The sequence below is a fragment of the Jaculus jaculus genome, chromosome 1 (assembly GCF_020740685.1).
Source record: "Jaculus jaculus isolate mJacJac1 chromosome 1, mJacJac1.mat.Y.cur, whole genome shotgun sequence".
Taxonomy (NCBI): domain Eukaryota; kingdom Metazoa; phylum Chordata; class Mammalia; order Rodentia; family Dipodidae; genus Jaculus; species Jaculus jaculus.
The window spans coordinates 193,124,887-193,398,060 of NC_059102.1; the positions used below are offsets into that span (position 1 = coordinate 193,124,887).

At 36.2% G+C, this 273,174-nt stretch overlaps 1 protein-coding gene and 1 non-coding gene across 3 annotated transcripts; one reads left to right on the forward strand and one right to left on the reverse strand.

Annotated features, from left to right (window-relative positions):
* Window positions 1-63,159: 63,159 nt before the first annotated feature.
* Window positions 63,160-242,907, reverse strand: Glra3 (glycine receptor alpha 3). Of its 2 annotated transcripts, XM_004657120.2 has the most exons (10): window positions 242,410-242,907; window positions 199,397-199,524; window positions 184,054-184,121; window positions 128,012-128,235; window positions 115,717-115,799; window positions 92,378-92,515; window positions 87,670-87,884; window positions 80,015-80,158; window positions 77,929-77,973; window positions 63,160-63,542 (listed from the first exon to the last, which is right to left on the reverse strand). In XM_004657120.2, exons 1-10 carry the CDS (start codon window positions 242,478-242,480, stop codon window positions 63,264-63,266), a joined length of 1,395 nt encoding a protein of 464 aa, XP_004657177.1. In that variant the 5' UTR covers window positions 242,481-242,907; the 3' UTR covers window positions 63,160-63,263. The 2 variants fall into 2 exon arrangements, with proteins under 2 accessions (XP_004657177.1, XP_004657178.1); XM_004657121.2 differs by lacking the exon at window positions 77,929-77,973.
* Window positions 223,298-223,404, forward strand: LOC123458096. The gene has a single exon (XR_006635395.1). It is a non-coding gene; the product is annotated as a U6 spliceosomal RNA (small nuclear RNA).
* Window positions 242,908-273,174: the final 30,267 nt, after the last annotated feature.

The following is a 273,174-nucleotide window of genomic DNA, read 5'->3' on the forward strand; positions in this document are numbered from 1 at the left end:
GAAGTTATTATTAAATCAAAACATAAATACATAAATACAAAATACACTCCAAATATACATGCTACAGTCAGGTATGAGGCAAGAAAGAGTGTTGATTCACACGCACAGTAGCTTCAGATTATTCTCATGGAGGTTCCTCAAAATGGAAAAACTAACTCTGGTTATCAATACTACTGTGACCATATTAGATTCTGGAACATGTAAGCACCATGCAAACAAAGGAGCTGTTTTCAGGAACAACCATTTTAAAAGATTTCTGTGTATCATGGAAGTTGAAAAAAAAATTGATTGGGGAAATCAAGCTCACTTTTAGACTTAGGACGAACTTCAAAGTACCTAAAAATATTAACTGATAACAGAAAGTATTATAAATGTTGCTATTCTGATACATTGTTTTTCATTAAAAAAGTATTTACAGAAAGAGTATAAAAATTTGTGAATTTAATGAAAATTAGCTTCCAGCCTTCACTTCCTCCATTTTTTTTTTTTTTTTAAGTTTTGGCTCCTTCACATGTTTTGTCTTTCAAATTTCAAGATCTGTGATTTTTACTTTCACTACGGACCATACTCTAAATTGTGAAAAGTACTTAACATATACATAAATAAAAGTACCATTTTGAAATTAGTTGAGATCAGCTCAATTTTACTCTCTGAAATTCATTTAGCTAAATGAATCTGGGCCTCATATTGAGTGATTAGAAGTTATGGGAAGGGCCTACCTACCATTTGACTTTGTAAAGCTTTATTCACAATGGTTGGGTTTATGTGAAGATACCAATCCATCATTGCCTGGCAAAGGCCAATTTCTACATAAATGTCAAAGCTAAAGGTCCAGAGGGAGGTAGGGCTAACTTCATTTCCAAAGGCAACAGAAATAGCTTAACAATGAAACTTTATGTAGAGTTTTTCATATTCAATTAACAATGCTGCAATGGTACACTGAGGACTTACAGCTAACACCTGGTCATTCCTTCAAATGTACACATACAAATAGAGCCATGGAAGCCTTTAATATTGGCTGTTGCATGGCCTTAGAGATTTGAATGAACCAAATGAAAACGGAATCTCCATTTCTTGCTCCATCCTTCTCCCTAGGTAAAAACTTATTTCTGATATCAAAGTACAGTTTTAAAGAGTCCGTATTTCTTAAGCCACACTCAAGGAAATCCGTACTTAATTTTGAATGGCATTTCTTTTCATCTTCTACATAGAAGTCTAGTAGATTTCACGTTGGCATTCAGCCTCTATCAACCCCTTCAACATGTCCTTCAAATCAAATTTGGAATCTCGATGTTCTTTGCAGAATGCTCTACAGTGTGGGATCTGTAGGTGTGATGCAGACCTTTTCTTTCTTGCCACATTGGACTTGCAGTTGCCATTTGGGTTGGGGTTAGAAGATGGAGAAATAGAGACGTTTCTTGGGCTGAGTCTCTCTAGCAGTAGAGTTGTAGAAGAGATAGCAAGCTGGCAAGGAGACCAGCTGTTGACGGCAGGGCATTGTAATTTCCTCTGCTTATGGCATTAGTTGCACTGGAGGCAGCAGAGGTATGCTTGGAGGAGTTACTTGAAACTGGTACAACAGCTGTTTGGCTGGAATAAATCTGCGTGGATAGGAGCAGAACCAGAAGTAGCAAGCCCAGCCTCAGACTGGCCACCATCACTCTGCTCATGTGGGCTCCGTTGGGAAGCTGCTCTGCTCTTGATGCTTCAGGAGGACAATGTGCTCAGCTCAGGTGGGTGCAGCAAGATCACAGCTTGTATTTTTAATAATAAGGATTACAAATTTATAAGTTTGAGAAACTTAGTGGCACTGCCAGTGTGTTTTGCATGGTTCCATGAATACGCTCTTTTTGGATGACTGTTCTGGCAGATAGTGGTCATATTTAACACTCAATAGGTTGATTGAAAGTGAAGGGCTGAGTTTTCAATCCCTTTTGAAGCTTATCCAGAAATTCAATCAATTGGAAATTTAGTACAAATTACCACAAGACAAGTGGGTAGATTTTTCAGTTCAGTGGCGAGAGATTATTTTCTCCCTTTGTGGATATACATATGCCTAAGTGTTTATATAAATAAAGAGTATGCTTCCTGTTTTGTTTTTATAATTGTTTAAAAAAACTCAAATACATTTATTATGAATTTGAGGTGTGCAAAGAATTAATTTCAAAGCTCAATAACCCGTATTTGGTTACTCACCACTGACATCACTTTAAAAGAAAAATACAATTAGAATTTTAATCACATCCAGCAGACACATATAACATTTGCATGAAGTCAGGAAAATCCATAAAGTACATATTAGCATTTTTCATTTCTTAAAAAAAAATTATTATTTACTTGAAAGGAAAGACACACACACACACACACACACACACACACGAGAGAGAGAGAGAGAGAGAGGGAGAATTGTTGCATCAGGGCCTCTCACCACTGCAAACAAGACACGTGTGCCACTGTGCCACTTTATGCGTCTGGCTCTACGTGGGTGCTGGGGACTCAAACCTAGGCCATTAGACTTTGCAGTCAAGAGCCTTTAACTGCTGAGCAATCAATCACTTCAGAACTGGCATTATTCATATTAATAATAATTATTCACAAGACCTAATTAATATAGATTTGGACATATCCTATAGAAAACAAGGCAGAAAAATTAAGTGAACTAAACTAAAATAAACTTTCCAACTTGTCTGTTATATCATTTTTACAACTTATTTATATATCAAAAATAAACAGTGGGGGCTGGAGAGATGGCTTAGCGGTTAAGCGCTTGCCTGTGAAGCCTAAGGACCCCGGTTCGAGGCTCGGTTCTCCAGGTCCCACGTTAGCCAGATGCACAAGGGGGCGCACGCGTCTGGAGTTCGTTTGCAGAGGCTGGAAGCCCTGGCGCGCCCATTCTCTCTCTCTCCCTCTATCTGACTTTCTTTCTGTGTCTATCGCTGTCAAATAAATAAATAAATAAAAATAAATAAATAAATAAAATAAACAGTGGTTGGGACACTGCTGAAATTAGACAGTGTTCTGTGACTCCACTGACCAGGAAGAAATTCAACTGAATAATAAAGGGGATGTATTTACCCATATTCAGGGGTACCTCTACTTTTCGTTTAAAAGTCTGGCCTGCTTCTTTGGCAAATGTGGTCCATGGGGAAATCATAGAGCTACATTTTGCTTTATAATTTTTAAAATTCATTTTTTAAAAAAAATTTTATTTATTTATTTGAGAGCAACAGACACAGAGAGAAAGACAGATAGAGGGAGAGAGAGAGAATGGGCGCGCCAGGGCTTCCAGCCTCTGCAAACGAACTCCAGACGCGTGCGCCCCCTTGTGCATCTGGCTAACGTGGGACCTGGAGAACCGAGCCTCGAACCAGGGTCCTTAGGCTTCACAGGCAAGTGCTTAACCGCTAAGCCATCTCTCCAGCCCTTGCTTTATAATTTTAACTTTGTGAGACAAAAATCTCAGATAAATGACTAAATTTGTTTTTATTTTAATTGAAAATTAAAACTCAAATGGAAAAGGATAAACACATTCATTAGTAGGAAAATGCAATTAAAAACAAAATTTCCTTCAACCCAGAATACCTTTACAAAGGAAGTAGAGAGATAAACCAGTTTTGTTATCGAGGAAGCATTAAACCCAGAATGTGAGGCACATCACATTCAAAAACAGAAAAACAACAACAACAACAACAAAATAACCACTCTCTTATCTCTCCAAGTAGCTAAAACCTATGACATATATATTCTCAGGATAGAAAGCTTTTTGTATTCAAGTACAAGCACACCTTTTGTCACATGTAGCCCCTTATAGCTTAATTATTGTAGTTGAAGAGACACCCTGTATTGGCTGCACTCAGAAGCAGTAAACTTTGTATTGTAAGTTAGAACAAGTTACCCATGGGAGTTGTGCATTCATTTTCCCATCATAAACGTAAGAGAGGGTGCTATCTCTTCTGATGTTTGGATTTTGATAAAACAGCTCACAGATCCTTGAGAAAATATTTCTGAATTGTGTGACTAGCAAAGGTGTATTTCATCATAATAAAAATTTTTGTAACTTTGAAAAGGGCAGATAATTCTTAAGCAAAATTAGTGGGGAAGAGGTCTTTTTCTCCCCAACCTCTTTTCTGTTTTTGTTTTGGTGGCTTTTGTTTGCTATTTGATTTTTGTATGCTCAGTTGTTTTGAGACAAATACTTCTATGTTACCTTACTTAGTCTCAAACTTGGGCTATAGCCCAGGCTGGCCTCAATCTCCAGAACTTCCTGCCAAAGCTTTTGAATGGAGTGCTAAGATTAGAGGCATGTGCCACCACTTCTAGTGTTAGCCTCTAATTTGGATTTGTATTTATCTTATGCTACTCACAGGAATATAAAAATAGTATTACTTCACAATGAGCTACCCCTTCCTCCCTTCTAACATAATCTGGGCAGTTTTCTTGGGAAAACTGAAGTTTAGTTAACATATAATACCCTGCACTGTTTACTGGATGTTTTAAATTCTAAAGTGTACAATGTGATATTTTGATCTGTGTATGTACTTATGAAGCCATCACCATAGTGGGGATAGTAAGAAGGCATTTTACTTTGTTTTTATAATTCCTTCCTTGACTGTTACTGTACCTCCCCTCCCCAGGCACACGTTGACCTACTTGCTGTCACTATATATTAGCTTCACATTTTAGAGTGCTGCATAAATGGAATCTATTCAGGATGAATTCTTTTATGGTTGCATTTTTCATTTAGCATAGTGATTTTGAGATGTGTTCATGCTGTTACACATAAAAAAATAGTACTTTATGGCCCAGCAGAATGTAGTTCTTAGTATGTTGACCTATTTGTTAATGGACATTTACAAATAAAACAAACACATGAAAACCAGTCTTTGGATAGATTTATCATTTCTTTTATCTTAGCTAAATCTTTAGAAGAGCAATTGCTAGATTATATGGTAAACATTTGTTTAACTTCTTAGTCAACTATTTTAGTGAATTATTTTCCTCCTCCTCCAACTTCCCCCTTTCCTTCCCTCCTCCTCCTTCTTCTCCCTCCTCCTCCTTTTCCTCTCCCTTTCCCCTCTTCTCCCTTCCCCCCATCCAATCCCCTCCCCCTCCTGCCCCACCTCTTTCTATGGAACTCATTGAAGTTACTTTTTCTTCCTTCACCCTCTCACTTTTGGGGAAACATACGTTCTGCTTTTTAACTTGCTTGATACCTTTAACCACACTCTGAGATGGGTGAGGAACATCTTAGTTTCTTAAATTTCTTCACCCCTTTAAAAAAATTTGCTCTATAGTCAACGTACATTTGATAGACAACTATAATACAACTGAGCCTGTTTTACCACAGACACTGAGATGCAACTGTAGAGATACTGATAGGTTAACAATTGAGGTTAAGAGAAAGTCTATATAGTTTTCTTAAATTTGGTTGTATTATTTTGCTCCTTTTTATATTTCAAATAATTTCTAGTGTCTCAAAAAATCAATTCTTTTAAAAAATTATTTATTTATTTGAGAGACAGAGAGAGAGAGAGAAAGCAAGAGAGAGAGAGGCAGATAAAGAGAGAGAGAATGGGATTGCCAGGGCCACTAGCCAGTACTACAGGTGGATGTGCCATCTTGTGCATCTGGCTTACATGGGTACTGAGCTATTGAATCTGGGTCCTTAGGCTTCACAGGTAAGTGCCTTGATTGCTAAGCCATCACTCCAGCCTCTGAAAACTGTTCTTTCTAACTAAAAATGTTTTCCCCAGTAAACTTCCTTTCCCTCTATATTGAGGTTGTTGATTACTTTTTCTTATAATGCTGAAACCTGGTTTTCTTAGTTGAACAGGTTCTTCTCTGACCTTGAAACAAACACATTTCTTCCTGATCACATGGGCAAAGTTTGGAGATGATGAAAAGATATTTCTCATCTGAAATAATTGTATTAGTAAGTATATAATTGTTACTTAAGTATAGGTACTTTAAAATATACTGAATTCTAAAGTCATTTCAGATTCAAACACTTTCTTGGGCTCAGTAGTGGGAGCATACTTGCCAAGTATCACATATTTCTTGTAAGCATTCTGCTTACTCTGTAGAATAGCCCAAATCTTCTTCACTCTGGTCTTTTGATTGTATCTTTATACTAAGGATGGCATATGCCTACATTTATTAATCAAGCGCCTTGGTATTACTCATTTTTCAGAACAGAAAATTAAATCTACTTACTAAGTTCATGGAAATGTCACTGAGCTGAATTATTGTTATTGCAGTATTTTACAGACTTGAATACCTCTATATCCTTCAGAAATAGTTAATAAAAAGTATACTCCACTTGACAAAAGTCCAGTATTTCAATTATAATTTCATTATATAAGTTATGAACTATTAGGATCCAAAGAATGGTTCTATTTATATTATAAACAGTTATGATGCACTGAAATGTGAAGATGAGTATAAACATAATTAATAATTTTTCCCTCATAGTATTTTAAACAGATGTCAAACAAGTTGCTTAATTTTGTGTAGGGTTCATACTCAGAGCACTGTAACAATTGTTGAAACTTTTAACTTAGTTAGATAGAGTAAAATACAAAGCCTAATATAACTGTTTTAAGAATAAATTAGCCTTTTTAATTCTTCAAATGTTACTTTACACCATTATGTTTAAACAGATATGTTTTAAACACAATAGCAATTTTTCAGTATCTTTTGACAATGCAAAGCACCTTAGAGTCAATTACTCCAAACTATGTCATTTTAATTAAAGAGGCATTTTAAATTACCCACTGTTCTATGCATCAAAAAAATTATTTGTACACACCAGCTAGTGGTGTGTGGAAGATTGTGAAATGAACACATAACATGTAAAATATGATTTAATGAAGGTTCAGGGGGATGCACCCTAGTGTTTCCTGAATTGACTGTACTCACAGCTTTTATTCTTTTTCAGGCAGTCAAAGCTATGGAGGGCCAGAGCATAAGACACATCACAAGTTTTATTAGATCAGATCATGAGTTATTTGATTATGTTTATCAGGAAATCTTTGGAGAAGCTGTGAGTTTCTGGTCTTCAAGAAGTTTCACCAAAGGCGCACAGTCTTCTGTGTCCTGAGGCTTAGCCTGTGCAAAGATTAGTCTTTTGGCAATTAGCTTGATTTCCACAGTCATTCTCCTATATCTAGGGAAATCAGCATATGTAAACATGTAGGTAACACATTATTTATTCATCTATAGATGATACTTGAAGCAAATGTAAATTATCAGATACTTTAGGTTGGAAATCACTGATGAGCGTATGCAGGGCAAATACAACATCAGGGCATGATCAGAAGAATGAAGAGAGGTACCCACAAGAACAACAACATAGGTCAATGTGAGGTAGAAAGGGTCAAGAACCTCTGAAATAAGAGATACCAACTTCTGAGAAATCCTATGCACTCAGCATTCCTAGAACTAAGAATGCAGTCAGTATTTCAGGTCAAAGGAAGCTCAGGTCAAATTATGTGATATGTCAGATAGAAATTGCTCTAGGAAGTAAGTGTGAAGTACCTCTATTTGTTCTAACTTCTATTTAGAGTACTTTTGTCATTGGATAGAACTATGACATTATTATACTTTCAGAACTCTGATACAAATTTTTCATATCTTAATGTTTTCTCTTCTAGTAGGGCTTTAATCTAATTTCAGTTTAACTAAATTCTAGCTAACCAGAGTGAGTGACCACAGGCAACATTTGGCTACATAAAGTTCAAGGGCATATAGCTCAACTAATGGAAACAGATTTGTGTCCCTTCCACATAGAACCCAAGGGATTACAGAGACCATGCCAAATCAACCAACATGAATGTAAGCCAGTGATAAGTGAAAAGAACTCTTTGGCTACTAATGCACTCCTTGGTATTGAATAGAAACAATTTGATTTATATTGTCTTTATGTTTTTATAAGACCAAACTTTTCATATGAGTATTTTTCAAATGTACTTTGAAGAACAATTGGCAATATGTTTAAAATAACTGGAGAAACTCTTTAAAGGTGTTGTGCCAAATTGTTAAAAGCAAAGGTCATAAAAATTTTCTGCTTTTGATTGTTTTATCCTTTGATCTCAGTAACCTATTTGTTTTGTCCTCTTAACACATAGATTAAAACACTTTAGCTACCAGGTAATAAATAACATCCCCACTCCCCGAAATTTTCAAAAACTATTACTTTTTCAATTTACATCTTTAAGAACAATATACTAGTTGTGATTTGTATATGACAATGTGCATTTTTCTTTGTCTGGTTTTTTTTTTTTTTTTTGTGTGTGTGTTGCTATAAAAGAATACCTGAGACTGCATAACTTGTAAAGAACAGACATTTGGGGCTAGTAGTTCTGGAGCCTGAAAAGCATAAGATCATGGAGATAGTGAGGACCATGCATAAAAAATCATGAAACTAGGGAGGACCATTTATAAAAAGCTTAGTCCTTAGAATGATGCTGTTAAGAGGCAGTGGAATCTTTAGGAACTGGAACATTGTGGGAGGTATCTAGGTCATTGGGAATTTGCCTTCAAAGGATATTGTGTGATCCTTTTGTCTTCTTTTTCTCATTCTCTCCTCCCTGCCCCCATACCACAAGGGGCCCTCTTCAGTGGGTTTGCTGGTATTCCCCATGGAGTTATGGGTTATGTGTTGGGGACAGAGCAGTTAGTTATTGTGGTGAGGCAATGCCTCTGGGCATGACATCCCAACCTGTAGCTCTTACAAACTTTCTGGCCCCTCTTTGGCAAAGTTCCCTGAGACTTGGTGGGTGTGTTTTAAATTTACTTAAGTAATGAGCTCTTAGGAGCCTCGGGATTTCTGGTTTTGTTTGTGTTGTATATCCTCAGCATCTGTTTCTTTTACCCTGCTACTGGTTTTTCAGGCTCACTATGTAAGCAGCACTCTCAACTGTTTCCCCACTTTCTCTGGGGTTTCACCTGTGCCCTGACTGAGATGCCAGGGGTGGTTTATCCCTTCGTGTCTCACCACATTCTGAAAAAGAAAAACAGATTCTCCAATGGAGAGTGAAGTCAGTGTAGGTTAAATCGGATTATCACTATTAATTTAGGGAGATTTTTATGGATGTAGCCCCTCTTTTACCCAAAGACTAGTGGGAGCTTGACATTGGAGAGTATCATCTTTGTCTCTATAGGACACAGACTTGGTTCCTAGTTCCAGGCCTGGGTTCCTTTCCCTCTATAGGACACAGACTTGGTTCCTTGTTCCAGACGTGGGTTCCTTTCCACTAACCAGATTTCTTAACCAATCAGAAAGCTACTGGTTACCCACTATGGTAGTTTGAATAGATGGCCTCCAATATATTCAGTGTTTTTTTTTAATATTTATTTATTTATTTATTTGAAAGTCACAGAGAGATAAAGAGACAGAGAGAGAATGGGTGCGCCAGGGCCTCCAGCCACTGCAAATTAACTCCAGACACGTGTGCCCCCTTGTGCATCTGGCAAACGTGGGTCCTGGGGAATCCAGCCTTGAATCAGGGTCCTTAGGCTTCACAGGCAAGCGCTTAACCACTAAGCCATCTCTCCAGCCCAATATATTCAGTGTTTTATTAGTTTGTAGTTTGTATCTGTAGTCACCTGGCTGGAGGCAGTGTCACTGGGCTGATATTAAGGTGTGGTGATGGGTTTGAGATTTCAATCTAAAGATATGCAAAGTGGGCCTAGCTGGAGTTGCTGAAGTGTGCTGTGCTGTGTGGCTTTTGGCTTTTTGGCTTGTGCCTGTGTGTTTGGTCCTGTGAGAGCAGACAGCTTCTTCTGACATTATGGAACTTCCCCTGGATCTGTAAGCTTCAATAAATCCCTTCCTCCATAACTGTGCCTGATGTGGAAGTTTATCACAACAAACCTGAAGCTGTTTGCTACACCCACCAAGGCTGTGTGGCGCCATTGCACTGGTGTGTATTTCTTGTCAGGCTGATTGCTTCTGACTAGCTTAGACCTCTGCTTGCTTACACTGTTGTTGGCCACTTTCTCCCAGTAGCTCATGTAGTGCTTTTCTGAAGTAGACAGGCTACCTGTCTAGAGACTAGCTCTCTTTTGGATTGAAACCAGGTCTCCCCAAGTTCTGTGTTGGCAGCATAAGGTGTCTTCTGCAATAGGATCTTGCCTTTTACCTCATGTGGATAATCAAGTGCTTTGACAGAAGGTTGCCTTATTTTAGGCACCTCCTAGGTCTCTCCAATCAACAGCTCGCTATGGGTAGCACATATTTCTGGTACTTTGAGTAACAGGCCAGAGCCAAAAATTTTTAAGGTTAGGTTTCATTCCACCCTCTCCAGGGCCCTTCTTTTCAGGTACTAACCCTATACTTCTGTGAAGGGTTATATATTTTAATCTTCCTTCAAGGAGAAAGGTTTCTATGGTACCAGTTTATTTTGGGTCTGGTTTTGTATTTATTTCCCTATACCCTCCCTGTTGTAGTAAGGTTTGCATTGCTGGCAGAAATCACCTGACCAAGAGCAGCTTTTGGAAAAAAGGGTTTATTTTGGCTTACAGACTTGAGGAGAAGCTCCATGGAGGTAGGGGAAAATTATGGCATGAGAAGAGGGTGGACATCACCCCTTGGCCAACATCAGGTGGACAACATGAACAGGAGAATGTGCCAAACACTAGCAAGGGGAAACTGACTATGATACCCATAAGCATATCCCCTACAGTACACTCCCTCTAGGAAGCATTAATTCCCAAATCTCCATTAGCTGGGAACCTGGCATTCAGAACACATAAGTTTATGTGGGACAACTGAATCAAACCACTGCACTCCCTTTCCCCTTTTGCCAAACCCATCCATTCCTAATGGCTGTGTCTTAAGTTGCTTATCCAATATACCAGCAGCTAAACTTATGCACCTCAGATGAGTGAGACTATGTGGCATTTGTCGTTCTGTGATTGTATTTGCTGAGTATAATCTGTTCTCAGTCCATTTACTTTCCTACAACTGTAATTGTATCATATTTTCTTAATGATGAATAGAATTCCATTGTGTATATGTAAACAATTTCATTATCCATTCATCCAGTGATGGGCACCTAGGTTGATTACAGTTTTTAGCTATTATGAATTGAGCAGCTTGAGCAAATCTCTCTGTAGTGAAGCAATAGAGCATTTAGGGTAAATTCTCAGTAAAGCATAACTGGGTCTTTTAGTATGTCTACATTAATCTTTTTCAGGAAACTCCATGTTGATCTCCATAGTAGTTTTAGAAGTTTGCATCCCTATAAACAGTAAATGAGGTTTCCTCTTTCCCCACATTCTCACTAACATTTGTTGTCATGTGATTTAAAAAAAAATGTTTATTTTTTGTTTATTTATTTGAGAGCCTGCTGGAGGACACTCCCCCAGCCCTCCAAGCTATTGCCACCTAATTGGCTCTGTAGCTATTTCTTTAAAAGGCCATTCCACCATTCTATCAAGCCAGCTGCTTCAGGATGGTGGGGCACATGGTAAGACCAGTGAATTCCATGATCATGAGCCCACTGCCATACTTCCTTGGTGGTGAAGTGAGTTCCTTGGTCAGAAGCCATGCTGTGTGGAATGCCATGACAGTGGATAAGGCATTCTGTAAGCCCATGGATGGTAGTTTTGGCAGAAGCACTACGTGCAGGAAAGGCAAATGCATACCCAGAATAAGTGTCTATTACAGTAGGGATAAAACACTGCCCTTTCCATGATGGAAGTGGTCCAATGTAGTCAACCTGTCACCAGGTTACTGGCTGGTCACCCTGAGGAATACTACCATATCGGGGGCTCAGAGTTGGTCTCTGCTGCTGCTGGAAAATTTGTCACTCAGCAGTAGCCATAGCTAGGTCAGCCTTAGTTAGTGGAAGTCCATGTTGTTGGGCCCATGCATAGCCTGCATCTCTGCCACCATGGCCACTTTGTTCATGGGCCCATTGGGTAATGACAGGGATGGTTGAGGAAAGAACTTGACCACTATCCACAGAATGGGTCAGCTTATCTACTTGATTATTAAAGTCATCCTCCAATGAGGTCACCTTCTGATGAACATTAATATGAGACACAAGTATTTTTATATCCTTTACCCATACAGAGAGTTCTGTCCACATACATCTTTTCCCAAATGTCCTTCTCACCAATTTTCCAACTGTGCTTCTTCCAAGTGCAAGATCATCCAGTCAAAACACTGGCCACAGGAAATGAATCAGTGTATAACCACACATTGGTCCATTTCTCCATTGATCTATATTTCTTTTCTTTTTTTTTTGCCAATCCCATGCTGTTTTTGTTACTATTGCTTTGTAATATAGAATTAGTTCAGGTATGGTAATACCTCCATAGGTGTTTCTTTTACTGAGGAATTGTTTGGATATCTGAGGCTGCTGTCATTCCCTATGAATTTTGAGATCATTTTTCTATCTGTGTGAAGAATGATGCTGGAATTTTTATTGGTAGTATATTAAATCTGTATATTTTCTTGGTAGAAGTGACATTTTTGTTTTTGTTTTTGTTTTGTTTTTGTAGGTAGGGTTTCACTCTGGTCCAGGCTGACTTGGAATTCACTATGTAGTCTCAGAGTGGCCTCAAACTCTCCATGATCCTCCTACGTCTGCCTTCTGAGTGCTGGAATTAAAGGCGTGTGCCACCACACCTGGCAGAAATAATATTTTAACAATATTAATACTACCTATCAAGGAGCATTTGCGGTCTTTCCATGTTCTCACATCCTCTTCTGTTTCATTCTTGAATATTTTAATGCTTTCATTATATAGGTCTTTCACATCTTTGATTAGTGTTATTCAAAGTTATTTAGTATTTTTGTGGCTATTCAAAATTTGAAAGCCACACTGATGTATTTCTCTGAATATTTTCCATTTGCATATAGAAAGGCTATTTTTTTTAATGTTGATTTTGTATCCTACCACTTTGCTGAAGGAATTAATCACCTTTAGAAGTTTTGAGATAGACACTTTAGGATCACTTAAGTATCTGTACTTATGTACATACTTATGTATGTATATAACCATGTCATCTGCAGATAGTACTAATTTGACTTTTTGCTTACCAATCTGTACCCCTTTCATTTCTTTCTTCTGTCTTCTTACTAGGATTTCTAGTATTATGATGGAGAGCAGTGGTGAGAATGGGCACCCCTATCTTGTTTGCAACCTCAATAGGAACTCCTTGAGTCTTTCCCCACTAAGTATTATTTGGGCTTTTGGTGTTTTATATGTAGTCTCTATTGTGTTGAGATATAAATCTTCATGCCTATTCTCTTCAGTGTTTTGATCATGAAGTGCTACTATATTTTGTCAAAGGCCTTCTCTGCATCGATTGAAATTATCATGTGATTCTTGTGATTAACTTCATTTATGTGTTTTATTATGTTGACTGTTTTTCATATGATGAAATGTCCCTGAATGCCTGAGATGAATACTGATTGATCAAGGTGGATAATGTTTTTGATATGTTGTTGACCCAGGTTGAATTGCCTAGCACCCACATCAGGCAGATGCACAAAGTACTGTATGTATTTGGGGTTCATTTTTAATGGCTGGAGTCTCTGGAATACCCATTCTCTCTATCTACCTCTTCCTATCTTCCTATATTATGAATAAAATACCTTTAAAATATGAAATTCTACATGGATAATCACTAGGAGTTTCCTTTTTTAGGTATTAATCTTATTTACTCATGTGTTTGGTTTCTTGCCACAATATTCTCTGCACCCATATCTCTTTCTAAGAAGAGCTTGCTTTATAAAGGTATTTGTAAATCACCCATTTTCATATTCTTGCATATTATACTACTGCTATTATCACTTAATTTTAGTGTGTTGTGTAACATACACTAGAAGAGAGAGAGGGAGGGAGAGAGTGCTATGATATTGGTGATTTAAACTTTCTGTACATATGTTCATGTTAACTTTCCATTCTTATATACTTTATATACCATGTATTTAATTCTACCATTAATCTGCTGCTTAGTCATAAAAATAACTATCTCTAATGTTTTTCCAAATGCTCTACCTAATAAATGTACCAGAAGTCCAAATGCAACACGTTATCTCCTAGTTATATTTCCTTTGCTATTTTTTGTCCTTCCACAACCTTTTGATGGCTATCTCAAGTCAGAATACTTTGTTCCTAGAGGAGGAAGAGATCACTTAAACAGGAATTGAAACCATTATCTGTGAAGGAACATATCAAGAATTTGGATATATTAAAACCACAGTGTTTATCAAGAAGTATGGTTATAAGACTGGGCAGACAAGAGACGGGATGAGATGAAACATTTTCAATTTATTTATCTTACAAACCACATAAATAGAGAACAATGGATGATATTCTTGAAATAAGTAAAGCTCAATTGCCATAGAGAAAAATGAACAAATTACTTAACAGAAACACCATAAAAATAAAACTAATAGAAAAATGTTCATTCTATTAATAATCAGGTACATTTAGATTAAAGCCATAGAGTTATGTCTCTACATATGTACCAGAATAACCAATAAGGTCATCTGCAGTATAATACAATACTATATTTGAATGTCAGATATTGTCAATAAGATTTTATTATAAACTGGCATCCTTTATTTTGTCTGGAAACATTAAGCAGAAAGGAAATTGTTAGCATTAGCAAGCATTGTTGACAATGGAAATCAACTGGAACTTTCAAACAATGTTTGGTGGAATGGCACTTGATATCAAAGCACTATGGAGGATTAATGGCAACTACTTGTTAAAATTAAAATTATTAAATATTAGAAATCACCAGTTTTTATGGAATGTATCAAAAAAATATATAAGGAATGCTGCAGTTCTCTTTGTACTTAAGTGGTTAAAAATCTAGGCAACTCTTTTAAAATGTTAGACATCAAAGTTGTGATTACTGTGAAAAATACAGTCACCAAGAGACTGTATAGCTAAAGGTTTAGAAATTGTTCATCTTTTCATTTTTAAATCAATTTATTGATAAATTTCAAGTATAGAAAAAACATACACTTGTCATAATCCCCTCCTATTACCTACTTTTGTCCTTCCTTCCAATTCTCCTCCCTCTAATTTCTTTGCTTTTAAATTACTCTTTCTATTTTGATACCACCATTTTTTTTTTCTGGTCCTCCTCCATCATCCATGATGACATGTTCATGGGGCCAATATTATGTAGGCTATGTGCTACTGTGAGATCATGAGTACTCTGCCCTGTTTTTGTCTGGAAAACAGTATTTTAAAGTATTCCTTCCCATTCTTTGGCTCTTTAATTTCAGCCACCTCTTCTGCATTGGTCCCTGAGTCTTGGAGGTTATAATTACCATATTTCATTTAGTACTGAACATTCACTTGTCACTTCTTTGCACTTTGAAGAGTTTTGTCTCCCCAGTAGTCAGTGCCATCTGAAAAAAGGAAACTTCTGTAACCAAAAGTGACAGTAGCACTAATATATGGGCATAAGAAAAAGTAATTAGAGGACTTTTGGTGGGAATAATATAACCATTTAGCCAATCAACAATAGTAGTTTCCTTCCAAGGTCTACTCAATAGAAAGATTAGTGATAACTTTTCTTTGATGGCTAAGTTTTTTGTCAACTTGATCTGATTAGGAATCCACAGACATTCTTCATGGGTTTCTTGGGTGGGTCTGACTAATACACTTACTAAATAGGTTGGTTACATAGTACTTTCTAGCACCATTTCAGGTAGTTAGCAGGAAGGAGTTTTCCAGCTTGATTTCTCAGGGTTCTGTATTCAATGTATGTGAAGTCTTTAGCAAAAGGGTTTTGCCATCTGGTTCTGGTGGCCAGTCATGATTCTTGTCAATAGCCTGCATTATTTTGGGGGCCCTTATGGCTCATTTCTTGATGTGGGTTTTGTTTACATTAGCAGTTTCATTTTATAACATTCTCTTGCTGTGTAGTTTTTAGATGTATGTAGTACTTGCATACCATATAAATAAATAAATTTTTTTATGAAAGAATGACAATATTCACACAACATTTTACATCATGAATGGTATTGAGTTTATGGGGACCAGGGACAGAATGTAGTGATTTGAATCAAGTGTATCCCATGAACTCATGTGTTTCTGAATATTAGGTCCCTAGCTGGTAGTAATGTTGGATTTGGAGCCTTGCTGGAGGTGATGTGTTATTGGTGGCGAGCTAATGGGCATCATAGTCAGCTTCCTTTGCCAGTTTTTGTCACACTCTCCTATTGTTGTTTTCCACCTGAAGCTGTGCAAGAGATGATGTCCAGCCTCTACACATGTGATACTTTTCTCCATCATCATGGATCTTCCCCTTGAGTGTGTAAGCAAAAATAAACCTTTTACTCCTATGACCTGCTTTGGGTTGGGTGTTTTTAAGCCAGGAATGTGAAGGTAACTGTAATACTACCTGTCGAAGATACTGCCCATCTATTGTAGGACTGTGGAGAGAAGACGAGGTTTATAAGGTCTTGGCATCTTGCTGAGTAATATTTATCATTAACACTACTCTACTGCTCTCACTCCCTCCTTAGTTATTAGTCTTATTCAGAAAGTCTATTTAAATCTTATGATCAAATGTAGACCAAGTCCTCTCTATAAAGAACTGAGAGTCCCTGACTTGCATTCCAGAAATTACACAAAGCCATGCAGGCCACTCCTACAGAAACATAAGGTTACTCTCTTCCTTTCCTTTTTTTAAATTAAATTTAATTTTTTTAATTAATTAATTTTTTATTAATTAGTTTTGTACTCAGTGAATACAGTCAAGTTAGTACCATTGTTAGGCTCACCCATGTCCTACCCCCTCCCCTGGCCATCCTTGTTGAGGTATATTGGTCATGCATTGTGGAGTTAGCCCACAGTTATGGGTAGGAGAAATGTCTCTGCATATCATGACCCAACATGTGGCTCTGACATTCTTTCTGACCCCTCTTCCGAAAAATTTCCCTGAGCCATGTTGCATTCATTTTGGGTCTGCTTCAGGGATGATGTGTTTGGAGCCTCTATGTCTCTGGATATCTGATTTGGTAGGAGTTGATTGTTCTCTGTGTCGATATCCTTTACCCTTGTGCTGGTACTCGGTTCACCAAGAAAACAGCACCCTTGCTTATTTAGCGAATTGTTCTTAGTTTCAGCTGGGGTCCTTTTGAGGTATGATGGGCTGGCTCTCTCCTTAGGATCTGTGTCTATCTGCAAAAGAGAAGTAGACTCGCCAACAGAGAGTAAAGTTAGCACCAGACAAATGAGATAAACTTCTTTTTTCATAGAAAATTTAATAGGTGTAAGCCCTCTTATAGCCCACAATTGGTGGTAGCTTGATAATGGAGAGTGGGCTCATGTTTGGATATGGTTCTGACTTGTTTCCCAGCTCCAGCTATGGGTCCCGTTCCACTGAGCAGATCATTTAGCCAAATCAAGATCAGCTGGTGTCCCACCATTGCTGTGCACCACTATTGCACTTGTGTGAGCATCATGACAAGTTATTTGCTGCTACATAGGTTAGACTATGAGTTGCTTGGGCAAATATTGGTCATTTCCCCCTTTCTAAAATTTTGGTTTGTTCCTATTTTCCAGAGAGTCCTTTGGATTCTCTGCCTCCTTCCTTCCCAACCATTAGGTATTAGAGGACTGCTTCTGTCTTCCACAAATATCTTTGGAACCTTCTGTTCTTTTCTATTCAGCCTTAAACCCTTGCTAAAATGAATTTTATTGCTTATAATATACTCCTGCTTCAAACTACATAGGAAAATAATAAAAACCAGCAAGTTTCTTCATTCATAAATCAGAGTTAGATGTTATTAATTTTTTTCTATATAACTTTTTAAATTGTTAATTAGTTTTGTACTCAGTGAATACAGTCAAGTTGGTACCATTGTTAGGCTCATCCATGTCCTACCCCTCCCCCTGGCCGCTCCTTGTTGAGGCATATGAGTCATGAATTGTGGAGTTAGCCCACAGTTATGGGTAGGAGAAATATCTCTGTGTATCATGACCCAATGAGTGGCTCTGACATTCTTTCTGCCCCACTTCCGCAAAATTTCCCTGAGCCTTGTTGAGTTCATTTTGGGTCTGCTTCAGTGATGAGGTGTTGGGGGCCTCTGTGTCTCTGGATATATGATTTGGTAGGAGTTGATTGTTCACTGTGTGGATTTTCTTCCCCCTAGTGTTGGTACCTGGTTCACTAAGAAGACAGCACCCTGAGCCATTTTTGAAATAGAGAATCTTTAATTTCAAATGGAATAATGCTGTTTTATTTTTTTAAGCATTGAATTTTTCCAGATCTATTTTTACTTTCTTATATAGCATACTTCATTGCCCTTGATACAATAAATTTCACTCAAGAGCACATGGAAAGGAATAATTTTGATCAGGACTTGGCTGAGTGTGTGTGTGTGTGTGTGTGTGTGTGTGTGTGTGTGTGTATGTACATGCACACGCTGTGTATGCTGTGTATCATTGTGCACTTCTGGTTCAACTTTGTTAGTACCACTCATGGTGCCTTGGGACATTGAAAAACTTGATCATATTTATTGAATTAGATAATGTTTACTCTTTCAGGAAGGGATTTTAAATTGCAGAACTCCAAGAAACTTTCCCATTCCTAAGTAAAGCAATGTTTTGCTTTGACAGTTGACAGAAACCACTCTCCATTAAAGGAGTAACAGGAAATAGAGCAGACTAAAGGAAGCACTCCTCAGACTCCCATTGCCAAGAGAGTGTTTATTATCCAGTTGACAAGGCAAGAATGGGATTTAAGTGCCTATATAAATTTGCAGGAAGGAGAGGCATGAAGAACAGTTCTTTAAGCAATAGGATGTAGTATATATAAAATGTTCCACAAAATAAAATTCTATGCAAATAGGGCCTAAGCAGATTGTAAAAATGAACAAATATGTATTTGCACATATTTCAATCTGTTTTCCAGTCCCAGACTGAGAGATTATTGATGAAATCTGTGGTCTTTGGTGAGGTTTGCTTTGCCTTACTGTTGGTGTGCACATGGGGGAAGATGGAAAATATATAACTTCAATTTGTTTATGCTTAAATCTATGCGACTAGCAAAAATATGGCCTAATCTATAATGTACTATATATTGTTTTCCTATATTCAAGTCAATTCAGGCAGTTTTCCACCTTTTCTTTCGTTTATACTTTTTTTTTGCTTTATTTTATTTTATTTCATTTCATTTTAGTTTTATGAGTTAGGGTCTCACTGTAGCAGAGGTTGACCTGGAATTCACTATGTAGTCTCAGGATGGCCTCCAAACTCACTGTGATCCTCATACCACTGCCTTCCAAGTGCTGGGATGAAAGGTGTGTGCCACCATGCTCAGCTTTTTTTCATTTTTAAGAAGGTTATATTTAGAGCTATTACTTCACAGCTTTACAGTGGAGAAATATAAAAACAAGGTGACATGAGAATAACTGATGCCTACCCCCCACAATGCATGACCCACAATCCCCACAGGGATAACTGGTATCCCCAATGAGGAGGGTCCCTTTGGAGGCATGGGCAGGGGTGAGGGTAAGGATGGTACCAAAATGTGCTGTTTACACATTGAGTAGTCCAAAGCCAACTAATAAATTAAAATTTAAAAATTTGTATATAGTGTACAATTGCTCAGAAATATCACATTTTTAGAATTTTATGAGGCAAATCTTTAAAAAAAAATTCTCAGTGCTCACTAACCTGTGATTTATGTGGCAAATGTCAACATGCATGATGCAATACTATTTCATTATAATTACATAGCAGTACATTGATTTAGTGATTAATTCTGATTTAATGGTTGTCTGATTTTGAACCCCTAACAAACTCAAAAGTACAAACATTACTGGTTCCTTACACAGAAGCACAAACCATATTGCTATTTAAGATAGGTCACTGTTTTGGAAATTTTGTGATTGGACCTTTTATCACTCTGCAAAGCCAAATTGAAAAAAGGAACAGATATTAGAGTCAGAAGAAAGTGAGCAATGAAGAAAGACTCGAGCTTCTCTTCTTCATAGCATGGTCAACTTGCTAAGCTGCATAACTCAAAAGAATTCTTCTCAGGTTGGAAATTAAGAAATTGTACACAGATTTTTGGAAGTCCCATAGGCTATGATAGCCTAAATAAGAGATGGTGTTACATGACTCAGGAGATGTTCAAATATAAGAATTTGAAAGTCAAGTTCAGGCTGGAGCGGTGGCTTAAAGGTTAAGATGCAAAGCCAAAGGACCCAGGTGTGAATCTCTGGGCCCCATATAAGCCAGATGCACAATGTGATGCATATGTTTGGAATTTGACTGCAGTGGCTAGAGGCCCTGGCACACTCATTCTCTCTCTTTCTCTCTCTATCTTTCTTTCTTTCTCTGTATCTATCTCTTTCGCTTTCTCTCTCTCTCAAATAAATAAATCAAATCAAATATCAAAAATGTCAAGTTTTGCAGGGCGTGGTGGCACACGCCTTTAATCTCAGCATTTGGGAGGCAGAGGTAGGAGGATTGCCGTGAGTTCGAGGCCACCCTGAGACTACATAGTTAATTCCAGGTCAGCCTGGGCCAGAGTGAGACCCTACCTTGAAAAACCAAAAAAAAAAAAAAAAAAAAAAAAAAAGTCAAGTTTGACTACTAGTTGTTTACCTAAAGGAAGTAAACAAGTGTCTTCTACTAATGAGCACTTTCTTGATTTTAGTCCTCTTGAATGATTATATTGTGACATTAAATTCTATCTGACCTATAAATATAAAGGATATCTCTAGTTTTCTTCACCCTGTGCTTGCCCACAAAGAAAGGATGCTTAAAAATGAGTGGAAAATCACCTACAGTTCCATATTCTCCTAGTGCCAATTTTTAAAACAACACAATTAGCAATTATATATTTTTTGTGGGTATAATTATTTATATTTTATGTATGTATGTCTGCATGTGTATGGGTGCATGTATGTTTAGAGGCCAGGTATGGAAGCTAGGCATTCCTTGGTTGCTTTCCACCTTTATTGAGACAGTCTCTCATCTGCACTCAGAGGTCACAGATTTGGCTAGTCTAGTTAGCAAGCTTCCCCAGTGCTCTCTTGTCTCTACCTCATGAGTGCTGGGATGATAGGTGGGCTGCCATATACATCTAGCATTTACATGGGTGCTAGGGATCTGAAATCAGGTCCCCACACTTGTCCAGCAAATGCTTTACCAACTGAGCCATCTCTCCAGACCAAGGATAACAAAGGGCTACATGCAAATGAAATTCTGATATTTAAATTCATTAATGAAGTGATTCAGTTAGCCAATATAAATTGCTCAGATTTGCTAATGTACTCCTTGGCTGAACTGGGGCTATATTTAATTAGTGCTATGGACAATGATGGGAAAAGAACAGGAGGTGGGTGGTTTACCTCCTGACTCCAGTTTTTCAGTTCATATAGTTTCTGTTTTGTCCAGTTGAGGACCCAAGATAAGTAGTTGAATTGACCATTGTGGAAATGAAAGCATGGTAGTGGTAGACCCTGAAATCTATGGATGTTTGGGGAATAGGCTGCTAGTTAATTCAGTGAATGAGTTCAGTGTTCGTGGGGAAAGAAAATATGAATAAACAAAGCCAAGCAACTCTATGGAAGGTACTGAGAGCCTGAAGTAACATAAAAAAATTCTTCAGAAAATTCAAAAAATTCTTCTTTCTTCAGACTTATTTCTTGATCAGAAGAGGATTACAAGAAGTATAAGGAAGAATATGCTATTGGTTGCATTTTAACAACTTTATTATTATTTAAGTATCGAGGGTTTATAAAGGAAATACATCTTGTCTAAAGAAATTATTTTTAATTTTTATGTTTTTTTTTTTTTTCCTTTTTTAAGGTAGGGTCTCACTCTAGTACAGGCTGACTACAAAATCATGACAATCCTCCTACCTCTGCCTCTCAAGTGCTGGGATTAAAGGCATGCACTACCATGCCCAGCTATTTTTAATTTTTATTTTAATAGAGGCTATTAAAACAAACATTTGGCAACTTTAATAGTGATCTACAACCAACACGAATTATTTTTGACAGTTTATCACTAGTTCAACCTGAATCAAACTGACAAAATGATTTATCAATGATTTGATTGGTCAGCTTCAACATAAGTTAAATATCTACATATAATTTAACATAAATCTAGGCCTTTTATAATATATGTATGGCTCAAAGATTTTTAAAATAAGTTATCTTGTAGTATTAGAATTATGTATTTTAAGGTAACTTGAACTTGCTGACCACATTTTTTAAGGAGGGTTTCCATAGATTTAAAAAAAATTATTTATTTATGTATTTATTTGAGAGAAAGAGAGAGGAAGGGAGAGATAGAGAGAGTGTGTGTGTGCTAGGACCTCCAGCCACTGCAAATGAACTCTAGACATATATGCCACCTTATGTATCTGGCTTATGTAGGGCCTGCGGAATCCAACCTGAGTCCTTTGGCTTTGCAGGCAAGCATCTTAACTGCTAAGCCATCTCTCCAGCCCATCCATAGGTTTTTAAAAAGTAAACTTAAATGACCCTTCAAAAAGTATTACATTTATTAAGATAATCTTTCAGGTTTTTTCTTGACTCTTTTCAAAACAGAAATTGAAACTTAGTTTGACCCCTTGCACTGTAGTGATTTTCTGTATTCCCAAACTAAATTACATTATAATCACAAATAAAACCTTCAATAAAACAGCTGCCATGGAAAACTGATTTTGGATGGGGCATTCCAGTGTTTAGTTTTATTTTCTTCATCTGAAGCAGATAATACTTGAACTCTTTAGAGAGCTTGGTGGGTTTTGTTTTTCTTTTTCCTTCCTTCCTTCCTTCCTTCCTTCCTTCCTTCCTTCCTTCCTTCCTTCCTTCCTTCCTTCCCTCCTTCCTTCCTTTCTTCCTTTCTTTCTTTCTTTTTACAATTTCTTTGCCAATTAAATTAGTGCTATTTAATATAATATTAACTAATTTCACCAAGTAAGAATATTAGACTGATGATATAGGCAAGGCAATTTAAAGCCAACCAAATGGATGCCTGTGAATGTTATTTTGATGGTCCAGGAAGCCCTGTGCTGTCTGAACATGCACAGTGAGTTGGCTTGAACATTCCCATGTTTTTTGTTCAGTGGCTAGGTGTTGGATGGATCCATGTTATGTCCCAGGAGACAGACTGCTCTTGAGTATGCTCATGAGGGTGGACAATTTGGGGATGAGATGCTTGTACTGGTTGTGGGATCGATGGCTAATTAGAGTTTATGGTTTGTGAGGTAATAAGATTTTGTTTTTTAATTTCCTATAAATGTTAGGATAAAACAATGAGCGAGAGTTTATTGTTTTAAGGGAAATGGAGGAGACATTGACTGATTTCTTTTAAATTTCTTTTACCCTTCTCAGATGTATTGAATGACTTCCTCAATGAATATTTTAGCTTTCATAATAATTTAATGAACAGACATCAGATATAGATAATAGTAGCTACTTAAGTAGCTAAGAATTGTCTTACTTATATGTCAATTATTATCTGCCAAGAGGTTTCAACTAGGTATATCATATTGAATCTGGGTCATTATGTAGATGCTGTGACAAGCTCAGCTCAAAGAGGTTTAAGAAACTTCATCACAGGCACATGCAGGGTAGGTAGCAGGCTTAGTATATAAACCCAGGAAACAGATTTCAGGCCAACATTCTAGGATTAATAGTCTTTGGTGTTTGTCCTCTTTCATAGTTATTATAAATAACCTCGATTTTTCTACTCATGAGTTTTAGTACGTTAAAACATTAGGCTTTACTTATAAGACATGGCTTGATTTCATGAAGGGAAATCTTCATGAAAGGATTTAAGTGATCTGTGAAGCAATCGTTAAGAGACAGTTGAGGTGTCTGATGTGTAGCCAAAACCTGTTGTGAAAGGAACATTCCTCCTGTACATTCTTCCCTGTACTTTCATAAGAGCATGGTGAGTTATTTATCAATATTTGCAAATTCAGGCATTTTTCTAAGTATCTGACCAGTAATTCAGTCGGTATCATATACTATAGGTGAGATAACTAAGGATTATAGGGTTATGCAGATTACCACATTTTATAAATAAATGGTAAAATAAATATTTGAATCCAGGTCTGTTTAAACTCAAAGCTTAAACATTAGATAGTGCCAAACTTTTCTCCCATGTATACATGGCTCCAGGAAGACTGAATACATTGTGTGTGCTTTTGGCTCTTGAGGACGTTGCATTTTTTAAGTTCTGAGATGTTATAGTCTTGGAAAGGTGATATTTTCCACAAGCATGTTGGCTGGCTATGTTGATAAGCAGGCCATTGCCCTTATATGGTTATATAGCAGCAGATACAGTGTGTTAGGAAAAAGGAATATATGAAATTATCCTAATTAAATCTGGGTGGTGGGGAACATGAACTGAAATCTCATAGCAAGTGGCAGCATAGACCAATTTTTTATTATTACTGTTTTGCCTCATTTGCATTCAGATTCGGATACTTACTAGACTAAATATAGTTGAACTAGTAGAAACCTTTTTATGATAAGAACTAGCAGAGTTTTGTTGAACTAAAATTAAATGGATGCATAATAAAAGTCCTAAGAATGGTAAAATTTTAATCACTGAAGCAAATCAAGACATAGGACTATAGCTCACATAGAACTTCAATTTTCCCTCCTTGATTTTCCTTATAAATGAGAAAATTGTGAGTACTCCAGACCAATTAGGAGTGGTTCTTAATCTTTGTACAGAAAATCCTTAGCTGTACATACATGATTGATCATATATGTCCATCCTTAATATTTTCTGAAAGTAATTTTCCCTTTATCTGGGCCAACTTCTCAACATGTTCTTTTAAGGCTTTCTATGATGATATCTGGTCAACAACTTTCCAAACTTTCTGATTGTTTTATTTCTTTGTGTATTAGTATTCTTATGAAAAAATCAAATATTTGAAAGCTTATTGAGATTGACAAGTGATTTATTATGATATAAGAAATCTAAGCTTGAATACTTAGATTAGCACCATGTGAAGAATGATAGAAAGAGCAGTTTAATTTTCAGTTAATAGGATTTAAAGGATCTTTTCCCCTCTATTTTCTTTTAACAAGAACTTGGGTGATTTATTTAATCTCCTTTCTGTGACTGCTCATAGAATGCTTTCTGGGTATAGCAGGGATTTTGTAAGAACTCCTTCTACTCAGTTGACTTACAGGCTCTGATGGCTGCAGCTGAGCCACAGTGAAAATTGTGTTTGCATTCTGCATGCATGCATTATGTATGCTCTGTTGCAGAACTGTGTGTTATATGATCTTCAATTCAATTCACTACTTAATTATTCAAAGACAATCAGAGCAATCTTATGTCTCATTACTTCAGTGAACTTTCTGAGATGACTAAGTAATTGAAAAGAAACAAATCCACAAATCCACGCATGCCTTTCAAGAACTAACAAGCATGTCATAAAAGGGAGTCTATTAGAATTGACCTTAGATTTTTTTCAGTGACTTTTTTGAGCATTATCTTGCCCTGCCTTGCCTTTGATATGAATGAGAATTTATGTAAGAGAACAATATTTTTCCATGTGAAGGGGTTCTGAGAATGAAATTAACACAAGGAAGTCAATAAAGCCTAGAATCTTAAAGAAAATACAATGTGACCCTTGATCAAATCATACATGAAGGTTGCTCTCCTGGGTCTTTGGTAACAGAAATTAATAAATTACCTGGATTGGTTAATTCTGATTTTTGTTTTTGTGTGTTTCAGCCAAAACATTCTATTACAAGTGTATAATAATCCTGTTTTGGGGCTTCATAAACACAATGTGGTACATTAATCTTGTGTGGGGGCATTTGGAATTTTTTGGTTTGTTTTCAAGATAGAATGTCACTCTAGATGAAGCTGTCATGAAAGTCACTATGTAGTCTCAGGGTAGCCTTGAACTCACAGAGATCATCCTAACTCTGCTTCCTGAGTGCTGGGATTAAAGTTGTGGCCTGGATGACATTTGTAATTTGTTTTTAAAAAGTTGCATACACTTCGGGCTGGAAAGATGATTTAACAGTTAAGGTGTTTGCCTGTGAAGCCTATGGACCCAAGTTTGACTCTCCAAAGTCCACATAAACCTGATGCACAAGGTGATGCAAGTATGCAATGTCATACATGTGCACAGGTGGTACTTGCATTGGGAGTTTGATTGTAGTAGCTGGATGTCCTGCTGTGCCAACTGTCTCCCTCTCTTTCTCTCTCTTCCTCTCTGCCTCATAAAATAAATAAATAAAAATAATAATAAAAAGAATTTACATATACCTTTTCATTACTGGTCATTAATTTTTAAATTAGTTGGTTCAGCATCAGCAATAAAGTTCTATGATTAGTTTTTCTTCAAAATGAAACTGTAACAGACATAGCTTAATCTACTTTATACCTATGCAAAGATTAAAAACCAGAGAAACTATATAGAAAGTCAGAGGGTGATGAGTAGGGCTGAATGTGGTAGTTACATAGCAAGGCTAGTCTCCATTCTGGGGCTGCAGCCTGGGAGGGGACAGACCAGCTGAAGGTCAGTTGCAAGCAGGGCTATGCACCATCATGGGTAGAAGTTAGTGATGGAGTCATGCACCAGGACTGGACATCATTCCAGAATACCTGCCTGTTCTGTAGTGAGTAGCCAACCAACTTGGGTGATTCTTCTCTCACCCATCTTACAAGAAAATTATATGAAGAAGGGCTGAAGCAGAGAGCAACTGCTTATGGGCCTTAGGCCCTATCCCCCATGAGAAGCTTGGGGCTAATTTCACTCCAAAAGGCCAGATAACAAATAAGAATAGAAGAAAAGTGCCCAGCTTGGGTAACAGGAAATGCAGACTTCCCAAGGTCATATACAGATTTGCCCAGAGGTGACAAACACAAAATAGATACTCCTCATGCTCAAGTGCACCCACCTCAACCTAGTGAGTAGTCTTTAATTCCATACTCACTTGATCAATTTAGACCAGGCTGCCCCAAACAGGCTATACAAAAGCAGCTATTGCTGCATCTTCAATGAGACAACTGACCTCAAGATGGGCAGACCCCACTGCAAAGCTAATAACAAATGACACCTAGCAAAAGGATTTCCATCAAGATGGAAAAATGTTAATAAAAATTGTGAAAAAAATAAAAATAAAAAAAAAGATTTCCTAGTACTACAATGGAAGCTTCCAATTAAAAGTTAGAGGAAACCCAAGACATACAGACCAAAATGAAATATCAACAAGCATTTTAAATGAGCATAATGAGACCATGAACAAATGTATGGCTGAATGGGAAGAAACTGGTAAAGCAACAGTCAAATAGGAACTCTAGGAATTGCTGCAAGAAATGAAAGAAAAGCAAAAAGAAATCAAATTACAAATCAAAACTTTGCTCAATGAATTGGAAGAAAGGCACCAAAAAGAACTGGAAGGGTGTATGAAGGAAACAGAAGATCATCAACAAGAACAACTCAATCAGTAGCTGAAGGAAACCAAAGAACATTGGGAATCAGTACTCCATAGACATCTTAACGAAAGTGAAGACAACCAAAAGAGGTCCACAGAAGGCTAAATAAATTTGAGAATCAACAAATAAATGAGCTCATGGGCCAATGGAATAAGCTCAACACAGACATACCCAAATTCAGGAATGAGCTCCACATGATAATAAAAAGGTTAAACCAGAAATGAAAATAAAATTAAAGCAAGAGATGTAAATACTGAAGAAAAACTTAACAGAAGGGCTGGAGAGATGGCTTAGTGGTTAAGGTGCTTGCCTGCAAAACCTAAGGACTTAAGTTTGACTCTCTATGTTCCACATAAGCCAGATGCACAATGACACAAGAATGCAAAGCCACACATGCACACAAGGGGACACACATGTCTGGAGTTCAATTGCACTGGCTGGAGGGCCTGGTGTGCTAATGTGTGCCCTCTCTCACACATTCAAAATCAAAGAAATATACAAACAAAAAAACAGAAATACAATAACACTCTTAAAAGACTTAAAGCCTTACCAACAGAATTGACCACATGGAGGACAGAATATTGGAATCCAAGCACAAGACAAAAGAATTAGACCAAGATTCCAAAAACCTTGTCAAGTTAAAGAAATAAATGTGCAAAAAGAACATGAATGAACTTTGAGAAACCTTAAACAGACAAAATGTTTGGATAATAGGCATACTAAGAAAGGGAAGTAATGAAATCCAAGGGCACAGAGATTGTCTTTAACAAAATTATTTTTAAAAAATTCCTATTGTACAAAAGAGAGACTGATCCAGGTATAGGAGGTTCACAGAATACCAAATAGACAGGACCAGAGAAGAAATCCTCATAATACATAATAATCAAAACTTCAAACAAAGAAAACAAGAAGAGAATACTAAAATCTGTAAGAGAAAAATAGCTTATTACATACAGAGCTAAGCCCATCAAAATTACCTCAAACTTTTCATTGTAAAATTTTAAAGCCAGAAGAGCTCGGAATGGAGTATTTCAAAAGCTAAATGACCATGGCTGTCAACCCTTACCCACTGGTGGTGGGAGTGCATACTTTTATAATCACTATGAAAATCATATGGAGACTCTTGTAAAGATAAAAATATACTTACCACTTGATCAAGCTATATAAACCACTCCTGGGCATGTGTCACTTTTTACTACAGAGATACTTGCTCAACCATGTTTGGTGCAGCTCTATTTACAGTAGCTAGGAACTGGAATCAGCCCATATACCCATCATTTGGTGAAAGGATAATAAAGGTATGGTACATATGTACCATGGAATTCTACCCAGCAGTAAGGAAAAATGAAATGATTAATAAAATTTGCAGGAAAATGGATGGAGTTTGAAATAATCATTTTATGCATGGTCTCAGAGGCAGAGAAAGACCACACACTGCATGGACTCTCTCATATGAGGTCCTTAACTGGGATCAGCTGGAGATGAGTGCAAATGGAAGGTATCTCCAGGTATATGGGCATAAAACTAGAATGAGACCAGGATATAGAAGAAATGGAATGGGCACAGAAGAGGGGTTTCCTGACAGGTTGGGTGAGAGATGGACTATCAGGGGTAGGATGGGTTTGGAGGGGGAGGGGATCAGGGAATTACACAAAAGTTAAGATGAGCATGAGTCAGTTTTATGGAAACCCGCATTCTGAACTAGCATTCTAGAAGACATAACCACTGATATCCGTGGAGTGGGGACAGTCCAAACAAATGATATAAAACCTTAAAACCATGGATTCTGGTTGATAAATCTCAGGCCCAGAATTGAGTTACCTCCCACAGTGCTATTGGCCAGAGAGACTCATGAAGTTATCCAAACTAATATAGGCCATTGCCAAAACACTTGATTACTTGCCAGAGCTAAAAAGACCCTATTGCTAAAAACACCACAGAGTGTAGTCACAGGACATCAGAGTACCATGCTAGAACCAAAAGGGACAATAGTGCCCTCCTGGCTAGACCTCATAATGCTGGAGAGACCTATTATACGTTCCAGAGGACAACAGTCACCAACAACATGAATAAGGAGAGGAATCTGGAGACCACAAAATCTGCCAGCCAGACAAGAAGTACACACTTGTGCAACGGTGGCATGCTGCCTCTACAGGTAATCAGCTGTTCTCTGATTGGACATAAGGTACACTCAGTGGGAAGGAACTGGTAGTGGAAACTAAGTCAAAATCCTATGGTCAGAACATCCAGACTCCAGGGAGAAGCCCCACTGCTGGCTTTGCACCCCCAAAATTTCCCAAGTAACTTTACATATTTCCTTTAACCAAAGCTGCTATCACACTTGACTGGACAATCTGTTTTATTTTACAGATGGCAGAGAAAATGGACCAGGGACTAGAACCATTAATAAAACAAGATAACCAACTTCCCACCAGGAAATTTGCCACCTCTACCACATCTTCCAGGGCCCAGGACATTGTATAGAGGAGGCAGCTCTATAAACATTGTTCTTACTACTAACCTGACAACCAGCCTCAGGGTGATGGTGACAGACATGATGATTAATCAAAACCTATCAAAGCAGAAACCCAGAGGCTACAAAGAACTCAATATTAAATCAAACTGCCAATAGGCCTGCCATGGCTCAGGGAAAACTGAAGAAGCGGGGGAATAAAGATTGTAAGAGCCACAGAGTAGGTAGGCATACCCTGAGGCATCATTGTCCTACTACTTCATGTGGACTGAGGCTTTTATGACTGCACAATAAGTATCATAACTCCCTTGAGGAGGGACCCCTGTGTAATGGAAGCTTAGGAAAAGAGATAAAAGTCTATAACCTGTCATATGTAAAATAAAATTAAATAACAAAGAAAGTCAGAGAGAAAGTTGAGTTACAGTAGATATTAAAGTAGAAAAAGAGACAATGGGTATGAAAATAATGTTGGTAATTTTTCTTTTGTTAAAGAAAATCAGATAGATAAGATCTAATATTTAAGTATGTTTATGCTATTATTTAGTCCCATTTTATTATCTCAAATGTCACAATGGTGACAACTTAATACTGGAAGTGCCAAGGAACACACCAGCTGAGCTCCAAAGGGGATTTTCAGCAGGTTAAGATGATGAGCTTATTAATAGCTTTTCCAATCTTACCTTTGGGGGTTTTGCATTCATATATTGTTAGTGGTGAATGAGTAATACTACTTTGGTTTTTACTGATGTATTATTTAATCTACTCAGATGAATCATGCTACCTAATGGAATTCATCTCTAGTTTGGAGTTCAGCCAGGAGCTTGTATCAGCAACTACGGCCACTACAGTTAGCATCCAGTTTTTAATTTTAGCACATGGCTAGACCCACAAAGCTATAGTGTAAACCCAGTGAGCTTCATTAGTTGACACTTTGTTGGTCAAACTTTCTGTCCTGCCTTGGGGAAAATCAGAATGCTCAAAAATCACCAAAGAATAAAGAATGGCTTATCAGCTGAAGCTGAACATGTATGTGGGTTATAAAGAATGGAAATACTCTCTAGAAAAGATATGACATTTTCAGACATTTCTTAGTTTCAAAGCTTTGAGCCTCAGCATGACTTCCTCTCATACATTCAGTGGCATTTATTTCATAGAATGTTGTTTTTTACTTCTTTAGGAGAAACACTGTATGAGGACACTATCCTTGGCTATGCTTCTAAAATAGAAGGCATCAAAATATTTTTAAAGAAAATAAGAGTATATATGTTTGTTTTTATGTCATTTTGAATTGTCATGTTAAGGCTAATTAAAATAGCTTCCAATTGGTTATTTAAGCTACCTAATGAATTAAAGTCAGCTGCTACCAATATATTTTCAACCCTGACTGCAGTTTCCTGTAAAACTGATAAAATGGGGTATTCTCCAAATACAGACACTGTAACTCATTTCCCTAACTGGAGAAAGGACATCATTCTCTCATTACTTAGGATTGTGAAAATGCTGCTTGCTGGTCTTCCTTAGTTCAACTTTTGAGTGATTTTTTTCTTTTTTCAGTTGTTGCTGTTTTTAAAGAAAGATACTTTTAGCACTCTGAAAGTGCATGTTTCCAGATGCTATCACCTGAAAAGACAGCCATCTCATATTTTCAAAAGCACAAACTTGAGGTCTGTATTTTTTGGCCTTTGGTGAGAATGTCATGTGTAATGTGAAAAGGTCACACTTTCTTCTGAGTTTTCAAACACCTTTATAGTTGTCTAAATTTACACAGAAGCAGAACATCAAAGATACATACACCTGCTGTGTATACTGTATCCTGTTAGCAAAAGTCTTTTTGGGTTGCATTGATCATTTTGGAAGATGAGAGATTTTTCTTGCTTAGCTTATATGGGGGATTAGGAGAAGGTTGCAGGCATTATCAGAGATATTCATAAATCCTGGAAGAACTCAGACACTGTCTGAGTTACTACATTTTTCCCTATGTTTTTAATCTGTTTTTTTTTTTTTCACTGTATGTTCTTTTGTTTTTCCACACATGATTCTTTCTTGGTAATTATATAATTATGAATCCTCCTGGAAAAGCTACTCTTTCCCCATTTATTTCTTGTTTGTTTGTTTTAGCACAGATGCATTGGGCATGGGGATTGAAAAATCTGAATATTATACTAGAAAAAATGTTAAACAAAGGCAATTTAATTTCAAATGTTCTAAAGTATTCTAACTAAAATTTCTATTTATACTTTCATTTTCATTTACTCATATACATAAGTATGGCATATAATCAAAATTAAAGATGTACTTGTCCATGTTCCATAGTTTATAATCATTTTTTTCAGTTTACTTCTTATCTAGCTGAGAGCTATATTTTGTTTGAATATTTCCACGCATTATCTATTATTAAAAATAAAATAATTTATTTATTAATAATGTTACAATGAATTCATTTTAATGATTAAAATAAAATTTGGATTTGGATTTGTGCATGAATCTTTTTATTTATTTAAATAAATTTCTGGGAAAGTGGTTATTGTATCATAGTAAAGACAGTTTTAATTTCTTTTGATAATGTTTCCAAAACAGGCATTCCATCTGTTATGCTTCCAGCAGCTTCTCAGTGTTCTGGTATCCTCCCTTGATGAGGTTTGAATACTGGCATTTATGCTATTACTCTAAAATCCAGGTAGTCTGTGAAGCCCTTATGGGAGGAAAAAAAAAAAAAAGAGTATCTATTTATCATGGGTCAAAATAGATCATATGTTTAGTTCTAATTAACATTTTTTCCAGTTGCTAGTGAGACTGGACACTATGTCAAATGTTTGTTTTCCTTTTTTTTAAATCATTATTTACTTATTTATTAGATACAGAGGGGGAGAAAGAGAGAGAGAGAGAAAGGGAGAGAGAGAGAGAGAATAGGCACACCAGGGCCTCTAGCCACTGCAAATTAACTCCAAATGTGTGCACCACGATGTGCATCTGGCTAATGTGGGACCTGGAGAATCAAACCTGGGTCCTTAGGCTTCACAGGCAAGCCCTTAACCGCTAGGTCATCTCTCCAGCCTTTCCTTTTTTGTTCATTTTTATTTATTTATTTGAGAGTGAAAGAGAGAGAAATAGGCAGAGAGAGAGAGAGAGAGAGAGAGAGAGAGAGAGAGAGAGAGAGAGAGAATGGGCACGCCAGGGCTTCCAGCCACTGCAAACGAACTCCAGACACGTGCGCCCCCTTGTGCATCTGGCTAACGTGGGACCTGGGGAACCGAGCCTCGAACCGGGGTCCTTAGGCTTCACAGGCAAGCGCTTAACCGCTAAGCCATCTCTCCAGCCCTCCTTTTTTAATATATGATTTTTTCATTCTTTTTTTTTTTTTTTTGCTAGTTATGTACATACTAAGTGTGCAAACAGCACATATTGGTACCATCCTTACCCTCATCCCTGCCATCCACTCTCCGAAGGAACCCTCTTCATTTGGGATGCCAATTATCCCCAAGTGATAATTTATTTTTTTATTGTTTGGAGAGAGAGAATGGGCATGTCACTGCCTCTTGCTGCTGAAAATGAACTCCAGATGTATGTAACACGTTGTGCAGTTGTCTTTGCATGGGTAATGAGGAGTTGAACCCAGGCCACCAGGTTTTGCAACCAAGTGCCTTTGACTGTTTAGCCACCTCTCCAGCCTTAAATATTTGTTTTATACTAGTATCTTTTGTATGTGACTTTTCTGCAAACATACTTTGAAGCCAATCTTGAAAGCAAAACTTCTGTGATCATCCCTGATTGCTGTAGCAGTCTAAGTAAGTCACAACAGCATCTTAAGCAAGCTGTTTCTGTTGATAGCAATCCCTGTTTCTTAGGCCTTCATCTAGAATTCACATTTGAGGTACTTTATGACACAATTTCTGGTAATGCCTCCTATGTAATCATTATTTTTTGGATAACATGGCCAAAGAATAATAGGACTATCAGAAACCATACCTGTCCATCAGCCATAAGAATCTACATAGTCCAGTTTCCATTCCCTATTCAATTACCTGTGGAAATCACCTAACATTTGGAGTATATTAAGAAGATGATATAGACTTCTACTGATTGAAAGTATTCATTTCTGCTATACCCCGTCTACCTATTTTACATATGTGGAGTTATATAGTCATCATGTTGGGTGAGGTTGAGCTATCGCCCTAGGAGTCATATTCTAGTATGGGTGTGCCTTATAGGAGAAAGGGCTCATAATGACAAGTTAGCAATCACAATATGTATTGGCTCTCAAGAATTGAAACAGTCTTTCATCAGATGGTTTGCCACAGATAATTTGGCTGAAATTACTCAAAAAGTAAGTGACAAAAGACTTGGGCACAGAGATGCTATAGCATTGCAGACTGTCACCAATTACCTAGTGACATTTTTTTTTAATTTTTATTTATTATTTCAGAGTGACAGATGCAGAGAGAAAGACAGATAGAGGGGGAGAGAGAGAATGGGTGCGCCAGGGCTTCCAGCCTCTGCAAACGAACTCCAGACACGTGCGCCCCCTTGTGCATCTGGCTAACGTGGGACCTGGGGAACCAAGCCTCGAACCAGGGTCCTTAGGCTTCACAGGCAAGTGCTTAACCACTAAGCCATCTCTCCAGCCCCCTTAGTGACATTTTAAAGACAAGAATAAATGGGGATCATTTTTTTTGTTAGACTTTTTATTACTGTGACAAATACCTGAGAGGAATAATTTAAAATGGGAAAGATTTATTTTGGATCCTGATTTTAGAGGTTTAGACCATGGTCAGCTGGTTGCATTGTTTCTGGGCTGCCTCACATGAAGCAGAACATTGTGGTTCGAGGACATGGAAGAAAAGAGCTTCTCACCTTTTAATGGTCAAGAAACAGAGAAGCAGGAAGGGATCAGGGATGAGATACCCTTCACAGTCTCGCCATGATCTATCTACTATCTCTAGCTACTTCCCACCAATGAAAGTTGCCAGCACCTCAAAAAAGTGCCAACAGCTGAGGATGAAGCCTTCAACATGTAAGCCAGTTAGGACAGTTCATATTCATACTGTCACATACTCTAGAGGACTTTTATTCATTTGGAAGTGTGTGATTTTGTGCAAGTATTTCAGTCCTCTTTAGTCTTTTATTCCTACGTTCATTACGCTTTTATGGAATGGCCAGTCCTGAAAAGGAGCCAATATGTACATTATAATCAATTTTAATTTTTTTTAGAAATACAGTGACCAGGGCTTGAGAGATTGCTAAGTGGTTAAGGCGCTTCTCTGCAAAGCCTAGGAACCTGGGTTTGATTCCACAGTACCCACTGAAAGCCAGGTGCACAAGGGGGTGAATATGTCAATTCATTTGCAGTGGCTAGAGGCCCTGACATGATCATACTCTCTCTCCTTCTCTCTCTCATATGTAAGTAAAATAATTAAGAAAGTTAACTTAGAAATACAGTGACCATTCATGTTTCTGAAAGCATAGGGCCCTTGAGCCATTTCCTCAGTTAGTTTTAAGGGTCATGCTTCTCTTGTTCAATAGTCAATACGTGCAATATTGTGGAGCTTCACAGAGAAGTCAATGAGTAATTGTGACATAATACATTTAGATGGTCAAAGAGGATTGGGTAAAACTTTTTTGCGAAAATTAGAAGAGATTACACAGATAGGAGCTGTCAATTATTTATACTGTGCACTCTTTTCTGTTTGTCTCTTTGTTCCCTCAATTCTAAAAATGGCCCAATGTCTGAAAGCCCTTCTTTCTTAATTTACTTTTTATTATTTATTCCTTCAAATAATTTTATATCAAGCACATAATTTCAGAGATTTCAGAGATGGTGTTGCATATGAGGTATACATTCTTATATTTTATAGCTCAGTCAAATACAGTTGAGAGCAATTAATTGAATACTTCAGGGGCAATATGCTATACTTAAAATATCAAGAAATGATAAATACATGTGTCAGTTAGTTTCTCATTGCTCAGATAAAATTCTGGACCAGAAGCAACTTTGAAAAGGAAAGTATTTTCTATTGGTATTTCTTGTTTGGCTTACAGCTTTGAAATTATCATGGCAGATAAAGTATGGTGGCAGAAACTAGAAATATTTAGCCCAATACTGAGAAGGCACAGCGGAATGATGACTACTGCTGCTCAGCCAGCGCTCTCCTTATTATATGGTCCAGTAAGGTGGTTTTCCCACCTCAATTAACCTAATAAAGATAATCACTCATAGGCAATACTAGGTCTAGTTTAGTTGACAATATAATCTATCACAATGTCTTAGATTATAAATAGGCTGATTACTCTGACCTGATCATTACCTATTGTTGGTAGTGGGTTATGAAGTATTAAAATCATGAACTTTACACCAGGAAAATATCAGACAGTTTCAGAAAGTGCAAATAAAATTATACATTGGCATATAATTAATAAGAAATTGGCATAATTTTTAATTAAACATTAAAATTCTACTGAAGGTTGTAATTTGAAATTACTTTAGCACTGGATAGTGTACTTCAATGTGTTTCATGTATCCCAGTTTGGACATGAACTCCCTATATAGCTAAAGATGACCTAGTGCTAGAATTTTAGATATGCCACCATCCTCAGAATTTTGGCTTCCAGGGCTTGAACCCAGGGCCTTGTGCATGCTTGGCAAACTGTTTACCAAGTGTATTTCATCTCTAGCCCTGTTCTATATTTGTTTTTTTAAATAGAATGTCACACTATACCTCACTCAGCCTAGCCTAGAAGATATAATGTAGCCCAGTCTTGCCTTAAATTTACAACAAGCCTCTTGCCTTAACTAGGATTATTAGGCAGGAGCTCTGTGGTGCTTTGATGTGGAATGTTCCCCATGGACTCATGTGTTTGGGTGCTTGATTCCCACTTGGTATCATTTGGAAAGTTGGTGTAACTTTTGGGTGATGAAGTCTTTCTGGGGGAAGTGTCTCCCTGGGGGCATGTTTTGAGATTTTATAGTTCAGCCCCACTTGGTGTTCTTGCTCCTTCTACTTCCTGCCTGCTGGTGTGAAGATTTGAAGCTGGCTATCTGTCCTTGCCATACTTTCCCTGCTGTGTTAGATTTTCCTTTTAAACCTGTAAGCTCAAATAAGCACTCTCCTTACATAGGCTGCTTCTGGTCAGGGGTAACATGCTCTTGGTTTAGAATATATTATTTCAAGGGCAAGATAAATATTAGAATAAAGTAAAAGAAGTTTTCAATTTATGAACTTTTATCATTCTTAGTCATCACTTTTGTGCACAATCCTTGTAGTAAGCATTCTGGATTTAGAGGGCAGTGGTTCCACCCAGAGTTCTAAAGTATTCCTTCTCACTGTCTCTGAGGGATGAGAGGAAGTCATGTTAAGTATGTTTAGTGCTGCGAGACTCCTTTTATGAGAACTGTTGGGGCTACTGGAGGCAATGTGTCAACAGGGAAGGAAGACTGAAGCACCTGGAAATCTACAACCTCATGAAAACTTTTGAGTATGAGTTTAAACTGGCTTTCTCACACCTAGTTGAAATGGCTTTGAGCTGTAACTTCCAGCTTGCTGATTGGAACTGGTTCTGAGCTTCTTATTGTGGGACTCAGACTTGTGGTTACAAAAAGAACCTGACAGTTTTACAATACTTTGCAATTTTACAAATTAAACAAAGGAGAGATTCAGGCCAGTTTAGTAACATGAAGTTCAAACCTAAGGCTGTATCATTCATACACCTCATTCCATTGCATCATGCTTTTACCTGACACAACATCCATTGACTTGAGAAAGAAAATAATTTTGTTTAATTACTCTCTTAAGAGATGGCTTAGCGTTAAGCGCTTGCCTGTGAAGCCTAAGAACCCCGGTTCAAGGCTGGATTCCCCAAGACCCACGTTAGCCAGATGCACCAGGGGTCGCACGCGTCTGGGGTTCGTTTGCAGTGGCTGGAGGCCCTGGCGCTCCCATTCTCTCTCCCTCTATCTCTGCCTCTTTCTCTGTCTGTCGCTCTCAAATAAATAAATAAAAATAAACCAAAAAAATTTAAAAAAAGAATTTGTTGTGTAGGCTGTATTCTGATAAAGGAACTGAGGTAAGACTAAATTTGATGGAATGATTATAGAAGGGATCTTGGAGCAGTCCTTTAATATCTTTTAAATATATTTATCACTCTTTTAAAAATTTTGTTAATACAAACAAGATACTTATTATAAATATTAAAAAAGTGATTCTATATTTAATTGAGTTTGAGTTTTTACAGTTTTAGACTTTATCTTCAATCCTGAGCCACCTTGAGGCCCAAGAACACATTTAATAGGACTGGGGTAAAGTTAGTGTAATGAAATACAAAGGAGAAAATGTATGTTCATGCTGTTCTGAGGATATCATCATGCTAGCTGGGTAGCAATATAATAATGCAGGGAACAAAGAAGCACTGTAGGATCTTAATCTTATGATAACAGAAGTGGAAGTTAATATGAAACTAAGAGGTAGAACTTTAGCTGGGAAAATTTCAAAACCAGAAAATTCTTAGGTTCCTACCATGAAATAGATCAAAGAAGTCAACCACGGAAGGAAACAGTGCATAGAACAAAGAAGAAACAGGGTGGGAGTAATGTCACAACAAATGTGTTGAAAGCACCAAGGACTTCCCTAAATTTCTTACTTATAACCTATAGCATTACTCATTTGCTTCAGTGTATCTCATCTAAGAAATGACATGTAAGAGTGAATGATTATATAAAGTGATATTCCTTTATTAGATATGGAAAAACAGCAAGATGCATTGGAAATGTAAGGCAATATTTCTTGTTCTTTAATGAAACGAAAGCATATTTACAAAGTTTAGATTAGATTTGGTCTGTACTCAATAAATAACATAGAATGAAGCCCAGTCACATAAGTTTCGACTTTTTTTTTTGAGTGGGGGTGGGGAGTAGGGTCTCAGTCTTGCCCATGCCGACCTGGAATGCACTATTTAGTCTCAGGCTGGCCTCAACTTATGGCCATCCTCCTACCTAAGCCTCTTGAGTGATGAGATTAAAGGTGCATGTCACCATTCTCAGCCTCAGTTTTGGACTTTTGAGCCTAAAGCCTATACCCCATTTTATAATAAAGTTTAAATAGGATAACTTTATGACACAAAGGTACAATGGTGAGTGATGAATAATGAAAAGTTTAATATAAGTAGAGAACTTTGAAATTTTTTACCTTAAAATTATTTGTATTTATGCATAGGCACTGAATTAGTAGGTCTGAGGCAAATCTTGATATTGTACATTTACTAATGAAGTTGATAGCTTATATTTCATGAAAATGTATTTTGGCTAGAATCATTAGATTTATAAATAATTTTTCTGTAGAAATACATTTTTGCATGATTGACTCACCCTATGCATTCTTTGATTATCCAGTGTTATGTATCTACAAGATTTTATAATTTTCAGTGTAGTTTTTGTATATGGTTGGTAAATACTATTTGCAAAACAGTACATTTGGTGTGACCATCACAAATGAACTACTTGAACTAGTTTCATATTACTTTATATTCTGAGAGGTTGTTGCTAGTAAGCAAACTCACTAATGATTTTAGTGTATAGCTTTTCTCCCAAATGTAGGTTAAAGCCTAATTTGGTTTAATAGGTTGTCTATATTTATTTTAAATATTTTCTCTTTTTTTTTAAAGGAGAGCCACTTTTTTCTAAATTTTATTTATTTATTAGAGACAGATAGAGAGAGAATTGGTGTGCCACCATGGCCTCTAGCCACTGTAAATGAACTACAGAAGCATGTGACACCATATTCATCTGGCTTATGTGGGTTCTAGGGAATCAAATCTGAGTCCTTAGTCTTCTCAGGCAAGCACCTTAACTGCTAAGCCATCTCTCCAACCTATTTTTCTTTTCTTTTTTTAAAGATACAGAGGGGTATGTCTTCAAATATGTACTCATTTATTTATTTATTTTTGATTAGCATATTGACATTTTCAAAACACCTTGTTTTACTTGATTGTTAATCTTCACTCCTTTTCTCAGCCCTCCTCCCTCTGCTTCCCCTCCCATCAATATCCTCCCCTTTCTGCTTACATGTTATGTGTGATGTGCCTGTTCACCCTTTTCTGACTCCTCTCCTATTCATCTGTTATTCATCTTGGTTACCATTCTAATTTGTGGGTGTGGTAGTTGGAATAAATGCCCCCCCCCCCCCGAAATACATTCAGGAGTTTATTAAAGCTTGTGGTTTCGATCTCCAGCTATCTGGTTGGAGGAGTTGTTACTGTAGGTGGATTTTAGGGTCCAGCTCTCAGGTGTGAGGATCTGGAATTTCCAGCCAAATATATGCATAGTGCTGGAACTTTACCTGGGATTCCCGGAAATGCGCTTGCTTGTACTGGTGGTGGTTGCTTTTAGCTTTTTTCTCTGTGAAAAGACCTGTGAAAGGGGGACAAATTTTTTCTGCCATTATGGGACTTCCCCTTGATCTGTAAGTTTCAATAACCTCTTTCTCCATAAACTGTGTATGGTCTGGAGGTTCATCCCAGCCACATGAAGCTGTCTACTACAATGGGTTTTTTCCCACATTTTCTACCCTATATAAACATACTTATCGGTCCTAAAAGCTAGGATCCTCATATAAGAGATCAAAGTAGTTTTAGTCTTGCTCTGAGTTTGGCTCGTTTAATATAATTCTTTCCAGGTCCATTCATTTTCTTGCAAATTTCATTTTTCTGTCCTGCTGAGTAAAATTCATATATATATATATATATATATATATATATATATATATATATATATCCTTTTTATTTTGCTTGTAGATATCTAAGTTGATCCCAATTCTTGGCTATTGTAAATAGAGCAGCAACAAATATGTGTATGGAATTATCTATTAATAGGGTATGGATTCCTTAAAGTAGAATGCTGTATGAGACACTAAGAATGGGAGTTCTATTTCCTGTTTGCTTGTTTGTTTTTTTATGTACTTCCATACTATTTCCATAATGGCTATCTGAGTTTGTCCTCCCACCAGCAGTGAATAAGAGTTCCTCTTTCCCTGCATTCTGAACAGCATTTGCTGTCAGTTTCTTTATATTGACTGGGGTAAATGGTATCTCAGAGAGCTTTAATTTGGATTTCCCTGATGGCTAGGGATGTTAAACATTTCTTAAAGTACTTATTGTATTGACTCTATCTACAAAGTGTCTAATGAAAGAAAACTAAATATCTGCCAATAGATGTTGAGTCTTATAGACATACCATCACTCTGATTTTGTAATTCATTATGCTAAGATACCTAGATTTGCTTTTCATTCTACTAGAATGTTAAAGACATTTTTGTGTTTATAGCATACTTAATGTTTACACAAGTTGAATCAAATTAAAGAAGGAAGTACATTTCTACAAACAGGGAAAATTTCATTCTCTTTTTTGTATGTATGCAATGAATTTATGTAACATTGATCATAAGATTGAAGTTGGCATATTGAATTGCTTTTTGCTATTTCTGGGACCTACTGTGTTCTTTCCAATATGTTTACTTTATTTATTAAAAATAATTTCCTAATATTTGCAAGCTGTTACAAGCTATTCAGAAGAATACAGAAAAAATTTAAAAAGCAATACAGTGTGGCAATAAAGAACTCAATGTACATTTTGGGAGGTAGTCAAGGAAACCAATAACAGCATAGAAGCTATTACTAGAGATTTTAAAGGGTATTTTGGAAATCAGGAAGAGCCTAGAGGGAAAAGACTGCACTTAATATTATTCAGTATGCTTCTGTGATATATTTGGCAATATTTTCAAAATGGAACCGATTTTCATGTGGTAATATGGTGTTAAGCACCCATATTGGGCAAGGACAATTCCATGAATTTAGATCCTCATGAAATATGTGCATGGTTAGAAAATTGCTACCAATAGATGTCCACATGTTGTATTATAATAATAGTTGTATTCAGATTATCTTTTGGCATTTACAGTTTCATCTTTTCAAATAATGCCATTTTAGGTTCTATGTCTTTTGCTTTTATTTCTTTATTTTAAAAAATTTTGAAATTATTATTATAATACAAGAATACGTTTTAGTTTGATTTTGGATTATATTCATTTAAGGGTGAAAGTAAAGGACTCAATTTTTGAAAATTTTCCAATAACAGAAGTTAAATAGGTTATGTAAATGATGGATTTATAAATGTTAAATAAGAGGGCTGGGAGATGGTTCAGGGGTAAAAGCAATTACTGGTCAAGCAGCAAAGCCAATTTGATCCCCAGCACCCATGTAAGAAGTAGAGTGTGGCCATGCACACCTGCAAGCTCAGTGCTGTGGAGGTGTTGACAGGAGGATTTCTGGGTGTTGGGAGCTGTGACTGTTCTTTGACTGCTGGTCTTCAAGGTTGAGGCCCAGAGATACAGAAGCGCTGATGTATACAATGTTCCTGGCACAGTATGTCCTCTATGGCCCTGGGCTGTGAGAAAGTTCTTGTTTAGAAAGTTTTAGCTATGATAAGGATGTCTTGTAACTATCGCATGACTGCTGTTATTGTCTGTAAGAGGTAGTACTTATGCTTAAAAGCTTGCAGCTGCCTGAATAAACTTGAGCCTTGGTCAGAACTCGTCTTGGCTCCATTCCTTGTGTTCTTGTCCCAGGTTCATTCCTGCTGCTTCCCTCGGGTACTGTTAGACTCTGTGCTGTGGGTCAGCACATCTGGGGCTGGCTGGTCAGCCGTCTAACAAAAAAAATGGTGTGAGCTCCAGGTTACATAAGAAACACTATCTCAAAGAAAGAAAATAGAACAGTGGTAGAGGAAGATACCTAACATTTTCTATGGGTCTCTGCATGCATCTGACTTCATATCTACACACATATGGACACAGCCCACAAATACACACCTCCTCCCACATAAATTTAATTAAAACAAAACCACAGATTCACCAATATTATAGACTTATTGACTGTAACCATATTTTGTAGTGGTGGCATAGTTAACTATGCAGCAATTTCACTAGCTGACAATTATAAGCTATTACTTTAGAATGGGCATATCTGGTAACAATAGATATCTTTATATCAGGGATATTGCCTAGTACAGACCCAGGATTCAAAAAATTTAGTAGAATTTGCTGTAGTCTTATAAGTTGACTCATGATACAGGTATGACTTGGTCCCAAAGAATCTGAAGGGCATGGTACTATATTATTTCTACTTTACTGTGGGTAAAACACAGTGTGCACAGCATCTCCATTTATTTATTTTTCAACTAAAAATACTTGAAATAAGAATGAAAACAAGAAAGAAAATAATTCTGAAAAATATAAATTGGCAAGCCATGCCTATAATTCCAGGTACTTAGGATATAGAGGCATTAGAATTGCAAGGTCATGGCCAACCTGTACTTTATCTCAAAATAAAAAGTGCAAAGAGGGATTAAAAAAAAAAGAGGATGATATACTGCTTGTGGGAGAGATGGCCTGCAGTGTGCATTGTGCTCAAGAGATGTAGCTTTTGTGAGTTGTCACCAGTGCTGGGTTAAACTTCTCCATGATGTAAATGTCTTTGAATCATCCATGTTCCTATGAGCAATCCCTCATCCTGCTCTGTAAGTAACCCCAACTAAACTCACTGGTTCAGCAAAACTGCCTTTGGTGCAATTATGCCTTGATCTATATATAGTCTGTGCCCTATCTGGGATGAATTGATGTGTGTTCACATTTCCCAAGGGAAAGTTTCACATGACACCTGGTGCCCAAATAGTCATTTACTACTATCTGAGGTACAATGAATTTTATAATTTAAATGGTATTCTTAGGGGTTGTTTATATGTGTTATTTCCCTATAGGCTTATGTGTTTTAACACTTGATCTCCAGCTGGTGCCACTATTTGAGAAAAGTCTTGGGAATTTGAGGACTGGAGACTTGCTGGGGTAATATATAGGTCACTGGAAGTTAGCCTTGGAGGTTTTATAGCCTGGCCTCCCTTCTTGTTCCTCCTCTGCTTCTAGGCTGTGAATGCACAGTGACCAGCTGGTCTACTGCTCCTGCCACGGTGTTCTGTGCCATGACTAAATGTATTCTCTGGAAACTGTAAGCATGAATAAACCCTTTCCTCCCTTTTGTTGTTTTCTGTTAGGGATTTTGTCACAACAAGTAGAATAACTAATACAGTATGATCCCAATATTCATTTCCTTTTCTATGTTGCCCTTTGAAGCAATTCCCTTGTGTTCTTAGAAATTACTTTTAATAGATGTCATTCTAGTTATCTTGTTTCTTATTTTGTTTTTCTTGAGACTAGACATTCAAGTCTTTAATATGTATCACTGCAGCTACCTACAGCAAATGAACAATAAATCTTATGATATAATTAGTTAAAATTTACCTATTTCTTTAGCTGCTATCCACCTTGGAAAGTAACAATTGTTCTCAGAACAATTATTCCAGAATATAAACATATCTTGTATGTATATCACAAGTTGAGTCAGAGAGCTGACTGGTAGCATAACTTGCCTTCAGACATGGAGTAATTTTCTGAAAGATTACTTATGTTGTTATATAATACCACTGAGAAAAGTTCTATATTATATTGCCTTTGCCATATTTCTATTGGTTGTCTTTTTTTCATTTTATTAGGTCATTTTGTTATGTAAAGTTTTATGAACTGGTTGAAAATATATATAGCTATTTAAAATCTATACAGAATATCTAATTAACCTTTTTATCTTCTCTTCAACTTACAATAATTGTACCTACAAAACACAAGATATCATGGTTACACTACATTACTTACAAACAGGTATGGGAAGATGGCTGAGTAGTTAAAGGCACTTGCTTTCTGGCCTGGGTTTGATTCCCTAGTACCCACATAAGGCCAGGTGCACAAAGTGGTCCATGCATTCAAAGGTTATTGCAGTGACAAGAGGCCTTGGCATGACCAGTTCCCTCTCTCTTTGTCCTTTCAAACCAATACATAAAATAGTTTAAATAAATAAATTACAATCATATTTTCAATATGATCTAACATCTCATTTTTTAATACACTGAATTTTGAAATAATTTACCAAGTTCCTAGAATCAAACAAAAATGATTGTATTATTTGGTAGCCCCACTAAAACAATATTTGTTAAAATTGAAAATTTTACACATTTCTAACCCCACCCAAATTCTTCTCGTAAATGAATAAAAATTTAAAAATATCTGTGGTAGATTTGGAGAACACCAGGGTAAAACAAGTTCAATATTTGCCATAGTGGCAATATTTGGGCTGAATAATAAATCATCTATATTATCACAAGTTTAAATTTTGGCAACAATGTGATTAATGTATAAGAAATCTGTTAAATTTTGCTTTACAGTAATTTTTGGAACAGGTAAGTCCATTTTATCTTTTTACATTTCATACTTTAACCACATTAAGTAATTTGCATAAAATTTACTATTTAATTGTAATACATAATCCCTTTTACTCTTAATTTCCTAACTTTAAGGCATGTGTGGGACCAGAATTGGTGAATATGGCCAGTGTTTGGTACACAGACATGCATTAATTTGAACTCTTTGGGAAAAAAAAAGTAATGCAAATTTTCCTAAAGTGAAGGGACATAGACATAAGGCAAATTACTATGTCATAAGTTCAATTGGTGGTTACATCCAGGCATAATATTTATATTTAATATTTTTCCCTTTGTGTGTGGGTCTGTGTATGTGTGTATACATGTGTCTATCACAACACATGTGTGGAAGTCAGAGGATGGCAGCAGGTTATGCCATCCACCTTGTTTGAGGCATGGTCTCTTGCTTGTTGATTGCTTTATACAACAGACTAGTTGGCCCACCAGCTTCTGACAATTCTCCTATCTCTGCCTTCAAACTTGCCACAGGAGGCCATGGATTACTATTGCTCACTACTGTGTTTGCCTTTACATATGCTCTGAAGATCCATACTCTAGTACTCATGCTTGTACAGCCAGCACACTACTCAGTATCACGTGTAACTTTTAAAGAAAATGGTTGAGGAAACTAGTTATGATTATTGTGTAGCTCAACCCTTAGTGATTGGTGAGATTGCATTGATTCATTCATTAAACAACTACATATTCATTGATTACTTTCTAGATAAGTTGTCCTGTTGAGGCATCAAAAGTAAATTAGATTGCATGGCCATGCTCAACTTTTTACATGAGTCCTAGAAGTTTCTGGCCTGAGTCTGGTTTTATGTGGGCACTGAGGATTGAAATTGAGTCAGCAGGCTTGCATTTGCCTTTAACTGCTGATCCTTTTTCTCAGCTCTCCATTTTCCATTTTTTAGACTGTACTGTTTTTCCTCGGACCTCATAATAAATATGTCATATAGGAATTTATTTTTCTGGTCTTCAATACTTGTTTGCTGAACTTTAATACTCAAGGATGCAGCCTGGGGGCTAGAGAGGTAGCTTAGAGGTTGAGGATCTTGCTGGCAAAGCCAAAAGATTCAGGCTCAGTTTTCCAGTACCCATGTAAAGCCAGATGCAAAAGGTGGTGCATGTGTCTGGTGCTTGTTTGCAATGGCTGTAGGCCCTAGTGCACCTATTCTCTCTCTCTCATAAATAAATAAAATACCTTAAAATGTCATAAAAATGAATGCAGTATTGGCTTTAGTAGTTGCTAGGATCAGTAATAGTGACCAAAATTGCCAAGTAACTTTAGGCTCCTTTTCATTACTTATAAAGATTTTGAGTTGGCTACCCATCCCATCCAAAATGTTTAGGATTAATTAAATGTTACATCATTTTTTTTTTTTTTTTACTTTAACATACTCTTGTCTAGCAAATACTGCAGTCCATTATTAGTGAAACTGGCCTGGAATTTTTTTTTTAATGACATTTACAATTCCCAATCCAATAAGAGGGAGCCATCTTGTGGCTTAGGTTTAGAGTGGCTTATGCCTTACATACGTTTACAAGATGAAACAATGTTTATTTTGTGTGTGCAGGTGCTTGTGTGGGTACATGTCCATGTTTATGCTCGTGCATATGAAGGCTACAAGGCAACCTTAGGCATTGTCCCTCAGGTACTGTCAGCCTTTTTGAGACAGGATCTCTCACTAGCTTGGAAGTTGCCATGTAGACTAGCTCTACTGACCTGCCAGTCTCTACTTTCCAAGAGCTGGAATTACACACTGGTGCTACCCATGTCCAGGTTTTATTATATGAGTTCTGGGGATTGAACTTAGTTCTCATGCTTTCCGAGAAAACATTTTACTGACTGAGTTATTTCCACATACACAGAAAATAATTATATTTGAAAACATAGTAACATTTCAACACGTTGAAAATGTGATCTAAAATTTTAATTTATAGGAAATAAAAACTCCAATTCTGGGAGTAATTATTCTTCACACAATTCTGTGGACTGTTTTGAAACTAAGGATGTGCAGTACATAGCATATTGCTATCTAATTGTATGCTAATTCAATGATAACTTTTCAGTGTGTACCAGGCAAGTAATTAGAATCTTTTTTTAAAGAGACCACAGGGGCTTCGGCATCTCTTTTAACAGGTAGCTTAGAGGACATTATAATGATGTTAAGATAGACAATAGATATCTCTTATGATCTTTGTATTTCTATATCATTTTACTCACATATTTTGATAATTAATGAGCAGAGGCATGCTAATGATGGGTCCATCATACTTTGTTTTTTCAGAACACAAAATATAATCCTCAAAAGATAAGCATAATTAGCATAAATAATAATGGACTGGTTAATAACAATATACTAATAACATTAAAAACTGCCAAATTGGACTGGGTGATGACTTAGTGGTTAAGGGATTTGCCTTCAAAGCAACAAGACCCGGGCTTTCCCCAGGTCCCATGTTAGCCAGATGCACAAGGTGACCCATGTGTCTGGAATTTGTTTGCAATGGATGGAGGCCCTGGCATGCCCATTCTCTCTCTCTCTCTCTCTCTCTCTCTCTCTCTCTCTCTCTCTCTCTCATTCTCTTTCTCTCTGTCAAATAAATAATTAAATAAAATATTTTAAAAATTGCCAAGTTATTGTTAATCTTTAAGAAAAAAATTAAATTTTGTGTATGTACATGTGAACATGTATGTGTGTGAGGAGTGTGTGTGTGTGTATGTCTGTGCCACAGTGCACTTGTGGTCATCAAGAACAACTTTCTAATTCTTCTTTATCCTGCCACCTCATTTGAAGCAGGTCTCTCTCTGGATCCTCTTCTGTTGGTCTTTGCTGTACTTACTGTGAACTTCAGAGACATTCTACTGTGTAGGCCTTACATCTTGCATCAGTCAGCATACTGGTGTCGGAGTTGCCTACCATTGCTTCCTGCTTTCTATGGTTCCTGGCCTTTTCCATGGAGTCTTACCATAAAACTTAGGTACTTAGAATTGAGTAGCAAGTACTTTATCCACTGAGCAGTCTGTCCAGCCTACATTATTACTAACCTTTGAAGTTTGCTTTTAGAAATATATGTTAAGTAAGCTATATAAACGTGATCCACTTATATGTGTTTCTTTAAAACTTAAAATGACATCCTTTTTCATTAATCACAATTTTCTATTACTTAACTTGCACAATGTGAAAAAGCTATTGCAAATGCAGCCAATTCATTTCCAGAAAATGAAATCTGATCAGATTTAAAGTTAATTGCAAAGCCTACTTTCTTTTCTAGCTTATTCCTGTTTTTCCTTCAAAATTAAGAAATAGAAATATATTACCTGCAATGGGAAGATATTATAATTTTCCAGTAGGCAAAACATCAATTTAAATCTAATCAGTTGAGAAAGAAATGGATTTTTTAGAGACTATTGATACTTATGAACAGCATTAAGACAAAGTACAGATAAAAAAAAAAAAAAGGCTTTTGTGTGTTTTATGGTTCTTACAGATGTTATTTCCTTCCTGCTTTGCCACTGAAAGTGGAGGGAGTTTTCCTGTTTGCCACAACTTGAACTTTTCATAATCTAATGCAGTGGAAATTCCAATAGTTTTGATGATGAAGGGAACAAAGGAGGTACTAAAGATGATAATATATTATATATATTATATTAGTTATATCATATATGTGATAGTAGTCATATAAGTTATGCTTCTACCTTCAATTCTAGTATTTATTAAATAAAATGTAACAGATTATGGATTGCTCTTTCAAGGGAATTAATAAACTATGGTTAATGCTTTTAAAACATTTTTGGGTGATTAAATAAGGCTCATTTTTTGGATCTTTCTAGTCTGTGCCAAATATTTTGACAATAGTAAGAAATCTTATCTTTTATTCCAGTTTAAACTGGATATTTAAAATTACTCTTTATTACTAGCTTGATTGTGAGGCAACAAAAAGTATGGTGAAATTGAAGATTAAAACAGTAGAAAATTAACAAACATTTCACCTTGAAATAATGTCTATGGTTAAACCAAGTGAAAGTCTTTTCAATGAATAAATTTTAAGGAAAAGCCTTTAAAAAAAAGGCTCCATGGGCTGGAAATATGGCTTAGTTGTTAATGCACTTGTGTATGAAGCCTAAGAACCCATGCTTAACATTCCAGGTCCCACATAAACCAGATGCATGAGGTGACTCAAGAATGCAAGGTTGCACATGCACACAAGGTGGTGGGTGCATATGTCTGGAGTTTGATTGCAGTGGCTGGAGGCCATGGCATGTCAATTCTCTCTCAGTGTCTCCCTGTCTTTCTCATTACAAAAGAAAAAGCAAGTCACCAACAGTATTAACCAGAAATGGACACTACAAGCCTTATTGCTAGCCAGCCAGGCCAAATATGCCAACTGGCACAATAATGCCATGTCTGTCATGGGGGAGACCAACTGCTCTTCGACTGTACTGGAGGCCTGCTCCACAGGAGGGATTTCAGCATACTTTGTCAAAAGCCTAAGGCTGGGGAGGTCCTAAGCCCTAAGGGAGTAATGACTATAGTTGTCTGGATAAATGGATATGTTATGCCTATCAAACTGTCTTCTAAATACTTGTTTATGACCATTTATTAATGATACTCTCAATTTCAGTTAAAGAAGCTTCTCTTTTCAGGTGGTTGTGACCACTAGAAACTCAAAACTAGACCACGCAAAATTCATCAGAGTGCTAAAACATGACAGTGGAGTGTTCACCACTAAGTGAGACATATCACGCCCCACAAGGTTCAGGGCTATTGCAGAAGAGGTGGCAGAAAGAATGTTAAGAGCCAGTGGACAGGTAGGGCTGCTTACAATGCTGTGTTGTAAACCAAAAAAGGACTTAATATTTATGACATCACAGTGTATAATGCTACCTACACAAGACTTCCATAATAGAAAAAAATGATGACATCAAAACTGAAGAGAGAATAAATGGAAATTAGTGACTTGAGGTAGGTTGGTTTTGACAGGGAGAAAATTAGAGTGGTGAGAAGGAATTATCAGTTTATTGTCTAGACTTATGGAAGTTATCAATAAAGAGTTAAAAAGAGAGAGTGCTTATACAATTATATAACATTTTTGTATTTAGTTCCAAATCTTTCATTCTATCCTTAATCTAAAAGATTGTCTGCCCTTTTCCTATGATGTACTATGCTAAAGTTATTCTGAGTGATCTGCCCCTGTTTTTTTATAATCTTAGGTGAAATAGTTTCAGCATAGCAGAAATGTAGTATTGTTTTTGTCAGAAGATAATATAATTCTTTAATAAAATTTAGTCTTTAGAAAATTAGACAAAGCAGGCTGGAGAGGTGGCTTAGCGGTTAATCGCTTGCCTGTGAAGCCTAAGGACCCCGGTTTGAGGCTCAATTCCCCAGGACCCAGATGCACAAGGGGGTGCACGCATCTGGAGTTCATTTGCAGTGGCTGGATGCCCTGACGCACCCATTCTCTTTCTCTATCTGCCTCTTTGTCTCTCTGTCTGTTGCTCTCAAATAAATAAAAGTACCAAATTTTTTTTTAATAAAACATAAATTAAAAAAGAAAATTAGGGGCTGGAGAGATGGCTTAGCGGTTAAGTGCTTGCCTGTGAAGCATAAGGACCCCGGTTAGAGGCTCAGTTCCCCAGGTCCCAGGTTAGCCAGATGCACAAGGGGGCGCAGGCGTCTGGAGTTCGTTTACAGAGGCTAGAAGCCCTGGAGCGCCCATTCTCTCTCTCTCCCAATATCTGTCTTTCTCTCTGTGTCTGTCGCTCTCAAACAAATAAATAAAAACTTTAAAAAAAAAAAAGAAAATTAGACAAAGCATTCATATTCTTAAAAAGTGTTAAGGTTTATTGTTTTGTTGATCAAATTATCTGCAGTTACATGAGAAATACAATGTATTGTTCATGGGTTAATGACAGATTAAAGCATTTGTTAAATGCAAAATTTAACTAAAGGTAATATACTGAAAAATAAGTTAATGAAACCATGCATATAATTTTAATATATTTCAGTATAATTTCTTGAAAAAATATGATATCAATCTGAACAAGAAGACAGAAACAGATATCCAATTCAGGAAGACATATTTAAGAACCACAGAAAGATAACTGAAATTATAAAATAGTGATACTTTTTTGAGGAGTTATCTTTTACACCATCTTTTCCTACTAATATTATGAAGTCACTATATGTCTTGTAAATATAGTCCATGGAAAAAAATGTGGAACATTTTCTATTCATTTTGTTTTCTACAGCATATTATATGATATCCATAGAATGTCAAGGAGCATCACATTACTTCCCCAAGCATTATCATCCATCATACATTAAAATGCAAGTTTAAGGAAAAGCTACTGCATAATTCATAGAGGTGAAAGTAAAGCAATGCAAAATTATTCAAGCAAGTTCAAGTACAGCTTTACATTTGAATCCTTTTTTTTATCATTTAAACCACAGCTCCTTACCTCTTCATCTACATTAACAAGCTGGGCTGGCTAATGGGTAAGTCAATGGATTCCTCTGAAAGCAGCACTCCCAAAACCACCCCAGAGAAAAATCAGCTACTAAAATGTAAATTAATAAATTCACTGTACTTAAATCATGGCTTCACTGTAAATAAAATGATTGTGTTTATTTGATAGTCCTTAATAATACATATTGCTAGGATTTGAATACATCTGAAATATATTAAAAATATTTAATTTGAATTTTGTTAAACTAGAAACATTTAACATTACTGCAAGGAGTTTATGTAGAATTTTTTATAACTTTCTCTTTATATAGACAAATATATATATAAATTACGATTTTACAAGCCAAAAACATCTCACTCTTTAACACAGTGCTGCAATGATTTGCTTAAGGAACAATAAAAGTAGGATAAGGATGCTGAATGAGGAAAAACGCTGACAGCAGATATTAGCAAATATATTCTGGGATGGCTAATGGGAATTAGAATGGGGTTGCTTTTTAACGGAAGTAATTTCCTGATAAAGATTACATTTTTGTCACATTGAATTATGCTACAATGGAACAGGCTGGATTAAAATGAAGAGAATATGCATCCTGCCAAGGGAAGATTCTGACAGTGGGATGAAGCCTAAAAGGTTTGTTTTTATTTCTATGAATATAAATGAGAAAAACTGAAGTGGATTGCTTGAAAAAAAATATAAAATTATGAAGTATTAAATCAAGCATTATTAAAACAATAGTATTTGATATGTTTTCATCATTTTTCCCATTTACTACACATTGTCTTTATGCAGAATTTCATCTTTTTTAAAAGTATGAAATTCATCAGTTAACAGGTCCACATACCAGTAAGTACCTATAAAGTGTTCAATGGATATTTATTTATTTTATTAAATAATTATGGTGCATGTGTCACAGATAGGTGAATTCTGGTGGTTTATCAGAATCTCTTCCGATATCCCTCCTATCTATCTATCTATCTATCTATCTATCTATCTATCTATCTATCTATCTATCTATGTATAAAATCTCCTATTTGAAACAATATTGACAGGTATTAGGACCAAGTTCGCTTTTTCTGGTAGGTAGACAGGGACTGGCTCACAGAAAAATAGATGTCACTCTACCTTGGCAGGACTAGAACCCCAGTCTGATTTAGTCTCAAGATTGCTGTGAGCAACAGCAGCAGCCACATCTAGGTTCTTGAACTTTTCTGGGGCTTAGCACCTGTGGGTAGGCCCTTCCTGAGTCAGCACTCTTTCTGGACACCTAGCAACCAATCAAGGGCCTTCATATACATTTGAACTTGGCAATCAGGCTCCTCCTAAGTGGATGTCTAATTTATAAAAGGATTTGATCCAAGCCTCCGTAGATTTTACAGGTTTCCCCTCCCACTTCCCAACCTGGCTGAGAAGATTGAAACTTTGTTTATTTTAAATAAACTTTGGTCACTTTACTTACTTATTTTGGGTTTTTCAAGGTACGGTCTCACTCTAGGCCAGGCTGACCTGGACTAGTCGCAGGGTGGCCTGGAACTCACAGTGATCCTCCAACCTCTGCCTCGCCAGTGCTGGGACCTGGAACTAATGGCATGTGACACCACACTCAAGTTTTCATGTTTTCTTTTGCTTCCCTGTTTTCACCTTACCCTTAATGAATTTTCTATAATTTACTTTCCCTTGAGACTGTGGTTTTCAATTCTTTACTAAATGTATATAAGAACTTGAGCCTTGGGGCTTACGTAGAACTAATTGTTCCCAGAGGATTTTAAAATACATAAGGGATTCTGATACACCACCAGAATTCTGGACCATTTTTACAAAAGTAATACTCTATCACTTTTAAAATTCTATTTCACTTGTATGTGTAGTATGAAAAGGACTTGTAAAACCAAGATATTACAAAGCCATTTAATACTTCTGTTTTGGAAGAAATAATTGATTAATATCTAGTTATTAAGACAGTTTAAACAATATTATTCATTATATCATTGGTACTTGGAATAAACTCAGGGCTTTGCACAGGCAAGGTAAGCATTCTAACACTGAAGACATACATATTGTTCTAGAATTATATTCACTGTTATATGCAAGATTTGATCCAAATAGCTTTGTTCATATGTTTCTGAGACAAAATATAATTTCAAAATTAAAACAATGCCCAATAAAATGACAGTATTGTTTATACTCCTCAAACAGGATCATGTATAGTACAAAACACATCATAGTATTAGGGACTTTTGTCTAGGGAAATTGTTTCTTTTTATTTCCAATATGCAGGAATTCATACCATTTAACAATAAGAATGCATGTGTATATTTAAGAAAGGGAAAGGAAAGAGGGATAAGCAACATTGTCATGAAATGTACATATAAAAGTAGTTAATGTATCAACTACCTTAGGATTGGCGTTTCTTGGTCATATTTCACATGAGTTCTAAGTATGGTGTGTTATGGAAGAATATATAATAATTTCCTCCTTGAGTAAGAATAATCACTATTTCCCTATGGAAGTTTAGTTTGTTTATTTTTAAATTTTTTGTTGTTATTTTTATTTATTTATTTGAGAGTGACAGACAGAGAGAAAGAGGCAGAGAGAGATAGAGAGATAGAGAGAGATAAAGAGAGATAGATAGAGAGAGAGAGAGAGAGAGAGAGAGAGAGAGAGAGGGAGAATGGGCGTGCCAGGGCCTCCAGCCACTGCAAATGAACTCCAGACACAGGTGCCCTCTTGTGCATCTAGCTAATGTGGGTCCTGGGGAATCGAGCCTCAAACCAGGGTCCTTAGGCTTCACAGGCAAGCACTTAACTGCTAAGCCACCTCTCTAGACCAGAACTTTAGTTTTTAAAATTAGTATTTATATAAAAATGTGGGAGTTGGAATAAATGTTTAAGTTTAAAGTTACTTGAATTACTTAATTAGTGTATAGTATATCTGTTATTTGTTATGAAAAGTTTATATGATGGTAAAAATAAAATAAGATTATTATCTTTTAGTACATTTTAGTACATGAGTAAGAGATTTCAAAATGTCAACTGAGGCAAAGAAATAAAAATACCAATGGGTATTTTATTTGCATTTAATCAATAAGGTTGAACTGTGTTCTGTCATCTAACATGTTATGATTTCTAACATACTATATTGAACACCACATAATTATTTATAAATAGAGATTATAATTCTCCTTATTATTTTTGCCATCCTTTTAAGTGTCACAGTTAAGCATTAATAAATTTCAAAGTCTAAAATGAAAATCCAATGAATATTAAGTTCCAATTGGCAGTTGTAAAGCATGAAGAGAATTACAGCAAAAACTGAAAAAATTATTCTTTAAATATTGAAAGGCTCATGAAAAGTACAGCAGTCTTTTGAGGAGTGTCATATCCCTCAAAAGAGGGTGCAGGAAGGACCCCTGAAGGAATCATGGAGAAGAAGTTTTGGATCTCATAATGACAATATTATAGATTTCTGATTTTTTTGGCAATATTTTCTCACTGTCTATTATTCAGTTAAGTTCAGCTAAAGAAAATATTCTTTTTAAAGTAATTTGAATATAACTGCATCAGAAACAGGTTTAATTTTTTGGGCAGGTTAAACAATTGTGGGTCAAGTTTTAAGGAATACTTGAAATATGACCTTGAAAAATGTGCATTTTTTGTAGTTAAGTTCTTGTCTGAATTGTACAAGAAGTTAGGTATTAACAATGCAACTTTATACTCTCTGAGGGGTAAGAGGGTTAAAAATATTAGCTTTCAATCTTTAAGTCAGTCATAGAAAATATTCATCTTATTCAAAAACCGAACACTTAAACAATTTATAATTCTTATAACTATGTTTAGTAGACAGAATTCAGAAGGCAGTCATGTAATTGTGAGGATGAAAAAGATTGAGTCATTTAATACCTAAATATTCTCATTGATGGGCTAAGATGCTTATGATGTTTATAGGTTATATTTTCATTGAACCTATTGTATTGGGTGAATAATATTCATTAATTGCCTGATGGAAAGATCCACACCTTTGCTTCTAAAGTGTTGATCAAGATGTCCATTATTTTAGTCTTTGCTTCATCAGAAAAATTAATACTGACCAGATAAGTTTTCACATGACTTACAATGTGTTTTTCTGTTAGTTCAACATCAACCAGATGTGGAAAAGGGTATATGCTAATAAATTTGAGAGTTTATTATTACCTATACTGTAAAATGTGTAAAATCTATTTTGAGGTAGGGGACATTATGACCCCCATGATTGTTAATGATCTTTCTAAGGACTGCTGGATATATAAGGCTCACCCTTACAGTGTTTTCCAAGCTGTGGTTTGGGGTACCTATGAATGAAAGTTTTGCCATTTTCCAATTTTCACTATTAAAAACATACTTCCCATTTTAATTTTGTCAAGCTCCATCTTCTGTTGATTCAATTTTGTGGTATGGTATGTGTATTTTATACATGAATGGAAAATTTAGGCTGCCAGTGTAATATTCTCCCACATAACTATAAGTTGAGGTACATCATGTTCAGAACAGAAAACCATGTTTTAAGAAATGATATGAGGGCTGGAGAGATGGCTTAGCAGTTAAGCGCTTCCCTGTGAAGCCTAAGGACCCTGGTTCCAGGCTTGGTTTCCCAGGTCCCAAGTTAGCCAGATGCACAAGAGGGCGCACGCGTCTAGAGTTCATTAGCACAGGCTGGAAGCCCTGGTGCGCTCAATCTCTCTCTCTCCCTCTATCTGTCTTTCTCTCTGTGTCTGTCACTCTCAAACAAATAAGTTAAAAAAAAATAAAAAAAAACACTAATAAAAAAAGAAATGATATGAATATGATGGAGAATGGAATTTCAAAGAGGAAAGTGTGTGGGGGAGGGACAGGGAGGGAATTACCATGGGATATCTTTTTTATAATCATGGAAAATGCTAATAAAAATTAAAGAAAAATTTAAAAAAATAAACAAATAAAAAAGAAATAAGTAAACAAAATGCTTTAAAAAAAAAAGAAATGAATTTACAAAGAACTCAAAAGTCTAAACAATAAGAAGACAAATACCCCACTCACAAAATGGGGCACAGAGTTAAACAGGCAATTCACAGAGGAGGAGATACAAATGGCAAGCACATACTTAAGAAAATGTTCACCATCCCTAATCATCAGAGAAATGCAAATTAAAACAACTATGAGATTCCACCTTACCCCAATAAGGATAGCCAACATCAAAAGGTCAAATGAAAATAAATGCTGGCAAGGATGTGGAGAAGCAGGGACACTCATTCAATGTTGGTGGGAATGCAGGATGGTACAACCACTTTGGAAAGCAATATGGAGACCCCTGAAAAAGCTGACTATAGAAATACCAACAGACCCAGTTATACCATTACTGGGCATCTACCCTAAAACCTTCAAACCAAAAGCCAGAGAGATTTATTCAACCATGTTTGTAGAGGCTCAATTCGTAATAGCTAAAAGCTGGAATCAACCCAGATGTCCATCATTAGAAGAATGGATAACAAAGATGTGGTATATCTACACAGTGGAGTTCTATACAGCAGTAAGAAAAAACGACATAAAGAAATTTGAGGAAAAATGGTTGAACCTGAAACAGATCATTCTCAGCAAACTTACCCAATCACAGAAAAAAAATCGACACATAGTCTCACTCATCTGCAACACCTAACATGAATCTGCCCAATATGGCTTACATATCCAGCAAGCACCTCATGGACTAGACAATAAGATGGATGGGAGGGTGGGGAGGGAATCGAAGGGTGGAAAAAAGTAATCTGGACCCAAACAACAATGGTACCATAAAATTCTACTTCCTAAAAGACAGACCAAATGGCCGAACCTTCACTAGACCCTTAAAGGAAATACCTGAACCACAAGACACTGGAGAGGGTAGGATCAAGACTGACCTAAATCTCCTACATCTTCCCTCCCTCCCACCTATCTCTCTCCTCTCTAACTCCTGTATATTAGTTATGTTTTTCCTCAATTTCTTAGTGGACACTGACCTGTAACCCCCACTTCCAGCTTGGGCCTACCATCCACAATGAGCTTTTGATCAGAGAAACCTACAAGGTTTCCCAAAACAATGACAGACTTCTGTCAGAGTACTTGATGACCCACCAAAGGCCAGTGGTAAGACCCTATTGTTGAAGACTCCATACGCAGCTGACACATAAAATGGAATGACATGGCTGGAAGCCAGGAGAGAGTCAGTCCCCAGATAGTCAGCGTGTCTAGTGCCAGAAGGTACTACATAGGCAACTGGGGGAAATGACCAAGATCTGTCCAAGCAACACATTGTTTAACCTAATTAACAACAAATAACCGGATGTGATGCCCACACAAGTGCAATAGTGGTACACAGCCATGGTGAGGAATCAATTGCTCTTGATTTGGCTAACTGATCCACTCAGTGGTACTAGACCCATAGCTGGAGCTGGGAAGCAAGTCAGAACCATACCCAAACACAAGCCCACTCCACAATATCAAGCTACCATCAATCACGGGGTATAAGAGGGCTTACATCTATCATACTGTCTATCAAAAAAGTAAGTGTTATCTCAATTTTCTGGGTGCTAACTTACTCTCCACTGGGGAATCTGCTTCTCTTTTCCAGATAGATGCAGGTCCTAAGAAGAGAGCTGCCCCAACATACCTCAAAAGGGGCCCTACTGAAACTAAGGACAGCTGGCAAAATAAGCAAGGGTGATGTTTTCCTGTGAACCGGATACCAGCACAAAGGGGAAGGAGACCAACGCAGAGAAAAATTAACCCCTACCAAATCAGAGAGCCAAAGCCTCAGAGGCCCCCAACACCTCAGCACTGAAGCAGACCAAAAATGAACCCAACATGGCTCAGGGAAATTTTGCAGAAGAGGGGGCGGAAAGAATGTCAGAGTCACATGTTGGGTCATGATTTGCAGAGACATTTATCATACCAATAACTGGGGGCTAACTCCACAAAGCACGACCCATTTTCATTAACAAGGAGGGTCTGATGGGAGGGGGTAGATCACAGATGGGCCTAAATAATGGTACCAAACTGCCTGTATTTACTGAAAAAAAAATCTAATAAATTAAATTAAAAAAAAAAAACTAAGAAAAAATTTAAAAAACTGATAAAGAAAGAAATGATATGAATATGATCGAGAATGGAATTTCAAAGAGGAAAGTGTGTGGGGGGGACAGGGAGGGAATTACCATGGGATATCTTTTTTATAATCGTGGAAAATGCTAATAAAAATTAAAGAAAAATTAAAAAAATAAATAAATAAAAAAGAAATAAGTAAATAAAATGCTTTTTTTTAAAAAAGAAATGATATGAATGTAATTCAAAAGGATGTTAAGTATGAAAAATATAATACCTAATTATATCTAAATATGATAACTTTGTAATTTGCAGAGTACTATGGTACTTAATAGCTCATTCTCTTAAACATGTTGACATTTTTTTGGCCACAACTTTTCCCTTAATTTCCATAATTTTCCATAAGGTGCTGACTATTTATAAGTGCAATACATGCATTCATGTAAAATTATATACAGATGTGAGCTCTTCAGGTAAGTGCATAAAGAAACTTCTGAAAAGATTTTTGGAAATATGAAGACATTTTACTATCCGGCTTCTACAGTGATTCTAATATCGATCTTAAGTCATAAGGAAAGTTCTAGGTCACATTAGTGTGTAAATCAAATTCTAATGGTTAGGAAAGGAAAAATGTTTTGCATATGAACACTAAAAAGAAAGATGATTTTCTACAATTCATATGCTGTGAAACCAAATACTTCAGTTGTTGAAATGCATCTTTTAAAATTATGAAAAATAAATAAATTCTTTAAAAAATAAAGTACAAACATAAAAATCCCATGCTTTCTAACACAGCTATCTTAAAATGCTTTAGAACATTCACATTAAAATTTCAACTTGAGTGTATGGTAGTTAGTGTCTATGCATACTTTAAAATTGTCACCATTAACAGTTTTGTGGCTGGTTAAATTTAAAATATTCTGGGTTGGCCAGGCCCAGAAAGCCAAGCACCACATGTTCTCCCTCATATGTGGATCCTAGCTACAGATGACTGGGCTTCTGCGTGAGAATGAAAATACTTAGTAGCAGAGGCCAGTAAGTTAAAAAGGAGACATAAAGGGAAAAGAAAGGAAGAGAGGAGGGTACTTAATAGATTGATAATGTATATATGTAACTACAATGATTGTGATGGGGAGGTAATATGATAGAGAATGGAATTTCAAAGGGGAAAGTGTGGGGGAGGGGGAGGGAGGGAATTACCATGGGATTTTTTTTTATAATCATGGAAAATGCTAATAAAAATTTAAAAAAAATATTTGCTCACAAAAAAAAAAATATTCTGGGTTGGGATTGGGGTAGACCTCTTGCCTAGGATGCAAAGACCCTGTGTCAAGTCTCAGTACTGAACAACAAACCTAAATTTGACACAGATCTTTTTGAAGCAAACATACCTCAGGATGCTGTAGTTTATCGTGTATTCAGGGCTCTAAAAAAGTTCATTTCTTCATGAGAAGGGCAGAATTCCTGTAAGCATTTTAGATTTAGTCATATTTTCCTTTTTTACTGTTGTCTGAAAAATAAAGGATGTTTAGATTGCTGTTTTGTTTTCCAGAGAAGGCATTGTGTGTGTGTGTGTGTGTGTGTGTGTGTGTGTGTGTGTGTGTGTGTTCACATGTGTGTGGGAGCACTTGTGTGCACATGCATGTAGGGGCCAGAGGTTACTGTCAGGTATCTTCCTTTATAAATGAAATTTACTGAGGCAAGGTCTCTCATTTGAATCTGTAGCCCACCAACTGGATTAGTCTAGCTAGGTAGCTTGCCTCAAGGATCTCCCTTCTCTGCCTCCAAATCCCTGGGGTCACAGGTAGCCTACTGTACCCAACAGTTTTGTAGGTGCCATGCAGTGTCCTTATGCTTCCACAGCTAAGGCTTCAAACAATGAGCCATCTTTCCAGGTTCCAAAAAAGCATAGTTTTGAGACAAAGCAATTTCTGTGGCACCAATGACCATCTTGACAAGTTTCCTACAATATCTTCATCTCAATTTTACATTAAATTGAGACAATCTTAGTATGTTCAAATATGAAGGCAAATGATATCTGGGAATTCCTTTGGGGAGTATCTATGTTTGTAACCATTATATTTCCATTTGCTTCTAGAAGGCAGAGTCAACTTAAAAGAATCAGAAAACTTTTGAAATAAGATGTACAAAGTATAGAAAAATGCATTTGAACATTTCATAGACATTGAAGGAGATATCTTCATTTTAATCCCCCCAGTTTATCTCTAGGGAGAATAAAGGGCTTATCTTGCTCTAATATTTAGTATATTAATATATTTCTATGGTTCATAGCAAATAGGAATTCACATGCTTAACTTTTGAGTAGGAAGCCACAGTAACATAGTAGCAAATTTACTTGTGGCAGTTACATATAAAGAAAAAGGATGTTATATATATTTTTCCTTGGGTTAATTACTTACCAAAGGGGATTTGGTCCTTTATTAAGAAAACCTGCTTAGCATGTATTATTTTTAAAAGCTATTAAAAAACCTGGTTGGATAAACCAAAGTACAGAAATAGTGGAAAGCATTTAGTTTAGTTTTAAATGGAAGTTTCTGCTCAGCATTTGAGAGTGGTTGAAGGTCAGAAAATAATAACATCTAGCTCACAAACTGGCTGATTTTTCTATGATACATATGTGTTGTTTTCTTAATATTTAAAGTTTTGTCTATATACAATATTTTATACTAGCCACTAATAAAATTATCTAAATCATTCTAAAATGTTTTCCAATATAACATTAATGGTAAAAAAAAAATAAATAAAAATCTATAATACTGTAAATTAGCGCCTAGTTTGATTGAACCAAGAACTATATTATACATTTTTCCTCACTAGTGCTATATGAAATAAACTAATGCCCACTAGAAACTAGTTTAAATAATCTCATGGGTCAGTGATCACTTGCAAGGAAAATATTATTAAAAATTATTTTCAACAGGGTCCTGGGACAGATTCCTCAAGATCTGGAACTAAGACCAGTAGTACAAATGGATGCCATGGTGACTGGAAGACCATTCCAACCTTGAAGCGTTACAGCGATAGCATATCCTATCCAATACTAATGTGGACATCCACACCTCCCCTCAGAAATTCAAAAGGGCAAGATCTTTTTCCCTTCACTTATTGCTGACATTAGGAGCACAATTTGCATGAAGAGAAGGATCTCTGTGCTGTAAAGTAAAGCAAACTATGCATTCCTTCCAGAGCCATTGTCTTTGTTTTCTTTTTTGTCTTGGATGAATTTTAAAAGGAAATACTACAATAAAAATGTTAACCAGAAAAAAATTATTTACAACTTATTAATGGTCACATTTATAATTCATTAATTCAGTCATATTAAAATCATCACTTTATACAATGCACATGTATATATCATTTTGGATTAATGCCTATCATTTTTATATCTATAGATTAAGCATACATAATTTTGATGAGAAAACTTTTCTGTTGAAAATCTTTCACTAATATGTTTTTATTTTCAGTGAATTCACTGGGTTAAAAATGTAAGGAATCCCATTATAATGTAAAGTTGCATTCTAAAGTAAAATGTAAAAATCTTACTGAATTTTGTTTAATTGTATAAAAGCACTAAACATAATCATATATAGACAAGTCACTGTTAATATTTAACAAAAATAAGGGTGCTGGCTTGAATTTCTGTGTTTTACAATAATTAAAATACATAGTTATAACATCTGTTACATCTTCAGTATTTTTATTTTCATCCGTAACAATATAAAGCTTAAGAAGAGTAGAATGTTTGTATATATGATTTATTAAGCCACTTATTTTAAATTTCTAGACTGGGAAAGTTATTATTTTAGGATCTGAATTTAGTAATCTAAATGATGTGTTTTTGTCTGGTCATCCGGTTTATTTAAGTTTTGTTATTACATGTGTCAGATCTGCAAGGTTTCTATAAACTGTTAATGAGTGAATTTTGCAATGAATTATTTTAGTACTTTCATTATTTGTAAGTATAGTGATCTTCTGAAGCTGTGTCTTATTTTTAGTTCACATGATTTGCTTCTTTTGCTTTCATAATATAATAATGTGCAAATCTCAGTTTTATAACATTTAATGTAACTAAGTTAAAAGTCAAGAAATTCCAAAGTAATGTCCATGTCTACTATATATGATATTATATACTACTCAACACACATTGGCAGTAAAGCTTCCACGTACATGAAACTATGAAAATAACAGATCATCTTAAAATAATAGGAAATAGAATCTTCACTATATGTACATTTACTATCCATTAAGAGAATCCCAATCTGCTTCATGATTTTACATAGAAAAATCAAAATAAACTCTTTTCCCATATGCTGGTTGATGCAGTGGTTATCATTTGTCCAGCATACATATAGGTGTGTATACACACACACACACACACCTACAATGACCATGCAGTCTTCTGAACTGAATGTTTTCATTTGCCTTCAGAGACTTAATCTTTTTGCTGATGAATATCTTCATGCCTAAGAATTTTATAGATAACCCAGTAGAAAATGTTAAAAATCAAAAATGCCAGTGGGAAGCAGGCTCGGGAGATGGTGTCAATCTTCTTTGCTCGGTCAATGAAGACCTTCCTCATTTCGTCAGGGCTCTTAGTCATGACCGGAACACCATGGTTTGGGCCTTTTGGAACAACACCATCTTTTGCTTGAAGACACGGTCCCATTCCATAGGCTGTGAAGCTGAATCGACTTTCTCTTACCTCATCATCCTATTCATAAACAATGTAAGGAAATATTTTAGTAATTAAATGAGGTTTGTGTAATAACCATTTCAGAATCAGACCTTACATTTTGTCAGGACATATGTTAATACTGATAAGAAGTAAAGGTAACTGAAGCATAGGAATGCAAGTCTCTCCTTAATACTTGGAAGTTTTATTCATCTTCCTATACTATATGGTTGTGATCATTAAAATGAAACTCTAAAAAGATGTTACAATGAAGAAACAAATATTCCGATGTCTGTATAAAGCTAGGATATCTGAAAGAGAACAAAAAAAGATTGAGATATGTGCTAAATATATATTCATGTGGAAGATTTTTATGGGCATAAATGTACAAATACATGATGGCAGAGGAGAAAAAAATGCCAGTATCATTGACTGAATTTTTCTTTCTCATGGAAACAATGTTAAATATTGATTCACTGCTATTCCATTTACATCTTTCTGTTTTTGTTATTATTTGTACTACTTCCCTACTTAGTAATGACCTTTGGAAAGATGCATAAGATAGTTATATATTCTAATATATATATAGCTCTTTTATGACTATAGTATTGTGGTAAAAATTATGAATAAATTTGGCAGCAGTTTACTTCAAGTTCAAAATTAAAGCTATGATATTATTCACAACTATTATTTGAAAATGTAACACAAGTTTTAGATATAGCTTATTAAAGCAAACTCTCAATATATTTAAGTTAAAAACCAAAATTTAATGTAAAATGTACTTAATAATTATATGCTAAATATGTGTTTATGATAGGGAAATATGGTACTTAATAATTTATAATAAACTTAATAAATAATTTAAGACAGTGATTTAGAATGTGAGAATAGATGGGTACAATTGAAAAGCATATATTCTACTGCTCAGATTCAAAGCTGAAAGGAAATAATGTGTTTTTATAGTTATTCTCCTAGAATAGTATTTTCCTATATAAGTATAAAAGATAAAATAATTAATCGGCTCAACTTGAAAATTGCATTGGTTCTGTGATAGCAGCTGCTCAAAGACTAGTATGTTTTAAAATATGAAAATGAAAAATTGAAATTACTATAGATTCTAAAAGTGAGAAAATGAATAAAGTTGACTTGATGATTTGTAAAGTAGATTTTTGCAAATTGTGAAAGAAAAGTCATTCCACCTGAAAAACAAAGGCATGTAATTATTGGGAAACATTTTAATCAAAAGAACTATAAGCAATTGAATTTCGGGGAAACAGATTTGAATTAAAATCTGACACTTTAAATTACCTGAAAATAAAGTTTCCAATCCAAGTTACCTGTGATTACTGATGTAATCTAGCAAAAAATTTAAAAATGAGGGGCTAGAAGGATTGCTCAATGCAAAAAGTAGCACATATTTCTGGAGTTTGTTTGCAGTGGCAAGAAGCCATTGTGCACCCATTCTTTCTTTCTCTCTCTCTTTTATAAATAAATAAGTAAATTAATAAATAAATATTGGAGCTAGAGATGTCTCAGCTGTTAAAGTTGCTTGCTTGCAAAACCTGAAGGCCTGGGTTTGATTGCCCAGTTCCTATATAAAGCCACATGCAGAAAGTGGTGTATGTGTGGAGTTCACTTGCAGCGGCAAGAGGCCCTAATGTACCCATACTTACTCTGTCTCTCTCTGTCTTATCTCTCTCTTTCTCTCACCAGCAAATAAATGAAAGTATTTTAATTAATTGAAAATAAGTTTATGTTTACTTAGACTTCCTATTCTTTGGCTCCAGTGAAAATTTTACAACAAATTTACTATGCGATTTGAAATTGTCTGTATCTCAAATGACAAACATGGATTAAACCATTTCCCTGTCAGTACTAAAATGGCATCTTTATAATTTAGTAAGTCATACTGCTATTTGCATTTCAGAAGGGAAATGCAGACTACCTCAGTGCTGTACATTATTTTGCATGTGAATACTCTCGCTGCTAAGTATGATATAACGTTTAAACTATATCAATACATATGTTTAAAATCCATCCTAAAATATAGCAAGGTTAATGTTCTTCATGAATATTTACACATATTGGTATATTGGTTGAAGCCATTTGGAAATATCATCAGATTTCAACTATTTTCTTACCATTATATCTGGCAAACCTATTTTATTATCTTTTGAGACCACACTTGCTCATCTCAAACAGAGATAATCCACTTACACATAATGTGTATAGTGAACAGCTAAATCTTCTGTCTGTTGAGTTTTTCTGTATAAATGCTTCTAGTAATGGGTTAACATCAGGCCTGAGCTGTTACCAGACTCAGACTGACCCCTGATTTTCCTACACCATCATTGCCTTAAAATGACAGTTAAGCTAACTGAGGAATGGGTGTCAACCTCATTCATATCACCTGCATGAAGAGGTCAGAGAGGCTGTACACAGGGCTGCATGTCTTTGGCTCATGTGAGTGATGCAAATTAGGTTTAAAACAAAGGCTATGACATCTAGGGAAAGTCAATCACACGCTGCTTGACTTTTGTGTCTACATGTCCTGCGTGGTTAAGGAGTCAAAAGATGCTGAGCCTCCCATAAATGAAGATGCTACAGGCTTGATGTGCTTCTTCCATCACAGCCTCTTACTGGGCTGAGTAAATATGATATTACTTTAGAGCTTATAGGTATATGGAGAGTGTGAGTAACAACTTAAACATCAAATCTTAGCTAGACTTGATAGGGCCACAGGTTTTGTGTTTGTGTTTTGAGAAGGATCTAGGTTTGATGCAGTGAAACATGCAGAAAATTACTGGAGCTGAATTTTATCATTAGAATAAGGCTCATACAGATTTATTGTCTGGTGAAGTGTTAGACAGAGGATCAACTAGATAGAAAATGAGAAGAAAGTGGATCCAGGTTCAGTTAGTTTTCTTATTCTTTATTAGTTAAGCATGCTGGTTAAACTAAGAATAAAAAGTCAACGCCAAGAGTTTCATGACCTGTGCTCCAGATGAAAATTTGCAAGAATATTATTTTTAATCTTGATGATATTCTATGACCTCAGGCAGGTGACAGTAGAAACTAGGATCTACTGTCCACCTTCCCTCTAAGCATAGGTGATACACATGTGAAAAATTATGCCAATGAACTATAAGAATAAACTATGGGAATGAAATTTCGAAATGACTTGTGAAAAAATACTTATTATGGACCTTAAAAATAACTTTTCTGTTAATATTACTGAGTGATGACTTTTTGACTAAGTTTGTGACTTGCAACTTGCCCTGAAGTTAATCTTATAACCATGTACTCAGCCTGTTTAAAATAATGTAGCTCAACCTCCAAAAACCACACAAACAAAAAAGTAGCTCAGTTTCCTGTGCCTCCATTACCTTTGACCCAAACTTCACAATATTGACAAGGAATGGTAATAGATGCTAAATGATCTGAAACGACTTCCTCAGTGACCTGGTTGCACTCCTGACCCAGAACAATGAATGAAATATGCTGAGGTGGGAACAACACACAGACAGAACTGCTCAGATCTGTTGAAAACAATGGGTAGGTTTAGTGTAATTACATTTATGAGCTGAGTGTATGTATGTATGTATATGTGTATATGTATACATATATGTATATATGTCCTGGATAAGTAGAGTCCAAGAAGGCCATAACCCCAAATCCCTTCCTTTAACAAATACTTAAAGAATTATTCAGAGTCAAAAGTTCCTTGAGCCTCAGCCATGTGTTGCTTCATGCAGTGCCCAACTTGTTCACATATCACTGTTTTTTTTGTTGTTGTTGTTGCTGTTCAATTAAAAAAAAAAAAAAAAAAAGAGGGCCGGTCAGCAGAAGCAACAGCCTCAGGAACATCAGAGCAGTGGCTCACTCTTGGTTTAAAGAGTTCTGGAAGTTAATCTTCTTCTTTCAGGCTCTGCTTTGAAAAGCTGCTAGCCCACTTGGGCAAACAAGTCCAAGAATCAGTTCTATATTTCCAGGGCAGTGCCCCAATTGGAAAAATGTTGAATGGGTATTTTTTAAAGTTACATTAAAAACATTTTTATAAAAAACAAGTTAAATTACTTTTAATCTTAAAAAATTAATTAATCATGTCAAAAATGCTATTTCCACATTTCCTCAAAGTATAAATGAAGAATTTTACCCTCTTTTATTTGACAACAAAACTCATTGGAATTCAATGTATGTTTTGTATTTACTGCACATTTCAGTTTAGATTCTCCATTTGTAGTGGTCAGTTGCTGCATTGACTAGTAGCTCTCAAACTGGGCAAAATGAATTATAGTATATGTGCAGCTGTCTTGTCAATATATGCTTTCCCGAATCTTTAGGTAAATAAAGCCAGTGATATATTTTTGGATGGTGTGGCATGCAAAGCAATTTTTGGTAGAAATACTAATCTCTAAGTTGCTTCAATGTTCTCAGTGAGAAATTACTGGCAAAAATGATATCAATGATCATTTTATGGGTAGGTGAAGTCTGGGTGTTGATGAGCTATGCTAAGAAGGTAAACTGATATTCTTACTACTATTCCTTATGTATAAGAGTAGATATGCTAAATGTAGTAGGAAAGATAGGCTAACCATATTGTAATGAGAAAGGAGCTTACTCAAACCACAAAATCTTACCTAAATCTGGATAGACAAACCTGGTTAAGAAGTATCATGGTGGCGGCGCACACCTTTAATCCCAGCACTCGGGAGGCAGAGATAGGAGGATCACCGTGAGTTTGAGGCCACCCTGAGACTACATAGTTAATTCCAGGTCACCCTGGACCAAAGTGAAACCCTACCTCAAAAAAACAAAACAAAAAAAAAAAAAAAAAAAAGGAAAAGAAAAAGAAAAAGAAAAAAAAGAAGAAGTATCATGTATGTGGTTTCTTTGAGGATGGGTAAAAGGGGAGGTGGATAGTTTGATAGGTACACTTATTCTGTCTGTGACCTGGCTGGGTTCACTTATGAGAAGAAAATTGGAATAATTTCAAAGAAAGATTATACCGTGGCTATTAATACAGTAAAAGTACATAGAAAAAATGGATTCCTGTGAATGACTTCTTGGAACTCCAGTTACAGCTGGGAGGTCAGAACTTTCCAGTTTCAGCAGCAACCTTCCCTAAAGATCCTTGTCAGAATGGTTTCCTTCATCTCATAAGTTAGATGCAATGATTCCAGTGGAGAAGGGAAACAAAATGCACTGGAACAGCTGGATGAATTTACTCTCTCAGTTAAGGTGGTTGACACAAGAAGACTGACATGAAAGTTGTAATCTCCTTGCCCAGTGCTTAGTGGGACTCCAAGATTTTACCATAGTGAAATGGAATAGTGAAGGATAGTAAACAAGGAGTTGGCAGACTACTAGACACCAGAGCAAAATATGGAATGATATTACCAGGGAGTAAGAATGTAATATGAGCAGAAAAAGAGAAACTGATGGGGCAGGGAGGAGACAATGTGACAAGCTGTGGATGTAGGAGGCATCATCAATGGTCATAAAATGGTAGATAGGAATAAGGAGCGCTCCTATAAAACAAGTCAGTGGCATTAACTGTCTGTATGTGTGATTGAGAAGACAATAACAGACAAGTTAAAGATCTTGCTATTTCTGGTTAGAGTTTAAAATTTGGTAAATCATTTTTCAACCCAGTTTAAATTGTATGGACTAGAAAGGGAGAATTTACAATTACATAAATCTTAATCTGTGATAAATACTAAGCAGTATGAGATTCTAAAATGATAATAGGAATTCACAGTTCTAGTTAAGGAAATGGTAGAAGCTAGGATGTTAGGTCTCATCCATTTTCTCTATAATAGTCTGCCAAGCCTTTGGTAAAACTAAACGGACTTTGTAGTCCAGCTACTAGGTATTCAGATTTTGATTCTAGTATGTTCACATTTCCCCTTTCACAACTTCTGCCAATTTATACATGCTGTCTCAGATGGTCTCAATGTACAAATGTGGGCAAGAAATAAAGTATATAAGAGTTTAGTATAAAAAAATTCCCACCCTTCCTCACATGCTGGATGTGGTAAAACTATTCAAGAATTTCAACAGGACAAATGAGATAGATATGATTTGACTGATGTTTCTGCTGCTTTTACCTGAACCTCAATCTAAAGAGAAAGTCAAACAAAGCATTTATGTGGAGAAAACACAATTATAACTCTTTCCTCTTCTAAGAAAACATGAATTGTCCAACATGTCACAACCTAATGAATTCTGCACTGGATCTCACTCAAATGTGAACTGGTTAATAATGCATGATATTTTTTCTCTTCAAGGAGAAAGGCAGAGTGTGGAAAATTTAGAGAAATATCTGACTAGATAAGTGTGGCCAGTTTACCCAGGTAAGATCCAAGGCCTAGACTCTTCAGTCTGTTTTTAGGACTAATTTGGTCCAAGACAAGATACAAATTACAAATATTAAAGGACAAACTGCTATCTCTTGTAGACCTAACTAAGAAAATCTGCATATAGCACTACTAAAATATGTTGGGTCCAATGTGGGCTTCTATCAGTCCCAATGTAGAAATTAACTAGAAGTCAGATTGAACCTGGAAAGGAAACAAGGACAAACTGTGAGAGATTTGAGACACACATCCAAATCTGTCCTTCTGTGGCCTTAAAATTCACTTAATATGGAGGGATCTGCTATTGAAGTGCCTGCAGACCGAAGTTACTGGAAAAAAGAATCTTGGTATTCTAAAGCCATCTAAAGCCATCTAATGAGCACTTAATCAATATTTTTTTCTGAAATATCCACCATGCTATGGGTGATATGAAATGGAATAAATGAAAATACTATATTCAAGAAAATGGTTTATTTGGTATTGCTGAAGGAGGTGACTTGGTGGCATGCGTCATATCCATGTGAAAGCAGATTATTTTACAATGGCCAGTGATGGAATCTCCTTCTGAGTTACCAAATACTCTCTTAAACTCTTAACTCTTCCCACTGAGACTGAACCACCTGTTTCAACAGTGGGAAGTTCCATATAGAAGGTGACACTAACTGTATCTGGACTTATTCATTCAATGGATTGAATAATTCTACTTGAAGACAGCAAGAGTCTTTCTGGATTGATTTCAGAGCAGAATTTAAAGAATTGGTTTTTATACTTAAGCAAAGATTCTTAGGCCCTAGCCCATGATCTTGCTTTATGGTTAGACAAACAAGTCTTTGGTTAAATGTTCAGTTGAGAATATCCTAGGATTAGAAGATACAAGAATCTGAAAATAGACCAAACTTAGGTCATGTAACATCTCCAAAGTTATTTGTTCATTAAGAAAAATAAAAGTACCAAAGCAATGCCTTGGGTTGGTATTGGAAACATAGGCGATAGCATGGCCATGCAGCAATATAACAGAGTGTGACACATTCCTCTGTCATTCCTTGAAGCCATTTATTTTGGGAGACTTTGATCTGGTTATTAACAAGAGAAAAACTTGCTTGAAAATAGTTTAGGTGTTAAATCTCCTTTAACAGGCATGGACACATCACTGGCAGATGGAATCCTTAGTGGCTTGACTCCACTCTTGAAGGATTCAATGGGCTTTGCTTACGTTGTAACAAAAGTCACAGATAAAAATATTCTATGGGGGCTGGAGAGATGGTTTAGCGGTTAAGCGCTTGCCTGTGAAGCCTAAGGACCCCGGTTCGAGGCTCGGTTCCCCAGGTCTCAGGTTAGCCAGATGCACATGGGGGTGCACGCATCTGGAGTTCGTTTGCAGAGGCTGGAAGCCCTGGCACACCCATTCTCTCTCTCTCCCTCTACCTGTCTTTCTCACTGTGTCTGTCGCTCTCAAATAAATAAATAAAAAATTTTTTTAAAAATTTAAAAAATATTCCATGGACTTTGAAACACGTTGTGTCCTTCACATAGATCTAACTAGATAAATAACTTTATTTGAATATGCCCAATGTATAACATGGCCCAAAAGTACAGCATAGGAAAGCATGTTGTATACTTATGAATGATAGTAATAAAGAATGTCTTAGAAATTTTTCTGGTCTCTAATGGTAGATACATGAAGCTTTTACACATCACAGATTTTTCTTTTCTGCTACTTGGTATGATGGTCCTGGGTCCACAGTTTCATTTGTGTTTTTTAACTGAAATAATCAGTGCTGCTTATAGTACTATATCCATTTGTTTTAAATTTTATGTTAAGTAAATAACACATAAAATTAAAGCATAATTTGTCTCCTAAGTATGATTGTCTTAGCTGAGCTATGGTGTTGTACAGAAGACAGTTGCTTCATATTTGTATGCTGGTTTCAATGGACCATGCCATTTGAACAAGCAAACTTCGTCAACTTCATATTGCATTAGTCCGCCATCCAAGCCTGCAATAGTTGGAAAATAACCACCATTCTACATTGTATGTGATAATTATAATCGAGACCACATCAGTGCTTCTCACATTTTTTCCATATTTTACACCTGTCCCAGAATCACTGCAGAAATCCAATTTTCTTACTGTAATTTCCAGAGATACTTATCTGCATTCAGGTTTTGGTAGGAGTCTGCCTTTCAACAAATTTTCTGTAATTATACTGTAGATGAGGTTTTAGAAACAAAGGTTTCCAACTGGCATAAAACTGTCTTGCCAGTTAGGTTGAATTCACAGTGACATAACCTTTGCTCTTGCATTTTCATAATACTGGAAATTTTAATTTTAAGTAGAATTCGTGAAGAAAGTATCCCACAATGACTTTCGTATTTCTATTGTGCTAATCTTATTTCTTGAATGAATTTTATAATTATTCTTATTAGTTACATACACAGTGTATATATAGCCATATTGGTATCATCGTTAGCCTCCTTCCTGCCCTCTCCCCCATCTCTGCAGGGACCCTCTTTTTTTTTAACCCTACTTAAGACTAAGCCATATCTCAGAAAATAGGTTATTTTTTCTTTTTGAGGTAGGGTCTCACTCTAGCTCAGGCTCACCTAGAATTCACTATATAGTTTCAGGCTGGCCTCGAACTCACGGTGATCCTCGTATCTCTGACTCCCGAGTGCTGGGACTTCAGGCGTGCACCACCATGCCTGGCTTCACAGCCGTCTTTCTACCTCAGCCTCCCAAGTGCTGAGATTAAAGTCATGTGCACTACCAAGCCCTGCTTACAAGTTTTATAAATTGTTTTAGTGTTTTATGAATTGTAAACACCAAAAAATATCTTACCAATAGTTTTCCTTCTAGCCCATAAAAGGCTTAAGTTACAAGTATTTTAAGTAATTGGCTTCTCGGAAGTTCCCTAAAAGGCTGATTCTAAGTAATAAAGCAAGAATGAAGCTTTCCTAGATTATGATTATTATTATTATGTTACTAAACTAAAGGATGTGTTACACTAAATTATTTTATTATAAACATAATTTTTAGTTTTAAATATCCTACTCATGCTTACCTGTGTAGTGATACTATTTATTCCAATTAATATTTAAATATTTATTTGATATAATTTAGTTTTTGAAATAACTATAGTTTTAATCATAACCAACTTCTTGCCAGAAAAAAACAAAGAGGGAATTAAAAGAAAACACATAAACCTTTTGATTCATAGCTGGGCGTGTAGCGCACACCTTTAATCCCAGCACTCGGGTGGCAGAGGTAGGAGGATCACCGAGAGTTCGAGGCTACCCTGAGACTACATAGTAAATTCCAGGTTAGCCTGAGCCAGAGTGAGACTCTACCTTAAAAAACTGAAAAACCAAAAATCCAAACAAACAAATAAACAAACAAAAAAATAATTTTTGATTCAGAAACATTATGTATATTTGTAAATACTCAATGCTCTTAAAACTAAGGTAATTTATAACTTAAAATACAGGTAATAATGAGCTAAAAATGAGGTTAAAGAATATGAATGATTAAAAAGTCAAGTCAATTCCATAGTTTACCCAGAAACAGCCCACTTCTTATGCCAGAAGAGAATTTGAGTGGTAGATAATGAAAATGTAAACAGCTATTTAGCTATTATATAATTTCACAATAAAACCTTCTTTTACTTTTTAAAACAAGAACTGAGAAAAAAATGTTTTAGTAGTTATGCATCAGTACTACATTGTAAGTGCGTTTCCATTTTATTTAGTGAATCATACCAAAGGCTGATTCATATAAATGCATATTATGCCTAGAAATGTTAAAGACAGGCTAGAAAAGAAAGCTTGTTATAGTCATTCAGGGAATAGCTTCATCTTTGTCTTCACAATGATGATGTACCCGATGAATGGATTTCCTATCTTTTCAGCTTAGTCTTAAAAGAATGTATAATTGAAAGCATGACTTGTTCATAACACTGACAAAGACTGGAAAATGGCCAATAAGTGGTTACCAAGCATCAAATACCCAAGAGTCTTCAAATCATTCATAGTGTCAAATCATTGATTGTGTGAATTATTGTTAAGATTCAACAGTATTAAATACATAACTTTTATTTTAATGTTTCATTTTTAGTATATACTTTTGGGACATTATTTATATAAGTAATATGATGAATGGATTAACCCACAGATCTTCTTGTTTAAATATTTTTTGGTAACTTCATTGTTCAATGGGATAGTAACAGAGGAAGGCAACTGAGTTAAATTAAGTGCTTTAAAGGTAAATTTTTTTAGAAAATAGCTAGGAAATACAATAGCTTATTTTGTTTTGAAAAATCACATCATTGTTTACGGAAGTCTGAGATAAGATGAAAGATGTTGTTTTTTGTAAATGTTATTCTGAAAGGAAATATTAAGTTTCACATGTGCACAACTTTCCAGTCTTAAGGAAACACAAATATAGATTATATTAAAACTATTTCATAGTTGCAAGTCAAATTTTAAAAGGAACTTTTAAAAAATTAGCTCTAGGAGAACTTTGAATTTATTATAGATAATGCCTAAACTAGCTACAGAATAAAGTATATATTTGACATCCTAAGCATTGATTTTAAAGTAGTTTGGTGATTAATAAGTTACAATATATAAGTATTAAAGATGAATGTTTTAGATTAAATATGAAAATAGAATACAGATATTTTAAAGGATAGAGAAATCAATACAATATTATTAAAATCTCTATTCTAGTATAATTCTTACAGTGAAAACTAGTGATAATTGAATGGCACAGTGCAGTAGATGGCTTATGTAAAAGAATACTATTTTAATTTTATTTAAATTTAGATAGAAGCCACTATAATGTGTTTAAATTTAAATTAAGTAAAGACCATATTAATTAATTGACTTTTTTTCCTAAATAAGTATTCTGTTACTGTACCTAAGAAATAACACTGCTTAACATAAACAGTATGTACTTGCCTACGGGAAATAATTAAAACTTTTCAGTTTTTGTTTTCTTGAGAAGATAAATTTTCAACAACTTGACATGAATCATTTGAGTAGAATTTTGTTTAATCTAAATTATTGAGAGATGATTTTAAAGATATATATCCAAAAATTTGTAGGACATCTATACTTAAGGAATATCTTAACTCTATAGTATAGCATAAATAGACCAATAATGGAATAATTTTTAAATTAATTAGTATATGAGATGCCATACTGTTTTCAACCATGAGGTTTCATGTTTTCAACCAACATAGCATTTTTATAAGCATTTATATTCATATTTATATTTATAAGTTTTATATAACTTTTTTTGCATTTTTTCTAAGACTACAGAGCTGGCAAAATATACAAGATGAAAAACAAATTGCTTGTTATTCTGAGTTACTTAGTAAGATAGCATGCAAACTCACAAGTAAATCAAGTAATTATAAATTATTATATTATACAGATTATGAAAATACAGTCAATGATCTTTATTTTTCAAAGATAAACATTGCACCAGATAAACATACTTGGTTATACTTTCCTAAACTTAGAACTAATAACCCATTGTTATTTTACTTGTACATATAAATAAATGTTAATAGGAAGACAAGTGTTAGTATACTCAGCAAATGAATTTTCTCCTGGCAAAGCGTTGTAATGTAAAAAAACTACATGAAATACATGAAAGCAATCCAATTTCAATTATATGTCTAAACAAAGACCATGTTCAGAAATGCTTTGACACTTAAAAAAAAACTTGCATAATTAATAATAATTTAACACAAGAGAGTATTACCTCTAACCCAAAACTCTTCATGTCATGCATACACCCACACACACAGCACTGGAGATAGTATCTATGACATGGTGCAGTAGGAAACAGCCCAAGCAGGGTATGACAGTGTGCGGTGGGGAAATTTGGATATAAGAACAAATTTGTGTTCTTCTACAATGGACAAAGAACTCTCTGATACTACAGTAGAAAAGATGAGTAGATTCAAAGATTGTATATAAAGTCTAAGGCAACACTGAACCAGGTTTTAAAAACATTCCTATGAATTCTGTTTATATGAATATAAGAGGTCTGTTCTTGTGACAAACTTTCTATAATGAAGCAATCTTATTTCCCTATCCTGTGAAATTAGAATACTGAGGGAAACTCATGTAAATCAGTACTCATAAAAATAGTGTAACATAAACATTTGCACTTGTTTTTATTATGTGGATTTAAGACTTATGTTGCTTAAAGAGTTTTAAAGCAAATTCCATAGTTTGTAAGAATGGTGAATTGGTTCAGTTCACAGGGTTTTTAACCAAGTTAACAAAATGTCAAGATAACCATCCCCAGATTTTCCCAATGCTTATCCTATTAAAAATGATGTGATCAATATATTTTCTAAGGAATATGCACATAGTGTTTATGTTTTTAAAAATTACATGATTCTATTACTGACTTATAGGAGAGATTTTTAAAATTATAATTAATTGACTGCATTTTTATGCTGTAGTTTTTATAGATATTAACTCTAATTATGAGTAGAATTATGTTGACTTTTCAAAGATAGATTCATATATATATATATATATTCCTTATATATATAACCTAATATGTCTATCTATCATCTATCTGTCTATGTCTATCTATATATGTATATGTAGGTATAGTTTGCCAACACTACATCAAGTAAAGGTAAGTAGATCATGCAACATTATTTCTCAAGGACAAAAACCACACAGAAAAGTGGGATTAAGAAATATGTAATTTTACAGGCTGGAGAGATGGCTTAGTGGTTAAGCGCTTGCCTGTGAAGCCTAAGGACCCCGGTTTGAGGCTCGATTCCCCAGGACCCACGTAAACCAGATGCAAAAGGGGGCACACATGTCTGGAGTTCGTTTGCAGTGGCTGGAAGCCCTGGTGTGCCCATTCTCTCTCTCTCTGCCTCTTTCTCTCTCTGTGTCTGTTGCTGTCAAATAAATAAATAAACAAAAAAATTAAAAAAAAAAAAAAGAAATGTAATGTTAGCCGGGCATGGTGGTGCATGCCTTTAATCCCAGCACCAGGAAGGCAGAGGTAGGAGGATCACCATGAGTTTGAGGCCACCCTGAGACTACAGAGTGAATTCTAGGTCAGCCAGGGCTAGAGTGAGACCCTACCTCAAAAAACCAAAAAAAATAAAAAATTTAAAAAAAGTAATTTTAGTAACAAAGAAAATAGTTAAATGATGTATATTTTCAAGAACTTAATAAATACTTTAAAATAATGTTGGTTCTGCATAGTATGCAATTAAGTTGAGATGATGGAAATATTCTTTTAACAGTATGTGTTTTGCAGGATTCTTAGCTGGGGTGTACATTAGAATAATCCTGGGAATTACTCTTAAAAATACTTCACATCAGAAATTTAAGTTTAGTAAGATGGAATATTTATAATTTTTCAGATCAAATTAGGTAGATTTATATTTAATTACTAGATGCAGTATTATAGGTCCAAGGACAGACTAGTGCTATCAGTTGCTTTTTAAAATACTTATACATTATGCCTGGATGTGTCCTTATGATCACTTTTACTCAAAAAAAAATCAGTTACAAGAAACTAACTAATAATTAATTTCCTTATATAACCTTTGCACAAAGAACTGGCACTAAACACACACCAATGGCTCCAGGCATTTCCAGGTCTTATTTAGAGGTAGCTTGAACCTCTATCTTTAGAAGTGTTTGCACAAATAAATTGTCCACTTATGTTTAAGGTAATTTTGTTTAAGTGTATGATTGCTTTTTGTCTCTCAAGATGATTACAAGTTGCATATGGAATTCTTTTAAATGTATAATATATACATTTAATATAAAATAATTTTGACAAGTCAGATAGCTCTGTTAATAAAATGAATCATAACTTTGATATCCTTTACTGAACAAAGGAAGATGAACATCTTTGAGAAAGATAGTCTTAACTGAAGGAAAATATGGTTTGCATTATGATATATATGAAGGGGTTTTCTTTCCCCACCAAACACTGCTTTAGTACAAAATATGCAGTCTGCTTATTACTGATGATCACATTCCTCTATTTAGAGTTAAGAAAGTGCATTTACCGTGTCTGAGAAACGGTAAAACTTCTCCAATGCAAAAGCTTCTGTCTGTGGGAAGGTAAAGTGGACCAAGAGGAATTGAGAAACCAGAGAATCAATCATATATAATTACAAAATCAATTTTAATCACATACACTATTTTAATATATGCATCAATTAATATATGTTCACATAGGCAAGATTTTGATCTCAAAATATAGATGGAAATTAAAAACAACTAGATTTTTTATATATTAAAGGCTAATTGCATTTAATAACATTTTCTTTCTGAACATTTCAAGTAGTGATTAGAAAATGATATCAAAATACTTATATTTCTTGCTACCTTTTTCAGGAATGCTAGCCACTGAAGAAATGAATCTTTGCATCTTTCTGTGAAGTAAGGAGTGAGACAAAATATCTTTATCTTACTCTAACATGTAGGAAAATTGAATGAAGAGGAACTTTGGTAAAAATAATTCTTAAATGAGGAAACAGAATTCAACCTCTAAACTTGTGGTCTGTTACTTTACAGTGATACTTTCTGCATTGGACACCATTTGCATAGTACATTTCATCTGTAACATTCATAGTACATGGCTAACATCTTCTAAAGTGAACAAGGAATAGGAAGAAGATAAAAAAATGAAAAAAGTGTAAGATCAAATCAAGGATAGAGAAAATGAGTATTGCTTTAGTTGTAATCAACTATGCTGGGCAGAAAATAATTGTCAATCACTGAAAGGACATAAAAGAAGTGCTTCACCCCAGTGATAACACTGGTCCTTTTTCGGTGTTTCAGAATATCCACTAATCAAGAGAAAGGAGCAGAAAGTGTGTGGGTAAGGTAGGGGGCATGGGAGAAGCAGAAGAAGAAGAACAGAAAGGGAAAGGATGGAGAGACAAAAGGGAGGAAATGTGAATAGACTCATACATGAGAGGGAGGAAGAGAAAGAAGATAAAAACAATCTCTACATCACAGTACATTTCAATACACAAATGATCTGTTTTTATTTTCATAAAATTTTATCAAATGTAAGCTCTGGTATTATTTTTATATCTGATGTAATAGTCTCCCAGTGCTAGTTTTTGTTGTTTGTTGTTGTTTTAATATAACAGTTTCAACGTGTTTCTTGGAGCACTGATAACTTTTGGATAGTCAATTAAAAATGACCAAGTGCTTTAAAATATATTTAGTGCTGAGCAGACATCCAATAAACAGGTACATAGTAAATAATTCAGAAATCAAAACCTTAAAACCATTAAAATTTCACACTTTATAAACCAGACAATTATCTTTAAAATTTATGTTTTGTCTAAATGTCCCAATATATTGGATCCATGTTATAATTTTCATAACTTTGATATTATTGCTGGAAAAGTCTATGTGAGTTTAAGATCTCAGTACATTCACATTAGAGGAAGCAAACCCATAAGTCTACTGTTGAGAAAGATTCTCATTTATGAAAAAAACTAAAGGGATTACTCAGAATCAGGTATCTAGAAAGGCTGATGGTGTTAGAGGCATAACAGAGGGGGAAAATACGTTGGTGCACATACAGATTCAGCTATAAGGTTGCTTATATAACTTACTCTGGTCTCCTACTGATGTTCTTATGCCTTTTCTTTTAGTGTCATCTTATGTTATACATTAACATGTCAGGAATAACACCTTTCTCTCTTTACCATGGGGTATAAGAACAGGCATATTAACATGAGAATACTCACAAGAAGTATCAGAATGTAGTGTGAACATGTCAGTATTAATAATTCCATATTTTATGGAAACTAGCTGTGAAAGAGGAAAATATTTAATAATAATATCTGATGATGAACACCATTATAACTACTCTATCTTTGAAAGTGATGGTATATGTATTAAAGCCTAAACTCTGTTGTGTTTGTAAGTATATTTCTTCAGGTATACTGTTTAAGTGTAGCTAAATGTGACTATTTTCTATTAGAATCTATTCTTAAACTCATTTCAACTTTGCCAGAACAAAGAAATATTGTCATTCTGTCCCCATTCCTAACTTTCTTCCTGCATATTCAAAATTCGCCTTCCAGTGAAAATTGTTGCTCCACCAAGCCCAGTAATTTAATCCCTTACCTTATTCTTTCTCTTGCGTCGAAACCTCAAAAGTTCTTTATGCTGTCTTGATACAAAATTTACTGCTGCATACTCCAGAAGTGCTGAAAACACAAAAAGGAGGCACACTGCCATCCAAATGTCAATTGCTTTGACATATGACACCTAGTCAGGAGAGAAAGAGAAAGCCAGAAAATTGGTTTGCATTGTTATGGGCTTTAAGCACAAAGAAAATTTTTGATTCTGAATATCATTTACATGTCATTGTATAAATAAGTGAAAACAGGGGTTAAAAATTTCTGATTGGAATTTTTGCAAATTTTAGAGATTAGTTATACTTTTAGGACTTGTCTATATTTTGTGAGTTTTTCAAACTAGTCTTTAATCCAAACATAAGGGCAGAAAAAGCAAACAAAATGGAATTTTACCTGTAGGACAATATAATGCTTGAAATATGAAGTAACATACATACACACACACACACACACACACACACACACACACACACACACTTTTTTTTTGTTTGTTAGTTTTCTTGAGGTAGGGTCTCACTCTAGCTCAGGCTGACCTAGAATTCACTATGTAGTCTCAGGGTGGCCTCGAACTCACAATGATCCTCCTATCTCTGCCTCCTGAATGCTGGGATTAAAGGCGTGTGCTACCACGGCCCACTTACACATAATTTTTTAAAAATAATATTTTTTTTAAAAAGACACAATTTCTCCTCAATATTGTTAGGAGGCCCTTGTACTGGAAACACTCTCAATTCTTCTTGCAAAAGACTTATTTCTTTCTTGAAGCATAGTATTCCAATGGCTTCCTTATCCTGTGTTGCCTGTTTCCCTTCCCCTATCCTATCCCATTTGCATTGTGCACTCTTCTTTTGCATCCTACTCCCATCATGATATGGCATGGGCCCTCTTCCATCTTCACTGTTAGCCACCACTGTGTCTCTTATTTAGTCCCATGAATGCTGTTCCTTCTCTAAAGGAACTTAAAAATTGGACAGTCACTGGCTTGAAACAGGAAACTATTTTTTTTTTTCTCATGTTCCAAGTCTAGTTTCTATTGAATTGTGGTTTGGCAGTTGTGTTGTCATTGTAATTCCTTCTTTTTGACATGATAGGAGAGAAAAAGCATGGTACTTGAACATGTCATGTTTGGTGACAAATGTTACAAGCTAGAAGTGGCACAGTTCACTTCTACTCAAATCTCACCAGACAGAACTACTTACAGTGAACCCTAATGTCAAGAAACTAGGACAAGCAACCTTAGCAGGTACTTGGCAGAGAATAAATCTAGAAGGTGGCTGGGCATGGTGATGAATGATTTTAATCCTAGCACTCAGGATGCAGGGGTAGGAAGACCACCGTAAGTTTGAAGCCACCTTGATACCAAATAGTGATCTCCAGGTCAGCCTGGGCTAGAACAAGACCCTACCTCCAAAAAAGAAAGAAAAAGAAAGAAAGAAAGAAAGAGAGAGAGAGAGAGAGGGAGGGAGGGAGGGAGGGAGGGAGGGAGGGAGGGAGGGAGGGAGGAAGGAAGGAAGGAAGGAAGGAAGGAAGGAAAGAAAGAAATCCAGAAAGTGTGACATAGCTCTGTGCTGACTCCAGAGAGAGTTGGGTGGAGATTTATATATGTACATCTGAAATAAACCCAAGGATCCCAACAAGCTCATGACTTAGTGCAAATTGTAATTCCCTAAATTATGTAGTATATAAAAAGCAACCTCATTAAGGAACAAAGCACACTGCTTTATAGGAAGAAGCTGTAGCTTAGAGTATTAAAAAAAAAAAATCCTGAACGGTAGGCAATGTTTTCCTAAAACCAGAGTGTCAGGTAAATTTAGTAAATAAGTTGTAAGGGAGACAAACACTAGAGTCCAGGTAATGCTGTTGTCAAGCACTGCTTAATCTAAGACAGATAATCAATTATCTAGGAGCAGAGAGTAAAGACAAGAAAGCTGCAAGCCATTTCATTCAGGCATGAGAAAGAACTTGTTTGGGAGAGGTTGTCAGGGAAGGAATGAGGAAGGGAGAGACAGAGGGAAGAATTTGCTTTTGCTTCCAAGCATGGAATAGCCCTGGTCAGTTAGCCACAGTGCTCATCCCTCTTCCTCTCCTTGATCATTTATTTGTACATTTCATTTGTGCTCTCTAAAATGGTGCATATATACAATTACTCTTCTGCAAGATTTTGATAAGACTATTGAAGAGCAGAAGTTTTAAATTATCTTCCTGACAGGCCCTCTAGGTGAGCTCTATTATAAGTATGACATCATATTCTACTGTTCCATGATTGAGAATCTGCCAAGATGCATGATTTGACCATAGTCCCTTCAGAAATGGTCAAAAACATTTCCATAGCTAGTAATTCCTATGCTACAGCTCATAGATACAACATACTACTGGGTGCACTTATATTAGATGTGGCTTACTAATATGTAGCTCACTACTATTAATCAGTAGTTTTTTGAAATAGAAATTTAAATGCACTCAAAACTTCAAATTTAAGAATAGGCTAGTGATTAAAGTAGAATCCTACCTAGACATACATGTAAGTATCTGTGAAGTAAATTTCCATGGACCATGTTAGATTGAAGATTTTATCATTTTTTTCTCAATCCAAATTTTATTTAATTATTTTTAAAGAAAGATGTATCACTGTTCATTGTAGTGTGTGCTTCTGTTTTGAGTAATTTGTTCTTTCTTTAATGGCAATCAAATTTAGTCGATTCTCCAGTTCCTCAGAAATATCAAGTAAACCATGATGAAAAAGTTTCCTGTGGAATGAGCAAGTGACTCAATCACACAGATAAGTACTTTTCCTTTGACATATGCTGAAAATGTCTCTGCTTGTGTCATGTTTGTTTTCTGAGGTTTCCACATGAGATCTTTATGATTTTCACTTTGTTATTAGTTCATTGTTTAAGTCTGACTTGCAGTACACTTAATTGTACATTCCTCTCTAGTATGAGATCTTATGCAAGAAGTTTACATTTTTTTAAATGTAAATAACATTCATCTCCAAGGTATTTTCAATGTTACTTAAGACCAAATGCCAAAGAAAAGGAATTAGAACAAAGATAATGAATAATGCTTTAACATTAGATGTTAAAGTAAATGTGAGTGGTGTTGAATAGCCAAAAGGAAAGCACTAGGAAGTCAGCAATGAATGACATGGTGGTGATGCCTTAAGCTCTGACAATCAAACATTAGTCGTTCAGAATCCTGGAGGGTGACTCTCTCAGCAGTCCGACTGATGCCACATACACACTGATTACAATACATAGAACTCAGTAAATGATCCTGCTTTGTACATTATACTTATTTTCCACACAAAGGTGTTTTCATTAAGAGATGAAATGCAGCACAGAGCTATGTTGTCACAGATATGCATTATGTCATGAGATGAACTAGATCTATCTTCTCTAAACCAGATGATGGATGCAATATCACTGTTTCCTATTCGAGTTACCTGAATTTTATTGTCATCTCTTCCAGAGGTGTGATTTTTCATATGTTTAAAATTTAAATGAAGTTATAAAATAAATTGTGATGTCAGTAGAAATATTTCTTGAGCAAATCCTATTAGACTTATTAGTGTGTAGTAATATGTTGTCTTTGTCTTAGCCAGTTAAAATCATATTTGTGACTTTTTTCTTTCCTGCCTTTCTGTAGTAGGATGGTTACAATTCTGTTAGTAGTATAGTTATTATGATGATGTGCCACCTTGCCAAGTTTATATTTGGATGTATGAATGTGTGCACTGTGTATAGTGTACATGTGTGCCTGAGTTCTATTATGTTAAAGATTGATATTCAGATATAAAATCTAAACTTCAGATAACATGAACATAAGTCAAGTACCAAAGCAGCTCCTTAGATAGCTCCTATGAAAATAACTTTTAGAAAGGATGATGGTAGAGTTCAAACAGGAATTACTTGACTTTAAGGTCTGAAAACAGGTATTTTGAAGATTGATTCATGATTAATATGTCCGTAGAAGTCTGCAATGTGTATCCTTTCCTAAAATCCAGAGGTTACAAATCACAATTACATTGAAATACCCATTCTTTTGTGTTTTTTTATTTTTTTGAGGTAGGGTCTCACTCTAGCCCAGGCTGACCTGGAATTCACTATGGAGTCTCAGGGTGGCCTCGAACTCACAGCAATCCTCCTACTTCTACCTCCTGAGTGCTGGGATTAAAGGCATGTGCCACCATGCCTGGCTCAATAACCATTCTTAAAAAAATATAGTCACTTCATTATAAAATGTTAATGGGGGCATTAGTATATAACATTCATTATGTGAACATTTTTATAGAATATGTTCAAAACTGAACAATTTAATTATGGCACTGGCATACTATGGAGTATTATGCCAACATTTAAAATTACCAGGTAGATTCAATTTAAATAAATATTTAGTACATTTTCAAATGTTTAAACATTTACTGATATGGAGAATTTCATAATGAATTGATGATGGTGGATATTTAAGTAATTGGAGATATAGTTTTAGAAATCTGTTTCTAAGTGTAGGTATGAACCTTCATAAGCTTTTCTATCCCTCAAAAATTTCTATGAGATCATATGTGTGTGTGTGTGTGTGTGTGTGTGTGTGTGTGTATTTGGTGTGTGGAGTGTGAGTATAGTATGTTTTATGGTATGTGTATATGTGTATATATGGTGTATGCATGTGTGTTTGCAGATATGTGGGTCCCATATATATGCATGCAGAGGCCAGAGAGTAACATCAAGTGTCTTCTGTTGTTCTTCCACTTAGTGCCTAGGGACAGAGTATCTCACAGAACCTGCAGCTGTGACAGACTGGGTCGTCAGTGAGCCCCAGCTACATTCTGATCCCAACCCTGACAGGACTGAGGATGTATGGCCATACCCAGCTTTTTAAGTAGGTGCTGGAGATCAAACTCTGATGGTCTCAGGGCCTCTTAGGCTCTCATGCCTGCATGGCAAGTTCTCGTACATGCTGAGCCATTTCCCCAGCCTCACAGAATTTTATGCTTCAAAAGATATTTTATTTATTGCTGTTTATTCTGGGTCTTCAAAGTTGACATGCCCAAATTCTAATATGTATATAACTAAGTAGTTCACTCTTTCATTCCTTAACTATCACAATTTGAAAGAGAATAGGGTTATCTTCACTTAAGCTATCATTCTGCCCAACAATTTTTTTGTAGATGAGAGTTAAATATGAAACTTTGTTTCTAGGGGTTAATTGTCTCAATAATCAAAGAGAAAAATAGGTCTTAAATAAATCCATGTGCATATTGAAGTCATTGTTAAGAATGTATTCATTATTCTTGAGATCTCTATGGAATTCATGCCTTTTAAGACTTTCTCATTGCTTTTTAATACAATTAATTTATTTGAGAGAGAGGAGAGAGAATGAGCAGGACAGAGCCTCCAATCACTGCAATTGAACTCCAGATACATGCACTACCTTGTGCATCTGGCTTATGTGGGTACTGGGGAATTGAACCTGGGTCCTTACACTTCAGAGGCAGATAGCATAACTAATAAGCCATCTCTATAGCCTCTCACTGCTTTTTGAAAAGTATCAAATGTCCTAAGTCTTCCTTCCCTTTGTGTCCCCATTATACTCTCTTTGCTTATTACTTTATATATATCCACTTGTTTCTCTATTCAAACCGGTAGGATACCTCATTCCTCTTACTTTTGGCATTGAATGCTTTTCTGCTATGTCTCATAAAAATCTGTAGATCCCTAAAATGGAAAATCTTTCTAGCTAACAACTTATAGAACAAACATGGCTTAATTTTTGTATAGCTCAGGGAGATCAATAAGTCAATTGCCTGCCCCCAAATTGACTGAATTTTCTATTATTGCCTAGATCCCTTAAGACTTTTATACTTAATCCCATACATATTGAAACTCAAACACATGCATAGATTTATAATTACATGGAGAACTGTTATCAAACATCAGTTTATCTGATCTATTTTAAAAATAAAATGCATTCATTAGAGAAGACATAATTTTGAATAATGGCTATTGATTCTTAGAGAACTGACTTTCGGTAGATATTGTGTTCTTTCTCTATTATGTAACATTTTCAAAGATCTTGTGGCTAACTTTTGTTTACTCACACATTTTAATGTATATAATTGACTCTGAATGCAATTCCTGGAAAGTTCTAAGGGGACCATGTGCTATATTTATAATTTACCTGGAGTGGCAAAACATACCACTAAATGTTCAAGAGAAATTAATATAATTTTATTATGCAGAAGTGTATCATTTCAATCAAAATAGTAGTCAAGTTTTTTGGAATCTTTATAGGAGCTCTTAAGATAATTGGTACTACCTGGAAATCATTTTATAAGAAGAAAATAATTTTTCATTTCTATGAGGATAAATGGATGAATATAGCTTCGGGTATATATTTAAGTACTTTATGAAGAGTATTGAAACTTTTATAAACTTTATAGAGGAAAAAGTTTTAATTATGGCTGCTAAGCATAGACAAAATTTATGGAATTAAATAAGTTCCCCTTCCTATTGACCTACAACTAACTAAAAGCTAGAGAAATGGAGACATAAAAATAATGAGTATCATATGTGGTCCAGGGTGCATCACTGTAGAAACTCCAATAATGCACTTGATAAAGAGGAATTTCTGCAATAATTTCTTGCAGGTGTGTACATATCTCTATTCTTGTACATCTGTATTCTTGGGTGTATAACATCCATCCTATGAATATTCATTATAGAATGAATTCAGAGATTGAGCTATTTAATTATGGTATTGACATAAGATAGTATTATGCCAACATTTAAAATTACCAGACCAATTCAATTTAAATAAATATTTAGTACATTTTAAATGTTTAAATATCTATTTACATGGAGAATTCCATAGTGTATATATGATGGTTGATATTTAAGTAACTGGAGATCAAAACAAAGAATGTGAAGAGAAGATGTCACTGGTTTGTATAATATTTTCCTTCCTCCATTGTTGCATTTTACAAGATTTATGAATTGGTAATTTTACAAAAATTTTTACTTCACTTGTTTATTTTTATTTGTGTTTGTATATATGTATGAATGTATGTAGTGTGTATGCATGGGCAGGTATATGTCACAGTGCACATGTAGAGGCCAAAGGACAATCTCTAAGTTTGTACTCTTCTACGTTCTTTGAGACAGGTCCTCTTGCCACTACAAATGAACACCTACCTGGCTCTCTTTGGATTATCATGATTCTGCCTCCTGTTTTACTAGTCATGAGATCACAGATTAATGCACATTTTGTGTCCCACTTTACATGGATGCTGTACAATCAAATTTAGGTTGGTAAGCTTAGCAAGAAAGTAACTTTAACTACATCTCCCTAGCCCTTAGTACTTTTTTTTTTTTTTTTTTTTTGGTGCAGGGCCTCACTCTAGCCTAGCCTGACCTGGAACTCACACTGTAGTCCAGCCTTGCCTCAAATTTGCAGTGATTTTCTTTCATCAGCCTCCCAAGTGCTGACATTTTAGGCATGAGCCACTATTCCCATCTGTAATTTAGTTTAAAAAAAATAATAATAATGTATAACAAATTCTATTGAACAATATTTGGTGAATCTTGCAATTGTATCTTTCTAAGTACATGTGCAAAGATGTGTATTTTCCTTAAGTGTACTTACCTTTGGTAAAGAAGCTCTGGATCCTGAGCTCTGAGTGGTCATTGTTAGCACAGTGGTTATGCCCAAAGCTACCCTGGCTGGCGCTGCATCCATGTTAATCCAGAATGAAACCCAAGATAGAATCACGATCAGGAGACTGGGAATGTACATCTGGATCAGGTAGTATCCCATTTGTCTTTCCAGATGGAATCGCACTTCTATACATGTAAACTTTCCTAGTTGGTCATAAAATAAATGCAACAACAAATAAAAGTCAGTATTTGTCATGTCATCAAATCTTACAATTTGACTTTCATAATCGTTTTTGTCATAAATTTTTCCATTCATGAAAGGAGACCCTAAATAGCATATTCAAGTTGCATTTAGACTTTTCATAAATCCCAAATCAATGTAATGAGAGAGGGAACTCTTTCAGGACATAGTATGTATCTGATTTTTTTTTTTAAGACTTTAAAAAATCTTTTATTATTATTATTATTAACAACATATTTCTTTTTTTTTTTTTAAATTTTTATTAACTTTTTCCATGATTATAAAATATATCCCCTGGTAATTCCCACCCTCCCCACCCCCACACTTTCCCGTTTGAAATTCCATCCTCAATCATATTACCTCCCCATTACAATCATTGTAATTACATATATACAATATCAACCTATTAAGTATCCTCCTCCCTTCCTTTCTCCACCCTTTATGTCTCCTTTTCAACTTACTGGCCTCTGCTACTAAGTATTTTCATTCTCACACAGAAGCCCAGTCATCTGTAGCTTGTATCTGATTTTTTGTATTTGAATAACATTCATACTTGTTGAGCCCTGAAAGATTTTTTTTTTTTCCCTCACTTGATCCTAACAATTGTTCTGAGTTAGGTAGGCAATTGTGTGTTTACTACTTAAAGGTCATTGTCACTCATTGTGTTTGGTGCGTTTATGTATTTGTTTAATTGAATAAGATTTATTTCAAAGACCTGTATATTTACTTTGGAGTAAGTTCTAAGGGATACATACAATTGAGGATGAATGGTTGCATAAATATAGTACAAACAAAAGGAAAATATTTATTATTGTATACTAATAACTTTTAACATAAACACACTATAACAAGTAAGTTATGTTTGCTGTATATATTTATGCCTTAGATTCTCTACTAGTTATATCTTTATGGCAGATTTGTAAATAATACTTTAGCTAAACTTTAAATTGGTATTTCTGCTTATTTCCTGTTTCTGCTGTTTTACCACTACTGCTATGCTATTATTTTTAAAATCATGATTCTCTAAGTCATTTAATTCTGTGTTTTATTCTCTGTTATTATTTCAAGAAGGATGGAGTCAGAGAGAAGAGTATATGTATTATCCTATTTAAGTAATGTTCTCTGATCCAACCATGAAAGAAAGATATCATACAGCATAGATATAAAAATTGCTACTGTATGTATCCTAGGATAAGGCTCAATGCAGTGCTATTAGAGAGACTTGACCCACACGTGATGGCACAGTGTCATAAGTGTGTGGCCTCTAGATGGAAGATGGAAATGATTCCAGAACTCAAAAATCTCCACAACAGCTCAGAGGCTCTTGGAAATGGACAGTCCACATTTAATCATAAACTTGTGGGCAAGCATACATGCATGGTTGTCTTGCCAACTTATCAAATACATAAAAAAATGTTTAAAGATTTCTGGAATATATAAAATATTTAGATGTTAAAACAGTATTCAAGATTAAGATTTAAATTTTCATTAAATATAACAAAATGAAATGGAGCATGAGTGACTGAAACACTTTCATCAAATCAATGGTAAGTAACTAAATGACAAATTAATGAACAATTTTACTGATCATTTGTATAAATTTTATCAGTTTCATGTGATTCTCAAGGGAAAAAAGCAATCTTTCACTGAATTTTTATTTAAAACATTCTTGTCAATATTGCCAGGAAGAAAAAAAAGAAGATATGCAAATATACATGATTATGTGTGTCTGTATAAGTGTCTGTGTACTATGTCTGTGTTTATGTGTATTTTCTGAAGAGAAAAATTAACACTTTAGACAAAAGCTCATTCAGAATCACAAGGAAAGCATACCAAACATGTGAGGAGAGGAGGAAGGATTTAGAGTAATTAGCAGGAAACAGGTCATAGAACCTTGAAACATATGCCAATAAAACTTTTTTTTTACTGGTTTTTTTTTTTTTTTTTTTCATTTTTCGAGGTAGGGTCTCACTGTAGCCCAGGCTGACCTGGAATTCACTATGGAGTCTCAGGGTGGCCTCGAACTCATGGCAATCCTCCTACCTCTGCCTCCCGAGTGCTGGGATTAAAGGCAATAAAACTTTTGAACAGGGCTGGAGAGATGGCTTAGTGGTTAAGCACTTGCCTGCAAAGCCTAAGGACCTTGGTTCAAGGCTCAATTCCCCAGGACCCACCTTAGCCATATACACAAGGGGGCGCATGTGTCTGGAGTTCGTTTGCAGTGGCTGGGCGCTCATTCTTTCTCTCCTTCTCTCTGTCTGTCACTCTCAAATAAATAAATTAAAATAAACAAATAAATTTTCAAAAAACTTTTGAACAGTGAAAATGAAAATCAACCTAACACTTGAGCTTATGCAATTAATTTGTATGTGAAATAATTATTAATTTTAATATATTTTGCTTTTTAGGAGGGAAAGGTATTTCTGATTGTAACTTTTATATAACTTAGTCTTTTATCTTCATATGCAGTTTTGAATTTGCAAAGAAAATTACATGGCATCTTAGCCTACTATAAGAAAATAATCAGAAGAGGAATCCTGTGCACTGTTGCAATGAAATGGGGCTTTTAGCAGATATGTGACTGAGGACATTACCATTTATAATTTTGGGTTTGCATTCATCTCTTTTACTATACAAATGTGAGGCATCTAGGTCTTCTGAGGAAAAAAAAAATCATTATTTGTAGAAAGTATTCAAAATGTGAGTTATTTTCACCTAAGCTGTAATAGACTGTTAAATAACTCTAAGCTTTCAAATGGGCTTTATGTAAAGAAGGGTCTTAAGACCCTGTATGATCAAAATTTATCCTAATGTGATATTTACAGCTTCACCTCATCTCAATGTAGCATCTGTGAAAGTGACTTTATTTAGAAAATTGTGGTTGCCCTACTCCAATATCACTGGTGTCCTGAAAAGGAAAGGGAAATTTATACACAGACACACAGTCCATGGGGAGAATAGCATGTACTATGGAGACAAAGACTTGAAGTGATGCATCTATAAGCCAACAAGTACTGAAAGTTAATAAAAATAGGAAAATAAGATAAGAAATAATCATTTTCATGAAACTTACAGGGGAAGCATGGTTTTGCTGATGCCTAAGTTTTTACACATCAAGCAGACTTTCAGTCCTGTAAGAGTATACATTTCTTCTGTTTCAATCCTATGAGTCTGTGATCACTTGTGATGATAGTCCTAGGAAACTAACATACTACCACACCTCAAATCTAGAGACCTTTTTGGATATTCCTAAAAGGAGTTTACCAATATAGTTGACTATGGAGAAATGACAAGGACATTGCTTAAGACTTGACTGCTCTTTATCTTTGTGTTGAGATGCTAACCTTGAGCTGCCTAATCAGTTTGATAACACCTCTCTCTGGATGGAAAATTATAGTGATGTCTTAATCAAATAGTGCAAGTTAGTTAAAGAGATAGAGTCTCGCAACTTTGTAGTGTGAAAACTCAGATAATTCTGGAAAATGTTGAGTCTAAGATGAGTCATAAGTTACTGAAGTGAAATGATAAGAGTAACTGTGGACAGAGGTCACATACTCATGATCTGAGAGAGATGCTCCATGCTGGGATAGTTTGTTTAATGACATTTTTAGGAATTAGTTAGACATTTAGAGTAGGTATTGCAAGACTAGGTCATACTGGTTTAGAGAAGTGAATAAATTTTATGTGTATACGTATATCACATCCTGTTTCTTAATCCTTGGTGTTGTTATGATATCTTCTTTTAAAATATTTTTATTTGACAGAATGGGCATGCCAAGACCTCTAGTCAGTACAAACAAACTCCAGACATATGTGCCACCTTGTGCATCTGGCTTATGTGGGTCCTGGGAAATAGAACCTGAGTCCTTAGGCTTTATAGGCAAGTCCTTTAACCATTAAGCAATCTCTCCAGCCCCATTATTTCTGATAAGTCCATTCAGAGACAGAAGGTCCTGTGCCAATTTGCACAGTAGATTCCTTAATAAAAAATTTTCTTTCGACACAGGAAAATATGGCTAAAGGGAAAGGTTTAGGCAAAGGAAGCTGTTTTTTAACATAATGCAGTCTTCAAACAATTTTTTTTTGTTAGCACTTACAGTCTTAACGTGTAAGAGCTACATTTCATGTCTCACATAGAAATTGAAGGAACATTTTGAAAACGTCATTATTACCTAAGTGTTAGATTTCATAAAGAATAGTTAAAAATAACTAAGAATAAATATTAAAAAGAATATTTCAGTATGACAAGCATTTCTTTGGTCTCACACAAATTATATGACAGGACACAGTGAGTGAAAAAATTCTTGTTCCAACAGCAACATAATCTATTCCATAACTAGGAAAAACATTGTAGGGTACATACTTAAAGCTATTAACCTATCATTATAGTTAGGAAATATTTATATATCTCTGTACAAAATTACAAATCATAAGCATAAATAAAACTCATGCCTACCTGTATTATAATGTTTAGTACAATATCGTAAATCTTTTTCTTCTTTCAATAGAAACTGAGGCAAAGTGAGTCCTTCTGCCACTTGGACGGGTGCTTCATCTTGCCATTCAAAAATGAGATCATTCATTGTGTACCCAACTAGACAAAACATTAGAAATATGTTTACAACTAAAAAGAAAGATAAAAGAAAAAAACACCCACTTGCCACAATCAGATGAACAGACTTGGTTCCATTAACCAAAAGTCTAACAACAAATGAAAAGAAAAAATACAATATGGTAGCAAGAAACCTTGAGAGGCATATACATGCGTTCTTTTCTTTGCCTTAGAATGAGAAGCTACTAGATTAATTCGGAAATTTTCATTTTTGGTTCTCTTCCATTCATTTCCTTTCTCTTACCTCATGCTCATTTCTTTAGGATTTCTTACCAACAAATAATCACAAATTGGAAAATGAGAAACTAAATATCTGAAAGGGAAGTACTACTGCTGGATGTCTTTCTGGATTTAGTTACATTAACTTGTAGTATCTGGTTCTGTGTTCCAAGTCCCCACATGAACAAAATGGTATTAAAAATTAAAGTGTGTCCTATATGTAGGAAAATAAGAGCAAAAAGAAAATGCACATGGAATAGGTTGCAGAAGAAATTCTTATACACACTATCAGTGAATTCAGTACAGATGCTTACTAATAAGTAGTACAAAAATTCAGCAGCTTTTAGTAAGCTAAATATCATTTTCCTATATGGGGCAGATTTTTAGCTTTTTGCTCTCTGAGTAAGAAGGTTTGGAAATTTATGTTTGAAAGTTGCTGTAGATGAGTCAGCAGTGAGGGTGGGGCTGGTTTGCTCTTGTTCTGATCAGTTAGTTCATGTAGTTAAAATAGAGAAAGCATGATGGGGACCTGGAACTAAGTCAAGTGGTCAAAGGAAGCAAATGTACTAGGTCTCTGGAGCTGCAAGCGGCATCTACCTCACATTACCCAGAAAGAAGCTTGGTTTGTCAGGAGAGTATATAAGGTGTTAGAAACACTGATGTGGATAAATTTGACAGAACAGAGCAGTGGATAGGGAAGGATTACCACTCTCTCTCCAACTTCTTCAACATACCTGGAAAAGCCTTTCATAAAGAGCTAAGACTGATCTAGCTGTGGTAGTAGTGATTTGACCACACAGATTTGATGCTTGGGCACACCAGTACTACTCCACAGGCAAGGTGGTAGTAGTAGCATGAGCATCAGTGGTCAGATCTGTGTAGAATGTCTAAGATTCTACTGCCAAAACACAACACTGTTACCATCTGGGATGCTCATTATGGAGTAAGAACTTTACAAAATAAATGGAGTTGGAGTTTGCAAAGCCATCCACCCTAAAGGAAGATATGCCAGAATTGCTTTTCTAGAGCAGACATGATAACTCAAAGGACTCTAAATTATACTACATAAAGCAAGAACTTAGTACTTGAGTTACTTGTACTAGAACACTTTGTATTGAACCTTGAAATTAATAATTATTTGATTGATAATAGAGGGTTTTACTTTTATTCATAAACTTTTTCTTATGTTCAGTATTAATATTATTTTAACTAGAGAGAAAACAGACACAGATTTCTTGATAATCTAAAGATATTAAAATGAACACCAGTTTGCCAGCACCAATTTGCATCAGCTGTAAGGTAAGACATATTTATTATTCTTCCTAAATATAATCATAGAAGACAAAATATCTGAGATTTTTTTTCCCCAATATAGATGCAGAAATAGAAAGATCAGCCAAAACCTCCTTCTGGTTTGACATATGGAAGTATTCACAATATTCTGTAAGGAATTACCTCTGTTTAATTCTAAAGACAAGCTCTAATACAAGTTAGAGAAACATACATAACTTGTGTATATGTTAATTAATAATTTACATTGAATGATTTAGGAATCAATATTTTATAATACTATTCACTTACTTATAGTCCACAAAAAAATTAATTTTTAAAGCAGGAGGAAAATAATGATATAGCCATGTCTAGGCAGGATTTTCTTCAGAGTCATTCACTGTTATTTTAGGAAACATAATGCCATTATTGCTTCGAGAAACCTGTAAGAAAAACTTTAATCTGTTCTCTTATGCACAGTTTAAAGTATTTTAACATTTTTGTGTTTTTGGATAATGGATCTTTCTAGGTGCTTGAAAAAATTAGGGAGAACAGATTTGCTAGTGAAATCAAGGCAGTAAGTTTAATCACCTTGTACTATAAGTCTTTCAATGAAAAATAATTGATTCAGGAAACAAAGAAAGAAATTAACTTTAACTTTAGCCAACAACATCATTGGGTAACTGTGGTGACACTTGCAAATGAATAGCTTAAACTTGTTTTTCATCCAGTATTTATTTAGCACCAACTGTGGGTAGAGGCATGCTATCTTATTGGAATTTGACTTTGAAAATAAGGAAAGACCTCCATGTGAAGAATGAGAGAAGATGGGATTTGGGGAGATGGCTCTTCAGTTAAAGACACTAGCTTATAAAACCTGCTGGTTGTGATTTGGTTCTCCAATCCCATGGAAAGCTAGATAGACAAAGGGGACATGTATTTGGCATTCATTTGCAGTTGCAAGAGAACCTGGCATGCCCATTCTCTCCCTCCCTCCCTCTCTCTCTCTCTCTCTCCCTCTCTCCCTCTCTCTCTCTCTTTCACTCAATAGCTCTCTCCCTCTTGTGTTTTGAATGTAAATGGCCCCATAGACTCAGATATTTTTAATTAAGATTAAGCTTCCTACTTAAGTCTTTAGTAGGCAGAGCCCTGCTAGAGGTGAGGCCCTGGGGGCAGATCTTGAGTCCAGCCACTACTAGGTTTGTCTAGAGCCAGTCTGGCTGTTGGTGCTTTCTCCTGTTGTTCTTTCTCTCTCTCTCGCTTTCTCTCTCCAGATGATGAAATGATCTAACTTCTTCCGCCATCATGGAGCTTCTCCTGGAATCTGCAAACCTGGAACAAACCATTTACTCCCATAATCTACTTCTAGTTGGATAGCTGTCCTAGCAACAAGAAGGTAACTGCAACATCCCTTCTCTTTCAAATAAGTAAATGAAAATACATAAAAAAAAAAAAGAGAAGATAAAGAACTTCTGGGCAAAAGAAACAGCAAATTTATCTGAAACTTAAAACTCCCCAAGGATTATAATAGGAATTAGTAATCACATCAGACATCTGCAGTCAACTAGCTTAAGGGAACAGATAAAAGGAACTGATAAATTAATGTAAGCCTGTAGTATTGATGTACTCTTCTACCCTGCTGCAGAATGCCGTGCCTTTAGCCTTGGCTCTAAACTTTATTAGCCTCCATTAAAGATGGAGGATAATAAAATTTATGGTCTGTTCTGTTGGCCACCACTGTGTTTTGATGTTTTCATTTATTGCCATATCAACAATGAGACAATTTCAGCCATGCCCTTTCAGGAGTCATTATCTCCATTGAATTAGTTTTCAGTCTTTGTACTGAAATCTTTTTACCTCCCTAGTGACAGGACATTGAAGTTCTTTTATTATAAACTCCATCAGCTGAGAATTGAAATTACCAGCAATGTGTATATGAGTATAAGTAAACCATCTGGATCACCTCCAGGTAATAAAGGAGCCCTAAAACAAAACAAATCACAGCAAAAAAAAAAAAAAAAAAAAAAAAAAAAAAAAAAGAGAGAGAGAGAGAGAGAGAACAATACAGAAAATGTTAGTTTAGGTTATGTCTATCTATCTGTGGAACGACTTCCTGAGCTTCCTACTTACCTTTCTTCATCTTATGCCACACTGAAATGTTTGTTTATTTTATGCTGAAGTTGACTCAGGCCACCCAGTAAGGAGATTCCCTCTCAGAATACCAGGCAAGAAACCTAACACAGTCACTTCTTTTTCTCAAGTCTCTAACATTTTTGGAAACCTTTGCCATTCTGTCGCAGTCTCTCTAACTCTACTGACCATCACACAGATGGAGGGATTCCTATGTCTCCAAAAATATAACCAAAGACTCCTTTCCATCCTTGTCTTCTTCTCAACACTTCTTATTAGCATTAGAAGAACTTCTAGTTTCAATATTATCACTTGGAATTTACCTTTTATTCCATTTGCTGTTTTTACTCTCCTATTATGTTATCTGTTATAGGCTGTTGTCACTTATCTTAAAAGAACTAAGATTAAAAAAACCTGCTGTAGTGGCACATGTGTTTAATGCCAGCACTCTGGAGGCAGAGGTAGGGGGATTGCTGTGAGTTCAAGACCACCCCGAGACTACATAGTGAATTCCAGGTCAGCCTGAGCCAGAGTGAGACCCTGCCTCAAAAAAACAAAAAAAATAAAAAATAAAAAAGGACAAGAAATAAGATAAAAACCTTTTCAACATAATGTATTGAGACAATGGTCTTTTAAAATGATATTGCATCATCTAAATTTGACATGAACAAAATTTTATTCTTACTAGGAAAATGCATGCATAATAATGAACTTTAAAGCAAAATTAAAATTGAAATAATTGGTTTTTTGAAAGGCATAAGAATACAGACTCAGTTTTACAGTTTTGGTAAGAAGACGCATTATTAGTTATGTCCTCTTACCTCCAAAACTAATCTATAATTTCAGTGAAAGTAAATGAAAATCTTAATATGATTTTTTCAACTGGAAATTCATATATATGTACATATGACAATAGAGTTTGAAGAAAATGTATAGACCTGCCTAATAGATGAAAAATTATACAAATAAATTTATAGTGTTTTGGTGACTTTAGGAATGGCAAGTAAATGAATGTTACAGAACAGATATTAGCGTAAAACCTGTGCAAGGAAATTTAAATAAACTTATACTTCAAATCAGCATGAAAAACCTTTTACAAAATGGCTGGAGAGATGGTTCAATGGTTAAAGGCACTTGCTTGTAAAGCCTGACAGCCAGGGTTCAATTCTCCTATTCCCATGTAAAACCTGATGCACAAAATGGTGCATGCATCTGGAGTTCATTTGCAAGAGGCCCTGGCATGGCAATTCTCTCTCTCATAAATAAAAACAAAATAAGTTTTTTTAAAAAGAAAACCATTTAATAAATGATAATGAGAAAAAGTTCTGTTTTCTTGGAAAGAAAACGAGTGACACAAAAATAAAATTTACTGTCTTTAAAATATAGACACATTCTATGCTATTAGTGTTCTGGGTTAAGATGCATGATAACATCCTGGTAATTATATAGATAACAGTTATTTAAAAAATATAGGCTTAAATATAACCATATTTAAGATACTGTGTGGGATATAATGTCAATAATTTATACAAAACAATGAAATTATAGTCTCTTATAAAACTTAGCAAAGGTTTAAATAGAATTTTAGAATAATCATACATACACTATGTTGTGCCAAGACCCCTGACCAGGAGCCAAGAACCCCAGTCACCCAGGAGTCACCCAGAGAACCACCACAGAAGCTGAGACACTCGAATGTAAAATCAGCAGGTTTCTTTATTGCAAGCCTAGGCCTGGGCTCCATCCACACAGTCCGACACAGAAGTAGTGAGGGAAAGAGCCCAGACCCTCAGAGGAGAGGGGTTTATAAGGGAAAGGTTACATCATATTGCGACTTTTAAAATGATTGGTTCTAAGAGGGTGCGCGCGGGAATTTCGGAGAGGATGCGCGTGGAAACTCCAGCCTACTTATCTTAGGTAGTAACTTGTTTGCAGAACTTATCTTTTGCAAGAGGCCAGAGCCTCAGTGGCTATGTATCTCTGGAATGTCCTTGAAGTGGAGGCTTCCCAGGAATCGGGGGTGGGGAAGTGGGGAGGTGGGGGGTCTATAGCTAAGCAAGCATGGATACAGAAGCAAAAATAGCACATGAGTCAGTTCCTCATCTGAGTCAAAATGGCTGTCTGATTTTAAAGGGCAGCACCACTGTCCAGCCACTAAGCAAGGTCACAGAAGCCAGATGCAGCACACTGCTTCTCCTTGGTCTCTCAGTTATACATAAATGCACATAAATATGCATATATACATGTAAATATGAGACATATTTACTTTCATTTGAGAGAGACAGGGAATAAGAGAATATCAGTTAGGAGGCAAACACAAATGGAGAACTCTTGAGAAAGCCTATGAGATAAGGGTAAGAAATGGATTCTGTTGGTTTTTATAAGTTATCATTCACCTTTCTTAATTTTAACACTAGGAATAATTGACACATTTTAAAGACATTCATACAAGTATATTATCACTTTTTAAAATTAAGTAATCTTGAGTATTTAGAAATAGCTTAAGAGACTATACAAAAAAAAGGAACTAAAGAGGGGTTGTATTAATAAGATGTATTTATTTGAATGGAGAGTATGGGCTGAGAATATATTTAAGTCCAAAATGAGTTTAGAGATTTCTTTTTTCTTTTTCTTTTTTTTTTTAATATTTATTTGAGAGCAACAGACACAGAGAGAAAGACAGATAGAGGGAGAGAGAGAGAATGGGCGCGCCAGGGCTTCCAGCCTCTGCAAACGAACTCCAGACGTGTGCGCCCCCTTGTGCATCTGGCTAACGTGGGACCTGGGGAACCGAGCCTTGAACCGGAGTCCTTAGGCTTCATAGGCAAGTGCTTAACTGCTAAGCCATCTCTCCAGCCCGAGTTTAGAGATTTCTTAATGAGTTGTATTTTCACATTTTTTTTTTTTATTTTTTAATTTTTTTCAAGGTAGGGATTCAGTCTAGTCCAGTGTGACCCAGAATTAACTATGTAGTATCAGGGTGTCCTCGAACTCACAGAGATCCTCCTACTTCTGCCTCTCGAGTGCTGGGATTAAAGGCGTGTGCCACCAAACCCGGCATATTTAGATTTTTAAGTAAATCAGAATAGCATTTGGCTCAACTGTCTCCAGCATTATTAGGAGCAGGAGAAAAGCATTTCTAGTTTGGCCTAGTTTGCAAATTCTTCTGCTCTTAATCAGCAGCTGGAATTTAATAAACAAAGGAAAGAGAATGCTCACTCTTGGCACATGCTGATTATTGCTAGGAGAAATATTACTCAAGTCAATTTTATTGACCTGACAAGGAACAACTGTCATGTCAAAATTATTTAGCCCAAAAAATTTAATTTATGATTTGTGCATTTAATTTGAATTCGCTTTTCCATTACTCATGCTATTACATGTGCTATCAGTTAACTGTATTGGTCTGCTAAATTAAGTATCTTTTTATACTAATTATATTTTTGTTGAAATTTTATGGCATAACTGACTTATTATCTTAAAAGTGCTTTGGTTAAGTTTTTCTGTGAAGATTAAAGATACTTTAGCTATCCCCTCTTTCTGTTAGGAAAATAGTTGTATTCCTAAGTAACAGGCACACAAAAACCTGGTCATATTTCTCAAAATTTTACAACTTTGATACTCACTGAATATACAGTTTTTAAAGTTCTTGTGAAAATCTCAATTAAAATAGGAAAAGAATCTGGCCATGAGCCAGTCTATTTTTTAATGAGAAAAAAAGTGTTATGGTTGGTTGGATTTTTTCAGTAGGAAAGGTAATAAGAGACACTGCCAGCCTAGTTCCTTGGAATAAACTGAGTGTGGGATTCCATGTCTACCTCCAGAAGGCTGAAATTACAGATTGACTCAAATTAGTGAAATAATTCATTTCATAGACCCAATATCAAAATGAGCCATTACTGCAAGCCAAATCAGTTTTCTTTTGTCAATATCTTGAAGTTTGTAGAAAAGGCAGAGGCTAGAAAATACATTATAATAATTCAGTGAGGGATTCTGATATCTTATATTTCAGTTTCCCTACTCATTCTGAAAAGCAAAACCTAGAATAAGCCTATAGAGATTTTGTACATGTTATTACTGAGAACACCCACATCTGATTCTTATTTCAGGAAGTATTTAAAGATGTCATAAAATACTATTTAGAATGTAATAAAATTCAAACTTTCATATATTTGCATTGCTTAAAAATCATGAAATAGAATTATAAATGTTTAGTAAAATTGTTATGTAGGGGAAAAATGGCAAAATTTTTTTGTCATTGCAACACATCCATTGAAAGCTAAAGAGAAATAATTAGTATGGTGTGGTGGTTTGATTCAGGTGGCCCCCATAAACTTAGGTGTTCTGAATGCTAAATTCCCAGCTGATAGAGATTTGGTAATTAACACCTCCTGGAGGCAGTGTATTGTTGGGGCATATTATAGCCAGTGTCTCTTTGCCACTGTTTGGTACATTCTCCTATTCCTGTTGTCCACCTGATGCTGGTGAAGGGGTGATGTCCATCCTCTGCTAATGCTGTCATTTTCCCCTGCCATCATGGAGCTTCCCCTCAAGTTTGCAAGCCAAAAATAAACTTTCCCTCCCCACCACAAGCTACTCTTGGTAGAATGGTTTCTGCCAGCAATACAAACCTGACTGCAAGACATGGTAAGAGGCAGATTTCAGACAGTGAAACTGACAGTTCATATAAGTTATTTTTTATTCTCTAATTTTCCATGTAAGTACAGCCACATTGTTCCTCTCAGATGTAATAGTATTTAGAATTACCGTTTTTCTCTTATTATTAAAACTTTAATAGAAAAGAATATTGTAAGGATAAAAGATAGCTGATGATTTTCTTGTAACTAAGGCTTATAATATCATGTATAATTGAAACAAAAGTGACTGTTGTACAAAAAAATATCCAAATATTTAGAGGAAACAATTGCATAAATTTGATTTCACTTCAAATGATCAAGTTACATAGTAAAATCAGTAATGACATGGAAAAAATAAATTAATACCAGTCTTTAATATATTATGAGTACTATATAATGAAATGTTCCTAAATTAGAATGTTAACAAATGTCATGTCCTTTTGATGGAAATATCACATCAAGAAATTTCATTATTAGAAGTGAGCAAGCATTAAATTGCTCTTCACAATTGAACCAGAAGTTCAAACTTACACTCAGTTTATAACATGCTTTCATTATTCTAGAGAATTAATTCATGCTAAATAATAAATATAAGTATTAGTTAATTTATCCAACTGCATTGTAATCTCTATTTTCAGGATAATTGCTGAGCTCTTGTTCATATTTTTCTAATTGCATACTGATTTATATCAGGTAAATTTGAAAACCTAATTTTGTATGTGCAGAAGTTTGGCATGCTTCGAGGTGACAGAAACCTTCATTGGAATTAGGATGAAGATGGAGGTTTAATTACAAATGAACACATTTAACTTCATCCAGAGATTTTTACCATTTTTGTTTTCTGACTACTATCACATATACTTAATTTCTTTCAAAATAACTATGCTGCTAGGTCAGGATGGGCTCCAAAGGTGGAGTCACCAAGGATAGCAGAATGGCAACAGAGAGAGGCATAAGGAAGTACATTATCCACATTCCTCAAGAAACAACCCAGCCATTATCCCTTCCTTGCCTAACAATGCCCCGGGTTATGGTTTCCTGCCCCCTTATCTTGTAAGTCACCAGTCACTGTTCTGCTCTCACACTCCAGCTTTTTCTTTTTGTTATGTTTTTGATTTTCAAGGTAAGAGGTAAGGTCTCCCTCTGGCCCAGGTTGAATTCACTATGTAGTCTCAGGGTGGCCTCAAACTCAGCAATCCTCAGGTTGGCTATGCTCTGCTCTTGAGATTCAGCCCTGGCAGCTCAAGCTTTTCCAGAATAAAAGCTTTCATCTTTGCCTCAGAGTGGTTTGTGTGGTCTTGGTTACTCCCAAACTTTACATATGCCAGAATAATTTTTGATACTACTATTTCAGTTGGAAACAAATAAATTACCATGCCTAGAAATATTGCAACTTTACTGATGGTGTATTTCTATTATATTTATGTATAAAGACATGCTATGGGGCTGGAGAGATGGTTTAGCAGTTAAAGCACTTGCCTGTGAAGGCTAAGGACCCATGGTCAACTCCCCAGATCCCATATAACAATCTGTCTATCTATAAGGATCTGGGAAGATGGCAACCCAAAGGACAGTCACAAACCAAGCAGACACAGTCATGACCATCATGATTCACGGCTTCTGTGTTTGGACCCCCTGGGGAACTCAAGCTCTTCTAAACTCACCTCACCAGTATTAAAATCACTCTTCAGGCACACATTAGCATGCTTTAAAAAAATAGACCATTTTCTATACTCATTTAATCACTTTTTGCTTATTTTCATTTCCTCATTACCTAATATGTTTGATTTACCTCATGATCATCTGATAGATATGTCACATTATTTTTGTTATCTGATTTGATTCCATTTGTTTCTTGATTTTTACCAAATTTCCAGATATGTTCTTAATTTTATCTACTTGATTCATAATCTTGTATATTTAAATAATTATGGACTCCTAGATTTGAGATGACCTTTGCTGTTATAAGTAGCTAACTTGTCTTACAAAACAGACACTGCACATCTGAAACATTAATGGTTATGAATAGTTTCTTAACAAAAGGCTTAAGGATATATTGGTTTTTCCTGGATTCCTTTGCTTATATAGCAGCTGTCAATGCATGGCTTAAGGGGTTATTGTGATTGCATCCTGGGGCCATCTCTAGGGAAACTGCTTACCCAGCCTTTGAAAAAGCCTGCTCAGGAAAGGCCATTTGCTTTAGGTAGGAATTATGAGAGACAAGGGAACTTGGGTTATTTTTGGAATTAACTAAAGAAGGAAGAAAATGGTAATGGCTCTGAGCAGAAAACAATAGCAAATAGCATGATCACAGGGAAAAAAAAAACTACCGTAAAGCTTTAACTTTGATATTGTAAAAGTCTATTGAACTTTATATTTATTAAGATAGCCACTACACATGCAGCCATTCAAGTTCAAAATGACAGATACATAAAATGGCACAAAATTAAAGTTTCACATAGAAAAAAAGCCAAAACAACAAAAGCAGCAACAAAAAATGCTCATATTTTTGTTTCTTTTAGGTCCAATAACTCACTTAAATTTTAATTTGTATATAGAAAGAAAAACTATTTTAAATATTTCTATTCTTACAGACAAATGCTTTTTTTGGGGTGGGGGGAACAATCACAAAGAAATGACAAAAAGAAGAGTAAAAAATGCTTATTCTCCACAATCCACAACATAACTAGTTTCTTGAGAGGGTAAAGAAATCGTTATGTTTGCGCACATTGGAAAATGTAAACTGGTGTCATTGCTTTGAAAACCAATATGCAGGCCCTCAAAAAGTTAAAAATGAACCATTGTGTGATCAGCAACTTTACTTCTGGGCACATTGCAAAAAATGTCAAATACAGTTTTGAAAAGATAATTATATATCCGTGTTCATGGCAGCATTATTCACAGTAGTAGTCAAAACATGGAAATTACACAAGTATCTATGGAAAAGTGAATGAAAAAAGAAAATGTGATATATGTATATATCCCACATATATATAATATAATATAACATAATATTATATAATACAATATATGTATGTATGTATGTATAACTCAGACTTTCAAAGTAAAGAAATTATGAACCATCACAAACTTTGAAGACATATTTAGTGAAATAATCCTGTCACTGAAATATAAATATTGGGCAGGAGAGATCTCTCAGTGTTAAGTGTGCTTCCTGCACAAGCATAAAATCTTGAAAGGGCCTCAAACTATCCAATTTCAGAACTCTAAATCGCATATAAACTACTGGGCATTGCCATATGTGCCTGAAATTCCAGTCACACAAAGGCTCCCAAAAAACAGCATTCTAAGGTGGTAGTAAAAGGAGACTCAGGCTCAAGTAAGAATGGGCAAAGGAGCAATGGAAAGGGACTTTTGGCTTTGGTCATCACAGGTAAGAGCATGTAGGCAAGCACACTGGGTGCAAAAAGGGTGCATTCATGTGCACAGCACACATACACACACACACACACACACACACACACACACACACACACACACGACTGATGATAAATAGGTTTTTTGAGGTAGGGTCTCACTCTAGCTCAGGCTGACCTGGAATTCACTATGTAATCTCAGGGTGGTCTCAAACTTACATTAATCCACCTAGGTTTCTATCTTTTGTGGCTTAAGACTAGTCACCTATAACTCATGTAGGAGCCTAGGGAGACTGCTCAGTGGTTAAAGATGCTTGCTTGCAAAGTCTGCAAGTCCAGGTCAATTCTCCAGCCACCCATGTAAAAAAAGATGGACATTCATTTGCCATGGCAGGGGACTGGTATTTTCCTATCCTTTCTCCACACAAATAAATTAAAAATACAAAATGCTTAAAACTCATGTTGAAATCCAGTTGTCCTTGTATCACTATTGAGAGATGGGCATTTTAAGAGGTGATCAGGTCACTAGAGCAAACTACACCCTCATAATGTTAGGTCAGGACAAAATGGAGTCACAGCAGGAGGGTGACAGAGACATAAGGAAGTAGGTCATCCACATTTCTCATGTCTCTGTCACCCTCCTGCTGTGACTCCATTTTGTCCTGACCTAACATTCCATTTTGCTAATGATAAGAGATGAAGGTTAATTTTTTATGCTGACCATAAGGGCAGTGAGTTCCTATGGGAGAGACTGGATGATGCAGTTAATGGGTCTCTCTTCAGGGCAGGTGACCAATAGGCAGTTTCATAGTGGCTAGAGGTGGCAGAGTGGTGAGATCAGTAGTGCCACTGTAGCATATTGTACCTGAACCTTACACATAGGAAGTCTTATTGCTACTATAGAAGGGACAGGTCAGCCCTCTGTTTTTCCTTGGCCCTTTTGGCCTTGTGTCATGGTAAGAAGATCTTTCTAGATATTGGAACTTTGGTCTTGATCTGTAAGCCAATACATTTCTGCCCTGAAATCTCCCAGCACATATGGTTATGTTTTAGCAGCAAAAAATGAACTAATTTGTGTATTTTACCATAATTAGAAATGCACATTTAAGAAAGAAGGGTTAAATTCTGAAGATCAATATAATCAAGGAAAACATGGTGAGAAGAAGACCTTAGTTGAATCACTACATTAAGTGAAGAGTCTGGAAAAAATATGCAGAGTACACCTAAAGGATCTTGCAGTAACCATGAGTGGCCAGAGCAGTCATTTTAGGATTAAACTTTGAGTTAAATATCATTACATTTGGGCCATATTTACTGCCCTGCATATGTAGGGAAATATCATTCACAGTAAGGAAAAAGTGCATTGTCATAAATTTTGCCAGGATTTTCATGATAACAAACAGAAAATAAAAAAGACATTTTCCTGTCTTACATAGAATTAATGGGACAGAAAGAAAAATGTAAACAGAAAAATTGAATAACTATTTCATCAAATAATGATATGCACTGAGAAGGAAATATGATAGGATAGGAAGTGGTGAGGAGACACAGAAGTAATTATGAAAAAATGGTCAGAAATGGCCTCTCAGAAGGATGCGAAGGTCAAGCTATGTGCAAATCTTCAGGAAACACATTTTAGGCAGGGGAATAGCACAATTTTATCTCACATTTGACTTAAACTAGTATCATATGTAACAGCAAAGTACATTTTAGAAATAAACAGACAAACAACTTTTGACACTGAACATCCAATCAGAACAAAAAACACAAGTGAAAGAATATGTTCCTGATGACTGAAACCATGTTTAATTTTATCTACTTTTAATTTTAAAACACAAACAGGATATTCTATGAGAATTATTTCAAGAATAGAAATAAGAATAAGGAGGACTGGAGAGATGGCTCAGCAATTGAAGGTACTTGCTTCCAGACTGCTGGCCTGGGTTCAATTACAGAGTACCCACATAAAGCCAGATACACAAAGTGGCCAATGTATCTGGAGTTCATTTGCACAGGCAAAAGGCTCTATTGTGCCCATTATCAATCTCTCTCTCTCTCCTTACAAATAAGTAAATAAAACTATTTTTTAAAAAGAAATAAGACTAAGGGGATAAGAACATTCCTTGATGAGAAGAGAAGAGATAGCCTTTTAATCTCAATTTTTTCTGAAGAAAACAAAATCATAGGATATGGGATGTCATAGTTCGAATGTAATAGTATAAATGCATGACTCCAGACTCTTGGGTGTTTTAGTGAAATATAAGTTTGTAACTTGGGCCACCAGTATCCAGGCTGGAGGAGGTGTCACTGAGGGGTAGATCCTAGGGTCCAGGCCTGAGCTGTGTTTTGGGGAGGATCTTGATTCAAGACACCAGGTGTGGAGATAGCAGTGTGAGCTGTGGCAATTTATGCTTGCTTATATTTTCTGGTGTGGGAGTTTGCTTGGTGCAGTTGCTTCTTTCTGCATGTATCTATGGAAGTAAGCACTTTATTCTACCATAGATAGAGTTTTCCCTGATTTGTAAGCTGAAATAAAACTGTTCCTCCCATAAACTGTGTCTAGCCAGATGTTTGTCCCAGCAACGTGGTGCTGACTACAGCAGAAAGATGGTGTGTAGATGAGGTGAGATTGCTGAAGTACATAGACCCTCAGATGGGTGAAAATGAATTGTAGAGAGGAAAGAAAAATATATTCAGCTTTATTTTGTGAATAAGAGATAACAAACTCCAACACTAGATCCATAGATCTCTAAAGTGAATTACACCTTGTAAAACAGGAAGAAGCTAGAATCAGTAGGAACCAAATTTAGCATCCTAAAGGAGCAGCTATGTCATACTATTATTAAATCATGATCTTATTATCCAATAACGTGGGATATTAAATTATACTATAAAAACAGTTTTTAGCAAGATATCTGAGGGATTTCAACATTTTGAAATTTGACCTACAGGCACTTATGATGGCTTAAGCAATCAGAAGTTGATTAAAAAGCACATCCCACCCTCCAAGTGGTAATAAAAGAAGAATATCTCTGATGTATAATTGAGGAGTTTCCCAGTACCTAGTTACTTGGGAGTGGATAAGGGTATGCTGTTCAGTTCTTTGCATGATTAATTGGAAGAAATGTAGTTCATCTGTGGATGATAGACTGACCAAACAAGATGGTACTTAACAGAGAAAGATTAAATATTTGGCTTTCATTAAAGTGGACCAGATGGACACAGAATGTGGGACATAGAACTTAGATGTAGTACTTAACTGACTGTAGATGTAGACTGAGTCCAAAATGCTCTGCAGCTATCTGTAATGTATCAACAATCCTAGGTTTCACAGGATGATTGACATTGTCCCTAAGAGAGGACACATGACTTCACAGGTATTGGTTTAGGCCAATTTTATTTCTATTTTTTATTTTTTTGGTTTTCCAAGATAGGGTCTCACTCCAGTCCAGGCTGACCTGGAATTCATTATGTAGTCTCAGGGTGGCCTCAAACTCGCAACAATCCTCCTACCTCTGCCTCCTGAGTGCTGGGATTAAAGGCATGTGTCACCATGCCAGGCTGGTTTAAGCCAATTTTAATACATGTGAGACAGAAAATGGAGAATAAACAGTCAAAGAAGGAAACGTCAGTCTTTTCACTTAAGAAAGCAAGTACAAACGCTGTATGTTTTGAACTTGAAATATCTTCAGAATACCATTAGTTACAATTTATAAATATTTGGAATTCACCTGATGATTGATGGTTGTATAATGAGTCTATGAGTTTACATCATGAAGTTTCTTCTGTCCAACTTATCGTTGCATGACCTTAGGAAAGTCACTGATCTTTCAAAGGGAAGCAAACCTATTTCATTAACGTGTGGTTAGGATGAAATCAGATACCATATTGAATGGATATAAAACTATTGTGACATCACCATTTTACAAGATTGTACTTGTATTGTGTCTTTATTATATTGCCACCTGTTAAGAATGGCAGATAATAAGAAAAATCTAGTCCACAAATATGTGAACAGAATAGGAGATAATAGTTATCGCTATTAATAAATGATGGGATCTTTAAAGTTTAAATGGGAATTTATTTTATAAATAGCTAGTTCACCAGTGAATTTTTTTGCATTTTGAGGGCTTTTCATGTAACCACAGAGGCTTAAGTACCAAATAGTCAGAAAACAAGAACCAGCTGTTTCTCTGATTAGGGACTAGGTAAACAAAAAGCATAATGTTATTTTGAACAATATCCAAGCTGTTAAATTATGAGTAGGTTGTATAAGAGTATAAATAGGAAATAATTGTGAAAATCCTCACCAGCCCTATCTTTTGATTTACTAAGCTCACCATAAGTCCCTGAATGACCAATCTGGATAATGTCAAATATGTGGGGGTTTTTTTTGTTTTTTTTTTTTCCTGTGGGGGGAGGGGTGGGTTTTAAGGTAGGGTTTTGCTCTAGCCCAAGTTGACCTGGGATTCACTCTGTAGTCTCAGAGTGGGCTTGAACTCATGGAAATCTTCCTTCCTCTGTCTCCCAAGTGCTGTGATTAAAGGCATGTTCCACCATACCCAGTTCAAATATGTTTTGAAATTAACTGAGAAAAATAAATAGCAAATCTTTTCACCTGACTTTAGAAATTTCTATGCAAAGCTTCCAGAAATCATAGTCTCCTTTCAATAGTTCTATGCCAAAATCCTATCAAAGTATATTTCAAAAGTTTCCTCTATTATCTGTTTTGTCCTTAAACAACACAACTTTTTTTTTGTTTGATTGTTTGATAATTTTGGGGCTTTGGGCCATTATTTGTGGAAAATAGTATTTCTTTACTGAGTTGTTCTGCCATTTTTGACTCAATTAGAAGTGCAGATATATAGCCATAGATGTGGTAAGTTATTGTTCATTTTTTTTCCCTGACTAAAAATATATTTGCTTTATTTCATCTAGAGAAAACTTTCCACATAAGCTTGTACTTTTTTAAAAAAATTTTTATTTATTTCAGAGTGACAGACACAGAGAGAAAGACAGATAGAGGGAGAGAGAGAGAATGGGCGCGCCAGGGCTTCCAGCCTCTGCAAACGAACTCCAGACGCATGCACCCCTTTATGCATCTGGCTAATGTGGGACCTGGGGAACTGAGCCTCGAACCGGGGTCCTTAGGCTTCACAGGCAAGTGCTTAACCGCTAAGCCATCTCTCCAGCCCAAGCTTGTACTTTTTGATATAATTAAAGGCTGCAAATTAGACATTGAACTTTTTTCTTAGCCTTATTGCTACGTATCTGTGTGTACTCTAAATTCTCCAAGTCTTTAAGTCATGATAGAGCTGTGTTTCCTTCACTCATATATTTTTTATGTTTGTGTCAACACAAAATAATCTATAAATACATCCACATATAAAGTGAATTTATAAGTAGAATTGAATTGATATCAATGCTTTTATTTTTATGTTTTGGAAAGAGAGTCTTATACCCTAACTCAAAATTATTTCTTGTGGGCTGGAGAGATGGCTTAGCGGTTAAGTGCTTGCCTGTGAAGCCTAAGGACCCTGGTTCGAGGCTCAGTTCCCCTGGACCCACGTTAGCCAGATGCACAAGGGGGCACACGCGTCTGGAGTTCGTTTGCAGTGGCTGGAAGCCCTGGTGCACCCATTCTTTCTCTCTCTCTCTGCCTCTTTCTCTTTCTGTCACTCTCAAATAAATAAATAAAATAAACAAAAAACTTAAAAAAATTGTTTCTTGTTCCAGAGAAAACACAGCAGAATCTGAAGGCCAATAACCTAACAACCTAATTCTCAAAAGGAAGGCGAGTGGTCCTTTAGTAGATAACTGATCCTCTCTTTGAATTGAATTCAACTTCATTGTTATAAGAAATAACAACACACAAAATTTGGGGTCCAAATTTGAAACATTTAGTAAAAACAATAATTCATTAATTCATAGAACACTTGCAATTTTTCTTTGGTTTATGACATAATATTCACATATGCTAAAACCAAAAATGAAGAATAAGCATTCTCAATCTTTATAATTTCATTACTTGGCTCAAATATTTTGTGCTTGTACATTTAAATAGTTGTTGACTGTTTATTGTTATTCAAGTTATGCCTGTTTTGCTTCATATATTTAGAGTTATATAGTTACATATACTTTCAGAATTATTAAATCTTATTTCTATATTATATGTTTTCCAGAATGTTACTCACATTCTTATTTTTCTTATATTGAAATTATTATTCTAGAAGTGGTGGTATGGCTTAATGGTTATATTTGCCTAGCATGGAAAAGGCCCTGGATTAGATCATCAGAATTACAAAAATAAATGAATAAACAAACAGACAATAAGTGAACTGCAGATTCCTTTTTTTTTTTTTTAATTTTTTATTTATTTATTTGAGAGCGACAGACACAGAGAGAAAGACAGATAGAGGGAGAGAGAGAGAATGGGCGCGCCAGGGCTTCCAGCCTCTGCAAACGAACTCCAGATGCGTGCGCCCCCTCGTGCATCTGGCTAACGTGGGACCTGGGGAACCGAGCCTCGAACCGGGGTCCTTAGGCTTCACAGGCAAGCGCTCAACCGCTAAGCCATCTCTCCAGCCCTGCAGATTCCTTTTATATATACTTCTTAGATATTCATTTTCCCATTTCTTTGTCACTGGTAACTTTAGAAGGGGCTTTGTTAACAACATTGTATTTGTTCTTAATATTTGTTAACATGTACTTTGAGTATCTACCTTTATTCTGTGTCAGTTTAATATTTATTTATTTTGGTTAATATAAAGTTGAAAGTTAATTTGCTCTCTTTATATGACAAATATAATATGTATACATGTACATAATATTTTCTTTTAAGAAGCTTTTTTATTCTTACTTTTAATTAATCACTTTTATTTATTTATTTATTTATTTATTTATTTATTTATTTATTTATTTATTTATTTATTTATTTGAGAGCGACAGACACAGAGAGAAAGACAGATAGAGGGAGAGAGAGAGAATGGGCGCGCCAGGGCTTCCAGCCTCTGCAAACGAACTCCAGATGCGTGCGCCCCCTTGTGCATCTGGCTAACGTGGACCTGGGGAACCGAGCCTGGAACTGGGGTCCTTAGGCTTCACAGGCAAGCGCTTAACCGCCAAGCCATCTCTCCAGCCCAATTAATCACTTTTTTGTTCTAACTTAAAAGTTATGCTACTTTTATTCTTTGATGCTATCTATCACCTGTACATTTCCCCTTGATGTATAATGCAATACCTTTCTTCCCAGTGACTCTCCTTGCATGTAACTTCCTTCTCAAGAACTTTTTCATCTCCTAAACTATGAATGACCCAAGGTTTTAATTCCAAGTCAAAAATATAAATTTTGGAACATGAGTCATCATTGCTAATTTATACAAAATATACTTTGTTAGTTATCTTTTTCACTCTCCCTTCTACTCTCTTAGCTTCTGTCTACTGTGTGCTGGTAGAATGACAGTAGTATATGTTTATTGTCCTAAATTATATTACTACTTTTGCACATTTGACTTCTTAACTGTTTCCTGAAATCCTTGAAAGGAGAGATTTTTATGCTGTTTATTGTTATCCAACATATGAAAAAATATTAGATCTTTGACAAATGCTTTTCAATTGAGAATTAAATAAAGGAACACCCCTGCAGGTTGCTCTGAGCAGCCTTGAAAACACTGGCATACATTTACTGAACATATACTGAGTTCAAAACATATATTGTGACATATATTGTGTTTCTTATGTGCTTATTTTCTATGTTCCAATGTATTAAGTATTACATTTTTCTCCTTTGTAGTCAAATCACTTAAAAGTGGATAGTTGGGCTGGAGAGATAGCTTAGCCCTTAAGCTTGTGAAGCATAAGGACCCCAGTTTGAGGCTCAATTCCCCAGTACCTACATAAGCCAGATGCATAAGGTGGCACATGCATCTGGAGTTCATTTGCAGTGGTGAGAGGCCCTGGTGCATCCATTCTCTCTCTCTTTCTCTCTCTCTCTCTCTTTTGTCTCTCTGTTGCTTTCAAATAAACAAACAAAAATAAACAAGAATTTTAAAAAAGTAAAAGTGGATACTGACATATGTATAGCTCTTGTTTTCTAGCAGGTTGAACTCTTTTACCTATTTTCTAGTTGGATAATCTTGTTTAAAGTATTTTAATTGGTCTCTGTAAAACACTATCTTTAAAAAAAGAAACAGCAATTTCTCCTAAAATAGACTGTGATAAACACATTGGAAAACATAACTTCAGTACCAACTACTTTGAATGGTAAAGTGGGTTAGCATCTGTTAAAAGAGTTTAATAACGGATGTATCTATTATGAGCTAAATTAATTTCTAATAAGACAGTAGGAAGTGTTCAATTACTCAAATATTAAAGCACCACTTGAGACAGTATACTCATTCCTGACAAGGAATTTTCATATGAGAAGGAAAGTGGCAAGAGACCTTTAATTTTATATACTCAACTTTAGTTTCCTTTAGATAGGTTTCAAGAAAGACAGACGCATGAGAAAGTTATGTCAGCCCTTTAGTCCCACAAAAATAGCCTCAATGAGCTTCCTTTATATATTTTAAGAGCTTCCTTTATTTTTTAACGTTCACAACCTAGCTTTCTCTAAGGCAATGCATTCTTTTTCCATCTTTCTTTAACAGCTAATATTTGTAAAATATCAGGTTTTACTCACTGTTCCCACTTTGTCATCATCTACTTACCCTTAAATATTTTAGACTTTAGTTGTGATCCTCATTATTCTGATCACAGTTTTCATCCTTAACAATTCACCTGGTGCTTTCCTTAGCTTCTTATACATACATACATATTAGAACTATATACTTAAGCACTGCTCATTTAAGATTGAGTTCTATACAGTTAACTTTGTCATCTATGACAATACTTTTCTGAAATTCCTCCAAAATGGTATGTAAATATAAATGTTTATTTAGGGTCTCTTCTTATTTGTGATCTTGTTTCCTTCTTCACTAGCAAATGTACCTGATTTTTTGACCCAACAGGTATGTAGCTTGTAATCATTTATTTTCCTCAATTCTAATTCTTTGTGGCTGTAGACTTATAAACTGCACCAAATGTCAGCATATTAAGATTGGATTTATTAATATTCCCATCAGCATTTGCATTTCATCCTGTGTTTCCATAGTCTGTTATTGTGTCCAATATGAACCCTTTTACCATTGTTTTAAGACCTGATTCACCTTTAGATCTACTGTGTTCAATCCCTATTAATAGTTTTTACCTTCCATATTATTACCCTTTGTCTCTATGTGTTTATTTTCTTCCAGTACTGAGATTGAACCAGATTGCACATACTTGTAAAGTGTTCTTCCAGTGAGTAATAATCACAAAAACCTTAATATCATTTATTCTACTTTAAAAAGTTGAGACAGGGTCTCACTAAATTGCTCAGGCTGGTCTTGACCTTCCTATCTTAACCTCCCAAGTAGCTAGGATTACAGGCCTCTGCCACTAGGCCCACCTTTTTCCCTAGTTACTATTCTTTTCTTTTTTCCCTCTGGAAAACTATGACTTCTTAAGGTGGTAATATAATGTTTAAGAGATGAAACACTGATAAAATAATTTTCTTGCACATTAAATTTGGACACTTCTTCACTGCCTCTTAAAGAGCACCCAGCTATCCTTGCTTAGTAAGTAGTAAATTTCTAAACTGCTATCTCAATTTTAAATTGTTTATTTACTTTCATTTACTTTCCAACTGTTATTTGAGAGTCACAGAAACAAATCATTTAAATTTTATAAGTAGGAGGTATTATCAAAACAAGATGTACTTTCATGTTCTTAAGAGAAACAGTAGTTTGCAGAGATGGGGGTAATGTCCCCACGAGTTCCACACGCCACCTAGTGACTTCACCACCGCACTACAGGGTTTGCCTGCCAGACCCTGAAGTGTGAAGATCCAGTCTCAAATATTTTTCAGCACAGATGTAAAACAGACCGTTTTTAAAACATTTTTTTTTCAAGAAAAATATTGCAGTTATTACTGTTTGTGTGTTTTTAAACACTTCAAGTCAATTAATATATCAATTATTATATAAATATTTTTAAAGAAGATGCTCCTGACATTTCCATTTTTATTAACATTAATAAACAATGTATATAGATCTACTTTCAAATAAGACATTTAGGGGAGTACTTTGTTAACTGTCTGATAAATTTTGAGACAGTTTCTTTCTTCTAGTATGACCAACATAAGATATTCTGCTAAAACAATATAACTGACATTAGTTAATGGGGGAAAAAAAAAAAGCTCTGAAGCAACAAAGTTGATTGTCATTACCATTGAGACTTTGAGCACCTTACTGAGGCACTCTAAGTGACCATTTTCACACCTGAAAAACTGGAGATAAAAATATTTTGAGTACTGGAGATGGTGGCACACAACTTTAATCCCAGCACTGGGAGGCAGAGGTAGTATGAGACTACATCATGAATTCCAGGTCAGCCTGGACTAGAGTGAGACCCTGCCTGAAAACACACACACATACACACATAACCCTTGGGGTCTAGGGAGGTGGTTTAGTGGTTGTGGTAGTTTGAATGTATGACCCGATAGACTCAGGATCAGACTAAGAATTGAGTAACATTTGAGCTTATAACTTGTGTCAAAAAGCAGTCTGACTGGAGAGGTGTCAGCGGGGGCAGATCTTGGAGTCTAGCCCTAAGGTGTGTTTGGAGGCAGTTCTGAGTTTAGTCCTACTAGGTGTGTGTGTGTGTGTGGAAAGCAGTTTGAGTTCTGGCTGTTTGTGCTTGCAGGTTTTTGTTTTTTTTTTTTAACCTCTCAATCTCTCTCTCTCTCTCTCCCTCTCTCTCTCTCTCTCTCTCTTTCTCTCTCTCTCTCTCTCTGCTATGATTTATGGAACTGAGTCAGCTTGTGCCATAATGGTACTTCCCCTGGAATCTATAAGCCTGAAATTAGCCCTTTTTCCTTCTATATGCTGCTTCTGGTCAGGTGTTTGTCCTAACATCACGAAGCTAACTGCAAAAGTGTAGAAAGGCACTGCTTGCTGTAGGTTCCATTCCCCAGCCTTTCACATAAAGCCAGATATTCTTGGCACTCATACACACACACATGCATGCAGGCACTTGTTTCACCTCCCCAACCCATGTCAATTAATAAAAAACTTTTTATAAATATATATATATATATATATACATTTTGTAAAAAATATGCCATACACACACACACACACACACACACACAGTATGCTTGGCCCATTGTAGGCATCCAATAAAGAAATAGCAGTTGTTTTTAATAATTATTGTCTGCTTTTCATTTGATGGTGTCACATAGTCATATCTGATTTTAAGACTGAAAACATTTCTAGATCCTTAGTTTGTTTCTCTCTCATGACATAGAGAATGTGTGCTGTTGATATGTATCATTATTTACAATGCCTATTGAAAAACTACATGTTTATTTAACAAATATATGATGAAAGAATTATAAAACAAATTATTATTTTGAGCCATACAAGATTATTTTAACAGTACACAGAAATAAAAGTGAGGTGCTCATACTTACAGCTTTCTAGTTGCATTATACATGTTTGTACATCCATTGGAAAATTCTTGAGATCCATTGGACAGGAAAGTGTTAATGTTAATCTGAAAGAATTCAAATTATTTTCAAAAAATTATGACACATTAATATTCTATTGTTTAGGGAAACAGCATTACTTTGGTAGTAAGTAATATGTATTCAGATGAAATTAGTCCCATCTAGGAATGTTATTTACTCAGAAATAGTTATATTTTTAAACAAAAATCTGGGACTTTTAGAAAATTGCTCAAGGAATATGGAGGCTTAGCTTTCCAGAAGTGATCCTCAGACAAGAAATTTGAGGGTGTATTCTATAAAATTAGTACCAAATGCAAATGACAATTTTCTCTAAAAATCACATTAACAGAATGTTTAAGAGCTCAGTATACACAGGAAATTGGTGTTATAAGTGTAGAAAGACAGTGTGCAGAGGAATGAATTGTCCTCTGTGATGATATTGGTGGTTTTTGTGACTCTAGAGGAAGCTGTCAGTGGTTATACAGCAGCATCCAGTGACATGACGATGAGGGCTTGAAATTTTACTTAGTTGTCAGGTTCCTGCCTTGAGGCTTAGGCATTTCACCAGGTCCCTCAGGGACCTAAAATATTTCTCTAGTATCTGTGATGATTCCATACTTCCTATAACGAATGTCTGATTTTGTTTCACACAAAGGGAAATATGAATGCTTTATATAAGCATTCTGCCTACTGCAAAGTTTCTACTTCAACTGTCAAAGAGTTCCTGTCACAGATAATGCATTATGTCTTGCATACATTTTGCTTGAAAAGTATATTGAGACAACCTCTGCATTTATCAAAAATGGGTAGTTCCTGGATCCAAGAAGGAAGCCTGGATCCAAACTCAACACTCTTGAATATTCTTTTCTGAGAATCCTACCTAGACAGTTTTATTATTTTTCCCATTGAAATTCTTTATACAAATAACACACTTAGTAGGTTAGTTTACCTGAGGCTTGTGACCAGAGGCATAGTACTTTAGTCTCCCTAAGTCAAAGCTTTCTTATCTCTAAAATAACCATGATACTAGCACCTGCTATAGTGCATGCATTAATACATATTATTCACATTGACAAGTGTTTGCACACATAGAGATACTCAAAATTACTATATTTTATTATGAGTGCATTATACCATTGCAGTACTCCCTCATTTGCCTCTCTGAAATTCTAAGGTGTGGGCAACAAAGATGAATAAATTAAATAATATATAAGAACTATTTATACTTTAACAAAAAACAATCAGAAGCTCCCATAAATAGAATTGCATCCTCTAAAATAGCATTTGTCTGTATACTACAGACATAAAGTTAAAATAATGTATATTTTGCAGTGAATATCTTACTGAATTAGGTACAATTACCATTATTTGGGGGAACTAAGTGGATATACATATGGGAGTTTGTGAATTTTTAAGACACCCAGGGGGATCATTTGGTAATTCATTCCAGAGTCCAAAGCAAGCTAAAATTATTCAATGTTTAATATTCAGATGCAGGTTTTTTTCTGGTCCACCTAGCTTAAGTAATGCTGTAATCAGTCAGGATCATGCAGATTTGCAAAGTTTTCTCCTAAAAAGATGATTGTAAAATTAGGTGGACACAGTGTTCTCCATCTTATGAAATAGTGTATTAGAAGAGAATGCATGTGCACATTCTGAAATCCACACACATTAATTTTCCAAGTATCCAAGGCCCTTGCCAGCCAGTTTCACATGTTAACTTGAAGATTCATTGACCTTTTGTATGGAAGTAAATAGCAATCTCAAAGTCTTTTCCCACACACTCATGTGATATCAAATTCATATCCTGGGTATTTTTCTGGCATGAAATGAGAGACATTACATAATACTAACAAAAACAAAAAAGAGTTGAAAGGAATGACTTAGCAAATAAAAACAGTTTGTAGAACTCAAGTTATAAATCATATGCTGTAAAATATCTGTTTATTGAGTTTGCATTCTTTTTATTTTTGGAACAATACTTTTTATTCTTTAACAACACCCTGGAAAAAATGCTGTCAATTGGTAAGTGAATTCCTTCATCAAAATATTCTATATAAATTAAATGCATGTCCTCAGCACATCAAAGGAAAATTAAATCATAGGGCAAGTATTCATATTCTACTGTTTTGGAAATGAATGTCTTCTTGTGTAAGAAGGACACTAAGTTCTCTTTCTGAGGCAAAATATGTAAACAGGATAAGGCATCTCTTATTTCCCCCTTAGAAGTCTTGGCTCAGTGAGGCAGTTATGTTAAAAAACATAATAAAGCTGCTGTCTTTCAAAACAATTGACCTCATTAAATTTAATTGTCCATTTTTATAACATTGATGCTTATAGTATGGTGTCTGTCTCAGTCTCTATTTGGAGCTATAAAAATATTTTCTGACCCCATTATAGACTTTCAATTAAAGTAGATAATTTAAAAGTTTTGTTGCAGTTACCTTTTTTGTTGCTGAGTCTAAACACCCAGCAAAAGCAGCTGGTAGGAAGAAAGTATTTACTTCAGGCTTTCATTGAGGGGAAGTTTCATCATGGTTGGGAAAGCAGGACATGAGAAGGAGGCTGCCATAGATCTTGGTGGAAGTTGTCTAAATACTAGTTATAGAACTGGACTAATAAGCATTAAGGTCTACATCCAGTGACACCACCAGCAAGGCTCCACCTTATTAAAGCTCAGTTAGCTAGAGACTAAGTATGACATTTGATTAACAAACACATGGTGTTATGAGGGACATTTCACATTCAGAAAACTAACATTTTGTAACTTGCTATCATAAAGTCAATGGTCCCTTGACCAGAAATTTGAGGAGCATTTGAAATATTATCTGTTATGCCTTCATAATTGACTTCTATTGCTTATTATTAACATATTGTCTATTTGTGAGAGGTATAGGCCAAAAATGTCAAGATAGTAACTCATTGACTTTATAATACAAACTCATAATATGGTATCACACTGTTTTAAGGTGATAAACCTGGAGGTGATATAATCCACATGACATTATATAGCAGAAATTGACCAGAAAATAATTTGTAATTCTAGGGGCCTAGGTCTAGATTTTATGCTCTTAAACTATAAATATAATAACATTGGAACATTTTCCATGAAAATGGGTTAGGCTACTAATATGGCACTTTAAATTATATAGATTTTTATGTATTTTATCAACCAAGAATAGATAAATGTTATATTATTAATTAATATTTAAGTTTATTTTTATTTATTTATTTGAGAGCAACAGACACAGAGAGAATGAGGCAGAGAGAGAGAGAGAGAGAGAGAGAGAGAGAGAGAGAGAGAGAGAGAGAGGGAAAGAGAGAGAGAGGAGAGTGGGCGTGCCAGGGATTCTAGCCACTGCAAACAAATTTCAGACTCGTGGGCTCCCTTGTGCATCTGGCTAATGTGGGTCCTGGGGAATTGACCCTTGAACTGCGGTCCTTAGGCTTCACAGGCAAATGTTTAACTGCTAAGCCATCTCTCCATCCCTATTAATTATTTTTAAAAAGGAAGTGTGTATTTATTTATTTAAGAGAGAGAGTAAGAGAGAGTGTGTGTGTGTGTGTGTGTGTGTGTGTGTGTGTGAGAGAGAGAGGGGGGGGCAGATAGAAAGGAAGATAATGGGTGTACCAGGGCCTTCCACTACTAAATAAACTCCAGACGCATGTCCCTCTTTGTGCATCTGGCTTACCTGGGTCCTGGGGATTTGAAATGGGGAACTTTGGCTTTGCAGACCAGTGCCTTAAACACTAAGCCATCTTTTCAGTCCTACACTACTAATTCTTGAGGAAAACAGATTTAATTATTTCAAAATAAATGAGAAAAATGTAATTCAACTATACAAATTACAAGGAATTCCCCTAAGAATTTTATGTAAGTGAATGATATGGTATTTGTTAGAACTGATTCATAGGGGGTTAAAAATATCATAGGAGAGATGATATTGTTGAAGAACTGTAAGGGGAATTGGAATTAGTTACCGTGAACTAGCACTAGAGTGCTTGTCATATAATCTTAGCAAAAAGCATAAATATGATCAGCTCATCACCAGAGCAATCTTAGTTTTGATGAAGATGTCTTAAGGAAGCCACTGTGAATAAGCTATGAATTTCTTCAGGAAAATACACATACATGCCAAAATCTTACATCATATACTTTATAGCATCATAGCTAGATTTTTCGTGACTAATCCATATACTTTATAGCATCATAGCTAGATTTTTCGTGACTAATCCATATACTTTATAGCATCATAGCTAGATTTTTTGTGACTAATCCACATTTTTAAAAAAAGCATCAGTTGAAATAAGTTCACTTTTCCATTTAAAACATTAAAGTCTGCCAACATTAAAAAAATAAGTATGCATCATAAAAATAAACTTGGATTCTTTGCACAATTAAGTTTTAAAGAAGTAGCTATTATGTCTAGCTTAAAGTTGGAATTATATCCTTTGAAAAGATATGCATAACACCTTTTCAATGAATGTTATTTGATTTTATATGTTTTCTATAAGTAGTGAAGTTTTAAGTACATTAGTAATAAGTATACAGTATTTAACCACGTAATGTGTGCTTATATAAGCTCTTGATAAGAATTTTGCCTCCTCCAGTTTACAAGTGATAAAACTGAGGCTTATGTGGGGAATTGTAAGACTTTTCAGTGCTGAGTTGTGGATTCTATAGACACCAGATTTATGCTGTTTTAAAATTTTGTTTTCTAACTTTTTATTTAAATAGTTTTATTTTACTTATTTATTTGAGAGAGAGAAAGAGAGAATGGGTGTGCCAGGTCCTTTAGCCACTGCAAACAAACTCTAGACGTATGTGCCACCTTGTGCATCTGGCTTATTTGGGTCCCAGGAAATTTAACCTGGGACCTTTGGCTTTACAGACAAGCATGTTAACTGCCCAGCCAACTCTTGTTTTCTATTTTTAATGGTTAAAAATAACAAACTTAGTGACTATTATATACTTGGTTCCATACTAGATCTTTTATGTTCACTACTTTGTAGTCACACATGTAAGAAAAATAAGAGATTCACAAGTAACTAGACTTGCTATGAGTTATCATAGCCAATAACCACAAATCCTGGATCTTGGCTCAAAGATGTAGTCAGTCTTCCTTGAGACTCTTGTTCTCCCATGCCTCTTGCTGAACATACCAAGACCTTGAGGCCCTGACCATTCTTTTACCAGAGCCATTTCTCAGGATTGTTTATTCAGCTACTTACTTCCTGACATGCAATTACATTGTTCACTTGGACAAAGAAAAGGGCTATTTACAGCCTTCCCCAAAAGTGATGGGTTATTCAAGCTGTGTTCCAAAGATATAGATGGCTATATTGTTATGCCCATCTATGTGCATTGCATCACTTTTTGGAGATATGACAACTAGAGGAAAATTGGGCCAATTTGCAGATACTGCTCGCTATCCCTGAATACTGAATTCCGTTGTTTCTGATGCAGAAGCCTCACATTTTCAGCCAGTATCTATGAAATAGTGATAGGCTAATTTTATAACTAAGGTAAAATAAAATTTGAGACTTATTTCTGAGATACATGTCTGGCTCCAAGGTCTTCATGAGGAGGGCAGTTTATTTAAAACTTATAAGTGTAGTGGATGTATATCACCTCTTATATCAAATTTCATATAGTTCCCTAAATATATATAAATAGTTGTATCTTTGTGATATACATTTCTACCCAGTACCTCCTCTGAAATAGCTTTTCTTTAGTTATTTCTGTACTATTTATCTTTATATCTAAGTTGTTACTTTATATGTGGTTAAAATATTTGAAATTGTTTATTACTATCTTGCAGGGGAAATATCATTTTGGTTTTAAGATATTTCCCATGCATAATTAACTCCTAACCAAACTGAAAATAAAGTTATATAAACATTTATTAAACAAATATTGGTTATTTTTACATGTTATGAATCTTTAATCACTGTTTGTGGATAAGGTTAGTGGTTTTCTATCATTACTGTGGTTGTATAACATTTTGTTTTCCTTAGTATTAATAAGTGTTCATTTTAACAATTATTGCACTTTTAATAATCTCACTTCAAATTCAGCTCTCCATCAGAGCTGCAAAATCCTTCCCAGTAGTTGACCACAGCAAGAAATCTAATCTTTCTGTATTTTAAGGAAAAATCTCTTTTTTTCTCTCCTCTTCCTTTCAAGTTGTATATTAGCCTTTTGCACTGAAGTTCTGATTTTTTTCATCCATTTCCACCTGTCAACTGTGGTTGATTATTTGATCCACCAATCAATTGTACCTTGATACTACTTTCTTAGAAATTTCACTTTAGCTTCAAACTCTTCTAATTTTGCCCACTGCCTACTTACATCATGGATTGAATGTCTTCATCTCACCTTCTTGTGAATAGCTTATTTTGAGCATAAAATAGCCTCAGTTGTCCAGACACTTTTAAAATATTCGCTTTGACTGCTCTTCAGCCACAGTATTTTGCATTTACCTTTTGCTTTCTGTTTTTCTATGTATATTTCACAGGATGTCTTCAAATGTCCATTTCTGAAAGTGAAGCACTAAAAGTGACCTGGGGCTCAAGTAATAATTGAGTGGTATTCATAAAGACAGGATGAAATGTTAACATCTGCCCAAAGCTACCTCAGGTGTCAGTATCAGTAAATCTTTTTCTTAGGAAACTTAGTTCCACGAGAGATAAGTACTTCTGTGTACTGCCCATTGGACCTTTGGATGTGACTTTCAGCATGTTATGGTTGGTATGAAAGTTCACTATTTTTTTCATGTAAAGATTTCATACTTTCTTCACTCTTGGTATGATATCCCAAGACAGGCACATGTTATGCCTGGAATATTTGTGCTTGTATTCCTGTAGAAAGTCTTCCCTTTCTTCCCTGTTTGATACACAGGTAGAAAGGCAGAAAAGCAGTCCATACCTGATGAGCATGAGTGATGGAAAGGCAATAGACATTTCACTGTTGTTCCTATACATTCAAATTGTTTTATTTTTTAAAAATTCTTTATTAGCTTCAAATTTCTGAAGTCCTTCTTGCCTCAAGCTTCTAAAAGTTTGAAGATACTAGTTATTTTCTGTCTTCCATCGTTCCTTCAGCTTGGCTTACTGTTATCTCCATCTAAGTGGTTTTACACATTCATAACTATGTGTGATCACTTGTCTGCATTGACTTCTTTTCCATTGCTTTCATCTTACTGTGTATTGATGCCATCTTCATTCCTTATGCAGCTCACATGATTGTTTTAATGGGCAATAAAGAAGGGATATAGATAAATGTTTAAGTTCAGCAGGTTCCCTTGGCCAGAACATTCTGCCTCTTACTTTAAATAAGCAGGAGAGCCATATCTTGCATGAAACACCACAGATGATCTATTTGTAAATTAAACAAGATTTTTTTCTAGTATAGTTTTTGTTAGCAAAAACCCTTATGACTTGAAACATTTGAAGATTTCAAAGTCCTGTGAGATTTCCAAAAACAACTCACAAAACAAGGAATTTTTCTTTGATCATGTGAGCCAGGATACAGCAAAGAATCAGAACTGAGAGACCATCTGTTTAATTTGAGTTCATACTGAAAGACAAAAGGTGCATTTCTGAATTACTCCATAGTTTTCCTCCAAATATTTGAAGAACTAAAAGCTACTCATAATGGATGACACCATTTACAAAAGAGATGCATTTATTATTATTCTTCTATCTCAATACAAAATATTTAAGCATTTCTAAGGGACATAAGTAACAAGGTCTTGGTAATCAAACTGAAATTCTTTGAATTTTTTAATATAATAAGGGTTAGTATTTTTTATCCTAATGCATTTTAGTTGGGATAATTCAGTATTTTTGTACACTTGTAGTCTTGAAATTGCAAAATCTTAATAAAAAGATCAATTTTATTTCACACATCTTCAGGATAGACAAAGTTCATTGCTTTAAGCTTTGAAGATATCATATTATCAAGAAATTCTCTCCACAAAAGACTCTAGGTTTTGTATTTTATTATGTTCAGCAATGAGGGGAAAAGCTTAGTTCTTTTTATTTATTTATTTATTTGAGAGAGAGAGAAAGAGAGAGAAAATTAATAAGAGTGCACCAAAGCCACCAGCTGCTGCAAACAAACTCCAGATGCATGTGTGTCTTGTGTATCTGACTGTTATGAAGCCTGGGAAATCCAACCTGGGTCCTTTGTCTTTGCAGGCAAGTGCCTTAACTGCTAAACCCTCTCTCCAGCCTCAAAGCTTAATTCTTTAGGTTAACTCCAGCTCCAGTAAGACTAACAGACCAACAAATAATCATAATGGACTCACTCACACACCACTCATACACATGTATTATATTTAAATTCTATAATGGACATAGTTTCCACATTTACCTGTTCAAAAAATGATTTTTCTACACATGTTATCTGGTGGTATATTTAATAATCATGTGTAATATGTCTTAAGTAAGTTAATACTTTTAACAGAAAATAAATTATTATAATTCACATATATCTATATGTTTTTATAGTGGTGAGAAATGAACTTTAGGGAGCTTGCCTTCTGCCTCCAACTCTGAGAGCTTCCTGAAATTTATTATATGTATATTTAGTTTTAAGTAGGTAGATTATGAAAACAGATATCTGATCCAAGTTCCTATAAGTCAGGTCTTTACTATCTTTTGATTTGTATGCATTTTGATAATTTCCCCCTTAAAGCTTGGACATTTGAAATTATCTTGTCTTAGACCTCGAACCAGAATGAAGCTATTAATCTGTATGGGAATACATGCCTTAATTACTGATAAGTCTTGAAATTTTTCTTAGGTTCTGTGTAGTTAATCATCCAGTATATTAGTTATTTTTCAGAATTTTGAACAAGGTGTCAATTGCAATGTTGCTCTTACTAATGACACCCTTAGGGAGAAATAAATGTATTAAAAGGAAATAAATTCACATGAAATAGAAAAATCTAAATATCAGGCAAAATGTAGTGGGATGTGCTTTATTGGTAAAACTACTTTGCACAGAAGTTTTTAAAATTACTAAGCCACTAAGGTTAAATTTTCTCTTATCTTACTTTATCTTAAACTAGTACTTGGCAAATTAGAAAAATCTTTGATGTTGGGAAAAACTATAAATCAATTATCCTTATTACTGATAAAAAAAATCACAAAAAGTCAAATGTCACATGTTCTTTCTCATATGTGGATCCTAGCTACAAATGATTGGACTTCTTTGTGAGTAGGAAGAAAACTCAGTAGCTGAGGCCAGTAAGCTAGAATGGAGATATAAAAGGAAGAGAACGGGAAGGAGTGGGGGGACTTAATAGGATGGTATTGTATATATGTAAGTAGAACAGGTTAATGGGGGGGGGTAAAAGGCCTAAATGAGGTCAGAGGAAGAGATTGAGTGAAGGAAAGGTGGAAGGAGGGCCAAACAAAATCTAAGAGGATATAAAAGTCATAAGGAAACCTACTTTTTTGGACAATGGAAGACTCGGGAGTCATAGATTGTTACTAGAAAATTTTCAGTGCCAGGTATGGGATACCTTCCAGTGATTTGTTGGTCAGAGAGGTCTCTCACACCCCCCAAAACATTACAGGCCATTGCTGAGGCAGGAATAGATGGTAAGACCTTATTGCTGAAGACTTCACATACTTGGGCTGCAAGGTCACTGAGATATTCTGCTGGAGCTGAGCTGAAAACCTCCTCCCTGTTGAACAGCTGACAGAAATCTGGAAAAAGCCATGGTGCATGCAGTGCACTGAGAGAGAGAAATCACCAGTGGAGATACTTAACAGTGGACATTGCAAGCCTTTTATTTCACCAGCTAGGCCAAATGAGCCAATAGGTGAAATAGTGGTATGTCTGTTATGGGGAAAACCAACTGCCTTCTAATTGGACTGGAGGCCTGCTCCATGGGAGGGAATACGTCCCTGATACTAAAACCCTACAACAGGGGTAGTCATGAGCCCTAGGGGTGTAACATTTGCTGTTGCCTAGCTAAATGCCTATACTCTGCTCACCAAACTTCCCAGTAAGTGTTTCTCTTAATGTCCATACACATATATTAATGCTACTCTTACTTTTGGTTAGAGAAGCTTTGCTTTTCAGATGTCAGTGACTTTGGGATGACTCAAAAGGTACCATGGTGCTGAGAAGAAGTGACAGAGGATTGCTGTGCACTGAAATATTTCCATCACACCTTCCAAGGCTCAGGGTCCATTGTGGAAGAGGTGGCAGAAAGAATGTAAGAGACTAAGGAAGGGTAGGACTTCTTACAACGTGATCTTCTAGACACAAAATAGCCTGGATATCCATAACCCCACAGTGCCTGAGACTACCTACATAAGACCATCATAATAGGAGGAAAAGATGCTGACATCAAAATAAAAGAGAGACTTATTGAGAGGGGGAGGAGATATGATGGAGAATGGAGTTTCAAAGGGCAAGGTGGGGTGAGAGAGGGAATTACCATGGGATATGGTTTACAATTTTGGAAGTTGTCAATAGAAAAATTTAAAAACTAAAGAAAAAGAAGATATAAGGTATTAACTTCAAGTGAAGAGCTTCAATATAAAGCCCAGGGTGATAAGTTTTAAAGCAGGTAACTAGTGATATAAATATTTTTAGAGGTCTCTGTGGCTGTAGATAAAGCACATTGTCCAGCTTTACAGAAAGATGGCATGGATTATGTCCCTGGTCTCCTATTTTTCACAACTAAGTTAAGAAAATTCCAGAGAGTATTTGATAATAATTTATTTTAGAAGACTTTTCAAGTGTAACACAAATCATCATGCATTCTATGTAAGTGGCTATTTTGGCTGTTTTCTGAATATATACCTATTTGAGCAACCAAAATGCCAAATTTGAGAGAGTACTAGAATCTGGCAACTGTCAAGAAATTTTGAGAATAATGTCTATGTTTTGGCATTAGTTTTTGTTATATTCTTCTATTTTTTAATATTTTATTAATTGTTATTTATTTATTTATTTGAGAGTGACAGACAGACAGAGAGAAAGAGGCAAATAGAGAGAGAATGGGTGCGCCAGGGCCTCCAGTCACGGCAAACATACTCCAGGTGCATGTGCCCCCTTGTGCATATGGCTAACCTGGGTCCTGAGGAATCGATCCTTGAACTGGGGTCCTTAGGCTTCACAGGCAAATCCCTAAATGCTAAGCCATCTCTCCAGTCTATATTCTTGTGTTTTAAAACCAGTGTCTTGCTTTGCAGTTCATGCTGGTCTTGAAGTTGTGATCCTATGGTCTCAGTCTTCCAGTTGTTGAGATTATCTGTACCACCACATTCATCTATTTTTTTTTTTTATTGCATTAGGGTTCTTTAACAGAACAGAACCAATAGGAAGGTTTTATTAGATTAGCTTACATAAGGGCTGACAGTAGAACAATGGCTTTCTATAAATTGGAAAATCTGAGAAACTGAAGTAGCTGCTTTGCCCATGAGTCTGGATGCCTAAACACTCTCAATCTGGCACTGAATGCCTGGAGGTTCCCTGGAGAGCCACAGATCTTCAGTCGAATTGGAAGGTTGAAGAAATTAGGATCTGATATCCATAAAAAGTAGTAGCAACAGGATAAATCTGCCCCCCCCACCCCCCGCAGATAGCATGGGCAGTCAGGTAAAGGAAGTTTTTTCGTGGAGCTTCTTTACATACTGGCTCTCACTTGAATGGCATCTTTCTAAGGATTGCGCTAAACATTTTGATCATCATTAATTTCCACATACTACAGGGAGGTCTTACTTCTGCCTACTTTCTTTAAGGGTAATCGATGAATCTCTAATTTGTAGGGTATTAATGGGATGAAAATTGGATATTTGGTGTAGAAATACAAAAGGATTACCAGAAAAATCCAAGGTACCTGAAAAATTCACAGCCTATGTAAAATGGATCCCAAAAGAGAAAATCTGAACAGCTGAACAGCCCCTGTAAATGTTTAAAGGGTACACACACACATAAATTTAACTCATATGACACAGAGCACTTTCTCTTTGCTTTTATGTGTATACTGCCTATCTGACTGATGTTGAGAAATACCAGGGATATGTTTTAAAAAGTAGAATCACAAGAAGTCTTATAGTTTCTGTACTTAGGACTTAGTTCTGTTATTAATCAGACATATTTAGAAAATGTTATATTAAAAGAACTCAAGTGGAACAGTGTATTACCCAAAAATTCCAGAAGTTTTACCAATTAAAACAAAAACAACATACACCATTTCACTAAAATCAAGAATTCAAGCCTGTGCCTCACCTTATTGAATAAAGGACATTTCCATTTTTGAAAATTCTTAGCAATTTGTTATCTGTAGTGACTTCATGAAAGTTGGCACCTTTTTCATTAGCAAAGAACAAATCAGGTTTCCAAATGGAGTCCAACATGGATGGGTCGAGGTCCAAAGAATCATCGGGGTATTCGCTGTATGCAAGACGAGGATCATTCCATTTCTGACGAAGAAAGATATTTACTCTGTAATCCTGGGGTGGGTAAAATAAAAAGAGAAGTTTTAAGAAGTGTAGAAGAGGGACTAGAGAGATAGCTTGTGGTTGAAATTACTTGCTTGCAAGCCTGAATTCTCTGGTTCAGCTCCCCAGTACCAACGTAGAAGCCAGATACACAAAGAGATGCAAGTGTCTGAAGTTTAATTGCAGTGGCAGGAAGGCCTGACACTCCTGTTCTCTCTCTCACTCTCTCTCTCTCCTTGTGAATATGAATAAATAAACATTTAAAAAAGGCCAGAGGGAGGTGGTAGTACATGGAGGAGGCTAACAATGGTACCAACTTGACTGTATTCACTGAATACAAAACTAATAAATACAAAAAATTGAAAATTGAAGTGTAGAAGAATTTGTAATACTGTTATACTGTCCCTGAAGATTCACCACTTTTATCAGATTCACACTGAGTGTAGTTTGTACATAAGGGGTTGGGGGAAGTTGTGTAGGTATAGGGGTGAGAAGCATTCTGATATAGCTATCATCATCTTGCATCTTTTACTGCAAATGTAACACTTTTCTAAAAAGTAGCCTTTTCAAAATGTTTCAAGTTTATATGCTATTTTTATGTTTTTCTGAACAATAACAAGCCACTGACATTTTAGGGCACTTTCTAATGTCATAGTCCTCATTCATGCCTACCCAAAGACTGTTTCTAGTTCTAATGTTTGACCATGTCTTTTGTGACCAATATGCCTCCAAAGAAAAGCCCACAGAAGACAGAAGTTTATTATGCATAACATTTATAGTAAAATTGCTAGTTTATTTTTATTTCAGAAGTATTTATTTTGGTAAATATATAACAGAATACCAAGACCATTCAGTAAACTTTTCTTAAATACAAAAATTATAATGACTACTTTTCACAGTTATGAAACATGTATGTGCAATCTAGCAAGTTATATGTAATAAATAATTTGGGAAAAACAAAAAGGGGACTTTGGGATAATAAAAGAATAACAGTGATTCAGTCCAATAATCTGTTAAATTGATTTAGGTAATGAAATTTCCCAACTTCACTTTCAATGGTATCTTTACAATTTTAATGATTTAGACCAAAATCTAAGGCAGTGCATTAATATCTGAGAAAGACAAACTGGTAGCTATATGTATGTGTAGTTTTTGTACATACAATATATAAAAATACTGTTTCATGTTTAAGATACTGTCCCATATAATTTAGGCTTGTCATAAGCTCACTATGTAGACAGTGATAACCTAGAACTTCTGATCCCATATACAGCATTGTGACCAGTCCAACAAACGTATGTAGATTTCCAGGATCCATGGAGACTCAGGTCTTTGCCCTCTGCTAGACTGGGGTTATAGGCTCAAGGGGCCATGCTCTGCTTTTTTACTCAGATCTGTAGATTTTTGAACTGGACCTATCCCAGGCCTCTTCATACCCTTGTATTTGCACAGGAAGCATAATTAACTGCTGAGCAATCACCTTAGTGCACACACACACATATATATGTTTGTGGATCGATCTATCTATCTATCTATCTATCTATCTATCTATCTATCTATCTAATCTCTATATTTAAATATATTTTATTTATTTATTTGGGAGAAAGAGGAAGAGAGAGAAAGAGATTGAGAATGGGCACACCAGGGCCTCCAGCCACTGCAAACAAACTCCAGATGCATGTGTCCCCTTGTGCATCCAGCTTATGTGGGGCCTGGAGAGTTGACCCAGGATCCTTTGGCTTTGCAGTCAAGTGTCTTAACCACTAAGCCATCTCTCCAGCCCACAAACATATATTTTTATAAGTATGATTTCCTTCTTAAAGTTTTGAGGTGACAAAATCAATAGACTTCATTATAATTGTGACCAACACAAATATTTAAACATTCAGTTATTTGAAAAATACTAAGGCTAGAGATACACACAGAAAGTTAAAAAAATTAATCAATTTTCTTATTTCTAGAATACTAAATATAGTCACCAAGAAATAAAAACAAATCTTCCTTCAGACCTTCCCTGACAAGTAAATTAAACTTAGGCTCTGTACTGAATGCTGAAAATCTCTGTCTTCTCCCAGTCAGTATTTTTTCACGGGTATCACTTTCTTCTTATTGAAACTGACTTTCTATTCCACATAATTTTAGAAGAATTTGTTTTTGATAAATTAATAAATAATTTTAAAGAAATTAAGTGCCTTTTGTATCTTCCTCTATCTCTTGAAAAGCTCATAAAATATATAAGCACCACTAAATTTGTTGCATTCTCTCCTAGCAGCAATAGGAAGCCAATGTATTTGTCTTTCTTCTATTGATTCATTTATTTACCATTATCAACTTTTCAAGAAGATTTTAATAACAGAGTTGTCTTTGTGAATAACTAGAGAGGAGAAGCCATTTAAGGAAAACATCGGGATTCATGGCCACTTCAAAAAAAAAACCATAATTCTTCCTGTTTTAAGTTCTTCTCAGATTTCTTAATTAACTTTAAAATGATCATAAATTACATTGTTATCAAAAAATTAAAATACAAATAATCTCAAACTCTCTAAGAAAGGGCCCACTGGTTTAGTTTTATAAGATTTACAAATGGTGAAGCACTTCACCCCAGAGGTCTTCAGGCATCACTAAGCACAGCATAGTAATACTCATTGGTGGAGTAGTTGCTTCTGCTATCATTTCTGTAATATCCCCCATACTGCTTGACCCATCTGTACTAGGAACCCACAACAAGGAGGGTAGTCAGCTGGGACTACTGACTGAAATAATGGACCATTGAAAAGTGTCTTTTACTTCTCATAGTAAATGAAATTAATAGGGAAGAAAGCCATTTTATAAGGAATAGTTGGGGTCTTAGAAATGTTATTTCAAATTTTATCTTGACTTTTTTCATAGTCCATATGTTTGGTTACTCTGAAAATGTCAGAATCAGTTTTAAACTAACAAAAATAAAGGCAAGTAATTAAGTGCCAGTTATGGAAAGATAACAAAATAAGAAGTATTGGTGAGAACATAAAATGTATTGAGTCAATGAAAATATACTCTAGGGCTGGAGAGATGGCTTAGCAATTAAGTGCTTGCCTGTGAAGCCTAAGGACCCTGGTTCGAGGCTCCTTTCCCCAGGACCCACGTTAGCCAGATGCACAAGGGGGCACACGCGTCTGGAGTTCTTTTGCAGTGGCTGAGGCCCTGGTGTGCCCATTCTCTCTCTCTCTCTCTCTGCCTTTTTCTCTCTGTCTGTTGCTCTCAAATAAATAAATAAAAATAGACAAAAAAATTTATAAAATATACTCTATATCTCATTCAGCCTTCTGTGTAAATTTAAGAGTGAAAGTCTAGGATAAAGAACTATGCCCAATCTGAGCACTTGAATGTAAGAAAGGGAAATAGAGTGTGTGAGCATACTTCCAGAACTTACAGATTCCAATTAATAGAGTTCATTCAATTTTGACAAGCCTAATTTTGGAGGGAAACACTTGTACAAAGCTAATGTTTACAGTAGTTGATGGTTGTTTATGAAAAAGAGTAATTTATGTTGCTTGTTGGTTATAAGTTAACAAGGCTCTATCTTAATGTTCAGCATAGCAGTGACACACAATACCCCACTAATCTTGTATTCTTCTCTCATCCAAGCTCATTTACAATTTTTCTCAATTACTTTTGATTAGACATTATAAAACTAATCATCCTTCTTCCCACTGGCTTAGACAGCCAGGCAGAATACACTGTCAGAATAAGCTATGCCAATGGACCAGTAAGTGGGAACTTCTTAAAAGGTAGTTCACTTTCCTGCACTATGTGTTTACCAAATTATCAGATTTTAAACTCTTCACCATTTTATGTTACAGCATAGGATGATGAATCATTCAAAATATCCTTCATTGTCAGCACTAAAAATATTCTTCACCATTCCAAATGCTGAAAATTCCTTTCAAGTAGTGGGAAGAAAAATTTTTGAAGCAGCTAAAAGGCACCTAGGCCTTAAAAAGGTAGATAACAGTCATTATCAAATAACCTTTTAAGGGTCTTCCAACTAGTGTTTCCTTAGATGTCTTATGTTAACTGTGTTATAATAATGGTATTTTTAATTTTTTTTTTTCCTTTTGGTTTTCCAAGGTAGAGTTTCACTCTAGCCCAGGCTGACCTGGAATTCACAACATAGTCTCAGGGTGGCCTCAAACTCGCGGTGATCCTCCTACCTCTGCATCCTGAGTGCTGGGATTAAAGGCATGGGCAACCAAACCCAGCTTAAGAATAGTGTGTTTTTTTTTTAATTTTTTATTTATTTATTTGAGAGCGACAGACACAGAGAGAAAGACAGATAGAGGGAGAGAGAGAATGGGCGCGCCAGGGCTTCCAGCCTCTGCAAACGAACTCCAGACCCGTGCGCCCCCTTGTGCATCTGGCTAACGTGGGACCTGGGGAACCGAGCCTCGAACCGGGGTCCTTAGGCTTCACAGGCAAGCACTTAACCGCTAAGCCATCTCTCCAGCCCAAGAATAGTGTGTTTTTAAGTGATTGTGGTCAAACACACATAACACACAGTGTATACTTTAAGTATATTATATAGTTGTAACCATGATTTGCTTCAGAAAATTTTTGTCACCCCATTAGGAAATCCTAATGAGAAGTCCATTATTGTCCCCTCAGAACTGGAAACACTAGTATGCTTTCAAAATCTATAGAATTGCTAACACTGGATATTTTAGATGAATGAAATCACACAATGTGTGACCTTGGGTATCTTCATTATTTCTCTTAGTATAGTGCTTATGAAACTTGGAAACTGTAAGAATACAGATATCATTTTTAATTTATTGAAATGCAGTATTTTACTGGTAGAATTATCCAAAAACATGCATGTCTTTAGAACTGAATGAAGTGTGTGTGAGTGTGTATAACATGTGTTTATGTGCATAACAAATATTCTTTCACAAGATACCAGAACACATATGCATAAGTGTGAATATGTGTGTATAGAGACATTATAATATACAATCATAATAAACAGTGAAAAATACATTAAATTGAATGATAATAGCTTTATGCATAAGAGTGTCAGCTTTAAACATAATCTAGGTGAAGAATATTAAAATTTGTCTTACATATAACTTTTGGTATTATATTTAGTCTTGTAAACAGCTAGCATCTGCATCTTGTATTCTGAATGTATTTAATAATAGCTTTGTTAGACACAATCAGAGTATATCTGTTCATTTCCTATCAAGTAGGACTTTCTTAATTGATATTAATTGGAATGTAATTGGAAATGAATGTAACAGAATTGACTGACAAACTAGGACTGATTTGAAGGCCACATAATGTAAAATTTTAATGAAACAATTAAGACAAAACAGATTTCTTTACTTTTAAATCTTCCAGTTTAAAGGTACCTACTACATTGTTATTTTCACACATTTTTAAACTAATCTGTTATTTTGGTATAATGTTCACAACAATAAGAGGGATTTTTTAGTACAGAAGTTTGCTTAGAGGAAATCATATGGTTTAGCAATTGTAAATAAAGGATTAAATATTCTTCATAAGTATTTTTCATTCTATTTTTTTATTCTATTTGTTCTTAGAAAATTGTATACATAAATAAATTATTCTAATATTTATTTTGAGTATTTTCTAATTTTTTTTGCTATCCTATACTTAGAATTGCATTTTTAAATACTAACTTGTTTTTAAAATTTCAGAAATTTGAATCATTTGAACCTGGGGAATTTTGTGACTCATAAGTGATTATATGGTATATACATCATTTACTTTGCAAAATTAGAAGTTTAAACAGCAAAGAAAAATATTCTACTTTGCAAAAGTTTTGGAGAGTTAAATATTGTCCAAGACAAAATGTAGTTATTTTGCATGATTTTATTCTGAATAAGTCATATAATTCTTAAATAGAGTTTTTATTGATTTGGAGATTATCCAAGGAACTGTATGAGGCTATTTACTGTACAGTAAGAGCTGTGGAAAAGTTACCTTCTTTTAGAAATTATCATTGAGTACCCTTACTTAGATAGCTTCTCAGTGTAAAAGATGAAATTTTTGCTATTTGTACAACAAAAGAAATAGCTCCTTATTTTTTCTCAATTTACCCTTACTTACCTAAATTACACACACACACACACACAAACTATATATATATGGTTTGTGTGTGTATATATATATATATATATATATATATATATATATATATACATACACACATACATACATACATATATGTAAAACCAAAATTAGAACTAGAAGAAAAATGTAATAAATCATTCAACTTTTTACTTCTTGGTTATATAGTAATACTTATTTTAATATATCTATATTTTCTATATTTGGGGAATATACATACATGTTTAAAGAAAGTAAATCTAGGGTATTATCATAGGAAAAGGATAAGTTACAAATATGTGGCATATTTTTACTTTCCATGAAAACACTTACAAAACTGTGGCCCATATCATCTATTTGACAACATACAACTTGAAGATGTTAGTATTTGAGTATTATTATGTCTTTTTAAGAAAAAGATAGTATCTCATATAGTTTAGGATAGTCTCAGACTCATTATGTTGCTGTAGCTAAGGATGGCCTTAAATTTTTGATCATTCTGCTGCCACCTCTGAAGTTTGGGATTACAGGCATGTGACATCAAGGTTGACCTATAAAAATGTTAGTATTATTCAATGAAAATACTAGAGTGCATTTAGCAATTGATGTTAAATCTTTTAGAAATACTTAAATATCATTAATCTGTGTGTACACTATAGTTTTATTAAGCCAATTTCAGAAGCTATTGATGTATTCTTTCTCCCTAAAATTAGCTTGGTGTTTGCACTTGAATACTTACATGACAAGCAAATTATTTTAACTGATGGTAACACATAGAGATATTAAGTGACTTAACTAATGCCATATGACAGTGCAAGGGAAAAATTAGATCTCCTTCATTTACCTTCAGGCCCAAGACATTCAAAATACTTTAACATGATTTAAAATATACTGCATGGGTGCTACCTCAAAAGCAAGGTGTCATTTGTCGGCACAGATTATTTTATGTTAGATACAATGCTCATCCCAGTGGTTTAATACAATGAGTGACTTCTATAAAAAGCTATGAGAACTTTATCATTCACCAAAATAATAATAATTTCCCTCTTGATAAAAATAATGTGATGGAGTATTTACTTTATCTTGATATGGATGCCATTATTCCAAAACAAGTTGCTGAACAGTCAAGAATAATATTTTATGGATTTTTTTTAAATTTATTTTTGTTTATTTTTATTTATTTATTTGACAGTGACAGACAGAGAGAGGCAAATAGACAGAGAGAGAGAGAATGGGCGCTCCAGGGCCTCCAGCCACTGCAAACGAACTCCAGACGCATGCGCCCCCTTGTGCATCTGGCTATTGTGGGTCCTGGGGAATTGAGCCTTGAACAGGGGTCCTTTGGCTTCACAGGCAAGCACTTAACTGCTAAGCCATCTCTCCAGCCCTATTTTATGGATTTTATGAAATGATCTAAAATATTAAGTAAATACATGTCAGAGTATATCCAGCTTTGAATGTAAAAAAAATCTCTCAAATTAACACAATTAGGGGCAGAAATTCTCTAGTATTATTTTTATGAGCAATGATTTCTAAGGTAGCAATAACAAACCAGAAATGACAAAATGAAATATAGTTTAACTATTTTGTTTTATTATTTTTTTTAAATTTTTTATTTATTTATTTGAGAGCGACAGACACAGAGAGAAAGACAGATAGAGGGAGAGAGAAAGAATGGGTGCGCTAGGGCTTCCAGCCTCTGCAAAGGAACTCCAGACGCGTGCAACCCCTTGTGCATCTGGCTAACGTGGGACCTGGGGAACCGAGCCTCGAACCAGGGTCCTTTGGCTTCACAGGCAGGCGCTTAACCGCTAAGCCATCTCTCCAGCCCAACTATTTTGTTTTAAAAAGAGAGGAACAGAGTACTAAATGACCCACCAAAGGTTAGTGGTAAGACCCTACTGCCAAAGACACCATATCACCATATGCTATTGGTACGAATATAGAATGACCTGGCTGGAATCTGGAAGAGAGCCAGTCTCCAGACAGTTAGCTCTTCTAGTGCCAGAAGGTGCTACATGAGCAATGGGCAGGGGAGGGGAAAATGACCAACATCTGTCCAAGGAACTTGTGGTCTAAGCTACATAGCAGCAAACAACCTGAGGTGTTGCTAACTTAAGTGTAGTAGTGGCACACAGCCATCGTGGGTAACAAACTGCTCTTGATTTGGCTAACTGATTTGCTTAGTGGAATGGAACCCATACCTGGAGCTGGGAAACAAGTCAGACCATATCCCAAAAATGAGTCTGTTCTCCATTATCAAGCTCCCATCAATCATGAGCTACAAGAGGGCCTATACCTATTAAATTATCTCTAAAATAATAATGGTTCTCCCATTTATCTGGTGATAACTTCACTCTCTGCTGAAGAATTTCCTTCTCTTTTTCAGATAGACACAGGTCCTGAGGAAAGAATCAGCCCATCACACCTTACCAGTGACTCAAGTGAAATGAAGAGTAATTGGGAAATGAACAAGAGTGCTGCTTTCTTGGTGAACCTGGTACCAGAACAAGGGTGAAGGAGATAGACACAGTGAACACTCAACTCCTACCAAACCAGATATCCAGAGACATAGAGGCTCCCAAGACCTCATCACTGAAGTAGACCTAAAATGAACCCATCACGTCTGAGGGAAATTTGTGGAAAGACTGTTAGAGCCACATGTTGGTACATTATGCACAGAAACATTCCCTCTTACCTATAACTAATGGCAAACCCCATAATGCATAACCCACATTCCTCAATGAGGAGGGTCCCTGAAGAGTGGGGAGGACAGGGAGGAGGCTAACAATTGTACCAACATGGCTGTATACACGCTGTATACATAACTATAAAAAAGAGACAGGAATGAAGGGGAATAATGCATAGACATTTTCCAAAGTGCTTCTTGTTAGAAAGCTAAGCAGCTAAAATGGAATCAGTGGTGTAGCATTTTGTGCATACTGACCAGGGGTTTACCTGATTTGTTGTTAAACAAATACAATATTTGATATTTTAAAAAATATATTCTGGAAAACAATATTCAAAGACTAAGTGCAATAAAGCTAGCTTCCAGTGTTGAATTGCTCAGACTGAATTAAATTTTAGAACATAGTTTTTAGTAACCACAGTACTAAAATTGTCAAGGACAAACAATATAGCCCTGATAAATAGAAAGCCCAGAAATATACTGCATTCAGAGTTAAATTATCACTAGGCTTTTATCAAGTAAGATACTTCTAAAATCATAGTGAAAATTAAGAAGGAAATATACGTCCTTAAAAAAAAAAGGTATATTAGTTTTTCCACCTTGAATAGAAAGGAAGGTAGATGGAAATTTAAACTTACAATGTGAGTCACTGGTCAGTTATAATGTTTCATTATTATAGAAGATGAATGATTTTTCTGAAAGCTTGTCTCCTGGCATTTCATCACCTTTCCCAAGAAGACATAAATTACTGGAAGAGAATTGATGTGGCTACATTATACTGTTTTATTTTTGTTGTTGTTGTTGTTGTTTTGAGTTTCTCTGGTTCTTTTGAAAGATGCTCTAATGCCTTAAGGAGCAATATAGGCAAGAAAGAGAGGCAGTATACAATATGACATGTTTGAAAAAGTAAAATTTCACAGTATTTGTCTGGAAAGTTGAGAAAATTAGGAGAGGGATGGGAGACATATTAGTCTTTAGAGCTAAGATCAATCAAGTAGGCTATTGCAGACCATGGGAATATGAATTTTTCTCCAAGATTAAATAATTGAGAGCAATTAATGAGTAGAACCATAGAAAGGCCTTATTTAAACAGTCAAAAGATCCTTATAGTTTCAGAGTAGTATTTGGATTGTCAGTAAAACAAGTTACCTGTGCCTTCCATTGTATGATATCCTGGCATGAGAGGGTGATTTGATTGGGATTGAAAAGGAGACAAATTTGAAAAATATTTGGAATGTGGAGTTGTTACAATTCTGTGTTTCTCTGGAGGTAAGTAAGAAGAAAGGAGTCTTCAGTTTTCTGGCAGTTTCAGATTGTGAACAGATTTGAATATGATAAGCCTTAGGAAATGGTCAAATTGAAGAAGATTACTAGTTCATATATTTGCATAATAAACTTAACTAAGGTATGACATGCAACTCTGCAGTTAATTTTGTTTTTGATATAATAACATGAAGAAATGATAGCTGTTCTAAATAGCAGTTTCCCTAAGGTATTTATGTTTGTACATTATTTCCCAATTCTTTTCACTTGAAGACACTTGAGCTATAGCTACTGATCTAAACACCACCATTATATATGCAGATGTCAGAAAAGCAGTGAAAAATTAATTCATATTGCCAGACATAAATATACATATATGCCTATATATATATATGTATATATACATATATATATACATGAATATATATATATAGAGAGAGATATATATGTACATATATATCTATATCTATATATATACATGAATATATATCTATATATATATATACATGAATCTATCTATCTATCTATCTATCTATCTATCTATCTATATATATATATACATATATACATATATATATATCCATTTGACTAAATCAAGTTATGACAGTATTCAAAAACACAGAGAGAAAAAGAGATCATATATTTTGTAATATATAATATGTGACTCCTGGTGGATGAAAACATATCTTGCTCTTTACAAATACTCCCAGAAAATATAAATAAATATGCAGTATAACTGAAATCTTAAAATTTCATGAGGAAAGAAATTTAAAAAGATGCGGAAAAAGGCTGTATAGGGAAACATAATGGAGAAACAGTGCTTAAGAAACATTGCCTTAGGAAAACTAACACAAAATGAAGGAATGAATACAAAAATATATTTATTTTTTCCATGACTACTACCATCTTTGTTAAAAAATATTTTATTATTTGTTTGTTTGACAGAAAGAGAGACAAGGGGAGAGAGAAAGAGAGAGAATGGGCACACCAGGGCCTCTAGCCACCATGAAAGAATTCCAGACACATGTACCACCTTGTGCATCTATCTGGCTTATGTAAGATATATATATATATATATATATATATATATATATACACACACACATGTATGGAGTCCTTTAGCTTTGCAGGCTGAAAGTGACTGACCTGCTAAGCCATCTCTCAAGCCACTTGATTATTCATCTTAATCTTCAATTGTTTGGATGAGGAATATTAATTATTTAGAGCCAATTATAATATGAGAAGGAGCAAAATATATTTAGAGCTAGAATTTCTAGGACTTTTAGTTGCAGCTTCCTGAGATGTTTATATAAATCATATGGCATAAGATGTATTAACTAGACAAATAACCATTGGAAGACTGAGTGATTAAAAAAGCCACAAGAAGAGACCTGGTGTGCATAAATAAATGGCTCTAAGAGCAGAGAAATATTGAAGACACAACAAAAGCAAAGATGATGACTTAATTGTAAGTACACCTAAGAAAGGAGTTGAATTTTACCTTATCAGATCAGAGGGGAGTCTTGTTTTCTTTGTGATTACCTCTGATAGAATTGATATTCAAGGCTTCTAATTGATGAGTGTAGGATGGGGAGTGAGGGAAAGACTTTGTTGCAAGGTTATTTGTCCTATTATTTATCTAATTTCTGAAATGTTGGTAGAATTCCAAGAAAACTGCCAAAAGAGAATTTCAAAAACATTTTGCAGTTTATAATAATCCCATGTTTATGCATGTTCTCTATAGAATGCATGATTTATGACCTTAAGCCTCCTTGCTGATATTGAGATAAAAATAACTGCTTTTATTATAAAACCCAACTTTCAAGCACTAAATTAATTTTATTTAATTTTTTTATCAATTGGTTTTGTACTCAATGAATACAGTCAAGTTGGTACCATTGTTAGCTTCCTCCCTGTCCTTCGCCCTCCCCCTTGCCCCTCCTTGTTGAGGTATATGGGTCATACATTGTGGAGTTAGCCCTCAGTTATGGGTAGGAGGAAATGTCTCTGCATATCATGATCCAATGTGTGGCTCTGACATTCCTTCTGCCCACTCTTCTGCAAAATTTCCCTGAGCCATGTTGGGTTCATTTTAGATATGCTTCAGTGAAGAGGACATGGGAGCCTATGTGTCTCTGGATATCTGATTTGATAGGAGTTGATTGTTCTCTGTGTTTATTTCCTTCACCCTTGTGCTGGTATCAGGTTCACCAAGAAAACCACACCCTTGCTTGTTTTGTCAATTACTCTTAGTTTCAGCTGGTGCCCTTATGAGGTATGATGGGGTGGTTTTTTCCTGAGGATCTGCATCTATCTGAAAAAGAGAAGCAGATTCTCCAACAGAGAACAAAGTTAGCACCAGACAAATGGGGTAACATTTATTTTACTTTTTTTTTAGAGAGAATTTAATAGGTGTAGGACCTCTTGTAGCCCATGATTGATGATAGCTTCATAATGGACAGAGGGCTCATTTTTGGATATGGTTCTGACTTGTTTCCCAGCTCCAGCTATGAGTCCCATTCCACTGAGCCAATCAGTTAGCCAAATCAAGAGTAGTTGGTTTCCCACCATGGCTGTGCACCACTATTGCACTTGTGTGAGCATTACAAAAGTTTAATTGCTGCTAAGTAGGTTAGACCATGAGTTGCTTGGACAAATATTGTCATTTTCACCCAGCTGCCCATGTAGCACCTTCTGGCACTAGATGCTCTGACTGTCTTGGGGCTGACTCTCTTCTAGCTTCCAATCATGACATTCCATTTTACATGTCAACCACATATGTCTTCAGCAATGGGGTCTTATCACTAACCTTTTGTTGGTCATCAAGTAGCCTGACAGAAATCTGTCACTCTTTTAGGAAAACTTGTAGGTCTCTCTGATCAAAAGTGCATTGTGGATAACAGCCCCCTGCTGGTACTAGAAGTTACAGGTTAGTGCCCATGAAGAGAAGGAAGAAAAAAAATAAGTAATATAAAAGAGTTAGAGAGGAGAGAAACAGAGAGAGAGAGAGGGGGGGGGGGGAGATTATAGAAGATTAAGGTCAGTCTTCATCATACCATCTCCAGTGCCTTGTGATTCAGGTGTTCCCTCTAAGGGCCTAGTGAAGGTTGAACCATTTGGTCTGCATTTTAGGATGTAGAATTTTATGGTACCATTGCTGTTTGGGTCTAGATTTGTGTCCCTCCTTTTTCCTTGCCCTCTTCTCCCTACCCACCCACCCTATTGCCTGGTCCTACAGATGCTTGCTGGGTATGTCAGCATCTTGGGTAGATTCAGGTTAGGTGCTATGGATGAGTGAGACTATATGGTGATTATATTTCTGAGATTGGGTAAGTTCACTGAGAATTATCTGTTCCAGGTTCAATTATATTTCTTCAAATTTCATTGTGTCATTTTTTTCTTACTGCTGTGTAAATTCCTTTGTGTAGATATACCACACCTTAGTCATCCATTCTTCTGGTGATTGACATCTGGGTTGATTCCAACTCTTAGCTGTTACAAACTGAGCCGCTACAAACATGGTTAAGCAAGTCTCTCTAGACTGAAGTTTAAAGGATTTAGGGTACATGCCCAGTAAGGGAATCACTGAGTCTGTTGGTATCTCTACAGTCAGCTTTTTCAGGAGTCTCCATATTGCTTTCCAAAGTGATTGTACCATCTTACATTCCCACCAACAGTGGATGAGGGTTCCTAATTCTCCACATCCTCACCAGCATTTATTTTCATTTGATTATTTGATGTTTGCTATCCATATTGGGGTAAGATGAAATCTCATAGTTGTTTTAATTTGCATTTCCCTGATGATTAGGGATGATGACAATTTTCTTAAGTGTGTGAATGCCATTTGTATTTCTTCCTCTGTGAACTCCCTGTCCAGCTCTTTGGCCCATTTTGTGGGTGGGTTGTTTGACTTTTTATTGTTTAGGGTTTTGAGTTCTTTGTAGATTCTAGATATTAGGCCTCTGTCAGTTGGATATTCAGCAAATATTTTCTCCCATTCTGTGGGCAATCTATTGGCTTTGCTTATTTGGCTTATTGTATGTTTGTCTGTGAAGAAACTCTTCAGCTTCATGTGATCCCGTTGGTTGAGTTATTGTTTAAGATCATGTGCTACTGGGGTTTTGTTCAGGAAGTATTTTTCCATTCCTATGTTATGGAAAGTTCCTCCTATATTTTCTTCCAGTAGTAGCCGAATTTATGATCTTATATTGAAGTCTTTGATCCATGTAGACTTGCATGTTGTGCATGGCAAGATGTGTGGATCAAGTTTCCATTTCCTGAATATGGTTATCCAGTTTGTCCAGCACCATTTCTTAAAGATGGTGTCTTTTTTTCCAGCCTATATCATTAGGACCTTTGCCAAATATCAAGTAGCTGTAGTTGCTTGACTGAAAGTCTAGGTCCTCAATTCTATTCCCTTGGTCTATACTCCTGTTTTTATGCCAGTACCATGCTGTTTTTATTACTATGGCTTTGTAAAATAGCTTTAGATCAGGTATGGTGATGCCTTCAGAGGTATTTCTTTTGCTGAGAATATGTTTGAATATACGAGGCCGCCTGCCTTTCCCTATGAATTTTGAGATCACTTTTTCTATCTCTGTGAAGAAAATGTTGGGATTTTAATTGGAATTGCATTAAATCTGTATATTGCCTTTGATAGGAATGCCATTTTCAGAATGTTAATTCTGACTATCCAGGAGCATGGGAGGTATTTCCATTTTCTCAAGTCCTCTTCAGTTTCTTTTTTGAGTGGTTTTATGTTTTCATTGTATAGATATTTCAGTTCCTTGGTTAATGTTATTCCAAGATATTTTATCTTATTTTTTGTTGCTATTGAAAATTGGACCATGTCCCTTATTTCTTTCTCTGTATTTTTGTCATTTGCATATAGAAAGGCTACTGATTTTGTGCATTGATTTTGTATCCTGATACTTTGCTACAGGAGTTAATCACCTTCAAGGGTTTTGGGATAGAGTCTCTCAGGTCTCTTATGTATACAATCTTGTCATCAGCAAATAGAGCTAACTTAACTTCTTCCTTTCCAACTTGTATCCCTTTTATTTCTTTCTCCTCTCTTATTGCTTCAGCCAGTACTTCCAGTACTATATTGATAGCAGAGGTGAAAGTGGACACCCTTGTCTTGTTCCTGATCTCAATGGGAATTCCTTCCATTAGGTATATTTTGGGATTTAGGAGTTTTGTATATAGCCTTTATTATGTTAAGATATGTACCAACCATGCCTATTCTCTCCAATGTTTTGATCATGAAGTGATGTTAGGCCTTTTCTACATCTTTCAAAATGATTATGTGGTTTTTGTGTTTAACCTTGTTTATGTGGTATATTACATTGAGAGATTTCCATATGTTGAACTACCCCTGCATTCCTGGAATGAATCCCACTGGATCAATGTGGATAATGTTTTTGATGTGTTGTTGGATTCAGTTTGCGAGGATTTTGTTCAGTATTTTGTGTCTGAGATCATCAGGGAAATAGGCTGGTAGTTTTCTTTTCTTGTGGCATCTCTGCCTGGTTTTGGAATTAGGGTGACACTACCTTCACAGAAGGAGCTGAGGAGCTTTCCCTGTTCCCCAATTGTGTGGCAAAGTTTGAGAAAGATGGCTTTGTGTTCTTCCATGAAGGTTTGATAGAATTCAGCTGAGAAGCCATCTGGTCCTGGACGCTTCCTTTTGCGGAGGTTTTTTTATTACCTTTTCAATCTCAATGTGTGTGATAGATGTATTTAAGAGATTAGTCTGCTCTGAATTTAATTTTGGTAGATGGTATGTGTCCAGGAATTTATCTATTTACTCCATATTATCTAGTTTGTGGAGTACAGGTTTTTGAAATAAGTCCTTATAATTCTCCCAATTTCACTTATGTCTGTTGTGATCTCCCCCTTTGAAGTGTCTCTTTTTTAATGCATGATCAAATTGGCCAGGGGTTTGTCAATCATGTTTACTTTTTCAAAGGACCAGCTCTTTGTCAATTTTCTTAATTATTTCCTTAGTTTCCAAGTCATTAATTTCTGCTCTGATCTTAATTATTTCTCTTTATGTGGAGCTTTTGGAGTTGGATTCTTCTTGCTTTTCCAGGGCCTTTAGGTGGATGGTTAGGTTATTGATTTTGGGATCTCTCTGTCTTTGTTATGAAGACTTTTAGTGCTATGAATTTTCCCCTGAGAATGGCCTTCATTGTGTCCCATAAGTTTTGGTAGGATGTGTTCTCATTGTCATTCATTTCTAGACATTTTACAATTTCAATTTTTATTTCATCCACTACCCATTTAATGTTTAAAAGTGTGCTCTTCAGTTTCCAGGAGCCAAAGGGCTTCTTGGTGGGTCTTTTTTTTTATTAATTTCTAGCAATAGAGCATTGTGATCTTATATCATGCAGGGAATTATGTCAATCTTCCTAAATATATGGAGGCAGGCTTTGTGACCCAGTATATGATCTATTTCAGAGAATGTTCCATGGGCTGCTGAAAAGAATGTGTAATCTATGGATTTGGGATGGAATGTTCTTTAGATGTCCGTTATGTCTAAGTGATCTATGGTTCTTTGAGCTCTCTTACTTCCCTGTTGAGTCTCTGTTTGGATGATCTGTCTATTACTGATAATGGTGTATTGAAGTCCCAAACTATGATTGTGCTGGTAGTTATTTCTGTGTTATTGTCAAGTAGGTTTTGCTTTATGAACTGTGGTGCCCCTATGTTTGGTGCATACAAATTTATGATTGTAATATGCTGTTGATGGGTCATTCCCATGATAAGTATGAAGTGGCCTTCTTTGTCTTTTTTGATTATTTTTGGTTTGAAGTCCATTTTTCTCAATATTAATATAGGTTCACCTGCTTTTATCTTTTCTCCATTTGCTTAGAATATTATTTTCCACCCTTTCACCTGAGGAGGTGTCTGTCTTTAGTGGTGAGGTGGGTTTCTTGAAGACAATAGATTGAGGGGTCTATTTTTTGATCCATCCTGGTTGCTTGTGTATCTTGATGGGTGAATTAAGGCCATTAATATTTAAGGTAATGATTGTGAGGTTTGATTTGACCCCTGCCATATTGTTTTGGTATATGTGGTTTTGTGTTGTCATGGACTTTGAAGTTTTTTGTGCCTTCTCTGAACTTGGTTATTGTGATCTGCTTCTTGTAAGTATTTGATGTTGATTATTTGATTCTTCTGTGTGGAGAATTCCCTAAAATATTCTCCGTAGGTTTGGTTTTGTGTTCATATAATTATAAAGCTGAGTTTTGTCATGGAAAGTTTCTCTTTCACCATCTATTATGAGGGATACTTTTGCTGGGTAAAGTAGTTTGGGTTGAAAGCCATAGGTTCATAGACTTTGCAGTGTCCCATTCCAGGCCCTTCTGGATTTTACGGTTTCCATTGAAAAGTCTAAAGTAATTCTGATTGGGTTACCTTTAAAAGTGATGTGCTGTTTTTCCCTAGCTGCTTTTAGGATTTTCTTTTTGGTGTCAGTGTTTAGAGTCTTAATGACAATATGTCTTGGTGAGATTCTCCTTTGGTCCAATTATTGTGATTGAGAAGTACCACAAAAAAGATCTACAGAGCTGCATTGTTAAATTCATCTGTCAGATTCAGCTTAGCAACAAATGAGCAATTTAAATTGCTTGCAAAGTACCTAACATTAATTGACATACTTAAATTCATGCTTAAATTTCATAGTAAATATACTTAAATTTACTTAAGTGTATACTTAAGTATACTCAAATTTACTTAACATACTTAAACTTCAAAGTAAGAAATTATGATTAGTACCAGTCATTTCAGAGAATATAGTCTCTAATCTTAGCTAATTTTAATTTAAGGGTTGAGTGATATTTTGGAGTATATACTTTCAGAAAGACACATGTCCTTAGAAAGGGGTGTAAGGGTGTAAGATGGTGAATGCCATGATGATGAATGTCATCACTATGAACTGTGCATAAGAATCTATTGTTTATATTATGACAGGAGGTCAGTAGAAAGTGTTTAATTGGTCTGGCAACAGAAAACTCTTTTTCAAGTCTTCCTCCAGAGTTATTTGCATATAGGTTGAATTTATTTTCCACTAAAATTGAATAGACAAGAAGCCTTTACTTAAGTGAGAGACACTTTTGCTGCTACATTCCAATCAAAGCTCCCTTTTCTTTTTAGTCACACAATTTTACATACTCAAGTGCAATGTGATTCCCTGTTTTTGTTTTTGCTTTTTTTGTTTTTCAAGGTAGGGTATCACTCCAGCTCAGGCTGACCCAGAATTCATTATGTAGTCTCAGGGTGGCCTTGAACTCATGACAATCCTTCTACCTCTGCCTCCTGTGTACTGGGACTAAAAGCATGCACCATCATGCCTGGCTATGATTCACTTTTGAATCTACTTATAAAGAAGCTCTGCAAAGACACATGGCCCAGGAAAGGAGGGGAGTCCAGTGATGCATGTCTGAAATCTTTGTCCTCCTCACATATTTATTTTCATTTTTGCTATCATTAGCATCTTTTTTCTTGTTGATGTTATTTTTTTTCTCATATAATTGAAGAGATGACTTTAGCACTGTTTAAAAATAGTATAGCATGTCTAAACAGTTATGTCTCTTTTTGTACATGTGAATGTGTATGTGTGTGTGTGTGTGTTTGTATGCATGTAGGCACATGTGCATGTGTGCACATGCATGTTTGCAAATGCATGTTAGAGGTAAGAGGTTGATGTCAGGTGTCTCCCTCAATTACTGTCTGCCTTAATTGTTGAAACAAGACAGTGCCTTTCACTTGAACTTAGAGCTTACTGATTCAGCTACTTTAGTTAGCCAGTTTAGTGTAGCTAGTTAGCTTGACCTGTGGAACCACCATGTCTGCTTTCTCAGTACTGGATTTACAGACAGGCTGTCATGTCCATGCAGCATTTACATAGTATCTGGAGATCCTAACTCAGGTCCACACACTTGTAAAACAAGCATTTTATAAACCAAGGCAAGTCTGTAGCCCTTCCTGTGATATTCTTTAGAAGAAAAATAATCTTTATGCAAAGTTCTGCAGACAGTCCTTTTATGAAGGCTAGTAATTATGAGGATGATATCATGGATGAATATATCCAGCAAAGATTTATTCATATTTGTGATGGAGGTCACCAAGGTGTATAACATTCACACCAACCAATTTTCATCACCCTTTCCCATAGATGATCCCATTTCGGGCTGATGCTTATAAATGGTCATTCAGGGCACACTCATGCTGTCAGGTACTGGTCATTCATGCATAGAGTTAATATACTTCAGACAAAATTGGGTTTGGCAGTACTGCTATAAGAAAAAATAAGATAGTGAGGTCAAGAGGCTAATAGGTATAAAAAGAAATGTTGAAAGGCTATCAGAATACTTCTAGGCTATTCCAAAAAGAAGTGAAGTAAGTTATTGAATCTATAAATATGACATATGAATGACACTCATAAAAAGTAAGTGTGCCATTGTAGGAATACAACTCATTGAAAATAGATACAAATGGGCAAGGATTCATTTCTGGAAATGGTTACAAAAATACTTAAAAATATATTTTCCTTTAACTTATACACATTTTCTTTAAATGTCACTAAAATGGTGCCATGAAATATACTGAATAATTGAACCTTAATATTTTTGACTTATAAAAAATCAGTATCACCATAAACACCTTATAAATAGGAACTGTAATGTCTTTTAAAGATCTCACCATAGAAAATTTAGAAATTATCTTTGTATAAACTGTCTGAAAAAGCAAATGATTCTTGAATGAATATAGAATTAGTTGGAAGTATGGATCAAAAAATCACTTTATTTGTATATTATCATCCAACAGTCATTTAATTACAATGTACTACTTAACACATACATTAGAGGTTATCTCATTGACTTAAGACAGCAGACTCAGAATCACAGAAATATGAACTTGCAAAGCAGTATAAATAATGGTCTCCTAGCTCATGTTAAGGACACATTGTATTTTGGGGAAATTTTTCTTTGTTAGCCAGGATACATAAATGCCTCTATATATTTGATAGCATATATTTTGGAGCTATATTATGAGCATTATGCAAGCTGGTAATGACATAGTGATGAACATCACAGAGAGAACACTGCCTTTTGGAGTCTATAATCTCAGAATTCTAAAAAATTAGCTATAGCTTTATGCAAACTATTAAAAAGGAAAATAAAACAAAATTGAATATAATGAAAGGATATCACTAAGATAAATCTGCATACGGAGTAACCACAACCTTCACATAGTGAATGAAGCAGACTATGTAAGTTGCCTTAATGTAACTCACTGAGTAATTTTCGGGGAAGGGATCTAAGACTCCTTGATGTGAAATGTAGGTTATATGGGTTATTTATAAATTTTCAGTAATTTAGTGACTAATTCCAATCCCTAAAGATTTAAAATGTAGAAAAGCACAGGGACCTGAAGAAATGAAAAGTCTGAGAAATGGAAGAAGGGAACACACTATAGCAGGTTTTTACAAAAAAAAAAAAAAAAAAAAAACAGATGAAAAGAAGTCATAAAAGTAAGGATTATTATTCTTAGAAGTTGTACATTAATTGTATCTTCAGAAAGCAGCAAAAGCCTCTATCTGAACAAATAAAAATGTATATACAAGTATATTAATTAAGGGGAAAAAAGGCTGAATACTAAATCACCAGTAGGTGGAATAAATTGAAGATGTTAGAAAGATACTCAGATTTTATGAATTCCTGGACAAATAAACCTATTTCTTTTTAATACTTTTAAAAAATATTTATTTTTATTTATTTATGTATTAGAGACAGAGAGATAAAGAGTGAATGGGTGTGCCAGGGCTTCTAGCAAATGAATTCCAGACACATGCACCACCATATGCATCTGGTTTACATGGGAGCTGGAAAATCAAACCTGGGTCCTTAGGCTTCACAGGCATGTACCTTAACTGCTAAGTCATCTCTCTGCCCAGAAAAATAAACCTTTTCTAATTGAGAATAACAAGAAAAAATGACTCTATCTGGTCAAGAAATAATTCCCTTCATTAAAACTTATACAAATAAGACTACTGGCCCAAAGGCCACCAAGTAATTATGGAAAAACAGTACAATTTACATATGAAGTATTTTGGAAAGTAGATAAAGAGGCAAAAGTTTCGAAACCATCATCATATTAATACCACTTTTTAAATTTTTTAAAAATTTTTATGTACTTATTTAATTTATTTGAGAGAGAATGGGCACACCAGAGCCTTCAGCCCCTGCAAATGAACTCTGATGTATGTTGAACCATGTGTATCTGGCTTACTTGGGTCCTGGGGAATTGAATCTTGGTCTGCTGGGTTTGCTGTCAGGCACCTTAACCACTAAGCCATCTCCCCAGTGCCATATTCTCTCCTTAACATGTGCAATAATAAAGATTCTAATTAAATATAAAAATTAACATGGTAGCCAAAATGCTGAAATAAGTATTACCAAAACAAGTACAGAGACTTCTGGTCAAGATGGCATCCTCCTAACCTCAGCTCACCTCTTGGGGAAGAAAAGGCATGAGCATTAATGTTCCGAGAGTGGGGAGTGTTGTTCAGGGGTTTTCTGATTCTAGTAGGCTTCCAGTGGGAAGGTGTGGAGAAGCAAAATAGGGAATCTGCTGACTCCCACACTCTCCTAGCCCACTAGTCCCCCAATCTGACCAAGCTGCTATCCTAGCTGCAGTCCCAGTAGGAGGTCCCTCCTGCACTAACTGCAATGCAAGTTGACCTGAGCTAGCAGGCTATGTTCTATGCACTAGGCTTTCCCACCACTGGGCAGAGCTCCATGGATGTGATCATGATATTTGTTCCTCCCAGTGTTGCTGACTCCCATGCAGGATCACCAGTCCCACTCAGCCTTGCTGAACCCCACTGGTGATTGCCATTCCCGCCCAGCCTTGCTGACCCCCACATGTGAACACAGATCCCATCCAGCATTGATGAACCCCACGTGCAATAGCCAAAGGCACTGCCTTGCAGACTCCCATGCATGATTAGGCAGCCCACTTTCCAGCCCCACCAAACCTTGCAGAACCTCCTGCATGATCACTGGCCTAGTCACTGTTCTTACCCAGCCACTCTGAGCCCCATGCACAATTTCCATCCCACCCGCCCCAAAGCAGGGACACTGGCTAGTGGTCTTCACCCTCGCCTTTCTGAACTCCATGGGTGATCAACATCCCTCTCACCACCACCCCCTGGACCTGGCAAGCAGGCTAGTGTCCCACACCCTAGGCTTTCTGAAACATTGTGATGGGCAGACCACAGCCAAAAAGGAATAACATGAAAATTCAGATGCAAGTAAATCCAGCTAGGTTTCCCAGTCCCACAATGGATGTAGCTGATCAAAACATAGAAGAGACAATAAGATCAGAACCCCAAAATGAAAACACAAACTATGCAACCCTGGCCAATCAAATAGCAGAACTTGCCAAAATTCAGCAAAGGACCAATAATTGTGTGAATGGTATGCTTACTAGGTTAGACCTACTAGAAAATAACCAGTAAGGGTTCCTAAGACAGTTAAATGATCTGAAGGAGAGAGGGAACAAAAGGACCCCAATAACCAGCTGGCTAAGCTCAACAAAGGCATAAAAAAATACAAGGATGAACTCCATGGAGCATTAAGAAAATCAGAAAATGATGTGAAAAGGGAACTCAACAGTGGTTGGAAACTATACATCAAAAAGCAGTAGAAATTACAAACCAAACTGAACAAGCCCAAACACTCTAGAAGCTCTCAAAAATAGAGTTAGCCATGTGGAGGATAGACACTCAAAAGACAAAACAGAAGAAATAATTTGTGAGTCCAAAAGTTTTAATAAGTTCAAAAATTTCTATGAACAGAACTTGAGGAAACTGTGGAATACCCTTAATTGTCCAAACATTCGGATCATGGGAATATCAGAAGGGGAAGACATACAAACCAAAGGCATGGAAATGTTATTCAACAAAATTATCAAAGAAAACTTTCCCACTCTCTCAAAAGAAAGTCCCATCAAGTTAAAAGAAGCTACCAGAACTTCAAACAGTCTGGACCAAAGCAGAAATTCTTCAAGACATATTATCATTAAGACTATAAACACTGATCACAAAAAGAAAGTCCTAAAGGCAGGTAGAGAGTGACAACGGGTTACATATAAAGGAAACCCTATCAGAATTACTTCAGACTTCTTAATGGAATCCCTAAAACCAGAAAGACCTGGAATGGAACACTGAAAACTAAAACTTATGGCTTCCAACCCAAACTACTCTACTCAGCAAAAGTATCCCTCACAATAGATGGAGAAAAAAAAAAAATTCCATGACAAAACCTAGCTTTACAACCATATGAACACAAAGCCAAACCTACAGTGAGTACTTCAGAGAATGCTCCACAAAGAAGATTCAGAGAATGCTCCACAGAGAAGATTCAAATAACCAACCTCAAGTGCCTACAAGAAGCAAATCACAATAAATAAATTTCAAGAAGACACAAAAAGTAGAAAGGCCAAGAAAACACCAAACCACATAAACCAACACAATATGTCAGGTATTAAATCAAACCTCACAGGTATTACCCTAAATAATTGCCTTAATTCATCCATCAAGAGGCATAAGATAGCAGAGTGGATCAGAAAATGAGATCCCTCAATCAGCTAGAACCCTACCTCACCACAAAAGTCAGACACCTCCTCAGGGTGAAACGGTGGAAAATGACATTCCAAGCAAATGGAAATAAGAAGCAAGCAGGTACAGCTATACTTATATTGGATAATATAGCCTTCAAACCAAAAGTAACCAAAAACAACAAAGAAGGCCACTGCTTACTTATCAAGGGAATGATCCAACAAGAGGATATCACAATCATTAATCTTCATGTACCAAATACAGGTGCACCACAATTCATAAAATAAAACCTACTTGACAATCAAACAGAAATAACCACCAAATCCATCATAGTTGGGGACTGCAATACTCCACTATCAGCAATAGATAGATCATCCAAACAGAAAATTAATAGGAAAGTAAGAGAGCTCAATAGCACCATAGATGTAACAGACATCTAGAGAACATTCTACCCCAAATCCACAGACTACACATTCTTCTCAGCAGCCCATGGAACCTTCTCTAAAATAGATCATATACTGGGTCATAAAACCTGCCTCCATAAATTTAGAAGGATCAACATAATTCCCTGCTTGATATCAGATAACCATGCTGTATTATTAGAAATTAACAACAAAAGATGCACCAGGAACACAACCAAATCTTGGAAACTGAACAACACACTCTTAAACAATAAGTGGGTAGTGGAAAAAATAAAAAAATGAAATTGCCAAATTTATAGAAATGAATGAAAATGAGAGCACAATGTACCAGATCTTATAGGACACAATGAAGGCATTCCTCGGGGAAAGATTCATAGCACTAAATGCCTTTATAACAAAGATAAAGAGATCCCAAATCAATAACCGAACCATCCACCTAAAGGTAATGTAAAATCAAGAAGTATCCAATCCAAAAAAAAACTCCAGATGGAAAGAAATAATTGAGATCTCAGCAGAAATTAATGAATTGGAAACTAAGAAAACAATTAAGCAAATTTATGGAACAAAGAGGTGGTCCTTTGAAAAAATAAAGAATATTGATAAATCAGTAGCCAGTTTGATCAAGCAAAACAAAAAAATTCAAATTCATAAAACAAAAATGAAAAAGGAGAGAACACAACAGACATAAGTGAAATCGTAATAATCATGAGGACTTAGTTCAAAAATCTCTATTCCTCAAAACTGGATAATATGGGTGACATGAATACATTTCTCAACACTTACCACCTACCAAAGATAAACTTAGAGGAGATTAATCTTCTAAACAAACCTATCACAAATACTGAAATTGAAAGGGTTATCAAAAACCTCCCTATAAAGAATGAGTCCAGGAACAGATAGTTTCTCAGCTGAATTCTATCAAACCTGCATGGAAGAACTGAAACCAATTTTTCTCAAATTTAGTGACACCAACAAAGAACATGGCAATCTACCCAACTCCATTTTTTTAAATTTAATTTATTAGTTTTCTTTTCAGTAAATACAGGCAGTTTGGTACCATTGTTTAGGCTCATCTGTGATCTACCTCCTCCCATTGGACCCTCCTTGTTGATGAAAATGGGTCGTGCATTGTGGAGTTAGCCCACAGTTATTGGTATGATAAATGTCTCTGCAAATCATGACCCAACATGTGACTCTGACATTCTTTCCGCCCCCTCTTCCACAAAATTTCCCTGAGCCATGTTGGGTTCATTTTTGGTCTGCTTCAGTGCTGAGGTGTTGGGGCCTCTGAGGCTCTGGCTCTCTGATTTGGTAGGAGTTAATTTTTCTTTGCGTACCCAACTCCTTTTATGAAGCTAGTATCACTTTAATACCAAAACCAGGCAGACATGCCACAAAAAAAGAAAACTAAAGGCCTTCTTTTTTTTTTAATTTTTATTAACATTTTCCATGATTATAAAATATATCCCATGGTAATTCCCTCCCTCCCCACCCCCATACTTTCCCATTTGAAATTCCATTCTCCATCATATTACCTCCCCATTACAATCACTGTAATTACATATATACAATATCAACCTATTAAGTATCCTCCTCCCTTCCTTTCTCTACCCTTTATGTCTCCTTTTTAACTTACTGGCCTCTGCTACTAAGTATTTTCATTCTCACGCAGAAGCTCAGTCATCTGTAGCTAGGATCCACATATAAAGGCCTATTTCTTGATGAACTTAGATGCAAAGTTCCTGAACAAAATCCTCACAAACTGAATTCAACAGCACATCAAAAGCATGATACACCTGGATCAAGTAAGCTTCATCCCAAGAACAAAGGGTTGCTTCAACATACAGAAATCTGTCAACATAATGCATCATGTAAATAAGCTTAAACACAAAAACCACATGATCATCTTGACAGATGTAGAAAATGGCTTTGACCAAATACAACATCATGTCATGATCAAAACATTGGAGAGAATAGGCATGGATAGTCTACATCTCAACATAATAAAAGCTATATATAAAGATCCTAAAGCCCAAATAATACTAAATGGGGAGAGACTGAAGGAATTCCCATTGACAGCAGGAACAAGACAGTGGTGCCACTCTCACCTCTGCTCTTCAACATGGTATTGGAAGTACTAGCTCAAGCAATAATACAAGAGACAAATTAGAGAGGAAGAAATTATATTAGCCCTATTTGCAGACAACATAATTCTATTTATAAGTGACCCAAGAACCTCCATCTCAAAACACTCAAACATTATCAACTCCTTCAGCAAATTAGCTGGATACAAAATCAATGCATAAAAATCAGTAGCCTTTCTATGTACAAAAGAGAAAGATACAGAGACAGAAATAAGAGACATTGTCCTATTTTCAATAGCATAAAAATTAAATAAAATATATCAGAATAAGATTAAACCAAGGAGGTAAAAGACCTTTATAATGAAAATATAAAAACACTCAAGAAAGAAATGGAGGAGGATTTGAGAAAATGGAAAGACCTTCCATGTTCCTGGGGAGGCAAAATTAACTTTATGAAAATGACAATCTTACCAAAGGCCATATATAGATTTAATGCAATACAAATAAAAATCACAACATCCTTCTTCACAGAGATAGAAAAAAAAATGATCTCAAAATTTACATGGAATGACAGAAGGCCTCTGATATTGAAGCATTTCCTCAGCAAAAGAAACACCACTGGTGGCATCACCATACCTGATCTAAAGCTATGCTGCAAAACCATAGTAATAAAAACAACATGGTACTGGCATAAAAACAGGAACATAGACCAACGGAACAGAATGGAAGACCTGGACTTTGGATCAACTAACTATAGCTACTTGATATTTGACAAAGGCCCTAACAATGTAGGCTGGAAAAAAGACAGAATCTTCAACAAATGTTCCTGGACAAACTGAATAACCATATAGACAAAAATGAAGCTCGAACCACACATCTCACCATGCACAAAAGTCAAGTCCAAATGGATCAATGACCTCAATATAAGACTGGAAACTCTGTTACTAGTGGAAGAAAAAAATAGGAGGAGCTTTCCATGACATATGAGTGGGAAAAGACTTTCTAAACGAAACCCCAGTCGCTCAGGAAATTAAAAAATCAGCCATTGGGATCTCAGGAAGCTGAAAAAGTTTCTCCCAAACAAACAATAAGCAGAGCCAATAGATTTCCCACAAATGGGAGAAAATCTTTGCTGGATATACATCGGACAGAGGCCCAATTTCTAGAATCTACGAAGAACTCAAAAACCTAAACAATAAAAAGTCAAACAACCCACTCACAAAATGGGGCAGAGAACTGTACAGGGAATTCTCTAGGAAGAAATACAAATGGCAAACACTTATGAAAATGTTCAACATCCATAATCATCAGGGAAATGCAAGTTAAAACTGCTATGAGATTCCACCTTACCCTGTAAGGATAGCAAACTTAAAAAAAAATAATAATAACAAACGCTGGCAAGGTTGTAGAGAAATAGGAACCCTCATTGTTGGTAGGAATGCAAGTTGGTACAACCACTATGGAAAGCAACATGGAGACTCCTAAAAAGGATGACTATAAAGGTACCAACAGACCTAGTTATCCCCTTACTGGGCATTTACCCTAAAAGTTCCAAACATCAGCTCAGAAACATTTGCTCACCCATGTTTATGGCTGTTCAATTCATAATAGCTAAGAGCTGGAATCAACCCAGATGTCCATCATTAGATGAATGCATAACTAAGATGTGGTATACTACATGATGGAATTCTACTCAGCAGTAAGGAAAAATGGTACAATGAAATTTGAAGGAACATGGTCAAACTTGGAACAGATCATTCTCAGAAAACTCACCCAATCACATGGTCTCACTCATCTGTGGCTCCTAACATGTATATGCCCATGATTCTGACATACTAATAAACATCTTGAAGATTGGACAATAGGGATTGTGGTGTGGGTGGGGAGGGTTAGGGTTGTGGTGGGGGTACACAAATAACTGGTCCCAAATGGAAATCATAACACAAATTCCTACATCCTGAAAGACATAAGTCAAACCTTCGTCAGGTGCTTAGAGACAAGACCTGCCTCACAGGGGCATGTATAGGGTATGATAAACTTATCCTCAATCCTCTCCTCGTTCTTTCTCTTTTATATTACTTATATTTTTCTTCCCTTGTCTTCCTTGGCACTGACCAGTACCTCCTAGTACCAACATATGGGTAATATCCTCAATGAGCTGTTGATAAGAGATGCCTACAAGGTTTCCCAAAAGAAGATAGAATTCTGTCAGAGTACTTGATGACTCACCAAAGGTTAATTGTAAGACACCATATGCTATTGGGATGGAACATGGAGCGACCTGGCTAGAGACTGGAGGAGAGTCAATCCTCAGTCAATTAGCTTGTCTAGTGTCAGTAGGTGTTACATGAGTGACTGGGGGAAAATAACCAACATCTGTCTAAGCAACTCATGGTCCAGGCTACTCAACAACAATCAACCTGACATGATTCTCACACAAGTGCAATAGTAGCACACAGCCATGGTGGGTTACTAACTGTTCTTGATTTGGCTAACGGATCCACTCAGTGGAATGGAACCCATACCTAGTACAGGACAAGTCAGAATCATATCCAAAAATGAGCCCACTCTCTAATATCAAGCTCCTACCAATAGTGGGCTACAAGAGGGCCTACACCTATTAAATACTGTCTAAAATAATAATGGGTATCCATGTATCTTGACTGACCTCACTCTCCATTGGAGAATTTGCTTCTCTTTTTCAGATGGACACAGAATCTGAGGAGAGAATCATCCCCTTGCACCCCATCAAGGCACCAGCTGAAGCCAATAAAGTTAGTGGGGTAACAAGCATGAGATGCTTTCTCACAGAACCTAGTATCAGCACAAGGGTGAAGGAAGTGGACACAGAGAAGAATAAACTCCTACCAACCCTGTTATCCAGAGACACAGAGACTCCCAAGACCTCTCTTCACTGAAATAGACCTAAGATAAACCCAACATGTTTCAGGAAAATTTGCAGAAAAGGGGGCAGAAAGATTGTTACAGCCATAACTTGAGACATTATGCACTGAGACATTGCCTCTCCCCCATCATTGATGGCCACCCCCACAATGCAAGACCCATAATCGCAGTGTGGTGGGGGAACAACAGGGAGAAGGTTAATGCTGGCACCATCATGGCTATATGCATAACTAAAAAAAAAAAAAAGAAGTAATAGATGACTTATTTAAATATTTTTTTAAATTTTTTGTTAATTTTTATTTATTTCTTTGAGAGTGACAGAGAGAGAAAGAGGCAGAGAGAGAGAGAGAGATAATGGGCACGCCAGGGCTTCCAGCCACTGCAAATGAACTCCAGATGCCTGTGCCCCCTCATGCATCTGGCTAACGTGGGTCCTGGAGAATCGAGCCTCGAACCGGGGTCTGTAGGCTTCACAGGCAAGCGCTTAACCACTGAGCCATCTCTCCAGTCCTAGATGACTTTTATGAAGTGTTAAAAAATACAATGTGGGTGTAATTGTGATTAAGTGAGGTTTATACAAAAAATGCACTGATGTACTTTAAAACATGGAAATCAATAGGTTCATTCCATAACATTAACAGAATGGAGTAGAAAAAGCATACTATCATTATAATTAGTATGAGATACCATTGAATAAAATGCTTAATTTGTAATAAAAATACTTTATCTATAAAGCAGCAATTATGAGAAATGTACAATTAATTACAACTACTGCCTTTTGTATTTGCAGATTTTTTTTTTATTTATTTGACAGTGACAGACACAGAGAGAAGGACAGATAGAGGGAGAGAGAGAGAATGGGCGCGCCAGGGCTTCCAGCCTCTGCAAACGAACTCCAGACGCATGCGCCCCCTTGTGCATCTGGCTAACGTGGGACCTGGGGAACCGAGCCTCGAACCGGGGTCCTTAGGCTTCACAGGCAAGTGTTTAACCGCTAAGCCATCTCTCCAGCCCTGTTTGCAGATTTTTAATATGAAAAATTTCTGATATATATTCACTATACATCATAATAAATTTAATAAATATGTTTTTATACAAGCATAACATGTATTTTGATCATTTTCCAGTTCCCCTCCCCTTGTTGCTAATTCTTTCATTTTCCTAATCATTCTCTCCCTTTCTCTCTCACATACACACAGGTTATATATATATAATATACACATATTATATATTTAAAAACACATATAATATATATTTTTTGTTTTATATATATGGTTAGTTAGTTTGTTTTATGTATCTACATAACACCTAGGATATACAAATGAGAGAAAATATTCAAGATTTGTTTTTATAGTTCTGGCTTATTTTCCTTAATTTCTAGTTGCATCAGTTTTTCAACAAATGTAATAATTTTGTTCCTCTATATGCCTATGGTAGTTTGAATTTATGTCCCTCAGTAGACTCAGGAGCATACTGAAGCATGTAATTAGGATGTTCAGCCACTTAACTGGAGGAAGTGTCACTGTGAGCTGATCCTTGGGTCCAGCTCTAATGTGTTACAGGTGGCTCATCTGAATTCCAGCCTACGTTATGCAGAGTGGTTGAGCTCTGCCTCAGGTCCCTGGGGTGTGCTTGCTTGTGTGTGGTACTGGGTGGTGGTTTTTCTCTTTCTTTCTGCATTCATCTGTGAAAGGGGAAAAATTTATTTTGTTATTATGGAATTTTACCTGGATCTGTAAGCTTCAATAAATTCCATTCCTACTGTGAACTGTGTCTGGTTTGGTGGTTCATCACATCAACATGGAGTTAACTGTGACAATGGCTAAATAAATTATTATGTATTTACAGTACATTCTCTTTTATTTATTCATGTGTTGATGGACAACTAGGCTTATTCTATGACTTGGATATTGCAAATATGAATGTATAACTATTGCTAAAGTATGGAGACATAGATCCTTTAGGTTACCAGGATTACCCAGGAGTGGTATAACTACAGCATTGATAGTTCTATTTTTGAGTCTTTTAAAATAAATCTTCATATTTTTTCCATTACTTCCATTTAACAAGACTTTTGTTAAGTAGCATGATGACAAATAGATGTAAAATACTCAAGTATTGAAAATAGAATTTAACATGCTGTCATTCCTTTACTATGTAGAAATGTTGGGTTTATTACATAATATTAACAGAATGAAGGTGTAAAGGCTTACTGCAACGAAAAGAAATATAAAGTTCTAGGCCTAAAATGAGAAAGAAGAGACCATATACTCACTCAAGTTTATAAATATATTTTGTTATATTTTCTCTTAAAAAAATATAACAATGTACAGCAATGAGGAAAATTATCATGTTAACATGAAAACATGTTAAGAAAGAAGAGATAGAAAATTACTAAAATCTACTTTAAATGAAAAGAGAGAGTGCTGAAAGGAGCAAGACAGAAACAACTCACTATACACAAAGGCAATTCAATCAGAATTACCACAAATTTCTCAGTGGAAACCCTGAAACCCAGAAGTTCCTGGAATGGAACACTTCTAAGACAAAAAAAACTATGGCTTCCAACCCAAGCTACTGTACCCAGAAAAAATATTGCTTATGATAGATGGCAAAAGGAAAACTTCCCATGAAAAAGTCAACTCTATGATTACATAAACCTAAAGCCAAACCTACAGAGAATATTTCCAGGAATACTCTGTACCAAAGAGTCAAACAACCAATCTCAAGAACCTACAAGAAGATCATAATAGGCAAAACTAGACAAGGCTTAAAAAACAACAAAACACAAGAAAGCACCAACCCCATAAAGCACCCCATAATGGTAAGAATTAAATTGAACCTCACAGTTATAACCTTAAACAATAACATTCTTAACTCACCCATCAAAATGCACAAGTTAACAGGGTGGATAAACAAATGGACCCTTGCATCTGATGTATTCAAGAAATCCACATCACCACTAAAGACAGGCATCTACTCAGAGGGTGACAGGATGGAAAATGTTATTCCAAGCAAATAGAAATAAGAAACAAGGGCTGGAGAGATGGTTTAGTGGTTAAGCACTAGCCTTTGAAGCCTAAGGACCCCAGTTCAAGGCTTGATTCCCCAGGACCCATGTTAGCCAGATGCACAAGGGGGTGCATGCATCTGGAGTTCATTTGCAGCTGCTGGAGGCCCTGGTGCACCCATTCTCTGTCTTTCTGCCTCTTTCTCTCTCTGTCTGTCACTCTCAAATAAATAAATAAAAATGAGCAGAAATGAATTATATAAAAAAAGGAAATAAGAAACAAGCAGGTGTTTCTCTATTAATATCTGATAAAATAGAGTTCAAACAAAAAGTAATCAAATAGACCAAAGGTCGCTTCTTGCTCATCAAGGGAATGATCCAACATGAAAGCATCACAATCATAAATCTATATGCACCAAACACAGGTGTACCACAGTATATATAACTTGGCAACTAAACAGAAATAAGTGCCAACACCATCATAGTCAATACTACATTATTATCAATAGATCATTAAGCAGAAAATCAACAGGGAAATAATAGAGCTCAACAACATTCTAGATCAACTAGACCTAATAGACATAGAGAACTCTTCATCCCAATTATACAGAATACACATTCTTCTCAGAAACTCATGGAACCTTCTCCAAAACAGACTATATACTAGGCCATAAGTGTGCCTAAAAAGTCAAGAAATTTGAAGTAACTTCCTGCATTATATCATATTACAAAGTTTTAAAGCTGGAAATCAGCAGCAAGAGCCACATCAGGAACTCCACCAGCTCCTAGAGACTGAAAAAAGCACTTTTAAACAATGAATACATTGTGAAAGAAATCAAAACAGAAATTGTAAAATTTCAGTATCAGAGATATATTCCCTCCCATGGAGCAGACCTCCAGTCCAATTAGAAGGCAGTTGGTTTTCCCCATAACAGACGTGCCACTATTGCATGCATTGGCTCATTTGGCCTGGCTGGCCAAATTTAAGACTTGCAGTGTCCACTGTTGAGTATCTTCACTCCCATTGAAATGCATGCAGAATGGCTTCTTCTAGCTTTCTGTCAGCTGGTCTACATGGAGGAGGTTATCAGCTCAGTTCCAGCAGGATTTTTCAGTGGCCTTGCAACCCAAGTACACGCAGTCTTCAGCAATAGGGTCTTACCATCTATTCTTGGTAGGAAACCAATGGCCTTGGCAATGGCCTATAAAGTTTTGGGGGCATCAGGGACCTCCCTGGCAAAAACTCACTGGAAGGTATCCAATCCCTGGCACTGAAAATTTCCTAGCAACAATCTATGGCACCTGAGTGTTCCATTGTCCAAAAAAGTAGGATTCCATATGATTTATTTATATCCTCTTAGATTTTGATTAGCCCTCCCTCCACCTTTCCTTTACTCAATCTCCTCCCCTGACCTAACTTTAAGCCTTTTCATGCCCATTAATCTATTCTTCTACTTACCTATATACAATACCATCCTATTAATTACCCCCTCCATTCCCTTCTCTTACATTTATATCACTTTTCTAGCTTACTGACCTCTGCTACTGACGTTTTTACTTCTCACACAGAAGCCCAGTGTCTGTAGCTAGGATCCACATATGAGGGAGAACATGTGATGCTTGGCTTTCTGGGCCTGGATTACCTCACATAGTATAATGCTTTCCAGATCCATCCATTTTCCTGCAAATTTTATAACTTCATTTTTCTTACTCCATTGTATAAATGTGCCATATCTTCATTATCCACTCATCTGTTGAGGGACATCTAGACTGGCTCCATTTCCCACCTATTGTGCATCAAGTGGCAGTAAACATGCTTGAGCATGTACTTCTAAGGAAATGAGATGAGTCCTTGGGATATATGCCTAGGAGTGCTATAGCAGGGTCATATGGTAGATCAATCTTTAGCTGTTTTAGGAACATCCACACTGATTTCCACAATGGATGGACCAGACTGCATTCCCACCAACAGTGTAGATTTGTTCCTCTTTTACCACATCCTCACCAGCATTTATGGTAATTTGTTTTCATGATGGTAGCCAATCTGACAGGAGTGAGATGGAATCTCAACGTAGTTTTAATCTGCATTTCCCTGATGGCTAGGGATATAGAACTTTTTTTTTTAGATGCTTATATGTCATCTGTACGTCTTCTTTTGAGAACTCTTTATTTAGTTCCATAGGCCATTTTTAATTGGCTTGTTTGATTTCTTTTATTTTTTTAATTTTTATTAACATTTTCCATGATTATAAAAATATATCCCATGGTAATTCCCTCCCTCCCCACCCACACGCTTTCCCCTATGAAATTACATTCTCCATCATATTACCTCCCCATTACAATCATTCTACTTACATATAGACAATATCAACCTATTAAGTATCCTCCTCCCTTCCTTTCTCTTCCCTTTATGTCTCCTTTTTAACTTGCTGGCCTCTGCTACCAAGTATTTTCCTTCTCACACAGAAGCCCAATCATCTGTAGCTAGGATCCACATATGAGAGAGAACATGTGGCGCTTGGCTTTCTGGGCCTGGGTTACCTCACTTAGTATAATCCTTTCCAGGTCCATCCATTTTTCTGCAAATTTCATAACTTCATTTTTCTTTACCACTGAGTAGAACTCCATTGTATAAATGTGCCACATCTTTATTATCCACTCATCAGTTGAGGGACATCTAGGCTGTTTCCATTTCCCAGCTGTTATAAATTGAGCAGCAATAAACATGGTTGAGCACATACTTCTAAGGAAATGAGATGAGTCCTTAGGATATATGCCTAGGAGTGCTATAGCTGGGTCATATGGTAGATCAGTCTTTAGCTGTTTTAGGAACCTCCACACTGTTTTCCACAATGGCTGGACCAGATTGCATTCCCACCAGCAGTGTAGAAGGGTTTCTCTTTTTCCACATCCCTGCCAACATTTATGATCATTTGTTTTCATGATGGTGGCCAATCTGATAGGAGTGAGATGGAATCTCAATGTAGTTTTAATCAGCATTTCCCTGATGGCTAGTGATGTACAACATTCTTTAGATGCTTATGTGCCATTCATATTTCTTCCTTTGAGAATACTCTATTTAGCACCATAGCCCATTTTTTGATTGGCTTGTTTGATTCCTTATTATTTAACTCTTTGAGTTCTTTATATATCCTAGATATTAATCCTCTATCAGATATATAGCTGGCAAAGATTCTTTCCCATTCTGTAGGTTGCCTCTTTGCTTTTTTCACTGTGTCCTTTCCAGTGCAAAATCTTTGTAATTTCATGAGGTCCCAGTGATTAAGCTGTGGTTTTATTGTCTGAGAAACTGGGGTTGTATTCAGAAAGTCTTTGCCAAGACCAATATGTTGAAGGGTTTCCCCTACTTTTTCCTCTAGCAGTTTCAAAGTTTCCGGTCTGATGTTAAGGTCTTTAATCCATTTGGACTTAATTCTTGTGCATGGCGAGACAGAAGAATCTATTTTCATCCTTCTGCAGATACATATCCAGTTTTACCAACACCATTTGCTGAAGAGGCTGTCTCTTCTCCAAGGAGTACTTTTGGCATTTTTATCAAATATCAGGTGGCTATAGCTACTTGGGCTTACATCTGGGTCCTCTATTCTGTTCCACTGATCTACATGTCTGTTTTTGTGCCAGTACCATGCTGTTTTTGTTACTATGGCTCTGTAGTATAGGTTAAAATCAGGTATGGCAATACCACCAGCCTTATTTTTGTTGCTCAATATTATTTTAGATATTCGAGGTTTTGTGTGATTCCAAATGAATTTTTGGATTGTTTTTTCTATTTCCATGAAGAAAGCCTTTGGAATTTTGATAGGGATTGCATTAAATATGTAGATTGCTTTAGGTAAGATTGCCATTTTCACAATATTGATTCTTCCAATCAAGGAACAAGGGATGCTTCTCCACTTTCTAGTGTCTTCTGTAATTTCTCGCATGAGTGTTTTAAAGTTCTCATTGTAGAGATTCTTTACTTCCTTCGTTAGGTTTATTCCAAGGTACTTTATTTATTTATTTATTTTTTTGATGCAATTGTGAATGGGAGTGATTCTATGATTTCATCCTCTGTGCGTTTGTTGTTAGTATACATGAAGGCTACTGATTTCTGTGTATTTATTTTGTATCCTGCTACATTGCTGTAGGTTTTGATCAGATCTAACAGTTTGCTAGTAGAGTCTTTAGGGTCCTTTATGTATAGAATCATGTCATCTGCAAATAATGATAACTTGATCTATTCCTTTCCAATTTGTATCCCTTTAATGTGTGTCACTTGCCTTATTGATATGGCTAAAACTTCCAAAACTATATTAAATAAGAGTGGGGACAGTGGACACCCTTGTCTTGTTCCTGATTTTAGTGGAAAAGCTTCCAGGTTTTCTCCATTTAGTAATATGTTGGCTGTAGGCTTGCCATAAATAGCTTTTATTATATTGAGATATGTTCCTTCTATGCCCAGTCTCTATAGGACTTTTATCATGAAGGGATGTTGGATTTTGTCAAATGCTTTCTCTGTGTCCAATGAGATGATCATGTGATTTTTGTCCTTCAACCATTTATATAATGTATTACATTTATAGATTTGCATATATTGAACCATCCCTGCATCTCTGGGATAAAGCCTACTTGGTCAGGGTGAATGATCTTTTTGATATACTCTTGTATTCTGTTTGCCAATATTTTGTTGAAAATTTTTGCATCTATGTTCATGAGAGAGATTGGTCTGTAATTTCGTTTTTCACTTCTATCTTTGTCTGGTTTTGGTATCAGTGTGATGCTGGCCTCATAGAAGGAGTTTGGTAGAATTCCTTCTTTTTCTATTTCCTAGACAATCTTATGAAGCAATGGTGTTAAAGGTCTGGTAAAATTCAGCAGTGAATCCATCTGGGCCCGGGCTTTTTTTAGTTGAGAGATTATTGATAACTGTTTGCATCTCCATGTTTGTTATAGGTCTATTTAAGTGATTAATCTCATTTTGATTTAATTTAGGTAGGTCATATAAATCAAGGAAATTATCCATTTGTTTCAGATTTTCATACTTTGTGGAGTATATGCTTTTATAGTATGTCCCTGTGATTTTTTGAATTTCTCTGGAATCTGTTGTGATGTTACCTTGTTCATCTCTGATTTTATTAATTTGTGTCTCTTCTCTCTTTCTTTTGGTCAGATTTGCTAAGGGTTTATCAATCTTGTTTATCCTTTCAAAGAACCAACTCCTTGTTTCATTAATTCTTTGGATTTTTTTGTTTGTTTGTTTGTTTGTTTCTATTTCATTAATTTCTGCCCTAATCTTTATTATTTCTTCCCATCTACTGATTTTTGGTTTGCCTTGTTCTTCTTTTTCCAAGGTTTAAGATGAGGCATTAGGTCGTTTACTTGTGACCTTTCTAATTTCTTAATATAGGCACTTAAGGCTATAATTTTTCCTCTTAGAACTGCCTTCATTGTGTCCCAGACATTTTGGTATGTTGTGTTCTCATTATCGTTTGACTCTATAAATTTTTTGATTTCCTTCTTGATTTCTTTATTGACCCATTCATCATTTAGTAGTGTATTGTTTAGTTCCCATGATTTTGTGTATGCTCTATAGCCTTTCTTGCTACTGATTTGTAGTTTAATTCCATTGTGGTCAGATAGAATGCAAGGAATTCTTTCAATTTTCCTGAATTTGTTAAGATTTGCTTTGTGTCCTAATATATGGTCTATTTTAGAGAATGTTCCATGTGCGGCTGAAAAGAATGTATATTCTGAAGCCTTTGGATGAAATGTCCTGTATATATCTGTTAGGTCAATTGCTTCTATGACCTCATTTAGTCCAGATGCCTCTCTGTTTATTTTTTCCCGGGATGACCTGCAATTGATGAGTGTGGGGTGTTAAAGTCACCCACCACCACTGTGTTTGGTGGTATCTGTGACCTTAGTTCTAATAGTGTTTGTTTGATGAATTTGGGAACTCCCATGTTAGGTGCATATATGTTTAGGATTGTAATGTCCTCCTGTTGGAGTGTGCCCTTAATCAATATAAAGTGACCTTCCTTATCTTTCTTGACTAACATTGGACTAAAGTCTACCTTGTCAGACATTAGGATAGCAACCCCTGCTTGATTTCTAGGCCCATTTGCTTGAAACACCGTCTTCCAACCTTTCACCCTAAGATAATGTCTATCCTTTGTAGAAAGGTGAGTTTCTTGTAGACAACAAATTGTAGGATCCTGCTTTTTAACCCAGTCTCAAACCTATGTCTTTTTGCTGGGGCATTGAGGCCGTTGTTATTAAAAGATATTATTGAAAGGTGTGTATTTATGTTTGCCTTTTTTTTTTTTTTTGTGGTTCTGGTTCTACCTGTGCTCTCTTCTGTTAACTAGTATTTGAGTATTGCTTGTTTTTTCTAGGTTCCTTATATGTGTGCTTTTCCTTTTTTTCAGCATGGAGGATTCTATCAAGTATTTTCTGTAGAGCTCGTTTTGTCTTCAAATACTCCTTTAACCTGCTTTTGTCATGGAATGTCCTTATTTCTCCATCTATTTGAATGGATAACTTTGCAGGATAAAGTAACCTTGGTTGACAGTTGTTATCTTTCAGAACTTGGAATATATCACTCCAAGCCCTTCTCCTTTAAAAGTTTGTGTTGAATAATCTGCTGTAATCCTGATGGGCTTGCTTTTGTAGGTAACTTGATTTTTCTCTCTAACTGCCTTCAGTATTTTTTCTTTGGTGTGTGTGTTTGGAAGTTTGATTATAATATGGCGAGGAAAGGTCCTTTCTGGGTTTTGTCTGGCTGGGGTTCTAAAGGCTTCCTGTATCTGCATTGGCACCTCTTTCCCAATTTGGTAAAATTTTCTTCTATGATTTTGTTGAAGACGCCTACTATGCCTTTGGAGTGGAATTCTTCTCCTTCTAGTATGCCCTCAATTCTTATATTGGATCTTTTCATAGTGTCCCGAATATCTTGAAATTCCCACTCATACTTTTCTATAAGTTTGTCTTCCTCTTTGTTTGACTGTATTGGATCTGCCACCTGGTCTTCTAGCTTAGATATTCTGTCCTCTCCCTCATCCATTCTACTGGTGAGATTTTCTACAGAGTTTTTTATTTCATTAACTGTGTTTGCTAGTAATTCTGACTGGTTTTTCTTTATTATTTCTATTTCCTTATTTATGTCTTGTATTGCCTTTTTTATTTCATTAAATTGGTGTCCTGCATCTTCTTTGATTCCTTTGATTTCCTCTTTGATTTCTTCTTTGATTCTTTTGATTTGTTCTTTGACCTCTTTGAACATATTTATAATCATTCTTTCGAAATCTTTCTCAGGCACTTCCTCTAACTCGTTCTCACTGGAGGACATTTCGGATGCATTAATACTTTTAGGTGGATTTATATTGTCTTGCTTTTTAGTGTTTCTTGTGTTATAATGTATATATTTTTGCATCTTGGATTAAGTTAGTGCTTGGTTTTTCTAGCTAGCTAGGTATTCTTAGCTGTATCAATTGATTTGATGTTATATATTTTCAGGGTAGGAGCTTAAGGTGTTAGGTGTCACTCTTAAGACTCTCAGAGTATCTATAAAGGTGTTCCTAGCAGTTGAGTTTCCCTGCTATGGGAGTATTCATGCAGGCTGAGTGTAATAAAATACAGGCAGATTCTAAAATTTAACTAAACACTGTACACATTCGATCAAAAACAGCCCAAATATGTATGCAAGGGTAGTTATTATAACGACCATATCCTCTATCAACAAAGAGGTTAAGATTTCTGGTCTGTTGCGGGATCCAAGCCAGCTTTCGACCAAGTGAGACCCTTCCCTGGTTCAATTCCAGTTACCTTGTAATCTTTTGGTCTCATTCAAGTTGCTGCTTGGGTCGTCGGGCTGCTTTTCTGATTTCTGTAGCTGGGCACTGGCTTTTCCTGCAGGGCAAACTGAGCCTGGCAAGTGTGGCCCTGCAGATCAGCACCCCTGCTGCTGGAACTGCTGCTGCTAAAGCTGCCACTGCTGGGTCTGTAGCCGCTGCTGCTGTAGCTGCCACTGCTGGAGCCCCCTCTGCTGCTGAAGCTGCTGCTGCTGTGTTCATTGCCACTGCTGCCGCTGAAGGCTCTGCTGCGGGATCTGCCGCTGCTGCTGCTCCTGGGTCTGCTCCTGTTGGGTCTGCCGCTGCTGCTGTGACTGGAGCTGCTACTGCTGGGTCTGCTGTTACTGGTGCCACTGATGTTGCTGTCAAACTCTGCTCCTGTTTGGGTCCTGCTGTTGGCTCAAGTTGGCATGGCTGGGTCCCGGGACCGCTGCTCTGTTTGCCAGAGCTATGCTCAGGCAGTGGCAGAGGGGAGGGAGCCGCAGCTCCTCTGGTTCTCTCACTGTTCCATGTGTTCTTCTACGTCGTGGTCTGCTCTTCCGTTGCTCACTGCCACTCTCCCTTCATGTTTGCTGAGTTGTGGAGAGCACCGGTGTGAGTGGAAGCTCCCACACCTGGCCTTTCCTGTGGCTGGAGCCGAGTCTGGCCGCTTTCTGTTGCGCTGCTTTTGGGAGCCGCGCTGGCTTCGTCAGGCTTTGCTGCGTCAGCTTGTTTACTGCTTTTGCATCCTAATCGTTTGCACATGAGCATATGACGTTATCCTAACATGGCTGCTCACCTATCCCGATTGGGTGATGCAAAGTCGTCTGATAAGACTTAAGCCAATCAGACAACGCTTCACATCTACATGACCACAAGTATATAAGCTTGGCACTCCATAGGGTCGGAGTCCTTCTCTCTATCAGCTAGGAGCTCCCAATAAAGTGTGCTTGAGAAGAATCCTGTTGTTGTCGTTCTTCCTGCTGGCGGGAGGGGCGCAACACGCTGCCACCACCGTGGTTGGTGGAGCTGCTGGAGCCGCTTTTGCCGGCCTTTGCGGGCTCTGGATGCTCTGGATCTCTTCAACTTCTCCACTGCCACTTCAATTTCCTATACACCAGATTTCTTATTATTCAATTGTTTGAGTTCTTTGTCTAGATATTAATTCTCTATCAGATGTATAGCTGGCAGAGATTTTTTTCCCATTCTGTAGGTTGCCTCTTTGCTTTATTCACAGTGTCCTTTGCAGTCTAAAACCTTTGTAATTTCAGGAGGTCCCAGTGGTTAATCTGTGGTTATTGCTTGAGCAATTTATAATCAGAAAGTCTTTGCCAAGACCAATACATTAAAGGTTTTCCTCTACTTTTTCCTCTAGCAGTTTGAGTTTCAGCTCTGATGTTAAGGTCTTTAATTCATTTGGACTTAATTCTTGTGCATGGAAAGAGAGAATTTATTTTCATCTTTCTACAGATTAATGCTCATTTTTCCCAGCACCATTTGCTGAAGAGGCTGTCTTTTCTCCAATGAGTATTTTTGGCATTTTTATCAAATATCAGGTTGCTATAGCTACCTGGACTTGCATTGTGTCATCTATTCTGTTCCATTGATCTTTATGTCTGCTTTTGCGCCAGTACCATGCTGTTTTTGTTCCTATGGCTCTGTAGTATAGGTTAAAATCAGGTATGGTGATACCACCAGCCTTATTTTTGTTGCTCAGTATTATTTTAGATATTCAAGGATTTTTGTGATTGCAAATGAATTTTTGGGTTGTTTTTTCTATATCTGTGAAGAATGCCATTGGAAATTTTGATGGGGATTGCACTAAATGTGTAGATGGCTTTTGGTAATTTTGCCAATACATCCCTGATACTTAAAACTTAAAACAGGGATGTAAAGTTTGCTGTTGTCTGGCTAAATGTATATACTATGCTTATCAAACTGTCCAGTAAGCACTTCTATTAATGTTTATACTATATTAATGCTACTCTCATTTTTGGTAGAGAATCTTCTCTTTTAAGATAGCAGTGACCTTGGGACAACTCAGAAGGTATCATGGTGATGGAAAGAAATGACTGCAGTGTTCAGTACTGCAATATCTCTACCACAACTTCCAAGGTTCAGGGTCTAATGCAGAAGAGGCAGTACAAAGAATGTAAGTGCCAAAGGAAGGATAGGACTCCATACAGCATGCTCCCTCCAGTAACAAAATGTCCTGGATATTCATGGCCTCACAGTGCCTGACACTACCTGCACAAGACCATTATATGAGGAGGAAAAGATCATGAAATCAAAATTAAAAGAGAGACTGGTTGACATGGGGGGGGGGAATTATGGAGAATGGAGTTTCATAGGGGAAAGTGGGGGGACAGAGGGTATTACCATGGGGTATTTTTTATAATCATGGAAGTTGTTAATAAAAATTTGTTAGAAAAAAAAAAGGGAATTGTAAAATTTCTAGACTTGAATGATAATGAAAACACAACTTATCAAAATTTATGGGACAAAATGAAGGCAATCCTTAGGGGAAAATTCATAGTGCTAAATGCCTTCATAATAAAGACATGAGAGATCCTATATTAATAATCTGTCTACCTGAAGGCACTGGTAAAACAAGAAGAAGAATCCAACCATAAGATCTCCAGATGGAAATAAGTCATCAAGATCAGAGCAGACATTAATGATTTGGAAACTAAGAAAACAAGTCCAGCATGATAGGCATGCTTTAATCCTAGTACTTAAGAGACAGAGGTAGGAGGATCACCAAGAGTTCAAAGCCACCCTGAGACTACATAGACTAGTAGTAGTAGTACAGAAAAGACTTGCCTAAACCAAAAATAAAAAAAAAAATAGTAACTCAGGAGTAGAGAGATGGTTTAGTGGTTAAGGTTCTTGTCTTTGAAGCCTAAGGGCCCAGGGTAAATTCCCCAGGACCTACATAAGCCAGATGCACAAGGTGGTACATGTGTCTGAAGTTCATTTCCAATGGATGGAGGCACTGGTACACTCATTCTCTCTATCTACATACTTCTCTCTCTCTCCATGAATGAAAAAAATATATATTTAAATTAGTATCAGCAGATATAAAAGGAACGACATAACAGACACAAATAAATTTACAGAATCCTTAGGATACACTTTCAAATCTACATTACACTCAAGTAAAAAATTTAAAGAAATGAATGAATTTGTAGACACATATGACCTACTAAAGTGAAACTAAGATGAGTTATATAATTTAAGTAGATCTTGAGATCTGTAACAAGGAAGAAGATTGAAGCTGCAATCAAAAAAAAAAGTTCAGCTAAAAAAGTCCAGGTCCACATGTATTCACCCAGTGGCTGCAGAATTACACATGACTTTTAAAGAATTAAAACCAATGCTTCTCAAAGTATTCCACAGAACAGAATAAGAAGGAATGCTTTCAAACTCTTTTTAAAGCCAGTACCAATCTAATAGAAAAATCAGACTGACACAATAATAAAGACAATGATAGACCAATATTTCTATCTTTCTTTGTTTTCTAGCCTTTTTTCCCCTTTTATTGACAACTTTCATACTTATAGACAATAAATCATCATTATTCCCTCCCTTCCCTGACTTTCTCCTTTGCAAATCCACACTCCATCATGTCCCTTTCCTCCCTCCATTAGCCCCTGTTTCATTTTGTAAACATCACCTTTTCCTCTTATTATAAGGGTTTTATGAAGGTAGTGCTAGGTATTATGAGGTCATGAATATCAAGGCCAATTTCTGTCTGGTTGACTACATTTTAAGCAGACCTACACTTCCTTCTGCCATTACATTCTTTCTGCCACCTTTCCCACAATGTACCCTGAGCTTTGGAAGGTGTGATAGAGATGTTTCAGTGCTGAACATTCCTCGGTCACATCTTCCCAGCACTATGCTGCCTTTTGGGTCACAGCAGTAGTTAATGCCATCTAAAAAGATAAGCTTATCTAAGCAAAAGTGAGTGGTAGGAAAATGAAGTAAAGTGCATACAGGACACTTTGGTGAGCATAATATATGCATTTATGCACACTAGAGCAGACATTACACTTCTAATGCTCCTGACCTCCCCTACCATAGCCTTTTGATTACGTTTTCAGAGCCAGGCATATATTCCCTCCCATAAATCAGGACTCCAATCCAATTAGAGATCAGCTGGTTTCCCCCATAACAGACAGGACACTATTGCACCTGTTGGCTCATTTGGCTTTGCTGGCCAAACTTGAGGCTTACACTGTCAACTCTTTTCACCACTGATGGCTTCTTCTCCATTAACGAGGCAGGCAGTGCAGCTTTATATCAGCTGGCCTACAGAAAGGAGGTTTTTAGTTCAGCCCCAGTTTGATTTCTTGGTGACCTTGCAGTCCTCACATGTGAAGTCTTCAGCAATAGGGTCTTATCATCTATTCCTGGTAGAAAACTAAGAGCATTGGTAACAGCCTGTATGTTTTGGGGGTATCAGGGACTTCCCTGACCAACAACTTACTGGAAGGTATCCCATCCTTGGTACTGAATTTTTTTCTGGTAACAGTCTATGGCTTCTGAGTGTGTCTTTATCAAAAAAAAACGTATGTTATCATGTAGCTTATTCACAATATCCTGAGTTTTCATGAACTCTCCTCCCACACTCATTTTACTCAATCTCTTCCCCTGGCCTTGCTTAGGCCATTCTACTTGCAATAATCTGTACATCTACATATATATATACATATATACATATACATATACATATATATATATATATATATATATATATATATATATTACCATCCCCATAAGTCCACCTCTCTCCTCCCTCCCTTATAGCTCTTTTCTAGCTTACTGGCCACTGTACTGATTTTTACTCCAACTCACAAATAAGTCTGAACATTTGTAAAGGATCCATATATAAGGGAAAACATGTGACATTTGGCTTTCTGGGCCTGGGTTACCTCACTAAGTATAATCCTTTCCAGTTCCATCCATTTTCCCGCAAATTACAAAATTTTATTTTTCTTTACTGCTGTATAGAATTCCATTGTATAAATATACCACATCTTTATTATCCATTTATCAGTTGAGGGACATCTAGGTTGGTTTCATTTTCTAGATATTATGAATAGAGCAACAATAAACATGGTTGTACAAGTATCTCTAAGGTAGTGAGAAGAGTCCTTGTGATATATGCCTCGGAGTGGTATAGCTGGGTCATATGGTAAATCTATTTTTAGCGCTCTCAGGAAACTCCACAGTGATTTCCACAATGGTTGTACCAGATAACACTCCCACCAATAGTGTACAAGGGTTCCTCTTTTTTTGCATCCTCACCAACATTTATTGTCATTTATTTTCTTGATGATAGCCATTCTCACAGGAGTGTGGTGGAATCTCAAAGTAGTTTTAATTTGCATTTCCCTGATGGATAAGATTGTAGAACTTTTTTTATGTTCATATTACATCTGTATTTCTTCTTTTGATAACTCTCTATTTAGTTGTTTTGCCCATTTTTTAAAATATTTTGTTTATTTTTATTTATTTGAGAGTGACAGACAGAGAGAGAGAGAAAGAGGCAAATAGATACAGAGAATGGGCACGCCAGGGCCTCCAGCCACTGAAAATGAACCCCAGATGCATGCGCCCCCTAGTGTATCTGGCTAACATGGGTCTGGGGTCCTTAGGCTTCACAGGCAAGCACTTAACCACTAAACCATCTCTCCAGCCCTTTTGCCCAATTTTTAATTGGGTTACTTAATTTCTTAATATTTAGTTTTCTAAGTTCTTTGTATAACTGAGATATTAATAGTCTGTCAGATGTATAGCTGGCAAAGGTATTCTCCCATTGCATCGGTTGCCTCTTTACTCTATTCACAATGTCCTTTGCTGTACAAAAGCTTTGCAATTTCATTAGGTCCCATTGGTTGATTAGTGGTTTTATGTCCTGAACAACTGGGGTTATATTCAAAAAGTCATTGTTTATACCAATATGTTGAACGGTTTCCCCTACCTTTTACTTTAGCAATTTCAGGGTTTCAGGTCTGCTACTAAGGTCCCTGATCCACTTGGACTTGATTCTTGTGCATAAAGAAAGACAAGGATCTACTTTCATCTTTCAACATATAGATATCCAGTTTTCCCCGTACCACTTGTTGAAGAGGCTATCTTTTCTCCAATGAATATTATTTTTGTTTATTTTTATTTTTTAAATTTTTTATTAATTAGTTTTGTATTCAGCAAATACAGTCAGTTTGGCACCATTATTAGGCTCATCCATGACCTACACCTTCCCCTTGGCTCCTCCTTGTTGAGGTATATGAGTCATGCATTGTGGAGTTAGCCCACAGTTATGGGTAAGATAAATGTCTCTGCATATCATGACCCAACATGTGGCTCTGACATTCTTTCTGCCCACTCTTCCGCAAAATTTCCCTGAGCCATGTTGGGTTCATTTTTGGTCTGCTTCAGTGATGAGGGGTTGGGGGCCTCTGGGTCTCTGGCTCTCTGATTTGGTAGGAGCTGATTTTTCTCTGTGTTGTTCTCCTTCTCCCTAGTGCTGGTATCCGGTTCACTAATGCTATTGGAATTCTAATGGGAATTGCATTAAATGTGTAGATTGTTTTTGGTAAGATTGACATTTTCATAATATTGATTCCTCCAATCCAAGAATATAGGATATCTTTCTATTTCCTAATGCCTTATGAAATATCTCACTTGAGTGTTTTAATGTATTCATTGAAGAGATCCTTCACTTCCTTGGTTAGATTTATTCCAAGGTACTTTATTTATTTATTTATTTTTTCTTGAGGCAATTATGAATAGGAGTGATTCCCAGATTTCATCCTCTGCATGTTTGTTGTTAGTATATTGAAAAGTTACTGATTTCTGTGTATTTATTTTGTATTCTGCTACATTGCTAAAATTGTTAAATTGCTGTAATGGTTTTCTGGTAGAGTCTTTAGGGACCCTTATGAATAGAATTATGTCATCTGCAAATAACCATAGTTTGATATCTTATTTTCCAATTTGTATCTCTTTTATGTGTCTATTGTCTTATTGCTATAGCTAAGACTTTCTGTACTAGATTAAATAAGAGTGGGGACAGTGGACACCTTGTCTTGTTCCTGATTTTAGTGGAAAAACTTCAAGTTTTTCCCTACTTCATATTATGTTGCCTGTAGGTTTGTCATAAATAGCCCTTATTATACTGAGATATGTTCCTTCTATTCACAGTTTTTGTAGGACTTTCACCATGAAGGGATGTTGGATAATGTCAAATACCTTTTCTGCATTTCTTGAGATGATCATTTGATTTTTATTCCTCAGCCTAGTTATGTAGTGTATTACATTTATCGATTTGTATATGTTGAAACATCCCTTCATCTGTGGGACCAAACCTATTTGGTTGGAGTGAATGGTCTTTTTTTTCTACTAAGAATTACTCATTATTATTATTAGTTATGTACACAATATGTATACAGCTACGTTGGTACCATTGTTAACCTTCTCCATGTCCTTTCCACTACTGCAGGGACCCTCCTCATGGGGGAATGTGGGTCTTTCATTTTGGGGTTGAGAGTGATGCTTTTGATATTTTCTTCTATTCTGTTTGCCAACATTTTGTTGAGAATTTTTGCATCTATGTTCATAAGAGTGATTGGTCTGTAATTTTCTTTCTGTTTTTTTTTTTTTTGTTGTTGTTCTATCTATTTTCTCTGGTTTTGATATCAGAGCAATGTTGACTTTGTATAAGGAATTCCTTCCTTTCCTATTTTATGGAAAACTTTGAGAAGCAATGGTGTTAGTTCTTCCATGAAAGTCTCTTAAAATTTACCAGTGATTCTATCTGGGCCTGGAATTATTATTGAAAGGTATGTATTTATTCTTGCTTTTCTTTTTATTTTGTAGTATTTCCTGTTTTCCCTTTAGTCACTTGTTTTAAGTGTTATTTGTGTATGATTTATTTTTTCCTGTTCCTTCCTGTGAGTGCTTTGCTTTCTCTTTAGCATGAAGGATTCCTTCAAGTGTTTTCTGCAGAACTGGCCTAGTTTTCATAAATACCTTTAGTCTGTTTTTATTATGGAATGTCCTTGTTTCTCCATCAATTTGGATAGATAGATTTGCAGGATAAAGTAATCTTGCTTGACAGTTGTTATCTTTCAGAGCATCATTCTAAGCCCTTATGGCATTCGAAGCTTGTGTTGAGTAATCTGATGCTATCCTGATGGGCTTCCTTTTATAGGTGACTTGCTTTATCTACTTTCAATATATTTTCTTTGCTTTGCATGTTTAGTACTTTAATTATAACATGATGAGGAGAGGTACTTTCCAGATTTTGTTTGTTTGGTATTCTAAAAGCTTCTTGTATCTGAATTGGCATTTCTTTCCTGATTTGGGGGAAAAAATTCTTCTATGGTTTTGTTGGAAACACCTACTATACCTTTGGAGTGAAAGTCTTCTCCTTCTATTATACCCTGAATTCTTCTGTTTGATCTTTTCATAGTGTCCTGAATATCTTGAAATTCCCATTCATACCTTCTTATTAGCTTGTCTTTTTCCTTGTTGGACTGTATTATATCTGCCACCTGGTCTTATAATTTAGATATTCTGTTCTCTCCTTCATACATTCTACTGGTGCGACTTTCCACAGATTATTATTAGTTTTTTTAAATTTGACTTACTGTGTTTTTCAATGCTAGTATTTCTGCCTGGTTTTTCTTCAATATTTATATTTCCTTACTCATTTCTTATAATGACCTCTTTATTTCATTAAGATGGTTTCCTGTGTTCTTTTATTTTATTCCTTGGTTTCCTTCTTTGATTCCTTGGATTTATTTCAGTATAGATAAATCTTTTTTTAAAAAAATTCTTTGTCATACATTTCATCTAAAACAGTCTCATTGGGAGTCATTTCTGATGGATTTATAACTTTTGGTGTGATTGAATTGTCTTTATTCTTTTTGTTTCTTATTTTATAATGTAGCAATTTTTGCATCCTGAGTTGATTTGATGCTTTGGTTTTCTAATTTTCTGTAGTGTTCTTAGATGTGGAAATCCAATTTTATATACCATCAGAGTTAGAGTTTAAGGTGACAAGTAAATCTGTTGTACTTCAATCAAACAGTAGAATTAATCGTAGGTGTTGAGTTTGCTTGCTATTCAAGTATTCTAGTGGGCTAGATGGAACAATTTACTGACAAATTCTAAAATTCAAGTGAGCAATATACACATTCAATAAAAAACCAGCACAGAGTATGCTAGTGTAGGGATTAAAATAAATAGATATTCTTTTAAAGCAAATATCCTTAAGGGTGTGTGTAGCTCTACAACCTTAATCCTGTCAGCTGGGAGGTTGAATTTCTGTTCTGAAATAGGTTCCAGATAAGCCTGGGTCTGACTCAGACCCTGCCCTCAATAATGACAAAAGGAAAAGGCCAAGGCCTTATAAATCAGAAAGCATCAAAGACAAGAAATAGTCAACCCCAAATCCAGCTTAATTGAGAGTGGTAAAGCCAACCAAGAATATGTAACTCACAATTTTCTCCGATACTGAAAGAGAAATTAACACTTCCAGTGCAGGCCTATGTACCTTCTTTTCTGTCAGTCAGCCTCTTTACCTTTTGGGGTGGCTTCCAATCTCACCAATGCTGAGTGAGTGCCTACCTTGATCCCTCCATATTGTCCTGTGGAACTGGTATTCTGATCAGCTGTGCAGGATGCCCTGCTGCAGGAGAATGAATGAGTTCTCCAGAGGTTCTTGGTTTTCTAGAACAATATTCTTGAAAAATGTAGACACAAAAATTCTTGAACTGGCCCCAGACAGTCAGTGAGTCTAGTGCCAGAAGGTGCTACATGGGCAACTGGGGGAAAATGACCAATATCTGTCCAAGCAACTCATGGTCTAACCTACTTAGCAACAAATAACCTGATGTGATGCCCACACAAGTGCAATAGTGGTGTACAGCCATGATGGGAAACCAACTGCTCTTGATTTGGCTAACTGATCCCCTCAGTGGTATGGGACCCATAGCTGGATCTGGGAAACAAGTCAGAACCATATCCAAACATAAGCCCACTCTCCATTAACAAGCTACCAACAATTGTGGGCTACAAGAGGCCCTACACCTATTAAACTCTCTACAAAAAAGTAAGGGTTATCTCATTTGCCGGGTGCTAACTTACTCTCCATTGGAGAACCTGCTTCTCTTTTTCAGCTAGATGTAGATCCTAAGGAGAGAGCCACCCCATCATACCTCAAAATGGCCCTGGCTGAAACTAAGAACAATTGGAGAAACAAGCAAGAGTGCTGTTTTCTTGGTGAACCGGGTACCAGCACAAGGGTGAAGATTAACTCAGAGAAAAATCAACTCCTACCAAATCAGAGATCCAGAGACCTAGAGGCCCCCAACACCTCATCACTGAAGCAGACCAAAATTGAACCCAACATAGCTCAGGGAAATTTTCTGGAAGAGGGTGCAGAAAGAATGTCATAGCCACATGTTGGGTCATGATATGCAGAGACATTTATCCTCCATAACTGGGCTAACTCCAGAATGCATGACTCATATACCTGAACAAGGAGGGGCCAGAGGGAGGTGGTAGGACATGGATGAGCCTAACAATGGTACCAACTTGACTGTATTCACTGAGTACAAAACTAACTAATAAAAAATAAAATAAAATAAAATGTAAATTTGTAATAATTGAAAATTCCAAATATTCACTGTGCTCAGCAAATATATCCAAATGTAATATAGCATTCACTGTTTTCAAAGGATACTGAAATTATCCTGACCTGTAACATATTATTACAAAACAATATGCTTAATCACTTTCTCCTCACATTTATGGTTTAACCTCATAGTAGAGTTATAATGTCTACTCTCTTAATGTAAAAAGATAACCTTGAGGATAGATTATTTCATTATATACCATGAAATATTCCTGAAATAAAATTGGCTATATACAATAAAAAAAAAAAAAACAAACAAAAGATGCTAATTGAGAGGGGGAGGGGATTTGAAGGAAAGGGGGTTTGTGTGGGGGAAAGTGGGGGAGAAGAGGGAATTATCATGGTTTATTCCCTATAATTATGGAAATTGTCATTTAAAGAGCTTAAAAAATAAAGGGGGGCAAAGACAAAAAAAAACAAAATCTTGGACTGGTGCTGGCTCAACGGTTAAAGGCACTTGCTTTCAAAGCCTCCGAACCTGTGTTCTAATTTTCACTACCCACATAAAGCCAGAGCACGAAGTGGTGCATGAATCTGGACTTCATTTGCAGTGGCAAGAGGTTCTGGAATGTTCATAGTCTCACAAATAAATACATCTATTAATTTTTTAAAAATTCAGTAAAATTCTTATACGCTGAAAATAAGTGAAGTAAAATGTTTAGCTATAAAATATATGGAAGCAAATTATAAGAAATCATATGCTATAATGAATGATATTAAGAATATTTCAGATAAAGGAGACATACTGTATATTCATGAATTTAAAGACTTATGATTTTAAATGGCAATTCTCCCAGTGGTTATTATATAGCCATGTTTATTTTGTATAACTAGATAATTCTAGTCATATTATCTTTATAAATGTAAAATAATTAAAATGTGAAAAAAAAAGGATTTGGGGTTTTAGAAGTTTTCTTACTAAAAATCAATTTTAATTTAGAGCTGTATTAAATAAGGCAATGTGATGTTGTACATATATAAACAAACAGAAAATTGGTATGGCATTGAGAACTATGAAATGGAATGATATAATTCAGAAGCATGAATTATAAGTTATTACAAACTACTAAAAATAATTATTCATTAGTAAAATAATCAATGGTCTTTGACAGCATAATTATATCTGAAAGTATAAAAAAATCCCATGTATTAAAATCTGAATTGGAAAAAGCTGTTTTAGTATAACACATTGAAAATATATTTCTAAAATTAGTGCATGTAGGATTCCCAAAAGAGCACAAACTGTTAAGTAAGACATTACGTTTTTTATGTCAAAGCTAAAATTATAAACATATAAAAGACATCATAAACACATTCAGTAGAGAAGAAAGCATGATTCAAATGCCTTTCAGTGACAAAGTACTCACCTTCAGAATATTTTATGTGTATATGTGTTCAAAATAAAAGAGAAAGCATAAAAGGTGAGGTATGTTTTATGTGAAGGGTCTTTTCATCTTTTCTCCTTTTATGGTTTCTCAAGTGTGAGATATATAGAGAAATGAAAATAACTATACTATCTGTACTATTTTTGTGGTTTTTTTTTAAAATACTTTATTTATGAGAGAGAGAGAGAGGGAATAAATGGGCATGTCAGGGTCTCTAGCCACTGCAAACAAACTCCAGATGCATGTACTACCTTGTGCATATGGCTTACATGGGTACTGGGAAATCAAACCTGGGTCCTTAGGCTTCACAGGCAAGTACTTTAACTACTAAGCCATCTCCCCATCCCATCTGTACTAAATTTTGATGCTTTATATAAGCATTATTCAAATGAGAACGATTGGGAAACTAGGATAATGAACACTGGGAAATGATCCATTAGTAGTCATAAATTCAGTTTATAATATTGAAATACACACAAATATTTAAGACAGTGCAAGAAGGTACAATATATACTGTGTTAACTTAGTTTTAATCAATATCTTAAAAAAGTAGAAAGTCTTTCAGAGAAAGAACAAAATATTAACCTGAAATGGGGCTAATATAGTATGTAAAAATGGGAAGGAGAGGACACAATAGATGGTAGTCTAGACCAGCAGAGGGAGCTCAAAATATTGAAGCAGTAAATGCAATGAGTACTGAGTTATTAAGAAGATGGTTGTTAAACAGAAATATATTGGAGGATGATTTACTTTATATGTATATTCCCAAACACAAAACTACTTATGAATAATTTTGGGCAATTTGACTTAGGTTCTCTCAATTTTAATGGTACATCTTAGTTGAATAAGTTTATTCATTAGAACAAAAGTAAACTAAATCACTGTAAGATATGTGAGTACATTTATATATATGATAACATATTATTGGCATAAATTGAATTTAAGCAATACTGCAATGAGAAACATTTAATTGCATGGTAGTGATTATAGAAATTGTGAATAAAATACTTCAAATTAATCAATCTGAAGCAAAATATTATTCTTCTAATAAAATAATAACAAGTTTTAATTTTATCTATTCTTACATAGAGACAATAGTACTGCCATTATAGTTTATAGTATTAACATTTTTAATTTTTTCTTTTATGTCACTACAGGTTGGGTAGCATGAAGAATAAAAACAAAGAAATTAAGGCAGAATAATTATTGAGTACTTCACTTGTCTATTTTATTAATCTTCAACAATACTTGTGCCTGTCGAGAGCAGAGGGAAATTTGTTAGAAGTGATTTCAAAGGAAAGCTATTATAATGACATATGGTGGAATGGGAAAGTGTACTATGCTGAAGAAGGGAAATAAAGCTGGGCCAGTGTTACCATAGAAGTATCTTAGCTATATTCTGAAAACCTTTTGTAGAACACTATCATATTAAAATTTCTAAAATGATTACAGTTGAGAAATTTAGGTGGATGGACAGACATAGAATATGCTATATTCACATTAGTGGCAGACTGATGAATTAGCTTTAAAAGAGCAGAAAATTTCAGGCAGCTTCATACAACCTCCTCTGTTATTTCCAAGTCTGAAACACTTGTTAAAATAATAGGCGAGTCTAAGCATCTAAGCCTCTCCAACTATTGCTGTAGAAGAATTTTTTGGAAACACTCTTGCAAAGGAGAAATAAAGAAAAACAATTCTTTGTTTTCAGCATTTCCCAGCATGTACCAAGGCAACTAAGTGAGAAAGTTGCCCCAGGGAAAAAAATACAATTTGAGAATTATGTAAAACAAAGCTAGTAGTAATTAACTTTTGATGATTTGGACTGAATATGTCCTCATGTGAGGTATAAATTAGAATCCGATATTTAACCAGAATCTAGAATAGGCCAAAGTATGAAACAGGACTATAGTTACTTTCAAGACATAATTTTTTCACAATCACACTATGCTGATACATGTGATATGTCTTTCATGTTTATGTGTACACATATTCATATGGACTTATATACTGTATTAAGACAATTATACAAATCTATATAGTAAATGAGTTTGGAAATTCTTTACTAATGCTTTTCTTATAGTAATGTTTGATTTGACTTAAACAATGAAGGTGTTCCTAAATGACCAAATACTGCATGTATAGGAAATTAGTTATGTGAAGGAAATGGTACCTGAAAGTCTCTTTTTGTTATGATAAATCCCCTTCCATGTTAAAAAATCCAAACACCTGTATAGACACTAATTTCCATAATAAATTATTTCCTTAATTGATTATCATATAATTCCAGAATATGAAAAATAATCATAATTTTCTTATCATGGTTTGAGAAACTACTAAATCTTTAAGTATCTTATATATTTTAGTTCAAATCAACTTGGAAAATTAATTCAAATTACTCTTGCTAAAGTTAGGAAATCAGCATAAATCTAAGTAGTTTAAGAATCATTACAAATACTTTATGTAAACAAATATTAACTGGCTCAATGACATAATTTTATATTTTCTTTCAGTTAAATTTCACACCAAAGGCTACATGGCAATTAAGAGAGTACAATATGAGGGTTAGACAATAATATAAGACAAATTAATCAGTAATAATCATTTTTATGTTTTTTGATTTAAGAACAAGATTTTATAGCCTTTTAATCTAGCACTGTTAAATGAAGATATGTCTATATGTTGCATATTATGCAGATTATTTTAAACCTCTAACTCTCTCATTCTAAACCTCACATTCTAAACAAGCAGTATATCCCTCAGCTATATAATAAGCTAAGTTCTCATTTTTAGCTTTTTCCTTTTGATATAGGATCCCACTAAATTTTCCAGGCTGCCCTTGACACACAGAGCTTGAACCTGTTATCTTCCTGATTTGGCCCCTTGAGTAGCTGGGATTAGAAGCCAGAATCTCTACCCTGGTGGTTATTACAAATCTTTACAATGTTTGGGTATTATATTCACTTAGAAAATAATATAATAAAATATTTAGTGGTATAAATAGATTTGGAAGTGTATAAAACTAAACATCAAAGTACATAAAGCTATGCACATGCCTATGTATTAATGAGAATTGGAAATAAATAGCTTACATGATACAATTTTAGGTTTAACTTAAAACCTAATACTAGATTGTTAAATTGGGAAGAACCAATCATGCTTTCAATTCTTTATTCTTTAATATACCATTTTAAAATGAAACATCTGCAGTTAACAGCAATTAAGATATTCTAGTAATGTTATCTGCTAAAATATCATTTAGCAATTTTAATTTTTAAAACTTTTTTTTTTTGAGGCAGGATCTCAATCTAGCTAAGGCTGACCTGGAATTCATTATGTAGTCTCAGGATGGCCTCGAACTCATGGCGATCTTCTGACCTCTGCCTTCCTAGTGCTGGTATTAAAGTTTTGTGCCACCATGCCAGGCTAATCTTTAAAACTTTTTAAAGTTTTTTAAACCTTAAAAAATTTCTTATTTATTTATTTGAAAGAGAGTAAGAAGGAAAGAGTCAGAGAGGGGGAGAGAGAGAAGGAGAGAGAGAGCATATGGGTGTGCCAGGGCCTCCAGCCACTGCACATGAACTCCAGATGCATTTAGCACCCTGTGCATCTGGCTTATGTTGGTAATGGGAGCCAAGCCTGGGTCCTTAGGCTTTGCAGGTAAGTGCCTTAACCACTAAGCCATATCTCCAGCCTAACAATTTTAATTTTTAAGTTATATAACATTAGCAGAAAATATTTCCACAAATGTGATTATAAATTAATCCAGTGTGACACTAATAAAATGAGTGTGCTTACCATTGTTGTCTCTGCAATAGAGCCAAAGCTATTTATGAATATGTTGCATGTGACATTAACTGGGGGACCTAAAACAGAAAAGAATAAACAGGGGCCATTAGGTATTTACCTAAAATATTTTCAAACCATTCTTTGCGTTCTTAGTGAAAAGCAGAGTTATTTCTTTATGTGCACAAAGATGCACCAAATTGAAGGCAGTCATTCTGTGCAAGAATCTGAAATGAAAGTCACAAGGTTTGAGATGTTCTTTGAACACTAATACTGACTATTGTCCATGGTATGAACTCTCTGTTTCCTTAATCTAGATGCTTCTAATGCCTTTTTTGGGGAAGGGGGGGGTAAATTCTATATTTATTTATTTATTTTTGGCTACAAATATATTAAGTTATTTATTTATTTATGAGACAGACAGAAAGAGAAAGACAGAGAATGGGCATACCAGTGCCTCCAAATGCATGGGCCATCTTGTGCATCTGGTTTACGTAGGTCCTTGGGAATCAAACCTGGATCCTTTGGCTTTGCAAGCAAGTGCCTTAACTGCTAAGCAATCCCTCCAGCTCACATATAAATATAAATATAAATATCATTTTTATGTTTAATTTATTTATTTTGTGGGGATTTTTTTGATTGTAAATAATATACCATGGTAATACCGTCCCTCCCCCACACTTTCCCCTTTGAAACTCTGCTCTCCATCATATCCCCTTCCCCTCTCAATTAGTCTTTCATTTATTTTGATGTCATGATCTTTTCCTCTTATTATGATCATATTGTGTAGGTAGTAGCAGGTACTGTGAGGTCATGGAAATCCAGGATATTTTGTTTCTGGAATACCATGTTGTAAGGAGTCCTACCCTTCCTTTGGCTCTTACATTCTTTCTGCCACCTCTTCCACAATGTACCCTGAGCCTTGGAGGGTGTGATAGAGTTATTTTAGTGCTGAACACTCTTCTGTCACTTGTTCTCAGCACCATGGTGTCTTCTGAGTCATCCCAAGGTCACTGCCATTTGAAAAGAGGTTATCTAACCAAAAGTGAGAGTAGCATTAATAGATATGTATGAACATTAAAAAGAAGTGCTTACTGGGCAGTTTGGTGAGCATAGTATACACATTTAGCCAGACAGTATCAGACATTATACTCCTAGGGCTCATGACTACTCCTGTTGTAGGTTTTTAGTATCAGGGATGTGTTCCCTCACATGGAGCAGGCCTCCTGTCAAATTAGAAGGTGGTTGGTTTCCCCCATAACAGATGTGCCACTATTGCACCCACTGGATCATTTGGCCTGCCTGGCCAAATATAAGGCTTGTGGTGTCCACTGTTGAGTATCTTTGCTGGTGATTCCCTCCCTTTGAATTGCATGCAACATGGCTTTTTCCAGCTTTCTGTAAGATGGTCTACAAGGAAGAGGTTTTTAGCTCAGCTCCAGCAGAATATCTCAGTGACCTTGCAGCCCAAGTATGTAAAGTCTTCAGTAATAGGGTCTTACCATCTATTCCTGGTGGGAAACCAAGGTCCTCTACAATGGCCTGTAATGTTTTGGGGACATCAGGGACCTCCATGGCCAACAACTCACTGGAAGGTATCCCATCCCTGGCACTGAAATCTATGGTTCCTAAATGTTTCATTGTCCAAATAAGTAGGTTTCCATATGACTTAATTATATCCTCTTAGATTTTGATTAGCCCTACCTCCACCTTTGCTTTACTCAATCCCTTCCCCTGACCTCCTCCCATTTAGGCCTTTTCACCCCCATTACTCTGTTCTTCTACTTACAAATATACAATTGCATCCTATTAAGTTCCCCCTCCCTCCCTTTCTATTCCCTTTATATTTCCTTTCTAGCTTAAGGGCCTTAGCTACTGACTTTTCTTTCTTTTTTCTTTTTCTTTTTTTTAATTAATTAATTTATTTATTTATTTGAGAGAGACAGACACAGAGAGAAAGACAGATTGAGGGAGAGGGAAAGAATGGGCCCGCCAGGGCTTCCAGCCTCTGCAAACGAACTCCAGATGTGTGCGCCCCCTTTTGCATCTGGCTAACGTGGGACCTGGGGAACTGAGCCTCAAACCAGGGTTCTTAGGCTTCACAGGCAAGCGCTTAACCGCTAATCCATCTCTCCAGCCCCTGACTTTTCTTTCTACTCACACAGAAGTCCTGTCTTTGTAGCTAGGATCCGAATAAGAGAGAGACATGTGACATTTGGCTTTCTGGGCCTGGGTTACCTTATTTACTATAATCTTTTCCAGATCCATCCATTTCCTTGCAAATTTCATAACTTCATTTTTCTTTACTGCTGAGTAGAACTTTATTATGTAAATGTGCCACATTATATGTGTGTGATTCAGTAAGTCCCCTTTGGTAACATTTATACTGATCTTTCCCTAGGGTATGAGAAATAATTTTATAACACTTTGCATGTCTCACAAAATTGTTGAAAATTGGAAGCATTAGATAATATATGGTGACACATTTATTTACTTTTCTTTATTAGTTATGTACATACTCTGTGCATAAACAGCCATGTTGGTACCATCATTAGCCTCCTCCCTGTCCTTCCTCCTCTGAAGGGACCCTTCTTGTTGAAGATTGTGGGTTGTGCAGTGTGAGGTTAGCCATCAGTTATGGGAAGGAGGCTATATCTCTGTGCATAATGTCCCAACTTGTGGCTCTAACCATCTTTCTGCCCCCTCTTCTGTGAATTTCCTTGAGCCAAGTTGGGTTTATTTTAGGTCTACTTCAGTAAAGAGGTCTTGGGGACCTCTGTGTCTCTGGATATCTGGTTTGGTAGGAGTTGAGGATTCTGCCTCTTTCACCCTTGTGTTGGTACCAAGTTCATCAAGAAATAAGCACTCTTGCTCATTTCCCCTATTACTCTTAGTTTCAGCTGGGGCCCTGGTGAGGTGCAATAAGCTTATTCTCTCCTCAGGATCTGTGTCCTTCTGAAAAAGAGAAGCAGATTCTCCAATGGAGAGTGAAGTCAGTACCATATAAATGGGATAACCATTATTGTTTTAGAGAGAATTTTTGTTTGTTTGTTTGTTTTGAGGTAGGGTCTCACTCTGGTCCAGGCTGACCAGGAATTCACTACAGAGTCTCAGGGTGGCCTTGAACTCATGGAAATCCTCCTACCTCTGCCTCCCAAGTGCTGGGATTAAAGGCATGTGCCACCATGCCTGGCTAGAGAGAATTAAATAGGGACAGGCCCTACTGTAGCCCAAGGTTGGTGGGAGCTGGATAATGCAGAGAAGACTCATTTTTTGGATATGGTTCAGAATTGTTTCCCAGTTCCAGTTATGGGTTCCATTTCACTGAGTGGATCCATTAGCCAATTCAAGAGCAGTTGGTTATCCACCATGGCTGTGTTCCATTATTGCACTTGGGCAAGCATCACATCAGGTTGTTTGCTGCTGAGTAGCTTAGAGCATGAATTGCTTGGACAGATGTTGGTCATTTTCCCCCAGTTGCTCATGTAGCACCTTCTGGCACTAGATGAGCTAACTCTCTGGGACTGACTCATTTCCAGATTCCAGCCAGGTGTCTCCATGTTCCACACCAATAGAACATGGTGTCTTTGGCAGTATTGTCTTACCATTAACCTTTGGTGGGTAATGAAGTGCTCTGACAGAAATCTGTCTTCTTTCAGGAAAACTTGTAGGTCTCTCTGATTAACAGCTCACTGTGGATGTTAACCACATCCTGATACTGGGATAGGCTAGTCCCAAGAAAAGGAACGAAGAAAAAGGTAGGTAATATAATAGAGGAAGAGAGAAGAGAAAGGGAGAGAGAAGATTAAAGTTAGTCTTCAGCATACCCTATCCAGGGCTCTTTGATTCTTATGTTCCATCTAAGGACCTGATGAAGGTTCAACCTTTTAGTCTGTCTTTCATGATATAGGATTTTATGGTACCATTTCCATTTTGGTCCAGTTTTGTGTCTCCCTCCCACCCTTATTCTCTCCTTCCTCTCCACCTTCTCTATTGTCTGGTCCTCAAGGTGCCTAGCAGGTATGTCAGCATCTCAGGCAATTTCAGGTTAGAAGCCACAGATGAGTGAGACCATGCAACGATTGTCTTGTTGTGATTGAGTGAGTTTTCTAATAATGATCTATCATACGTTCAACCATTTTTTCTTCAAATTTCATTGTGTCATTTTTTTTCTTGCTGCTGTGTAGAATTCCATCATGTAGATATACCAAATCTTGGTTATCCACTCATCTAATGATGGACATCTGGGTTTATTCCCCAGTTCTTAGTTGTTATGAATTAGAAGCTATAAATGTGGTTGATCAAATCTCTCTGAACTGAGGCATGGAGCTTTTAAGGTAAATGCCCAGTAAGGGAATAATTGGGTTTTTTGGTAGTTCTATAGTCAACCTTCTTAGGAGTCTCCGTATTGCTCTCCATAGTGGTTGTACCATCTTACATTCCCATCAACAATGAATGAGGTTTCCTATTTCTCCACATCCTCAACAGCATTTTTTTTTTTTGATTGTTTAATGTTTGCTATCCTTATTGGGGTAAGATAGAATCTCATAATTGTTTTAATGTGCATTTCCCTGATGATTAGGGATGATGAACATTTGTTAAGTGTATATTTGCCATTTGTATTTCTTCCTCTGAGAACTCCCTGTTCAGATCTCTGCCCCATTTGGTGAGTGGGCTGTTTGACTTTTTATTGTTTGGGTTTTTGAGTTCTTTGTGGATTCTAGAAATTAGGCCTCTGTGGTAGCACATATTTAGATAATCCTTAGGGTACTCCTCCACATACATAAACCTCCCATCCACATATTTTGTTGCTATTTATTCATTCTTCATTGTTTAATAACTTAAAGTGACTATCAGTAACTGAATTCTGAGCTGTGAGCTTAATGGTTAGCTTGTGAGAGATTTACCAAGTTCCTTATCAATTACGCACTTTTTAACAAGAGTCTCGGTTTGTTTGCAGGAACTCCATCTATGCTCAGGTACTCTGGCTCTATCCTTCACTTCTTACTAGTTCAGGGTCTGAGTTACGTCAACCTGGACCTTTTGATGCATTTGTTGGACTTGCACACAGCCTGGTAAATACATGTAACCTTGAAATTTGTCAGAAAACACTAAAATTTTCAAAGTTCTCCAAATGTCTCAATACCTGAATCTGTTTATTGTTTTGTTCTGGCCCCTGTTTTCTTCATCAGGTGTCACACCCACTGGTAAAACCATTTTCTGATTATTTTAAACAAATGCTATCAGGATAGGGACTTGCCACAGACTTTCTGAGATGCTCTAATGTGCTCTTTTCTCTGGTGGCTACTAGGTTTTAAGGGTCCTGTACAGCTGAGTGTGAGGCCAAATGAAAATGTTTACTTCTTTGGAAAACATTTATCAGAGTTTCTTGAGTAAATACTGCTAAGGCTGGCACTGACTTGTTCAGTGATTAGAATTCTTAACACTAATTTGACAATATCAACCATGACTTTTATTGACAGAAATTCTTCATTTAACCATTCTAGAACATTTTTTGTAAATGCTTGATTTTGTATTCATCACAAATCCAGTGTGTTTTGTTTGTATTCATTCCTTTACTAAATGTTAAGCACCTGTATATAACAAATGCAGGAAACACAGCAAGATGATTATCATCTACTGGAGCAGAAAGACCTAAAATCAGTAACTGGTTGTGTTATCTCCTCTTGCCAGCTACTGTGCTGGCTGCCACATAAATGTAATTTATATCTAAGAGTGACAATATTTTGCCATTTACACATTGGGAAACTAAAGCTCAGAGAGCATATATAACATGTCATGAAGTAACATGGTTAGGTCTGATACTAATAATCATTCTTTACCACCATACTATGTTTTTTTTTTTTTTGTTTGTTTTTTTACTTATCTTTATGTAACAAAGAATTTAGCTATCTTACCACAAGCTTTGTGATTAGGCTTGTAGCTATATAAACTATTTTGTGATATGGATTAAAATGGCTCTGATTTAAAATTGATGTGTTAATCAGCTAAGGATACATAAACATATGTAATATTATTTTAATTTATTTTATTGGAAAACAACATAGGAGTAAATTTGTATTGATAAGGTTGACTACAAAACAGGATAGTAACCTCTGGCTTATCCTTACTTTTCCTTCCCTTCTTTTTGATAAAAAATCATTTTAATTCACATATGAGCTTCTTTGGATATTTCCCTTTCAAAAGCTTATTTTTTAAGCATATGATTCGACATCCACAAAGAAAATATAGATTTAACTTATTCTTCATATATCATCCCCTATGTGAGTCTGCCATAATCTACCTTTCTGATGTCTCATGACTCATATATGGTTTAAAGGTCACTTTTGTTAGGTCAATATTCACAACCTTACTATTATAGAAATGTAGATATTTTTCCAAAATAAGCCACATAATATATTATGTTATCATTTCCTATTATAGAATTTTTCCAATATTGGTAACTATTTAGTGCATTTTACATAGCTTTGTCCAAATGTATTATCAATTTATCCTCAAGTTATAAAATGTATGAATTATGTTGCAATATTTTCCAACTTATTAAATACTGTATTCATTTATTTTCAGAAATTTATAGACTATATTCTGAATTATTGTCACACTTAGTATTTAGTTAGATTTGAAAGAAATTTTTGGGTTAGAAATTATTTTTTCTTCTGAGTTTTGAAGACTTTCTTCCATTTTCCAGTTGATATTACAATAGCCTCAGGTCTAAACTATATATTTTGTCTTGTTACCAGATGGAGATTTGTTTATATGGTAAAACATGTAAAGGCGCTATTTGATTTTCACTTGACTATTTCTTAGTTTATGGATTTTTCCCTGCAGAAGAAAGAAGGTTGCATACATTCTGGCATTAAATGCTAATTGCAGTTTTTAAAAATGCTATACTATTCAGGTGTGATGGCTCAAGCTTTTAATCCCAGAACTTGGGAGGCAGAGGTAGGAGTTTGTTTCAGGCAAGCCTGAGGCACATACACAACGAATTCCAGGTCAGCCTGTCCTAGAGCAAGACCCCACTTCAAAAAACCAAAAAATGAAAAATGCTATGCCAGTCATTGTCTGTCTGTCTGTCTGTATGTATATGTGTGTGTGTGTGTGTGTGTGTGTATATATACAGACAGACAGACAGACAGACAGACAGTAAAAAGTCATTGGTCAATAAAAGTCATTGGTCTTGATTCTCAAATATGTTACATGTTTAGAATTTACTTCGTGAACACCTTGAGGCTCTTAATGATTCTTGATCAAGGAACTAATAGAATTACCAAGACACTATAGTAGAATGGTTATATTAATGGGCAAAGGTTTTGCCTATTGTTGTGTTGCAGGTTCCTCTGAATTGACGACAGAAAAAGGAGGCTCTGGGGATTCAGGAAGTCAAGTCTAGGAGACCTGAACCTTAAAGATCATGCAACCAACCCCCAGAACAAGACTATATCAGCTCGAAACTGAATCATCCCTTTCTGGGAGGCAAGGCAGGAAGGAAGTTCCAGAGACTCCTGAAGTCAACAAGTCTAGGAACTGGTTGGAAGATCTCACCCTAAGGCCATGTAAAGGGGTGACAAGTGCTTCTGGGTGAGAGACTGTGGTACAGTGAGCTCTGGAGATGCAGTACTATGATTCCTCACCTATGCTGAGGTGGACTGTCTGATGATTCAGCTGGTTTTGAGTAGAAGCAGCTGTGGGGAGGTCATCAACCAGGATGGGATTACACTTCTAGTCTGGCTGGATAGCATTTGAGTTACACATTACTCCTGTAAGCAGCCCCTTCCCCTACTCTATAAGTAATCTCAAGAAACTCATTAGATCACCAAACCTGGTTTTGGTGTAATTTGTCCTTTGGTCTATTGACTATGCCCTGTCTGGAGATGTGTGTTTGCATCACCTTAAGGGGAAAAAAAAATCCTGTGACAAGGACATATGAAATATGGAATGGACCTGATCAATGACAGAGTAGAGACTACTTTCAAGGCATTAAATGGATACAGCATCCTAATGTTTTGAGAGCACTGTGTTCTACCCATTAGGCTTTTGGTGCATGCCAGATAAGACCAGCAATTTTGGAGTAGTCTTTTTAACCTAGCTATTGCTATGTCTATTGAAAACTGGTGCAGAGAATGAAGCTCTAAGAAGATTGTAAATCCATTGTTATCACACACTGCACCTGTTTAGCAGTCCTTGGCCAATCTGTTACATCTTTGTGCCAATGCAAAAGCTGTTTTATCCATCCAATATACTACTATGTTTAGCAACACAGCAAATCACTGCTATAGCATCCATATGGCAAATTTTACTTTTAAATTGATCATTACAGTAGACATTCTTGACCTGGAAAGCAAATGACTACAGTTGCAGATGTTTAGAGCAGCATTTTTTTCTTTAAAATTCCTCCTAAAGAAACATAACAAAGGTTTTTAAGTTTAGCAATGAAGCTGGCATGTCAAAACGTTGGCAATGATGTTGTTTTTAATCACATGGGAGAAAAAGTGTTCATTAGGCAGATATAGAGCAAGCAAATAATCAAAAAGCTCAAATGTTGCTAAGAATGACTAAGGAATTTGAATGTAATGTTGTACTACTGCTTCACCTTCTTCAATGACAGAATATCACAGATGATTAAAAAGAACACAATTTAGAGATTAGTTGTTATTTTATTTTAGGTAAATATGCATACATGTCACAAAAGAGGTATAGTATTCTTTAAGGGACAAAACATTTTAACAATTTCAAATCCAGATTCAGAATTATTTGCTAAGTTGTTCATAAACTGTAAAGCATGCTATAAAAGCAGAATTCTCTTTTTAGTCTTTATCTTTCTGTTTTCTTTCATGTAATTGCCCTCCCCCTCAGAGAAAAACTGGTATTCATACCTCTAAACTCATTCTGTTAAGAGCTTGTCCCTGACAAATTTTAAGACAATGTATTCATACATATATATCCATTTTTAAACTCATTTATTTGTTAAATTAATTAAAAACTGTGATGAAGGAAAACATAGCAGAGGTTGTATTTTTAGTCTTTTGAGCTGCACATATAAACAATAGTCAATATTGTAAGAAAATTAAGTCTTTCACTTTATACCTCTGTCTGATAAGCATTTCCAGTGGAATGAGGTAGGCCACTAGGTACCTGAGAACAGAAGAATCTATCTTACTTTCTTTATCTACTCATCTTCTATTAGGCATTGTATCTAGTTTATGAACATTGAAAATATTTCTCTATTGTCTACAAAGAAGAAATATAATGTAAATAATATTTTACTTGAACTGGTATAGTGGCTTATTTGGTAAAGCACTTGCCATGCAAATGTGACAACAGGGTTTGTGTGCCCAGAACCCATATAAACATCAGACTTGATGTGCACCTGTCATCTCAGCACTCGAGAGGCATACACAGGCAGATCACCAGCAAGCTGGCTAGCTCGACCAACTGAATTGGTTTGCTGTGGGTTCATGGAGAGACCCTGTTTCAATAAAATAAGTTGAAAATAAATAGAAAATAATCAAAGAAGACCTCTGATGTCAATCTCTGCCTCTAGACATACACAGATGCATGAGCTCATTGAACACATGTGAATGGAGACACATGAACATACATACACACATACGCACACCCCATACACAAAAATCAGATAATATCCTATTTATTATTCACTATTGGGCAATCAAACAACTGTCAAAAGTATGATATTTTGTTGGCTAGGAGAGCAAGGAGTTGAAAATGCTTAATTTGGAGGTGGAGCTATGAGAGTACTGAATTTAACAACATTTAATTGTTGGGGAAAAAAAGGCAGGGCTGGAAATAAAGCTTCATGGTTAAGGGTGTTTGCTTGCAAAGCCTGTTAGCCTGGATTCTGGTCTCAAGCCACCCACATAAGCAGGATGCAAAAGGTGGCATAATCATACGGCATTCATTTGCCATGGTAAGAGGCCTTTGTGCTCCCATGTACAGGGGCTCGTCCCTGTGTTTACACACACACGCACACACACACACACACACACACACACGTGCCCAAGAATGGGCTAGAGTGATGGCTTCACAGTTATGGCACTTGCCTGCAAAGCCAAAGGACCCAGGACTCACCTAAGCCAGGTGCATAATGTGGCACATGAATTTAGAGTTCATTAGCAGCAACTGGAGGCCCTGGAATGCCCATTCTTTCTCTTTCTTTCTTTCTTTTTCTCTCTCTGCCTCTTTCTATCAGTTAAATAAATAGATATATAAATAAAGATAAAATGAAAAACCAAGAATAGGAACTAAAAATAAAGGCACAAAGTGATTTTCACATTTTATGATTGTAATTAATCAAAGGAAGTATACATTCATTTTTAGAATACTGGAAGTAAAAATATATTTAAATGACATAAAAGGAATAAGTTCCCTACCTTTGAATAATACTAAGAAAGTAGAATCCTCCAATCTCACATATGCATGTGCATGCGCATACACACACACACACACACACACACACACACACACACACATTCACTCATCTCTGAACTGGCTTGGTTATCAGCTTAGTTTTATGAGTAAATTTTTAACTTAAAACTAAAACTAAGTACTTATATATGGTCTTGAACATAAATGTAATAATCATGCATTAAAATGGCTTTATACTTCCTTTTGTTTCATTCCTTCCAATCATTGTAATAATAAAATAGAAGTTAATGTTCCAAAAATTAGAAAAAGCAAAGGACACCTTTATGTAGTAGTTAACAGCTCACCTGCATTTTTTTTGTTGTTGTTGTTGTTTTTTTCTCGCTAGGGTCTCGCTCTAGCCCAGGCCGACCTAGAATTCACTATGTAGTCTCAGGGTGGCCTCGAACTCATGGCGCTCCTCCTACCTCTGCCTCCTAAGTGCTGGGATTAAAGGCATCACCACCACACCCAGCTTTCACCTGCATTTTTATTAAAGTATCTATTAAGGCTTTTTGTAAACTTTTAAAATTTCTACAATTATTTAAAAATAGAACCTATTTCTTTAATTTTTAGTGAAAATAAAGTAACATTGCCTCTAAAGTCACAATAATGAAACCACTAATTACTGATCATATTCATCATGCTTTACTTATATAACTAGTTTTTCAAAATCAATTTAAAATTAGTTTTCAGCTCAATGGCAGAGACACAGCCTTTTCTCAATGTAAAAAGACATTAACAGTGCAATTTCTTGCTTTCATTTTCATATTATTTCTCTGAAAGCTGTACTATATTCTTAGAGCTTCATACTTAGTGTTTTCCTTCCATTATAATTAAAACCATTCACAGAAAGCTAAAATTAAATCAAGGGATGCAATCAATAATTTAAGAGTGAAATTAATTTTAAATTGAAACAATCTACATAATTTCTGAGTCATAAATTTGCAAATGAAATGGGGTGCTAGGAGTTCAGGAAAGTCCTTGAACCCCAACCCTGAGATCATGCCTACTTTTAACCAAGGATTAAATAAAACGAATACCCCCCCCCCCCCCAACCACATGCACACATGAGAGCGCACAGTGAGCCTGGAAAAACTGTAGAGAGAACAGAAAAGAAACTACAAAGACCTACTGCTATGTGGAGATCAGAAGGAGGTAAAGAGCCCTTTTGAGAAGTATGAGCTTAGGGATTCTCCCCTTGGCTCAGAGAAACGCACCAGAAACTGTAAGTTCACCAGTGGCCAGGTAGCTCAAGGGGAGAGAGAGAGAGAGAAAGAGAGAGAAAGATTTTCCTCCCCTGGTAAAACTATAACCTTATGGTTGTGGGTTTCATCTCCTTGCTCAGGATAGTCAGAGAGAGAGATTTGGTTGGTCTGGGCTAGAGGCTGGCCCAGGAAGAGGCCATCCATAATGCCAAGTTCTGGGGTCTAAACATGACCAAACACATGAGGATGCTAGAAAAAGACCTCCCTCTCAGGTAGGGGCTCAGTTATGGAAATATAGGTCTAAGGAACTAGGCAAGAGATAAAAAGTCTAATCATCCTTTCATCTCTAGCAAATGCATAGCCTCTGGCCTTTTTACTTTCAGGGACACTTTTAGATGCCTAACAAGGCTACCTGACTCCCTCTCACAAGTATGTGTGTGTATATATCTATATGTGTGTGTGTGTGTGTGTGCATGCATGCATGCAGTGGTGAGAGTTTCTCACCACTGCAAATGAATAGTAGACTTTGTATTTCATTTCACACTGGTGACATTTGAACAGTGGATGGCAGGCTTCACGAGCAACCACTTAAGTCTTTTAACCCTTGAATCACTGAGTGCTTTCCCTAGCCTCCAACAGTAAGTTTTGTTCCTGTTTTTTTCTCTTTCTACATACACAGATACAAATAACATCTCTGTTAATACTTATACCATTACTAAGCAATTCTTCATTTTTTTTTCTGATCAGGGGATATTTTTCTCACCCTATGATTAAAATAGCTTAACTAAATGTGTGAAATTTTCTGGCTTGGTGAACTAGTGAGTTGTATTAGGGTTATATACAGGAGTGTGGGCAACATTTGAGTGTGCATACCATTGAAGAAATGTCTGTGTTCTGTCATCCCTTGACTTCCTGTAAATGCTCAGGGATGGGAGCAATTTCTTGAGACCCTTTCCCCCTCTGAGATAAAATGATAAGGGATCTAATCTTGTAGAGCTCTTTTCTGGGAGCACACAGCTGCTTGAAATTTAAAACAGTCATGGGCTCATGCCATGTCCTGAGAATAACATTCCACAACACTGAGTCCCATGGAAGAATGCATATTCTAATAAATGTATTCACTAGGGTAAAATTCAAGTTGTAGTAAAGGTATGTAGTAAGGTATGCAAGTAGCTTTCTAACCTTTTACAAATAAATTGTTTTATGTTGAAGTTCTGGATAGGTCACATGTAACTTGCAAAAATATGTTGCTTATCATCATATTAAGTGGATGATAAATAGCACTCATGCTAACTTTTACCTTCTTTCCTAGGCATTGAGGCAAACTACTTGGGAGATAGAATAATATTTTAAACATTATCAGTGGCTTTTAATTTTAAGTATGTTACCAAGATAATAAATTCAACAACTAATTCTATGCAGTGAAGCGTCCTACTGTGAGAGACCCCAAAGATGGGAGGGAGTGGGGATGTGGCACATTGACAGAACTTTTGTCTAGCTGGGCAAATACTGAGTTGAGTAACTGGCACTGGGAATGAGAGACAAGGCTTATTGACAGTTCTTAAACTTTTATTCTAGACAGAGAGAGAACAGTTAAGGAGAGTTAATACATAAATTTATACATACATGTGATATGTGTGTATATGGGTATATTATATACATGCATATAAACATAAGTGATTATTTGGATGTAAACATGTGTCCCCCATAGACTTAGGTATTTTTTTAAGTTATTTTATTTGTTTATTTAAGAGCAACAGACATAGAAAGAGGGAGACAGAGAGAGAGAGAGAATGGGTATGCCAGGGCCTCCAGCCACTGCAAATGAACTCCAGATGTGTGCACCCCCTTGTGCATCTGGCTAATGTGTATCCTGGGGAGTCAAGCCTCAAACTGGGGTCTTCAGGCTTCACAGGCAAGCACTTAACCACTAAGCCATCTCTCCAGCCCAGACTTAGGTATTTTTTAAATGAATTGTTGTTTTATGGAAAGATTGCACACATAGAACCTCCTCTCCCCTGCCTCAATTCTGGTGAGGGTCTTCAGTGGCATTATTGATATTCACTGTGGGGACTGAGAGGCCTCAGTCAGTCTCTGCAAGGATGGGGGAAACATGGTGTCTCAGGCTATGTCCACCCAACCTGAGGCTGTTATAATCTTTCTGCCCCCCACCCCCATTCTATGATGCTTCCTGAGCCTTTCTTGGGGAAGATAGATTTCTGGTTTAGTGTTGATTTCTCTTTATACTCTGGATCTTTGTTTTTATGAGGTTTGAGTGACCCTAGTGTCTGTCACCATTTTCCTGAAACTGGGTTTCGGGCTGGCCATAAGAGCAGTATTCATGCCACTGCTTCTGCTGTAATGACTTCTGGGCCTGGAAAGATGACTTGGAGGTGACCCATCTCCTGGACAATCCTGTCACTGACAAAATCAACCAGCTGAGCAAGAAGTGTACACTTGTACAATAGTGTTGCACAGACAAAGTAAGTGACCAACTGTTAATGGATTGGACATGAGATCCTCTCAGTGGGAGTGAACTCTTATCTGGCTCTGATAACCAAGCCAAATTACCTAGAACAGAAAACCAATAGGCTGCAGAGAGAACCTCCACTGCTCTCTAGCTTAGAAGAGTGGAGATATATATCAATATATCTTTCTCATTACTATGCTTATCAAACCCTTTTATTCAAACTGTTATCACTTTTGCTTGAAAAAAAATGTTCTATTTTCAGATGGAGACTTAGGTACTTTTGATTAAGCTTTCTACTTAGGACTACAACAGACACAGCCCTGATGGAGAGGTCATTGGGGGCTGAAATTCAGTCCAACCCTACTAGGTGTATGGACAGCAGCTTGAGCTCTCGCTGTCCTATTCATGCTTACTCCCTCCCCCTCGCCCTCTCTCGGCTGTGGATGCTGAAGTGAGCCATGGTGAATCTTCCTTTGGAATTTGTAAGCCTTAAATAAACTCTTTTCTCCCATAAGCTGTTTCTGGTCAGGTGCTTGACCCAGCAAAGAGAAGCTAACTGCACAACATATGTAGTTAAATCAAATGTTTGATAAAATAAACAATGTATCTATTATAATCCAGAGATGGAGGTGCATGCCTGTAATGCCAGCATCAGGTAGGCGAAACCAACAATATTGACATGAATTCAAGGTCAGTTTAGACTTCATGGTCAGTACCAGTTCAGCTAAGTCTAGATAGGAAGATCTGTCTTCAATAAACAAAAAACAAAAAGCAATTTATAACTATCAGGGATGGAGGAATACTGTGGGTCTATGGGAGACATATCTTGTTAGTCCTGCACATGAAAATAGGTATCCCCTTTCAAGTCCTATATTAGTCATATCCGTGACTAATATAGTATTTGAAAGAATATTTAAAATAAGCATTAGAATTTATTTTTAATTTTTTTGTTTATTTGTATTTATTTATTTGAGAATGACAGAGAGAGAAAGAGGCAGATAGAGAATGGGCCTCCAGCCACTGCAAATGAACTCCAGATGCATGCACTCCTTGTGCATCTGGCTTTTGTGGGACCTGGGGAATCAATCCTTGAACCGGGGTCCTTAGGCTTCACAGGAAAGCGCTTAACCACTAAGCCTTCTCTCCAGCCCTAGAATTTCTTAATCAATCTTAAAAGTTATCTCGTGTTGTCATATTTGAAGCACATTACATCTGAAGTAATAAACAGAAAAGTTACCTTTAAAGTTAGGTCTTATTCTCGCATCATACCCTGATGTTCTCCCCATCAATTTGTCCAGGAAGTCAGAAGGTGACATTGGAGCATTTCTAGATCTCGCACTATTTGTTTCCTTTGTGGCAACCAAACTACAAGTGAAAGCAAAATGATAGACTTTACTGAAGGAAATCTACCAAAAAAGTAAAATGTGAATGCTAAACAGAAATGCCTTTAACAACAGTACACAACAATTGAATAAAAACACTGAATATTATGAGGCACATATTTATATCAGGTTTATAAAGTTCCACATGGATTCAGTCAGAGGTGACATTTCGTTGTTTAAAACCTGGAAACAAAGTTGACACACACATTTTAAAATTTTCAAAATCTGTATTTTCTTAGATTTGAAGTCTAATTGTACCTTCTAAATAAAAGTATCCTTAGTGTTGAATGCATAAGAAATACAAAAGTATAGTTATGATGCATAATTTTATGTGCTTTTCTTGAGAGAAACAAAATCACACATAAGGTCTCCCTAATTTTTCTAAGCATTAATAAAACTTCTACACAAATTAAATAATAATCTTGTTTTCTTCAGTTAGGATGCTTCCTATATGAGTCTCAAATTCAGTTAAACTCAAGCTGTTTGCACTTAGGAGCCATTCATCTTTTTGTTGTTGTTGTTCATTTTTGTTTATTTATTTGAGAGCAACAGACAGAGAAAGAGGCAGATAGAGATGGATAAAGAATGGGCATGCCAGGGCCTCCAGCCACTGCAAATGAACTACAGATGCATGTGCCCCCTTGTGCATCTGGCTAACGTGGATCCTGGGGAATCAAGCCTTGAACCAGGATCCTTAGGATTCACAGTCAAGTGCTTAACTGCTAAGCCATCTCTCCAGCCCCATTCATTTTTAATACATTTTGTTCAGATATAAAATTTGTGTGTCAATGTTAAAAAGTATCATAAATTTGACCCGAACATCTACTTATTAAATGAGTTGAACTTGTGCACAGATTATATAAAATGTTATAATTAAAAAAATATTTTATTTATTTGCAAGCAAAATGAGATAAAGAGAGACAGAAAGAATGGTGAGTGAGGGACCCAGACACTGCAAATGAACTGTAGATGCATGTGTCACTTTGTGCATCTGGCTTTATATGGATATTAGGGAACTGAACTAGGGAGTTGGGCTTTGAAGACAAGCATCTTAACTGCTGAGTCAACTATTCCACACTTTAATTTTTAGCGTTTTGGATACAGGGTTTCGCTTTAGTGCAGGCTGACCTGGAATGGTCAGGGTGTCCTTGAACTCATGGTGATCCTTCTACCTCTGCTTCCCCATGTTGGGATTGAAAGTGTGAACTACCAAGCCTGGCTGATGTTGAACTTTTGACCCTGTACTTTAGCCTCCTACTTAAGTACAAGGAGTGTAAACATATGCCATCATGTCTATCTTCAAACATTTTTTTTTTCTTTCATGCAACTGACTTTAGAAAACTATAGTTGGATGGAACCTCTATCTGGCTCCTCATTTACCTAAGTTATTCACAGAAGGTGTGGGGGCTGCTAGTAGAGATGAAATGATTCTTCCACCCACAGATCTTGCTTCAAGAAAGTAAAGCTAACTTCCTCAGTACATAGAAGTTGGAACATATATGTTCAAGGTGATGTTACTTCCCTGGAGAGTATTAGTTATCACACCCTCTCAGCAATCTTGCTAAATTCAGAAAATTGCCAAACAGGCAGAATTTTAGCAAATAGTGAAAATGGAGCTTAGTATCCTACCACCAGTTTGTCTTAACACATTGATACAATGATTCATAGGTATAATAAGTATACAACGACTTCGGAAAGCAATATGGAGACTCCTGAAAAAGCTGACTATAGGGCTGGAGAGATGGCTTAGTGGTTAAGCGCTTGCCTGTGAAGCCTAAAGACCCCAGTTCGAGGCTCAGTTCCCCAGGTCCCACGTTAGCCAGATGCACAAGGGGGCGCACGCGTCTGGAGTTCATTTGCAGAGGCTGGAAGCCCTGGCGCGCCCATTTTCTCTCTCTCTCCCTCTATCTGTCTTTCTCTCTGTGTCTGTCGCTCTCAAAAAAAAAAAAAAAAGAAAAGAAAAAAGAAAAAAAAAGCTGACTATAGAGATACCAACAGACCCAGTTATTCCCTTACTGAGCATGTACCTTAAAACCTTCAAACAACAGGCCAGAGAGATTTGCTCAACCATGTTTGTAGTAGCTCACTTCATAATAGCTAAGAGCTGAAATCAACCCAGATGTCCATCACTAAAAGAATGGATAACTAAGATGTGGTATATCTACACAATGGAATTCCATACAGCAGTAAGAAACAATGACATAATGAAATTTGAGGAAAAATGTTTGAACCTGGAACAGATCATTCTCAGTGAACTTACCCAATCACAGAAAAAAAAAATTGCCACTTAGTCTCACTAATCTACAGTACCTAACCTGAATCTACCCAAGATACCTTACATATCCAGCAAGCATTTCGTGGACTAGACACTAGGATGGGTGGGGAGGAAGGGGAGGGGAATGGAGGAGTGGGAAACACAAATCTAGACCCAAAAGGCAATGGTACCATAAAATTCTGCTTCCTAAAAGGCGGACCAAATGGCTGAACCTTCACCAGGCCCTTACAGGGAACACCTGAACCACAAGACACTGGAGAGGGTAGGATCAAGCTAACCTTAATCTTCTATATCTTCCCTCCCTCCCACTCCCCCTCCCTCTTCTCTCTAACTCTTGTATATTAATTATTTTTTTCCTCATGTTCTTAGTGGGCACTGACCTGTAACTCCCAGTACCAGCATGTGGTTATCATCCACAATGAGCTTTTTATCAGAGAGACCTACAAGGTTGCCTAAAAGACAGACAGATTTCTGTCAGAGTACTTGAGGTTAGTGGTAAGACCTTAGTGCTGAAGACACCATATGCAGTTGACACATAAAATGGAATGGTATGGCTAGAAGCTAGAAGAGAGTCATTGCCCAGACAGTCAGTGTGTCTGGTGCCAGAAGTTGCTACATGGGTGACTGGGGGAAAATGAGCAATATCTGTCCAAGCAACTCAAGGTCTACCTACTTAGCAGCAAATAACCTGTTGTAATACTCACACAAGTGCCGTAGTGGGGAACGAACTGCTCTTGATTTAGCTAACTGATCCCCTCAGTGGTATGGGACCCATAGCTGGAGCTGGGAAACAATTAAGAACCATATCCAAACAGTAGCCCACTCTCCAATATCAAGCTACCATCAATCATGGGGTACAAGAGGGCCTACACCTATTAAATTCTCTATAAAAATGTAAGGGTTATCTCATTTGTCCTGGTGCTAACTTACTCTCCGTTGGAGAATCTGCTTCTCTTTTTCAGATAGATGTAGATCCTAAGGAGAGAGCCACTCCATCATACCTCAAAAGGGCCCCAACTGAAACTAAGGAAAACTGGCAAAACAAGCAAGGGTGCTGTTTTCCTGATGAACCGGATACCAGCACAAGGGGGAATGAGACCAACATAGAGAAAAATCAACTCCTACCAAATCAGAGAGCCAGAGCCTCAGAGGCCCCCAATACCTCATCACTGAAGCAGACCAAAAATGAACCCAACATGGCTCAGGGAAATTTTGCGGAAGAGGGGGCGGAAAGAATGTTTGAGCCACATTTTGGGTCTAGATATGCAGAGACATTTATCATACCAATAACTGTGGGCTAACTCCACAATGCATGACCCATATACCTCAACAAGGAGGAGCCAAGGGAAGGGTGTAGGTTATGGATGAGCCTAATAATGGTACCAAACTGACTGTATTTGCTGAATACAAAGTAACTAATAAAAGAAATTAAAAAAATATACAATGTGATCAGTGATGATCTGAGAATGATATTTCTGGAAGCTTCGGGTCACTGCAAACAGTACCTGTTTTCTACTTCCATATATAGTGGTTCTACCTAGTCCAGGGTAGTCTCATTACTTATCTCCTTAGTGGCTTTCTGTCATTCTTACTTTCTCTGCCAACAGAAACTTATCCTCTTCTTTTCTATTGATTCGAGATTATGACCCTTCATCTCTTTTTATTATGTTCAATCTCACTCCTTATCATTTTACAGACAATCTGCTACCTCCTCCATGACCCTAGAACTTTCCTGCATTCTGTGGTTTTAAGGATATTTCTGCTCTCTTGTTAAGCAGAGTTTACTCATATTCTAAACACAAGAACACAGTGCTAAAAGGCCTTATTAGAGCTTTAATAGCTCACAATCCTAAATCATTCCTTTAATGTATTTTACAAAATCCTTCATTTTGGTTATTAGAAGATAAGCTTCCACATTCTACTTCCAACTAGTTTACTACATCATTTAATTATGTTGTGTTCCTCTACTATAAAGTAATAGATGATTATGTGAACTAAGTCACAATTCCACACATTATGCAGTGGATTAAGGAGTTTATTTAGGTTTGCAGTATAAGAAGAAGCATACATGGATGTGAAATGGGTAAGTTTGCTATGAGCAGAAAAAGGTATAGCACAGGCAGTTATTAGAGTGAAGCACCAAAGTCACGGAAAGGAGGCAGCCCCCCGAAGCCACAGAGTTGAGGAAAGCATTCTTCCTGAGTTATTCTGGAGAGAGTGGGCCCTGAGTACTTGAATTCAGACCTGAATATAAATAATGAAGAGATACCTTTGTATAGTTTGTGGTATCCAAAGTATGTGAATGCCACCTTCCCAGTGAAATTTTCATTTAAATAAATTACTATACTTTTCAATCCCAGATTTACTCTTTCTTTTATAATTATTATTGCTGATGATATTTTTGCTTTACATTTCAGTTCTCTGAATGTTTTTCTCTAATTTTCATATGTATTTTTTGTAGGTGTAAGTGTGGAAGTGTGGGTGAACATGTGTCACTGGTACACCTGTTAAGGTCAGTGGATAAACTTAGATGGAGGTCCTCCCTTTCAATATGTTCAAAGCAGAGTATCTCATTCACCACTGTGTTCTCTTAACTAGCTATCCTATAAGATAGCAGATTCTGTCACTTTCTCCCTTTCCACTCTAAGGTGTGCTGGATTATAGACACTCATGTTACAGCTTTACGTGAGTTCTGAGGATCTGAACTAGTGTACACTTACTTGTGCACAAAGTGCTTTATCCAGTGAGACAGTCTCCAACACGATTTTACTTGTATTTTAGTAAGCAAATAAAAATCTTTTTTAAGTAATTCTACCACACATATCTAGTAATTCCTATCACCTTCCTCTGGAAACATTCTACGGGTTGATTTCTTTTAAAACCATAAATGAGATGTATTTTTCTATCTTTTTTTTTTCCCCCCTCAGGTGCTCAGACACAGCCAAGGAATTGGTATATCTTTATATATAGCGTAATTTTTCATTGATGTCTTCTTTTTCTCTTAAATTACCTTTTCTGCATTAATTCTGTAACTTCTACATTAATTATCATATGCAATCATAGACATATCCTCTTATTTAAATTAATTTTCTCATTATTTTGAAGACTAGAAGTCCAAATGAAGTTCAAGTCCCATCCTGACCCTTGTGGCAAGGTTATTTTTCTTCTGTGATTGAGTGTTATTGGTTTCCAATATTACAAGCAAGCTGTAAAAGGGTGGCACTAAGAATCCAAAAAGTTATAATGCTCCAAATTTCACTGTTATTATAAATAGATGTTCTTGTAGAATTAATTAAGCTACTTCTTGGATAAATGAAAGCCTTTCATTAGTTGCCAGAGTGCTACAAATGTTGGATGCCATTTTTTCCCCACTGTATTTCTGAAGAAAAGAGTTAATGGACCCTTTACCCCTCTACATTTTTCTGGCATCACCCCTGACCATGTCTCTCAGACCTCTCTTTTTCAGTTCTAATTTTTTTATTAGTTATGTACACAGTCATGTTGATGTCATCTTTAGCCTCCTCCCTGTCCTCACCCCTCCACATGGACCCTCCTCATTGGGGAATATGGGTCGAGCATTGTGAGGTTAGCCATTAGTTATGGGTAAGAGTCAATGTCTCTGTGAATAATAACCCAATGTGTGACTCTAACATTCCTTCCACCCCTTCTTCCACAAATTTCCCTGAGCCATGTTGGGTTCATTTTAGGTCTGCTTCAGTGATAAGGTCTTGGGAGCCTCTGTGTCTCTGGATACATGATTTGGTAGGAGTTGTATGTTTGTTGTGACTATCTCCTTCACCCTTGTGCTGGTACCAGTTTTACCAAGAAAGCAGAACTCTTGCTCGTTTCCCCAATTACTTTTAGTTTCAGATGGAGCCCTGTGGAGGTGTGATGGGGTATTTCTTTCCTTAGGATCTGTGTCCATTTGGAAAAGGGAAGAAAATTCTCCAACACAGAGTGGAATTGGCACCAAATAAATTGGATAGCCATTGTTATTTTAGAGAGAATTTAATAAGTGTAGGCCTTCTTATAGCCCACAATTGATGGGAGCTTGATAATGTAGAGCAGGTTCATTTTTGGGTATAGTTCTGGCTTGTTTCCCAGCTCCAGCTATGAGTTCTGTTCCACTGAGCAGATCAGTTAGCCAAATCAAGAGCAGTTGGTTTCCCACCATGGCTGTGTGTCACTATTGCACTTGGGTAAGTAGCACATTAGGTTGTTTGCTGCTGGTAGTTTACATCATGAGTTGCTTGGACAGATATTGGTCATCCCCTCCTCCACACCCCTATCACTCATAAAGCAACTTACTTCTGGCACTAGACAAACTAACTGTCTGGGGACTGACTCTCTTTCAGATTCTAGCCAAGTCACTCCATGTTCTGTACCAACAGCATATGGTGACTTCAGCAGTAAGGTCTTACCAGTAACCTTTGGTGGGTCATCAAGTACTCTGACAGAAATCTGTCTTCTTTGGGAAACCTTGTAGGTCTCTCTGATCAACAGCTCATTGTGGATGTTAGCCACATGCTGATACTGGGAGTTACTGGCCAGTGCCAAGGAAATGAAGAAAAGATATGTAATATAAAAGAGTTATAGAAAGAAAAAGAGAAAGAGAAAGAGAGAGAAACAGGAGAAGATTAAGTTTAGTCTTCATCGTACCCTCTCCAGGGTCCTGTGCTTCAGGTGTTCCCTCTAAGGACCTGATGAAGATTCAACCATTAAGCTGTATTTTAGGATTTACCTTTATGGTAAAATTGCCATTTGGATCTAGTTTTGTGTCCCCCACTCTTACCCTCCCTTCCTGCCCCAACCTCCTTATTGTCCAGTTCTCGAGATGCATAATAGGTATGTCAGCATCTAGGGTAGATTCAGGTTAAGAGTCACAGATGAATGAAACTATGTGATGATTATCCTTCTGTGATTTGGTGAGTTTACTGAGAATGATCTGTTCCAGGTGGCACCATTTTTCTTCAAATTTCTTTTTTTTTTTTTAAATTTTTATTTATTTATTTGAGAGTGACAGACACAGAGAGAAAGACAGATAGAAGGAGAGAGAGAGAGAATGGGCGTGCCAGGGCTTCCAGCCTCTGCAAACGAACTCCAGACGCGTGCGCCCCCTTGTGCATCTGGCTAACGTGGGACCTGGGGAACCGAGCCTCGAACTGGGGTCCTTAGGCTTCACAGGCAAGCACTTAACCACTAAGCCATCTCTCCAGCGCCCCTTCTTCAAATTTCATTGTGTCATTTTTTATTACTGCTGTGTAGAATTTCATTGGGTAGATATACCACATCTTGGTTATCCATTTGTTTAATGAAGGACATCTGGGTTGACTCTAGCTCTTAGCTAATATGAATTGAGCAGCTATAAACATGGTTGAGCAAATCTCTCTGAACTGAGGCATGGAGCTTTTAGGATAAATTCCAAGTAAGGGAATAACTGGATCTGTTAGTAACTCAATAGTCAACTTTTTGAGGAGTCTCCATATTGCTTTCCAAAGTGGTTGTACCATCTTACATGCCTGTCAACAGTGGATGTGAGTTCCTATTTTGTTTTGATTTGAATTTTTAATGTTTGCTATCCTTACTGGGGTATGGTGGAATCTAATAGATGTTTTAATTTGCATTTCCGTGATGATTAGCGATGAGGAACATTTTCTTAAGTGGGTGTTTGCCATTTGTATTTCTTCCTAGAGAAGTCTCTGTACAGTTCTCTGCCCCATTTTGTGAGTGGGTTGTTTGACTTTTTATTGTTTAGGTTTTTGAGTTCTTTGTAGATTCTAGAAATTAGGCCCCTGTCAGTTGGATAGCCAGCAAAATTTTTCTCCCATTCTGTGGGTAATCTATTGGCTTTGCTTATCATATGTTCATCTGTGAAGAAACATTTTGGCTTCATGAAATCCCAGTGGTTGTGTGATTGTTTAAGATCCTGAGCTACTGGGGTTTTGTTGAGGAAGTGCTTTCCCATTCCTATATCATGGAAAGTTCCTTCTATTTTTTATTGCAGTAGTAGCTGAGTTCTTATTCTTATATTGAGGTCTTTGATCCACTTGGATTTGATTTTTGTGCATGGCAATATGTGTGGATTTAGTATCAATTTCCTACATATGGATATCCAGTTTGTCCAGTACCATTTATTGAATATGCTGTCTTTTTTTTCAGCTTATATTGTTAGCGCCTTTGTCAAATATCAGATAGCTGTAGTTACTTGACCCAAAGTCTGGGTCCTCAATTCTGTTCCACTATCTATTATCCTGTTTTTATGCCAATACCTAGCTGTTTTATTACTATGACTTTGTAGTATAGCTTTAGGTCAGGTATGGTGATGCCTTTAGAGGTGTTTCTTTGGCTGAGGATAAGTTTGGATATCTGATGCCTTCTGCCTTTTCATGTGAATTTTGAAATCATTCTTTTCTGTGCCTATGAAGAACAATGTTGGAATTTTTACTGGTTTTGCATTAAATCTGTATATTGCCTTTGGTAAGATTTCCATTTTCACAATGTTAATTCTGCCTACCCAGGAGCAGGGGAGGTCTTTCCATTTTCTCAAGTCCTCTTTAAATTCATTTTTGAGTGTTTTTATGTTTTCATTGTCTAGGTCTTTTACATCCTTGGTTTATGTTATTCCAAAGTATTTTAAAATTATTTAATTATTTATTGTTTTTTCCATGTAGGGTCTCTCTCTGGTCCAGGCTGACCTGAAATTAACTAGTCTCAGTGTGGCCTTGAACTCATGGATATCCACCTACCTCTGTCTCCTGAGTGCTGGGATTAGAGGAGTGTACCACCACGCCTGGCTTGGTTTTTTTTTTTTATTGTTGTTGAAAATGGACCATGTTGCTAATTTCTTTATCTGTATCTTTGCCTTTTGCACATAGAAAGGCTACTGATTTTTGTGCATTGATTTTTGTATCCTGCTACTTTGCTAAAGGAGTTAATCACCTCTTTTTTTTTTGAGATGGAGACTTTTGAGTCTCTTATGAATAGAATCATGTCATCTGTGAATAGAGCTAACTTCTTCATTTCCAATTTGTATCCCTTTTATTTCTTTCTCCTGTCTTATTGCTTGAGCTAGGACTTCCAGTACTAATTTGAAGAGCAGAAGTGAGAGTGAACACCCCTGTCCTGTTCCTGATCTTGGTGGCAATTCCTTCAGTGTCTGTCTACTAAGTGTTATTTGGGCTTTAGGAGCCTTATATATAGTCCTTGTTGTGTTGAGATATAAACTATCCATGCCAGTTCTTTCATATGTTTTTGATTATGAAGTGATGTTGTATTTTGTCAAAGGCCTTTTCTGCATCTATTGAGCTGATCATGTAGTTTTTGTGTTTAAGCCTATTTATGTGGTGTATTCCATTGACTGATTTCCATATGTTGAACCACCCCTGCATTCCTGGGATGAAGTCTACTTAATCAAGGTAGATAATGCTTTTGATGTGTTGTTGAATTTAGTTTGTGAAAAGTTTGTTCTGGATATTTGTGTCTACGTTGATCAGGGAAATAGGCCTATAGTTTTCTTTTCTTGTGGCATCTCTGCCTGGTTTTGGTATTACGGTGACACTAGTGTCATGGATGAAGTTGAGGAGCTTTCCTGGTTTTCCAATTGTGTGGCACAGTTTGAGAAAGATTGGTTTGTGTTCCTCCATGAAGTTTTGATAGGATTCAGCCTAGAAGCCACCTAGCAATGTACTCTTCTTTTTGGGGAGGTTTTTGATTACCTTTTCAATCTTGATGGGTGTGATAGGTTTGTTTAGGAGATTAATCATTAATATGCTCTGAGTTGAGCTTTGGTAGGTGGTACTTGTCCAGGAATTCATCCATTTCCTCCATATTATCCAGCTTGTGGAGTAGACATCTTTGAAATAAGTCCTGATGATTCTCCAAATTTCACTTATGTCTGTTATGATCCCTCCTTTTTATTTCCAAGTTTGTTAATTTGAAGTGTCTCTTTTTTTTTCTTTTTGCTTGATCAAATTAGCCAGGGGGGGCTGGAGAGATGGCTCAGTGGTTAAGCGCTTGCCTGTGAAGCCTAAGGACCCCGGTTCGAGGCTCTGTTCCCCAGGTCCTACGTTAGCCAGATGCACAAGGGGGCGCACGTCTGGAGTTTGTTTGCAGAGGCTGGAAGCCCTGGCGCGCCCATTCTCTCTCTCTCCCTCTATCTGTCTTTCTCTCGCTCTCAAATAAATAAATAAATAATTTTAAAAAAATTAGCCAGGGGTTTATAAATCTTGTTTACTTTTTCAAAGAACCAGCTCTTTGTTTCATCAATTTTCTTGTTTCCAGTTCATTAATTTCTGCTCTGATCTTAATTATTTCTTTCTGTCTGGAGCTTTTTGGGTTGGATTCTGCATGCTTTTCCAGTGCCTCGATTATTGATTTGGGATCTCTCTGTCTTTGTTATGAAGACATTTAGTGCTATGAATTTTCTCTGAGGACAGCCATCATTGTGTCCCATAAGTTTGAGTAGGATGTATTGTCATTGTCATTCATTTCTAGAAATTTCACAATTTCATTTTTTTATTGCATCCACTACCCATTTATTGTTTAAAAGTGTGTTGTTCAGTTTCCCAGAGCTGATGGGTTTCCTGGTGCATCTTTTGATGTTAATTTCTAGCAATACAGCATTGTGATCTGATATCAGGCAGAAAATTATGTTGATCTTCCTAAATATATGGAGGCTGGCTTTATGACTCAGTATATGATCTATGTTTGAGAGTGATCCATGGGCTGCTTAAAAGAATGTGTATTCTGTGGATTGGGGTAGAATGTTCTGTAGATGTCTGTTAAGTCTAATTGTTCTATGGTTTTGTTGAGCTCTCTTACTTGCCTGTTGATTTTCTGTTTGGATGATCTATCTGTTGCTGATAGTGGAGTATTGAAGTCCCCATCTATGATGGTGTTGGTGGCTATTTCTGTTTAGTTGTCAAGTAGGTTTTGTTTTATGAATTGTGGTGCCTCTGTGTTTGGTGCATAAAGATTAATGATTGTGATGTCCTCTTCTTGGATTGTTCCCATGATAAGTAGAAAATGGCCTTCTTTTTATTTGTTTGATGACTTTTGATTTGAAGTCTATTTTATCCAATATTAGTATAGCTACAACTATACTTGTTCCTTAGTCCCATTTTCTTGGAATATCATTTTCCATCCTTTCACCCTGAGTAGGTGTCTGTCTTTAGTGGTAAGGTGGGTATCTTGAAGACAACATATTGAAGGGTCTAATTTTCTGATCCATCTGAGCCTGGATGTGTGAGGGCAGCTACCCCGTCTTGCTGGTTTGGGTCTGCACATTGGCGTGGGTGTAGAGGGTAGGGGGATGGTTTTCCCAAGCCTGTATGCATAGGTGGAACTGTGTTGGCCTGCTGGCTTGGATCTGGGCACAGGGGTTGGGGCAGTGGCGAATGGGCAGCATTGGAGTGTGGGACAGCACTGGCATATGTGGCTGTTCAGCCATGAGTGGGATGGTGTTTGCACCTTTGCTGGTCCCCTTGCCTGTGATTAGTGCAGAAGGAACCTGAGACTGGGCCTACAGCTAGGACAGCTGCTTGAGGGGATTGGGGAACTGGTGAGTTACCCAAGAGAGAGGGAATCAGCTGACTCCCTTTTTTTGCCCCTCCTCACCCTCTCACTTGAGGTCTGTTACAGTCTGCTTCTTCCTGGAAGACCCAATGTACCCTTTATATCTTGCCTTTTCTTTCCAGAGAGGTGTGTTGTGATTAGGTGGATGCCATCTTGACCAGTAGTCCTCTCAGACCTCTTTTCATATTTCTTGATTGTATTTTTGGCATACAGACCCATCCTTCTCATAGCCCCAGACAAAAGTTACTAACCTCTCTAGATAATTTTATTTCCTCTCTAGGTTTCAACTATTTCCTGTGGCACTATTTTTGTAAAGCTTCAAAAAAGTCCTTTGTTTTAAATAATTTTATAAAAATGATACTCATATTTTTAGGTAGTTTTCCAAATGAGTATTTAAAATCTATGTCACTGTATAGGACATGATTATTATTTTTGTGGCAGTAATTAAGGAATAGCTGTTTACTTGTTATCTAGCTACCATGGAGCTCTCAGATATATCTGTATTTCTATTGTTCAATCTGTTATTATCTGTGCAGCTTAAGAGCTGAATGGGAACAAAATGATTCACAGGTTTGCAAACATTAGGGAGCATGCACCACAAAGCACACAAACACATTATGCTCATGTTATCCCCAAATTCTTGTTGTATAGTTTAAACTCTACTGTCAAACACTATGTTTTAACATCTCAAACAATCCTTTTAAAGAATTAAATGATGAAAGATTATTATTTTTCAATATGATTGCATCTTGATCTATCATCATGTAGCATTCTAATATAATTTAACTGTGCTTGTAATTCCAAAAACCTTTATTAATGCATATTTTTTATCCGAAATAATGGAAATTATATGTTACAGTAACTGGTAAAAGTAATAATTACGTTTTTTTTTCTGAAATTGGATTTGACTTGAATTCAGTTTAAATTCCATTTGAAATATACTCTTGTACCCCAAATTATTTTCTTCTAAATTATCTAATTATCATGACATCAATTCACCAGTGGTGCTATTATATTAAAAAATCTTTTGTATAATTCAAATGAATTTTATGAGTAGAAATTCATTCAATTATTTATTAACTTGCCATTACTGGAGCCTGGAAAAGATTCTCTATAATGTCTGAGATACTTTTAAAAAGAAATATTATAAATAGAGAAAAATATGAATTTAAAAGTAAGTTTATGCATATATATATAAATAATATATATATATATATATATATATATATATATATATATACACACATAAACACATTAACATACCATTTTAATGAATTGCATGTACCTTGCATCTTGTTGTTCATTAAAATGAAATAGTTTGTACAATACAAGTACTCATTGTTTATGCAATTAATAGTGAAAGTGACACAAAGGAAGGAAAATACTGCATTTCTTACTCCATTGTTGACTAGTATGTAATATGGAAGGCATGTCTCTAGTAAATAATCTGGAAAGTATGGTTCATTTGGGGCTGGAAAGCTCCAATCTGGCAGAGCCTGAGAGCTTCAGTCTGACTCTGGTTTTGTTAAATGCTGATGGGTCACGCCCTCTGGCAGAGCTCTTTTATGGGATAGGCCGCCAGCTGCATGTTAGGAAATATTTAAAAAATTATCTTTCTATAAAAGCAATGATACATAATAAAATATTGTATTATTTTTAGGTAAGGTGAAATTTTATACATACATATATATATGTCACTGGGGCCTGCAGAGAAGGCTTACTTGCACCTCCAGCAGGAGGAACTGAGTTTATGTCCAGAATCCATGAAGAAAGTTGGATGTGTCCATGCGCTTCTGTGACCCCAGTCATCATGGGAGCAGACAGAGGACGATTGTCAGGGATCTCTTGTAAGCCAGACCTACTGAACAAATGTCAGCTCTATGTTCACTGAGAACTTGTGTCTCAAGGAAACAAGGTAGAAGAGTAGTATAGAGGACAACAAACCTTCTACTCTGGCCTCTGCAGGTGTGTGCACACAGTACTGGCAACTGTATACACAGTGTTTGCATACATTTGCCACATACATAGCACACCATCACATACACAAATAAAAATAAAATAATCATCATAAATAAAAGCAAGCAAAAAACTTTGACATTTAATTTAATAAAATTCCTAAAATTCCTTGATTGCTAATTTATGTAAAATTAAAGAAATTCACAATGTGCTAAAATGAAGGAATGATAGATTTTTTTCTAAAAATTATTCACAAATTTTCACAAGCCTTTTACAAAGGTATGAAGTTTCACTAACAATAAAATTATAATGCATTTGTAGTACAAAGAGTATTTCTTATTGTACCATAGTGTACTCAAATATTTGGTAAATATTGAAACAACTAATTTTGAGTTTCCATATACTTTTTTAGATGTAAAGCATTCTACCAAATATAGGGAAGTGTTATTGCTCAAATCTGAATCTTTAAAGTGTGCAAAGTTCAGTGGGTTGCTTGGTTTGGTCTCTTCAAGAAGTTAGATAGGATGACAGTGAATAAAATGATGTTGAATGCTTCATCTTACCCCATGAGTAAAATCTTCATGTTTTATAATAGCAATTCCAAACCAGTCTCTGTAGATTGATGCCTATAAAACATGAGAAATTTCTGAGCTAAGAAATATGCCTAGTTTTTTCTTTATGTACTAGTTACTATGGCCCGAGTGTTTCTGTGCCAAATTCTTATGTTGAAATTCCAACATCAAGCTGATGGTAGAAGGTGGGAGCTTTGAAAGCTAACTAGGTCATGAAAGCCTTTAAGGCCCTAAGAAAGATGGTCTCCGAGATCTGACTTGTTCCTCATTTCATGAGGTAACAGTCAAAAGAAAGTGATCAGTGAACTAGCAGGCAAGTCTTCACCAGACAGGTTTCCTTATCTTAGATTTCTTAAATACTGGGAGAAACAGTTGCCTGTGATTTGTAGGTCACCCACTTAATGATGCTTTGCTATTGAAGCCTACACTGACTAATGAAACAGATCTATCCAATTAGGTATAGGGAGTTTATTTTATTTTGAAAAAAATTCAGTTTTTTATTCCATAGGAATTTATCTGCAAAGATACATTGATCCATTGTGCATTGTCTCTGCCTTTCTCTTCCGAGAGGGTAGAGGATATACATGTAGTAAGATCTCCTGCTATGGTGCTTTTTAAAAATTTATTTATTTTATTAATTAGTCTTGTACTCAGTGAATACAGTCAAATTGGTAGCATTGTTAGGCTAATCCATGTCTTACCCCCTCCCCCTGACCCCTCCTTGTCGAGCTATATGGATCATACATTGTGGAGTTAGCCTCAGTTATGGCTAGGAGAAATGTCTCTGCAAATCATGACCCAATGTGTGGCTCTGACATTCTTTCTGCCCCTTCTTCTGCAAAACTTCCCTGAGCCATGTTTGGTTCATTTTTGGTCTGCTTCAGTGATGAGGTGTTGGGAGCCTCTGTGTCTCTGGATATCTGATTTAGTAGGAGTTGATTATTCTCTATGTTGGTCTCCTTCACCCTTGTGCTGGTACCCAGCTTGTTTTGCCAATTATTCTAAGTTTCAGCTGGGGCCCTTTTGAGGTATGATGGAGTGGTTTTATCCTTAGGATCTGCATCTATCTGAAAAGAGAAGCAGATTCTCCAATGGAGAATAAAGTTAGCACCAGACAAATGGGATAACAGTTATTTTTTGCTAGAGAATTTAATAGGTGTAGGTCCTCTTGTACCCCATGATTGGTGGCAGCTTGATCATGGAGAGTAGGCTCATGTTTGGATATGGTTCTGACTTGTTTTCCAGCTCCAGCTGCGGGTCCCATACCACTGAGTGGATCAGTTAGCCAAATCTAGAGTAGTTGGTTTCCCACCATGGTTGTGCACCACTATTGCACTTGTATGAGCATTACAAAAGGTTATTTGCTGCCAAGTAGGTTAGACCATGAGTTGCTTGTACAGATATTAATTATTTTCCCCCAGTCACCCATGTAGCACCTTCTGTCACTAGACAAGCTGTCTGGGAACTGACTCTCTTCCAGCTTCCAGCCTTATCATTTCATTATATGTGTCAACCACATATGGTTTCTTCAGCAGTAGGGTCTTATCACTAACCTCTGGTGGGTCAAGTACTCTGACAGAAATCTCTTTCTTTTAGGAAAACTTGTAGGTCTTTCTGATGTTTTCTTTTTTCTTTTGAGGCAGGGTCTCACTCTAGCCCAGGTTGACCTGGAATTCACTATGTATTTTATTTTATTTTAGAGTGGCCTTGAACTGATGGTGATCCTCCTACCTCTGCCTCCTGAGTGCTGGGATTAAAGGCGTGTGCCACCATACCCAGCTTCATTTTTTTCCTTTTTTCAAAATTTATTTTTGTTTACTTTTATTTGTTTATTTGAGAGCAACAGACAGAGGGAGAAAGAGGCAGATAGAGTGAGAGAATGGGCGTGCCAGGGCCTCCAGCCACTGCAAACGAACTCCAGACGCATGCACCCCCTTGTGCATCTGGCTAATGTGGGTCCTGGGGAATTGAGCCTTGAACCGGGGTCCTTAGGCTTCACAGGCAAGCTCTTAACTGCTAAGCCATCTCTCCAGCCCCATTTTTTTTTCTTAAAATTGTTCTTGTACATTAATATCGAACTTTGCACCTTGTGAACATCAGCCCTAAATAAATTATAGTTATTTAACAGAGTATATACTAAATATATTTAAGTCTTTATATAATCCCCCTGAAACATTATTCTAAATTAAATATCCATTCTCATCTGTACATACATATTCAAAGCCTGTAAAATAACTGTGTTATTTATTTGCTCATGTGTGATATGTGTATGGGTATTCCAGGGTCTCTTTCCACTGCAAATAAATGCCTGTCTGGCTTAATGTGTGTGGCTGGGGAATTGAACCTGGGCCAGCTGACTTTACAAGAAAGTGTCTGTAACTGATGAGCCATCTCCCTAAACACTCAAAAACATTTTAAAGAGTCTTTTGCATGTATTGCCTTTTTGTTTATTTTTATTTATTTATTTGGGAGTGACAGACGGAGAAAGAGGCTGATAGAGAGAGAGAACAAGAGAAAGAGAGAGAGAGAGATTGAGAGAGAGAGAGAATGGGTGTGCCAGAGCCTCCAGCCACTGCAAACGAACTCCAGATGCATATGCCCCCTTGTGCATCTGGCCAATGTGGGTCCTGGGGAATCGAGTCTTGAACTGGGGTTTTTAGGCTTCACAGGCAAGCACTTAACCACTAAGTCACCTCTCTAGTCCTGCATGAATATTTTTTCTTATGTGTGGAGGTACATGTGTGTGCACTTGCAGATGTTCACACACAGGTGTGTGAGTACCTGTGGAGACCAAAGGACAACTTTGGGTGTAATCTCCAGTAATTAAGTCTTCTTCTGTTTGAGACATGCCTAGCATTTATGTGAACACTGGGCAGCAGACTCAGGTCTTAATGTATGTGAGACATAGGCCTTAATGACTAGGCTATTTCTACAGCTCCTTTAAAGATTTCAAAACTCAGGATAGGAAGATATAGTGGGAAGAAATTTAAGATTAATTTCAAATGCATTTTTGTATAAGAGATTTTTATCATCAAGGCTATTTTTAGTATTAAAATGGCACATTTATAACAAGTTTCTATGATTGTTAGCAAATTACCCATGATCAGAACTTTTGAAAGAAGCAGCCTTGGCTCTAAGAACAGCCTTTTATTTAAATCTTCTCAAAATCCAGTGTTAATTAGCTTTCCTTCCACATTTGCCTCTTTGTTTCTATGTAGTATCAAGTCTTACAAACACTATTAACTTTCCTTGGAAATTATGTGTGGACTCAAACACATTGTCATCAATGGATTTTTTTTTCACTTAAGTATTTGATATATTTTTATTTGTATAAAGACATATTACCTGAAAGTTTAGAAATTTGCAACATTTTAAAGGCTGGAAGAATCTATTCAATTAAGTGCTCCAAATGAACACAAATCTGGACCCAAACAGCAATGGTACCATAAAATTCTACTTCCTAAAAGGCAGACCAAATGGCTGAACTTTCACCAGGCCCTTACAGGGAACACCTGAACCACAAGACACTGGAGAGGGTAGGATCAAGGCTAACCTTAATCTTCTACATCTTCCCTCCCTCCCACTCCCCTACTGCTGAAGACACCATGTATGGTTGATACATACATGTAGTGACAAGGCTGGAAGCTGGAAGAAAGTCAGTTCCCAGACAGTCAGTGCATCTAGTGCCAGAAGATGCTACATGGGCGACTGGGGGAAAATGACCAATATCTGTCCAAGCAACTCATGGTCTAACTTACTAAGCAGCAAATAACCTGTTGTGATGCTCACACAAGTGAAATAGTGGTGCACAACCAGGTTGGGAAACCATCTGATCTTGATTTGGCTAACTGATCTACTCAGTGGAACAGAACCCTTAGCTGAACCATATCCAAACATTATCAAGCTATAAGGAATCATGAACTACAAGAAGGCTTACACCTATTAAATTCTCTCTAAAATATAAGGGTTATCCCATTTATCTGGTGCTAACTTTACTCCCTATTGGAGAATCTGTTTCTCTTTTTCAGATAGATGCAGATCCTAAGGAAAAAAACAACCCATCATACCTCAAAAGGGCCCCAGCTGAAACTAAGAATAACTGGCAAAACAAGGAAGGGTGCTGTTTTCTTGGTGAACCTCATATCAGCACAAAGGTGAAGGAGATCAACACAGAGAACAATCAACTCCTACCAAATCAGGTATCCAGAGACACAGAGGCTCCAAAAACCTCATCACTGAAGCAGACTAAAAATGAACCCAACATGGCTCAGGGAAATTTTGTGGTCAAGAGGGGTCATAAAGAATGTCAGAGTCACACACTGGGTCATGATATGCAGAGACATTTCCTCCTACCCATAACTAAGGGCTAACTCCAGAATGCATGACCATATACTTCAAGAAGGAGGGCCCTGGGAGAGAGGGGAGGACAGGGAGGAGGATAACAATGGTACCAACTTGACTGTATTCACTGAGTACGAAACTAATTAGTAAAAAAAAAAAAAGTAATCTAAAAAACATTTTATCAAAAATAGGATAAGAGAAAAGATACAGCATTTTCAAGTTGGGAGAATAGAAATAATTGCAGATGCTTTTCAATGACTTTCATTATAAATGTCAATTACTGTATATTTGCTAAAGAAATATGAGTTTTTGATAGATCTGGGCACTTGTTACCACAGGCTACCATGCATATATTTCCATGAATTGATTTGTACAGAATGCCTTGTGGGGAACAAGTCTGTGCTCATAATATAAAGCAGAGACACATGAAGTACGAAACAGTAAGTGTCCATTGCATGTTTTCCACAGCTCTGTATGTCAGTCATGCTGAAAGAAAAAACTTTAATAATCATTGCTTGGCATTGAGTGAATGATAATAGCACATGCCCCACTCTGAAAAATAAGACCCATAATGGAAGAGAAAACCATTGCACCTATTTCCACATGTTTCCTTGTAGGGAGAATTAGAGAGAAGTTGGCTTATCTGGAAATATGTGACATTCTTGGTGCCTCAAATCAGTGTTACTGTCTTTAAATGGAACTATGGCCTACAAGATATTATCATTAAGGCAGATCTTAAATTGATTGTTTGACATTAATTATTAAAAGGGAAGTCAAGATGGAGTAAAATAAAGATTATCACTCTGTAACAGCTTTGGAGACTCAGAAATAAGTAAAAGTTGATGGGCTTCTGGGATCTTAGTTCTCCTTACTAGACAATGTGCCAGTGAAAAACAAGTTTATTTCAAAGTGATCTCATTTTTACCTGTGGTCTCATGGGCCCAAATAAATGGACAGAATGGACAGAAATGATAGTTGCTTCCTGATTTATTAGATATAAAATTCATAAAAACTGTAATATTTAATTCTCACTACAATTTCATTGAGTATTAGTGCCTATATATTATAGATAAAGAAAATAAGGTATGCAGAGAAGTTGGTAATTATTCCAGGTTACACATATATTAAAAGCACAAGCTTATATTTTGAATAAATCAAACCTTGTGCTCAAAACCATTATATACCGTTAAAAATGAGCTGTGTGTTTGAAACTATAATATTCACAGTTAAAAATGGCATTGCTAGGATCTCAGGATAAAGAAAACTAACAAGTTTGGAGCCAGGCATGGTGGCATATGCCTTTAATCCCAGCACTCTGAAGACAGAGGTAGGAGGATTACCATGAGTTTGAGGCTACCCTGCAACTACATAGTGAATTCCAAGTCAGCCTGAGCTAGAGTGAGACCCTACCTTGAAAAAAAAAAAAAATCACCAGGCTTCTCTTTTCTTTTCTTTTCACTGTTGTTTCATAAATACTTGATTTTGCATGTCTCAGGTTGTAAAACTTGAATATCTCTGGCTTCCTTTCTAGTTCACAAATTACATTTTTTTGACTCTTCCAATTTTATCTATAATAAAATCACATCTTACTGAGTTGTTAATTTGTCTGTTTAAAATTTCTATTAGCCATAAACTTTGTCTGGAATGTTCAATACCCCTCTCTTCTTTTACTCATATGTTACTTTTATGATGCAAATTTAATCACCATTTTTCAATCAGCCTTAACTATCATATCTGATTTTGTGAAATCCTGATAAAATATGTCTCAAATGAGTGTCTTTCACTCACAGCACTTACTATTCCTCCATCTCCTGTATTGAAGGATTTGTAATTTAATTAAAACTTATAATTCTACTGTTTTAATAACTCTAGTAGCAATCCACAGTATCCATTGTATTGAAATATTTTGAAGTGAGTTAACTGAAAATAATAAAGAAGTCAAGTGTCAAAATAAATGGATTTATTGCTTAATAATTGCCACTGAAAAATCACTAAGATTGTATATATTGTCTTTGAACGTGAAGGGCAAATACAAGGCTAGAGGTGCAGGTGGGCCTGGGCAGGTGGTTTCCATTCCATGAAAAATACATAAAGATTATCTTGCACAGTCATTTGGGACTTATTAATTCTGATCTTTAAATATATTTCACACTCAAAATTTATTTTGCTACAAAATCACTCACATTCATTAAACAGCTTCAAAATGCTAGTCTTGGGCTGGAGAGATGGCTTAGAGGTTAAGGAACATGTCTGTGAAGCCTAAGGACTCAGGTTCAATTTTCCAGATCCCACGTAAACCAGATGCAAAAGGTGGCACATGTGTCTGGAGTTCATTTGCATTGGCTATAGGCCCTGGCAGGCCTATTCCCTCTCTCCCTCTCTCTGTCTCTAATAACTAAATAACAAAATGGTAGCCTTACAACTTATGGTGATTGCTATAGCTTCTTGAAGACTGCCTGTTCTTATGGGTAATAGATAGTTTAGTTGTTAATTTTGGCACCAACATTTCAGCTAAAAGAACTAAAAGGCCATAACACAATTAATTAACTCACTAATATGTAACTTCTAAATGACTTATTTATTTTAAAGGAAACTAATTAAATGCTTCAGAGTAAACAGAAATTTCTTAGAATTGGCTTAATACTTCTTATTATGTGTTGAGTGTACAAGGTAATTGAACAGACGGCATCATGGTACAGTGATTAAATGCTCCAGATGAACAGCCAGGAGCCTTACTTGTGTTTCTTTGCTGTCACTAACTAGTTATTTAGCCTTAGGCAAGCCAGATATTCTTTTTCAGGTATAAAATCCAAGACTTAAAAGTGTCACAGACTTTTTAGAGATAAGTTTAGTAACACAAATGACTTAATATATACATGTGTTTATTAAAATGTCAAGTTGTTATGTCAAAGTTTGTGTTTGATATCAGCATTTTGATTGAAGTAAAGAGAAATTCATCTAGTTAACTCATATAAAATAGGCTAGAATAATTACAGTAGAGTTTATTAAAACTCAGGTAGAAAAAATACAGAGAAAATTTAAGAAAGACCAAGAGCCATACAAAATCAATATTCTGATTGACTCACCACAGTTCATGAATAGACTTCCTGTATAAAGCTACTTTCGAGATAAGAGATTCACAATCACATAAAATTATCTAGTGCAGTGGCCTTTCGGGATAACAGTTATCTCTTCCTCCTTAAATAACTTCTCATTTGTGACATTCAATCTGCCATAACTCAACAAGCGAATAGATAGTTAAAGCAAATTTAGGTCTAGATTGTCTTTTATTTAATAGTTTGGTTCCAATTATAGCTTTCTAGCAGATATTAAATCATTCAAAAGAAGTATTTTGCATAAAAGTGCAAATTTTCTAAGATTGGAAGATGCTGAAAGTTGGTGCCAGGAATTTTAGACAGGAAATGATTAAAGTGACAGGTAACAAGAAAAGGTGTCCTGATATCTGTGTTGTAATTATGGGGGCAAAACAGATATTAAAAATAATTAATGTGAAACCGAGATAGAGAGTGTCACTATACCACCCAAGAAGACGAAGAGCCACTCTGCCTTATAGATCATATCATAGACTTGGGCTTTTATAGCCCCATTTGGAGACAATTGTAGTGGTCACAGTAAGAAATGAGGGTAGTATCAGTAATGTTAGTCTTAGCAGGGATATAGATTAGTAATAGAATCCAAGATATGTTATTAATAATATCCACAGAAGTTAACAATGATTTGGCCCTGGATGTGAAAGAGAATTTCTCAAGGATGATTACTGTAGTTTTGAAATTAATTTTGACATGCTTTCTTTAAAGAGTGCAGCCTATTTTCTTTCTTTTTGAATGTTGGATGGAGTAATGATTTTGTTGTTGATGTTGTCAGCAGATGTTCTGTCACTTCCCCCTGCTGTCTTTTGGATCACTCATGTGGAGAAACCAATTGGGCACATAAGACAGTGGTAGAGCACATTTATAGCATGTTAAAAGCTTGGGGTTCAGTCTTCAGAATGTAAGGGTAAAAGTGAAAATCAACTTGTAAAGTTAAATATATATCTCTGTAGCATATATCATAATGCCACAATGCATGCATGAACCATTTTGACAAATTATGTTTAATACCTCAAAACAACAAAACAAGTATAAAAATTATTATATTAAATCAAAGAGAAAACATTAAAATTCTTATGAAGTATAAAGTATATGGATTTTGAAATTTAAGACAATAAAATATTACTCCATGATTCCATTTTACATAGATGTATAGGTACATCTATGCATGTATGGATATATTAGATGTACTTGTGTGTGTGTGTCTGTACATATTCAAGACATATTCTTTTTTTTTTTTTTTTTTTTTCGAGGTAGAGTCTCACTCTGGTCCAGGCTGACCTGGAATTAACTATGTCATCTCAGGGTGGCCTTGAACTCATGGCAATCCTCCTACCTCTGCCTCCCGAGTGCTGGGATTAAAGGCGTGCACCACCACGCCCGGCTTGCATATTCTTATATCTATTTTATTGCATGTATGTGGCAACAAAACACTAAGGCTCTGGGTGAAGATGTGGAAAATACTAGCAAGTTCTCTGTGTCTAAAGTATGTACATTATGCAGAAGAATCAGGTAAAAAATACAAATATAAGTACTAAGCCAATTAGAGATATTCTGAAATTCAGAAGAAATTAATCAATATTATAAAATAGAAAAAAATAGTGTGTTTGCTGGATTGAATATGCAGCAAGCATATTCTATGGAACTAAAACATGGGATGACTGTGGAGTGCAGTGAAGTATATTCCAAGAATAGGGGAAAGCTACTTTAAATTAATATTGTAAGCATGCAATGTTCTAGTGGAAAATACTAACATAAACTTGACCTCTTATTTTACACAACAGGTATAAATAAATACCAAGTATTTAAAGCTCTAAATATAATTAGGTAAATAACATATTTCAAGAGAAAACATTCATATTCATTTCCCTTGCAACATTCATCAAAATAACACTAGATAACTAAAGACATTTTAAAAAGTGATATCACGTGCTCGCATCGGCAGCACATATACTAAAATTGGAACGATACAGAGAAGATTAGCATGGCCCCTGCACAAGGATGACATGCAAATTCGTGAAGCATTCCATATTTTTACATGATTGTATATGTAAGAGACCCGAGACACTCCATCCCAAAACTCCTGAAGGTGATTAACTCCTATAGCAAAATAGCAGGAAAGAAAATCAATGCACAAAAATCGGTATCATTTCTATATGCAAATGACAAAGACACAGAAAAAGAAATAAAGGACATAGTCCCATTTTCAATAGCAACAACAACAAAAATAATACTTTGGAATAACGTTAACCAAGGAAGTAAAAGATCTATACAATGAAAATATAAAAACTCTCAAAAAAGAAATTGAGGAGGACTTGAGAAGATGGAAAGACCTCCCATGCTCCTGGATAGGCAGAATCAACATTGTGAAGATGGCAATCCTACCAAAGGCAATATATATATTTAACGCAATTCCAATTAAAATCCCTACAGTGTTCTTCACAGAGATAGAAAAAATGATCACAAATTTCATATGGAAAGGCAGAAGGCCTCGCATATCCAAACATACCCTCAGCAAAAGAAATACCTCTGGTGGCATCACCATACCTGATCTAAAGCTATACTACAAAGCCATAGTAATAAAAACAGCATGGTACTGGCATAAAAACAGGAGTATAGACCAATGGAATAGACTTGAGTACCCGGATTTTGGGTCCAGCAACTATAGCTACTTGATATTTGACAAAGGCCCGAACAATATAGGCTGGAAAAAAGATAGCATCTTCAACAAATGGTGCTGGACAAACTGGATAACCACATGCAGGAAACTAAAACTTGATCCCCACATTTCACCATGCACTACACTCAAATCCAAATGGATCAAAGACCTCAACATAAGACCAGAAACTTGAATACTATTGGAAGAAAATTTAGGAAGTACTTTCCATGATATAGGAATGGAAAAAGACTTCCTGAACAAAACCTCAGTGGCTCAAGTTCTTAAACAGTCACTCAGCCAATGGGATCATATGAAACTGAACAGTTTCTTTACAGACAAGCATATAATAAGCAAAGCCAATAGAATACCCACAGAGTGGGAGAAAATATTTGCAGGTTATCCAACTGATAGAGGCCTTATCTCTAGAATTTACAAAGAATTCAAAAGTCTAAACAATAAGAAGACAAATACCCCACTCACAAAATAGGGTGCAGAGTTGAACAGCAATTCACAGAGGAAGAAATACAAGTGGCAAACACACACTTAAGAAAATGTTCATCATCCCTAATCATCATAGAAATGCAAATTAAAATAACTATGAGATTCTACCTTACCCCAATAAGGACAGCCAACATCAAAAAGTCAAATGAAAATAAATGCTGGGGAGGATGTGGAGAAGCAGGGACACTCATTCACTGTTTGTGGGAATGCAGGATGGTACAACCACTCTGGAAAGAATTATGGACACTCCTAAAAAAGCTGACTATAGAAATACCAACAGACACAGTTATACCCTTACTGGGCATCTACCCTAAAACCTTCAAACCAAAGGCCCGAGAGATTTGCTCAACCATGTTTGTAGCGGCTCAATTCGTAATAGCTAAAAGCTGGAATCAACCCAGATGTCCATCATTAGAACAATGGATAACAAAGATGTGGTATATTTACACAATGGAATTCTATACAGCAGTATGAAAAAATGACACAAAGAAATTTGAGGAAAAATGGTTGAACCTGGAACAGATCATTCTCAGCGAACTTACCCAATCACAGAAAAAAAAATCTACACATAGTCTCACTCATCTACAACACCTAACCTGAATCTACCCAAGATACCTTACATACTCAGCAAGCACCTCATGGACTAGACAATAGGATGGAAGGGAGGGCGGGGAGGGCATCGAAGGTTGGAAAACAGTAATCTGGACCCAAACGGCATTGGTATCATAAAATTCTACTTCCTAAAAGTCAGACCAAATAGCTGAACCTTCACTAGACCTTTACAGGAAACACCTGAACCACAAGACACTGGAGAGGGTAGGATCAATACTAACCTAAATCTTCTACATCTTCCCTCCCTCCCTCTCCCCCTCTCCCCTCTATCTCTCTCCTCTCTAACTCTTGTATATTAGTTATGCTTTTCCTCAATTTATTAGTGGGCACTGGCCTGTAACCCCCACTTCCAGCTTGGGGCTACCATCCACAATGAGCTTTTGATCAGAAAAACCCACAAGGTTTCTCAAAACAATGACAGACTTCTGTCAGAGTACTTGATGACCCACCAAAGGCCAGAGGTAAGACCCTATTGCTGAAGACTCCACATGCAGCTTATACACGATATCAAATGGCATGGCTGGAAGCCAGGAGAGAGTCAGTCCCTAGACAGTCAGTGTGTCTAGTGCCAGAAGGCGCTACATGGGCGACTGGGGGAAATGACCAATATCTGTCCAAGCAACTCATTGTCTAATCTAATTAGCAACAAATAACCTGACGTGATGCCACACAAGTGCAATAGTGGCACACAGCCATGGTGAGGAACCAACTACTCTTGATTTGGCTAACTGATCCACTCAGTGGTACTAGACCCATAGCTGGAGCTGGGAAACAAGTCAGAACCATACCCAAACACTAGCCCACTCTACAATATCAAGCTATCATCAATCATGGGGTACAAGAGGGCCTATACCTATCAATCTGTCTACCAAAAAAGTAAGTGTTATTTCAATTTTCTGGGTGCTAACTTACTCTCCGTTGGAGAATCTGCTCCTCTTTTTCAGATAGATGCAGATCCTATGGAGAGAGCTGCCCCAACATACCTCAAAAGGGGCCCAACTGAAACTAAGGACAATTGGTGAAACAAGCAAGGGTGATATTTTCCTGTGAACCGGATACCAGCACAAAGGGGAAGGAGACCAACGCAGAGAAAAATCAACTCCTACCAAATCAGAGAGCCAGAGCCTCAGAGGCCCCCAACACCTCATCACTGAAGCAGACCAAAAATGAACCCAACATGTCTCAGGGAAATTTTGCGGAAGAGGGGGCGGAAAGAATGTCAGAGTCACATGTTGGGTCATGATTTGCAGAGACATTTAGAATACCAATAACTGGGGGCTAACTCCACAATGCACGACCCATTTACATCAACAAGGAGGGTCTAATGGGAGGGGGTAGATCATAGATGAGCCAAACAATGGTACCAAACTGCCTGTATTTGATGATGAAAAAAAAACTAATAAATCAAATTCAAAAAAAAAAAAAAAGAAAGAAAAAATACTGGTATCACAAATGAGTATGTCCTTCACATTTCTGGAAAAAAGAATGTGGAAATAATCACTATCTATATTTATGTATGTATCATCTATCTAAGAAAATAATTTAAAGAAATGGTTGAGAAAATATGTTGTTTAAAGTGAACTGAACTTATTTAAGTTCAAAGAAGGCTGAACTACTGAAGAACTACCTCTTAATCTACCTTTTGTAAAAGTGCAAAACATTAAGAATAAAGAGAATGTCCTGAAATGAATAAAAAAGTAAAATACAAAAGGCAGACCAGAAAGGCTTTAACATTTTAATTATTACTTGTGGATGCACCAAGATAATACATTAACTGTCATATAGGTGAAAATTATTCTTTTTCAGTATTTTTACCCAATATTATAGCCCATTTATAAATTGAATGAGAAGTAATTAATACACATTATTGAATAGTCTACTTGTCCTGATATTCTCTTTGAAAATCTTTGAGAATACCCTGTTGCGAAAGGAGGAAGTAACAAAAAAAAACATAGAAAGAGCCCATTTAACTTAGAAAGGTAAAAATGTGACTTCCTCAGATGAACTGCACTTAGAAATTTATAGAAAGTAAAGGCAGATTTTTGCATTATTTTGAACTTAGCACTTTCTATTTCAACTAAGACTGCTTAAACCAATGCCTACCAGTAAAGTGTATTTTAAAAACACATTTACAAATCAGTAAGATTCAAGACATAAAAACAAGATATTTTAAAGCACAACTCTCTCAAGTCTCAGGTTCAGAGGAGAGATGCACAGAATATTAAATTTTGATTCATAAATAGTACTGAATCAAAAGAGCACTGACAGTCAGCTTATTATAGATATTCCCATTTATTTGACTAAAGATGTTTAGCTTAATGTAACTTTTAGTGGAATGTGTTTGGTCTATAGTGTATTTAAGTATGACTGGTGGCTTAGGAAAGACTACAACTGCCTGACCACCATACTTTTGAAGGAGAGAGAAATGGCACAGAACAAAATAATACTGCAACCAAGAATTTATAATTGGAAATTGCAAAGAAGAGTGAATATAATGATAGACATGTTATTACTCAACTTCTCATCAGTTAGAATTATACTACCCCTCAAGATTATTAGTGGACTACATCCTTTTATAAATACTAAGATAAAAAGGTCACAACTCACATTATACTTTGAGATAATACTCAGCGTTCAACTAAGGCTAATATTCCATTTTACTCACTGGCTCATATATCTTTTCTTTCCAGCTTTTGTAGTGCTTCACCTACATTCCTGCCTCCACTGCCCTCTCTCTGCTGTTTTTTTTTTTTTTTCTTTGAAGCCTTCCATGTATATGGCTATAAAAAACAGTTTAGAGGTATGAGAGAAAATATATTTCAGCATTGCTTGTATTTTGCTTGTTTGTTTAGCCTGTGTGGTGTGCTTGTTTGCTGGGGCACAGGGGGAAGGTGATCAGCAGTGTCTGTGTGTATACAGATATCTGTGTGTTTGTATGTATATGATGTCAGAAGACAATCTCAAGTCTATTTCCTCAGATATACACCATACTCCTATTTTTGAAACAGGGTCTTTCATTAATCCAAAGATAACCAAGGAGCCTGTACTGGCTGACCAGTGAGCTCCAGGGATCCTCATATCTTCATCAACCCAGACATATACCACAATGCATGACATTTTACATGGGTTCTGAGTTTCAAACTGAAGTCCTCATGCTTAACTGACCTATATCCCCAGGCCCTGGCTTTTGTGATATAGGATATAACTATGTAGCTAAAGACTGCAACAAACTCACAATGATCCTCTTGTCCTATATTCTGGAATTATAGACATGGGTCACCACACATGACCACATCTCAACTTTTAAAGAGTCACGTTTTGTCTTTCTTTTTTCTTCCTTCTTTCCTTCCTTCATTCCTTGCTTCCATTCTTTCTATTTCCCTTTAATTCTTCTGTCCCTCCTTTCATTCTTTCTCTCTTTCTATCACACAATACCATGTTCATTGAGAAAAATAAAACAGTTGGCATGAATTATGTTATGTGAGTTCTATTTATAGCATTGCCTCTAAAACTCGTGTTTCCTTAATAAATACCTTGTCACTGGGTTCCAGTCCCCTGGATAGTTAGATGTGCCATAACAAGGCTGGAGTGAGTCTTCTCAGATATCTACAGCAAGCCATGTCATACATGGCACCAGAGTTGAATTTCTCCTGCTCCATCTGTGATTGGCTGCATTAGTCATCACCAGTCTGCTCAATGGTTTGTCTATCTCAGTTGATGGCCTGGCATCCTAGCTGAAATAGACAATTATGCATTGAGCTGCTTACTTGCAAAATCAGTATCCTCTTATCTACAGCCTGAATATTCTACATCTATTTAAACATCCTTCTGTTTAGTTCTAGTGACATGTCTTTTCTGCTTTAAACTTTGCTCTTCAGTGCTTGCTCTTGTGAGTCCTTTTCAGGTTTACCACTGGCTTTGCTTCCTTTTTCCTCTTCCATTTCTTCCAAAGCATTTCCTAATTCACAGACTTCTTTCCTCAGAATGTGCACAGATGTGAACCTTCTTCCATTTCTAAAGTTTAACATATAACATTTTATAACAGTTTTAAAGTCCATAACAAAATTGAACAAAAGGTTCAATGATTTCCCATATATGCCCCACACCTATGTTTCCTTTTGTTTCAAAAATAAAACACAGTAATCATACATTTCCCCTTTCAGCTGAGCTCGCCTTTTCTCCTAATACTTTATTGAAACAAAAAAGGAATGCAGATTATTGCTTTTAATTTTTATTTGTATGTGTGTATGTGGATGCATATACAGGTGGGCATGCTACAGCACTCATGTGCTGGTCAATTGACAGCCTGAAGTTACATTGGTTCTACCTTCAATGAAACACGGTCTCTTACCCCAGTGCAAATGAACTGCTAGACTACAGAAAAACCCCATAAAATCTGGATTTACCTGGTTCAGTATTCCATTGTCATAAGCACATTGGGATCACTGAACCACTTTGTATTAATGGCTTCTGGGAATTAAACTTGTGCACTCTTTGCAGCAAGTGCTAAGACATCACCTCTGTCCCTCATCTTCTTTAACTCACCATTAAATGTTATGATAACAAATTTGAAATATATTTTTATCTCAATACACTTTAAGGAAGTACAAAGAAATCTGTATTTCTTTTTGTTTTGTGACATTTAAAATGACCATATTCATTTAAAAAATTCTTTTTCAATTAGGTTTTGTTACATATTCTCTCTTAATTCTTGTTTTGCTTAGCAATTCTATTTATTTTTGTTCTCTCCCTCCCTACCTCCCATTCCTCCTGTAGTATTTCCTTATCTCCACGTACCTTATATGTTGACATTGTTAGCACAGAACTTTTAAAACCTTGATGTGTTTATCAATTACTTGATTTTGATAAAATGCCAATTTGGGTCACAAAAATTTTATTGTATTTGTAGTTCTTAGTTTTTAGAATCTTCTAGACCAACATTTGAATAGCAATGCCCTTCGCAGGAAAGTTTCAATGGCATGCTCCAGTGGTTTCTGCGTATCCTGGATTATTATACATAGCGGGTGCCCTCAGTCAGCTGGAGCTCAAAGGTCAAGAGTATCTGTAAGTGAGCAGGCTTGTTTATTTACTGGAGTTATGGGAACATCCACATGTGTTGTAAGTCTGAGAAATGTTGAAAAGCTCTACTTCTGAGTTCTGACCGTCAAATATTTTCTATATAGAGATATTACATCATTCTTAATTCAATGCTTGTTTTATATTAACTTGGATGTATAAATTCAGTTTTTTTCTGTGCAGCCATCCTTTCTCTTGATGTACTATTTTTGTCACTATATTTTTCATCCAGTTATTTCCGTCCAGTTACTATGGTAAAATGTTGATTATCCTATGCTACTCTGTGTCTTATATCCAATTACCCTCACACTCATTTCTCATACCTCTGGTACCTGTGTATTTCTATTTTGGAATGTGTTATTGCATTGACCATGCACTATATTCTCTAATGCCAATTTCTATCCCTCTCCACTGCTCAAAACACTTTCCTCAGTTTCCATTATTTATTTATTTATTGTTGTTTTTTTTTTGTTTGTTTGTTTTCCAAGGTAGCATCCCACTCTAGCCCAGACTGACCTGGAATTCACTGTGGAATCCCAGGGTGGCCTCAAACTCACAGTGATCCTCCTACCTCTGCCTCCCGAGTGCTGGGATTAAAGGCGTGTGCCACCATGCCCACCTTTAGTTTTCATTATTTTTGACAGTTGTAACTGAAACACAATCATGTTATGCTCCTTTTGTACTATATTTATATATTTTTGGCTGGGCTTGAAATTTGAGTTGCATATAGCAGGGTGCAGTCAAGATCTGTAACCACTAGCTTTCCTTTAGAGACACTTACAGCAATGCAAAAGTCATGCTTCAAACTTTATGAATTACTAGCTAGAACTTGATCCCGATCCCATGGCTACACACAAAGGATACTACAAAATCCAACATCTTGGAACTGACTTTAAAAGGGAAGGTCCCAAGCTGTAGAGATTGTTCTGTGGTTAAGGTGCTTGCCCGCAAAGCCTAAGGACCTGGGTTCAATTCCCTAGTTCCCACATAAAGCCAAATGCACAAAGTGGCACATGCATCTGGAGTTTGATTGCAGCAGCTAGTGGCCTAAGTGTGCTCATGTTCATTCATTCATTCATTCATTCTCTCTCTCTCTCCTTGAAAATAAATAAATTAAAAAAGAAAGCCTTCTTATCATCAGCTACAATTACTGGGGAAAAAAGATCTATCTTGGATATCAAGTAAGCAATATCACATAAAACGTTGCAAAACAGAACTTGCAAGATAATTCAGCAGTTAAAGGCACTTGCTAGGAAAGCTTGCTGACCCAGGTTCAAATCCCTAATACCCATATAAAGGCAGATGCACAAAGTGGGGAATGCATCAGGAGTTTGTTTGCAGAGGCAAGAAGCCCTGTTGTACTTTTTCTACTTTTCTCTCTTTTCCCACAAGTAAAAAACAGTATTTAAAAAATAATAAAAGTGGAAAAATTGGAAGATGAAAGGATAGATAACTCCTCATACCAGCCTCAGTCTTCTCATTGACATGTATTTTTTATTATTTTAAATATTTTGCAAGGATCATACCGAAATCAACTTCATCTAAGATAACATGGCAGTAACTGGTTGATCTGTTCATTTCTTTCTTCAAAATTTGTTGTAATAAATACCTGTTATTTGTATCATTATAATAGATTTTTAGATATTAGGTTTTTTTTTCAAAAAGGCTCTTTCATATTAAATGAAGTAAGAAAGTATCATTGTTATTCTAAGTACATATTTTATGCTAAAGTGAGGTGATCACATTTTGACAGTTGAAAGAATAGTACTGCATATATGCATGCATCTGTGCCTACTATATTTTAATAGTAGTATAATGAGTACAATAAATCCATAGAAAAGTCACCCAGCCTTTAAACAAATTCAGATTTCCCTTTAATCTTACCTCCAAGTTCTTTATTTTCATAGTTATATATGAAAGAATGAAGAGGAAAGGTAGAACACATGGCTAGCTAATTAAGGAAAAAAAACGCTAAAATGATAGCTATTTCTTGTAAAGGTAGAAGTCTCATCTTCTTATTACTATTTGAGTTGAATTTTAATTTGCTCCAGGTCTTTGTTTTTTTTTTATATATTCATTAAACTTGTACAATATAGTAATGTAATTTTGGTTCTAAGTTGTCATATTTGAATACATGCAGGTCCACACTGAGAATAATATATACTTTGACCTGTTGAAGTAAAGTAAAATTTTAAGTTCTTATAATATTATCTAAGGAGAAATCTGTGAGGCAACAAGTATGATATACTTTTCCACTATGATCCTGGGAGACACCAGGAGTGACCTGTAGCAGACACTGTCTTTGATGATGCTGTCTATTTAAAACCTGTAGGAATAGACAGCCTAAATTCCAGGGCTTCAAGTAGGGCGAGGGGAGGAGATTCCATAATCATTTCAAGTATTTTAAGGCCCTTACAAAGAAACTACATGAAGCAGGAGGGAGATCTCTAATAGTGTATGTAGTCCCTGCTGCTCCTATTCTTCCCAATACATGAAATAGAAGGCAAATTAATAACACAAAATTGTTCCCTTATTTGTGTAAAACAGCAAGATTCCTTATACAAATAGTAAGGATAAATCTCTTATAAGAGGATGACTGGATAAGAAGTAGAAATATCATTCAATGCATTTTATTTTTTTATTTTTATTTTTAAAATTTATTTATTTATTTATTTGAGAATGACAGACACAGAGAGAAAGACAGATAGAGGGGGAGAGAGAGAATGGGCGCACCAGGGCTTCCAGCCTCTGCAAACAAACTCCAGATGCGTGCGACCCCTTGTGCATCTGGCTAATGTGGGACCTGGGGAACTGAGCCTCGAACCGGGGTCCTTAGGCTTCACAGGCACGCGCTTAACCGCTAAACCATCTCTCCAGCCCAATGAATTTTATTTTTAATAAGAAATTTATTTATACACATATACTGTTTTAAAGTTTTCAAGCTGAGGATTTTTATCATATATGTCTGTCTTCATCCTAGGTTAGCAAAATAATAATTTAAAAATATTTTTATTTATTTGCAAAGACAGAGTGGTGAGGGAAGGGCCAGGACCTGCCTATACAAATGGCCTCCAAATGCACGTACAAGTTTTTGCATCTGGCTTCATATGGGCATTGGAGAATTGAACTTGGGTTGGCAGACTTGCAGGAGAACACCTTTAACCACTGAACCATCTCCCTATCCCTCAACTTAACATCATGAAAATTTATGAGTCTCTTTTCTTAGACTTTTTTAAGTCTACTGATACATTTTAATCCTTAGGATTCTTATAAATAGACTTTAAGTGATAGAAATTAAAAATGCATACAACAAACACATGAAGCTAATGCAGCATATCAGAATATGTTCTTCGCTTGGAATCAAGTGAGAAGAATGAAATATTTCATAACAGAGAAAAACGCTTAATAGAAATACATGTTGAAATCCTGCAGATTTTGCACAAGAGGCTAGCCCTAAAATAACACAGAGTATGGATTTATTTAAATGAAAATGTGGGACCCCATTATAAAAATGACAGCATAAAGTTAACTATATTTTCCACTTCATAGGGAAGCTATTGCCTGTGTTAACAATGTTGCTTCTTCCTGAAATGCTCCTCTCTTCTCTCTCTCTCTCTCTCTCTCTCTCTCTCTTTGGCAATTTAAGCAGCAGGTTAACAAGGATTGTGCCCCCTAGAGAGATGAGAACTGGCCAACACATAGGAGAAATATCAGCCCATTGTGTCTTTTTTTTAAAAAAAAACTTTTTATTGTTAACATCCATATATATGTACAATATACCATAATGTTAGTACCTTCCCACCACCCTCGCTTTTCCTCTCTCTCATCTACCCATTTCACTAAGTTCCTTCTCAACTAGTCTCTCTTCTATTTTTTTGTTAACCTTTCTGTATGTACAAAATACATTTGAACATAGTATTTTCAAAATTTAACAGAGCTCAAAGTCCATTTAAATTGTCTTCTTTATTATATGAAATACAATATGTCTTTCTGTATAAAAATGATTTTTTCTCAAGAATCATAACTATTAGTATTTTAGGTTGTGTTCTTAATTACATTTTCAGTAATTATCAGAAAAACAGAGTCTCTCAAGAGTCAATAATTAAATGAATATAAATAAATAGATTAAAAGACAAAAGCAAATATTTTTCAAAAATAATGTTTCTCAGTATATCTAGTAAATTGGAAACTTGTCAGTGATTTTGATCCCAGAGCTGTAATAGAATCATAGAAACTTAAGTATTACTTCAAGTATGTACATTACTTAATGATTAATACGTATTTGATTGTATTCAGGGTGGTTTCATAGCTGTGTTTTCTACTTCTATAAAAATTAAATGTCACAGTAATATTTGGCTTAAGGAGTATTTTATGAAATAGTTATTTACTACAACTATTATTCTATAGCATTATTTACGTTTTGCAAATATTTGAAAGAAAGCCCATCACAACATGAAATGCCACAAATTGATTCATAGAGAAGGATAGGGAAGCAGAGATTGGGAATAAAACAGCAAGATAAGTGCATTATAAATAAAGTCAAAACCTACACCAAACCACACAACAAAAGCATCTTCTGAGCAGATGCGAAGAAAGATAACTGCTTTTTATTATACTTGAAAAGAATTATTTATTTTGATTTTATAGTTTTCTTTGGAGGGATTTTATTACAGAAATCAATGTGTTCTGTTAATGTGTACAAAATTTTTAAAGCTACAGAGAGAAATCTGGGAGTATGTTACATTCTTTGTCTGCAAAAAGCTTACACTTTGAGTTGAGAGTATGCTGACATAATTCCTCACCCTTAGGATATATAGCCTTGGTACATAGAGGAGGTATTCTTACTTAGACATGGAGATCAGAAATGACATATTAGACATATTATTAAATGAAGTAGGTTGAATTGGAGTTTCTATTTCCCAAGTCAAGTGATAGAGAAAATGAAGATGGTTGTATTGCTAGGGTTCAAATTATTTATCTACTTTAATTCTTGCATTTAAATTTCAAGAACATTTTAATAAAGAAACATTTCTTGTTAATAATATCCTCACACTCTACTGACAATTCATAGTTATTCATATTTTTCTCTTGGTAGCTACAATTTAATGAAAATTTCTTGTAGGATCTTTTGTAATAAGTACTCTTGGATATTTGTAATTATCTCCCAATAAAATGTCTGGAGCTAACATCAGCACTAATTATATAGATATTGCTTTATAACAATGTGTTTAAGTTTAAAAATGAATATAAGCCTTTCCATTTATCTAACATCAAAAACAAAGTCAAGAGTCTAAATTAAGGAAACACTTGTAATGGATAGTATTCCCAACATTCTATTGTAAACCCAGTTAGGTGAAATTATGAAAGTCAAGTAGCAACTCCTAATTGTACCACCAAGGTTCTTACTTCCGTTCACTAAACTCCCTATAAGAGTCCTTGATACTATCTTATACAAGAAACCTGGACAGAGATTCTGAATTTCTGTATGTAGAACAATGGAACATGTGCTGCTATTTGGTGCTCTCACAGCATCTGAAGATTAAGCTTCTGTTTTCAGAAAATATGTGTTCTCACCATGCAGTTTTAGAATAGCTCCCTCTTCTGTGCCTGAACAGCTCAGTTTATTCACACATTGGTTTGTTGCTAAACAGTTTGGTTCTGTCATTAAATCCCTGCCTTCCCTCCAGAACCAGTTCTCTGGGGGTACCACCTTCATCTCTATTCCTGGCCCTTTCTTCATGCAAAACAACGCTACAAGCTGTGCCATTCTTTTTATGGAAGAAAAAAAAAAAAAGCCCACAAGGAATAGCATGGCAAAGACAAAAGTGAAAAACAAACAGACCACATTTCTATATAGACATGCACTTATAGCTGATGTACATTTAATAAGTACTGATGACATAGTGAAAATCATACATAAAAGGTAGGAGATAGGCTTTGAAGAATGAAGGAGGACCCCACTATGCATGTCCATGATGTAAGAGACAATGAAAGCTCTATCTTCAAAATACTTCCCTAAAACTTTCCCGAGAAATAGTAAATTAGTAAAGCATATTATCTGTAACTCTGAATTAGTTTATTACATTAGTGGAAATAAGAGTAATGTAAGGCTATACAGAAAATTGGCAAAAGAGTTGTGCAATAGATAAGAAGTAGTCCTAAGGAGGGAATGTTTAAAACCAACAAAAAACTTTCACACAGTCTCTCGGCTATGATCACTCTCACATCTATGCTTATTAGCTCAGGGCCAAGTGCTTCTCTGTGCCTTGCTTGAATTGCTCTACCCACATGACTCATGGATACATTTTCCTGTCTTTCTAGCTTGTATCTTTCTTTATATTCTTTCTTATTTGTATTTCTAGCAGTTGGATATAAGTAAGTCTTTACATTCCTAAAGGATTTCAGAATACAGAGGTAATATCTCAAATTTAAAATAACCTAAACCAAGTTCAATGCCTCTTAAACTTTTATTTGTGTCTAGTATTTCTTTTAATATACCACTTTTTTTCCTATTTTCCTTTTGAGGCAAGTCCAACAGACTGCTTTTTATAAGAGAGAGAGAGAGAGGAGAGAGAGAGAGAGAGAGAGAGAGAGAGTAGAAAGAGAGAAAGAGAGAATATTGGTGTGCCAACAGGGACTCCATCCTCTGCAAATAAACTTCTGATGCATGTGCACCCTTGTGTGTATGTGCGACCTTGCTTGCTTGCTTCGCTGTGCATCTGGCTTATATAGCACCTGAAGAGCTGCCCATGAGTCCTTAGGCTTCACAGGTAAGTGCCTTAACCCATAAGCCAATAAGCCACAACACAATATACTACATTATTATTATTTATTTTTATTATTTATATTACTATTATTATTATTATTTTACTTGAGATAGAGAGAGACCTCAGCCACTGCAATAGAACTCCAGATACTTGTGCCAACTACTGGGCTTGTGCAACCTCTCTCTTGCCTCATCTTTGTGCATCTGGCTAATGCAGGATCTGGAGAGCAGAACATGGGTCCTTAGGCTTCATAGGCAAATGCCTTAATAGCTAAGCAATCTCTCCAGCCTCAATATATGCCACTTTTTGAAGAAATATGAAACATGGTTCCAAATTCAAAAACTGATGCATTAGACTTTCACTTTGCAGTTTCATCATTAGTTGCATCTTTCCATGCTAGTTACTATTATTAGTCCTCTCTCTCTCTCTCTCTCTCTCTCTCTCTCTCTCTCTCTCTCTCTCTCTCTCTCTCTCTCTCTCTCTCTCTCTGTATGTTTACTGAGGAAAGAACCTAGAATCTCATGCATGCTATGCTAATCTTTTACTATTAGGCCATATCTCCAGCCTTGTCTTTTATTATTTGTTTTTGACAGGCCTTAATCTGTAGCCAAGAGCAAGCCTTGAATTTTCAATCCTCCTGCCTCAGATTTCCAAAGAAGAAATTACAGACCTATGTCATAATGCCTTATCAACCTTATGATCATTTGTAATTTTTTTGAGACTGGGTCTTTCTATGTTGGCTAGGCTAACCTTGAACACCTGGGCTCAATCAGTCTTCCTTCCTCAGCCTTCTGAATAGCTGAGGCTACAGTTGTATGCACCACATCCATCTAACAAGTAAAGTTCTGAAGTAAACTGTCTTTCAAAGAGAAGAATTTATAAACATATTTTGATCCAAGTTGTAACAACATTCTGTAACAGTAACTATCCAGTTATAATTAAATTCTTTGTTTCCAAGTTTTACCCATGGGCCATTGAAAAATTGCAAGAACTCTTCTATATTGCTGACGATTTATTATTGTAGTTATATCAATAGTCGTGACTAATAGAATATAATTTAAAAACATAAATTGATGTCTTACAGTAACTTTGATAATCACTTTCCATGAACATATACTGTATAACTGTGTAATTCACTTTAGAAAAATGCTTATTTGTGTCAAGACACAGGTATTTTGCAAGGCTCAAAACAAGTATTAAATATTTTTAATAGCTTTATATTCCTTAAAACATTGTTGTTTGAGGCTTTCTTGGAAGTTTGTATACTATTTTCTTTAACATTTTATGCATCTCAAGTGCTGGGACGAAAGGTATGTACCACCATTCCTAGCATGAAAAGAGTCATGCCCAGTCATCCACAGCTAACTGTTCTTATCACAAAAATTTAGTACAAAATTTAGTGAATGAATCTTACTGACATGTTTAACCTTGTATACAAAACACATACTTACACATAGTTGATTAGTGACATGCCTCTGTTACATAGTTGTGTGGATAAGAGGGAATAAATTTTATAGAAGAGCTAATTAGTAAATGATCCTCTAATTTATGAGGTAGTGGCTTGAAGCATGGATTAAGGAGCTGAGATATTTTCTATGTAATAGTTCTAATTTTTCCAATTAAATACAGAAGTATCACATTTTAAAAATTATAACTTTTATAATAAAATATTTATAATAATTATTTATAATAATATAAATAAATTTTACTACCACCCACCATCATGTAGTAAGTCACATGGATAGAAAGTTTATTTCTTTGAAATACATCTTTCTTGAGATGTTTTATAAGAAAGACTCAACCAAAATAAAAAAGTAATTCTCTGATCTAATTCATAGCCAAAGCAAAGCCAAGAAATCTAATAGCAAAATATTTTCAAAGACTGAAATAACTCAAGAAAGCATATTTTATCATGATGATTTCTAAAATATACACATTAATTTTTGACTTATTACAATTTATTCAAGTAGCAAGACTATGTTTGTTATCTATAAAGATGAATAATTAAATAGCACACTATGAAAACAATATTTAGTGAAATATTCCTGGTGTTTTTTTCTCTTTTGGAATGTATTCTGTCAACCCTTTCTAATCAACTCTTATCTGCATTTCAAAGGGAGCTGAACATTGATATTTTGTTCTTTATTTTATTAATATGAAAACTGAAATCCACTTAATAAATATTTAATACAAGAGCAGTGCGTGTGTCTGTGTGTGTGTGTGTGTGTGTGTGTGTGTGTGTGTGTGTGTGTGTCTGTGTGTGTACTGCCACAAAATACAATTTTTTACAATTTTTATGGCTTGGAAGTACATAAATTTATGTGTATGAAATGTTGACACATTCATATTTGGAGAAAAATCATCTTTAAAATGTCTTCTGCATGACATATTCTGATAATGAATTCCAAAATTAGACATATTCATACACATCTTATTATCAATAATTCTTCTACAGAAAATCTTGGAACCAACACACAGTCTCTAAAATGCATGCATATATTCATTAGTAGATGTTCAAGAATATTCATAGTAGAATTAAATGAGCCAAAACTTAGAAATATAACTCCACATATCCACCAAAAGAGAAATTGAGGATTTAATGTGGTATACCACATACTATCATACTTTAATAACAACGAGTAAGCTCCTGCTCCATGTAGCCTTATTGATAAGTGACAGTAACAAAATGTTCAGAAAACAAAGCAGACTCATGAGTATTTGTACAAAGTTTGAATGCAGGGAAACACAGTTATTGCATTAATTAGGAGAGTTATTACCTTTGGGTAAGCTTGTACCTGGGAAAAGATGTGGTGGTGATGAGTATGGGGAGGGGGCATACCTTTGTGATATGGAGACTTCTGCTTCTTGATCTTTTTACTTTTAACCTTGAAGTTTTTCCTTTGTGAAAACTTATCTAAACTTTATTTATTTATATACTTTAACAGTATGTTAGATATTTCAACACAATTTTTAAAAGCCTTAAAAACCTATGAAAATATTTGGCCTGGTATGCTATTTAACTATATCTGCTTGCAATGTTTGTCTTCTGTTTTTGCTTCTATGTTGCCTGGAAAAAAATTTCACAAAAATTGTAAGGGAAAGGTGTCTGCTCTTCCACAACACAGTACTAGAAGCAAAGTTATCAATATTGTAGAAAAAGTATCAAAATAATTAGAAGTTGGAATTTTATATGATCATTTATCCAAAAATGAAAAGTTTTGAGTTGCTGTACATGAATAATATTATGATATGATCACTATTCAGTGTGTCACTTACTGACTGTCCCCATATGAGTAACTACTGTATAATAAAAACTCAATAAAACAAATAATAATTAAACAATAATTAAATTTAAAAATGTATAAATAAGAGTATTCATATTAAATATCTGTATTTTCTTTCCTGCTTTTTCCCCCTTTTGCTCAATACATAATAAACACATTTAAGAGACAAAAACAGTTTACAACAAGTCATTTAATTTCTAAATCATTTTCATTAGAGTGATCTTCTCTAACGACCATGTAAATCTCCAGACACAGGCCACCACTGAAGGCTAAAATATCTATTTTTATAAAAATATTAAATATATTCATAGAATGAAGAGCTATTCTCATCCACAAACAGTTGAGGTAAGATAAATTTTTATTTGACTATGATAAAGTGTGTAAATATGTCAGAAATTGCTATATTGAGGATGACTTCATATTGATTGTTTTCATTATTTGTGAAATCATTTCTAATGAAAGTCACTTAGTATTAGTAAAGATTGATTATAATTTTTGTGTATTTCAGTAACAGTCATCACAAATCAGAATATTCAATGGTGAAGATTATTCATCCATATAGAATAACCAATGCCAGAGTAAATTTGTGTTCGGTTTTTTTTTTTTTTTTTTTTTTTTTTTTTTTTTTTGGTTTTTCAAGGTAGGGTCTCACTCTGGTCCGGGCTGACCTGGAATTAACTCTGTAGCCTCAGGGTGGCCTTGAACTCACGGCGATCCTCCTACCTCTGCCTCCCGAGTGCTGGGATTAAAGGTGTGCGCCACCACGCCCAGCTAAATTGTCTTTATACAAACTTGATGTATTAACCAAAATTTCTTAGTTATTGGCCTTAAGACATTATTGACTAAACTACTGAGTTATTTAAAATAATTATATCATCTACACTTTTAAACAGTAAAAATGTCATAGTAAAATGACCAGCTTATTATAACATGAATTTTAACCTCTTTCAATAACATTTTCATAAATTTTAAAGCTTCATACACTTTGCTGTGCTCATTATAAGTAAAATTTTTGGAAATTATAAAGTTAAAAACAGTATTATATTTCACTATACTATGATTCAAAAATGATTCAACCTCTAAATTTAGAAGGAAATCAGTAACTGAATAATGTAATTCATTTTCCTTCAGCTCAGATTATACACAAGCATAACAAAATCTTACGGCTTTATCTAAGGTAGTTTATGACCTACATCATGATTCTGAAGATAGCCCAACTTTAAAAATTGACACAGGAAAGAATATTTAAATGCTGCACATAGACATCAATATGTTCATAACTAATTCAGTAACTTTAATTCTTTAACTTCAACCCTGTTGGAAAAGTTGCAGCCATGAAATGAAAATCCTTTGGTGATTGCATGACATTAGTAACATAGAATTTATATGCTGATTCAAAAATCTACATGAGCAATATCTACACTTTTGCCTAGCTTTACTTGCCTCTCTATAAATTCCCTATGAAGAAAAAGAAGAGCACATCAAAGATGATTGGAACCTAATAATAAAATGGCATGTCAGAACAATTTGAGAAGTTGGTTGGCTTTGCATAATGCTTTCCTCAAAAGATAACTGCTGGCATAGAACATATCTAGTGGTTTATTTATGAGTTTGTCTTCATGTATTGCTGAACTAGTTCATTAGAAAGTATTACTGGTAAAACCTCTATATTTGGCTTAATCTAGCTATATATTAGAAATACTCAGTTTCCCTGATCAGTGTATGCCTTTGCTCTATATTTTGGCTTTTATTTAGTAATGCCCCATTTCTAATTTCTAAATATTTTGTACATTTCATAAAGAAAGTAACACAGAGAACATATAATTCACTTTGAACAGGGTAACTCTAAGAGCAATATCTGAGAAGGGAAATCTAGGATTTAGAAATAGTTTTTATAAAGTAATCACAGGTGCCAATAACAGAAGATGCAAATTACTTAAATGAACATACCAGTGAAAATACTGACAAATTTTATGCTTTTAGTGGTCTCGATAAATATACTAGCAGGTAAATTTAGATAGAAAAATATGGTTTAAGGGATACTTGCATAAGTCAATATAGAATTTCACATTTTCCTTTTTCTCCGTAACAAGTGGTTGTAATCTATCTGACAGACTTAATGAGTTCTCCAAGTGGGCTCACCTGAGTAACAGGGCTGCTTCCCAGAAGTAAAATCCAGAAACTGGTGTTCGAAAGTGTCTCACGTGGGCCATGATACGGAGAGATATTCACGATCCTGAAAAATAGTCTTATCCAAGGCATGGGGAACCAGAAAGACAGCAATGAAAAAGGGCCATTTAATCCTTTCGAGAGCTGGTTGAGATGCCCGGGTAGCGTCAGCACCGTGGACAGCTCACTGCGGTGCTCAGAGTCGCTCCCCTCAGACACTTGAATTTTCCCTTGAAACCCCCCTGTGCAATGGGCAGGAGAGTCATAGGGTCGTAAATTACGGAAACAACAGGGACAGTGAAAGCAGGGAAAGGAGTGAGGTGAAACGAAGTAAGGGCCTGGCTCCGAGCAACAGTTCAATGAAGCTCTCTAGGCACATAAATGAGGGCTTCTCTAGCCCTGGCTCCAACCCGCGAGAAGGGAGAGCTGCAGCCACAGCCAAGGCGAGGATGCTGCTCCTCGGGTCCCAGCGCTGCCGGAGGAATCTCCGCTTCACCTCAGGGAACTGCACTGCAAGTGGTGCAAAAGGATGGCGGGGGCGGGGCCAGACGACCCAGACTCGCACGCCAATCACAAAGGCACAGCGGGAGAGTGACAGGCCACTCACGGCGCTGGCGCTAGGGTGTGCTTAGCATTTCAGCATGGAACTGGTGCTCATCCCGAAGGGTGCCTGGAGAGAGTGGGAGATGGAACCTCGGGCTTTAAAACTGGAGAGTCAGCGGTTTGCAGGGTTAGGTGACAAAGCTACAGGAGGGAAGATTCTCCCTCCCGAAAAGGCACAGTTTAGGAAAGAGAGGTCTTTGTCCTATATAACTGTCTTTTAGAGCATACAACGAAATGCTAAAGGAAACAGTGAGCTCCGACCCTTAACAATGGCTCAGGAAGTTTAAAGAATAAAGGCACATTCAGAGCAGAATCAAGGTTTCTAGAATCCTCCCAAGAGCTTCACTGCCAATAAATGCTATTGACTTTATAAGTTGAGTTTTTTTTTTTTTCCCCCTCCACTAATACTGAGGACAACTAGCCCATATCGTTTTGTTACATCTTTTCTTTCATCATTTCAGTTCTCTTTCTCATCCCTCACCCTTCTTGCTGCCCTCCTTTTCTCTGTTCCTCCCATCCAAGACCACTGGTCTTGAGCTGGAAGACCAGTAAGGAAAAGTGTGTGCTTGTTGTTGTTGTGTTGTGTCTGTGTAGTAAATTCTTTGCACTTCCTATTTATAGTGGCTGTTATGTGCTCTAGCCTTGGTGAAAATAGGAACTTGTACTACTAACTAGTTTTTTTTTTTTTTTTTTTTTTTTTCAGAAAGAGAGAGAGCAAAAGAGAGGGCAAGAGTGAGAGCACATCAGGGCTTCTACACTGCAAGAGAACTCCAGATGCATGTGGCCCCTTGCACATCTGGCTTATGGAGGGTCTGGGGAATTGAACCGAGGTCCTTTGGCTTTGCAGGCAAGTGCCTTAACCTATTTTTGACATAGAGTACAAAGAACGGAGGCAAGTAATTTCTATTGTTTGAGACACCCAGTCTGTGGTAACCTGTTAAAGAAGCCCTGGAAAGCCAAGACAGTCAGCTTGCTCCATGATTGTATGTATCTCTGACCATCTGTATTTTTTAAGTCAAATTACTTTTGGAATCAATCCAGCTCTAGTAATAGTGATCTAAGCTTGAACAGTACATTGATAGTTAGAACTGGCACTGACTTTTCCTTCCTTAGGTGATAACAGAGTTAGAAAACTCTTGGAAGAAGCTAGCTCACGGAGATTCTTACACCTTTAGGAGATTTAGCCCTCAAAGTAGGGAAGAGGTGGATTAGGTTCTTGGTTGCTGAAGTTGAGAGTAGAATCAAAATAGACTTCCTTCACTTGTTTGCTCCTACTGCTATATCTAAGGGCTAATAAATAAATAACAAGCACAAGGGGGAAGGAGACCAACACAGAGAAAAATCAACTCCTACCAAATCAGAGAGCCAAAGCCTCAGAGGTCCCCAACACCTCATCACTGAAGCAGACCAAAAATGAACCCAACATGGCTCAGGGAAATTTTGCAGAAGAGGAGGCGGAAAGAATGTCAGAGCCACATGTTGGGTCAGGATATGCAGAGATATTTATCATACCAATAACTGTGGGCTAACTCCACAAGGCATGACCCATATACCTCAACAAGGAGGTGGGGAGGGTGTAGGTCATGGATGAGCCTAATAATGGTACCAAACTGCCTGTATTTGCTGAATAGAAAACTAATTAAAAAAAAAGAATTTAAAAAAAAATAAATAACAAACAGCTGGACAGGAAAACCAGTGAGTACAGACCTCATTCCAGCAAAATGCATTTGCTGTTCAAGATAGTTATTTGAAAAAATAGGAACTCTTTAAGAACTGAAGTGCATACATGATTTCGCATACTAAAATCATTAGTTTTTTTTTCCAATTAAATAATTTAACACATAAACTGAAGGATAGTTTATTATTAATTCTGAATCAATTTAAGGATAGAGACAATGTTCTTGGAAATAATTTATGTGCAAAGTGTAATATGAGAACAAACAATTAGCAACTTGCAGAGGATATAAAATAAAACACAAAGTTTGGACTTATGTAAAAAAAAGAAATAATATAAGTTTTAGAAATATAAACAGTGCATGGGAAATATTTATTTTTTAAATTTAATTTATTTTCATTTTACACATGTATATAGTTTGCTCATAATCATTTCTTGTTATCTTTTCTTTCCCCCTCCCACTGAATCCCTTTTTTCTCTTCTACTTTGACTTCTCTCTCTCTCTTTCTTTAGTCTGGCTTACATGAGCATAGATGAAGAGTTATTTACTAAGGCATATGCTTACAGTTTACCAGTGAATAAGATGTTCCTTCTACCTAAGCAACCATTAAGTATTAATAACTCATAAGGCAATATCTTAAAAATTGAAGAAACAATAAAATTAACAGACTGAGTTTCACAAGTTATAGACAGTTTTGGAATTAAAAAAGTGCATTCAAATTGTGATATTAAGAAGTTTATAAAGAAGAAAAATTGCCAGAAGCTTTCTATGAGATATTCTGATGATGAAATCTTAAAGCTAAAATTTGGGTAAAAAGAATTCAGTGGCTTATCAAAGGTAAAAAACTCATACAAAAAAAAAAATGGGACTTGTAGCAAGAAGGGAAACCCTCCTAATATAAAGAAATTTGCTATGCCATGAGTGGCACATTATTGGAATCCCAGGCTTTGAGAGACAAATTCAGGAGGATGGCTACAACTGTGTCTAGCCTATATAAACTAGTGAGTTGTAGGCTATCTGGAGTGATGTAATGAGACCATGTCTCCAAAAACAATATTTGCCCACAGAATATGCTATCACAAATTTAAGAAATAAAGCATTTGTCATTTCGAGAGTTTGGTAAGCATAACAAATTTAAATTTCCAACTCAAACAGGTATGCATATAAAATATTTGCATGCTGTACTGTCAAAAGAAGTTGAGATTCTAAACAATTTCAATTATTTGTTATATATTTTTTTCAAATAAATCTTATTTTTTTGGTATTTTCTTTTTTTATAAGTTTTTTTTTTTTTTATTAACTCAGTGAATACAGTCAAGTTGGTACCATTGCTAGGCTCACCCATGTTCTACCAACTCCTCCTGACCCCTCCTTGTTGAGGTATATGGGTCATGCATTGTGGAGTTAGCCCACAGTTATGGGTAGGAGAAAATGTCTCTACATATCATGACTCAACATGTGGCTCTGACATTCCTTCTGCCCCCTCTTCCACAAAATTTCCCTGAGCCATGATGAGTTCATTTTTGGTCCACTTCAGTGATGAGGTGTTGGGACCCTCTCTGTCTCTGGATATCTGATTTGGTAGGAATTGATTGTTCTCTGTGTTGATCTTCCTTCACCCTTGTGCTGGTACCCAGTTCACCAAGAAAACAGCAACCTTGCTTGTTATGCCAATTATTCTAAGTTTCAGCTGGGGCCTTTTTGAGGTATGATAGGATGGCTCTCTCCTTAGTTCTGCATCTAGCTGAAAAAGAGAAGCAGATTCTCCAATAGCGAGCAACAGGACAAATGGGATAACCCTTATTTTTTTTTTTTATAGAGAATTTAACAGGGGTAGACCCTCTTGTAGCCCACAATTGGTGGTAGCTTGATAATGGAGACACTGCTCATGTTTTGATATGGTACTGACTTGTTTCCCAGCTCCAGCTATGGGTCCCATTCCACTGAGCAGATCAGTTAGTCAAACCAAGAGCAGTTTGTTCCCCACCATGGCTGTGTGCCACTTTTGCACTTGTGTGAGCATCATGACAGGTTATTTGCTGCTAAGTAGGTTAGACCATGAGTTGCTTGGACAGATGTTGGTCATTTTCCCCTGGTCACCCATGTAGCACCTTCTAGCACTAGACACACTGACTGTCTGGTGACTGAGTCTTTTCCAGCTTCCAGCCATGTCATTCCATTTTATGTGTCAACCACATATGGTGTCTTCAGCAGTAGGATCTTACCACTAACCTTTGTTGGGTCATCAAGTTCTCTGAAAGAAATCTGTCATTCTTTTAGGAAAACTTGTAGATCTTTCTGATCAAAAGCTTATTGTGGATGATAGCCACATGCTGGTATTGGGAGTTACATGTCAGTGTCCACTAAGAGAAGGAAAAAAAAAAGAAAACTAGTATAAAAGTGTTAAGAGAGAAGAGCAAGTGAGAAAGAGAGAGAGGTGGTAAAAGATTACAGTCAGTCTTTATCATACCCTCTCCAGTGCCTTGTGACTCAGGTGTGCCCTCTAAGGGCCTGGTGCAGGCTCAACCATTTTCTCTGCCTTTTAGGATGTAGAATTTTATGGTACCATTATGGTTTGGGTAAATATTTGTGTCCCCTACTCCCTCCATTCCTCTCCCCTCCCTCCCCACCCACCCTACTATCTAGTCCTCCAGATGCTTGCTGGGTATGTTGGCATCTTGGGTAGATTCAGGTTAGGTGCTGTAGATGAGTGAGAATATGTGGCGATTATCTTTCTGTGATTGGGTAAGTTCACTGAGAATGATCTGTTCCAGGTTCAACCTTTCTCCTCAAATTTCATTGTGTCATATTTTTCTTACTGCTGCATAGAATTCCATTGTGTAGATATACCACATCTTAGTTACCCATTCTTGTAGTGATGGACATCTGGGTTGATTCCAGCTCTTAGCTAGTAATAATTGAGCTGCTATAAACATGGTTGAGCAAATCTCTCGGGACCATGGTTTAAAGGTTTTAGGGTACATGCCTAGTAAGGGAATAACTGGGTCTGTTGGTAACTCTATAGTCAGTTTTTTCAGGAGTCTCTATATTGCTTTCCAAAGTGGTTGTGTCTTCTTACGTTCCCACCCACAGTGGATGAGTGTTCCTAATTCTCCTTATCCTCACCAGAAAGTATTTTCATTTGATATTTTGATGTTTGCTATCCTTATTGGGGTAAGGTGGAATATCATGGTTGTTTTAATTTGTGTATTCCTGATTATTAGGGATGATGAAAATATTCTTAAATGTGTGATTGCCATTAGTATTTCTTCCACTGTGAACTACCTGTCCAGCTCTTTGCCCCACTTTGTAAGTGGGTTGTTTGACTTTTTACTGTTTAGGTTTTTGAGCTCAACAAAACCATAGATCACTTAGACCTAATGGACATCTACAGGATATTTCATCCCAAATCCACAGACTACACATTCTTCTCAGCAGCCTATGGAACATTCTCTAAAATAGATCATAAACTGGGTCACAAAGCCTGCCACCATATATTTAGGAAGATTGACATAATTCCCTGCAAAATATCAGATCACAATGCTATATTGCAAGAAATTAAGAACAAAAGACCCACCAAGAATTGCATCGGCACCTGAAAACTGAACATCACAGTTTTGAACAATAAATGGATAGTGGACAAAATGAAAAATCAATTGCAAAATTTCCAGAAATGAATGACAATGAGAACGCATTGTTACAAAACCTATGGGACAAAATGAAGGTGGTCCTCAGGGGAAAATTCGTAGCCCTAAATGCCTTCATAACAAAGACAAAGAGGTCCAAAATCAATAACCTAACCATCCACCTAAAGGCACTGGAAAAGCAGGAAAAATCCAATACAAAAAGCTTCAGAAGTAAAGAAATAATTAATATCAGAGCAGAAATTAATGAATTGGAAACTAAGCAAACAATTAAGAAAACTGATAAAACAGGGCTGGAGAGATGGCTTAGTGGTTAAGTGCTTGTTGTGAAGCTTAAGGACCCCGGTTCGAGGCTCAGTTCCCCAGATCCCACGTTAGCCAGATGCACAAGGGGGCACACGCTTCTGGAGTTCGTTTGCAGAGGTTGGAAGCCCTGGTGCGCCCATTCTCTCTGTCCCTCTATCTGTCTTTCTCTCTGTGTCTGTCGCTCTCAAATAAATAAATAAATAAAATTTAAAAAAAAAAAAAGAAAACTGATAAAACAAAGATGTGGTGCTTTGAAAAAATAAACAAGATTGACAAACCTCTGGCTAATTTGATCAAATAACAACAAAAAAATGACACTTCAATATAACCAAATTAGAAATGAAAAAGGAGAGATCACAACAGATATAAGTGAAATTGGGAAAATCATCAGGACTTATTTCAAAAACCTTTATTCCACAAAACTAGCTAATATGGAGGAAATGGATAAATTGCTGGACACAAACCATGTATCAAAGCTAATCTCAGAGCAGATTAATCTCCTAAACAAACCTATCACACTCATTGAGATTGAAAAACTAATTTATAAAACCTACCCAAAAAGAAGAATCCAGGACCAGATGGCTTCTCAGCTGAATTCAGTCAAACTTTCATGAAAGAACTCAAACCAATCTTTCTCAAACTGTGCCGCACAATTGGAAAACAGGTAAAATTCCCCAAATCCTTCTCTGAAGCTACTATCACCCTAATTCCAAAACCAGGCAGAGATGACACAAGAAATAAAAATTACTAGCTTATTTCCCTGATGAACTTATATGCAAAGATCTGGAACAAAATTCTCACAAACCAAATCCAACAACACATCAAAAGTGTTATCCAACTTGATCAAGTGGGATTCATCCCAGGAACATGGGTGGTGTTCAACATATGGAAATCTATCAAAGTAATGTACATAAATGAGGTTAAATACAAAAAAAAAATCATTTCAATAGATGCAGAAAAGGCCTTTGACAAAATGATCAAAACATGAGAGAGAATTGGCATGGTTGTTCAAATCTTAGCATAATAAAGGCAATATACAAAGCTCCTATGGCCCAAATAATACTTAATGAAGAGAGACTGGTGGTTATTTTTGTTTTATTGTCAAGTAGGTTTTGCTTTATGAACTGTGGTGCCCCTGCGTTTGGTGCATACAGATTTATGATTGTAATATCTTTTTAATGGATATTCCCTTGATAAGTAAGAAGTGGCCTTCTTTGTCTTTTTTGATTATTTTTGGTTTGAAGTCTATTTTATCCAATATTAATATAGCTATGCCTGCTTGTTTCTTATTCCCATTGCTAGGAATATTGTTTTCCACCCTTTTACCCTGAGGAGGTGTCTGTCTTTAGTGGTGAGGTGGTTTTCTTGAAGACAACAGATTGAGGGGTCTATTTTTCTGATCCATCCTGTTATCTTGTGTCTCTTGATGGGTGAATTAAGGCCACTAATATTTAGGGTCATGACTGCAAGGTTTGATTTGATCCCTGCCATATTGTGTTGGTATGTGTGGTTTGGTGTTTTCATGAACTTTGAAGCTGAGTTTGGTTATTGTTATCTGCTTCTTGTAGGCATTTGAGTTTGATTATTTGATTCTTCTGTGTGGATATTTTCCTGAAATACTCTCTGTAGTTTTGGTTTTGTGTTCATATAATTGTAAAGCTGAGTTTTGTCATGGACATTTTTTTTTCTTTAACCATCTATTATGAGGGTTACTTTTGCAGGATAAAATAATTTGTTTGGAAGCCATAGGTTCTACACTTTGCAGTGTTTCATTCCAGGCCCTTCTAGCTTTCTGGGTTTCCATTACCCAATCACAGAAAAAAAAATCGCCACATGGCCTCATTCATCTACAGAACCTAACCTGAATCTAACCAAGATACCTTACATACCCAGTAAGCATCTCATGGACTACACACTAGGATGGATGGGGAAAGAGGGGAAGGCATCAAAGGAGTGGGAAACACTAATCAAGAACCAAACGAGAATGGTACCATAAAATTCTACTTCCTAAAAGGCAGACCAAGTGGCTGAACCTTCACCAGACCCTTACAGGAAACACCTGAACCACAAGACACACAGTGGAGAGGGTAGGATCAAGTCTAACCTAAATCTTCTACATCTTTCCTCACTCCATCTGCCCCTCCCCCCTCCTCTCTAATTCTTGCATATTAGTTATCTTTTTCCTCATTTTCTTAGTGGTCACTGACCTGTAACCCCCAGTACCAGCATGGGGCTATCACCCACAATGAGCTTTTGATCAGAGGAACCTACAAGGTTTTCTAAAAGAATGACAGATTTCTGTCAGAGTACTTGATGACCCACCAAAGAGCAGTGGTAAGACCCTATTGCTGAAGACTCCATATGTAGCTGACACGTAAAATGGAACAGCATGGCTGGAAGCCAGGAGAGAGTCAGTCCCCAGACAGTCAGCGTGTCTAGTGCCAGAAGGTGCTACATGGGCGACTGGGGAAATGACCAATATCTGCCCAAGCAACTCATGGTTTAACCTACTTAGCAACAAATAACCTGTTGTGGTGCCCACACAAGTGCAATAGTGGCACATAGCCATGGTGGGGAACCAACTGCTCTTGATTTGGCTAACTGATCCCCTCAGTGGTATGGGACCCATAGCTTGAGCTGGGAAACAAGTCAGAACCATATCCAAACATAAGCCCACTCTCCAATATCAAGCTACCATCAATCATGGGCTACAAGAGGGTCTATACCTATTAAACTCTCTATTAAAAAAGTAAGGGTTATCTCATTTATCCTGGTGCTAACTTACTCTCCATTGGAGACTCTGCTTCTCTTTTTCAGATAGATGTAGATCCTAAGGAAAGAGCCACCCCATCATACTTCAAAAGGACCCCGACTGAAACTAAGGAAAACTGGCGAAACAAGCAAGGGTGTTGTTTTCCTGATGAACCAGATACCAGCACAAGGGTAAAGGAGACCAACACAGAGAAAAATCAATTCCTACCAAATCAGAGAGCCAGAGCCTCAGAGGCCCCCAACTCCTCATCACTGAAGCAGACCAAAAATGAACTCAACATGGCTCAGGGAAATTTTGCAGAAGAGGGGGTGGAAAGAATGTCAGAGTCACATGTTTGGTCATGATATGCAGAGACATTTATCATACCAATAACTGTGGGCTAACTCCACAATGTATGACCCATATACATCAACAATGAGGGGCCAATAGGGAGGGTGTAGATCATGGAAAACTAATAAAAATAAATAAATAAAAATAAATTTTAAAAAAAAGAAGAAGAAAAAAAAAAAGAAATCTGAAGTAATTCTGTTGGGTTACCTTTAAAAGTGATGTGCTGTTTTTCCCTAGCTGTTTTTAGGATTTTCTTTTTAGTGTCAATGTTGAGTCTTAATGACAATATGTCTTGGAGAATTTCTCTTTGCTCCAATGTATTTGGAGTTCTGTTAGCTTATTGTATCTTGATGGGCCTTTCTTTTGAGAGAGTGGGAAAGTTTTCTTTGATTATTTTGTTAAATAAGTTCTCCATGCCTTTGGTCTGAATTTCTTCTCCTTCTGGTATTCCCATGATCCTGATAGTAGGACATTTATGGGTATCCCACAATTCCCTCATGTTCTGTTCACAGGAAATTTTGAACTTATTGAAACTTTTGAACTCTTGCACTGTTTCTTCCATCTTGTCTTCCAGATTGGAGTTTCTATCCTCCATATGGCTGACTCTATTCTTGAAAGCTTCTAGAGAGTTTGGGGATTGTTCAATTAGGTTTGCATTTTCTACTACTTTTCTATGTGCAGTTTCCATCCCTCTGTCAAGCTCCCTTTTCACATTATTTTCTGATTTTCTTGATGCTACTTGGAATTCATCCTTGCATTTCTTTATGTCTTCATTTAGCACTGCCAGCCGATTTTTGAGGACCTCTCTTTTTCACTCTTCTTCATATCTCTGAACTGTCTTTGAACTCCATCCATTTTCTTATCTTTTAGATCTAGTCTAGTGATGGCAGCATCCACACGATTATCAGTCCTTTGTTGCTTTTCTGCAAGTTCTATCAGTAGCTTGGTCAGGGTTGCATTGCTCATAGCTTCATTTTGGTGTTGTGATCCTAATGTCTCTTCTGTGTTTTGATTAGAGATGTTCATTTTAGGACTGGGTGATCTAACTGGATTTACTTGCATTTGATTTTTCATGTTATTTCTTTTGTGCTGTGGTCTGCCCATCACAGTGTATGGTCAGGGAGAGTGGTGCCTCTTGGGGGAGCTGCCCTGAGCTAGCCATCAGGCAAGCAGATGGGCTGAGTGGTCCTGAGCTAACATGTGGGTGGGTGGATCTGCCTGAGGTCAAGGACAGTGGGAAGGTGAAGCACCCTGAGGACAGATATGGAAGCAGTCTGAGCTCTCTTTTGGCAGAATGCCAAAGCAGGCTGAGCTCCTGCATGGCAGGGGTGCCAAAGTTTCCTGAGCTCTCATGCAGTGATGTGCCAAAGCTGCATGTGCTTGCACTTGGAGTGACACTGAAGCACCAAGCACTGAGGCAGCCTAAACTCGCATGGCAGGCCACTGGGCCATAGAAGTAGTCTGAGCTCACACATAATAGGAGACTGGCGGGCAGCCAGCATGGCGGAGAGGCAGGATCTGGTGCAGGCGGACAGGCAGAGTGAGCCTGAGCTTTCATGGGCAGATGGAATGGGCCTGAGCTCACGCGTGGATGGGCGGTGGCTGGAGCAGTAAGGGGTCAAATGGGCAGAGCAGGCTAAGCTTGCACAAATGGGGATCAGCAGCATGCCTGTGTTGGGTAAATGACAGATGGAGCCTGAGCTCCAGGAGGCCAGCGGATGGATCCTGTAGCAGGGCAATTGCCCCTGTGCAGTGAGGTAAGTGGAACTATGTTGGCCTGGGCCCCCTTTCCTACAGTAAGTGCAGGGCTATCCTGAAGCTGGGACTGTGGGTATGGTGGTTTCTTGGGGGGAGTGGGAGACTGGTGGGCTACCCACGAGTGAGAGAATCAGTGATTCCCTTTTGTTTTCCCTCTGTGCCCTCCCACTGGTGATCCGTTAGAGATTGCTCTCCCCTCTAAGACCCAGAGAACACTTAGTGCCTTGCCTTTCTTTCCCGGGGATGCACTGAGCCATCTTGGCCTGAAGTCCAAGAAAAAGTTTCTTATATTTTATTAACAACCTCCTTCATATACACAGTGAACATTAGACACAACCCTCTTTTGTTCCCTCTCCTCTACCCTCCACTTATCCCCTCCTTTGCAACAAATTCCTCTTCTATTTTGACCTTATCATTTTAAATATTTATTTTTTATTTATTTATTAGAGAGACAGAGACATAGATGGAATTAATAGGTGCTCCATGACCTTCATCCACTGAAAACGGACTCCAGATACATGTGCCAGCTTGTGCATCTAACTTACATGGGTCCTTTGGCTTTGCAGGCAAGTGCCTTAACTTCTAAGCCATCTGTCCAAGCTTTATCTTTTTTTTTTCTCATATTATACAGTGCTTGTGTATATACTGTCAGTCACTGTGAGGTCATGATTGCAATGGTCGACTTAATGTCTGGAAGATAGCATTCCAAATAATTCCTCCTCTACTGGTTTTTACATTTGACCTGCTACTTCTTCCTCAATGATTTCTAAGATTTGAAGGGTGTGATAGAGATGTCTCACTTAGTGCTGAACACACTACTGTCACTTCTTTTCAGACCTGTGATGAATAAGTGGTCACAACTATAAAAAAAAAAAAACTTCTCTAACTAAAAGGTATATATAGGGGTATAAATCTCAATATTGAAAGAGATATTTGGTGGGCATAATATACTCATTTAGCCAAACAAAAGTAGGAGCTCCCCCTCCCAGGGATTAAGACTGCCCCTGCCATATGCTTTAGAAAGTGCTATGTAACCTGTTGGGGAAGAAAAGTAATCAACGGTCTAACCCAGCAGTGGACCCTTCAAGCTATATGGCTGGTCAACCAGGCAAAACACACCAACTGGTGCAATGGTGGCATGTCGTTTATAGAGGACATGAATATCTCTATAATTGTATTTGATATCCATTCTTCCAGAGAGAGAACTCATGGCTAGTACTGACAAGCTAATAAGTCCACATTTTAAATTAAGCCATTATTACTTTTACAATGTCGTGGTGGTTCTACTGAATGTACTAGGACATGTCAAATCATTAAATGATTGCACAATATGAAAGAAGATAAAATAATAAAAATCATCTGGGCGTGGTGGCTCATACCTTTAATCCAAACACTTGGGAGGCAGAGGTAGGAGGATCGCTGTGAGTTCAAGGCCACCCTGAGACTACATATTGACTTCCAGGTCATCTTGAACTAGAGTGAGACCTTACCTCGAAAAACAAACAAACAAAATAGCAATAATAATAATAACAATAATAAAAATCTTGTAGAAATAAGAATACTGGGCTTGGAGAGATGGTTCAGTATTTAAAGGAGTTTTCCTCTAAGCCCACCATTAATCAGAGTTAGATCCTCAGCCTCATGTAACACCTGATGCAAAGTGGCCTTCATATATATAATCATAACTTCATATCAATAATCAAAGGTATTTATGGCAAAAGGAGGCATATCCAGGAGAATCTATAACCCTCAAGCAGCAACTTGAGATTCTGTCCCAAGATTGCCAAGTTTCCACAGTCATGTAGGTTCTCTTTTAAAATGTCCTGCCATCTGGCAGCTCCACCAAAAGGCTAACTAAAACATTTTTAAACACAGAAAAATCCATCAAAACAACCAAAAGACTATTCAGAGGAGCATCCATGGATTGTCCATGTGAAAGCTGAAGAATGCCTCAGCAGTAAGTTCCTTGATCCTGAGAACCTGCTGATTGATTTGGATAGATCTTCAGTAAACACTGGAGTGTATGCCACAGGTCATTGTGTCCACTCACGTTTCAACAAAGGGAGGAGAGTGATCTCACTATCAACATTGTTCCACTTAACTAGGGAGAAGATATGATTTGTACTCTGCACAAAGTCATCCTTGCTACCCAGCCTTTTTGTCATATCCTCCAGGAAGCCTTCCAGGAGCTTTGTTGGGAAGCTCATACTTGTTTTTAACAGGGGAAGCTTCTTCAAAAGGCTCTTATATTTCATGTATGTTTCAATTCTAAAAAGGAGGCCATGCAGTATCTCATATAACATGCCTCTAGGCTCTGCAGTCCACTGAACTTACCTTAAGGCTACCTCAGACATATCTGAGGATGCCACAAAAGGTGGATGCTGTGCTCCTGTGTTCTATCTTCTGGCATTGTCAAAAGTCATCAAGGATGATTCACTCCTCTATATCTAGCAAGGTATCTTCTTGTTTTAAGTTTCTATAAGCAATATTTTGATAGTGAGGTAACCTAAAGAAATATTTCAGCATTATTGAAACACTCCCATAGTTCCTTGATCTGGAGATGGTAGACTAATTCTCCACTGCTAATGTAATCAAGATAAAAGTACAGTTTTGCTGCAGTCTGCACAGGGAAGTGAATGCCTACTAAGAAAAGATGTTTCACATTCTTCTCTGACACAAACTGCTTCTTCTATGTCAGGATTGCTTTCTGCAATGCTTCATCTGTGTAGATTGCTTTTCTACCAAATGTCATGCTAGAAGAACCTATTTCAAACTGCCCTTCCCAGTGACTTATAAGAAATGAAACTCGGATAGTTTAACACGACAAATAGATGACTGACCTGAGTTGGTTCTATGAGAATAACTATGTGGAGAAGAAGTTGTTGGAATTCAAATGGTCAGGTGCCTGGGTACTGGAGTCTTTGCTTTTTATTGTTATCTATTTGTATTTAACTTTTAAACTTTTTAATTTATCATCACTTATTTATTTTAGTTTTATAAGTCAACAATAATATCTTGTTTTGAAGTTTTAAGTTAATTATGAACTTTATTGTACAACAGATGACATGTTGGTGATATTCCCTTCATGTCATCCTCTTATATCCCTTCTCCCCCACCCCCATTCCACTGTAGGCCCTTCTCAGTGGGATTATTGATATTCACTATAACAGCATGAATGCAGCAGTTGAGATTTTTTTTTTTTTTTTTTTTGGTTTTTCGAGGTAGGGTCTCACTCTCGTCCAGGCTGACCTGGAATTAACTCTGTAGTCTCAGGGTGGCCTTAACTCATGGCGATCCTCCTACCTTTGCCTCCCGAGTGTGCTGGGATTAAAGGCGTGCACCACCACGCCCGGCGAAATTTTTTTTTTTTTTTTAATGGACTGAAATTCAGGGTATAGACTTGCATAGAAGTTACTTGTGGTATCCTATGGGAAGCTGTTCAGGCTTATCCTGTGTTTGACGAAAGCCTTTTGAAACAGCTAAAGAGAAATAGAAGTTTTAAAAAATCCCTTAATGTCATTGCTCTCTGATTCAATTCTATTGTGATCTGAAAACATCTTTTTATCTTATAAAATTTGTTTTGGCAATTTATTTTATACTTCAACTTATTAGTGAATGATGCATGCAAACTTAAAAAAGTGCATTCTGAGAAAACTTCCATCTTAGGCCAGCACATATTCAGCCCAGCTGGAGGGGCAGAATTGAAAGATCTGGAGACTGTCAGTCACTGGTTATGATATATGACTGGAACTACAGAAGTTTGATGCTTGCTTGATGGTTATTAATTTTGCATTGGTCCAGTTTCACATTGCTATGCCTTATAACAGTTGAATGTGTTTACTCTGTGCCTTTAGATGTTGAAAGTATGTAACTTGTTTGATTTTACAGTACTCCTGACTAAGAGACTATCCTAAATCTCAATATAAGTCTTGGTACTTTAAAGTTTATCTTAAATTGATAAAGACTATGGGGAACTTTGAAGATGGGCTGAATACAATTTACAATGTGAGATGGTTGTGAATTTATTGGAGACCAGGGATGGAATGTGGTGGTTTGAATAGATGTCCCCAATTGATTTAGGAGTTTATTAAAGCTTGTATTTTAGATCTCTAGCCATCTGGCTGGAAGAGGGTATCACTGTGGGCAGGTCCTAGGGCCCAGCCCTAAGGTGTGGAGATCAGTATGAAAGTACAGTCTAAAGATAGGCAAAGTTCCTGAACTTTGCCTGGAGTTCCTGAAATGTGCTTCCTTATGGTACTGGTGGTGTCTTTTCTCTCTCTGGATTTTGTAAAGGGGGCAACTTCTTCTGCCATTATGGAATGTCTGGACCTGTAAGCCTCAAATAAATAAATAAATCCCTTCTTCTGCCCATAAAAAAGTGCATTCTGTAATTTGGTGTAGGGCAGTGGATATCAAGTGTATGCAACTCATTGATAGTGCTAAGTTCAGCCATGTCCCTACTAATTTTCTGCTTGCTAGACCTGTCCTTTCCTAATAAGGAAGTATCAAAATCACCAACTGAAATAGTAGGTTCAGGGCTGGAGAGATGGCTTAGTGGTTAAGTGCTTGCCTGTGAAGCCTAAGGACCCCGGTTCGAGGCTCGGTTCCCCAGGTCCCACGTTAGCCAGATGCACAAGGGGGCGCACGCGTCTGGAGTTTGTTTGCAGAGGCTGGAAGCCCTGGCGCGCCCATTCTCTCTCTCTCCCTCTATCTGTCTTTCTCTCTGTGTCTCTCGCTCTCAAATAAATAAATAAAAAAAATTAAAAAAAAATAGTAGGTTCATCTATTTATACTGGACATTTTTGCACTTTTAGACTCCTTGTGGTATTCTTTTCTTTTAAAGATAGTAATAGTTGTCTTCTTGGAGAACTGATCCTTTTATCATTATAGCTGTTTATCCTTAATTAATTTAAATTCTCTGAAACATGTTTTTTTAGAAATCAATAAGGCTCCTCTAACATTTTTGAATAATGTTAGCATATCTTTCTGCAGAAATAGACATAAATTTATATTCAATATTTACATTTCATATGTGTGTTGGTGCATGTGCATGTATGTGTGTGTGTGTGTTTTATGGGAAACATATAATTGGTTTTTTTTTTTTTTTTGAAGCAAGGTCTCACTGTAGTCTCACTCTATGATACAGACTGGCCTCAAACATAAGATGATTCTATTTTAGCCCTCTTGAGTATTGGGATTAAAGGCATGCACCATCACACTGTGGTTCTTTTGCTTTTTTTTTGTCTATCCTGAAATACCTGTTTTAATTGATGCTTTTAAACCCTTGATGTCCAAAATGATGATTAAGATAGAGCATTAATAACATGTTACATGTTGTATGTGTTCTATTTATTTTTGTTCTTTCATTTTGCATTACTTCTTATCTGCTTTTGAACATTTTATATGATTACATTTACCATTCTTTCTTAGTACATTGTGCTGATTTTTATGTTTTATTGTTACATATTTTAGTTTTTGTTATACAGCTGGAAATAACATTTACAACTAATCCAATTCCATTTTTAAGCAGCAGTACATGAATACCTGAGAACAGTGTAATTCCAATTCCTTTCTCTGACTTCTTCTAAAATTTGTGAGTTACACTTACACATGAGCACACTGAAGCCTCTGCATGTCCATAAGAACACAGCTGAGCACACTGTCACCATTCTTAAAAGAGTCTTATCCATCAGATCAATTAAGAATAAGCTTCTCACTTTAAGTGGTCTCTTCTCTAATGATTTTCCAATTTTTGTATCTGTCTAAATGATGAAACTATGTGACTTTCCTTTAAAAAATGTTTTCTGGGGCTGGAGAGATGGCTTAGTGGTTAAGGTGCATGCATGCCTGCAAAGCCTAAGGACCTAGGTTCGATTCTCCAGATTCCACGTAAGCCAGAAGCCCTGGTGCACCTATTCTCAGTCCCTCTCTCTGACTGTAATAAATAAAACAAATTAAAAAAATCTTTTAAAAAATGTTTTCTTTCAATTCAGGTCCACATGGAAGGCTAGTCTTTTTTCCTTAATATTTGAAGAGCAGTTTCTCCAGGTGAGAAGATTCTGGGTTGGCGAATGGTGTTCTCTTTATGCTTAACATTTAGTTTTATTTCACTCTCTTTCGCCTCATACCTGAGTTATTAGAGGCAGTTCCTCATGCATTCTTCTGTAGGTAAACTGCTTTAACTCACCAGTCTCCTTTCTTTGACATTTTCTATTTAAATACTATGTTCCTGGGAATAATTATTTTGGCATTTGTTCTGTTTGCTGTCCTATTAACTTCCTGAATCTGTTATTTACTGTGTGATGTTGATTTGGGGAAAGTTTGTTCATTATTCTCTCACATGCTTCTGTTATCCCTTTCTTTTTCCTTCTGATGTACTCCTTACAATCTTTATACGAATTGTGTTTGTCACACAGTTATTTACTATTCTGTTTGTTTTTACAGTTTATCTGTTCATCAAATTTGAGATGTTTTTAGATTTTATATAAATTTCTTAATGTTTTATTTATCTTTATTGTTAATAATTACAAATTCAGTTACATTTTGAGTGTTAATATTACAGCTCAACAACTAAGTAAGCTTTTTCTACTGTTTTGTTTCAATCAATTTTCTGTTTATATGTAAATTAGGTATTATTTAAAATTAGACCTCTAGGGCTGGAGAAATGTCTCAGCATTTACGGTAAGGTGCTTTTCTGCAAAGCCTATTGACCTGGGTTTGATTCCCTACTACTCACATAAATCCAGATGCACAAAGTGGCACATGTGCCTGGATTTCATTTGTAGTGGGTAAAGGCCCAGATTTACCCATTCTCTCTGTCTGTCTTTTATCTCTCTGCTTGCAAATAATTTTTTTTAAATTATAGCTTTGTCTTATCTCTTCAGTTTTTTATTTGCTGACAGTTTTTGTACATGTTTATAATGTATTTTAATCATGGTCCCTTCTCATTAACTTCTCTTGACCCTCCTCTCCATCTCCCTTCTCCAGAACCTCCTCCCTCAGTCTAACCTACTTTTGTACCCATCTAAACTTTATTTCTGTTATTATGGTCTTGATGTTCAGAATATTTTGGTAATTTCTCTCTCTTTGTTTGCACTGTTCACCTTATGTTGCATGCAGTCTAATTTATCCATGCCACTTGGATAATCCCAGCCTCTGTCATAATTGGGTCTGATTTTGATGCTTTCTGTGTCTCTTAACACTGCTTTGCTATACTATATTCCTTGTGTTATTTTTTCTTGCTGGGTAGTCATGCTGTAAAGATTAAATGAGCTTTATATAAAGCACGCATCTAGTGATGATATGAAAAGTATGGGGGTGGGAGCATGCAGTGCTTCAGTGAGCCTGTCTGCTGGAGTATGGGTTTCCCAAGCACTTCAGGGATTTTTTTCCCCTCATAATCGAAACAGAATTACTAGAAAATTCTGAAATTCAATATTTTTCTTTCTCCATATGGAAAGCTATAGCCACCTAGATTGGCTATATCCCTCAGCAAAATTAGTTGGTTTGCTAGTCAGCATTTCATCACTGCAATCAAATAACTGACAAAATCAATTGAAGGAAGGAAAGATTTATTTGTGTTCATGGTTTCATATGATAGTCACTTGGTTCTGTCATTTCTGGGCAGTGGTCAGACAGCAAAAAATTATGGCAGGGAGGTTGTAATGAAGCACAACTGCTCATCGCATGATTGCAGGGAGAATGAGAGTAAGAGGTAGAGAGATAGTTTAGAGGTTAAAACAATTGTCTGCAAAGCCTCAGGGACCCAAGTTCAATTCCCCAGTACCCATGTAAGCCAGAGCAGAAGATGGTATATGCATCTGGAGCTTGTTTGCAGTGGCTGGAGGCCCTGCTCTGCCCATTCTCTCTCTCTCTCTTTCTCAAATAAAGTAAAAATAAAATAATTTTTTAAAAGAGTGAGCACAAAACTAAAAGGGGGATACACAGACAAGATTCAGTACATAGCTTCTAAAGGTCCACACCCTGTAACTACATCCCACCTCCTAAAATTCCATGACCTTCCAGTAGCACATCAAATTATAAGCCCACCATTGGATTCAACCATTAATAAAATCAGATTCCTCATGACCTTGTGACTTCCCCAAAACCTGAACCTTGCTGCATTGGAGCCAAATCCTTGAATAAATGAACTCCTTGGAAACATTTCAGATCCAAGTCATGTCAACTAAGCTCTGATAAAGTCCCAGAAAATTAAAATTTGCTTAAATAGTCTCTCTACAGGACAGGATTTAGGAAAAGGAGAGTGTCCTAGCATTTAAAAGTGGTTTATTTCCCTTCACCCTCCAGTCGTGTGAGTGGATTTTTTTTTTTTCACTGTTAGAACATAGAATGCTCCAAGCAACAGGTAAAACTTGTGAAAGTATGGTAGACATCCAATCAATAAGAAGTCCTTGAGTTTTTAAATTTTCAGAGTTGTACAGACCAAGCCTCAATTTCTCAATTGCACTTAAGGTATTTCAACCTTGACGATGGAAGTTTGCACTCACAAGACTGCTGCAGTATCCCCTCTCTCTGCTCACAAGGCTGGTGCTTCACTCTTGTCACATGAACTACTTTTTGTTCAATCTGGAGTGCAATGATTCGCCTTGTGACCTCAATTTATGACCTCACTCTGTTAGGATTCCAGAAGGAGTTGTTGCTCTTCAGTTTGTTCTGTGTTTTACTTGCTGTGATGGCAAAGTAGTGATTTCCAAACCTTTTTACTTACTTTAATGGAAAATGAAAGTAACTTATTATTGCACTTAACTGAAAGTATATTTTCAGTATTCATTTAAAATATTTTAGAAGCCTAATCCAAGATTATATTCTTGTCTTTGCTTTTAATTTTGCCCTTTAAATTACTGTGTATTTTGATCTATGGAAAAACTATACTTCATCCTTTTAAAACATACTCATTTTAGAAGTCAGGCATGTTTAGGACATTTCTAGAAGACAATACAACCTATACATATGGTAAATGGATACTCAGGAAAATTTTATAGGGACGAATTATATAAATTAAATGGTGTATTTTTCTCTTATTTCAGCTCCTCAAAGTTCTTAGGTCTCTGACATAGAAACCTTTTATTTGCTCTTGCCTCTAACTGTAATATTCAACTGTGTGCATGACAAACTCCTCCTGTGCCTACTTCTGTCTTGGATTGCATAGCTGCCAGAGCTATTATTATTTCTTTTTTAATTAATTGATTTACTTCTCTTTTTATATAGGTTCTAGATTTTAATCCCCTTCTCCATCCCAATTCCCTGAGGGCCTTCCTCAGTAGGATTACTGGTGTTCACTGTAGGGTACTTAAGGCCTCAGTCAGAGAAGGCTATCTTGACTGAAGTATATAAAGCAAGGGCTTTTGCTACTTTCTATCTTCTATCACACTGTTCACTTATTTTATTTCACATGTAATAATCATCTCTTTACTTATTTTCTGTGACACCTCTAAGCTTCATGTGCTAAGTACCACTTTGTTAGCAAATTTACCCTTTATTTTTTCTGTCGATATAACTTTACTGACTAGAATACTATATAGTATAGGATATGTGCTCCAGTAATATTTGTATTCAATAGTGAAAGAACTGAAATGAGTTTATGAAATGTGATGAATATACTATGATATTTATAATTATAATGATGAAAGAGTGGAGACATAACTTAATGAGAGATTGCTTTCCTCATATCCTTGAGGTCATGGTTTACATGGTGTTACAAAAAAAATTATAATAACATTAGGACTGGAGATATAACTCACTTAGCAAAGTCCCTGCCTTTCATGTGCAAGATCTCGAGTTTAATAGCATACACAGAAAAATATAATATCAATATTTAGTATATAATATCAATCTTCCTCTTATATTCATTTCCTGAAATACAAGGGAGAGAGGAAGAGAGAGAGAGAGAGAGCACTCACAGAGACACGAGATAATAAAAAATTGAGAAAACAAACAGACCAGAGACAACATTTGTGCTAATGGATATAAGACTGAGACTGATAATCTGCTAACATTGCTAGCATTGTGTGTGGGTTGTCCAAAAATGGTAGACAACTATAATTGGTATAGACATTAGCATTAAAGTCAGCATCTGGGACAGACCCTGACTCTGTGTCAGCTGCCCAGGCAGTTATGTCTCCAAAGGGTGTTGATAGCACAGTTGACATGTCCAGAAAGCATTAAGTTGGATATTCAGTAAGTAAAAGGAGACATAAAAAATTCTAAATAAATAAACAAAAATTTCCCAGTTACCATGGAGACAGCTAACTTTTAAGGACATAAGGTGTGACACTTGCAGGAACCTCTCAGGATCATCTGTTAAGAACCTGAAGGAGGTTGTATTTCCTAAAAAAATAAATATGGATATTTAGTTCTAGAGAAATTTTCCACTGTTCAGTAATATTTCATCTTCTTTTACTGCCATGCTGCTGAGGCTGAAGAAACAAAGGTTTCCTTTAGAAAATGTTTTGGTTGTTTGGCCTTTTCAGAGAAAAATTTTGTAGCAAAATCAGCAAACAAACAAAACTACCTCCAAAAATTCTCTGTATAAAAAAGATACAAAAATCTAAAATAACTAGTTACTCCTTTCCGGTAGCCAAAGACACAAAATATACTAGTTTATGATAAATTTTGTTCCCAAGTTTGTCAGGTTGAAAACCAAATACTTTGGGGCTTAATTTTAAAATATCATGGAAAATATTATTTTTGCACATTTCCAAATGTTCTCATGTATGTGGGTATGTATATATAAATTTTTCTCACTGCACAAAACATAATTACTTTAGTGTCTTACCTAATTTTCATTATAAAGTGAAATTTATATCAATTAAATTTCATATCTGCCTGCATGAATCTTGGCAGTACCTGTTTCATCTTTAGACAAAGGACAGAGGGTGGCTGGTGGCTTACTTATATTCTCCAAACCATTTTACAATTTCTGGATATAAGGGCTTTTTTATACTAGCAGTCATTCAAAAGTAAATACTGAGTTGGTCAATGCTAGGCATTTCTTTTGTTTCATTTTGCGTCTTTTCCTATATTATAGCATGTAGAAGACATTATGGTCCACAATGACTTTATTAGTTATGGTATGTTCTACTACCTTAATTTATAGAAAATTATTGCAACAAAGTTAGAATATGTTACTTTAAGGCACAGAATCCTGTAACATAAAACATAATAGATTGTTTGGTTTTGTTTTTCCTTCCGACTACTTACATGCTGACAAACCCTTAAAATAATTACAAGTGGGCCTAGATATACAAGCACACTGAAAGACTGCTTTATCATTAAGTATTAACTTTCAAGTGAAAATTCATTTGTAAACAGATCATGAGCATTTGTGAAGCTAGAGATTAAGTCTGATAGGCAAAGCTTAGGGAGATAGCTCAGTTGTAAGGGTAATTGTCTTGAAAGCATGAAGACTTGATGTTCAAACCCCAGAACACACTTTAAAAAGCTGGATGTGGGGCTGGAGAGATGGCTTAGCAGTTAAGCGCTTGCCTGTGAAGCCTAAGGACCCCGGTTCGAGGCTCGGTTCCCCAGGTCCCACGTTAGCCAGATGCACAAGGGGGTGCACGCGTCTGGAGTTCGTTTGCAGAGGCTGGAAGCCCTGGTGCGCCCATTCTCTCTCTCTCCCTCTATCTGTCTTTCTCTCTGTGTCTGTCGCTCTCAAAAAAAAAAAAAAAAAAAAAAAGCTGGATGTGGTGATATGTTCTTGTAATTATAATTCCAACTCTGTGAATGAGGAACTAGGCTTATCCTTAGGCTAGCCCATATGACAAGTTCCAGGCCAATAAGACAGTCTATCTCTAGAAGGGGTAGATGACACCCAAGAAATGACACTAGAGGTTGTCCTGTGCATAAAAAATCCATAAAATTTAATGGACAGTGTTTTTAGTTATTTCTTTTTCCCCATTCCTGGTGTGTGTACATGTACCATAGTTATTTTATTCTCTTCACTTTATAATATATATTTCATATTTCTGTAAAACTGTCTCTAAGGATACATTGTCTTAGATCTATAAAATAAGAATTATATTGATAAATCTTTAATATATATATATATAAACTAAAATGTCATTTAAAAAGATGTCATAAACAATATACATATATATATATATATATATATATATATAGAGAGAGAGAGAGAGAGAGAGAGAGAGACAGAGAGAGAGAGAGAACAGAGATTTAGCACTTATGCCTTGCTTTCAGCTATGCTTTTAAAATATGAATTTTTAACCTTCTTTAGCATTTCCTCTATGTTTTTGATATGAGATATTCATATATAACTGTTTTCAATATTTATAGTAAAATAATAGTATACATGATATTGTATGGATAACATATCAAAAATGTGAGTTAATATTTATACACAGCCCTATCTTTTAGTACAGTATATAATGACAGCACCATAATTTAAATACCTGATTATCTAGCATATTAGAATTATTTCAGCTTGAGGTCTATCATGAATTATCATCTATAGAGACAATTATTTTCTCAACCAACTGTAGGAAGTATTACTGTTTTCCTCTTCAGTTAACAGAAAGTGATAGATATGTAAACTAGAAGATGCTATTTATATGGCTCAATCCTGAAGTTAGAAGTGTTTGTGGATTATGTGTCCATAAGAATACCATCTTCCTCAGAGTAGTAGGCTCAAATGAAATTTTTTAAAAGATTTTTATTTATTTGAGAGAGACAGAGAAAGAAAGAGGCAGATAGAGAGTGAGAGAGAGAATTAACTGCTATGGCATCTCTCCAGCCCTCACATGAAATTTTAAATGAACCATGGCAAAAACCAAAGTCTTCTTACCCATCGAATGGGGTCAGCTTAAAAAAGGTGCAGCTCTTAAGACCAGTATTTTCATACAATCACTAGGTTTTTGTTATTCTATCAGTCTTTTCAAGAAACTCAAGTATTGAAACCTTGGTTGGCAACTGATGGGCTTCTACAAAGTGATTGGAAAATTGAAATTCTGCCCTATTCAACTCATTAATACATTGATGAGATAATAATTTCATGACATTAGTGGGAAGTGGTGTAAACCAGAACTATATAACTTAATCAATCTGTTTTTTATTTTTTAATTGTTTTTAATTTTAGACAGAGAGAGAATTGACAGCCAGGGCCTCAGCCACTAAAATAGAGCTCCAGACACTTGCTCCACTTCGTGGACATGTGCAACCTCGCACTTTCCTAACTTTTGTGTGTCTGGCTTACATGGGATCTGTAGAGTAGAACCTAGGTCCTTAGGCTTTGTAGGCAAATGCCTTAACTGCTAAGCCATCTCTCCAGCCCAGAAGTGCCTAATTTAGAAGTTGATTACTGGAGTGTTTCCTTTGCAGGACATATCTGTGTTCAGTTTCTTGTAGTTTCTCTTTTTGTTTCCCAGCTTCCAACAGGTAAGTGGCCTTATCTGCCACATGTTTCTGTCCCCATGATATTCTGTCTTTCCATAGACCCATAGAAATAGAGCCAATCTACTGTGGACAAAAGCCTATGAAACTATGAGCCAAAAAATATCCTTCTTCCTTTAATATGTTTATATCAGTCTCCATCATGGTGACACAAAGAAACTAACAGAATCAATTTGGACATTTTCAATATATTAAGATGGCAAAATATTGGGTTGGGGATAGAGATGGATGATAGAATATAGTTCTAGTATGTGTCAGGCCTTGGTTCTCAACCTCAGTACTTAAAAAAATGGCAAAATACTGAAATTTAGACATGATTTCTAAAATCTTATTACAGGAAAAAAGACAAAAATGTGACTTTGCTAATTTTATGGAAATTTTGGGGGGAGAAAAATCCTCAAAAGCTAGAATATTCAGTAACACAATGGCCTTTTGAATCTTTTGAGTGTGCCTTTTGAAATCTTCTTAATTAAACTATAGGAACTACACCCCAATCCTTAAAGCTGTTGGCCCTTATCCATCTCAGCAGGAGGTTATGACAGAAAAAGTTAATTTGAAAACATTTGTCAAAGTAGATTTTGTTAAATGGAATGACTCACTAAAACTCATGGCAGATCTGTGAAAGTTTTTATATACTTATTCTAAGAAAAGCAAGAAAATACTAATTATTGGACCAAAAATGACAGAGGTGGTGCAAAGTGAAAGGAAGCTGTCTGATCTCCAAACTTCTACTAGTAAAAGCATTCTGATGAACTACTCAGCTGAAAAAAAAAAAAAAAAAAGCTACCTTCCATGAGAAAAGGAAAAGCTGGAGTGAAATGTGATAACATTGCAAGTGATGCTCAGGAAAAGTAATCAGGAAATGCAAAAGTGTACCTGGGTATATTCCTAATATACTGCAGATTATTCTTAGCATCCTGTTTTACCTTATATTTGAGTAGTGCTGTTTATATCTATTAGCCTATACCAATCTAATTGCTTTAAACTGATATGGGAATTAGTAAGTTGTCTGTTTAGATTATTATATATACAAAGAGAGAGAAATTGTGGCCCAGGAACTGTCCTGAATGGATTATGACTAGAAGCCTCTTTTGTAACTGGACCTTGTTTAGATCAGACTTTGAACCTTTAGGTTGATACAATAATAAGTGGTAACACTAAGAACTTTGGAAGTTACTGAATGTGTTGTACACCAGAAGGACATGAATCTGAAGGCCAGTGAGCAAACTTCAAAAGCACATAAAATGGGTCTCTGTGTCTGTGGTAGTGTTTAACTATTACATATTCTGTTCTCATCAATCACAATGAGGTCCAATTACTTGCTTGTAATATAATTCAGCAGAAGTGATGGGATGTCAATCCTATGATTACATTATGATATATAGCATTCCAGCACATTGAATTCAATTTCTCCCTTTGCTTTGAAGCAAGATACTACAAGGTGAAGTGGATTCAAGAATGTGGATGGCCTCAAGCTCTTGAGTGAATGCACAGTATGAAACTCAAAATCAAAAATTTAACCACAGAGAAGTAATAAATTGAGAGAGGTTGGAAATCACTGATGAGACCAAAATTGTGGCTAACACTATAATGTAATTACATGGCATCCTGAGCAAGAACCCATTTAAAACATTCAGACTCTTAAAGCATATTAATGATAAAATAATATTTTTGAAGTTATTTTAAATTTTTAAGTATTTAGTAATCTGTTACACAATGCAGAATCCCAGTACTAGAAGTTGTACAACCTTAACACCTGGAAAGGATCACCTTAAAATCCAGATTTGAGGAGGAAGAAGGAGTGGCATTGATTTTCTCAGGTTATACTTCTCACATAGGCAAAAAAAGAAAAAAAAAAAAAAAAAGAAAAAGGAAAAAATTCTGCCCCAGTGTTCTAACAAACTGCTTAAGCATCTTAAAGTTCATCTACTGTTAAGTCTGAAATTCTGTACCAGCATGCTCCAAACCATTTGATCATTAATCTCATTGATATTAGGGCCAATTCTATTGGAACAGTAGGAGTGGCTTAGCTTCTGAACATTCCACTCAAAGCCTCACCTCTAGAAATCCTTCCTGTGCCTTTTGACATATTTCTAACTCTGAACAGGTAGTTGCATATGGTGGCTAATGACATGGGCAGGTTAGACTGTCAGCTCTCAAGTTGTCCTCCCTAATCAATGACTCATCTCAATTAATCAAAATGAATAGAAAATCCTAAGACTGACTGTTAAGTTAGGTAGCTAGTTGGAGGACTTGTCAAGCCCAGAATAAGGAAAGATAGATCTCACCTGGGAAAGGGAGATACAACTTTTGTTTCAGGACCATCATTTGCCCTGACATGGAAAATTGATATTGAATTTTCTGTCACACAGCCACTTCATCTGTGGTTACGAGAGTATGGAAAAGTATTTTTGAAATATTACAGTTCATGTCATCATGTAAGGCAACTAAAGAGACTGCTCCAAAATTTGTCTACCCTTTAGTCAGAGATTTTTGAAAATGCAGTGACTCTTCCCATGTCCAGATTCTGCAGGCACCCATGCCCCCCAATATGCATTATTCAACTTAAAAAAACATGGTATAAAATTTGCATTTAAGTTTAGATGACTTCATAAATGATATCACCTGGGACTTGAAAGACATTCAAGTCAGATACAACTCACTAGTCAGGATTTCATTAGATGTTTTGCTTCAAGTCCTGTGGATTATATAATTAAGAATGTAACCTACTGGACTAATGTGATGGGCCAGTTTTTATGTAGAAACTTGTAAACTCTACTTAGCTTTCTAAAGCAGACATTATTTGATTGCAGAAGTTGTTTTGCTGGTACTCTGACAATCATGTTGTAGTAAGTATAACAAGTTGGCCTTTTCAACTTCCTTTAAATTCTACTGATAGTCTTATGGTGAGATTCTTCAAAAATAGCTGAATATGCAAATTACAATGGGAAAGATTTTCAGGAATGAATAAAATGGTCATAGGAGAAATTCATGTTTGGGAGAGACAGTTCTCCACAGATCTCTCATGTCTATATGTCTTATAAGCAGAGGCATCAACTGATATGCACTTTGAACTATCCAGGCATGTGGGCCTATAATGTTTCCATCCACACAAAAAAATACATGCTTACTACCCAAATGGTGTCTGCCTCAGAGAACAAAAGTGGCATGTTTGATGCTCATTACTAAAGATTAACATTCTTGAGTCAAGAGTTTCTGAAAGTTCCACACAATTCACTGAATGTGCAAGTTTCTTCTGGCTTTGCTAGTGTGGCCATATGGGAAGAAAGTGCCTATCAACAGAGTAGATGAATGACAGCAATCTATCCTCTGTTAAATTTTACTGCTCAGAAATAAAGATCCCTTTTAAACTTCTACTGCTCACTGACAGTGCACTACTTGGTCACCCAGAACCCCTAATGCGATGAAGGTTTGAAAGTCTGTTACCACAAAATTCACTGTTCATTCTGTGGACCAAAGAGCAATTTTGAATTTCAAGTCTTATGATTTAAGGAATATGTTTCATAAAGCCTCAGCAGTCACATTTATTTTACTAGAAAACCATTGTTTTTTTTTCCCACTTTTTTTTTTACATTTTTTATTTATTTATTTGAGAGCGACAGACACAGAGAGAAAGACAGATAGAGGGAGAGAGAGAGAATGGGCACGCCAGGGCTTCCAGCCTCTGCAAACGAACTCCAGACGTGTGTGCCCCCTTGTGCATCTGGCTAACGCGGGACCTGGGGAACTGAGCCTCGAACCAGGGTCCCTAGGCTTCACAGGCAAGCGCTTAACCGCTAAGCCATTTCTCCAGCCCTACACTTTTTTTTATTAAGTAGAAACTTTGTATGGACACATCATATGTTGGTACCATCATTTTTCTTTACCCTGCCCCCAAATCACTGAGGGCCCTCTTTATTGGCATTCCAGGTCTTCTCTGATGGGTCTAGACAAAACAAGTTGGAAACTTTCCTGGAATTATTTTCCATTCTAAATTGTATTAATATTTGGGAATCACAGAAGGAGGTCAATATATTAATATTAACAGCAGCTTAGAAGATGTCAAAGTTAACCCTAATAGACAGTTTTTATGCCTGAAGTAACTGGAGAAGGGCAGGAAATAACAAGATATCTCAGATTGTGTGTGAACCATGAGAGATGTGACTAAAATTCTATAATTTATGATACAATTTTAATGGATAAGGAGTTGTTACTAAGGGATGACAAAAATAGTGGCCTCTTGAGATAAAATTTATTCCTGGTGAAGATGTCATGAGCATTGATGAAATATGAAAATGATTATAATATTATATAAACTTACTTGATAAAGCAATGTTGGGTTTGAGAACATTGATTCTGTTTGGTAAAGTTATACTGTGAATAAAATTTCATGAAATCAAGAGTCAATGAAATAAATGTCATGATATCTGATTGTAAGAAATTTCCATAACTGGAGAGATATTCAGTTCACAAAGCTTCTCAAGTTGCCTACCAAGCATGAGACTTAAGTTTAATCCCAAATACTTATGCAAAGTGCTGGCATGGTGGCATGTGCCAATAATTCAAGCCCTGGAGGAGGGGAGTAGAGAGGGAAAGATTCCTGAATCTTGATGACTAGTCACTTGTGTCTAGTTGCTAAGCTTTAAGGCAATATGAGATCCTATCTCAAAAAGAAGAGAATAGCATTCCTAAAGAGGACACCTGAGGTTGTCTTCTAGCCTCTACATTCACATACACAAAAATGTGCCAGAACATACATATGCTGCACACAATAAGAACATGCAAACACACACACACACACACACACACACACACACACACACACACGCATGCGTACACACACACTCACAAAATTCCCACAGCCACTCACCATTCTGATGAGCTAGCAGCCATCAGCATTAAGATAAGGTTTTGTATGCAATAAAACTGCAATTTGATGAAGGCTCAGATGAACATTTGCATATTTCACAATACAATATTTTTTAATTATCACATGTAAATTCTGTTGATAGATATAACTTCATGCCTCATTGGTAACAGTATAGTGTAAACAGTATATGAACTGGGCAAATAAAAATTAGGGTGACTGGAGAGATGGCTTATGGTTAAGGAGCTTTCCTGCAAAGCCTAGAACTCATGTTCAAATCTCGAGGTCCCACATCTCCAGATGCACAGTGATGAATGCATGCAATGTCACACATGTGCCAAGGGGGTACACATGACTGGAGTTCATTTGTAGCAGGCCAAATGACCTGGCACAGCCATTTTCTCTCTCTCTCTTTCTCTCTCTTTATCTCCCCCACCAAATAAAAATAATAAAGAAGAGCAAAAATATGGAAATTTCTTGGTTGCCACGTAAATTAGTTTTAGACTTGTGTGTGTGGGAACTTTTTTCTGTTGCTGTACTTTTTTACAACCTTCACATTAACTTGCAAAACTCCATAGGGTGTGAAGACACAGTTGTACCTTTGTTCATATCTCATTTTGATATACTTCAGAGGCATTGTTCAAGAGACTGCAATAACAATTGTATAAGTATAGTTTCACTAAAGCTGCACAAAACTATACTCATCATTTCAGGTCCATCAACTAGATTAATTTTTTTAATTTAATTTTTCACCTGGAACTCATCAAGATCTCTCACTCTCTTGATATGATAGCTTCCCTCTGAGGCCAGCAGACCTCATACACCATTGTATACAGCTGGCAAAGGGTTTACCTGAGATCTCAGGGGAGACACTGACTATCTTTACCCACTCTTCTTCTTCAATACATCTACTCTGGAAATTTCTTGATGTGTTGTCACCACTGCTTGTAATAAAGTTGGCAATAGTTTTTCTTAGAGGACCACATCACACAACAGCCTCAGCTCAAATAGTCAGAATTCTGTCACCTCATGTAGGAATCACAGTAGCATTACCAAGTATGCTTTATGTCTTTTACTCATCCAGAATATTTGCCAAGACCTGTAGCACAATCTTAGTGTCAGAGTTCTGATGTTCTGGCATTTAACCAGATGGTTAGTCTATAATCCCAGCACTTGGAGACTAACTCAGAAAAACTGTAAATTTGAGACTAGCCTGGGCTACATAGTGAGTTGTATTGTCAAAAATGTGGCAGTTGTTGAAACCACACACCCTAACAAAGCCTACAGAATATATGTTATTTCTTACTTAGAAAATCCTAAACAAAGAATAGATATTCCATGAAGTAGCCAGATAGT

What these genes read in the sequence shown, in the direction of transcription:
- Glra3 (XM_004657120.2), bottom strand. Translation starts at nt 242,480, where the DNA reads ATGGCCCACGTGAGACACTTTCGAACACCAGTTTCTGGATTTTACTTC. An exon ending in TACTAAACATTATAATACAG is followed by an intron (nt 87,885 to 92,377) that starts GTAGGCATGAGT and finishes ATGACCAACTAG; the next exon opens with GAAAGTTTACATGTATAGAA. An exon ending in CCAGAGCTTCTTTACCAAAG is followed by an intron (nt 80,159 to 87,669) that starts GTAAGTACACTT and finishes TCTCCTGACTAG; the next exon opens with GTGTCATATGTCAAAGCAAT.